Source organism: Mercenaria mercenaria, chromosome 8 (genome assembly GCF_021730395.1).
Source record: "Mercenaria mercenaria strain notata chromosome 8, MADL_Memer_1, whole genome shotgun sequence".
NCBI classification, from domain to species: domain Eukaryota; kingdom Metazoa; phylum Mollusca; class Bivalvia; order Venerida; family Veneridae; genus Mercenaria; species Mercenaria mercenaria.
The window spans coordinates 10,934,862-11,223,219 of NC_069368.1; the positions used below are offsets into that span (position 1 = coordinate 10,934,862).

Here is a 288,358-nt window from a genome sequence, read left to right on the forward strand (position 1 = left end):
GCAATCCTTAAATTATTTTTCAGAACAAAGCGCGCCTCTTCGTTCAGCACACATAGCCGATTAATACTTCTGAAGGAATGCTAATCCTTATCTTTGGGCCATTAAAATAGTTTCTTTATTTACATTTGTATTAATTAACTATATATGTTTTCAAATGTTTGAGTTCAGTTATTATTCATGTCTTTCACTGAGACTGATACACAATGCAAAAATGCAAAAGGTTGTCCATCTGGTTCAAGAAAATAATGCTAGCTTTCTCTACTGTGATTTCAAATTCAGCGAATTGAAACAACAGACCGCAATTATTATAACGGTCAGACGCTGCTATATCTTGTTCTTTTTTCTACCGAGAAAATGGAAATCTCGTAAAGCATATGGTTGGATTAGAGAACATATTAATGGCCTTGTATTTGCAATGATTGAATACTATCAACCTAACTGTTGGTATCATAGTATGTCTTATATTATTTAGTAATTGATATCATAATATCACGTATTTAAAGAATACAATTTATGTAAAATAAAATCAAGAAGATCCGTTGGAAGCATACAACGCAACCAAGCAACAACATAGCAGACTCGGTTTGACTGAGTCTGTAAATTACAGTTAATGAAATATGTAAAACTACCCCTTAATGAAAAATATTTCTTCGATATGCGTTTAAGAAACAAATGATAAGATTTCCTGCAAAATGATGTGGTTAAGTTTTCAATAATTCGTGTAAAACTTGAGTGAATTTCTCATTTGAAACGGTATTTGCATGCTACTTTTAGATTAAAATGTTGTTATAGAAACAACCTTGACAACTTATATAAACCAGTCAGAGCACATAGGGACACACTCTTCGAGTAATTCAGATGTCAATGTACGAATAATTCTCTCCTCCATTATTAACGCTATTCTCAGAGATAATGTATTAATTTAACTTTACATTTATAGAATTGCTTTGTTAAGATGTCATGTGTTCTGTCTAAATAGTCTACTGACACCAAAAATATAAACAAATTTAAGAGTTCTAGAAATTCAAATAGTCCAAATCCCTTTCCATTTCCACGTTAGCAAATTCATCAACTTAAAAGAGGTTATAAAAGATATTGTAAAGGACAGAAAAAAACTACAAACAGACGAATGCATAAGTATATTTGACATCAAATTATTACTGTTTAAAAACGAAACGCACCATCAATAATAAAAAAAAATTGCCTTTTTCATGAAAGCAGCTTCGGGATTTATTTTATTTAACTCCTTTATTATTGAATATAAATTTCAAATAATTTGTTACTACTTTTAATCAAATTCAATTAGTTTTGTTTCACCACTTCTATTACATGGTACTTATGAAACAAAATCTCATAGGAGAGGTTATGTCGATTTCTCACAGTGTTTAGTAATACATCATTTCTTTAAAAAAAATGATGCATTTTCTTTTAGATTTTCGAAACCTACTGTTTATAACAATTTAATGCGCATAAATCTTAATTATAAAACGTTTTGACGAAATGAGCTTTTCTTTCAACTTGACACAAAGTAGGATCATTTGAACATCTCCATAGCAATCAATCGTAGTCTGATTAACTCTGCTTTGTAAAATAGATTGATGAGATATCTCTCAAATGGTTCTGAGTGAATTTAGGTACCACATATTTCCTATGTAGTGTAAGCTTTTCAAGATGTATTTTGTTAAACACCATCTGCAATTAATTTTAATGTGGGTATGAACTAAAACAAATAACATCTTCAATATATTATTACGCATCAACTCGTCTACACATCCAATTATCCGATGTGCTCCACACAGAGTGATGTGTCTACCACAGACTTCTTAAATCAATAATGGGCTAAAGTTTTTATGAAATGGTTATATCTTGTTTACCATCAAAGATAGTTTCTGCAAACTTTGAACACTTGTTTATTATAATAACAGTCTCTAACTGTAGGCAAGAGTACATAACTCTGTCAAGTATTTTGGCTGAGTTATGGCCCTTTTTGGACTTGAAAATTGGTTCAGTTTTCGTACAAGTACATGTTTTGTAATAACTATTTGACATGTGGCTTGGAAAGTTTGAACACTTATCATCATGTTCTCCATCTGTAGGCAATAGTACATAACTCTGTCAACTATTTGGCTAAATTATGGCCCTTTTTGGAATTGGAAATTGGTTCAGTTTTCGTACAAGTCAACGTTTTGTCGAAACTATTTGACATGTGATTTTGAAACCTCGAACACTTGTTTATTGTCATTATTTCCATGTGTAGGCAATAGTAAATAGCTCTGTCAACTATTTTGGCTGAATTATGGCCCTTTTTGGACATGGAAATTGGTTCATTTTTCGTGCAAGTCAACGTTTTGTCGAAACTATTTGACACGTGGCTTTGAAGCTTCGAAATAGAGAAAAGTAGAAACTTCACAGGCCGCCCAACACGACAGAAACGAATATGTTGCAGGTTCGGTTTGACTGAGCCTGTTCATGGACGGTAGTGGAAATGCATGCTACCGTCCACACCCTCTAGCCCCGGGTTGAGCAGAACTCAACATTTACATATGCTAAAAGTACAAAAAGCGATTTAGAGGCATCCGCAGATGTATTCAAACGGCGGTGAACATGGAACCTTCAATGATACACGTGTTGAGGCGTGAAATTCCATGAAGAACGGCGTTTGGTCCCCAGATAAAGTAAAGGGTTTGCCCCAAACGAGAAAACAATGAGCAGAACTAAACAAACTGGAATTTAGGAAGGGGTCTGAGGTTATGGAGCTTGCGTATCACAGGAACTGTCAAACGACAAAATTAAAAAGCAGGCACCATATCCAAGGGGTGATTAAACAATACCCAAGGCTATGAAAGCGGGAGTATTGGAACCACCAAGGCCGAAATGGTCATGTTGAGAAACTAAACAGTACCAATAACACGACATGAAAGTCGTGCTGAACGATCTGAGAAGATCGAAATATAACAGCACTGATTGATGTACGGGGAGACATTTTACGGCCGCCACACGGCACAAACATCGCTGCTGTGATAACAAAATAGAGAAAAGTAGAAACTTCACAGGCCGCCCAACACGACAGAAACGAAAATGTTGCAGGCTCGGTTTGATTGAGCCTGTTCGTGGACGGTAGTGGAAATGCATGCTACCGTCCACACCCTCTAGCCCCGGTTTGAGCAGAACTCAACATTTACACATGCTAAAAGTACAAAAGCGATTTAGAGGCATCCGCAGATGTATTCAAACGGCGGTGAACATGGAACCTTCAATGATACACGTGTTGAGGCGTGTAATTCCATGAAGAACGGCGTTTGGTCCCCAGATAAAGTAAAGGGTTTGCCCCAAACGAGAAAACAATGAGCAGAACTAAACAAACTGGAATTTAGGAAGGGGATCTGAGGTTATGGAGCTTGCGTATCACAGGAACTGTCAAAAGACAAAATTAAAAAGCAGGCACCATATCCAAGGGGTTATTAAACAATACCCAAGGCTATGAAAGCGGGAGTATTGGAACCACCCAGTACACTTGTTTATCGTCATGATCTCCATGATCTCCACCGGCAAGAGTAGGTAATTCTATCAGCTGTTTAGCTGAATTATGATCATATTTTGCCTAACCTCTTTGTCATATGGCTTTGAAACTTGAACACTTATTTACCGTCATAGTCTATATATGGAGGCAAGACTACATAACTAGGACAAAGACTTTGGCTCAGTTATGACCCCTTTTTGCATACCATTCCATATTTTGTCTAAACTGTTTGATATATGTCTTTGAAACTTTGAACACTTGCTTACCATCATTGTCACACACTGCCATATAGTGCAAGACTTATTCAGTTCACATAGTTTGTTTTATTTATTTTTCTTCTTTCCTACGAAGGGGCCTCCGTGGCCGAGTGGTTAGAGTCGTTGACTTCAAACCATTTGCCCCTCATCGATGTGGGTTCGAAACCTCATTTGGGGCGTAGAATTCTTCACGTGAGGAAGCCATCCAGCTGGCTTACGGAAGGTCGGTGGTTCTACCCAGGTGCCCGCTCGTGATGAAATAGTGCACGGAGGGGCATCTGGGGTCTTCCTCCACCATTAAAGCTGGAAAGTCGCCATATGACCTAAAATTGTGTCGGTGCGACGTTAAACCCAACAAAATAAAATAAATAAATCTTTCCTACGAAAATCTCTGATACTATTTTGACCCCATAATTCCATCAATTCTTCGAATAGTCGAGCGCGCTGTCAACAGACAGCGCTTGTTTACCTCACATTTCAAACAGTCAGTCGTCTTTGAATAATCCTGGCAAGTTTCAAGTCTGTCCGTAATTCTACACTGACGTTCTGGCCCTCCAAAGTGACCCGGGTACGAACAAGTAAGATAAACTTTACCGGCAGAGGGTTTTTTAAATGCTGTCCATCACGCTGAGGAATCAAAGTACAGGATGCCGATTACGCCGGATGAAACGTCGAGTCATGGAAGGCCAGGGAACTATTTGCAGAATGCATTGTTTATTTGAATGTTTATTCATACACATACTGATTTTATGAACTAGAACACCGGGAAGACGCTGTCATTCAATTTTTATATGCAATTCTTTGGACGAATGGCTGTTACGTCTTGTTCTATTTGCTAATACATTATTACTGCTACTTTTATTACGGATTTCTGTTCTCTTCGGAGGATTAATTACCAATTACCAATTTCTGGCTAAATTAATGGTAACATTTAATACTTCTGCCAGAATACGACTTCAGATGACATATTCAGTTCAGCTGTTGATATGTAGTGTAAGCTTCAGCAAGAAATAAGTTTTATTTTATTTCCCCCTGGCTCCGAATAGGAGTATTTATGAGTATTTATGATTGAGCCATCAGATAAACATGTGTTACTTTAGAGGCTTGAAATTTACTAATAGAATGTTTACAATATTTATAAAGAAAATTACCATGCAGCCAGGAAGCCAGGCAATGTTCACTTGGTCTGCTAGATATTCTTTTAATCATATAAGACAGTGTAAGATATTTTCAATATCGGCTTTAAATGAGAGAAAATTATAAGCATTTTTTCAATATTTGATTAAAGCAGCAGATATTTTGTTTCCGTGGCAACGTGAAACGAAATGGTAAAGATGATTAATTTTCTAGATATTTATTAGAACCGTATTTCTTTAATTCTGAAAAAAATATTTTCTCTACTTTTTTCCAACTAGAACAAACGAACTGGCTGCCCGCGCGGAAATATTATATCGCTTCTTGTAGATATTCTTTCAGCGTTACGAGTGGCTTAATGATGGCTTTCAAATCAAAAAATAAAATAAGCTTATGGTAAGACAGTCCGTCCAGTGTAATTGTGTGAGCGTTTGTGCGTTCGTCCATGTGTGCGTCCGTATCGGTGTATCAGTGGAAACCCATTTAGAAGTGTAAATCTGTTAACTGTACACACAATAAAGGACAAAATCAAACAAACAAAGATAAAAGGTAAGGGTAGATTTCTCGGAAGCACAGAGTACCACAAACACAGCCACAGAGCCACGTATTTTAAAAGTAGACCCACAACAAAAAGAAGCTGTAATGGAAAAATATTATAGACCGGTTGCTTCAAAAATCCAACAAGTATATTTTAATTTTATGCAAAATATAGAACAAGGGAGAGGAAGGGGTATGGGGGTAGAAGTGGGGGCGGGGTAAAAGGGAAATTGAACATGGATGAATATTAAAAAGGGAATGCTATGTTCCTTAATCACAGTTACCCTACAACGTAAACCACAGCAGACATACAAAAGACAAACACACACACACACACACACACACACACACACACACACACATAACTAACTTACATAGATCAACAATCAGACAAGTAAGATAAATCAACACTGTTGGGCACCGTCCAAGACAAACAGACGCACATGCGCACACACGCACACACATAAGCAGGACAAAGCAACAATCGGGCAGCCAAAATTAAGGTGGGCACGATAACTTACTCATAGTAAAAGGAGAGGGGATGCAAATGCAAGGGGAGAGGATGGGAGGGGCGATAGGGGTATTGAGGAGAAAGATGAAGAAACGCTAACAACAAACAAGACAACATACGCAATACAAAATACAAGACGGACAGAAAACAAGTTACCTAATTCAACTTAATTAATAAAACCTGAGCCGCGTCAAGCATTTTCATGTCTTATGGTAATTTTTTACCTTTTTTAGATTTTTACAGTTTCAAACTGCCCATTTCATTAGCTTTAAGAAAATGTAGACATCACAGGGTACAAAAATGTTAAAAAATAATATAATTTTGGCAGTAAGAATGCCTAGTGACGTTACGTGGAAGTACATGACGTCGTTTAAAACGTTAAACGTCTAGATTACGTTCTTACGACGTTATGTATATCTTTGTTCAATTAAGTCCATTCAACACCATTTTGTCAAACTAAAACTATGTAAACCTTTTGTCTTTATTTAATTTGATGATCTAAATGCATCATTCATAGCGACATAAAATAACATATGTTTACTTAATTGTCATTTATAACTGTCATTTATAAAACTAAACTAAAACAGTCCGAACACTTTACGACTCTTCTGGAGCAGGGCATAAAACATCCTGAAATGGTCGTCTGACTAGAGGACGCACGTGCCGGTACAGGTAACGCACACGTTCAGCAGAAAGACCGGGAGGAACTATCTGAGACGGGACGTCATCTCTGGCCATCTCCAACAGGTGCGTTTTGCAAATAACGAAGCGCACCTCGTTTTCATCAACAGCTGACTGCCTCATGTACACAACCCCTGGCTCCTCAGAACTAAAACGGAAGAAGTGATATTTTGCGACATTGTGCACTTTCTTAAATCTATCACCAATGAAAGTTTTCCATGCCCTCCAAACCCATCCACTTCCTCCGCCATAGGTAACAGGCTGGTTACTATGGGAACTGTTGCTAACGACTTCAGCTATATGTTGTAATGTGTCACAATCCTTCCTACGGTACAGTGTCTTAATGTTCCCAAATCCTGCATCGATCAAACACCTTAAAGAAAAAATAAATAGCATTTTGCAACAACATACAGAAGCAACCAGCTTTGGTGTTCAAGACCGACATTGAAGGTATATGTAACTGAATTTCAGGAATTGATTCGTGACGTTAACGTTAATCGTGTCATTTATTGTTATATTCAAATATGTCTAGTCACGGCTCACTGCTTAGCATCGTTCTGATTATTGAATATATAACCACTGGGCTAACACCCTTACGCATTTGAACTCTTGACCCCGTTATACCCGACTATAAATAACCCGAATGCTTTGATTATTTCACTAATTAATCAAAAATATTTTTAAAAAGGGTCAGCATGCTAATTACTATGATTTAATCAGTTCCACATACAATCACTAAATTCGCCGACATTCGTTTCGATACTGTTACAACTCTGTCTTTAATCTAAAATTAAAGCTTACCGTGTGTGTCCAGGAAGTTGCATCATGTACGTGATTTTCTGGTGACGCTGCGTCATAATTCTCCAAGACAGGTAACCGAGGACGTAACGGTTCTTGTTTTGACCTGTAAAAAGGATAGCCATAAGCGATTAAATGCATGTTTTGAATTAACTATTTAATACATATTTCATTCTCTGTCCGTTACAATTTGAAAGATCGAAACAGAGACACTACGCTAATAACCTATAATTATATCACTACTTTAGAATATAGGTAAAAAGAAGGCTTACAGCAAGCTTTTTCAATAAAATTGTTATTGAATAAAAACAGGACAACAAAGGAACCACATACCAAAGCAGTTGTCTGCATGCAAGCTACACTCATTTTCACCCAGACTATAGTTGGCAAATGCATGGTCTAACATAGATATTACAGCGTCAGGTCCATGTACCAATTGGCCATCACGTCCTGAAATATTATCAAAGCATAAATCAAGTCCACCTTCAAAGACTATTTAAGAATAAGTACACGTAATAGAATCCCACATACTTAAATTGTAACGCCAAGACTCGTTGTAACTAACGTAACTCTCATACACAACTGACATGAAGAATTTTGAAGAACAAGCCTAGTGATACAAATATGTCGAATGTATGCATTCCGTCTCTAATTTTGAGCTAAATGATGTCATGAAGGTAGTATATACTACCTTGATGACGACGCCACTCCTTTTCATATGTAATTTTAGAAGTCTCTGATCAAAACAGGCAACATTTTTAAATAACAAATATTTTGCATGAACATTATATTCAGAATGTTTTACACGTTTTTATGATAATATGTAACTCCGTCGGCAATTTATATTAAGGATAAAATGTTCAATACATTCAACTATTTTCAGCTAATCAGTAGCAAAGCTCATAGAGTAGGCTTGGATGTTTCCCTCTATGTAATATACTTAGACCTATCAGCAAAATATTTCCCTCATTAAGAAGTACCGTTCATTGTCGCCATGAAGCATATATAATTTTCTTTTATTACCGTGTTAAAACGTATTTAAAGCACACTTAATCATTTCTTTGAGCATTGAGAATAACAAAACAATTTATTAATGTAAAGCATTTCGGCTAGACTTTAAATAAACATGTACTGTAAATTGGGAAAATTTCGCGCCGCCAACATTTCGCAAATTTGCTCGAATATAATTGCAGCATTATCGATTTCATTAATTCGCGAGCAGACGTCTTGAAGCAACAATTTGTTTTAAAATATGTCACTTTCTTAAATTCGCAATATATATAAAAAAAAAAAATCTCGCGAATAGTGTCCAATTTTCCGTACACTGAAAATATACTGCTGAGATAAGTAAAAGAAATACCTATTGTCTCATTCTCATCAATAAGGAAGTTGTACTGTTTGTCTCCATCCACTCTGTATCCAAAGATCTGGATTTTTCTGGGTTGAATAAAGTATGTCGGGCCTTTTTCTCTGGTGTGGTGGGGTAATTTGACATATTGTGAGAAATCGAACGTGTAGTGTACGTCGTTGCATGAAAAGTTGTCTCCACTTCTTTCGTCTTGTCGCCTTAATCTCTGAAACATGTTTGTTGATCTTTCAACACACTCCCGGTATATTTCTCTTTCTTTCCTAGCTTGTAATACATGATTATGATATTTCTCTGTGGCAGACAGTTTTTCATCTTCTGTTCTTGCTAGCTGTATATCTTGGCGAAAATCCTCACAAGTTTTGCATACGTCATCTTTTGGAGCAGCTATTTTAATGTGAGGAACACATCTTTTCCATAGATCTTTAAAAGTAGACAGGCCAACATATTGCTTTTCAATTTGACTGCATGCTGTAACATATTCTTGATGAATGGAAAGCTTAGTATTTTTGAAGGAAGGTAGACTGGTGCTTTTTCTCCCCGGCCACGTGGAGCTGCTGGCTGTGGAAGCCCTTCCTCACTAGCATAATTCAGGAGAAACTGCACTGCATCTTTAATGGTTTCATGCGAAAACGCGTTAGGTGCTTTTCTACCAAAATTCCCATGAACTCGAGGTTGAACGCCTTTTTCTTTCATATGTTTCAGGAGAGCTCTAACTGTCCATAAACCTATGTCATAAATTACAAGAAAAGCATCTTGACATATCTTAATACCATTAAAGATGTATTCATAGCGTACACGTTTCCTTTCACCACTTCTGCATCTCTGGTCATTTCCGACTTTTTTTAATGTTCCCATAATTAACAGCTCCTTTTCTGTTTTTGTCAATTCCCTCAAATTATATATGTTTGATCTAATTTCTTCGACAGAAAACTGCAAGAAACAGTTCTTAGAACACCCACAACCCTTGTCATAAACACTGTCCAGTTTATCTAAGTCAAACTGTGGATCATCATTTTCAGGATCTACTTGATAAGTCACAGATTCTTGTGATAAATACCTGCTAACGTGGGTGTCAATGTTATCTGTGGTCTCTATTTCATCTTCACTTTCCTCATGTGTATCATTAGCACGACACAAATGAGACTGTGTACTGTTTGTGGAAGAAGGTTCAGTTAACCCAAACGCACCCAACAATGTATCTAATTCCTGAAAAATAAAAAATAAAAATGTTATTTTATTTAAAACTTAGAGTAAGTTAATACAGTATGTTAATAACGATTTTATCAAGGAATATAGAGAAGGGTATTGTACACATTGTTTTGCATTTATATTCATGCATTGAAACATAGTTTATTTCTTTATTTTTAAACATTTTTAAAAAAGATAAAAAAAATAAAATAAAGAAAGAAACAATTGTCACACAAAAATGCTCTTCAAAAAAAAAAAAAAATATGGCAGCTCGAGAATTCGGTCTTCGTTACCCTTGCTCTCAAGTCAAGAGTGCTAACCTCTCGGCCATTCAGACCTTAGCGTACGTGAACTCACTACTTATATATAAACTAGATGTACAGCTTCCTTCTACTTTGACTGTTATGCCTCTCAAATTTCGATAAAATTGCGATTTAAAGCTTTAATATTCCTTAATAAAATCGAATGGAATTAATGAATAATAAGAATATCACCAAAATACTATATATACTTGGTTCGGTCGAATAACTACATCATTAGTCAAAGCTGGCCCTTTAGCGCAAAATTCTGCGAAACGGTCGTTAATAGCGAGCTCGAGAATCGAGCTTTACGGTAACGCAAGTATACTTTCACACTTGGTGATGGATTTGAAAAGTTTCGTCGGAAGTTTTAAAAAAGCGCACCCTAGCGGATTGGTGCTCACAGGAAGTACTTCTTTCCGGAGTGAATACAGAACTTGATTCAATTGCTAAAAATTATTCATCACTCAACAATAATGAAAGAATGATTTCCAGTTGTTTGAAAAAAATATTATTTGCATTTAAAAGATCAAGCATCGGCCAGAAAATGGAAAAAATGTCATTAATAAGCAGAAAGAAACGGGAACGCGGTAATGACGTCACCGTGACACCGGCTTCCCATAAATTTTGCAACGTATGATATTCACTGTTATAGGCATGGTGACACTAAATGTAGACTTTTTCATTATAGTGAACAGGTTCTCCTGAATTCTTGTGACTAGTGAATAGTTTCTTTGTGACAAATAAATGATGTATAATATTTTTAGATAAATCCGATTTCTTTGAGCTCGCTTTGAGGCTTTGCCTTAGTTCATATTATAGTTATCATATGATGATGATTATTATTATTATACCAGATTTATGATGTTACAGGACCACCAGACAAAGTTAACATTCTATATTCACACAAAAAGTACGTAAAATCCCACGGTGATTTCCATACTGCAAGCAAGCGCAATGTCAAATCAACACAAACTGCCTCGGAAATGTTAACTTATTTCTACAAATTCTAGCAGCCCGGAGAGATTGTGACTTCAGCATCATCTAAAATTAAAATGTGTTCATGATTTATAAAAGAAAATAGAACTCGTACTCACATCAAAAGTGTCCATTTCCTTTGTTTATTTTTCACGTGTAAATTTCAAGGGCGCCGCCATTTTATTTTCATCTCGCTCGACTTTGACGTCACTTTTCTCGCTTACGTCATAAATACCATAAGACATGAAATTGCTTGACGCGGCTCACCTAATTCAAACACACAATGGCCTTGCAGAAGCCAAACTAACTAGGAAAAGGATTAACCTGTAACGCTTGCAATGGTAACATTAGGCATGGAATGTAAACCACGTAAATGCTCTTGTAAATATATTCCTAACGAACCGTATTTAAATTATCATGATGCTATTGCAGAAGGCAGAGCAACAAGAGAAACCCAATTTTAGAGTTTAACGAAGCCTGAGGCTAGACACATGTTAAAACTGCCTGTCAGTAGAATATCTTACACAATCAAATGCCAAACTGTAAAAGATATGTAAACTATCTGCTACAACCGATAAACATTATGAATTTGCCACAGAATATGTAACACGTTTTACATGCTAAACAGTTTGGCTTGTCTTGGCGACTGATGGTGTAAGTTAAGGTAGTTCTGCACGTTTGATAAACCGGAAGTGATGGCGTAACGTCATTTTTACGGAAAACGTAGAATAAAGACTGGATTCGGCGTACGGAATTGAAAATCATTTTATGAATTAATCACAACCTGTGAGTAAACTTATTACAATGGTATTGTTGCTATATTTCTAAAGTCAAAATATGATATTAAAAGATATCACACGTTAAATAATTCAAAATAATGTCTTAAAATTAGCGTGGAATGTCCTATTTACTTTAATCATGGTCAAATATCTCAAAAATAAGCACACGGACCTATACATTTTATTTCATCAAATTATAGTCCATGTCTTCATTTACAACTGTGAGAAGTTTTATCAAAATCTACATTGTAGAAAAATTTCTATTCGCGAAAACGTTATGAAAGTTATGATTTTCCCATAGACTCCCATTATGAAATATTGCGCGAGGTTCATATTTTTCAAATCAGTCTAGCAAAAAATCAAGCACACGACCCTATCTTTATTATTTGCTAAATTTTCTAGGTATATTCTGAAGTTTTAAAAAATCAGAGTTTAATCAAATTCTATATTGTAGAAATAATTTCGATCCGAACGTGCAGAATTACCTTAAAGGTGTTTCATCATTAAAAATTGATGAAGTGCTCTGTGTTAAGTAAATAAGTATTAAAGTGATAATCTGTTTTAACGTGCTTAAAGACAGAATGTGTTTTAAATCTCATACATTAGACAATACTGCTTCCAGAGAGTTTTCCTTTATAAAGCGTGGTACAATTTTGTTAAATCCCGTGAGAACATTTACCGTCAATCTTTCGTAAAAGTACATGTAATACTTTATGTATTACTTGTGCACAGAATTTGTCGTTGTCTTTGCAGATTGTCACATGATTTAAATAAGCTTAGCGTTCTACTCAATCCTTCATGCCTTAATAATGTAGCGTATCATGTTGTAAATATATATATATGAATTTAATATTGTTTAAACCAAGCAAACAAATATATCAAGAAGATATTTTTACAATCAATACACTCTACTGATAAATGATTTCTTTATATTGAAAACTGTTTTAGAAGCAACAGTCTTAGCCGGATAATTGAAAATATCTTTTTATCGTCAGTATTGTAATGAAATGCAGAAAGCTTTGACAGTGCCTGTTTTTTCCTTGTATTTTTTTGAGTTTTGGTTTTTTGTTTCTTTTAACTGTTTCTATTTTACTACTTTGAACATACATACTAACTACGTTCTTGTCGTCGTATGTCGTTCTACTATATTGCAACTCAAACTTTAGTTACTAAAGGCGTAACAGACATGATATTGAAACCTAAAAGACCAAAGAGTCATTTGCATGTATAATATGATCCGTCACTGTCATATATATTATAGTTATAACATAACTCCAGTTATACATCGCTGGTTTACTGTTTGCGGGCGTATTAAGTCAAAGATTTAAAACTAAAACTGTAAACGTTATTTCCTATTGTCATGAAGTAAAACACTTATCGAAGTATTGATATTCGATCCATGAAACATCGGACAACCGTTTTGACATTTGACCGGCAAGCCTTTAATAAATATATAATATATGACTCCTGGAAGTGGACTTCTGTGTGTATATTGATATGTTGTTTGTTTATGGTCACATTTTTAAAGTAACCCTTTAAACGAACAACGTGTTAAAGCAGTTCATTAAAAGTTATTTCAAGGTTTATTTCTACTGTGCCGACCCATTAGAACAAGCTCTGACAAGTAATAGAGCGGATATTTCCGACATGAAATATCATTTCGAAAATATTTGCCTTTTAGTAAACTTCCTTTTAAAGTTAATAACGAACGAACGAAAGAACAAATTTATTTTAACATAAACTATATATACGTATATTACATTTCAGCAGATGTGCTAGAAAAAGGATGTATTTATCTTGGATGGACGTAGTTCGTTTTTCAGTACATATGGTAATTGCTGTCATATATTATTTCGTAAAGTAAAACGAAGAAGAAAGCCGCACTAACTGCGAAATAAAGAAAACGTTTACACTTTTCTGCATCATCGGTGTGAGATAGGTAAGAATGTATTATTTAAGATGGATAATATTACTGGGAAACAATCAAATATAAAAACAAATAAAGTAATCAAATTTATTTAGAGAAAACAACTGAAATCAAATTTTGCGATTCGAGATATCTACAACTTTTCCACACGCTGTTTATCAGAAATAAAGTTTCCAATAAGTTTTGGAGGAAGAATAACAAACAACTGATGTATAATGATAGGGTGAATATACAAGTTTATGGACCTGACTAAGAAAATGTTCACAGAAGCCTCCATTGACCAGTCATCAGATCGCCGAATTTACGAGTAATAAAATAACAATTTTAGCAACACTAGATATTTCTGACAAACTTGTAATCTAGGTTGCATACATGTATGTTTAAATTTCTCCTTTCATTCTTTTAAAATTGTTTAATATTTTATTATTATTGTTGTTGTTGTTGTTGTTGTTGTTGCTTTTGTGGCTTTTTTTTACAATACACGTATATCTCTGTAACATATAGATGACCATTCTGTATACCAAGGTTTCCACCAATGTTCCGGTTTAGCAGGTGACAGTTTTGCTACAGATAAGCTTACATTTGCATCCATCTATAATAGAAGAAAAATATTAATACACCAAAAGACTGCCTGATTAAGAAATATTCTTTGGAGCATTAATCGGTTGTTTTCTTGAGAAACAGCGTGTATAATCTAAATTATTTGCAAAATACTCGTACTGTGGTCCATCATAAAAAGATACAAAATAATAATTTTGTTAGTTAATAAAACTGCCGAAAATGGTACTTGAACTTGTGAAATATCTTAACCCCTGATGTAGAAAAGATCAAAATATGGAATAAACTATTACAGTATGTCTTCGTTTACTATAAAACAATTACATAGTCAGATAGTTGAAAGTAAGTATTGAAATAAACTGGTAATAATTCATTTGTGAATGAAAATTATATCATAATTCCATATTTTTTTCAAATACCTGGTTAATTAAAGTGCGTATGTTTGTTTCACGTAAGGTAGAAAGCTACATGTGGGCCTACACTTTCCTAAAATGGCCGTATTTGATGGCCGTGTGTTTGCCTGAAAAAGAAAACATAAACGAAACGATTTACGGAAACTGGCCGGAAGTATTTCATAGCATTGTATTAGAGTACTTCTTTCTCACGGTTAATGACAGCAACTTCATGAAACGAAATAAATGCAGTTGCAGTATTGGATATCTAAAATATATCATTTCTTTGTTTTTTAAATGCAATATTGTTTCTCTTACCTTAAGCCTCTACTGATAACAGAAAGTCCCAAGGGGAACGCCTTTACATTAATTTCTAATATAAAGAACATAACAACGCATTATTTGTTTCAAGAAACCAATGTATTCCCATAAAGATGTTTTAAAACTGTTCGATTTTAACAATCAATAAATCGTGATTGCTTTTTCCTGGCTGTCATAAATATCACATTTATGGCACCATGGCCTACTTTGATTTAATTTTCAACTTGAAACAAAACTACTGTAATTTGCACTTCTCGAAAGAAATCAGTAGGAATGTTCTTGTAGAAATAACTTAGTAACATGGATTGTTCAATTATTTAAAATCTTGATATTGAGTTAACATGTTTTGCATTGTTTGCATATGTAACTAGAAGTTAAGATTAACAGCGCCTGTTTTTTGTCCGCACATTTTTTCCCACTTAATAGTACGATTTGTCTTGCGAGATCCCTAGATTAAAGGTCACGGTCGTACTTGGAAATAAATGTTGACTGGTCACACATATTCCCCATAATGAGATTGGGTGTCAGGCACAACTCCAAGATCTTACGTATAAGGTCACACTTGGAGGTAGAACGGTAACAGGCTACTGTCTGTTTATGTCATTTTAGTACTACTTGGCAAACTATTCCCCATAACGAGACAATGTTTCACGCCCAAGAAAAAATGGAACGGAACATAACTAAACAGTTAAGTTAAATCTTAAAAGTAAAACGATTTTAAATATTTTTTCGTGATCAATTTTGAAACTTTTAATGCAGATATTGGCAGAAACATTTGACATAAATATATTTCATTATATTTTTTCTCTATTTCATGACCAATTTAACACCACTGATACTAAAACAAAATGTTATATACTATCAATTAACAAGATCTTAGAAATATGTTTGTACAAATTCAAGCATAGCATATTGTACCCTATATATGATATTGTATATACCGTATATGTGATATCGTATGTACATCACTGCCATATATCATTCCATTTTGTGATGCTTTATTTGAACAAATATACTCCCGTCTGGTATGAGACTCTGGTTTGTACGGCAATACTTCAAATCTATCCAAGGACAGCTATAAAGGAAATACATAATGATGTGGACTCTTACGTTCCATATTATGTGTATTATAAATCAAGTAAAAAATACCATCTGTTAGCCCAAAGTCTGACAAATAGAAAGACACCCATGAGGTCTGAAAGTATCCACAACAGGAACAGTTTTATAAGATATTTCGATACTACTGCGAAACGCCTTATTTACTGTAATTATATGTCTGGACATAGCTTAATTTATAGATTTGTTTGTAACTAGATGGTCGGAATTTCTCAAAAAAAGTACTGATCACAGCCTAGTTTATCTCATGATGTTGTTTTCTAAATATCGAGTTATTTGAATGTCTGCACTACAATAATTCACAGCCTAAAACGGAATCGAATTTCATATTTTATGTTATATATTATGCTCGAATACTTTTCAGGAAGCAAAAACCGTATTTGAATGCACCCTCTGGAAGTGGTTCAGAAATCTACAGTTTCCTGGATGAAACCAACTACTTCTCACAATCATATTGCATGGCTTCCTCGCGTGAAATAATTTGAAATTTTTAGTGAAACTCGATCCCAAAACGTTGACGATTAAAGGACTTTGACAACCCTTTGGCTGCTGAAGCTCAAAACACAATAAAAATTAATTGTGTTTATACTTTATAACAGTATTTAGCTGGTTGAATTTGACTGAAGCCGCATTGTCTCTGGAATGCTCATACATATTTTTTTCTGTCAAACGTGAATGAGACATAACATCACACCAAAATACAAGGAAACATGTTACACGGTACGGGCAAAAAGCAAGTGGAAAATAATGGCATCACCTTTGAATGGTCAGTAACAGATATAAATCGGCATTGGGACTAGCAAACTTCACACTAAGCCTAAAGTCAACTTGTTAGTTGTGGCAGTGTAAATAAAAGCTTCCCCCATTTTTATAGACTATAACATGTTTGACAAAATACCAATTGTATAAGATATATAAATAGTCTCTATCCGTAGAGCGCGACTAGGAAAGATGTAAGACGAAAAGCCACTTACTACTTACGTTATGTGTAAGAAGTCTGGAAAACCCATAATTCCATTTAAATATTTTTTTAAAATTGTGACGATTTGCTTGTTTTTAGAAATAATAAGATTCTATTTCAAATATTTCGAGCAACACTCAAGAGACTCACAAAGACTTTGTCTGATAAAATTCATATTCGCATCTCGTTTTAAAAGGTAAGATTTACCTAAAGTAATAACATTAAACTTGCTACAAAGGTATGAGTGTAATATTTTATGCACAAATTGGTTTGACAAATTAGAAAAAAAGATTATCTGTCTCTAAATTCGAAAAAATCAAAAGAGGTGTACTACAACTTGATTACGAGAAAGGAGGATTAAAAATGATAAATATTAAGTGTTTTTAACTCGATAAAAGCCTGTTGGATAAAACGATTTATGTGTAACAGTGAAAATGTGATTTGGGGTACTTTCTATAATACAATTCTCAAAACAGCAGGGGGAAAGTTAGTATTTGAATGTAATTTAAATGATAAAGACATTGAAAACATATGTAAAAACAACAAATTTGATAACAACAATAATAATAAAAAAAGATGTTCTTATTGCATGGCATACCATTAAGAAGGTTGAATTAAATGACATAAGTGGAAAACAAATAATCTGGAACAACTCTGGCATAAGGAATGGGAATAAAATGTTGTATTACAAAGAATGGTATGAAAAAGGAATAAAATATTTAGAACACTTATTTGATTACAGGAAAAAAGATTTTTATTCTTTTGAACAATTCAAGTATTTATACAGTCTAGAAGATAATGAATTCCTAAAATATTATCAAATTATCAACAGCATTAAGCCGGACCTAAAAGAATCACTTAAAAACTACAGACAACCTGCTCAATAAAATTCAGGCAGCAAAAGCACCAAACAAATTACTATACACCAAACAGTTAAATGTAAAACTTAAACCAGAAATAAAATCAGAAAAGAAATGGGGATCTACTGTTGAAAACAATAACATAAAATGGAACAAAATTTATGGACAAATTTTTAAAGCAACGATAGACACAAAAATTAGAAACTTCCAGTATAAATTTTTAATGCGAATAGTTCCAACAAATAAATACTTGTACAAAAATGAAATTGTCTAGAACAAACTTATGTGATTTTTGTAGCATGCAAGTGGAAAGTATAGAACATCTATTTTGGGAATGTAATCATGTTCAAATTTTGTGGAATAGACTAAGTAACTTTCTTGCAGAAAAGGGAATATCGTGCCTGTTCAATCTAGAATGTTTAAGTTTTGTCATTGTGCAAACGGGGTTAAAAAGCAATACCATAAATTTCATGATCTTTTTGATGAAATATTTTATTTTTCAAATGAAAAATAGACAAAAGGTTCCCGTATTCAACCAGTTTTTATCCTATTTACATATCAGAATTTGTCTAGAAAAAGAAATAGCAATCATGCAAAATAAAATTGATTATCATTTAAAGAAATGGTCTTTCTTAAATCTTTAATATGCATCCTTACCACGTACATCACTGAGACACATGAAAAAAATATTTGAAATAGTTTATTTTAAAGGTAATGAAGAGCGCACATGGGTATACTCTATGTTTTTTTTTCTCTACTTTTATCTTATACAGTGTTAACTTTCTTCTCAATTTAAGCGTCTTATCATGCAAAGTGGATACATTTATTTATCTTTTTTGACATACAAAACGATTTTATAAACAAAGCTGAAGAGGAAATAATTGCAATTGTATTATGTATCTCAAAGATATTATTTCTGTTTTATTATTATTTAATAGGTCTGCAGAATTGTATAAAACAAGTGTAACGTGTTTGTATGATGTATGTCAAAAAAGAGAAAAAATAAATTATAAAAATTAAAAAAATTTTTAAAAAATTCATATTCTCATCTCGTTTTACCTAAAGTAATAACATTAAACTTGCTACAAAGGTATGAGTGTAATAGTTTATGCACAAATTGGTTTGACAAATTAGAAAAAAAGTTCGTCACTAAAATCAAATGGTACAAATTTTGCAAAGTAAACATGTCCTGTGTAAATAATGTGACAATAATAACGTTTATATTTGACTAGACTGTAAATATCATGTAGCAGACCAAAGACAATTTCATTGGTCAGTCAATTTTTACATGAAAAAACATTGACAAAATTACCGAAGTTATTAATATTTTCATACTGTTTTGTTTTTTCCTGTCATAACTTTGGGTATTGTATAATCACGCCTTGGATATGGTGCCTGCTTTTTAATTTTGTCTTTTGGCAGTTCCTGTGATATATAGGCTCCATAACATCAGATCCCCTTTCTAAATTCCAGTTTGTTTAGTTCTGTCAGTTCTGCCTCTAAATTGTTGTGATTTTTTGTACTTGTAACACGTGAAAATGTTGAGTTCTGCTCAACCCGGAGCTAGAGGGCGTGGACGGTAGCATGCACTTCCACTACCGTCCATGAACAGGCTCAATCAAACCTAACTTGCAGCATTTTCGTTTTTGTCGTGCTAAGAGTCCTGTGGAGTTTCCACTTTTTTCTGGGGTTTTTTTCGTGTAAACTGATAGCTAGTTACGTCTGATGCAAATGACATGTAACGACTACACGCTTCCTTTGTCATAATAACTGAAGGAAAATGGCCTCTCTAAATTTTGACCACATCATTATTACAGATGTTAATGTCCAGTAGCAATTTAACATATCAGTCTTAAGCCATTCTCATTGACAGACTTACAATTTCTATTGAATAGAGAACTCAGGGGTTCACTAATCGGAGAAAAAATTCTTGTTTTCATACTTTATCTATTAATTTTCTGTCGGCTTTTAAACTATCAAGAGAATTTGCTGTCACGTTTTCTTAGAAAATAGTATTTACTTGTGCCAGAAAGCGTTTCCGAGTCATTTTAGCATTCATTTCCGCAGGAAATAAGCCAAAATTTGTAGCTATGCGTTTGTTTGAAGTAAATTATTTTGGCGACGCTATCACAAAGACTTTAATGCTAAGATAGCTGTTGATAGTTTCCAGCCTCTGGGGCGAAATGACCAAGGTCAAAGTCTTAAAATAACGTGAATACCCTGAGGGCAACTCCCCACCTCTTAATGGTGGAGGAAGATACTAGGTGCCCCTCGGAGCATTCTGTCAGGCACGAACAGGCACATGCGTCGAACAACCGATTTCATCATAACAGGTTGATAGTCTTTTTATATACATGTATATCAGGTATTCTTTAAAAAAAACTGTTCTTTACTTCAAAATTGTGATCAATTGGCTATGTTGCTTTGTCCAAAACGAGCATTTTTAAAATCAAGACAAGCATTCACCTGACATTAACAAAATTTGTGTCTTGACGTCGGTCAAATACGAAACTGCAAGTACTGACTGCTACCTCTACGTTTAAATTTCAAAACAACAGAGCAAAAAGTACTCAAAACGGTAGTCTGTTGTCAGGTAGTTTTATTATAATGATATATTTATAATAAATTATAATGGTTAACGTGCAAGGTGCTTGCACGGTTGGACTCCTACTTTTACCCTTATCTTTTGCCACCAGACCATCGATGGTAGATCCATATTTTCGCGGACCGAGGTTTCTATGCATGGACTACAGAGTCTTATTCATGGCAAATAGTGTTGATGGATTTCTTTCACCTCTCTGTATTTAGTCGATTTCTCTGGTTGGCTTGCCGAAAGTCCAAAACTGTCATCTTCTTCCTTAAGAACCAAACCAAATCCTTTGAACGTGTTTTTCACTTGGTAACTGTTATTTCTAGAGTATGAAGAATTATAGATTGCAGCAAGAGAACCAGGTTTTAGGCAGTAAACACAAGTGGAAATAATTAGTATTTATCAAATAAGACATTTTGAGCTATAAATAAGCAACGATGTCGTGTTGTATAGCCGCGTGTCTTTCTTGGCATTTTCTAGATTTAGATTAGAAAAGGCCAGGGCCAAAATCTTAAAATAAAGGCGAGTCCCGAAACTAAAAGCCCGATTATCTTTAAAATAATATTCAATACAGATTTTGTGATATAGTGCTCTGCAACGTCTGAGAAGCATTTAGCCGCCATTAACAGATTAAAGTGTCCTGAGGTCGGCCAAAATAGGAAGCCGACAATGTCAATTGCTAGCTCTACGTGAAAATGCCAAAACTATCCTAAAAGTTCTAAATTAGCTAAACGTCTTAAAAATAGTAATTGTTTGACAGGTATAGTTCTTATGCTTAATACGTAATTGTTGTACTCCTGTTTTTCAATCAACGTTTTGTCTGGTGTCCAGATTAAAGGAGGAATATAGTTCTTCTAGTAAGTCCTTTTTGTTGTTGTTATTTTTGTTGTTTTGTCTTTCTGGTTTTTTTTTTGTTTGTTTTGTTTTGTTGTTGTTGATTTTTTATATTCATTTATTTTCAGACTTGACTTGTATTGTCCTTTTTAATGTTAAAACGACAGTGTTATAGGTCATAGGGCGGTTATCCACCTCTTAATCGTGGAGGAAGACTCCAATGCCCCTCAGAACATCCTGTCAGGCATGAACTTGAACATGTGTAGAACCGCCGATCTTCGTTGCCTTTTAATATATATATCAGAGATAATCTTAAAATAACATTTTGCTGTCCAGTTACACAGTCTCAACACCATTAGTTTAAACAAAAAGTCGCTGATTTTTTTTTCAATATTATCTGTTCGTTTTGAGTAACACATTCTTAATGAGAATGTTCATTTTGCACATGAAAACCGAACTTATTAGAATCAAATGAATTTAATGTTTCTATATCGGCATTTCGTTTGTTTGCTGAAATGGATAATCTAATATTAATCGTTTGAAAACATGATGTACTAAGTACGGACTAAGAAATTTAAAAGTTCGAGATGTTATAAATGCCTCTCTTTCGAGGTATACACTTTGGTAAATAAAAAAAAAACATATGTGGTAAAGAGCAGTGAAAGTTGCAAACAGACAAGTGCAGATGACACGGATAAGGAACAAACACACCATCAACAAAAATACCTCATCTGTTTAATCACTCTGTGTATCGTCGGAGGTTCAATGTATACCGCCGTATGAGCATATCTGCGGATGTCATATCTCTAAATTGTTTTTAAATTATAAAGTATGCAAATGTTAGATGCTGTTCCATGTGGGGCTAGAGTTTGTGGACGTAACCATGTACAGACTCAGTCAAACCGAGCCTTCAGCATTCTCATTTTTGTCTTGTTGAGCGTTCCTTGCCCTTTCCATTTATTTCTACTTTAAACAACACATCGTCCTATCTAGCTGAACTCCATTTAATGCAATCAATTCAATTATTTCAATGTTTCTCCAACTTCGAGCTCACTTTACTTTTACATGGTACAGATAACTTAACATTTCATAGTATCGTTTTATATCGAGTTCTAATCTAATGAGTGTAGCAATAAGTCATTTATTTCTCAGAAAACAATTTCCATTAATATTTTTAAAAAAAATTCAGTTATTACAATCAAATTCACATAAATCGTGATTAAAAATCAGAATCGTCATTCTTGTGTGGTAATGTATCACTTTCATGACGCCAAAAGCCAATTTTCAACTTGAAATAAAGTAATAGTATTTTCTCTTCCTCTAAGAAATCAGTCTTATGAACTTTACAAGCAGAATCCCGCTGAAACGTCTTTCAAATTATTCATAATTAATACTAATATAAAAAGGATTATGTTGAACTATGTATAGCAGTAATAATCAATTTATCTCTAACATTTCCAGACAAAAATATGCGTCTTATGCCTGTCTGAGTGCATTGCTTACATAAAATAAAGCCGACTCTCTTGGGTTTACTATGAGATCCTTCGGGTGTCTGTCGCTATAATGTGTAAATTCGCGTGACATTGAATATATATATTTAGGAATTCAGATATGTAAGTTTTGGTCTTTCGTGATTAGCATTTCTTTCAAAAAGAAACCCTTTCTCACTACATGATGTCAGTCATTATTGTAATATATAGCGGTATAAAAGCAAGAGTTCTAGTAATAATAATGAGCTGTTACTTCTTATAGCTGCTGGAGGTATAAATTAATCATGTTCTAGGTGACAAAAACGTAAAATAGTTAAAACTAGGTGTTTTCTGAGGGTACCCGTCTTCAGATAAAACTGAATAAGTAATGAGAGATGAATGAATCAATACTACATTTCTCATGTAATTTCCTCCTAAAAGGCAAGTGTGTAGTATAACCGCCAGAGACAACGAAAGCGCCCATGACGACTCTGAACATGTACGATTCCTATAATTTTTTGTATTGTTTTTTGTTTTACGAAACGTAACGCCTACACAATTATAGGTAATATAGCGACTTTCCTGGACGGCTTACTCATATGAAAGAATTCTACACCCCATGCGAATGAAAAATTCTATTAAAACAAACAATTCTTTAAATATTTTACATTGGCAATTTATATTTATTTATATTTTAGACCATGCCAAATTTATCTGTAGTTTTTCGACTTCATAAAAAATTTCATCCTTGAGAGAAAACAAAAATTCATTCGCTCGCTTATATAGAAAAAAAGATGTTTTTGATTGTGCTGTTGATCAATAACAGCAAAATAATCAGAAAACGGAAATTAATCACAATTATACTGTAACATAAAATGAGCCATCCAGTTAAACATATGATCCTTTGCTGTGGTTGGAACTATTTCTATTTTCTCAAAAGTTAGCAGAATTAGATTTGGAAGCAGTTTACTTAGACTTGAAAAATCAGGATAGCATTATCCTAATATATTTTTTCACAGTCTTTCAGAAAAAATTGTTATGCAATCATAATTGTACAAAGATAATCACTTTGTACAGACAAAATTGCCACTTAAGAACTGGAACTCTGTTCAGAGGTTTCTTGAAAAATATGTCCTAAAGTAACAAAATACTTAATGAAAATATTTGAAAGGAAATAATAATATCACCCGTATATACAATAAGTAGGAGCTAAATTATTGGGTCTTGACTTTGGTGAAATGGACAGTTGGAGCTCTGCCTTGTATGTATCCAAGGTAGTATGCATTATATTAAAGATGTGAAGCTTTACAAGATCAAGTTGTGTATGTGCAGATTTGACATTGGATTCAAATAATTTCTATTGGCTATTATTTTACCTATAAATGCAAAACAAAATCAAAGTTGGCAAAAATGACTGGAGAACACAAAAGATCTTTATTTATGCATAAAGAAAGCAAGATTCCATAAAAATATGTAAATCTATAGATTTTTACAGATTGTAAATATACCAATCTGTAGGCTTGTGTATAAAACACAGTGGTATTATTTGGAAACGTACCTCTAAAGTAGTTAAAAAAATGTTGAAAATACATGAAAATGATCCCGCTCGCTCCATGGAAAATATAGCCCCCTCTAAATCAGTGACAACTGAAGAAGAAAAAACGATTAAACATTTCGTTCGCTCGCTCGCTCGCTCGCTCCATCTTTTATGGAAATTTTCTTAAAAACTATTAACTAATTTGAAGTGGCATTAGCAGGTATTCATCTCGTATTCAGATCGGCCAAAGTTGTATTTGAGAAAAAAGTTAGGTCAAGTTCTGTTAACAGTGTGAAGACAAATGCTTATTTAGCAATAAATGCAGTTTCAACAGAAGATTTAAAGTGCCTAGATTATTTTGCTTAAATACGTTTTGGCTGTTGAAAAGAGTAAATTACACACTTACATCTTCACATTGTATTTTGAATTACTTTCTTTTAAAGTCTGCAGATATGTCATATTTTTGCCATCACGACAATGGCCAAATGGTCTAGATTTATTGTTTGTTTGCAAACCGACACAATTCGCTACTTCTATCGATTATATACTTTAACTTGTATGACAAGCAGTGTGTGTATAAATTTTCATGAAAAGCACTGTGAATTCCTTTCGCTTTTGCTATCAACCCTCGTGCTCATTTTTGTTTTTAATTTTTTCTTTCTATAGATTCTTTAGCATTCCAGTAAATATGATGATTTTATAATACAGTTAGTACGTTACTAACCAGTAATTGTAGTTAGCCCTGAGGCATTTTACATTTGAAAATTTGATACAAAACCAAAGTACTGCAAATCCCGAACAGTTGACGCAATAACATTTGAAATTATAGACAACCATAATGACACTATTTGAGTGTTCATTCATACACGTACTAATTGAACAACACAAGGCCGTTATGATTTAATCCTAATGGATTTCTTGTCATTCTTTTGATGGATGGCTGTTTCTTTAGACTACTAGTAATGGCTGTTACATCTTGTTCTATTTGCTAATGCTCGCTTTTTTTGCTGATCTTATTACGGATTTCTGTCCTCTTCAGATGATTAATTACCAATTACCAATTTCTGGCTAAATTAATGGTAACATTTAATGCTTCTTCTGCTAGAATGCGATTTCGAATGACGTGCTTTAACCCTTATCATGCTGGATCCTTCTGTCTTATTTCTCATTATTAACAGTGGAATAAACTACAGCAGGTTCTTCCTTTACTGACATGCTTTATTTCCCCTGGCTCCGAACAGGAGTATTTATTATTGAACCATCAGATAAACATGTGCTATTTTAGAGGCTTAAAATTTGTATGTTTGCATTATTCATTAAGAAATTAACCATGCATCTAGGAAGCCAGGCTATGTTCACTTCGTCTGCTGGGTATTTTTTCAATCATTTAAGACAGCGTAATATGTTTTATAAATCGACTTAAAATGAGCATTTTTTCGGTATTTGATTAAGTGAGAGTTATTTCGTTTCCGTGGCAACGTGAAACTAAATAGTAAATATGATTTATTTTTCTAGATGTTTATTTGAACCGTATTTCTTTAATTCTGAAAAGAAAAATGTTCCCTACTTTTTCCAACTAGAACAAACGAACTGGTTGTCCGCGTGGTAATATTATATCGCTTCTAGTAGAGATTCTTTTAGCGTTATGAATGGTTTGATGATGGCTTTCAAATAAAAAATAAAATTAGCCTAAGGTTAGGCAGTCCATCCCCTGTAAGATTAAATATGTAATTGTTAGTGCGTCCGTGCCGGTGTATCAGTGGAAAACAACCATTTATAAGTTTAAATCGGTTAATTGTACACAAAAACGACAAAGGCAAAGAAATAAAACCAAATTCAAACACACATTTGCTCAATGACCTTGCAGAGGCCAAAAAAAAGACAAGGAAACAGATGAACATCTAACGCTTGCTATGGTAACAATAGGCATGAAATGTAAATCACATAAATGCTCTTGTAAATATATTCCTAACAAACCATATATATCGCAGAAGGCAGAGCAACAAGAGATACATGAGAGCTTGGCGAAGCATGACCGAAGACACATGCTAAAACTGCCTGTCAATAGAATATCTTACACAATCAAACGCCAAACTGTAAAAGACATGTTAACTGTCTGCTACAACCGATAAACATTCTGAATTTGCAGCAGAATATGTAACACGTTTAACACACTTAACAATTTGACTTGACTTGACTTCGCGACTGATGGTGTAAGTTCAAGCTGTTTCATCATTAAAAATTGATGAAGTGCTCTGTGTAAAGTAAATAGGTATTGAATTACCGTGCTTTAACGTGCTAAAAGACAGAATGTGTTTTAAATTTCATACATTAGACAATAGTACTTCCAGAAAGTTTTCCATTATAAAGCGTGAAACTATTTTGTTAAAATCCCGTGAGAAGATTTTACCGTCAATTTTTCGTAAAAGTAAAACTTTATTTAATACTTGTGAACAGAATTTGTCGTTGCTTTAGCGGATTGTCACAGTATGATTCAGCAAGAAAACAAATATATCAAGTAGAAATTATTTTAACAATTCATACACTCTACAGATAAATGAATTCTTTATATAGAAAAAAGACAACTGCTTTAGAAGCAACAGTCTAAGCCGGAAAGTTGAAAAAATGTTTTTATCATGAACATTGTAATGAACAGCAGAAAGCTTTAACAGTGCCTGTTCTGTTTTTTTTGTTGTTTTTTTTTTGTTTGTTTTTTGTTGTTTTTTTTTTTTAGGGATTTTTTGTTACTTTTTACTGTATCTATTTTGCCACTTTGAAGATACATATTAGCTACGTTTTTTGTCGTCGTAGGTCTTTCTACCATATTAAATCTCAAACTTTAGTTGCTAAGGACGTAATCGACATGGCATGTAGACGTAAGAGAACAAACAGTCTTTGGAATGTATAATATGATCAATCACTGTCATATATAGGACATATATTATAGTTATAACATTATATGTATCGCTGGTCCATTGTTTGTGCTTTACTACAGGTCTATTTTCATCATAATTATGTTTACTGGAGTTATAGGTCAATAATTTAAAATAAAACTGTAAAAAAATATTTTCTAATGTCATGACGTAAAACACTTACTGTTTGGCTTACCCGTCAATAGACAAAACTATTGACATTCGATCCATCAAACATCGGACAATCGTTTTAACTTTTGACCGGCAAGCCTTCAGTAAATGTATAAAATATGACTCCTGGAAGTGGACTTTTGTATGTATATTGATATTATGTTTGTTTATGGTCATATTTATAAAGAAACCCTTTAATCGAACAGCATGTTGAAGCAGTTCATTAAAAGTTATTTCAAAGATTTTTTTCTACTGTGTCGGCCCATTAGAACAAGCTCTGACAAGTGATAGAGCGAAAATGTCCGACATGAAATATTATTGAGAAAATATTTGCCGTTTAGTATAAATGGGAAAGTTTCCTATAATTTGTCAAATACAAACATTTTAGATTTTGTGATAGTAATGAAACCTCCCTTTAAAGTTAAGAAAGAACAAATTTATTTTCACATAAACTATATAATTTCTACTGATAAGCATAATATATATATATTTAACAAATAGAGTAAAAGGGTGTAAGTCTCTCGGATGGACATGGATGGACATAATTCATTTTTCAGTACATATGTGGTAATTGTTGTCATAATCATTTCGTATCAGTTTAAACAAAAAAAGAAAGCCACACTAACTGCGAAATAAAGAAAACGGTTATACTTTTCTGCATCATCGGTGTGAGATAGGTAAGAATGTATTCTTTAAGATGGATAATATTAGTGGGAAACAATCAAATATGAAAAGTTTAACGTTTTATACTCATCGGATATCCTATAAATGCTAATTTTGCAGTCATTTCAGTTTAAAATCACCGGGTGATAATGGTGCTATTGAAATAAACTAAATTTTGCAGTCACATTTACTAATATTGGAAACCTCTGCAAAGTTTACGTGGGGGAAAATGTGACGTCATCTTTTAAGAATTAAGGAGTTTCATTATTTCACACTTCGCGATGTCATAGTTTTCTCAAAACGTGTGAAATATGAAGAGTATAAACTGTGAAGTATGAAAAATGGAATTATTGTAGCGTTTTAACGACGTGCTGATGTCATTTGTTAATATGCAAAAAGTATTGTAAGTTGAATGAAGAAGTTTATAAGAGCTAAACATGTTTTGACAAGATTGTATTACGTAATATATAAAATATAGGGCGATTGTGTTCATTGTGTGGCTACTGTGGCAATAAATATGAATTTAAAGACATTTTTGTGTAGTAACATCAAAAACTCTTGGTTCAGTATGAAATCAACTATTTCTAAAGTTTATTACATACATACTATTTCTTAAGTGGGTGTCTCCGTTCTTTGTGTAATTACTCTTGTTTTGAAAAAAAAACAACACTTTTCACTTACCACTGAGGTCGAATTTATTTCTGTCTTTTTAAAAGACAAAGTTATAAGATATCGTGCGGACGTCTGTTAAGAATTAGAGAGGATTTTTAACTTCCTTCCAATGTTGGTGCAAAGTGATGGAAACCGAGGTTCCAAAAAGATGGCAAAGTTACTAACATTAGAATTATGTACTGTGATCTAATACAGTCAAAACGCGATATATCTCAAGAAAACACGATCCTCAATAAAAATAGGGAAGAAAGAAATATTCGCTGCGGTTAGCAACTGGGAATTAAGAATGTTGATGTTAGTTTGGCAGCGAAGGAAATGGAGTTATCAAAACATTTCGAAATGAGGACGAATGTTAGGCTTAATGAAATCTACTTAAAGCGAATATGATACCTTGAAACGGCGGAAAAGTGTTTATACAAACTGTCAGGAGGAAAATGTTAAGGTTCTTCCGTCAACATTAAAAACTCGATTCTATTTAAGTACGCATCCTTATACTGATCTTTGGTGAGAACCCAAACAAGCATATGTCTTTAAATAGCACACTGCATTTGTTTTGATTAATGTTTTGAATATAGCCAATAGTACGATTTCATTGGAAAAACTCAACCTCCTTTATTCCACTTAATTTTTGCAAGTTAGGTTTGGAGTTACACCAACACAAGTTAAGTAATTTAGCACTGTTTTTCGAGCATTTGATGGTGCAAGAGGATCCCAGGTGCCTTTTGGGCATTATTTCAGAAACGTACTTGAACCAGCCTTGGATAAAATCATATGACTGGATGGCTTCAGAAGAATCTCTACACCTAAGAGGAGTTTAGAATACAAATGGACGAGGGGCAAGAAGTTCAAAGTCAGAGACTTTCACCACCAGGCACGGCGGCTCGTGAAATTTTCATATAATTCAGTTCGCTAAGGGAAATTATCAAAACGAAACTGAAGCAATATTTCAGTTTGAATATAGTGGTTTACATAGTAAGGAAGCAACTAGTAAAGTTTTCACTTGTTTGGCATTTCGCAATTTTGGAAAGAAGCAATGACCTCCCGCTTTCGAAGAATGTTTTTGAAAAGAGTGTTGCATATTTTATGCTTTAACTACCCTGCAAGGTATAGTTATATTCACATTGGTTGCAAAGTGTATGGCATGTAAATGTTCCACTTATTTGTTTTGGTCTTATATTTCAGACTGTGGCAATTTTAATTTATAAATGTTTTTTTCCTAACTCTTTCTTATATCAATGTCGGACTCGAAAATCACAACACTTTACTAAATCACTGTACGGTCAAGTTCATTCAAATGAAAATACTCACATCTTGTCTAAACTGTTTATATCATGTCATTTCGAGCCTGGAGATGATATATTTCCGCTTAGGAGATTTCTCAAATTGCTCATAAATCATGATCATATCTGACTTGTGTCATTTACTGGTAAGCAAACTATAATTATGTTTGAAATCATGACAAAATAATCCGTAACTTTTCATTTAGATATACAATTGTATACTATTAATAAACCTTTTAGAGAATATCGCGCGTGTTTAACGTCATTTTATTCAAAGCATGCTCTGATTTATTAGTGTCTTATCTTTTGTTTTAACAAAGCTTTGAAAATGAAACTTCTAGTATGTAAATGCAATATGTTGTACTGTTGTTTTACCCAAAACTGTCCATCTAGAATCATGTTTGATATCAGGTATCGAAGCATTATATTGAATTTGTTTTACAAATGGACCAAGTTTTTGTTAACTTGCAAGCCAAAATCTGCAACAGAGCATAACTATATTGCCATTATTTTTCCTTATTTTTCCCTAATTCAACACAAAGTTCCATAAATACACTATAAGATCGTTATATTAAAACTTGTCATTGTTAACCTCTTTTATACTTTTTAGTACATCATTGAACATGAAACATCCTGCAGTAACGGATGGTACGGATTTTTTCAAATATCCACTTCTTTTTTCAAATGACTGTTCAACAAATACACTCGTTGACCTGAGATGGTTTTACTAAAACTAGCGACAGTTTCTTTTATTTATAAATACATAATATAAAAAGAAATAAAAGAGCATTACTTTTTGTGGCTGTGACATCTGATTACTGCTTTGGGATTGTATTCGTTTCTAAGAAGATCCGCATGCTGGAAACTTTAGAACAAAGAATAATATGAATGTATCTGTTATTGCATTCGAACTTTCTTGTGAAATGTCCTGTAGTATGTATAGGGATTTGTTCTTTAAATAAAATTAATTGTTGTAATGTAGGTTTAAAAAATGTCCGATTACGTAAATTCTTGAATTTCAATTCTAGATTGTAATCACTCCAATAACTGCGATACCTTAAGAATTCGATTAATGAGAACTAGATAAAAAAAGATAATATGTTCTGTTGAAATAATTTTTATTATATCAAGAACGAATTCGGACAATATTTTCCTTTGCTTTTCTTTACTTACAACCCTTACGATGCTAGAGGTGAACCAAAGTTACGAAATTAGTCTGACAGATTAAAACTGTAAGAGTTTGTTTTTCGTTTTGTAGTTTAACAGATACCTAGGAAATACTGTCAACTATTTTTCGCACAAATTCGAAATTATATACTTTGCTAGATATAAAGGATGTCGCATTGAAACATGCCTGTATATGACATTTATCCATTTATTCGTCAGTAAATATAATTATCATATTTTTCATGATCATTCATAAACTCTGTTAAGGTACAATGCAACGTTGAACGTAAATCTTTTTCCATACTGACGTCCGGAAGCGTAGCGTCAATTGTGATATTTAGAAGTTCATAAACGACGGGATTTTCATTTTTTTTTCGAGCTAAAGAACAAATTTATATCATTCATAGAATAACTGTAGATGGATATGTAATCAATTGATTATTAGCTTTGTATAAAGAAATATGCACGAATAAAAGTCGCGAAATATTTCCGCTGCAGAACTCGTACATATTTCTCAACACAATTCTATTAACTTATAAAGCTTGTTTAATGTCTTAGCACCCGACACAAAATATACATGTATGAACATTGTGAGAAGCACTATTATATGAAATTACAATCTAAATATATGAACTGATGCAAACATGAAAATATGTTGAAGGTAACTGCATTAAAACTGAGCCGCACAGTAAGAAAGCATTACTGGTACAGACAAAATTCACATCATCAACAGCCGAGATATCGACAAAATTATCTTGTCATTTTGTGGCAGATAAATATCACGACAATCATAATATAATAGAATCGTTTTCCTTGTGCCCAGATATAATCAAAATTTCAGGCATCATTCAGCAAGACAGGCCTAGCGTCTGTAAACAGGAAGAATGAAAACACATGTTTATTAGCTAAGTTATTTGATTGACAAGACAGTAAAGCCATTTGTGTATTGATCGATTGAATGCAGATGTTTCCAGAAATCTTAAGGCGCGGTTATTGAAACCAGTTAATGTTCGCCGCACTGGTAGGGTAAAGCCTCTATAGAGAGCAGCATTTTCGTGTACCGAGTTTGATTAAGGATAGAAACTATACTATACTGGCTTTTGGCTCGCGACAAAACTTGTACATGAACAATATCTGTGAAATGCTGAAGGATTTCTACTACAATTCGAGGATCCTCTACAGCATAAGTTGTTCTCTTTTTTGGAGAGGTAAAAGCGCGGACATTTATCAGGTGATTATTTTAGGGAAATCTTGCAAAAACGCGTTTGATTAGAAACGTAATGTTATCATTTGTATGTAGCTGAAAACTTTTTAAGGGATGCGTATTTTACAGTTGACTTGTGCATCAAGGTCAAATACATCAATATTTATAGTATACTCTCAAAGCCAATTTCATAAGGTATCTGCAAAACGGTCAGTCAGACTTTCTAACCAAAGTAGGTTATTATACACCGATAATGAGACCTGAGTACAGTAACTCAGGACTATAATGACAGATGTTGCAAACAATGCCTCAATGAGCTGTTAGGTACCTCTAACAAGGGCTGTTGTGGCATGAGAAGCAGTCTACATGTGACGCCATCCCTTTAATGTTCTACAATTCAGTGTTCTTTGTTGAAGATACCACAGCCCGAAGTTGGTAATTGTCTCCATTCATTCTTTCTTCCAAAACGTTTAGAGGCAGTGAAAATTTAGGGACAGAAGGGTAGATTGAGCCCCAACGTAGAAACGACACAAATCCAAAATCACGGTGTATGTTCCAACCGCCATTTCCGCGGATGAAACTCAGGGTTGTTATATTTCGATCTTCTCAGATCGCTCAGCACGACCCTTATGTCGTGTTATTGATACTGTTTAATATTTCCGCCTGGGTGAATCCAATATTCCGGCTTTCATAGCTTTTGGTACTGTATAATCACCCTTTGGATATGCTGTCTGCTTTTTTAATTTTGTCGTTTGGCAGTTCCTGTGATATGCAGGCTCCATGACCTCAGATCCCATTTCTAAATTCCAGTTTGTTTAGTTCTGCCAATTGTTTTTTCGTTTAGGGCAAACCCATTATTTTAACTGGGGACCATACGTCGCTTTACACGGAATTACACGCTAGTGTATCAGTGCAGGTTCCATGTGCACCGCCGTATGAACACATCTGCGGATGTCTCTGAATTGATTTTTGTACTTGTAGCATGTGTAAATGTTGAGTTCTGCTCAAGCGTGGACGGTAGCATCAATTTCCACTACCGTCCATGAAGAGGCTCAATCAAACCGAGCTTGCAACATTTTCGTTTTCGTCATGTGGAGTTTCCACTTTTTCTATTATAGCAGGGACCTCATTTATCATCAATTTCTTAGTATTTTTTTTTTTCTAAATTAAGTTACCTGACAGAACAATTAAAGTTGTTAAAATGTAACACGTACAGTATATTCCTGTCGCATATCTAATTAAGCAAATGAAACGCGAAACTAAATAACATTAACATCATATTTTCTCAGAAGATGGTGACACGTGTGCTTAAATGTGATGTTTATATACGTGATCCCATGTGTTTTTATTTTCTTCTTATTTTAATTACATTATGTTAACTTTTAGCATACATTTTATGTATATTAGAAGGGAAATGCACAATATAGCAGTTTTGATATGACACCCACAGTTCCGGATTAGTAGCACCTATATATTATGTTTGCTTTGATATGTCGCCGAGAACGAATAAATGCCTTTGCTTCTTTTTTAAGGTATTGTTACCTATACATTTGAAATTGAGGTTCTTCCACTTTCAACATACTTATTAATAATAAAGCCATCTTTTTCTGAAACGTAAGGTCAAAACTGTTTAATTGTCAGTTAAAGTAGGTTGTCTTTTTCACTGATATTTTCTGCAACATTTCTTTTAATTAAAGGTTTAATTTTATTAAAGTACTAATCTACGGAAGAGCATTAGTGCCAGGTGTATGATATTTATCTCGAAATTTCGAGTTACGTAAGTCGAAATTTCGAATTAATAAAAAAACACCTGGCACTACTGCTCTTCCATACTAATCTATGTATAGATAATTAGATAAAATTTTACCTACCGTCATTTGCCGTATTATTGGAAATGCGTTCGTTATTTTTTTACATCATATAACTAAGCAACACATGTAGCCAGTCTCTCAGTGAATAGAATTAAACTGGGACTTGACTGTATGTGTAGGGGAAGACCATTCCAGGAACGAATTGTTCTTCGAAAAAAGGAGTTAGAATGGTATCGCGAATGAGATTGTGGGATCAAGTATTTCAGGTTCCTTGTAGGTGTGAGGTGGTTATGGTCAACTGCAATACTAGAAAGACTGTACTTTTTTTTTTAAATATAATACATGTCAGGAAATTTTTGATGCGACGTTGTTCAAGGGATTGCCAGTTGAGATCTTTAAGCATTTTGGTGGCACTGCTTGTTTGACCATAGTTGTTACATACGTATCGGGCTGCAGATCGTTGTACTTGTTCAATTTTGTATGTGATTTTTGCCAAGGGTGCCATATAGAACCGATGTTGGTTAGTACCGCAGCGCATAACGTCTGAATAAATATCATATATATCAGGAGAAAAAAGGATTTTCCACCACTAAGGAGTTAAAAGTATGCGTGTCCACAGCGTTTCATAGAAATGACAAGAATTTGGATTGGTTATCATTCAGCAACATATGATCAAGCAATTTTTCATTGTTTTTTAACGTTCTGTTGAAATACCGTTTGACAGTACTCTGAACATATTTCCTAGCTTTGTCGGATACTTACAGAAATACCAAAAATAAACGTACAGCCAACAATGATACACCGATGATACCGCACATATCGAACAGAAATAATGGGGATTATAAATTCAGTCACACTGTTATTGGATCCATGATTTCAGATTAGAAGACGTCATACTTCCTGTCTCTTTGACAAAATGGGTCGTGTTTAAATGTATGATTATGCGACTGTTATTGCAGCTACAAATATTCAATCTACAATTAAAATTTAATTTTAATGAAATATATCTACGCACTATATTATAACGAATAATAACTGACTTATTAAATATGACATAAATACTTAACAGAGAGGGTTCGTTTTAAGGCAAAATTTGGGGTAGCTAAACGTGCAAAGGCAAAGGACGCATGTGTATTTTCAGACTTAAAACTGACACATCTGATTGTCGTAGCATAATCGCAAATAAAATGAAAAAGCACAGAAGCCTTTGTCTGCAGTAACATTGTTACGGTAGCTTAATGTAATTTGACAGTCTGTGTATAATGGTAGGGCGACAATTAGGCCATTCAAAAAGTTTAACCCGGACCAACTTTTTAACAAGGCAAGTTTTATTCCAAAATGTTCGTAAAGATCTGGAGTTTATCAGGCTGCCGGCATAAATTGGTGGCGTTCTGAGAAATCTAAGATGGCGTCCAAGATGGCCGCCACAAAAGTAATGATGACTACAATGTTTAAACACACAATCATCTCTCATTTTCATATAAATTTTAATTATTTTTCTGTTTAATATTTTACTACGATATGTCAGATTTTATGAGTATTTATTTAACATAAATTGCCTAAAATTATCATGAAGATTAAAGGTCAAACGGTCAAAAAATCATAAAACGCAAATATCGGACATATAAAAGTACATATTTAACATATGATTTCAGGACAATTTTCAGATTTCAAAAGTATTTATGCAAAAACATGTCCTTAAGTTCATTCTCGGTGAACAGTACAGTACTCATAGTACCGTGAATGCTACTCAGTGATCAGTACTCACAGTACCGTGAACACTACTCAGTGAGCAGTACTTACAGTACCGTGAATACTACTCAGTGAACAGTACTCACGGTAATGTGAACACTACTCAGTGAGCAGTACTCACAGTGCCGTGAACACTACTCAGTGAGCAGTACTAACCGTGCCGTGAACACTACACAGTGAGCTTTACTCACGGTAATTTGAACACTATTTAGTGAGCAGTACTCACCGTGCCGTGAACAGTACTCAGTGAGCAGTACTCACAGTACTGTTTACACTACTCAGTGAGCAGTACTCACGGCGCCGTGAACACTACTCAGTGAGCAGTACTCACGGTGCCGTGAACACTACCAAGTGAGCAATACTCACAGTACAGTACCGTGAACACTACCCAGGAGGTAGTTCTCACAGTGCCGTGAACACTAGATGATCAATGTTCTGTGAAAAGTTCTCAGAGCTGTGATCACTCCACACTGATCATTAGCAATGATCACTGAAAAATTGTAACCCCAGCACACTAAGAGTCCTTCCGACTGACCATTTCTCACCACACTAAAAAGGGACACCGTTGTAAAACAAATGTGACCGTGCGACCACACGCATCCCAGGATCGATGCCCCTTTCTCTAACGAAAAAGGGGCGACATTTTTGTCAACCTACCATATCCCCTTTTGGGATTTGTAATCAGTCAACTGTTAAACAAGGGGGTTGAAGAAATAGTTTATATATGGCGTCTTTCTTACGTTTTAGCAGGGTATTAGTGTCAATTTGTTTTCAGATTTGTCATTTAAAACCGAATATGATTATATTCTTTTTCAGCTCCTGTAAAACTGATTTAATAATAGACTTTTAATTATTTCAGTGACATCGTCGAAACGTTTTAAAAACGTTTTATAATGTTCTATCAAGGTGCATATATTTCAAGTTATGCAAAAATATACTCTATTTTTGTATGCAAATCTTTGCTTGAGGCAATATGCGCACAATAATTGAATAGCATTGGAAACCTGTCTATTGATAATACGACATTATCCATGTCCATGATAACAAATATAAATAAATGTACTTATATACAGAAATTAAAACAATTACCGTAAATAAACCAAATATGTAGCTATTCTGATGTTCTGATCTCATAATGGATAAAAAAAGTCCCTATCCTTGGGGGGAATACAAAACAGAAACTAAAACTAGAAACTGACCACAACATTTTTTTTTCATACCTGCATAACGTGAGGAAGAAAATTAGACACATGTATCAATATGTATCAATTTCTTCAAGTACTTTTCTGTTTACCTGCTTGTAATGTGCATATAAGGTAACATTAGTATGATTTCCTTTTACAAGAGTTTTACTGTAAAACATCAATAACTGTCATTCTTTGTATCAGATTATTCTTTTGTGCCATTCTTTGAATTCTTTCAAAAGGATTTATAATTTCTAATTTTCAAAACTACAAATTAGTGATAAGGAATTGGTTAAATTTGAAATTTTAGCAGGAACTTGCACCTTTTTACATATTCTTTTTACTTTAAATATAACAATTTAAATGTTTTACAATTCATGAAAGGTGTCTTGCAATAATTCTACAAAACAATACATGCCAGCAGTTTATTTCATCAAAAGTGAATGAAGAAAACCTTATTTTTTACAAAAAGCACCTTTTTCATTTTATAGCGACCATCTTGGACGTATATAACATGCTTTGTTAAAAATTGGGTCCGAGTTACCCCTAGAAATAGTGGACTTTCTTGGCCGAAGTCACCCTATCATAAACGTATAAAAGAATCCGTACTGGATACTAATTAGTCATATTGATGTAAGTCTTAGAGAAATACTTTCGAATACATTTTTTACAGTTTTATTTGATTACGGATTTGATCATCTGTAGGTACTCTATTTCAATCCAAACGTTCCGTAGGTAATTATTGTGAGTTGAGGTAATTTTGTATGTTTTATTTATCATCATTTATTTCGTTATACATGATAAGATTAAGTTTGTAATCATTACAAGAAGTGTGTTCGAGCCTCGATCGGGGCGTTGAATTTCTCATTTGAGGAAGCCATGCAGCCCGCTCGTAATGAAAAAAAATACACGAAGGGGCACCTGTTGTCTTCCTCCACGAACAAAAGCTGGAAAGTCGCCATATGACCTACGACTGAGTCGGTGTAACAAACAAACATTACAACAAACATTCTTAAAAAGTTGCCTCTGACTGATAGCAGGCAATAATAATGAAATACACTCTATCCTTTAATTATTTACCAGAAACAATCTTGTTTACAGGCATACTCGTACGTCGTTCAAAATGCAGTCAACAGCTATATGGCGATGTTTGCTGTTCAAGTTCATGTTTGTCAGAAAATCTGTCTGTTACATCAATATATTATAACTTTAATGACTTGATGTGAATTTGAGGTGAGATTCGGAGGTACGTATAGACAGTTAGATTAAAAGAACAATATACTTATGAAATAAATGTGTAGTAAATATTATCGTGCACGTTTGTTACGTGTAATAATGTCTATATAAACTTGTCTGAAATTATATTGGTTCACTGCAAGGTAATTAATTTATTTTTGTACGATATACAAGGGTAATAAAATATCCAGACGAAGAAGATAGATTAGTTTTAAATAACTTAACACTGTTAGTGTTTATTAAAAGTCTGCTGACAAACGATTACGTTAACAAAAGTGTCCTTATATACATTTTGTACTATAAGTCTCTTTTTAATCAAATGGCAACATGGACTCATCACCTGAAGGAAACCTATATATTAATCCGGAACGGAGAGTGATTGGTAATTGATGTAACACTTTTGACACACAAACAGTTATTTAGTTGCATAATATAGTCATAATTTCAGTCTCTTTGTCAAATCGGGTCGTGTTGAAATGTATGATGATTATAATGATTATTTCTTGTTTTATTTTTATTGTCTTCTCATAAGGCAGTGGGCTTTCTGATAATTGTGTTTTTTTCAGTTAAGAATGTGTAACCTTCCCTCGTGAAACAGAATGCACCTTGCCTGGCGTACTTGCTGACATATGTTATTGCTATCAATAATAGGATAAATGTCTTGTAGCTTGTCTAGACCGACAAGGAAAGCAAACGCAAATCTTACCTCAGTTCGTTGTCCTGCTTTGACGTCATAAAAAGTTGTTAATTTTAGTTATCATTTTTACCTAATGTTGGAAAGAATTGTGAGCAAGTACTTAAGTTACTCTACGAGATGATATATTTCTTAAGGGATTTCTTAAATTGATCATAAATCACGATCATATCTGACTTGTGTCATTCACTGTTAAGCAAAATATACTATGTTTGAAATCATGACAAAACAATCCGTAACTTTCCATTCATATATACAATTGTATACTGTTAATAAACCCTTTAGAGAATATTAAGCGTGTTTAACGTCCTTTAAATATTTGATACAGAGCATGCTCTGAGGAAACAGTGAAACTTGAGCAGTTGTCTTATCTTTTTTTTTATTTTTTCGTTAAAAATGCTTTGAAAAAGAAACCAAGTAGGTAAATGCACTATTTTGTACTGTAGTTTTCTCCCGAAATGTCCATTTAATGTCATGTTTGGTATCAGGTGTCAAAGCTGTGTATTGACTTTGTTTTGCAAATAGACCAAATTTATGCCATAAGAACACAAGTGTCGAAATGAACATTTGCAAATCAATGGTTAGTTACTCTTAGTCAGTAATTTAGAAGATACAATGAGCTGATTAACAACGGTACAAAATGGTCAAAATGGCAATGCGTCGACATGTACACGTTAGGTTATCTCGTTTACTTACAAGCCAAAGTACTTTCTTTTACAACAGAATGTCGCTATATTTATTTCTTATGAAAGATTGGGGCTATATTCGGCAATAATATCTTTATTTGCTGAATATGAAATGATAAAATATTTAAGTGAAAGTTTGGCATTGGATATCTTTACGTGAAACGTTTTCAAAAAATTTGTATATCACAATAAATGACGTAGCATTTATGGTTTTGCGGGGTGGAGAATATGTTTTATTCTTAGATTTTATATAGAAAAACTCCCATCAACCATATTGACGTAGCCTTAAACTTTTATGTTTACATAATGTTGAATTCCGTACAAGAATTTAAATTATGTTTTCGCAGTCGAGTCAGGTAGGTTAATAATACATCATTCTTGGCATGGATAATCCGTTTTTGCTTCGATATATTTGTAGAACGTCTGTTAAATAATGATAAAAAGTTGGATAGTGCAACATTATATAGAACTTGTTCTCCATATGTGTGTAATTTATTTTAACTGTTATCGATATAACCAGTCATATATAAATAAAATGACTGCACATTGTAAAATTAAAAGTTATTTCATAACCCTAACAAAGCGCAAGTGGTGCAGTCAATGTGTTGACATCTTTAATGTAAAATCGTCAAGGACTGCAGATAGAATTATAAACATTTCTACAATCGAATATAAACTCAATTGCGAATATATTTCAATGAAGTTTAAATGATGTCTCACTAAAATTTAAAGTCGGTCGGTCATATTCGAGTCTAAGATAAATACCATTTTATCTTTTTTATCATGGGTCTGACATATAAATGACATAATAAGAACATCTAGAAATCAGAACATTATAAAATGCATGATCTCAGGAAACCCCTGACGGAAACTTCTGAATGATTGAAGAAGATAAGAGTTTTGAAAAATAGCTCAATCTTCAAGTAGCAATGAATTCAATAACCTGATAAGGCAAACTACACCTTTAAATAGGTTGTTTTATGATTCCATACAAACAAAATGATAAAAAGTCTAATATCTCCACGTTTCAGTCAATGTTTTATTGCGCGCCGAGTGTGATCCGACCTGGCAAAATTCACGAGAGCCGAATACAAAATCCCAGATTATAGTTAGAGCCATAAAGGGAGGTAATAAAAACAATAGATTCAATACAACATTCTAGTAAATTCAGCAATATTCAAACCTTTGACAAATGTTAAAGAAAGTAATTATCAGAAATAGGATTTAACAAGAAATTAATGTATAATATGTTTATAACGGAAAATGCGGCAGCCACATTTTAAACAAAGGCAATATGAGCCTTTAAGTGTTTAGACATCCAAGACAGATTATATATTAGTATTATAGATATGTGAGTATTGTGAAAAGCATTATTGAATATGTAAACTGATGCAAATATGAAAATATGTTGAAGGCAACAGTCTACTAAGAATTGAGCCATTGAAAAGACACTAATGATACAGACAAATTTCACATCATCAACAGCAGAGATATCGACAAAATTATCTTGTCATTTTATGGCAGATAAATGTACTGGTTTGCCTCAAATGAAAAAATATCACGACAATCATAATATAATAGAATCTTTTTACTTGTGCTTTCAGATAATTAATTTGCTTCAGACATCATTAAGCGAGACAGGCCTGGGGTTTGTAACAGGAAAATAATGGAAACACATGCTTTTTAGCTTAGTTAATTGATTGACAAGAAACTGAAGCTATTTGTGTCTTGATCGATTGAATGCACTTGTTTCCTGAAAATTTAAGACTTTTTCAACTTGTTTTTTTTTTTTTTTTTGTCAGTTTTGCATTTCATGTTACGTATATTGTCTTTTTGTTGTTTGTGTTTCTTTCCTCTCCCCCCTGCTGCTGCGGTTTGCGATATAGGATGGCTGCCTTTTTTGAGTTATTATTCATCCTTGCTTTTTTCTAATTTCCCCCAACATCATACTCTTCAATCTACTCCTTAATAATTTTTCCACGGTCAATGTTGGCCGTATTGAAAGGGTAAAGCAGCATATCGCGTACCGAGGTAAAATTAACATTTTGAGTAGACGATAGAAACTATGGAACTATACTTGCTTTTGGCTCAAAACAAAACTTGTACATGAATGATATTTATGAAATGCTGAATGTTATTCTTATCAAAATTCACAGCTTATCCAATGCATAAGTTGTTCCTTTTTTTAGAGGTAAAAGTGCGAGCATTTAAAAAGAGATTATTCAGGAAAATCTTGCAACAACAAATTTAGCAGAGTCGTAACGATATCATATGTATACAGCTGAAATACCCTTTTCCAATAGAGTATTTCACAGTTGATATGCGCGTCAGTCATGGAGATCAAACTTTTATTGATACTGAAAATAATAAATTATTCATTCTTTTCGTTTTTGATACTTCTCTGTTAAACAAACAGTACAGGATAGGGAATTTATTCACCCGGTACTTATTACGATAAAACTACAATGCTTTTGTTTTCAAATACTCTAAACACAGCTATGAAGACATATCACTCGAAATGCTCTTAAACAAGCTATCAAAGCCAAAGGGTAATGGAAATTTACCTGCATGAAAATTTTATAGAGAATAGGCAAAACCGCAAATCAGCTTTTTTTAGCCAAAGTAGGCACTGTAAGTACAGCAGTACCCTAAAGTACGGCAGCCCAAAACTACATTAACATATGTTATAAACTAGCCTGCTTTCGGCTGTTAGGTAACACTAACAAGAGTAGTTATGATACTCTATTCCGTTAGTAATTTTTGTGATTTGAGGTAATTTTGAATGTTTTATCTATTATCATTTATGTATATAAGATTAAGTTTGCAAACATTACTAGAAGTGTGTTCGAGCCTTGATCGGAGCGTTAAATTCCTCATGTGAGGAAGTCATGCAACCCGTTCGTAATGAAAAAAATGCACGGAGGTGCACCTGGAGTCTTCCTTCACGATCAAAAGCTGGAAAGTCGCCATTTGACCTATGACTGTGTCGGTGTGACAAACAACAAACATTCTTTAAAAGTTGTCTCCGACTGAAAGTAAGCAATAGTAATGAAATACGCTATCCCCTTTAATTTTTACCAGAAACACGCAATTTTATTGCGTGATAATTTAATATAAGTATATCTCATTTGCATGCATACGTCGTTCAGAAATGCAGTCGGCAGATATATGGCGATGTTTGCTTTTCAAGTTCCTGTTTGTCAGAAAATCCGTCTGTAACATCAATATATCATAACTTTAATGACTTGAGAGATAAAAATTTGTAGTAAATATTACCGTGAACGTTTGTTACGTGTAATAAAGGCTACAAACATGTCTGAAATTATATTGGCTCATTGCAAGGTAGTAAATGTATTTTATGGTAATATAATATCCAGACGAAGAAGATAGATTAGATATAAATAAACTTAACACTGTTTACTAAAAGTCTATTGACAAACTGTTACGTTAACATATGTGTCCTTATATACTACTAGTCTTTTTTTTAATTAAATGGCAATATCTAGTTTGTATGGACTCATCCAGGAAACCAATAAGAGACCTCTACTTTAAAAGGAAGATACACCAAGTCATTATTTTATATTGTACTAAAGTTATATCAAGAAAGCGAAGATTGCCAAAAAACTTTAAGTATGAAAGGGGCATAATTCTGTCAAAAATATAATTAGAGTTAAAATAATTCCAAGTATAACAACTTGGTGACCTTGACCTTGGGTATAATGGGCCCAGCCCCTGCACATACTTTGTTTGTATGCAGGACAATGTTTATATGAAGTTACAGTAAGATATAAGCAATAGTAACAAAGATATGACAGAAAAACAAAGGTTGCCGAAAAACTTTAACCTTAAAAATAACCTAAGTATAACACCTTGGTGACTTTGACCTTATCTATAATGGACCCAGCCCCAGCACATACTTTGTTTATATGCTGGACAATGTTTATGTGAAGCTGCAGTAAGATATAAGCAATAGTAACAAAGATATGACAGAAAAACAAAGGTTGCCGAAAAACTTTAACCTTAAAGATAACCTAAGTATAACACCTTGATGACCTTGACCTTGGGTATGATGGGACCAGCCCCTGCACATACTTTGTTTGCAGGCTGAACAATGTTAATGTGAAGTACAGTAAGATATAAGCAATAGTTATAAAGAAAAACAAAGGTTGCCGAAAAACTTCAACCAAGAAAGCTCACGCCGAAGCCGACGCCGGGGCGAGTAGAATAGCACCGCTATTCTCCGAAAAGCGGTTTTAATCCGGAACGGAAAGTGATAGGTAACCGATGTAATACGTGTGACGTACAAATGCATAATATAGTCATACTTCAGTCTCTTTGACAAATTGGGTCGTGTTGAAATGCATGATGATTATGATGATTATTTCTTCTATTTTGTTTTTTATTGTTCTTCTCATAAGGCAGTTCTGATACTTGTCATTTTACTGTTAAGAATGTGTAACATTCTTTTCCCTCATGAAACAGAATTTACATTGCCTTGCGTACTTGCTGGCTTATAAGTTATTGCCATCAATAATAGGATAAATGTCTTATAGCGTGTCTAGACTGACAAGGAAAGCAAACGCAAATCTTACCTTAAAGTAATATTTCGACATTTTAGAAAACTTAGAAATACAAATTTTTGACTTAAGGATTATGAACACTAAAACGTCTTTAGGGTAAAATTAAAACATCCTACTTGTGTTTCCCACCAAGACTAGTATTTTGAATCAAAATTTAACAGGCGATTAGTTTAACAGTCTGTTAAAGTTTCGAACAACTGGGCCCTGATCTTGTTCGCTGTTCAGTCAGTAAATTTTCAGTGAACACCCCTTTAAATAATAACTGGTACTGCCCAAGTTGAACGATGGGCCAGTCCATTGCAGACATTTAGCAGGGTAAAGGTTAAGTTACGCTAGGCTCCTGAAAATAATAGTAAAACTTTTTATCAGTATATAAAGGAACTAAGCAATGACTTAACTTTTCATTTAAAATACGGAGTACATATCAAAATTCTGATCAACATCTATAACGCTTTACATGATTCCCCAGCTTATATAACGAGCATGGTAGAACTTGACGTTTACATTCCGGTAACAGCCTAAGTGTGGTATAAACTCGCACCGTGATGTATGGAAACTGGAGCTCCAAAACTATGGAGCTCTCTATCAGTCCAAATTATAGACGCCGATACACTGATTACTTTTAGAAGTCTGTTAGAACCAATTTTGTTTTGGAATAAAATCTGTGAGAAGATACTTTAGAAGCACAACCAAGCAAAATGATAGCAGACTCGGTTTGATGGAGCTTATTAAACGTGCAACATCCCTCAACACCAGAAAACACTGGTCTAACAGAAATTCTATTATTATAATAGAAAAGTTAAATGCTTTCTATAATCCCAAAGGAGCAGAAAATATAATAACACTTGAAACACTTTAATATTTTCAAAGTTCAAGGTAATATATCATCCTCTACGTCTTTACATGATAAATTACTTAGTTTGTTTTATACAGCAGACTTTATTTTTATAGCTTTGCTTATCATTTCCCAAAGCAGTCAATACAACCAAGAGTTTATTAATTTGGTGTATCAGTAGGTTTGATGACTAGGACGTATTGTGTAAAGTTTAAATCCAAAAAAAAGAAATGGTCACTGAAATGTTAACTTGGAAGCAAAACTTTAACCAAAGTGAGATGACGATGCCGACCCTCGAGTGTGCAGAATAGCTTTCATTATTCTTCGATTAGCCCGCCCACTTAGCTCAGTAGGGAGAGGGCCGATCTACACATCGCGGGGTCGCGAGTTCGATCCCCGGGTGGGACATATGTTCTCCGTGACGATTTGTTACTTAAACACATTGTGTCTGAAATCATTCGTCCTCCACCTCTGATTCATGTGGGGAAGTTGGCCGTTACTGCGGAGAACAGGTTTGTACTGGGACAGAATCAAGGAACACTGGTTAGGTTAACTGTTCGCCGTTACATAACTGAAATACTGATGAGAAACGGGGTTAAACCCAAAACAAACAAAAAAGAACAAACAAACAAATCCTTTGATTAGATGAGCTAAATTCAATAATTGTATGATCATAGACAATACAATCAAACACCTTTGCAGTGTCGGCATTATAGAGTACAGTCATATATTACCACGGATATTAAGTCAAATATTTGTTACATTTAGGTAATCAAAACAAATCTACATGTATTTTGGCTGGCCTCAAGGCCTATCATTATTGCAAAAAGATGATAGATACTTGGTATCGATTTTGTTTTTGTACTAAATCCACCAAATTTTTATCCTATCCGCCAGCCGGTCCAAATATGCCTGGGTCAAATATATTACCGTGATGAGAAAAAGTAAATACTAAAAACTGGTTATTAACCTATACAGTATCTGAAACCGGGAGGGAAATAGATATAATATATATTTGTTTGTTTTTAGTGTGATATCGAAATATATCGTTTCTGATTAGGGTGGCAATTAAGTATTTTCAAGAAAGCTGAGTCTGAGTGTAAATATCAGTGACGATATATTTCAATATCTCACTGTAAACAAACAAATATTCTTTATATTTTATGCTTATTTGTGAAGATCAGTAAGTATCAGTGAATACATAAAAGACCATCGTTCATACTACATGATATAGAGAATATCTGATTCGTAGCATAAAGGCCCTTTATATGGCTAAATTCGCGAGAGACGTAAATTTTATCATTCCGTACGGTAAAAAAAAATGTTTTAGATTCACAATTGCAAACCAGCCAGGCAAAATACATTCATCCAGGCGAATCTAACAGATCAAATCAACATAGACTATTTTAAAAACAAAAATCTAGCAGAGAATTTGTGTGCTGTCCTTTGAATGCTTTGTATTGAAACAAAGTGTACCATTAGATGTTCCTCATATACGTGCCATATATTATATATCACATGGGACATGGTGATATGAAAATGTACAGCTGTGTGTGCAAACCTGCCAATCAGTGATAACAGTATTTGTGAACAGACGGCAAGAGCTGTAGAAATGCACATACTTTCTTGTTTTAAAGATTTTTAACGGGTTAGTCAAACATATACGTTCCGTGAAATATGTAATCAAGTACCACATAAAACTAACCTAACTGTAAAGTATATGGGGTGTAATAAGTGTGATGATAAGTCTAATTTCTGAGGTAATGCTTTATAAGAAAATATGCATGCTAAATTAATAGTTACAATGCTGTTAAAATGTAACACGCACATCTAATTAAGCAAATTTAACGTGAAACTAAATAATATAAACATCACATTTTCTCAGAAGATGGTGACACGTGTGGTGTTTATACGTGATCGCATGCGTTTTTATTTTTTCTTATTTTAATTACATTATACATTTTATGTATATTAGAAAGGAAATGCACAATCTAGCAGTTTTTGTAAGACACCCACAGTTCCGGATTAGTAGCACCTATATATCATGTTTGCTTTGGTATATCGTAGAGAATGAGTAAATGTCTTTGCTTCTGTTTTAAGGTCTTGTTACCTATATGTTTGAAATTGGGGTTCTCCCACTTTCAACATGCCTATCGATAATAAAGCAAATTGAATCCTTTTCTGAAACATAAGGTCAAAGCTGTTTAATTGTCAGTTATTGTAGGTTATCTTTTTCACTGATATTTTCTGCAACATTTCTTTTAAAGGTTCAATTAGTACTAATCTGTGTACATGTATATACATATAAAATTTTACTTACCGTCATTTGCCGTATTCTTGGAAATCGAGTTCGTTATTTTTATATCATTTATCTAAGCAACACATGTAGCACAAACACGACTGTCAATTGTCTACATCTACATCTACGGTGTACTGCCCAACTTTCAATTCTGATTATAACTGGGAGGGGCTCGTTTGTTAAAAGATGAGCAAGCTCATTAGGTGCAAAGTTAAAAAGAACTACAATTACTAAGATTAAAAACATAGATATAGATTAGAAGGTTACAGTTGCCAGCCTCTCAATGAATAGAATCAAACTGGGGCTGGACTGTATGTGTAGGGGAAGACCATTCCAGGAACGAATTGTTCTTGGAAAAAAGGAGTTAGAATGGTATTGCATATGAGATTGTGGGATCAAGTAATTCAGGTTCCTTGTAGGTGTGAGGTGGTTATGGTCAACTGCAATAAGACTGTACTTTATTTTTTTTTAAATATATAATAAGGGATTTTTTGATGCGGCGTTGTTCAAGGGATTGCCAGTTTTTTAAGCATTTGCGTGACACTGCTTGATTTACCTTAGTTGTTGCATACGTATCGAGCTGCAGATCGTTGTACTCGTTCAGTTTTGTATGTGATTTTTGCCAAGGGTGCCATATAGAACCGCGATACATCATGATATGTTGGTTAGTACCGCGGTGCATAAAGTCTGAAGAAATATAACATATTTGAACAGGAGGAAAATAGGTTTTTCAGTCTCTATGGTGTTAAAAGTATGCTTGTCGACAGTGTTTCTTAGAAATGACATGAATTTGGATTGGTTATCATTCAGCAACATATGATCAAGCAATGTGCGTTACATTGTTTTTCAACGTTCTGTTGAAATAACCTTTGACACTACACTGAACATATTTCCTAGCTTTGTCGGATACTTACAGAAATTATAATGCTCAAAATATACGTACAGCCAACAAAAGTACACTGATGATACCGCACATATCGAACAGAAATAATGGGAATTATAAATTCAGTCACTCTGTTATTGGATCCATGATTTCAGATTAGAAGACGTGTCAAATATTCCCACAGAGAAAGAAGACATCAGAATTACGGAGGCTACCTATATTCACTCCCTAAATTCGTCACTGGCAATTCAAGGCCAAGAAAAGTGTTTACTAAAGGATCAAACTTAAACACCCGGTCGTCTTGTGCGTTTTACCACGATAGTTTTGGAAACTGCACACACAACAGCACTTTCAGCACGCCGCTTTGACGTTTGACGCTGTATTACGTAATACTTGTGACGTACAAACAATGTTTTAGTTGCATAATATCGTCATACTTTCTGTCTCTTTGACAAAATGGGTCGTGTTTAAATGTATGATGATTATGCGATTGTTATTGCAGCTACAAATATTCAATCTATAATTAGAATTTAATTTCAATGAAATATATCTACGCACTATATTAAAACGAATGAAAACTCCACCTAAATGCTTCAAACCATGTCTTATTTGTAGCAAAGGCTGGCCAATGATATTTAAAGGGAAATTATAGATGGCTTTATGATATAAATATTTAACAGAGGGGGCTCGTTTTAAGGCAAAATTTTGGATGCAAAGGCAAATGACGCATGTGTGTTTTCAGACTTATTTGCAAATAAACGAAAAAAAGCACAGAAGCTTTTGTCTGCAATAACATTGATACGGTAGCTTAATGTAATTTGACAGTCTGTGTATAATGATAAACATAAAAGAATCTGTATTGGATACTTTATAAGTCATATTGATGTATAAGTCTTAGAGAAATACTTTCGAATACATTTTTAGCCCACCTGAGTTATTGTGATCGCTGGATGTCCGGCGTCCGGAGTCTGTCTGTCGTCTGTCGTCTGGCTGTCGTTTGTCGTCCGTCAACATTTGGCTTGTGTATGCGATAGAGGCTGTATTGTTCAACTGATCTTCATGAATTTTGGTCAGAATGATTACCTTGATGAAATCTAGGCCAAGTTTGAAAATGGGTCATCTGGGGTCAAAAACTAGGTCACTAGGTTAAATCAAAGAAAAAACTTGTGTATGCGATAGAGGCTGTTTTGTTTTCACTTGATCTTCATGATATTTTGTCAGAATGATTATCTTGATGAAATCTAAACCAAGTTTGAAACTGGGTCATCTGGGATCAAAAACTAGGTCACTAGGTCAAATAAAAGAAAAACTTTTGTGTATGCAATAGAGGCTGTAATTTTCAATTGATCTTCATGAATTTTGGTCAGAATAATTACCTTGATGAAGTCTAGGTCAAGTTTGAATATGGGTTATCCGGGATCAAAACTAGGTCACTTTGTTTAATCAAAGAAAAACCTTGTGTATGCGATAGGGGCTACATTTTACATTGGATCTTCATAAAATTTAATCAGAATGTTTGTCTACATAAAATATAGGTGGAGTTTGAATATGGGTTGTCTAGGTTCAAAAACTAGATCACCCGATCAAATTAAAGAAAAACTTTGGGTACGCAATAGGGGCTGCACTGTACACTGGGTATTCAAAACATTTGGCCAGAATGATTGCCTTGATGAAATCTAGATTAAGCTAGAATATGAGTTATCTGTGGTCAAAAACTAGGTCACTAGGTAAAATCAAAGAAAAACCTTGTGTATGCAATAAAAACTGTATTTCTCAATTGATCTTCATGAACTTTGGGCAGAATGATAGTCCTGATTAAATTAAGGTCAAGTTTGAATATGGGTTATCCCGGGTCAAAAACAAAGAAAGGACAAATCAAAGAAAAATATTTTGTGTGCGATAGAGGCTGTATTTTTCAGTTGATGTTGATAAAATTTAGTCAGAATGATTGCCTTGATCAAATCTAGGTCAAATTCGAATGTAGGTCATCTTGGCTCAAAAACTAGGTCACTAGGTCAAATTGAAGAAAATGCTTGTTTACACTTAAGAGACCACATTTTGGTCCAAGCTTAATGAAAATTGGTCAGAATATTTGTTTCCATGAAATCACTAGGTCAAACATGTTTACACTGTTATGGTGTGTTTCTCAGGTGACGGACCTAAGGTCATCTTGGCCCTCTTGTTCCAGTTTTATTTGATTACGGATTTGATCAGCTGTAGGTACTCTATTTCAATCCAAACGTGCCATATGTAATTATTGTGATTTGAGGTCATTTTGTATGTTTTATTTATCATCATTTATGTCATTGATTTTTTTTTTCGTTCCATATGATAGATTAATCTTGTAAACATTGCAAGAAGTATGTTCGAGCCTCGATCGGGGCGTTGAATTTCTCATGTGAGGAAGCCATGCAGTCCGCTCGTAATAAATAAAATACACGGAGAGGCACCTGGGGTCTTCCTCCACCATCAAAAGCTGGAAAGTCGCCATTAGACCTATGATTGTATCCGTGTGACAAAAACATTACAACAAACATTCTAAAAAAATTACCTTCGACTGATAGTAAGCAATAGTAATGAAATACATTATCCTTTCCTAAATCTACCCTTTAATAATTTACCAGAAACAATCCTTTAATCATTTACCAGAAACACGCAATTTTATTGCGTGATAATTAAATATAAATATATATATAACTTTATTATGTATTAAGCCAATTCTGGCCCATGTACATGCATCAATATAACATAATCACAGATGAAATAACAGTGCAAATATACAAGATGTGTAAGCAAGATGACAATAAATATATCAATAGATGAACACTTCATACCAAATGCATGTTATATCTTTATATATATATATCTCGTTTGCAGACATACGTCGTTCAGAAATGCAGTCAACAGCTATATGGCGATGTTTGCTGTTCAAGTTCCTGTTTGTCTGAAATCTGTCTGTTACTTAAGACATGAAATGATTTTTTTCGGTGTTCATGCAAAATGAATGACAGAATAGGATCGTCAAATCCATGAATCGCGCTAGCGATTCATGTTTAATTTGCCGATCCTATTCTGTCGTTCATTTCGCATGAACACGGAAAAAAATAGTTTCATTTCTTATAATTACATTATATTTTCTTTCCATTTGTAAACAAGATAATATTATAAATTGCACATATTTTGTGGCATTTAATATTAAAATCAGCTTCCCGGCCATTCTGTTCACCACACGGAACAACTGCGACGTCATCTAAGGAACGTTCTCCCTGACTATACGCGGACGTCGTCAAAACAGCGGTCGGTTATCACTAAGCATATAGACAAGTTAGATAAAAAGAACAATATACTTATGAAATAAATGTGTAGTAAATATTATCATGAACGTTTGTTCCGTGTAATAATGGCTGTAAATGTGTCTGAAATTACATTTGTTTACTGCACGGTAGTTAATGTATTTTTGTACGATATACAATGGTAATAAAATATCCAGACGAAGTAGATAGATTAGATTTAAATAAACTTAACACATTTTACAAAAAGTATATTGCCAAACGTTACGTTAACAAAAGTGTCCTTATATACTACTAGCTTTTTGTTAATCAAATGGCAATATTTACTGTTTGTATGGACTCATCATATGAAGGAAACCTATATATTAAAAGAGCTGTTTTAATCCGGAACGGAAAGTGATGGGTAACTGATGTAATACGTGTGACGTACAAACAGTTATTTAGTTGCATAATATAGTCATACTTTCAGTCTCCGACAAATTGAGTCGTGTTGGGATGTATGATGATTATGATGATTATTTCTTCTGTTTTGTTTTTTATTGTGTTCTCATAAGGCATTGTACTTTCCGATACTTGTGTTCAGAACGTGTAGCATTACCTTCACTCATGAAACAGAATGTACATTGCCTGGCGTACTTGCTGATTTAGAAGTTATTGCCATCAATAGTAGGATAAATGTCTTATAGCTTGTCTACATTGACAAGAAAAGTAAAAGCAAGTCTTACCTTACATAAACACAAACACGTTAATAAATCAAACACCTTTTTGTGAGGTTGTACAGGACAAAAATAATCAGATTGTTTACCTGCTATTCGTTGTCCTGCTTTGACGTCATTAAAAGGTTGTTAATTATATAGTTATCACTTTTTTATCTAAAGTTGAAAAGAGGTGTGAGTCAGTACTTAACCTTTAGCCTGCCGGTGACAAGTGATTCTGCCTTTGCGACCAGTGCAGACCGTGATCAGACTGCACGGATGCAGTCTGATCTTGTTCGCTGTTCAGTCAGTAAATTTTCAGTGAACACCCCTTTAAATAATAATTGGTACTGCCCAAGTTGAATGATGGGCCAGTCCATTTTAGACATTTAGCAGGGTAAAGGTTAAGTTGCGCTAGGCTCCTGAAAATAATAGTAAAACTTTTTATCAGTATATTAAGGAACTAAGCATTGACTTAACTTTTCATAAAATACGGAGTACATATCAAACTTCTGATTAACATCTATAACGCCTTACATGATTCCCCAGCTTATATAACGAGCATGGTAGAACTTGACCGAAATATAAATGTCAAGTTCTACCATGCTTGTTAACTTAACTTTACATGTTAAATTTCTGTTTGTTTTTTACAACAGCCTGTATTTTCATAGTTATGCTAATCATTTCCTAAAACAGTCAATACAACCAAGAGGTTTTTTTGTGTATCAGTAGGTTTAATGACTGGGACGTATTGTGTAAAGTTTTAATCCAATACATGTAATTGTCACTGAAATGTGAACTTGCACCCAATACTTTAGCCAAAGTGTGATGACGACGCCGACCCCCGAGTGTGTAGAACAGGTCTGTACTGGTACAGAATCAAAGAACACTGGTTAGGTTAACTGCCCGCCGTTACATAACTGAAATACTGTTGAAAAACGGCGTTAAACACAAAATAAACAAACAAAAAATCTTTGATTGGTCGAGCTAAAATCAATTATTGTATGATCATAGATACTACAATCAAACACAATTGGAGTTTCAATAGTTCCGACATTATAGAGTGTAGTCATACATCTTTTTGGTTTATCCTACCACAGATATAAAGTCGAATATTTGTTACATTTAGATAATCAAAACCAATCTATTTTGGCTGGCCTCAAGGCCTATATTGTTGCAAAAAGATGATAGATACTTGGTATCGCTTTTGTTTCAATAACCAGGTTTTAGTTAGTTCTTTAATTAATCTCAGATTATCAGATGTTTGGGGTGGCAAAGAGTTCTGCAATATTTGCAAAGAAACACATTTACTGCACCTTTCATAGGCATTAAAAAGGGCTTGTACACGAATAAGCCACAAATATGACAGTTCTAACATGGATGGCATAAGTTTTATATTGTCAGGATAGAAGTACATTGAGGAAAAATACCGTTGTAAGTCAAAACGACATTATTATTTATTTCATTACTTGGCAAGCGCAATTTTAAAACGAATTTAGTTTTTCAGTATAGTTTTGCCAGCGAAATTATAACTTTTTGTTACTTCAAAATAAAAAATGCAGCTTTGTTGTTACTCAAATGGAATTCGTATGTTTTTTCCAATAAAATATCATACAATTCGAGGCAAATTTGAGCGGACGTCTATGCGACAGCATTAGCTCTATCTCTAGCTTAAAACTATTTTATTGTTCATTCAATACACAACAATTATACAGACACAAATAAATAAGCAAATTGCTTGGGTCACAAGTTCTTACAACAACTGATGCTGATCCTCCAAAACATATATGATATGAAACAAATCTCTAATGCCTGAAGCCTTACTGTCTAGTATAATTGATCTGTAATACTGTGTTAAGGGTTAGGGTAGTTTTTAATCATATTTCATGGTTAAATATGCCACTAGTATGAGCAAATAATCCATGATTACGATTTGCTTACATTTAATATACACAAATTCGTCAAAGCAATTTAGATGCGTTAAAACTGAAATAAAAACATTATACTTCGAATTTATTTTCTTGTTATATATCGTCCAGTAACCAAAAGCAGTATTCGTTCACTTCGGCAACGTTTATAGATAAGTATCGTTCAAGTATTTCTTTCCTTCTGAATTCGAAGCAATTGACACAACATGCAACAAAATGACATATCAGAAAGTTGAAGGGTATATATGTGTTAAAATAATTCGCACCGTTTTGGTGACTTGTAAGCATATTGCATTCAACTTTTGTTTTATCCAGTTATCATCTTAGTTAGTTTCTGGAACTAGACCCTCTCACATACGGCAGTCCACTTTCCTCCACACCGTTACTGGCTCTATAAGATCCACATTTTCCATTGAAATTTTCCATTCATAAATTACCCGGGGTCTCCTGAAGAAACCCTGTTTCTTGTAGATACCAACTCCAAGTTCTCTTCGCATCAGATCTGGTGGTGATATGCCGCGGAAATACGCACCAAGTTTATCTAGTGATGTATCTTCGCAGTTACCTACTTTAATCTTCTGCCTTTGTAAGTTCCCTGGATACATACTTACCTTTGCAACGAGAATATCAAATTTCTTTTTCCCATTTTCACTAAGATGATTTCCAAATCCCTTCACATTGATTTTAAGTGAATTGCTTAAAGTCGTGTACTCTATGCCCACACCAAACACTAAACTGAAGTCCTGTTTCTCCCTTTTACTAAAGTTACATTCTGCGTGCAGTTCTCTTGGTGGTAAAGATAAACCCTTTGTAACGATTCCTTGTGTTTTCTCTAACTCATTGTTTCCACTTTGTCCGCTCTGCTGAGGCTCTCCATCTTTATGTGTATCATGTTGATCAGACCATTTTGAATATACGTCCATGTCTTTAAACGGGTCAGTGCAGACTGTTTCCTGCATTCTGTCATTGTAGCTGTCATAATAGGCATTTATATCTTCTATAGAAACCTTCGACGACTTTGAAGACAGAGTTTTCCTTTTTTGATATTTCTCTTTGTCTATCAGCGGAAACAATTTTGCGGCATTTTCTGTTTGCTTTTCTACTCGTTGTAAAAGATCTGAAACAGACAGACGCACCGACTGGAACGCTCTTGTAGTTTTTCGACGTGAAAAATCGCCTTTGTTGAATGAAGCGTAGAGTGCATATCGAGGAATATAACTGTAATTGTCATCTTTATTCCGACTCTGTAAGTCATCTAATCCTATACCTTTCATACCTTTCTCAGAGAAAATATTTGAATAACTCATTTTGCAAACAGGTATGCCTCATCCGTCTGTTTATCTGTATTCTCATGCTATGAATCGTCTTCATCACTTTTTAAGTCATCCTAGAGTAACCACCTGCTAAGTAATATATCGCACCTTGTGAAATGTTTTTGACTTTATGATAAAATAGAAAGACTCTTGAAATATTGTGCAAAAATAATGCGTATTTTAGTCTAATTTATTTCATTTAAAGAGAATTCCTTTAGTTCTTTTCCTTTCATAGATTTCTTTTTTAATTCACATGTATGATAGGAAAATTTGTGCTGAAAACAATGAACAAATAAAAACAAAGGGTCACCAGGCTTGTTTTTGTGAAAAATTGTTTTGCTGAAACTGCCAGCGATTTTTCAACATTTTCATAATTTTCTGCTTTTTTATAAATACCAACCAAAATATACATCAAGTCAGCACAATAAGGTTTTTTTTCTTTTAACAGATTTTATTATATATTTATTTGATATCATAGTCATATTTGTAATACTCTATCCTTACAAAAATGGGTACAAATGAAAAAGAAAATTGTTTCATATTCACTTTGTGAACTTTTTTCAATGAAAAATACCCATAGTGAAGAATATTTTTTTAAATTTTGAAAAAACTCTTTCATAGAATTTTTTCCTGTTTTTCTTGTGTATAGATAATTGTATTGTGAGCATAAAAATGGCTAAAAATGTATGGGTCACCAGGCTAAATTTTATGTTAAGACCGCTAGAATACAACACTGTTCGAACGGAAAATGGCGCGAACCTGGCCAAATTGATTACATGTATGTCTGCTAGAAGTTTAAAAAAAGTTTTAAAAATTCTTAATTCTTTCTATAATTGAATACTTAATAATCTGAAAGGTGATATTGTTTTATCAGTACTAAGTCAATTATCTTACATTATATGAACAACACTGTCTTTGTACTAAATTGCGATGTGAAAACACAACCACTAAAATAGCAAGATACCTGTCAGGCATGATACTGTCAATACAACATAAACCAGTATCAACATTTGATTACTGATAAAACTTATCAAAAATGTTATTTCATTCAAGATTCCTCATATTTAAGATTGTCTGTCACATGTTTCAACAAATGTTGACTTCAGTTCAGTTTTCCATAGAAAGTGTCGGCTGCGCAGAAAGATGCGCATAAAAAAACTATAGGAATTCCCTATAAGTATAAAAGGAAAGTTTTACTGCAGTGCATCATATATGTTCTATATTATACGCTGTTTTTCGAAATTGTATCTTTGGACTGAGACTTCGGTAGCATCAATGGTTTTGAGGAAAGTAAACAAACTATTTCAGGCCAGCTTACAATATTTTCAGGTCAGCTTACAATATTCCGCATGACGCCTAATGTACATTTATACATCGTGTACTCGTATACGAGTTTGAATTTGATATACTGTGTAGCTTCCAAACTAACAGCATTGTTTTTATTGTTCCTTCTCATGAGAAGGAACACTTATGGTGAACATGTCACACTTGACTGAGCAGGTAATGAATACAAGGGTATCATCAAAGGCATCCGAATTCCATTAGGCGCCGCCATTTTGTACTCATGCTTATTCATTAGAAATAGCCTCTTTGCCAATGTGTTTTTACGCATCTTTAAGTCAATCTTTAGTGAAATACAACTACCTAATAAACAGACCTACAAAAAACAATAATTATTTTGACATTTTAAGTATAACCATCAAAACATACTGTACTAATAAAGTTATTCGCGATTTTTTACTTGTCTGTGAAATGCTATTGCACGATACGTACCATCAACGGATAACAACATTTCAATTATTTTCCTTGTTTTTATCTAGAACTGTATACTGCATTTCTTCACTTTACTGAGCTATAAATATTTCGAACTTTGTAATTTCATGCCTTCTGATTAATTGTTTTCTAATTTTTAAGTTGTGAACTTTTTGTACGCACTTTTTTTCAAATCCATCAGTTTGTTGGTGCCGGCTTATATAAAAGCCCTTTTTCTGCTGGTTAGTGGTTCTGGAGCTGTATCCTTCCATGCAATGCAATTACTGGCATATGGCAGATCTTTTCTTCCATTGTATTGTTAATTAAAACAGGGAAACATACGACTAAATTCTGATCTGTGCCACTAGCACAGCTGTCGACATTGATTCCCGAAATTTTGACAGAGATATGGTATTTATTATTGTCCGATAGAATCGCTCATCAAAAGTTGTTTTGTTTTTTTTAAGTTAAATAAATGTTTGTGTGAAATAACTTTAAGTATTCTTATAATGAATAGATAAGAATGCACGTAAACTAGCAAAACACATAGTTCATAATTATTTTATTAAAGATCCCTTAAAAAGAATATTTAATATGCGCTAGAAGGAACCTTTTGGTAAGCTAAATCTTGTACTATACTTATTTTAAGTTGTTGTTTGTGTTTGGTGTTTGTACGCTCGTTCTAGCTAATGTTAATCTGGTTTGAAAAAGGTTTAAGTATGATTATGGCCAGCGGAAACAGGTTTGATAAATATATCTTATTTCAGGATGTCGTATTCAGAATGCTGTAGCGGTTTAAGGAGCTGAGTTTATTTTGTTTTATAAATAATTGTAATTTCTATCGAGTCAACTGAGATGTGGCGAATTTAAGCAGTAAATTACAAAAGAACATATTCATGACATTGTGTACACGGATTTTAATCAGTTAATATCTCGTTTCAGTGCCAAAGGACCACTTGGTGATGCCTAATTCACAATTGCAATGGACCATGAAGACTATTTATCGAACGGATTGGATGAAATTCCTCTGTATAAATACATAAATACGTACTGCCAAATAATAAGTCTTATTCCTATTTTTTGTCTTTTGTCGTTTTTTGTTTTGATATAGCAGATAAGACAATAATTGATTTACTCTCGATAACAGAGAAAGAGAAAAGGTCGTTGATCCGTCGTCCACCGTGAAATTGTCTCTAAGTTACTGCTCAGAAATACATACACCTGTTAAGTCTGTTCAAATGGTTCGATAATTTGCATTGAGGGGCATACAGAATAAGAAATAGAAATGTAACGTCTGAATGGCTTTTTCTCATGAACCAGTCATTTAAGGCTCACCAAACCTGGCCTCGTGCATTTCTCAAGTTTGTGCAAATGGTTCAGCTTAATTCATGAATTAACCAAACTTAGTGTGACGTATCCTGGAAAGGGCTTTTTTTTTCAAGTTTGTTCAAATGTTCACACAAGACGTAACTTCCTTTTAACAACTTCCTCTTATAAACCGCTAGATAAGTGTTGAACACTTGGTTACAATTACTCTTGTATTGACTTCCTTTTCTCAAGTTGATTTGAATGTTTCTGCTTACTTCTTGACTGTGACGTCTTAGATGAGTGTTCAAGCAAAGTTAAATGGATATCGTATTATTACATTTGTTTTATGCTTCATTGTATTTTTCACTTTTTGTAAAGTCTGCGTGTGTCTGTCATTTCTATAACTTGGACATTCACTGTGTAATTGTACCTTCTATTAGGCAGATTACTAGTATTTGACGGAATAATGCGGAATGTCACCCCAAATCCCTATGTACTGCCTTAAATGTTAATTAAGGTCACATTTCTGGTCTTGTCCGGGTGGTTATGTTTTCCTACATGCAACAATCTTTTATTTGTAGAAATTTTCGCAATAATTTGATGAATATTCAAGAGCAATGTATACTTTGGGGTAAATGTCAGGCCTGACCTTGTCTGGAGTGTAATGACATGCATGAAGCAATATGGCAGATATGTTTAAGTGTCAACTTTAAACAGATAGGTGTCTGGACTCTATGCTATTTCACTTTCTGTTTAGTGTCTATGGATAATAGAGTTCCACTGAAACCGGTTCTAAGAGCATGTGGGGGTTGTGCATTCTGTTATATACCTCTCACGAACTGACTCAATAAAACCTGAGTCTGCTTACGTGTTTGCATGGTTGCGTTCTATGCTTCTAGAACAAAATCTATAAAATGATCCTTTGGAAGCATAGAATGCAACCAAGCAAAATAATAGCAGACTCGGTTCGATTGAGTCTGTTCATGAGAGGTAATGAAATATGCGACACCTCTCACTCACGCCCCCTAACACCGGCTTTAGCGGAATTCTGTCACATAGATATTGAATGGACTCCATGCAATGGCCTCTAGATCTTTTTCTAGATTGTGTTACACGCGACACGTTGTCTTGGTATGTTTTTTTCTTTTACCACGTAAAGACAATTTACCGAGACACGACTGCTAGGTTGACAGTCTAGAGGATTCAATGCAAACACCATGAGGCAGCTAATAAATAAGTATCAGCTAACTAGTATCAGACTGTCGGTAATACAATTGACAGCATCTGTTTCATAGCACAATGGCTCTTAATATGTCTGAATTCACAAAAAAAGTAATTATTTTTCATTTGGTAAGGTAGTTATTCGAAATTATTCTGTATACAAGCGGGCCATGATGGTCCTATATCGCTCACCTGTTATCATTGCACTTGAGGACAAGAAGGTCCTCAGAAAAAATATCCAAAAGGACAGGAACAACAAAGAGAAAAAATTTAACTAAAAAGAAAAAAAATTCTTACAAAGTACAGATATGTCAAAATACACCTAAAAATTGGAGGTACCATCCATGTTGTACCATAGAAAAGTGGTCTCGGTTTTTCCCTACGGCCAATAATAAAAAAGTTACTAAAAATAAGCTATTTATAGTAACGTAAAAGGGAAGTAATTAAAAGGAATTATTGTAAGTGAACAAAAGAAGGATCTGCCAAAGAAATCTGTTGACATAAATGAAATTTCAGATCAGTATCTTCATTAGTTATGGAGATATACCCATTTTAATTTGAAATAAAGGGAGGTAATTTGACATAAAATCAGTCCATAGTTATCTACCCTGATTGGCTCAGTCCAACTAATGACAATGATGAAATTTCAAAACAGTCCTATAAGTACTTACTGATATAAATCCATTTTGATTACAATCAGGGGAGGTAATCAGATATAAAATAACTCTGGAACCTACAGTTGGATCTGATTTGTCATGGAATCCAAGATTTATTGTTGTTGAAGATATTTTGGAAGTTTGTATCAAATAAAACCATAAATGAAGTCTTTATATGGCTGCAAAAGCCAAAATAGCCAATTTTGGACCTTTAAGGGGCCATAACTCTGGAACCCATGATGGAATACGGCCAGTTCAAGAAAGGAACCAAGATCTTGTGGTAATACAAGTTGTGTGCAAGTTTGGTTAAAATCAAATCATAAATGAAGCTGCTATTGTGCAGACAAGGTCAAAATAGCTATTTTTGGCCCTTTCAGGGGCCATAACTCTGGAACCCATTAAGGGATCTGGCCTGTTTAAAAAAGGAACCAAGATCTTATGGTGACACAAGTTTTGTGCAAGTTTGATTAAATTCAAATCATAAATGAAGCTGCTATTGTGCAGACAAGGTCAAAATAGCTAATTCTGGCCCTTTCAGGGGCCATAACTCTGGAACCCAAAATGGAATCTCGCCAGTTCAAGAAAGGAACCAAGATCTTATGGTGATACAAGTTGTGTGCAAGTTTGGTTAAAATCAAATCATAAATGAAGCTGCTATTGTGCAGACAAGGTCAAAATAGCTAATTCTGGCCCTTTCAGGGGCCATAACTCTGGAACCCATAATGGAATCTGGCCAGTTCAAGAAAGGAACCAAGATCTTATGGTGATACAAGTTGTATGCCAGTTTGGTAAAAATCTAATTATAAATAAAGCTGCTATTGTACAGACAGTGTCAAAATAGCTAATTTTGGCCCTTTCAGGGGCCATAACTCTGGAATCCATGATGGGATCTGGCCAGTTCAAGAAAGGAACCGAGATCTTATGGTGATACAAGTTGTGTGCAAGTTTGGTTAAAATAAAATCATAAATGAAACCACTATCGTGCAGACAAGTAATTGTTGACACACGGACGGACTGATGACGGACGAAGGGTGATCACAAAAGCTCACCTTGTCACTGTATGACAGGTGAGCTAAAAATGATGATGAAATACAACAGGAATTGCTGTTATGCCATTTAGTGTTCGTGAGCTGTTAACATTATTTCCTCTGCAACTTATAGTACACTTACACAATACTCATTATACCATCCGTCTAGTCTCAAATAATTGTACCATCTTTAGTCTATTGACTGTTCAGATTGAATGTCCAGATATCAGAATGCCAGTGATGCAAACATCATTAACAGTAATATCAGAATTCTTATGTCAATAACCTAAAGAGGGTGTTTTCTAATAATGAATAGCAATTAAAAACAAAAAGCGTGAGCATCAGATAGTGATGTTCAAAAGCAATGTAAAGTTCTTCCTACTCAACTAGCAATATACTTTCATTGACAATGTCGAAATAATTTTGGAGGACCAGTACAAAACTACAAATGCAGTCATCTGGACGTAAGTAACATTGTTTCGTTTTCACAAAACGAATGAACTTGAACAATATTAGTAAAGGATTTCCCAAGAAACATTCATGTGACATTATTTGAAAATTGTGCCATAAATATTTGACAAGATTCTCTCAAAGTTACCAGTATGTACATATTAAGAAAAGTGTCCATGCCACACAGTGGCCACTTTTCATGAATCAAAATCATTGAACATTCTAGGCAGAAAATGATCTAAGAAACTTTCTGTGAAAATACTTTGAAGCTATGGTTTCTGATAAGAAGATTTTGGAAGTGTTTCCTTTCCTCTTCAGCAAAATCCAAGGTTCTGCTTGATACGGATTTCTTTGAACGGTTTTGAAAGAGGACCACTTTTTGAATACCAATGCCAAATTTCATCAAATTTCACTGGAAGGTTTTAGAGATGTTGTTTGTAGAAAAAGTTGATGCTCAAGAATGGAAGGACAATGAAAAGATACACTAGCTCACCTTTAGCATGTAGTGATTTTGGTGAATTAATGGAATAAAAAATTTACTGTTATCTACATTATCCTGCAGATGATCCTCCTTCCAGAACCACAGCAGGGGACAAAAAAGTTATTGTTTCAGTATAATCAGGAATAATGTATACATATGAGCCATGCCATGGGAAAACCAACATAGTGGCTTTGCGACCAGCATGGATCCAGACCAGCCTGCGCATCCGCGCAGTCTGGTCAGGATCCATGCTGTTCGCTAACGGTTTCTCTAATTACAGTAGGCTTTAAAAGCGAACAGCATGGATCCTGACCAGACTGCGCGGATGCGCAGGCTGGTCTGGATCCATGCTGGTCGCAAATCCACTATGTTGGTTTTCTCATGGCACGGCTCATATCTATTTACGTCCTTGGTATAATGAATATAAAAACATGTTTTATTTTCAGCACTATGCTAAATACTGTGACTCATAAGATTCATCTAAGTGATAAAGTTTCTATACGGGATTTAACAAAAAAAGCAACACAATCACTTTATAAATGATTAATATTCAATATTTCTTTCTCATGTGGTACAAGCAGAAATAAATACTCATACTGATGGATGCTAACACACGTAATTACTAACATATCAAACAGCTTTACATAAAAGCCTCTTGCTTCATCAAACTAGTTTACTATAATATACTTGCCAACTCCACGTTTTTTTTTTTGTTGTTGTTATATCTTAAAAATGTTGAGAAACTTCATGTAGTTATATCATTACTTACTTATTTTTCAACTCCATTAAACTGAAATGGAACCCCTATCAATATTTTCAAAATGTAATTTTCATATCAAGCGCAGACGTCCTTAATGACACCACAATAATTGAAAGTTGTGGCATTAAAAGTACAGTTTCATCAATAATTTTTCAACTTCAATCACCAAAACGAAAAAATGTCTATCAATTTTGTTTGTATGGATATGCAAAAAAAAAGTTTATTACTTGCATCTAGAAATTGTGCCATTTTTTTTTTCGCATTGTTTAAGCACCCCGTCAACAACTCCCATCATCAATACTATGAAATTTTTTGGGATAAAAATCGAAAATTCCCATGACACTTACAAATAGAACCCCCCAAATATAAGGGTGTCTTTTAGCTTTGACAGTGAAAGGCTGACTGCAAAATTGGTGATCCGCAGACCCCCTTTTGCCAATTCAAGATAGGTTTCAATCTTTTGTGCTTTTTTATTTTATTTTTTTCAAATGTTGAGCAATAAATTTTTTTAGTTGTAATCACTTTTATGATTTATTTGGCAAAAGTTTTGTGTCTAATTTTTCATTGAAAACTTAAATTCATGGCAAACATTAGCAAAAACCCAAAGTGTGGAATTTAAAATATTTTAAAACCTGCTCGATATACAAAAAAAAAGGGAAAAAAATAATCATCGGGAAATTATTGCTATATTTTTTAAAAATTTCTTTAAAACTAATTTACTGAAAGACTATAGTTAGGGAAACACATGAATTTTTTTTTTTCCTTTTTTTTACAATGAAAATCAAAAAAATGTTATACCACTTTCTCGGGGTAAACCCCTTGATTAAAAATTGTCTATATTTAACCCCTTGTAAACATAATCCTCGGGGCGTTTTTGGTAAAGATTAGAAAGCTTTTATTGCCACCACCCCCCGGGGTTCGATTACTGGCGCCGGCACTTTGCTTTTCTTTGGCATTTTTAAGATAATTTCAAAACTCACTCTTAGTTTATTTTGGTCTTTTTACCAGAGCAAAAAAATAAATTTTTTTTGTTTTACCAAAAAACTGGAATCAGTCCCTTTACTTTTAACATTAAAACAACAACCAAACCCTGCTGAAAACGGGAAACATTGAACTGTAAAAAAAATTTAAAACGATCACAAAAATTTTTTAAGCTTTGTACTATCCCCAAAAATTTTTTTTTGGGGGTTTAATTTTCACAAAAACAATTATATCTAGGGCAATTTCCCGCTTTTGATGATCGAGTAAAGACTCTTTTTTAAAATATTATGACTTTTTTCAACTTTTTTTTTGTTAAAATGAAAAGAGAAAAAAGTTTTAAAGACTAAAAAAATGTTATTTTCCTTTTTTTTTGCTTTTGTTTTAAAAAAATGTTTTTTTTTTTCGGCAAAAAGTTGTCAATTATGTTCCCCAAATTAAAAAAGGGATATTTTTTTTTTTATTATTTTTTTGCAAGCTTTTCGGGGTTCTTTTGCGTTTTGAAATCTTCCTTTACAGTCTCTTGGGCCCTGGAGGATGGATTCAAAAAAATGAAAAGGATGGCTTTTTTTACAGATTTAAAAACATTCTCAAAAAAAATTTTCCCCAATTTCCCAGAGAAGAAAGTTTCTTTTCAAGAATCAAATACATGTATCAATACCCTAATTCCGCTTTATTCAAAGTACAAAACGTAAAGGGAAGCATCTTTGGGTTCTTTTTTAAACCCGGGTGAATGAAAATAAACACTATTAAAACGCTTTGACGTACTTTTCTGATACTTAAAATTCTTTTTTCTCCTTATTCAAGCATTCCAACAGAAAATGTAATTTAAAAACAATGAAAAACATTGTAATATGGTTGTATTATCATATGTACATAATGTTTTAAGTCAATAACACAATATACATAAATTTGACATACATGTTTGAGCTGTGCCATGAGAAAAACCAAAATTGGCTTGCGACCAGCAGGGACCCAAACCCAGCTGCGCATCCCCGTCGGTCAGATCCATGTGTTTTGCTGTAAAAGCCTATTGCGTTGAGAAACTTTTAGAAAACAGCATGGTCCGACCAGACGGGGGGTGCGCGGGGCTGGTCTGGACCATGGGTGCAAACCCTATTTGGTTTTCCCAGGGGCATGGCTCATTTTATATTTACCCCTTGGGCTCTCAACATTTTTGGTTTTTAAATTTTTCCAATTTTTCCAACTTTCAAAATTTTACAGTGCAAAACTTGCATTTTTTTGAATTCATGATTCCTAAGGAATCTTATTTGTAATACTAAAAAGCCCTTAAAAAATATTTCAAAATTAACCCCAATTTCAAAATATTTCGCTAAAAATCCCTTTTTCCAAAGACTTCTCAAAATTAAGTGAGCTACCATTTTACTGCAAAACAATACGCCTTTTTGATATTCAACGAAAAAAAGAAACAAACCCAAAATTAACTTTTGGGATAAGCAAACAAAAATTTTCTCAAAATAGCACAAATGTTAACGAAGAAATACAGTTTTGTCTTCCGGTTTTCTCATTCTAGCTGATATGAAAGATGCCATGTTGCAAGTTTTTGGCAGGGTCCTTCAACATCTTTTCATCCAACCCAAATATAATGACAGAACATCAAATGATCAAAATTTATAAAGTTTTCTGATTGGTGAGGATTTGTCTTTTTCTAAATATATCAAAACTTTTTTCAGAATTTTATTTTTTTAAGAGACATCACCAGAAAAATGTTTTAAATCATTACAGGGTTAAGAAACGGGGTAATTTTTCAAAACTTTTTTCATTTAACTGCATCTATAATTAAAATTTTAAACATGACTCAATAGTCTATCATTAAATAAAGATGGATGTCAAGCTTGTATTTTTTGCAATAAAAAACAGAAAACAGCATTTAAAAACGAGACTTTATGACTCAAATTGTCAAATGACCTGACTCCTCACTACCGAGTAAATGAAGTTCCGCACAAAAATGAAAATAAAACGGATGTAAAGGGAGACAGGTTCTGGACTATTTCGTTTTTGTGGTAAAATAGGGTTACCCAGGAAACTAAGCACACCAGAGTGATTAATACCCAGATGGGATGATTACATGGAACAATATAAAGTTTGGAATCAATCCATTTCATAATAACAATATGACGAAAGTGCATCCAAACAAAAACCAAAAATTTCCCTTTTGTATAAAATGATACAAGGAATTTCTGCCAGGTATGCACCTTGTGTCAAATGTGGAACAACTCTTTCATATGAATCAAATCCATCCGGTCCCCCCCCCCCCCCCCCCCCCCCCCCCCCCCCCGAAAAAAATGAAAATGCAAAAAAAATCCAATTCAAATTTCCCAAAAAGGGGGCAAAATTCATGGTTCTGGGGAACAATTTTTAGTCTAAATCAATTTTTTCGAAAAAAACAAAATGAAATTGCAACCTTTTAACCCGAAATTAAAAATAAAAGGGGGGCATACTTCGGGGAATACGATGACGATGTCCCCGGTTTCCCATTGATTTGGGGTGAGGAGGGCACAACTTTTTTAAATTTTGAACTCTAACAAGAAAATGAATTAAAAAAACTGTGCCCACAGACGGATGCCGACCCCAACACGGGGTTAGTAGGATACCTCCAATGTATTCAATAGTAAAGCTCAGAACGTAAACTAAAATTTGCGTTACACCCAAAAAATAAATTAAAATTGAAATTTAATGTACAATTTTTATAGGGAAAAATTTACTGGCTTCTAGTACATGCAAAATTTATAGGATAAAACTTCAAAAGGTTTCTAAGCAAATACAATTTTTGGGGAAAATTTCATTATTTTAAAACTGATTTTAACCAAAAAAGGGATAACAATTCAATGACAGTTTTTAAATAGGAAAACAGCATTTAAACAAAGTCTTGCAATAATATATTGAAAGTGTTGATTTTCTTAACAAATGTATGTGTAAAATGTGAAAAAGATACATATATCACATAAGTTTGATGCATAAATTTTCTATGGGGGGTAATACATGAACAAAAAGGGCCTGCACAAAATTTATAAAACCCCCTTTAAATATGATAATGTTTTCCTTTTCCCTTTCAGTTTTCCTTAGTAAACTGTTGTGTTCTGAAAAATAGAAAATTTACTGAAAATTTTTTTTGCATAACTCTCAGGTAAAACTTTTTCACTTTCATTATTCCCTTTTATCTAAAATTGCCCCAATTTTTGCTGAAATTGATATTGGCATGAAATAAAATCAATTGAATGTTGTAAAATCAAAAGTTTCTCATTATAAAAAAACTACATTGGTTATTATAAAAATTGTTTTGTATTTAAAAACATTTTTAAAAAAAATATACAGTTCGAAGCACCTTCAACAAGAATGATTTAGTATGAAAAACCAAAAAGGAAACAATAAAAAGCGGGAACAAAAAATGCCTTTCAAAACACAAATCAAAAATAAAAAAAAACTTATACATACATAATAAAACAAGGGGACCGAGGGCCCCTGATCCTCCCCTGTCCCAAAGCCCCATTTTGAATGGGTATGACCATTTTTTTCTATTTTTTTGGACATAGGACCCATTTTTGACCTCATTGCCCCTTTTTTTGAAACCGACCTAGTTCATCAATGAACTTTTGCCCAACTTCATACAACCCCATAAAAAATATGGCTCTGAGGAAAAGGGGCCCAATTTAAAACCAATGACCTTTTTTGATGGCACGTGCCCCATTTAAAATTTTACCTAATTCATCAAGACAACTTTCGCCAATTTTCATAAGATCCATTCAAAGTATAGCCTCCAGAGGTCACAAAGGTTTCTTTTTAGACCTAAGACCTATTTTTTTGACCGGCTCCCAAGTTTCGAACTTGACTAGATTCATCAAAAAATTTTTCAAATAACCTTCATACAGTCCCAAAAATAGGGCCGAAGAGGTCAATTTTTTTTTTTATTATTTGACCTACTGACCTATTTCTGATGGACGTACCCTTTTTCGAACTTACCTAGATACATCAAGATAACATTCAACAAACCTGCATCAATCCCATAAAAATAGGCCTTAAGATCAAAAGTTTTTTCTTTTTTGCCCCTACTGCCTATTTCGATGGTACATGCCCCCGTTTCGAACTTGACCTAGATATCAAAAGGTAAACATTCAGACAAATTTTCATAAAGACCTTCAAAAGTAGGGCCCTTAAAGGGGTAAAAGGGTTTTTTCTATTTTTAACCTAATACTATTTTTAACCGCAGCTGACCCAGTTTCAAACCGACCTAGATACATCAAGATGAACATTAGACCCTTTCTACAAATCCAAGAAAAATAGGGCCCTCTAAGGGGGTCAAAGGGTTTTTTCTATTATTTGACCTACGACCTATTTTTGAAAACGTCCCCAGTTTGAACTTACCAATACATAAAGGTAAACAGACCAATTTCTGAAGATTTTTTAAAAAATATGGCTCTAAGAGGTCAAAAGGTTTTTTCCTATTTTAGCCCTTTACTGCCCTAGTTTTTGCCGCAGTTGACCCATTTCGAACTTGACCTAGATACATCAGATAACTTTCTGCCCAAACTTTCATAAAACCCCAGAAAAATTTCCTAAGGGTCCAAGAAAAAGTTTACGCCGGCGCACGGAGCAGACGACGGACGCTGCCGATCAAAAAAGCTCCCCTGTCATTTTGGGACATGTGAGCAAAAAACTAACCCTAAATAAAAATTTACACAAAAAATCATCATAAGTAAAAATTGTGGAAAAACACTTTCATCAACCAGTTAAATACAATATGATATTTTAGAAAAACATGGTATCCTAAAATTTGGAATTTTCCGTAAAGATTTGAGCATCCCTAACTCTTGGAAGTCAAAATACTTTTAAAATTTCGAAAGTCTCTACAGTTTTTAAGCATCGAAAAAAAAAAGAAATGGGGTTAACTGTAGAAAGGGGACCATTTTTTGGTTGGCTAGATCATTTCTGCCCTCCTGTAAGTTTTTTCATTTTCTAAGATTTTGTTAAATATAGAAATTAACAAAAAAAAACAATTTTCATGTTTTTTTTTATCAGAAAATAAAACACACTTTTATTTCGTTAAAATTTAACATAGAAAAAAAAACAACAAAATTACTTTTCTAAAAAAAAAAATTTATGTGATATAAAAAACTCTGTTAAATCGCATGGGGACAAATGAGAAAACAACATCATTTTTTAAAGTTTGTTCTTTGAAAAAGCCCAAAAACCCCAAAACCCTCTAGACTAAACGAGGCGAAAAATTTTTACTACTTTAATACTATTCAAAAATAAAAAAATTAAGAAATCCCATATAAAGATCTTTCACAGGCTCTTTAAATACTAACTATCCATATTACAATGATTCTTTTATAAACAAATTATGAGGAAAATTGGTTGTATGAAATTTCATTTTTTTAACAATACAAAGTTTTCAGGAATGTACTGAATGTGTGTAAAACCATGCATACTATACAATAAGTAACTAACCATTTTGTCATTTCTAATTTAAGTTTATACACTATTTTGGATATTCATGTTCAAATCATAAATCTTAAGGTTCCATTTTTAAGAATTATTAAAATTTCATTTGGACCGTCCCAGAAAAAACCAACACAGTGGTTTTGCGACCAGCAGGGATCCAGACCACCTCCCTCCACGCTCTGGTCGGGATCCTGCTGTTCGCTGACGTTTCTCCAATCCAATAGTTTAAAAAGCGACGCAGGACCTGACCAACTGTGGGGATGCGCAGGCTGGTCTGGATCCATGCTGGTCGCAAACCCACTATGTTGGTTTTCTCATGGCGCGGCTCATTTCTTTCAAACAAATGAAACTAACAATAAAGAAAGGTACTTTTGTAAAATGACAGCTGCAGTATATCTAAAGTAGACTAAATCTGAAATGGCTGTTACACAGTACACCATCCAGCATGGCTGATATCTGAAATGGCTGTTACACAGTACACCATCCAGCATGACTGATATCTGAAATGGCTGTTACACAGTACACCATCCAGCATGACTGATATCTGAAATGGCTGTTACACAGTACACCATCCAGCATGACTGATATCTAGACACAATACAAATGTTTTAAAGTCACTATCTTCATCCAAAAAAATTTCGGTTCAAAGAAAAAAACATTTTTTAAATGCCCCTGTTGGGTTAAAATTCTAATATTACTAACGCCTGCGAGCAAGCATGTTTCATTAACATGCATGCTATATTTTGTAACTTTAATAAAGTGAAGAAAAAACAAAGATGCGAAAATACTGGCGAATGATAAATTTCCCAAAGGCTATGTTAAAAACCAGCACATAGACAGCTACGAAAGTTTACAAAATATAATCCATATTAATGTTGAGTAATCAGCAGTTATGTAATACATCGACAAGTTCTTTTCAATTGCAAAAACCCAGGAAATATACCCTCACTGAAAGGGAATGTGTCGTTCATAAAGGGAAATGGACCAAAAAACACCTGCATATTTTTTTTTTAGACAATTTTTCCTAAACTATCCACAAAAACTAACTTTAAAAAAAAAAAAATCCCAAACTGAACTTCCAAATTTTTAAAAACGTGTTTTAACTTTAAATTCATACAAGTTTATCTTCAACTTGCCTACCTGGAAAATTTTCACCAGGCCCGAATACCAGGGAATTTTGGGTCCACATGAAAACAAAAAAAAATACTATAATATCAATGGGTATTTTTCATTTGGTTTTGAGGGAACTATCGAGGTAAAGTTTACAAAGCCTTGCCAATAAGAAAAAAAAACCACAATAAAATACAAATAAATTTCTTTTAAAATATATGCAAACTATAAAATAGGAAGACATCCACTTGTCAAATACCCCTTAGAAAAATAAAAATAAAAAAAAAAAAAAAAAGTAAACTAAAATCTGAGGTAAATAACTCATGAAGGACAAAATTCCACAATATGGTGGCAGTATACACGTCAGGCAAAACAAATTACTTCAAATACGTCTAAGGAAGGGAAAACAACAACTTTAACATAGTTAATTGGGAAAAAATCCTACCCCACGTAGCGACCTTCGAACCATTTTCATCTATTTGTTTTAAAATGTGATACACCCCCCCGGGAACCGGGTTCACCTTCATTTTCCGTTCAAAGCATACAATCTTCGCGCATGTTTCCCTTCTTCGCTGGGTCAGAATCTGAAAATAACAACACTTGTCACAGTACATGATGCCGAATTGCAAAAAATTAGAGCTTTAATATTGGTTGTTAATGTTTTTTGCTGTACAAACTATGAATTTTTAAAAAAAAAAGGGAATAGATAAAAAGATGTTTTTTTTAAAAACAATGTGTTTTCTATATTTGACCTCCCTTTTTCATTGCTCGGGCAAAATTTCACATTTATCATTTGAAACTTGCTTTTTAAATATAGTTTATTAAATCAAAAAGATAAAAATACTATTTTGTAGATCTAAATTTCAGGAAAAAAAATAGTCTATAATAATTTATTTAATAAAAAAGTCATCTTTAAAACCCTTTTATGAGATGAAACAATTTTTAAAAAAGGCCATTATTTTAAGGTTGGCCATTCACCCCCATGAACCTTGAAATTGCCATTTTACTTCAGCATATCCCTTTTTAAAGAAATTTCTTAAGTTCTTGCTTTAAATGTAAAATAATTCAATATGACTAAAAAGCTTTAAATCATCACAAAGAAATTTTTTGACGTCGGTCAAAGTGAATTTAAAGGCCCTGTATGCATCAAGAAATACGCTTTCAATTTCCCTGAAAATATTTTACTTTTAACATGTTTTAAACGAAAGTCACAGTACAAATTTTTTGATTAAATTTTCAAAAATACTGAGTTTTATTTGCTTTCTGAAAATTTGCAATAATTTTCGCCCCAAATGAACTCCCGCAGATGTATTTCCATTTCCGCCATGGGGTGTATAAACATGCCTACTATTGGGGCCACTTGCGCAAAAAACAGTTTCCCCAAAATTTGATATAAATTTTTTCAATAAAGAACATATAAAAATCAAAAAAATTCATAGCAAAACATGCTTTTTCACTATTTAACACTGGGCAGTTATAAAAGTCTTCCGAAATAATTTCATAGCTGCGCCCTCGTGAATTTTTACGTGAGTAACCCCCATCTGTATAAATAGTGATAAAGCACTATTTTCTATAAATTATTTTTTGAAAGTTTTTTTTACCCAAATTCTTTACTGCCTCAATAGTTTTTGAAAGGCCCGTCCCCCAATCCCTTAAGCTCACAATATCGCCTTTGTATACTACTTTTTGAAATGTAATATTTTTTAAAAACATTTTCAAAGAAAAAACGTGCACTGTGAAACAAATGTATCTATAACAATTCCTATCCCTTGTTAGAAGACAAAAAAAAAACTCACAGCAGGAGAGCTGATCACTCAGTTGGAGGTATTTTTTTAAGTAATAACAAAATTTTCTACTATACATCAACCTTTCCCTTTAAAAAATTTTTGGGGGAAACAAATCATTCCTTTTAAAAACAAGTGAATAAGTATTGCCATGCAATACAAGTCCCACTGAAGGCCCTAATTTTTTTTTATGATATAAAATAAGAACTGGTATCTGTCAGATGTATAAACAATATTGTACTACAAACAATAGTTATAACATTTAAAAAACACTTTGGGTTAAAATGTATATAAAAAACCCCTTTTTTTCTACTGAAATTTTTTTGGTGATTATAAAAATGTTATCATGTAAGTTTTTTTATAGTAAAAACAAAGGGGAAAATTTAAAAAAAAAAAAAAAAAAAAAAAAAAAAAAAATAATATAATAATTTAAAAAAATGATAATAATAATAATAATATAAATCCACAAGAAAATCTTTACCATAAGAAGGGCAAAAACACCCAAAATTGGGAGTAAAATGCATGTGTACCACTAAAAATGGTCCATTTTTTTCTACCCCCTAATAAAAAAATACAATAAAATCATTTTTAGTAAAAACAAAGGGGCAAATTCAAAAAAAAGGGGGCCTCATGGTGGTGAACATTGGGGCCAATTCCCCTCAAAAACCCTCCAGCATGAAGAAAAATGTTCCGTACAAAGTCACTTTAATTTGACCATTGACCCAAATTACCTTTACCTTAGACCTAGGGACCTGGGTTTTTGCGCTGACAGGCTCATTCAGGGAATTTGTGCCCCGTTCTAAACCGCTTTTTGACAAAGTTTAGACCCGGGCAAAAAAAATCCCCGACCGATTCAAAGTGTGCCTTTAAACCCTTTTAAGCTAGGTACTGGTGTTGCGCATACCTCGTTCATCATGGGGAAAATTTGTGCCCAAATAATATTAAAATCCCTTCTGGGTGCAGGTTAGGAGGACAGGGAAAAAAAATCTGTTACCCTTTTACCCCCAATTTTGACCTTGACCCTTTTTCGGGGTCCAGATTTGCGCATGACACAAAGCCACATGGGGACACTTGTGCTATGATATTAAAATCCCCTTAAAGAAAGCGAGTTTTGGACCGACACGAAACAACCCCGTTACGCTTTTAAAATTTGACGCTAAGGTCCCTTTACTTTGACTAGGGGGCTCAAGTTGTGATGACACTCTCTTTATAGGTACATTTTTTGCCAAGTAATATTAAAAACCCTTTATAGATGGGGGGAGTTTTGGACCGAAGGAAAAACCTTGTTGACCTTTGACCTCCAATTTTGCGACCTTTGCGGGGGGCCGTTTTCGCATGACACGTCTCTCCCCATGGGGAAAAATTTTGCAAGTATATTAAAAACTCTTTATGGAGGGAGAGTTAGGGCCGCACAGAAAAACCCTGTTTTACTTTGACCTCCAATTGTACCCTTTACCTTTGAGCTAGGGTCCCGGGGTTTTCGCTGAACATCATCCATCAGGGAACATTTGTACCCTAATACTAAAATCCTTTCAAGGATGGGAGAGTTGTGACCGGGCAGGAAAAAAGCCCTTTTGACCTTTGACCTCCTATTTTGGCCTTGACCTTTTGGTGGGGGCCCCCTTTGCGCAGACACTCGCCCTCAGGGGGGGGCATTTGTGCCAAAATTATATTAAAAACCCTTCATGGTGACAAGGGAAGGCCGGGCACAAATGTGGGCGAGAAAGCGGAAAAACGGAAAAGACGGAAAAGACTTCTATAGTCCCCAAAAATGGTTTTCAAAGTAGGGGACTAAAAAAACCCTTTAACTGCCGTTTTTGGGATTTTTAAACCAGCACTTCTTAGCCCGTGAGACATGAGAATGTTGCACTTTTAAACCTTTGAAAAGACTCTACTTTTATTTCTTGTTTAATTCTTGCTTACAAAGATCATATAAATTTGATAAATTTTTACTGCTAAAAATACCCGAACCATAGCCAAAAGGAAAATTGCTAAATGATCCTGAAAAAATGAACAAGATTTTCAAAAGAACCAACAAACCTAAGTTTCTGAATAATCATGTAAAATACTGGGTTTCCCCAAAAATTTTGAAAAATATGTAAAAAGCATCACCAAATTTCTTTTTGTCTAAAGGATGCTAAAATGATAAAAATATTTTCGAACCAAGACTTACATGTAAAGAAAAATGTTTATCATGAAAAAGGGCGCTACTGTAAATATTAATATTCGTGGGGGGGAAAATATTTGTGGATTTTGTGGTTTATCAATCCCCAAAATTTAAACCCAAAAAGAATAAAATTCCCCTTTAAATTTTTTTTCAAAAGTTAAAATCCACAATTCATATCCCCCCGAAATTGCCATTTTGACCAAAACAAAGAAATTTCAGCCCTGAAATTAAATGATCTTACAGTATAAAATCGGTTATAAAAATTAAAAAAAAAAATTAATTTTTTTACCCTATTACACTTTAATGAAAATGAAGAGTTTAAATTTTTTTTTAAGTTTTTCAATAACAAAATTGTTCACCCCTTTTTTTTAAAATCGCAGGAAACGTCCAAATATTTATTACTTAAGAATTGAATACCCAATCAGTTTCTACTAATTCGAGTATGAAATTATGGGTGGGCTTTTAGCATACTTTTTACACAACCCCCTTTCACTCGGGAAAAAAATTTACCGCACAAATTTTCTGTAACAAAAACGACAAATCTAAAAAAATATCAAATTTCAGAAAATTTTATAAAATTAAAGTTATAAAAAGTTTTACAATATCTCTAATGCATTTTCATTGCTACATTTAAAAATTAGTAAAAAAAGGCCATATGTCCCTAAATACCACACAAACTTGACCCCTACTTGAATAGACAGCTGAATCACAAATGTAACATTTTATGTTCACAAGAAACATAAAGCAGGTCAAATGCCCCATCGGATAATTTGAGAGGGACTGTACAAGGATGTTAAGACCAAGTTTTATGAAGAACCCCAAGCAGTTACTTGGGGAAAAAGACTGCCTTTAAAACACCAAGCCGAAATTTTAAATATTGTCCCAAAGCAGAAAAAAATTTTCCCAAAAAATTAAATATCAAAAGGTTTTAAATTTAAAAGGGGGAAAAATTGACGAAAAGCATAAACATTATGGCACTTGCTGCTATAACTAGTTTTATAACCCCAAAGGGACATGTAAGTTTTAATTCCATTCTCTTTGTTTTGAGATAGAAACTTGCTTAAAAAAATTTAACCAAATTTCCCAAAAGGGGCCTAATTTGCCCAAAATCATGCCAGAGTTAGGGGCTTGACCAGTGGGGTTAGTAAGATCTAAAAAGAAAAAAAGTTTCAAACCTTATGCCTTTAGAAATATGTTGTACTTTCACACAAAAATTTACCAAATTTTCTAAGTCCAAAAAGGGGGGATAATTTGGGCCAAAAGAAGGGGCCAATTATGGGGCTTTTGCTATCAAAAGTTTTATAACCCAAAGACACATTTAATTTCAAAACAAAATCGCTTATTTTGGAATAATAACTTGCATGTAAAACTTTAACCAAATTTTTTAAGTCTAAAAGGGGGGGTAATTTTCTAAAAAAAAGTTCGAGTTATGGGTCTTGACCCAGGAGGTTGGTATTGATCTAGAAAAAGAAAAATGTTCCAAAAATATATCCTTTTAGAAATAGCTGTATGTATTGCACCCAAAAATTTTAACCGAATTTCAAAATCCCAAAAGGGGGCTAAATTTTTCCCCAAAAAAAAGTCAGATTATGGGACTTTCTGCATCAAATAGTTTTTAACCCGAAACACATTGAAGTTTCAAATCAATACTATTAGTTTTTGGGATAGAACTTGCATGAAAAACTTTACCCCAAAAATTTTCTAAGTCCAAAAGGGGGGAAAAATTTTCTCAAAATCATTCAGATTTTGGGGCTTTACCAAAAGGTTTGGGAAACTAGAAAAAGAAAAAATAAATTTCAAAGCTATATGCCTTTTAAATTTATGGTGTATGTATTGCATGCAAAAACTTAACCAAAGGGGGACGGCGCGTCACGCCGGGGGAGAAATAGAAACTACTTCAAAGCGGGTAAAAACATTAAGTTTTAAATTTTTGTTTTAAGCTTAGCGGCCCCTTGAAGGGACAAATGCCTCCCTAAGAAAATAACCTCTGAAATTTAAAAGAATCTTCAGCCAAACTGAAGAAGATAATACAGCACTTTAAAAGAAAAAGTTATTCAAAGCATTTCAATTTCATTTTTAAAGGGCCCCAAACTAACAAATTCAGAAAGGACCTTATAAGAGCTACAGATCATTTTTACGAAGATCTATATGTTGTTCTAAAAAATCATTTAAAAGTTTTTCATATTAACTGTCGGACATTTGGCCCATTTGAATAAAAGAGAGAAACCTTCAAATTTGGGGGTAATTTTTTGTCCTTTTTCAAAAAGTACATGATGGCGGGGCCCAGATCATCTGCCCTTACTAACAGCTCAACCTTGAACCTTTGGTTCAGGTGAGCTAAAAACATGAGTGACCTGCATGCACTCAGATATATGTCCATACCTCAAACTTAATATACAGAAGCCATGTGCTTTTATGTTCATTATACAAGATCTGAGCATTCAGTGACATGGTTATTTTCAAATCTAAATCAACATAATCATAATACTCTACTGTAATTAGAACCATGCTGTTTTATGAAATACATACTTGTTTCTTCAACTGTTCAGTAAAATAAAAAAAAACATGTTTTTTTTCCGTGAATTCCCCCCCCATTATTCTTACGGGGGAAAAAATTCCCTGGACCCAAAAACCCTCATTTTATTAAAAGTCTTTATCGAAATAACCAAATTTTGTCTTTAACCTTCACCCTGCTAAATTTTTAAAATGGACGGGGCCTCATTCATTTTGGGGAGTACATTTATTATTTGAGGGGTCAATGAAAAATTTTCTGACGAACATGAACAAAGCAGACCAGATCACCCACAGATGTGTGGGGAAGTCGGTTCCTGGCCACAAAGGGGAATCATTTGTGCCAGCAGGCTAAAGGGTTAAAACTTCATCACTGAACAAAATCTGAATTTTTAAAAACAAACACTGCTTATTTTAAAAAAAAAAATTCTAGATAAATTTTCCATAAATTATAAATAACTTTCATTTCAATGGGAAATTTGCATTAGTTTAAGGGAAAACATTTAAGTGGATCTATTTCTAAAAAAACTATTCTAGTTTTTTATAAACAGTGGTTGACTTTTTTAACCTTCTTGTCTAACGGGAAGACTTACAAAACTTCCCGGGAATAATAAATTTTTCAATTAAAAAAATTTTAAAAAAATTTTCAATCTAAAAAGGGGAGACTTTTAAACAAAAAATATAAATGTTACCTACAAACAGCTTGAATTATTGCACATAACTAAACAAATTATCAAAAAATCCAAAAAGGGAATAATTTAAATTTAAAAAAAACCCAAAGGTTTTCTAATTGATTATTTAATCGGTCTGATGAGTGTTATTTTAAATTTCAACCCAAAATACAAAGTTGTTCAGGATACAGCTTAGTAATTTCTGCAAACTTAAACCAAATTTTCTTAAGTTGAAACGGGCCCTAAATTTAATAAAATTCATCCCAAAAATGAATTACTTATTTAAGGACTAGAACCCCTTTTGTAAAGTTTCTCAAAACATTCAACATTACGAGACATGAATTGACACAAAAATTTAACCCCAAGGAACAAAGCGAGCAACACCCCTGTGGTGGAATATTCCACATTCTTTGAAATAGTCAAACTAAAAATAAATAAAACAAAACATTTTTATTCCCCCAGGGCAAGTTACTATATATTTTAATAACTTCCTTTGATTTCATCCAATAATGCTTTTAGTTCATTTCAAATTTTCCCAAAAGTATAAAAGATGTTTTGTCTAAATCTAATTTAATTTCAAAGGGCCTTTTTTAAAAAATATTTTAAAGTCTGTTGTTTTAATTGTTCTTTTTACAAAATTTTTTTCCAGACATTTTACTCATTTTGTTTCAGAAAGAAGCAGATTTTCGACAAAAAGGAACAAAAACCCTGGGTCACTGGTTTTAAAGAGAAAGAAATTGATTTTATTGCTTAGAAGTATACAAACTGAAAAAAAATGCACAAAAAAAGCATTTAGCTTGCTTGAAAAGCCATCATAGGGCTTTGCAACCGCTGGTCCAGCCAGCCTGGCATCTGGCATCTGGCGGATCCATGCTGTTTTTTAACTTTTCTCTAATTGCAATAGGCTTAAAACAAAGCATGGACCCGGACCAACGCGGAAAACGTAGGTGGGTTTTGGGTCCATTTGGGCGAAAAAGCACAAAAGTTGGTTTTTTCTGGCCGGTCATTTTTTTCCCAAAAGTAAACATGACCTTTTAACATTGTGTTTTTTCTATCTATTTATTTTTTTTGGGTTTTTTGGCGCACCAACACATATAGGTTATATGGCCCAAAAAAGGGCACAATTTTTTGGGTTCCCCATCTCTTTCATGAAATAAAAAAACAGGGATGGGAATCAAAATTTGCATACCCGCTGGGAAAACAGAGTTTAAACAAAAACCCAAATGTTAAGACCCTATTATGCCTTTAGATCAGCAATGGTAAGGAGTGGTTCCAATTCTTTTTATACACAATCGTCCCAGACCCCAGGGGGGTTTTCCTATCGACATCCATAACATTAACCCCAGGGGATTGAAATCATGACTGTGAAATGTTTTTACTGCTCTTCTATTTTGCATCCAAACAAAACGCGAAAATGTTACAAAGAAAATGAACACATACTTCATAACAAATCTTCACACAGATTTTTTTTCAAGTAAGTACTCAATCTGAAATTGGGCTTTTTGTTAAAACTCCAAGCAAAACTTTAGAAACTTTTCAAAAATTATTTGGCACTCAGACTCTTGGGAAAAAACAATAAGGGGGATACTTCTAAATTTTTCAAGGAAAAAAAAATTGCTTTAAATGTACTTATTTACAGCAAAGAACAAACAAGAGCTGTATTATGCTGACAATTTGAAAGTCCAGTAAGGACCATGACTCTTATTACAGTTAGTCAGGACTCACATAATTGAGTCATTTTATCACAATTGATACAACAAGAGCTGTCCGTAAGACAGCCAAGCTCGACTATTCGAAATATTGTCACAGAAGCAGGAAATTATTACCCAAAATGTTAAATATCAAAAGAGTTTTAAGTTCGAAAGGGGACATAATTTGACCAAAATACATATCAGAGTTATGGGACTTGATGTTATCAACTAGTTTTATAACCCCGAAGAAACATGTTAAGTTTCAATTCAATATCTGCATTAGTTTTGGGGATAGTAACTTGCATGTTAAACTTTAACCAGAATTTTCTAAGTCCAAAAGGGGGCATAATTTGCTCAAAATACATGTTAAGAGTTATGGAACTTGACCCAGTGAGGTTGGTAATTGACCTTGAAAAAGAATAAATAAGTTTCAAAGCTATATGCCTTTTGGTAATAGCCGTATGTACTTGCACGCAAAACTTTAACCAGGATTTTCTAAGTCCAAAAGGGGGCATAATTTGCCCAAAATACATGTCAGAGTTATGGGACTTGGTGCTATCAACTAGTTTTATAACCCCGAAGACACATGTGAAGTTTCAATTTAAAATCTGTAGTAGTTTTGGAGATAGTTACTTGCATGTAAAACTTTAACCAGAATTTTCTAAGTCCAAAAGGGGGTATAATTTGCCCAAAATACGTGTCAGAGTTATGGAACTTGACCCAGTGAGGTAGGTAATTGACCTAGAAAAAGAAAAAATAAGTTTCAAATCTATATGCCTTTTAGTAATAGCTGTATGTACTTGCACGCAAAACTTTAACCAGGATTTTCTAAGTCCAAAAGGGGGCATAATTTGCCCAAAATACATGTCAGAGTTATGGGACTTGACCCAGTGAGGTAGGTAATTGATCTAGAAAAAGAAAAAATAAGTTTCAAATCTATATGCCTTTTAGTAATAGCTGTATGTACTTGCACGCAAAACTTTAACCAGAATTTCTAAGTCCAAAAGGGGGCATAATTTGGCCAAAATGAAGGTCAGAGTTATGGGACTTGGTGCTATCAACTAGTTTTATAACCCCGAAGACACATGTGAAGTTTCAATTCAATATCTGCATTAGTTTTGGAGATAGTAACTTGCATGTAAAACTTTAACCAGAATTTTCTAAGTCCAAAAGGGGGCATAATTTGCTCAAAATACATGTCAGAGTTAAGGGACTTGACCCAGTGAGGTAGGTAATTGATCTAGAAAAAGAAAAAATAAGTTTCAAATCTATATGCCTTTTAGTAATAGCTGTATGTACTTGCACACAAAACTTTAACCAGAATTTTCTAAGTCCAAAAGGGGGCATAATTTGGCCAAAATACATGTCAGAGTTATGGGGCTTGACCCAGTGAGGTAGGTAATTGATCTAGAAAAAGAAAAAATAAGTTTCAAATCTATATGCCTTTTAGTAATAGCTGTATGTACTTGCACGCAAAACTTTAACCAGAATTTTCTAAGTCCAAAAGGGGGCATAATTTGGCCAAAATGAAGGTCAGAGTTATGGGACTTGGTGCTATCAACTAGTTTTATAACCCCGAAGACACATGTGAAGTTTCAATTCAATATCTGCATTAGTTTTGGAGATAGTAACTTGCATGTAAAACTTTAACCAAAATTTTCTAAGTCCAAAAGGGGGCACAATTTGCTCAAAATACATGTCAGAGTTATGGGACTTGACCCAGAGAGGTTGGTAATTGACCTAGAAAAAGAATAAATAAGTTTCAAAGCTATATGCCTTTAAATGATAGCTGTATGTACTTGCATGCAAAAACTTAACCAAGGTGTGACGCCGACGCCGACGCCGACGCCGACGCCAGGGTGAGTAGAATAGCTAGACTATTCTTCGAATAGTCGAGCTAAAAATCAAAATTCTATTACAGCAATGATAAAAATATTCAGGCTAAAAATCCCTCAAATTTTCTAAGTAAAAACAAGACTACAACCTGTATTAATTTCAACTAAGAGTTAACGAACTTTATTAACCCTTAGCCTGCTGGCGGCAAGGGATTCTGCCTTTGCGACCAGTGCAGACCAAGATCAGCCTGCACATCCGTGCAGTCTGATCATGGTCTGCACTGTTCGCCATTCAGTCAGTATCTTTTTGGTAAGCACCCCTTTTAAAAGTTAATGGTACTGTCCAAATTGAAAGATGGACAAGTTCATTATAGAAATTTAGCAGGATAAGGGTTAAGTAAACACATCTGATGACTAGGAAGCTTTGTGTGCATTTTAACCCTTAGCATGCTGGACATCATTATGCCTTTGTGAACAATGTAGATCTTGATCACGCTGCAACTCCGTGCAGTCTGGTCAAGATCAGCACTGTTCACTATTCAGTCAGTATCTTTTTGGTAAGCACCCCTTTTATTAGTTAATGGTATTGTCCAAATTCAAAGACGGACAAGTTCATTATAGAAATTTAGCATGGTAAGGCTTAAATCAAAATTACAAAGGTGTTACTACGATACAGCTTGACAGTCAGTTGCAAGCAAAGCTTGAACCCAATTTTCTATCTCGAACAAAGGCTGCTGCAATTTAATTTAAATTCAGCCAGGCATTGTTTTACTTTAGTTTGATGATAGGAAAGTCCTATGTTAAGTTTCAGGCTTATACATGCAACAGCAATTTCAAATTTGGCTTTATGCACAAAACTTGAGCCAAAACCTGAAACTGATGCTGACGCCCAGAGGAGCAGAACAGCTCTAAATATTCTTCGAATAGTTGAGCTAAAAATACAAATCAAACTTCAATGAGTATCATTTCTTAAATACTAAAACTTATCGCAATCTGAAACATAGCAAAACATTCAGTACACATAGTTCGGAAAAGCTAATAGTATGCAGAAATATGCATTAAATTATAAGGTACTGGGTTAGACTAAGAACAAAGGGAGATAATTTACTTACTGGTAGCATAAGCTGGTGCACTGTTGAAATTGTAACTTCCACTGTCACTGTCATCAAAGGGTGATGGGCTTCTCTTAAATGACCCCACACGTTTTGGAATATGATCAGATTTTGGTCTAGAAGCAGCCTCATTTCGTCTTTAAAACCAGAAAATATTACGTAATATATGCTGAAGTCAGCTATTTAATTTGTTGAGAATGAAATCTAGGTTTATACAAATTATAAATCAATTTAATTACATATTTTTTTTGATCTTTGAACGTAAGTATTTCTCTTTGTTGTAAATGGCAACTCTGTGGATACTATGGACATCATGGGTCAAATCACAGAATATTCATTAGATACTGTGGACATCATGGGTTAAATCACAGAATATTCATTGGGTACTGTGGACATCATGGGTTAAATCACAGAATATTCATTGCGTACTGTGGACATCATGGGTCAAATCACAAAATATTCATTAGATACTGCGGACATCATGGGTTAAATCACAGAATATTCATTGGGTACTGTGGACATCATGGGTTAAATCACAGAATATTCATTGCGTACTGTGGACATCATGGGTCAAATCACAAAATATTCATAGGATACTGTGGACATCATGGGTTAAATCACAAAATATTCATTGGGTACTGCAGACATCACGGGTTAAATCACAGAATATTCATTGCATACTGTGGACATCATGGGTCAAATCACAGAATATTCACAGGATACTGTGGACATCGTGGGTTTAATCACAGAATATTCATTGGGTACTGCGAGATCATGGGTTAAATCACAGAATATCCATTGGATACTGCGAGATCATGGGTTAAATCACAGAATATCCATTGGATACTGCAAGATCATGGGTTAAATCACAGAAAACCCACTGGATACTGTAGACATCATGGGTTAAATTATAGTTTATTAGATACTGTGGACATTTTGGGTTAAATCAGAATATACATTGGATACTGCGGACATCATGTGTTAAATCACAGAATACCCATTGCATACTGTGGACATCATGGGTTAAATCACAGAATATCCATTGGATACTGCGAACATCATAGGTTAAATCAGAATATTTATTGGATACTGCGGACATCATGGGTTAAATCACAGAATACCCATTGGATACTGTGGACATCATGGGTTAAATCACAGAATACCAATTAGATACTGTGGACATCATGGGTTAAATCACAGAATATTTATTGGATACTGCGGACATCATGGCTTAAATCACAGAATACCTATTGGATACTGCGGACATCATGGGTTAAATCACAGAATACCCATCGGATACTGCAGACATCATAGGTTAAATCAAAATATTTATTGGATACTGCAGACATCATGGGTTAAATCACAGAATACCCATTATATACTGTGGACATCATGGGTAAAGTCAGAATATTCAATGGATACTGCGGACATCATGGGTTACAACACAGAATACCTATTGGGTACATTTATTAGACTATTATACAACAGTTTTACCGAGATTTGACTATTATGTTACGAACAGTTTTATCTAGATTTGACTGTTATTTAACACAGTTTTATCTAGATTTGACTGTTATGTAACACAGTTTTATCTAGATTTGACTGTTATATTACAAATAGTTTTACCTAGATTTGACTGTTAATGTTACAAAAAGTTTTACCTAGATTTGACTGTTATGTAAATTACTATTTACCTTGATTTTACTGTTACTAAAAATACAGACTTACCTTGATTCAATAGTTTCACCGAGGTCCTGCAGGATGTCCAGAGCTTGACGATGGTACTCTGTTTGGGCCTCAATAAATGACTGTAACTGTGCTATTTGCTCAACCTGTAACATAAAATATAACCTCCATGTTGTAAAGATATGAAATAAACTTCGAATTTACTTATTCATACACTGGACAAAAAAGCTGACTAGTAATTTGCTATTTTGCAAATATCTTAAAATATTACTGAAAATATGGTTTTTTTTGAGATTTAGAATAACATAAGAGCAATATTTAATTAATGACATTTTTTAAAAAAAAAAAAAGATCGAACTGTCATAATATAAATTTACTCATCTTATTATTTCAACCAAATAATTATGTACTATAATGTAAAAAATTAACAAACTAGCAAAACTTGTTACTACAGGTTTTTAACATGCCCTTTCAAAAAATAGCATTTAATATATGTGTGCTATGTCACTATTTTGTTAGCAAAAAAAAAATTCACCTCTGTATTCTTATAAAGGTATTCATATTTTTTTTTATAAAAACACACGAGCGGATCCAGCGGGGGGTCAGGGGGTCTAGCAGCCCCCCCCCCCCCCCCCCCCCGCCAAGAATTTTCAAAATTAATGGTGAAAACTTTTAAAGCTGCACAGTTGAACAAACAGTACAAAAATCATATTATAATGTACTGTGGCTGCGGGCACCGTTAATCCAAACAATATTTGCTGTGTATAATACTATTGTAAAATCAATTCAAGAATAAATGAATTCGCTGCACTCTCACAGTTGAGCAAACAGCACAAAATTCATATTATAATGTGCTGCGGCACCAAGAATCCAAACATAACTTGCTGTGTATCGTATTCAAGGATAAATGAACTCATCTAGAATGGTACACCCCTATATCTAATGGTGATTTAAAATGGTATATTCGATACTGGAATGGTATTTACTCCATACTATGTTTAACATGACGTAACAGTCTGAGTATGTGTCTTGCACCGGTTACACTGTGCGAAGATATTATTTCATCCAATAAGTCGCTTTGAATTTCATTTTCTTGCACACTTGTAATTAGTGATGTGCGAGCCGGCACAAATAGGTAAACTGCATAGAGCTGTTCATGAGAAAATTTGCAAAATAATACTGGATTTCTTATTTTCGACGTGATGATTAAATTTTTGATGGGATTCAGATTCTTGTTTTCTTTTTTACTCTAAAACACTCAAAATTTGCTTTCCTTGACCCTAAGAAACAAAAATTTTACGGGGGACACCCCCTCCCGCACCTACCCCCAATTGGAAACCCCTGGCAAAAAAATCCTGGATCTGTCCCTGACACAGCACTTACTTTTTTCTGTATTTCTATGACTTTATAAAAACAGAGTGGTAATAAATGAATAAAATCAAAATATTTCGGGATCTGGTAATTTTGAAATTTTGATATGATCAACATGTTAATCTTCATATAATTTATATCTTAAAAACAAGAGCTGTCATGAATGCCACCCATGATGGCCAGTCCCATTTTCAGTCTCAAGGTGAATTTGACCTTGCCCTTTAACCTTCTAACCCCCAACACAATAAGTTTAAAAGTTCAGGGTCAAATGAATCTTAAGTCAGGGCCTAATGAGAAGAAACCGTTTTCAAATTTCAGCCTTGACCTTTGACCTATTGAACTCAAAAGCAATATATATCTTCCACAAGTGGTGCTTACTCTTTCTTAAGCTGTATACTGCCTTAAGAGTCCATAAATTGAAAATGTTGATGGAAGGACAGACAACACCATTCCAAAATTAGTCCTGTCTTTTTTGTCAAAACAGGCATATAAAAACTCTTACATCATTCTCCAGTAGGTTAAACATTGCAGTTTCCGCAAGTTGCTTCGACTCCTCAAACTTCTCTTCAGCTAAACGCAAATCTTCATCTGTGATTGCCGAACCTGTGATAAAAGACATTTCAAATAAAATGCATGATATATCTTGTGACATAAAATAAAACAACTGGAGAATCATTACAACTAATTCTCAGGTAAGACATGTAAAATTTGTGAGAGATCTGCTTTAATGAAGTTAGATTCATGTCTTGACCTGCATACAATTTCTCCAGAATATGATGTATAAAAAATGATTATGTTTGTGAAAAAAGCACATTTTTCAAGCAACAATATTAGTTAATATTGGAAAAAAACATGTTTTAAATGCAAATGGTTTAATAAACAGTTCACAAAGCATTATATAGTAATGCTTCTTTTACACAGATAGATACATGATGCATTTATTACAATTCACAAATAAGAAAACATGACATACCAATACAGTCAAGCCAACAACTGAGCATCATAATTATCTTTTTAAAGTTAAATATGTGTTTTATTTATCTCTTGTATGAATAAAATTACTTGTAAACATGAAAATGTGTTTAAAACTATTTAAAAATAACTGCATATCATGCATTCATGCAAAATTACTTTAAACTCCTATCTCCCAAGTAACTAACAAAAACATTAATTCCCAATTATGCAAGTCAGAATTCAGAAATAAACTATGATACCTTTTTAAAAGAATTGTCCTGCCAACCGACATTAGCAAAGCATTTTCATATACTAGTAAATCACCAATTGAAGTTGGAGTGGCATTTTCAGGACTATGTAATTCAAGTACTGGAGTACTTTTTTTTGCTTTTTTTTCTGGAGCTCGAACTTGCAAGATTTTGAATCATTTATTGAATGTAATCCTGTGTTAAAATGATAAATTCAGGAATTTTACTCAGTATTATCTTCATCCACATATTCATACCCACTTCAGGGCAGAAATAACTATCCTTTTTACCAGTTCAATAAAAGTTGTTAAGCAATATTTTCAGTTTCTCAGACGAGACAAAAATTAAAAATAGTTAAAATGTGTGCTGTTACAAATAATCATGCTCTCGATTAGCGACAAATTCAAGTTTACAAAATTTGAACAATACAGGGGCCATAACCCAACCCAAGGATAACTTAATTAGCAAACTAAGAAGGTACATCTCTGCTGTTTCTTTGAATTTGTGCCAAAATTTAAATAATAGTAAAGAACTTTTCTATATTATTTTTAACATGCTGCATATAGCAAAACAAAAGTAAGTCCTTACTTTGTTTCGAAGAGCTATATTTCATGCAAAAATGTACCACACATACTGAATATATGTTCTTGATATAATTTAGAGTGCCAAAATGTCACAAACCACACTGGTCATAGCAGTTTACTTAAAACAACTGTAATACATCTCTCCCTTCTCCCATTCCCCCCTCCACAAAGAGGTCAAAGAAAAAATGTGACCCTTTCAAGTCAAAGTTCAAAGCAGCTAGTCCCTGTTATTTCCTTTGAAGCTTAGAAGTCCACACATTGACTAACAATAGTGTGCAACCTACTTTTTTGACCAATCAGAGCTAGTTATTTTTTAAAAAATGTGGCTTCTTATTCCTGAAGACCAATGTGACTGTAGCAATAATTTTCGAACAGCTCTACACGCTGAAGAGCATTGACACTACTGACTCTGTAATTCTGATTGGTCAAATGTAGATTTCACACTATGTCAGATAGAGTCCATGAAGAAAATTCTTCGAGAAAAAGAAACCTCGGCCGGTCACTCCCTATCGGTTTCTTTTTCACGAAGAATTCACTTCATACATGGAAAGCTGTTATATCTCTGTCTTAAGAAAAATTAACTCCACTTCAAGTATTTGTATGTTTTGCAGTAGACAGGAATTTAATTTTACACTAAAATAGGAAATATTATGAATCTAAAAATAAGTTGGTCCATTTTCTGAAAATCTTTCATTAGTTTGAGTCACTATTCCAGGTCACCTGGTATTTTGACATGGATTAATTGTGTGCTATAAGCAACTTGTGCAATGTCACTGCAATCTAATATCAAGCTTCTGCTGTTACAAAAGATTTAAATTAAGACTAATATTTTGTAGAATTATTTCAGATATTATAGGCAACTGACAGATATTACTTTATGATTGACGAAAAGATTGCTGAATTGAAATTGCAGCTTTTTTTCTGGTATTAGTTTGACAAGACCATTATATCAGGAACATGATTATATTTTTCCCTGATTTTTCTCACTTTTTTGCCAGTATAATAATTGCTTTACATATTGGCCTAAACAGTAGGAACAGAAATTAGGGATGAGAAAAATAATTATTTTTACAAATTTTAAGGGTGTCCCAAAACTTAGGGACAAACATAGACAAAATTAATACTGTATTTAATTTAACTAAATCATTTTCCAATATTTTCAATAATACAAATATTTCAACTTCTTGCATAAGAAAGTAGAGTTACAACTTCAAGCTGAAATTAGACATTTACCAATTTCTTGAAGTAAAAAGCTGCGTGAGATTTCTTACAAAACAAATAAGAAACAATTATCCATTCAACTTGTTTATACAGTGCTGTCCCATAACCAAAACGAAACATGTCATTATAAATATAGGCATGCTAAATATTCTCTGTATCTTGTATGGTGTACATACGACAACATTATTGCCTACATCCAATTTTCAAAGGGACAAAACTGCATCAGTTAAATATATCTGTTGCTAACCTTCAGCCTGCTGGCGGCAAGACAGTAGTGCCTTTGCAACCAGCACAAACCAAGATCAGCCTGCACGGATCATGGTCTGCACTGTTCGCTATTCAGTCAGTAAATTTTCAGTGAACACCCCTTCGAATTATAAATGGTACTGCCAAAATTGAATGATAGACCAGTCCATTTTAGAAATTTAGCAGGCTAAAGGCTAAAATGAGATCAGTACCTGAGGCTATCAGCATATTCTGTACCAACAGCCTTGTATTTCTTTCTTTTGGTAACTGTTTTCTTAGAATTATACTACTGATTCAAACATTTCCCAAACTGCTTAAAGAGTTTAATCAAATTGTGTATGTATAACCTCTTGTTTCTGAAAATCATTCACAAATTTCTATAAAAAATTTGAAGAAGACTGCGGAGAGATCTTTGAAACTCAAAATTCTATTCTTCATCTAATCCTTATAGGTCCTCCATCTTAACCCTATCCATTTTTTCATCTTTTTATTTTTCTTTCTTTCCATAAACATAAATACTCTTCAAGCTGTAAGTAAGAAAACAACCATATTTGAAGAAAATAGCACCATCCATTCCCTGCATGCCCTTATATGGAAATATCAGTTAATTATCACATAGATGTAGATGATAATGTTGTTTGACTACTTTACCTCCAGCACGAGTACCCTCTGTGTGCAAAACAATAACAAACAGTGTCTTAGAGTACAAGGTTTATTTACATTTATTGTAGGCTAATTGTAAAACTACTGTATCCATCTATCCACTTATATGAAAATACAATGATTTTACAATCAACCCACAAAACTGCATGCTAAGTTTTAATGTCACTAACTAGGACAAGCCACTAGAGACTGAAAACACTTTAAGTATACTAATGTAATGAACATAATTATTGTTATAAGAAAGATGGAATAAGAGAAATACATATGACTGTCATTTTCAAGACAAAATGAATTTCACAACACACAGAACAGAAGAATGTACACAAATAAAGACAACTGTAGACAAATAAAGGCTTCAACATTTACTCTTAATACTAGGACCACCCATGGCCCACCCAGTATGACCATGGCCTTTGAGTTAGGGAGAGGGGTTTGCACTTGATATTCTGTCTCATTGAGCCAAATATTTCTGCCAGCATGAGGCATGTAGTCTCAGAGAATATGTTTTATGTAAATTCTGTAAATTATGTAAACAAGATTTTATTGATATACACATTCTGTGTCATTATGAATAAGACTGGTGAAGATATTATGAAGTGTAAACATAGTGCATTTATAACTTTTTCCTTCTGAGACCCATTACTCCACCAAACATTAATCAACTAAAAATACCATTAACATACACCCAAATAGACTTGGCAGTAATCAATCCTATAAATTCTAATTCAAATGTAGGCAGTAGAATTGGAGAAGTAGGAGAAGAAGTCCAGACAATCTTTATCAAAAATGACCTTTAAGAGGCTATAACTCCACAATAAATCTATCAAAAAGAAAATGCCAAAGACATGTAAAACTAGCAACGGTACTGAACCATTCCACAAAAGTTGGTTAAAATCTCCAAAGTAGTTTTAGAGAAGTAGTTCAGACAAACATTTGTGACAGACAGACAGACCAACATCACAAAATCAATATATTGGGGAGATATATTAAAACCTAGAGTGCTGATGTCAAAAAGACAACAATGTCAAATCCATTATTTGTTAAAGCAACACCTCAATGTCTGGAACATTTCAACAAATCAAACAAAAAAACCTGCATACAAGTCAATTTTAGTTAGAGCAAAGACATCATATTACTAATGAACCCTTAGTTTGACCTTGACCCTTGATATAGGTGCCTCGGTTGGACAGTCCCACTCACACTGGCAAACATTTCTGCCAAATAAAAAAGACTACTCCATGCATATTAAAGCTATGACCCAAACAGGCTCTAAAATGACCTTTGACCCCTAAGTGTAACCTTCACCATTGACACAGGAGTCTTGGATTTGTGCATGATACTCTGACTCACTGATGCAAACATTGCTGCCAAAGAAAAGAAGATTTTTTCATGCATGTCCAAGTTATGGCCACTTTAAATTGATCTTTGTCTTATGTGACCTTGACCTTTGAGATATGGACCAGGCATTTGCATGCGAGATTCTGTTTCATTCAGATCCCCACCTCTATCTGCAATTCCTAAGTGTGACCTTGATTTTTTAGACTGAGAGCTGGGGTTTGCACATGACATATTCTTTCATTTAGGTAAAATAGTTATTCCAAATAGAGAAAAATGCTCAACATGTCAAAGTCATTGTCCAAACAAAATCTGATGGACACACTTACGCAAATACACAAAACCGTCATTTGGACAACTAAGCCCAGCTCATCGCATGTGGGCGCAACCTTAACCAAGGAAAGACAAATACAAGGTGCTATAAGATTATACTTTTAATACTAAATTTATTTTGCAACTATTTTGTTAGAAAATACTGGACAATACCAGCTCCAAATATGCAAAGTTGTGACCAACGTTTACAATAAAATGTAAAAAGGTAGGCAGCAAAGAAGCTCACAAAAGTATATATATATACACAGCATTGGTTGCTTCTGCGCTCAGTTTTAAAATTGACCAATGAGCTGGCTGCATTTTAAGAGTGGTCTCTAAATTCAATTTTAAAAATCTTGCAGCCTCCTATCTCATTGCATTAAACATTCTCAAAATTCAGAAAAAGTTAAGAGTCCATCATAGGATTAATTTTCCATGTTGTAAGTAAACTTTCTGAGACAACATACACATGCAATAAACGAAAGCCTGTCACTCCAAACGAAATGAAAATATGGTCACAATGGCATTATAGCATTCCAAAAACTTGAAAACAACATACATATATAATACAGAAACTGCAATATTTCACAATAATGGTCCAAAAATTAAGTAAACAAAAAAAAATTAACAAAGAAAAGCATCGATATGACTGTGTCTGTTATGAACATGTACATTTTGTACTATACCTTCTGAAGAAAGCATGAAGAAGAGAAAATATGGAATTTGAACAAGAGACAAAGGATAAAAGGATAAAATGAGCTGCACCATGAGAAAACCAACAAAGTGTGTTTGCGACCAGCATGGATCCAGACCACCCTGAGCATTCGCGCAGTCTGGTCAGGATCCATGCTGTTCACTTTCAAACCCTATTGCAATTAGAGAAATCATTAGCGAACAGCATGGATCCCAACCAGACTGTACGGATGCGCAGGCTGGTCTGGATCCATGCTGGTCGCAAAGCTGCTATGTTGGTTTTCTCATGGTGTGGCTCAAATACTGTTACATTTCATACAAATCAAGAGTCTTTATCTTAAAAAATGTTACAACTAAACATGTAACAATACAACAAGAACAAGAAGTATCTTTAAACAAGAGGACCATGATGGTCCTGAATCGCTCACCTATCCCCACATGACCCAGTGTGCAACTGAGTATGACGTCGTTATTTCTATTATTTGACATAGTGACCTAGTTTTTGAGCACATGTGACCTAGATATCATCAAGATAAAAAATTCTGACCAATTTTCATGAAGATCCATTGAAAAATATGGCCTCTAGAGAGGTCACAAGGTTTTTCTATTATTTGACCTAATGACCTAGTTTTTGAAGGCACGTGACCCACTTTTAAACTTGACCTAGATATCATCAAGGTGAACATTCTCACCAATTTTCATGAAGATCTCGTGAAAAATATGGCCTCTAGAGAGGTCACAAGGTTTTTCTATTTTTCGACCTACTGACCTAGTTTTTGACCGCACATGACCCAGTTATGAACCTGACCTAGATATCATCAAGCTGAACATTCTCACCAATTTTCATGAAGATCCATTGAGAAATATGGCCTCTAGAGAGGTCACAAGGTTTTTTCTATTTTAGACCTACTGACCTAGTTTTTGACCCCACAGGACCCAGTTTCGAATTTGACTTAGATATCATCAAGATGAACATTCTGACCAATATTCATGAAGATCTCATGAAAAATATGGCCTCTAGAGAGGTCACAAGGTTTTTCTATTTTTAGATCTACTGACCTAGTTTTTAACCCCACATGACCCAGTTTCGAACTTGACCTAGATATCTTCAAGGTAAACATTCTGACCAATTTTCATGAAGATCCATTGAAAAATATCGCCTCTAGAGAGGTCACAAGGTTTTCCTATTTTTAGACCTACTGACCTAGTTTTTAACCCCACGTGACCCAGTTTCGAACTTGACCTAGATATCATCAAGCTGAACATTCTGACCAATTTTCATGAAGATCCATTGAGAAATATGGCCTCTAGAGAGGTCACAAGGTTTTTCTATTTTTAGATCTACTGACCTAGATTTTGACCCCACATGACCCAGTTTCAAACTTGACCTAGATATCATCAAGGTGAACATTCTGACCAATATTCATGAAGATGTCATGAAAAATATGGCCTCTAGAGAGGTCACAAGGTTTTTCTATTTTTAGACCTACTGACCTAGTTTTTAACCCCACGTGACCCAGTTTCGAACTTGACCTAGATATCATCAAGATGAACATTCTGACCAATTTTCATGAAGATCCATTGAGAAATATGGCCTCTAGAGAGGTCACAAGGTTTTTCTATTTTTAGACCTAATGACCTACTTTTTGACCCTACGTGACCCAGTTTCGAACTTGACCTAGTTATCATCAAGGTAAACATTCTGACCAATATTCATGAAGATCTCATGAAAAATATGGCCTCTAGAGAGGTCACAAGGTTTTTCTATTTTTAGATCTACTGACCTAGTTTTTAACCCCACGTGACCCAGTTTCGAACTGGACCTAGATATCATCAAGATGAACATTCTGACCTATTTTCATGACGATCCATTGAGAAATATGGCCTCTAGAGAGGTCACAAGGTTTTTCTATTTTTAGACCTACTGACCTAGTTTTTGACCCCACGTGACCCAGTTTCGAACTTGACCTAGATATCATCAAGGTGAACATTCTGACCAATTTTCATGAAGATCTTGTGAAATATATGGCCTCTAGAGAGGTCACAAGGTTTTTCTATTTTTAGACCTACTGACTTAGATTTTGACGGCACGTGACCCAGTTTCGAACTTGACCTAGATATCATCAAGATGAACATTCTGACCAACTTTCATAAAGATCCCATGAAAAATGTGACCTCTAGAGTGGTCACAAGCAAAAGTTTACGGACGCACGGACGCACGGACGGACGACGGACGACGGACACCGCGCGATCACAAAAGCTCACCTTGTCACTTTGTGACAGGTGAGCTAAAAAGATACACGGCAGCATTAGTCAATGCGCACTTTAAGCTATATGAAACGCGCATGCACTCTGTACTTTCACATACGATCAGGTATTTATAAAGCAAATAAAAATGTAGTTTTAAAGTAAAATTTTCTTGTTTTTTATGCAGAACATATTTTACAGAACACATATTTTACATCATAATTATAATAATCATAAATCTAGAAAACTTTGACAAAAAATAAGACTAAAAAAGAGGGGTCGAAAAGTGGGGGCAGGGGGCAAAAATCGTCAAGGGATAAGAAATGACCAAAATGGGGACAAGTTGACTGGGGGACGAGCTGACTAGAGGACATGCTGACTGTAAATCGTTTAAGGGAGATCACTCCGTCTCAGAGTGGCAGAGTCGAACGCTGCTGCAGGGGATTCAGGTTTATGATGTTTTACAAGCTATTTCCATAGAAGCCTTGCAACCGATTATTCTGTCTAACAATACAGCTCAGAGCACCCGCACACCCCTTAAGAAAATATTATCTATTTCATTCAAAAATCTGTGGAACTTTTCATATACCAATCAAAATGTTCAGTTTTAATCAGCTGTTAAATGACCTTCACCCTAGATATAAACAGGATGTAAAGATGAAATCAATACCGGCCTGCGGCCGGAAAAACACAAGATCCTGTAAAGTTTAGCTGAAAATAAGCATTCCAAATCTTTCATATTAACCTATAACTAGCTGCAAGAGAAATTTACAAATTCTCATCATGTCAGGTTTATTTCTTATTTTGTCACACATCCTGCAGAAGAGTATTTAAAGAATATACAATTCAGAAGGATAATAATGATGTCAAAGAACTTAAAAAAGACCCTACCAATATTATTTCCCACTTCCTAGAATTTCAAACTTTCATATATATTAAATAATGGGATACGTAAAGAAACTCCTCAGGCCAACCACTCTACTCCTCCCCCACTTCGTCCCTGCAGAACAATCCCTCACCCTGCTTAATTTAACCATGGCAGACTATATTTCCCCTCTTTAATTTTCTAAATTATATCTTAAAATTTATATTTTTTATGTATAATAATCTTTTTTATTCTAGTTTTCATTCAAGAAAATCAAAAGGGGAGATGTTGTCTACCTTGGTCAAAATTGAGAAGGGGGATTTTTTCAAGAGGGAATTTGTCCTGTATTTTTTTAATTATATAATATTTAATAACTGTATTATATTATTTCTGGAATAATATGAACAATAATATGAATATTAGGCAAAGCCAAAAAGCAGGCTCAAATCTACAAACAATAATATTCTCTTTTCATTGCAAAATAGACACTATTCACTGCTATCAAAAGACAGCAAAACTATTCACTACTGCATGTGTGACGTCATTTGCCTTTGTACTGAAACCAGGGTTGTAGGCTTGTAACGGTGCAACAGGAAAATAACTACACATCTTCAAAATTACACCATGCCATAAACAAACAAAGTTTCTCATAGGATGACTGTCCAATGGCACTTTGATGAATAGTTATGCGATGTTAAAGTTAGGCCTTTGCCTACAGACCTGGGTCTTAGCGGCGACAGCGTCGTCTTAACTGGTACACATTCATCCCATATTTAAATCATGCATGATATGACAAGATAGGACGGACACGCCATCAATGCTTCAGAAATAGACCTTTAACGTCTAAGTGTGACCTTGACCTTTGAGTACCGACTTGGTTCTTGCACACGACACGTCGTTCATTACTGTGGTATACATTCATGCCAAGTTATTTGAAAATCCATCCATGATGACAAGATAGGACCGGACACATGCTATCATGAAATGACCTTTAACGTTCTAAGTGTACTTGACCTTTGACAACGACCTGGGCTGCGCGTAACCGTCGTCTTACTGTACACATTCTGCAAGTTATTGAAATCCATCCATCGAGACAGTTGGACGGACCATGCATATCATGAAATGACCTTTACGTCTAAGGTGACCTGACCTTTGAGCTACGGACCTGTCTTAGACGGACAGGTTCTTACTGTGGTACAAATATATGCCAGTTATTGAATCCATCTGGATGACAAAGATATGGACCGGACGAAAATTGCGGAGACTGACAGACGACAGACTGACAGACGGTTCAAAAACTATATCTCCTTGGGCATAAAAAACAATTCCCCAATAGTTGAAATTTATTAGCTATCTGAAAGCTTGCCTCTCTAGCACGTGTTTTAGAAGAAAGGAAGAAGGATGAGAAACAAATTCTACCTTCATTAAAACTGCATTTCCCTTCTTCATTGACCTAAAACACTGCATTTATAACAAGATGAATGAAAGGATAGATAAAGGAGAACATTAGTTTATGCTAATTTATTTTCGGTTGATAACTCTCGACACCTCATTCCTGATGGAATCCATCGTCATGAGGATATGAGAGAAGAGGCCAGTTTTCCTTTTAATGCTAAGCGCCAAGCAAGGGAGCTACTGGTACCATTTTTAACACAGCCGGGGATTGAACCCACGACCTCCTGCACTCAAAGCAGACGCACTACCACTAGGCTATGAGGTGGTTAAAAAAGAATATTCAATATTTGAGAAACATTTCATCTTCGAAAAAGCTTCACAAAACAATAAACTGGCGGCAAAAATTATGAAAATCGGATAACAAATAAGAAAAATATAGCCACATAATGTAAAGGTAGCCATTTTGGGCATAGTGTTGTCATATTTCTTCTATGGGATAACCTGTATAGTAAATATATGACTAACAATTAAGATTTTAATCAGTTTGTTGGCTACCGTAGATACCCGTGTATAATGCGCACCCGTGTATAATGCGCACCCCCGATCTTAGTCCAAAATCCTGGGAAAAAAAAAAAAAAAAAAAAAAAAAAAAATTTTGGTCAATTTTGAAGTGGATGGAAAACGAAAGTAGGGTTTACATCGACACCGGTAATAAATTTCATCTCCGCGGCGGAGAGCAGCATCGGTCTCACGGTACTATCGATTTTTGTTTTCTCGAAAATAAAACCAGTAAATTATTGTTATATTTGTTGTTTTACCTTTTTTAATTCACTATTTTGAATAAATAAATAGCAGCTGATTCAATATTTCGGAATGGTATCTTTCAAAATGACATGAGCTTCTCAATTCAAACTGATAACAAAAGGTGTGATAGCCTTTTTGTCACGATCATAAAGCCAGTACTTACCGGCAATTAACGTGTCACCTCGTGTCAATTATGTTGTTCACAGTTTGATCTCGGTTAAAGATAATTCTCGATCTTTAATTAGTATTATAATTTTTGTGATTTGTAAACATTTCTTTCGTCAAAATACTTTTAAATTTATATGAAATTAATTTTGTTTGAAAGAAAAATAAACAATTCGATCTTTTACGGAACGTAACGGCAATCTTAGATTTTAGCGGAGACAGTAAGCGCGGGGAGTAGTTTCCCTTTATCAAAATGGCGAACATCGGTAACAAACTTGTTTTGAAGTTGGAATATTGTCTATACCTGTGTATTATGCGCACCCACGATTCGGGGGTGGTCCCGAGGGTCAAAAAACTGCGCATTATACATGGGTATCTACGGTATATGAATATATGTATGACTACATTTTATGATAATGATAATGCTGCCTAAATAACAAAAGAAAGTTGGCATCACTGTACCCAAAATCACCTCCAATTTATTGACATAGCCGCATCATTTCGTTTGCAGTCTATTACCATGATTTTCTTCGAAAGGTCATATTAACAAGCCTGTGACAGTGTGAACAGCAATGGTAATATACCGCTCCTTTTGACAAAACACAGCTTATTGTCAACAACTTCCAAGGACTGGCATGTTTTCAAGGCAATACCTTGTAAACAATCTGCCTCCAAAGTCACATAAAAAATTGCAGTTCACCAACAGACAGTACTCCCATTTATCAGTAATAAAAGAATAATATCAAACTGCTTCAGTGTGCTGCAAATTTTCTGTCTTTACAAAGATTACAAAGATTGGTATGTTTTTCACAGGTGTCATTAACAGGGATTATACTGTTTATGGCATCACAGTAAATGGGAGAGAAAAACTCAATAATCAATGCATTTAAGTTAACCTAAACTCAGCAACATTTTATAACAAACTTGAGTTTTAACAGAGAAAATTCAAGAGAACTGTGTTTTCTCAAAATCACATTTTGAGGGCTTAATGGATAACTGTTCAGGTTCAGTAAAAGAGTGAATATATTACGACAGTCTTCCAATCATTAAAAGCAATGAATTCCAATGGTCTTTCATTCATTAAATTAATGAATAACAACAGTCTTTCATTCACTAAGTCAGTGAATTACAATGGTCTATCATTCATTAAAACAATAAATTACAATGGTCTAGTTTGTTCAATGAATTACAACAGTTTTCCTTTCATTAATGATATGCAACAATCTTCAATTCATTAAGTCAATGAATAACAGCAGCATTCCATTCATTAATAAATTTCAACAGTCTTCTGTTCATTAAAACAATGAATTACAATGGTCTTCCATTTAGCCCTCAATTTGGAAAGCATGCAGAATGGATAAACTATACTTAAAGTGTAGATATGTTGGTTAGATCACACACACACAGAGGTACAGACAGACAGACAGTTGAGTCACCTACCTCCTGAAGAAAAATTTAAAAGTAAGTTAGATTAGAAAACAGAATTACTAACAACAGACACTTCTTATTTGGCTACTTCTACAATTTAAGTAACAGTCAACTTTGCAACATGTGAGCAAAAATGATATCAGAGCTGTTTACTATCAAATACTCACAGGGAAAGTCTGACACTCCAAGGGATCAAAGTTGTGACCTCTACTGGAGGTTTAATGCTCTTCCTACAGAGCTAACCGCCTTGGCAACTTGAGACAGGGGATGTTCATAGGTATAACAGGTGAAAACAAACTCGCACAGATAACAAATCTGCAAGTCTCCAAATGTGCAAAATTAGCATGTAAGTAGCTTATACAATTTTTTTTTTTTTAATTTTCTACCTTATTAAATGTGTCTTTTTCAACTTCAACTGAGTGAAATCATTATGTTTTATACAACAAGGAAATACCCACTTTGCAGACTGCAAATATTTTCTGTGCAATAGTTAGGATATTGTTTCAGGATGGGAACATTTTAGAAGTGCCTTTGAGGATAATTTAAAAGTGCACTACATAAGTGTACTAAAATGTCATATAAATATATATTACAAGATAAGGCTAATATATAATAATTTCAAAGATAACCATTTAAGTTAAGAATTCCATTAAATTCTGGTACTTTCTCAGGGCCCGCCCTGGGCAATAACTGGCTGTAGAAAACAGTTAAAATCATACAAAAATATGTTTAAAATTGCAAAATGGACCATGAAATTTGTAGCCAAATTGAAAAATTTGTAGCCAAAGTGGCATTTTATTATCCATTGGCTACAATGGCTAATGGCAGAGTGGGCCCTGCTTTCTTCTTTATCAAAGAAATGAAAAACTTATGCAGAATAATGAGTCGAAAACATGAGGGCCATGACTGTCTTGTACCACTCACCTGATGTACTGGCAGTTTTTACTCAAGATGCCCAAGTTTTAATTTGACCTAAATTCAAGAAAGGGCAAACTTCCTTACCGAGTTTTATGAAGACCTAAACTTTAATGCCATATGTCCAAGTTTTGATAATGACTTATATATATGAATACAAACATTCTGAGTCTGTTACAAAAATATCAGGTATAAAAAGTGGCTTTTTATGTTTTAACAAAGATTTTGTATTATTTAAACTTGTGTCCTTGTTTTTGACCCTATATGACCATGTTTCAATTCTGACCTAAATTTCATAGGGACAAAAATTCTGACACAGTTTCATAATGATCTGGTAGTAAATTCAGCTTCTGAGAGTGTATATTCAACATACTGAACAAGTTTTGGATCCTGCATTACATAAAGTACATACAGACAAAATTCTGATGATGATTCATAAAGATGAGCATCATAATCTTAACCAGGTTTTTCTACGACTTGACTTAGCGGCCTATTTTTGACCACAAAGAATAAAATATCTAACTAGTCTGTTTCAGTAAGATTGTGCCTAAATTGTGACCTCTAAAGTATTAAACTGCTGACTTGATGATGATGGACACAGGGCAATCACAACTATTCACACTGAGAACTTTGTGCTCAGGTGAGCTAATAAAAAAAGTTTTGAGATATATTTTGTAGTAGGTAATCTTGGAATTATTCTATACCAGCCTTACCCTAAAATCTGACAAATGTACTAAATTATAAGTAGATTTAATTATTTTTCATGACTTTATTATACCTACTCAAATACAAAAAAGATGCCTATGAGGTTAAATAATGGAAATTCACGAACAACCTGTCTGACTTTGACTCTTTTTTCAAAATCTGACTTTGTTCAAGATCGAGCCAGGACAAACAGGTGGCTTCAGACAATAGAAAGAATCTATACACTTTTTATAATGTTTCTAATATTTTGAGAGCTGAAAGGAAAACTGTGCTTACTCTTTTATTATTTAAATATTAGAGCTGCATTTGAGAAAAGCGCATGTCTCCCACAACTGCCTAATCATCTAGTAGATTGGCATTTCTTCTCCATTATGTATCTGAGTCAACCATGCACCAAGATCTGTATCACTGGCATCAACAATTTCCGTAATTCAAGGGCCATAATTCCGAAGTGCCTGGGCCCCTTTGGCTAGGTATCAAACTTGGCCGAGGACTTATTGGCAAACACATTTTGTTCGAGTTTGGTGAAGATCGGATGAGAAATGTTCGAGTGCGGACAAGATCTGTGACAGACAGACACACAAATGGACACACACACAGACGGGAGTAAATCAATATGTCTCCCACCACAGTGGTGTGGGAGATATAATTAGTTACAACCGTTCTCCATTCAACCTTTGATATGAATAATGCAAAAACTTCTATAGATAGGTAAAACCATCACATCAAAATGAAAACACACATTCTATATTTAGACAGATTACCAAGGACCTACCTTTTTCCTTTTTCCTTCGTTTACAGTCAAAGTCTAATCTTCGTCCAGATAACTTTTTTCTATGATGCTGAAAGATTGAGTAATACACCAGCATTTAATATTAATTTTTACTGCAGGAAAAAGAACATATTTCATCAAAGACCAGTCTGAGCACTATGTGAACTAAAAACCCGTAAATACAACCACTAACTGTTAAATATGGCGAACAGTGCAAGTCATGATCAGACTGCATGGATGTGCAGACTGATCATGGTCTGCACTGGTGAAAAAAGGCAGAATCAATCATGTCCAGCATTATATTTTTTCATTAAAGGTTAATGACCTGTCTTTCTATCAATGGTATAGTTCATTATTCCCTATGTATACTCACATTTACTTCTTTTAAATCCTTAGTTGAAAGATGTGACCACGGTTCTAGAAAATTTTGTTTAACATTTTCCTCTAAAGAATATTTTACTTCTGCTAGTCTTTTAAATGATTCTCCTGCATCTACCAAACTCTGACCTGAAAGTATAGGAACAGTGAACTATAAATAAATGAACATCAAACTAAATAGTGGAATATCAACTTGAAAAAGAGAGGCATCGAATACTGAAGATACATCATGCTGAAAATAGAGAAACATTTATCAACTCAGTAAACTAGAGGAGCACCTTGCTGAAAATACAGAAAGATCATACTAAATACCATACTGAATGTAGAACATAGTGCAGAAAATATAGAAACATCATACTGAATATCATACTGAGTGCTGATGAACATTATACTGAAACTAGAGATGCTTTTGAGAAAAGCACATGTCTCCCACAACTGCCCCTATGAAAAATGTCTAGTTTCTCTAAATGGTTTAGATGGGTGGATCCAATTAGATGGTCTGGACGAGTGGATCCAATCAGTAATTCAAGGGCCATAATTCAAAAGTGCCTGGGCAGATTTGGCTAGTTATCGAACTTAGCTGAGGTCTTATGGTCAAACACATTTTGTTCAAGTTTGGTGAAGATCAGATGAGAAATGTTCTACTTAGAGAGCGGACAAGAGTAAAAAGACTGATTTTTCTTTAATTTAAGGGCCATAACTCCAAAATGCCTGGACCGATTTGGCTAGTTATCGAACTTGACCGAGGTCTCATGGTAAAACACATTTTGTTCAAGTCTGGTGAAGATCGAATGAGAAATCTTTGACTTAGAGTGCGGACAAGAGTAAAAAGGCTGATTTTTCTGTAATTCAAGGGCCATAACTCCAAAATGCCTTGACTGATTTGGCTAGTTATTGAACCTGGCCGAGGTCTCATGGTCAAACACATTTTGTTCAAGTTTGGTGAAGATCAGATGAGAAATGTTTGACTTAGAGTGCGGACAAGAGTAAAAAGGCTGATTTTTGGTAATTCAAGGGCCATAACTCCAAAATGCCGTGACCGATTTGGCTAGTTATCAAACTTGGCTGAGGTCTGATTGTCAGACACATTTTGTTCAAGTCTGGTGAAAATCGGATGAGAAATGATCGACTTAGGGTGCGGACAAGCTTTGTGACAGAAATACACACAGACTCAAGCAAATCACTGTGTGGTGGGAGACATAAGTATAGAAACATCATACTGAATGTAGATGAACATCATACTGAAAATATAGAAACATTGTACTGAATATCATACTGAATGTAGATGAACATCATATAGAAAATATAGAAAAATCATACTGAATATCATACTGAGTGTTGATGAACATTATACTGAAAATATAGAAACATCATACTGAATATCACACTGAATGTAGATGAACATCATATAGAAAATATAGAAAAATCATACTGAATATCATACTGAATGTAGAAAGGGCAATAACTCAGTGGAAAATCATCCAACCAAAACATGAAGATAAAATGTGCTTCTCCTTTTGGGAGTGTGAAGTTTGCTGACTTCAAGCCAATGGTGGCTGAGAAATACGGACCTTTATTGCGTATTTTTTGGTTACAAAGTATTTAACAAATGGATGGATGAACGAAGTAGCAGCTATATATTTCCCCCTTTGTAGAACATAACAAAAAAAGAAAACATAAAATATCCTGAATGAAAAGAAAATTTACTAAAGGGTGTTAATTTTTAAAAATATGAAAGACACTTTCTGAAAATAATGAAATTTATTGCTATTGAACCAACATGTTTCATTTAGCTTGTCAATATCACAACACAAAGAGAAACCAACAGGATATGAAGCCTGTTTATTCTGGTCAGTGTAATTACAATAAGCAACTCTTCAAACTTAGTTGTTCATGGTACCTTGTCACTAAACATTTTCTTTAAACTATAAACAGGATTTTGGTTTGTTTAAATTTAATCCCCAGCAAGACCCCCCTAACTTTTACTGAAATTTTTGTTCCTTATATAGAATTAGTTGACACTACGCAACATTCAGATTATTAAGTATCCTATATAATCAGTTTCTAACTGTGTATCTCGTATCATCAGTTTCTAACTCATACCCTGGTAAATTTTTACAATGAACTTGTCGGTCTTTCAATTTAGACAGTACCATTGACTTTAAAAGGGGGTCTTGCCTGAATTGAAAACCCATGCGATAAAGTCAACTCATGGATCAATCTACACTGGCCAAAGGCAGAAAAAAACGTGCCAACTAATAAGGGCAATTGTCCATTTCCAATAATCGTCCCTTTCCCCAAACACGAAAATAACCCGACGATAATGGAGATCACTCATGTAAAAAAAAACCACGTTTTAAATGTTGTTCCCTCTATGGTGTTGCAGCAAATGCAATAAAAAATTACTCATTACGATGTTTAAAAAAATTTTAAAAAAAGGCTAAAATTATATTTTATATATTCAAGAAATGTGGACAAATTAAAAATACAACGTTTAACTTAAGAAGGTCCTAATTCTGATAAAATAAAAGACGGAAAATGGTTTTTGGCCTATAAGTAAACAATAACGATAACCAATCCAGTATACAAATTTTCAAAGCTTTAAAAAATTTTAAAACTTTCAAAAAAAAGGGAATAAACAAAAATTTTAACCAAAACTCAACATTTCCTAAAGTGCGACAATACTAAAAATTTTATTTAACCCTTATCATGCTGGACTTGTTGATTCTGCCTTTTTGCACTAGTGTAGATCATGAACCTGAAAAATCTGTGCAAATGATCAGTTGCACTGTTCACCTTCAATCAGTATTTTTTTTGGTATATTTTCCCTTTTAACCGAAGGGACTGTCCAAATTGAAAGAGGACAAGTTCATTATAGAAATTAGCGGGAAAGGGATAAAACTTTTAAAATTGGAAATTTGGGACTGACATTATATGCAAAATAAAAAACTGACCAAATTTATTTAAATCACCATTCTACCTTTTTTCTGACTAAATGTAGAAAAAATACACCATTACCTCTGGTATTTCTTGTTTGTTGTTGGAAATTCACTTAGTACTGAATAATCCCCCCTGGTTTCATGTGTGAAAATTTATAAAAATTTATGTCTACTAAAAAGATTCACTATTATCCCCCTTCAAAAAGGAAATGAATAAACTAAAAAAACGGGAATATAATTTTATCTTGTTTGGACCGGAGTTTCATTCTAACCGTTTAAATTCAACTTCCGATGTTCATTTTTCAAGTACTTTACATGTACACTGTATACTGTAAATTCATGAATATTTATTGCATGCTAATTTTTATGGATTTCATGGTTGAGTAAATCCACAAAATTTAATCTCAGTGAAATAGTAATATAACTATCTGGCCTAAAAAAAATTCTTTGTTTCCGGTAATATTTTAAAAAAAATTAGAATTTTTTTGCGGATTTTTTTTATTAAGTGAGACTTTTCAGAAATAATTTTTGTGTCAAAAAATGAATACAAATTAGGGGGTTATGCCTTTTAAGGGCATCAACAAGTTTAATTCTAACTCTTTACCTTTTTTAAAGCAAAAAAGTGCATTTTTTTAAAAATTTTGTTAAAAAATTTAAAAAAAAAAATTCTCCAAGGGCCAAAAAAAACATTTGGGGCCCGGGGGCCAAAAAAATTTTGGGCGGGTTGGATACAGGAAAAAAAACAATTTTTTTTTTTACGCCTTTTTTTGAAACCCAAAAGAATTAGCCAATTTCGCTCAATGACATTACAAGAAAAATAATGATTTCACAGTACTTAGCCTATATGATATGTTTGACATGGATTGAACAACATCTTGTCAATGATATTAAAAAGTCAAGTGTTTTTTTCCACAAATGACAACTCCATATGACTCAGGGCTGGTGGACTTGTGATATACTGTCTTCTGCCTAGCCAAACACTCAGTTTGTTTACATATAAATAATCCATTATAATAGTCATAAATGATACTGGCAAAAATTGGAGCACAACAACACATTTGAAAAAAGGAATGAAAACTTAACCTTACTAAAAAACAACTTTTAAAGGAAGAAAAATAAAAAATAGACATTTGAAAGAGATTTTGCATTTAAAATCATGCATCACTGATATGAAATGAACAGATTTAAGACAGGCCGGGGGAAATTTTTTGAACCAAAACGCAACCATGCTAAACCAACAAAATTTGGGCCCCCTTGAATGGCATCATGCTCAGCCAAACTAAAGTTTTCAGTTGTATATTGCAAATATAAGATTTTTTCACAGTTGGGGTACAGATTGGAAAATCTGGCTTGAGGAACGTTAAGGGGGGGTAACGGGCTCCTCGTAAACAGTTTCCCCAAAGGCCAGATATTCCTACTGCATCCTAGCCATGATCAAATCTTTTTCTTGCATATCATATTAAAGAATTTTGTAAAAGTAAAATAAAATCAAAAATAAAACTTTTTTTTTAGAATATTTTTTTATAGTAGCGTTTTTAAAAAAAAGCGCGGGAAAACCCAAAACGGCCATCACGGGAAAAATGTCAAAGACGTTTTCAAAGACAAATGCATCTTAACTTATTTCCTGTTTTTTACATTTGCGAGTAACGTTATGATTTTTGATAAAATAACTTTTTTTTGAATTGAAAATATACATGAGGAACAAAGAGAAATTTAAGGTATTGGATTTTTTTCCCTTTTTTTAAAAAATATAAATTACTACATAATTTTAAACATTATGTACTTCAAAATACTTCATTTACGCATGACAGTAGTCTTACAACCCATTTAAAAAGAATTTTTCCCACACCAGAAAAAATACCAGAATCCCCGCCCGGTTGAAAAAAAGGGTTTTTTGTTGTTCAGGGGGTTAAGGTAGTTATGACATCTTAAACGACAGTTAAGGATAACACTAAAATAAGTCGGGCCTGGCTCGCAAAAAAAATCATTTCATGAATCATCAACCTAGTTACCTGGATATTAAAAAATTAATTAATTTAAATAACAATGTTACTGCCTTTTAAAGATAAAAAATGTTAAAAATTAGAGTTTGACATGCTATATAACCAAAATAATGTCATAAAAATCCTTTAATCTGGGCAAATATCTCCAAAATAAAATCCCAAACCCATAATTACATTTTAAAAAAATTTAATAAAATATAAATTTATTTACAACTGTGAAAGTTTCAGTAAATCTACAATGTAGAAAAAATTTTTTTTTGCAAAAAATTTATAAAGAGTGAATTTTCCCCCCTAAACTTTTTTTAATGAAACAAAAATTTTTATTTTTCAAAATTTTTTGTGTATTTTGAAAATTTGAAAATGGGGTTAATCAAATTTACATTGGCGAAAATCAGAACATGCAATCTACCTTAATCCCCGAGGCCGATATATAAAATACTGCTGCGGCGAATAAGAATTTACCACCCGACTCGAAGTACATCATCTGTCTTATCATAATTTTACATTCCCCCATGCATCAATTTTAAATAAGCATGGAAATATATTAAAATGGGGAAATCAAACTTAATTATCAAAACTTCCAATTTTAACAAATATTTAAATTCCACTTTAAAGGGGCCGTAACTTATACCCAAAAAGAAAAAAATTTGAAATTTCACTTCGAAAAATTCCCCTTTTTACACACCCATTTCGTTAAAAAAAATAAATTTAACATTTCCGATTTTTTTTACTTTTTTCACTGTAAACACATTAAAATTCCACAAATTAAATGCAAATTTTTCAGATATTTACATACATTATTTTAAAAAACACCCTTTTTTTTTGGGGTATCATGGTTTTTTTTGATGTAAATTAATTTCTAAACTTAACAAATGTTGTATGACCCGCCGAGACCGTTAATTGTAATATTTTACACCCACCTTTGAAAATTATTAAAATTTACAAAAGGTTTACTAACAATTTTTATGTAGAAAAAAGTTTTTTTTGTGTTATTTTTAAATATTTCAATTTAATGCGATGTAAGTAGAATATTTCAGCTTTCTAAAACTAACATTTTCCCGGGATTCTTTCTCTGATAATAAAATTCATCGTCAAATTCACATCCCCACGAAACTGATACGTCAAAATTAGCAGATAATAAATATTTTTTTTTCAAAGTAAGAAAATTTTCGGCAAACCGACATTTTAAAACTTTTTAAAACTGTATAACGAAAAACGCGGGTTTGTCTTTTTTTTTTCCCTTTTCTCATATTTTCAAAAAAAAATTATTGTAACAAGGGAAAATAATTATTAGCAAATTGATAATTTTAAAAACTAAGAATAATACCGGGAGCAAAAAAATTTTGCTTTTACCGGGGTTATCAAAAAAATTTAAAAAGTGTGACGCAAACAGCATGACTCTGCCGCGACTTTACTCGAAAAACGCCGCCTGGGGGGTCCGATAACCGCGTATAGTCGGGAAACGGGGCCTACAGGGGGAAAATATACGCCTTTTTGCATTTTTGGCCCGAGGGTTAACAAGAGATTTTAGGTACTCCACAAAATTAAATAAATTATGTAAAAAACTTGTACTGATAAATGAACTTAAAATTTCAAAAAGAGGGATAGCCAGCCCCTTGCCAAACATTCCTCTATGGATGAAACATCAATTTTTAGACAGCGTAATTTTCCTTACTACATGATATATTACTTACGGGCAAAATTGTTTACATTACCAATTTCTTGATATATGATACTAACTTATTTTCGCAAAACACTGAAAGTGACAGATGACAAAGAGCGTAATTATTTGTATTTCATTTTTCACACATATTGCTTTCACATGATTATTTCAGCTTCAATAGCGAGATACTAAAATATTTTAAATAAAAGGAACCTTTAAAAACCTCATCTGATCCAGTAAGTCCACTTTAAATCACCATCATCATCATCATCATCATCACCATGATCATAATCACTAAATCAAAAACCTAATAACAAGAGCTGTCAGAGGACAGCAATTCTCAACTATTCAACAGCCTTGTCAATGAATGAAAATAATTATGGGATTCAGTTCAATTACATTACATTGCTTTTAGTGTACTACTTAGCCCTTAGCCTGCTTAATTTCTAAAATGGACTATCCTCATTCAATCTGGGCATACCTATTATTTTAAGGGGTGTTTTACTTTAAAAAACACTGACGAATACGAACAGTGCGCCAGATAACTGCCGGGTGTGCAGGGTGTCTTGGGCTCACTGGTCGCAAAGGGGAGAAACTTGCCCCACAGGCTAAGGTTAGGGGCAAATTATTTTAAAAAAATCAACTATTTGAAGCCCTTCCAATAATACTACTTACATACAAAAGCTTTAGCAACATTTTTAAGTTTTAAAAAGGGCATAATTTTAAAAAAGAAAAACAAATTATGTAACAGCCCCCTGAGGTCATTCTATGCCCAAAACATGTATGAAGTTTGAAAGCATTTGGCCTAAATTTTTTGAGAAACCGCTCACATGCACAACTTAAAACCCTTTTGTATGGGCACGATGCAGGGCAGCGATAAAAACTCTACTATTTTAAAAAAAGTAGCCGTCAATTTTTTTGCACAAACTTGTAGGAATGAAACAGCATTTTTTCAAAAAAAGCATAAACAAGTCAGTAGCAAAAAACTTTTCACGGGAATCTTGACCTTTAAGTCTTGTACATGGAAGAAAACATGTGTAAGTCCTCAAGGAAATAATATAAAATCTGTGCAAACATATCTGTCAAGTGAATATCATTCATAAAGTACTCAAGCCAGAAAAAGCAAACATTGAATGTTTTCTGTTTTAGTTTTCAAGATCCTAGTCTGTAAGAGTAGTCTTCCCTGACTGTCAGAGTAATCTCCCCTCATACAAATAATCATTTTCATTGTGCTAAGGGACTAGATATACTGTAATGAAAAGAACACAGAAATGAAACAATTATTCTGTACCATCTAGGGACATTATACACCAGTCTGATTGTTGTACGAATTCGTCAATGTCTAGTAAACAAATGCAAACATCAATACCGCAGTAAGTATTTCTTGGCGTCCACTTATAAGTTTCCTATTCTCTTGACAATCATTTATTCAGCTGGTTTGCTTCTGTCTGTTAATGAAGATTTTCATATTTCATCCTCTCAGTGAGGAATCAATTGAATCTGCTAACATATGTAGTTATAGCAGGCTGTCCAGCCCCTTGTAAAAAAAAATTTAAGACAAATTTTAGGACAATTTTAACCCTTACCGCTAAAGGTTAAACAAACTGTAGGGCTAAAATATGGAACCACTGGTCAGTTGTCTACAAACTGGATGAAAGTGCTTGCACTGAATAAGAAGATCTACAAAACTACATTAAAACATATTTAGGTCTAAAAAGAATTCTTTGTTTCCGGTAACATGCTCAAAAAAATTAGGGTAGGCAGGTCGGAAAAAAAATTTTTTTTAAATATTTTTTTATTAATGGAGACTTTTCGGAAATTATTTTTGTGTCAAAAATGAATACAAATAAGGGGGTTATGCCTTTAGAGCATCACGAAGTTGATTTCTAACATCAGCGACCATGTTTAAAGCATAACAAGTGTAGTTTGTTAACTTTTTGTCAAAAAGTTGAAAAAAATATTCTAAAAGGCCATAAAAACATTTAGGGTCAGGCCAAAAATTTAGGGTAGGTCGGGATAGTGGAAACAAACAATTTTGTTTTTTACGCCTTAGCATTAAATACTTCCCAAACTCCAATTTCACATTAAAAACTGGAATTTAGGTGTCTGTGCAGGCTGATCATGGTCTGCACTGTTCGCCATTCAGTCAGTATCATTTTTGGTAAGCACCCTTTTTAACAGTTAGTGGTACTGTCCAAACTGAAAGATGGACAAGTTCATTATAGCAATGCAGCAAACATTTAAACGGCTCCAGAAAATTGGTATAATCAAAGAAAAGCAAGGAGGATCAAGATAAAATTGAATGATCTTATCATACTTGTTCACACTTCCTTAACCTTTCATCCTGCATTTTGAAAATTTATTTCCTGGTGATGCAAAAATCAGATAGCCAATTACAACATTTTTACATTGATGTTCAGCATGAGGTTCTCTGGTTATATCACCTAAAGGACTGTTCTCTCACAGGAAATGTTGCAAAAGTATGATTTCTTCCAATGGTTACAGGTTACAATGTATTAACATTTTATGATTCATTTTCATTTTGTTGTATACTCTAGACTATTAGAGACTTATTTAAACAAGCAAATTCCATGAATTGGTATCCCCTGCCAAAAGGGTTTGTGGTGAGGAACAGCAAAACAGTATATCCAGCAAAAAGTTAAGGATGTTAATAAGAGGGAAATAATTTCATTAGTCAAAATCAGTTTAACAGAAAATGAATGCTATTTTTTGGTGGTGGTGGGGGGGGGGCAGCAAGGGTGACTGGGTGAGGGTACAAAACATCATAATTATGTTGATTATAAATATTGATGGAAAATTTAAAAGAAAAAAAAAAATGGGTGAGGGGGGGGGGGGGGGGGGGGGGGGGGATGCATGCTTGGGGTGGTGGGCATGACTGGGTGGAGGAGTGAGGTGGGGGAATGGTACAACTTTGCATGTTGATAAATATTCATGGAAGGTTTGAAAAAAATAATAAAAAGGAATAAAAAAGAATCTTTTTTTTGGGAGGGGGGGATGGGGAGGGGGTGTGACCAAGGCAAACTTCGCATGTTTATAATAAATGTTCATTGAAAAGAATGAAAGACGTTTAATGAAATTCTACCAATTGGTTGGTTTGTTAAGTACAAATCTGTAGATTTTTAAACAATTAAAGGGCAATAACTCTAAGGAAAATTGACCAATTAAAAAAAAAAGACAGGCATCATTGAAGTATGTTGGTTCATATTTATTTCAAGTTTCATGAAATTCTACCAGCTTGTTACTGAGAAATTGCTGCAGACGTGGATTTTTCATTAAAATCAAGGGCAATAACTCTAAGGGAAATTGACCAATCAAAAAAAAAAACTTGACGGGCATTCTCGCAGTATGTTGGTGCATGTTTATTTCAAGTTTTATGAAATTCTACATGATAGTTACTGAGAAATGGCTGCGGACGGACATTTTTGGGCATTTTTCATTAAATCAAAGGCAATAACTCTAAAGAAAATTGACCAATCAAAAAAAAAAACTTGACGGGCATCATCGCAGTATGTTGGTTCATGTTTATTTCAAGTTTCATGAAATTCTACCAGCTAGTTACTGAGATATGGCTGCGGACGGACCCAGGCACGCACACACGCACGGGCATGACGGACAGACAACGCCATTTCAATACCCCCCTCCTGATTTCATCGGCGGGGGATAACAAAAGGTCATTTACATAGAGTTAGATCCCTATTAGCCTTTAGCCTGCTGGCCGCAAGTGATTTTGCATTTGCGAACAGTGCAGACCAAGATCAACCTGCATGTCCATGCTGGCTGATCATGGTCTGCACTGTTTGCTATTCATTCAATAAACTTTCGCTGAACACCCCATTAAATAATAAATGGTATTGCCCAAACTGAATTATGGGCCAGTCCATTTTAGAAACTGAGCAGGGTAAGGGTTAAAGATTATGTTTCACTGGTTTTCATTTAAGATTCTATACCATAATCTCAAAATACTGGTGTAAAACTGTTTGGTTATCAACTCTGTTTGAAATAGACAATAGGACTATACACACACTATAAACTTGGTTAACCCTTACCCTGCTAAATTTCTATAATGAACTTGTCCATCTTTAAATCTGGACAGTACCATTGACTGTTAAAAGGGGTGCTTACCAAAATGATACTGACTGAATGGCAAACAGTGCAGATCTTGATCAGACTGCATGGATGTGCAGGCTGATCAATATCTACACTGGTGGTAAAGGCAGAATCAATCGTGTCCAGCATGATAAGGTTTAGATACAAGGAGTACTGAGTTAACATAGATCTGCCTGCCTAAATGATGAAAATGATTATCATGCAATAACTAAGAGTTCTTCAATTTCAGTAGAGGAATCACATAAAACTTATTAAAATGAACATAACACACTTCAACCACTTAGCTTTAACTGAAAAACACTTCATTTATAAGAGATATTTAATAGAGGCTTCATTAAAAGGCCAATTAGACTCTCTTCTATCAAAAGTTGTAATGTTTTGTTGGTGTAACAATACTGTGGTTTCACTGAGCTTCAATCACCTTCTGGATAGTAAGCATTTAAATTTATAAAGATTCCATCTATAATTTTATAATCTTGTTTAAGTCTATTAAAAAGAGTATTTGTTCGGACAAAACACTTTTGACTTTCTTGAAAGAAAAAAAAAGAGTTTAGATGCAAGGGTTTTAGAGGTTGGGTTTAATTTTAAAACATGATGTTTCAGGAGTGGTACTTTTAAAAAACATTTTGATGTAAAGCAGTGGAAAAAATACACAACTCTATTACATTTTTCTGGTCCATTTGAAAATAGAAAAATAAAAAGAAACACTTTTCTCTGGCACCATATTTTGTGCATGTGTATGAAGTTTTTCTAAATTTTCTATATTTCTGAACTTAATACATTATAAGTATATATTATGTATATGTGTGTAATAAGATTTTTTTGTGGGTTTAACATAGCACTGACACAATCATAGGTCAAACGGCAACCTTGAAGTGATTAATAATTGATTTATAAAAATCTTCCCAGCAGATAATAAAAGATGAAGCCAACGTAAATGACCGAAGGATGGACAGACCAACGGACATGCATGACGCCAATACAGCCCCCATATACTATGTATCTGGGAGTGTTATAACACTTATAATGAATGTTTCATCAAAATATTCTAAAAATAGTAATATTCTCAATAAGAAATTGGCATTCAAATTAACTTCAACCATTCCCTTTTCTCAAGTTTCTACACTTGTCATTAGCAGTGAACAAAATTATCGTAAATGTTGATATTGTTGTTATTACCTTGAAATCACATATTCCTAATGTGAGCCCTTCCCGTACAGAATGACAATAACAGGCTGATACTATCCCATTTGTCCAGATAAAAACAACTGCTTAATATGTGCAATGTTGATACCTGTCACAGTAACTGGTGTTGTCCACAAATGTACTGTAGTTCTATATTTTAAGTCATATCACATATCTGCATCAATGAAAAGTTATGTTTAAATGAAAATCAGGTCTAGGAGTCAGTCAAGAACTTGAAGCCTGAAAACTTACATTGTAAAAGCCAGAAATCTCTTTTCCGATAGAGCTATATAGGGAAACTCTGGCAATAAAAAGCCTGAAACTGGGACCAGCCCTTAAAAATCTGAGGCCTTGAAAATGTCTTACCAAAAAGTGAATCTTCTCCTAAATCTTGCCCATGTTTTTGCATATGTTCTCCCAGCGTTCCCTCTGGTTGTGGGTACAATGCGCTCTTTGCCTGTCCTCGAATCTTTTGAAATGAACCCATAGCGGACAGTTTTGCTCTGGAAGCTGTAAATGTACCATAAACCTTTATATACTAAGAAATCAATCTAAAAGGATAGATCTGAAGTTTTCAATGACTTCAGGATAAGTTCCACTCCAGAATATTTGTCAGAACTATTTTTATCAAGTAAGCCTTAAACAAGAGCACCGTCTATGGATGCCATCGCTCGTCTGCAAGTGCTGGACAATATGTAAGAAAAGAGTTAAGAGTTCAGATTTTCTAAGTACAAAAAGGGCCATAATTCTGACAAAATGCATATCAGAGTTATGGTTCTTAGCCTACACAGTCATCTAATGATGATAAACAGGTGTGCCAAGTTTTAAACCTGTAGCTCTTACAGTTTTTGAGAAATGGTGGACCTAAACAAAAAATATAACCAAGAAACCTTATAAGTATAAAAATGGCTATAATTTTGACAAAATACATATCAGTGTTATGGTTCTTGGCCTACTAAGTCATCTAATGATGATAAAAATGTGTGCAAAGTTTCAAACTGTAGCTCTTATAGTTTTTGAGAAATGGTGAATCTAAACAAAAAATTTAACCAACGCCAATGCCGACGATCAAGTGACGACAATACTTCATCGATTTTTTCCATAAATCAGACGAACTAAAAATATAGTATTTCATAAGAAACTTGCAATATTTCAAAAATCAATTATAAAGGAAGTTTCCACCATCTAAATGTAATAAATGGGTCAAAAGTCAATTTCAAATTGCAGTATAAGCCTTCCTGCGCTAAAATATCACTGAATAATATATTTGCAAAAAATAAACAATCTAAAATGAAATTACCACAGAAATGAAACTTACCAGGATTAGGCTGAAGAAATTCATGAGTTTTGGAGATCAAGTCATCGACCAGCTTCCCCATTACATCAATTTTCTGAAAAACAGGACTTCATTTATATTTTTGTTTAGTCATCTTTTTTAAAATGCCCGCCCGCTTAGCTCAGTAGGTAGAGCGTCGGTCTACGGATCGCGGGGTCGTGAGTTCGATCCTCGGGCGGGGCATATGTTCTCCGTGACTATTTGATAAAGGACATTGTGTCTGAAATCATTAGTCCTCCACCTCTGATTCATGTGGGGAAGTTGGCAGTTACTTGCGGAGAACAGGTTTGTACTGGTACAGAATCCAGGAACACTGGTTAGGTTAACTGCCCGCCGTTACATGACTGAAATACTGTTGAAAAACGGCGTTAAACCCAAAACAAACAAAATTTTTAAAATACCTTACATAATACAAGCCATATGGATATGAATAATTATTTTTAAAATCAGTGGTATTTAGGGATCATGGATATATGCAAAAAGAATATTTTAGGAAAAGTTTATCAGCTGTCTGTTTGATTGGGTTTAATATATATATTATGTTATACTCTAACACGCCCAGCTAATTATCTACATACTTGTAGAGCAAAATGTATCTCGGGTTATTCTGAATTAACTGACCTTGAACTATGCTGTGCCTGCACCGTGTTTTGGCTAAATGCTGCAGCGTTGTTTGAAGTAAGTCGTGTTAGAATCGAAATAATAAGGATCTAAATAAGGTTTATCATAGAATAACCCTCGTTTGTCGTTCTTATGTGTAGGAATACATCACTCAGGCCTTTGTGATATATTCATACGCATAAGAACGACAAATGAGGGTTATTGAACTTATTCTACGATAAACCTAATTTTGATACTTATTATTTCTTAAGTAACAGACGGTTCATGTTATAAACTGACTTTCCACCTACCCTGGTGGATTTAGACACCCAGACCCCACTCCATCAGGCATACTGCAAGCCAACTTCATCAAACTTGAATCTGACATTTTTTAGGAGAACATTTCTTCAATCTACTGACCTACCACTATTATGAACCAAACATGACAAAGGCTTTGTTTGTTTGTTTGTTTGTCTGTTTTTGGGTTTAGCACAATTTTTCAACCATATTTCAGATGAAAAAGTGTATCTAACTATCTCATCATTTTTTTGGTAAAATTCTGAACATTTACAGTACTCATAACTAATGATCACAAATATTCAGCAAATTGCTGTGTGAAAACTTAGCATATCTACCGTAGACAAAATATGAACTTGCTACATATGCAGAGTATGTGAATAGAAATTGCGAGAATTTCAAAAGATGTTTTGTTGTACATTTCAACACCACTTGAAAACACTGATAATACAATTTTAAAATGACTACATAAGGTTCATGAAAATATTACCAGTCCATTGTGTATTTATCTTAGCTAGTCAATAAACAGCTCTTAATCAGTTTTTAATTATGCAAGCAAACATTTATAGCAAAAATGTCTCTTAAACCATCACGAAGCATTTAAGATAATTTATTACCATAAAGCCACGTGCATTTAAAGTTGTTTTTTTTCTGAAACCTTATAAATTTGGTTGTCAAAATACACGCCACAGATTTCAGGTCTTCTGCTATGCCGAGGGCGCCTACTTAATTTTATTTAGATTTACAAGAACTAATTTTGGAATGATTCTTGGAAATATCTTTATCAAAATACAAATCTCAAGTCTGGCAAGTGATTTCTTACTGGAGAAGATAGGGTATGGGAATTGGGTCTATGCATACAGGGACTTATATTTTGGGGTATATTACAATACAGAAGAAATTTTTAACAATGTAAACAAATTGTATCTTATCACTATTTTTTCAACATACACGCAATGAAAAAGTAATGCTAAAATTAATATAACTTCCTGTTTCACTTTTTACAAATTAGGAATAAAAAACATTCTTTTCACAACTGAAAACAAGAGCTTGTAGAACAAGAAATGCCTCCTTGATGCATTCAGGAACTGCACAAGGAACAGAAGTTATTTGGTCACAGTGCACTGGATGTTTGACATACTGACCTCAAATCAATAATTATGGGTCATTTACCAGTCATAAGTGACCTCCGTATCAAATATGATCTTAGACCAAAGCATTCTCTGGTTATTGGGCAAAAAAGGTTCTACTGTTCTGTGTCACTGTGACCTTTGACCTTCTGACCTCAAAATCAATAGGGGTCATCTGCTGGTCATGATTAACCTCCCTTTTAAGTTTCGTGGTCCTAGGCACAAGTGTTCTCAAGTTATCGTCCAGAAACAGTTTAACTGTTCCGGGTCACTGTGACCTTGATCTTTGATCTACTGATCTCAAAATCAATAGGGGTAAACTGCTGGTCATGACCAACCTCCCTATCAACTTTCATGATCCTAAGCGCAAGGGTTCTTGAGTTATCATCCGAAAACCAACTGGTCTATGGACAAACTGACATACCGACCGACCGACATCTGCAAAACAATATACCCTTCTTTCTTCAAAGGGGTGGCATAATAATTCCATTTACTATTTGTTACTCAGTATAACCAAAACTGCTAAAATATTATATACAGTGTACCACGTGATTTAATAATGAGTTTCTTTTACCATTCTGAACCTAACATTAGCCTGTAGCTGCAATCTTTTAGGTGGATGTAACCAAATGGAAATATTGGTAGCAACTAAATAGGCAATTAGCCTACTGGCAATAAATCAATGTCTGGACTTTATATTCTCTCTAACTCTCCCTACTTTAAAAGACTGCTTGTCAATACATCATGCAAATAAACAATCCTTTTCTCATCAAAGAACAAGCCTATCAAACAATGTAGAATAGATAACATTATATTTGTTTGTAATAAGTGAAGATAAATTTGTAATATATAATATATGACATACTCCTCTTTGCACAACTGGTCAACCTCTCAAGCAAGACTTTCCCGGTCTTTTATATATCAGGGATGTTTTTTCTTACAAATTTAACATCCTTAAAACAGCTGCCTACAAAAAAAGCTTAATTTGAAATCAGCTTGTGAGCGGAAGCAGTGGTCCAGTGGTAACACTGTCTGACTACTAAACCAGGGGTCATGAGTTCGAGCCCCCGCTTCTCCAACTAAAAATTACTAACTTTGGGATAAGAGTCCCATGTATGGGTGCTTTACACCTGGCACGCTAAAGAACCAGGGAAGCTTCTGGAATAGGAGTGTCTTCTGTATCTTGTACTATCCTTCCACTTACATTACTAACAGTCTACTGGAGGAGTCACCCATATGGGTTACCAGTCATAATTAAGGGTGTGATTTTATCATGAAATTACCTCCCCTGATATCTAGTCAATATTAGAAACAAAAGTAGAAAATCATACACATATTTATTTTACAGCATTCTAGTAAGATTCCATGCAGGGGTTAAAAAACATGTACACATTGCTGCTGGTTGAACCTTTTATCTGCTAGTTTGGGACAAAATGGTCCTGAGAGTGAGAGAACAAACCCAAGAGAATGATAACCATGACATTTGTACCATCAATTGACCTTTACCCTGCTAAATTTCTAAAATGGACTGGTCTATCATTCAGTTAGGGCAGTACAACTTATTATCCAAAGGGGTGTTCACTGAAAATTTACTGACTGAATAGCAAACAGTGCAGACCATGATCAGCCTAAACACAGGTAAAATATGGCAAAAGATATCTTTCAAGCCATATATCATATATCAAAAGCTCTTAATATATTTAGTTTAAAATTAAAATTTGAAAAAATAAAACTGAAATCAAAAACTGATATTCTTTGCATATAAAATGACCTATATCATTCATTAAATAACACAATATTACTTTTGAACTAAGGAACATTTGTAAACATTGCAACAAATCTGATTAAAAATATCCCATAATTTTGTACTACTCACATTTTTATATAAATTTGACTGTCTGATGTAGTCAGTCAATAAAAAACAATTATAGTACCAAAACTAAAATTCTCCATTATGATAACCTATTTACAGTAAGGTCTAACAAAAAAAAATGTTTGTTTACGGTAACATGCTAAAAAAAATTAAGGTAGGTACATTGTATGTCAGTACATTTTTTTTTTGTGGGGGGGTGGGGGGGGGGGATTTTTTCTACTAAGTGGGACTTTTCGGAATTATTTTTGTGTCATAAAATGAATACAAATAAGGGGGTTATGCCTTTAGAGTATCAGTAAGTTGATTTCTAACATCACTGACCATGTTTAAAGCATAAAAAGTGCAGGTTAAAAAGTTGAAGAAAAATTTCACCAATGCAATAAAAACATTTTAGGGTTGGGAAATTTTTTTAGGGTAAGTCGGGATACGGCCAAAAATTTAGGGTAGGTCGGGAAACAAACAATTTTTTTTTACACCTAATTATGCAGAAGCATGCATAATGTTTATGACAAATATATTAAAGCATAGATCACTCAAACATTTTTTGTGACAAAACTGTTTACTTATTACATTAAAACTCAAGAAATTGTTCACTCATAACATATGAAAACAAAAACAACATAGCTTAAACACAATTTTGTTTTAAAACATGAAGATTATTTTGGTACATTATTTCAAGTTATAAATTACTAAGTGGAACAGAATGTCAGTTTAAGAAGATACTGTAAAATTGAGAAGCATATCATAAAACTTTAAGTTAACACTAGAACAAAATCTGATCCCAGTGGCCTTGACCTTTGGGGTATCTGACCCTTAAAGCCAAATAAGGTTTGCCCTTTACAAAGGCCAGTCCCTTCCTGAGGTTTGATGATTATGACAAGAAATATAACAATTGAGAAGTTTGACATAAAACTTTAAACAAGAGGGCCAAAATGGCCCTATATTGCTCACCTGTTATCATTGCACTTCAGGACAAGAAGGTCAAAAAATCATAATCAAGATCAATTAAAAGAATTATGAGAAAATACAGTTTTAATTTTCTTAAAGTTACTTCAAATAAAATTATTTCAAATCAGGCCAGCAGTTTCATGCCCGAAGGATTACATTGAGCAAAATTTTAACTGATGAAGCTCAAAGGACAGGAACAACAAAGGGAAGAAATTAAAAATAAATCTATGTCCTCAGAAAAAATATCTATGTCCAAAGGACAGGAACAACAAAGGGCGAAATTTAACCAAAAAGAAACTAGAGCTATCACTAAAGGTGATGAATGTACCCCCCGCATGCACTGACACAGTACATTGCAATTTGACACACACAAGACTGCATAATTATGTGGACTGTATGTATATAGACTGTATGTATACAGTATAGTAACAAAAAACAAAGTCCCATAACTATGCAGAATATTTATCTAAAAGAATGTAACATGCCCCATGCACAACTAGGGTTGGTACTGATCACTTGTGTGAAGTTTCATTAAATTGTGTGCAAGGGTTTGGTAGATTAGGCACGCACAAGATTGCATATGCAGACTGTATGTACATAGTATGTTAACAAGAAACAAAGTCCCATAACTCTGCAATTTTTGTCGCTGAAAGAACCTAACATGCCCCATGCACAACTACTGTTGTTACTGATCAGTTGTGTGAAGTTTCAATAAATTGTGTCAAGGGGATGAGGAGAGATGGTGCCCATAAGATTGTGTCTATGTCTATAGTATAGTAACAAAAAAACAAAGTCCCATAACTCTGGAAAAAAAATTTCTGAAAGAACCTAACATGCCCCATGCACAACTACTGTTGTTACTGATCACTTGTGTGAAGTTTCATTAAATTGTGTCAAGGGGATGAGGAGAGATGGTGCGCACAAGATTGTGTCTATGTATATAGTATAGTAACAAAAAACAAAGTCTCATAACTCTGCAAAAAAATTTCTAAAAGAACCTAACATGCCCCATGCACAACTACTGTTGTTACTGATCACTTGTGTGAAGTTTCATTAAATTGTGTCCAGGGAATGAGGAGAGATGGTGCGCACAAGATTGTGTCTATGTATATAGTATAGTAACAAAAAAACAAAGTCCCATAACTCTGCAAATTTTTTTTCTAAAAGAACCTAACATGCCCCATGCACAACTACTGTTGGTACTGATCACTTGTGTGAAGTTTCATTAAATTCTGTCAAGGGGATAAGGAGAGATGGTGCGCACAAGATTGCGTCTACGGACAGACGGACAGACAACCAGACGGACGGACAGACAGACAGACAACCTGAAACCAGTATACCCCCCCTTACAACTTTGTTGTAGGGGGGTACAATAAAACATTCTTACAAGGTACAGATTATGTCAAAATACACCTAAAAATTGGAGGAACCATCCATGTTGTACCACAGACAAGAGGGCCAAGATGGCCCTAGGTCGCTCACCTAAGAAACACTCCATAACAGTGTAAAACATGTTTGACCTAGTGATTTCATGGAAACAAATATTCTGACCAATTTTCATTAAGATTGGACAAAAAAATTGGTCTCTTGCGATAAAACAAGCATTTTCTTAGATATGACCTAGTTTTTGAGCCAAGATGACCCATGTTCAAACTCGACCTAGATTTTATCAAGGCAATCATTCTGACCAAAATTCATGAAGATCAACTGAAAAATACAGCCTCTATCACATACAGAAGTTTTTTCTTTGATTTGACCAATTGACCTAGTTTTTGACCTCAGATGACCCATATTCAAATTCAACCTAGATTTCATTAAGGCAATCAACCTGACCAAATTTCATAAATATCAACTGAAAAAAACAGTCTCTATCGCATACACAAGATTTTTCTTTAATTTGACCTAGTGACCTAGCTTTTGACCTCAGATAATCCATATTCAAAACCGACCTAGTTTTCATCAAGGCAATCACTCTGACCAAATTTCATGAAGATCAATTGAAAAATACATCCTCTATTGCATACACAATGTTTTTCTTCGATTTGACCTAGTGACCTAGTTTTTGACCCCAGATGACCCATTTTCGAAATCAGCCTAGATTTTATCAAGGTAATCATTCTGGCTAAATTTCATGAAGATCAGTTGAAAAATACAGCCTCTATTGCATACACAAGGTTTTCTTTGATTTGACCTAGTGACCTAGTTTTTGAACCCAGATGACCCATTTTCGAACTTGGTCTAAATTTCATCAAGGCAATCATTCTGACCAAAATTCATGAAGATCAATTGAAAAATACAGCCTCTATCGCATACACAAGGTTTTTTACGTGATACGACCTAGTGACCTAGTTTTTGACCCCAGATGACCCATTTTCAAACTCGGCCTAAATTTCATCAAGGCAATCATTCTGACCAAAATTCATGAAGATCAATTGAAAAATACAGCCTCTATCGCATACACAAGGTTTTTCTTTGATTTGAACTAGTGACCTAGTTTTTGACCCCAGATGACCCATTTTCGAACTCGGCCTAGATTTCATCAAGGCAATCATTCTGACCAAAATTCATGAAGATCAATTGAAAAATACAGCCTCTATCGCATACACAAGGTTTTTCTTTGATTTGACCTAGTGACCTAGTTTTTGACCCGAGATGACCCATTTTCGAACTCGGCCTAGATTACATCAAGGTTATCATTCTGACCAATATTCATGAAGAAGAATTGAAAAATACAGCCTCTATTGCATACACAAGGTTTTTCTTTGATTTGACCTAGTGACCTAGTTTTTGACCCGAGATGACCCATTTTCGAACTCGGCCTAGATTTCATCAAGGTTATCATTCTGACCAATATTCATGAAGAAGAATTGAAAAATACAGCCTCTATTGCATACACAAGGTTTTTCTTTGATTTGACCTAGTGACCTAGTTTTTGACCCGAGATGACCCATTTTCGAACTCGGCCTAGATTTCATCAAGGTTATCATTCTGACCAATATTCATGAAGATTAATTGAAAAATACCACCTCTATCACATACACAAGGTTTTTCTTTGATTTGACCTAGTGACCTAGTTTTTGACCCGAGATGACCCATTTTCGAACTCGGCCTAGATTTCATCAAAGTTATCATTCTGACCAATATTCATGAAGATTAAATGAAAAATACAGCCTCTATCGCATACACAAGGTTTTTCTTTGATTTGACCTAGTGACCTAGTTTTTGACCCGAGATGACCATTTTCGAACTCGGCCTAGATTTCATCAAGGTTATCATTCTGACCAATATTCATGAAGATTAATTGAAAAATACAGCCTCTATCGCATACACAAGCTAAATGTTGACAGACGACGGACGACAGACGACAGACGACAGACGACGGACGACGGACGCCGGACATCGAGCGATCAGAAAAACTCACCTGAGCATTGCTCAGGTGAGCTAAAAAGTGGTCTCGGTTTTTCCCTACGGCCAATAATAATAAAGTTACTTAATAAGCTATTTATAGTAACATAAAAGGGAAGTAACTGAAAAAAATTATTGTAGGTCAACAAAAGAAGGATCTGCCAAATAAAAACAAGAGCACTGCAATCGACGCAAATGCAGAGCAATATACACACAAAACAAAGTCATATGACGTTTGACACCTAAGTGTGACCTTGACCTTGAAGTGAGCCATCCAAATGCGCTCTGCACATTGTTTGGATGAGGGGAACATTTCTGTCAGGTTTCTTTGAAATGTTTCAAGGGGTTCAACAGTTACAGAGCAGAAGGGAAATTGCTAACCAACAGACATACAGACTGACAGACACCGAGGAGATAACATAATATGTCCCTTCGGGCGTATAAAAAGGAATCAAGATCTTATGGTGATACAAGTTGTGTGCAAGTTTGGTTAAAATCAAATATTAAGTGAAGCTGCTATTATGCCAAAAAGGTCAAAATAGCTAATTCTGGCCCTTTCAGGGGCCGTAACTCTGGAACCCATAATGGGATCTGGCCGGTTCAAAAAAGGAACCAAGATCTTATGGTGACACAAGTTTTGTGCAAGTTTGATTAAATTCAAATCATAAATGAAGCTGCTATTGTGCAGACAAGGTCAAAATAGCTAATTCTGTCCCTTTCAGGGGCCATAACTCTGGAACCCATGAAGAAATCTGGCCAGTTCAAGAAAGGAACCATGATCTCATGGTGATACAAGTTGTGTGCAAGTTTGGTAAAAATCAAATCATAAATGAAGCTGCTATTGTGCAGACAAGGTCAAAATAGCTAATTTTGGCCCTTCAGGGGCCATAACTCTGGAACCCATAATTGGATCTGGTCGGTTCAAGAAAGGAACCAAGATCTTATGGTGATACAAGTTGTGTGCAAGTTTGGTTAAAATAAAATCATAAATGAAACCACTATCGTGCAGACAAGAAATTGTTGACACACAAAAATAGCAAATTCTGGCCCTTTAAGGGGCAATAACTCTAAAACTCTGGTCCCATGATGGGATCCGGCCAGTTTTCGAAAGGAACTGAGATATCATGCCAATACAAGTTTTGTACAAGTTTGATCAAAATTGCTTACAAAATGTGGTCTCTATCTTGTTCACAAGAAATTGTGGACGGACGGACGGATGACGGACCAAGGGTGATCACAAAAGCTCACTCTGTCACTACGTGACAGGTGAGCTAAAAAGCTATCACAGTATCTGATCCCAGTGGCCTTGACATTTGGAGTATCTGACCTTTAACTAAACAGGAGCTGTACGAGGGCAACAACCCTCAACTATTCAACAGCCTTGTCAATTGAATGAATATAAAAGTCGAAAAGGGTGGCATAATTTTGTAAAAATGTATAGCAGAGTTATAGAACCTGTGCACTGCAAGTCCCATCATTCCAGAGAACAAGTGTGTGAAGTTTCAATCCATTGATTCCCATTAATGGGTACTGAGATACCAGCTTACATGTAAAAACTAAAACCAAAAATTGCTAAGTCGAAAAGGTGGCATAATTTTTTTAAACAAATTAGAGTTATTGAACCTGTGCGAAGTAAGTCAGTTTATCACAGTGGTGAAAAAGTGTGTGAAGTTCCAATTCATTTCTGCAAGTGGACTGGTAACAGAGATACAAGTTTACATACAAAAACTTAACCAAATCAGGACAACAGCACTGCCACACAGATGAGTCCAATTACTCTAGCTATTTAGCTGAGCTAAAAATGTCTGCCCCTTGCTGAGACCAATCTTTTTTGAAGGTTTGATGATAACAGCTGAAATTAAGATAATATGGTAAAACTGAGAAGTCTGCCATAAATATTTCAGTGATAACATGCCAGGGCCAGTACAATAGCTCTCCTTATTCTAAGCTGAAAACAACAGAGTACTTACCCTTTCCATTTCACAAAATTCATCATCAAGCTCTGTTCCCTTGGCCCCTCCTATCTTCTCACTCATAAACTGAAAATATAAACATCTTAGATGAACAAAGAGGCTGGAACATGGACAGCATAAATAAAATTGCAGGATTTCAGTGCAGACCAAAATAGGTATGTATATATACAGAAGGAATACATTATTTTTTGCAAAGCTAAACAGGTCCACAGAATGTTGGTTTTCTTTGTGGTATGTTAAGTTAACTATTTTTTTATATTTGAATGGTTGAACCAAATTAATCAAAAACATCATTCTCTCCCAATACTGTGTGTAGAACTCTAATAAAAGACTAAAGGAACAACCTGTATGAACCTATGAAATGTCTGCATGGTCTTTGACAACCTAATGAGTTAAACTGTTAAAATAATCTATAAAGGTCTGGTAAAAAAAAATTCTAGGCAGACATGAAATTCTACTTACATGAACTTTTCTTAATTGGCATGCTTGATACATGTACATTTGCTTAACACATAGTTTAAAACATTTGTGTCATGTAATTCAATGACCTAATATCGCTTACCTGACTAAAATGGGTAAATAATTGCAACAAAATTGGTAGAGGACCTCTATGCAATATTACATGCGAAATACAATGTATCTAAGCTTTATAACTTGAGTTTTTCAGATAAGATTTTTAAAATTGTTCTTACATAAGTCTATAATTATGTAAAACAAGTGTCCACAGGGATATTGAATGAACCTCACAGAGGATCACTAGGGGATGTATCATGTTACGTATTAAATATCAAAGCTCAGGGTCTTGCAAAGAAGATTTTTAAAGCTTCTCTTATGAAATTATAAAAAGTGAACACCAGGGTGGGGCCAATTCTGACTACAGGGGCATGACTTGAACAAATTTGTAAGAGGATAAGTACACAATGCTACATGGCAAAGTCAAGGCTGTCTTTATGTAAGGCTATGTAAACACAAGTGAACCCCCGTGGAAGGGCCAATTTTGACCACAAAAGCATGATCTGAACATTTTTGAAAAGGACCAGTACAGAATGTACATCACAGAAATCTGTTTTAGGCCTTGAGATTTTAAACAAGAAGATTTTTTATATAAGTCTATGTAAATCAGGGCTCCAGATAAGATGCGTATTAGCGTAAATTATGCTTTGAAACAATGTATATAGGCATGTATGATAATTTTTAAGCATATAAAAACGTATATGAAATAACAGAAACGCATGCAATGACTTTTTACTAGTGTAAACAAAATCTGAACATTCTGGATGCTTTACGTAACAGAGCATGGTCGGCATTATTTCTCCAAAATTGAACGTACACACGCATTGAATGGAATTCTATAAACCTAGGCTAAACTATATCATACAATATTTACAGTCACCCTATTCTTTTTCATTGAAAATTATGACGTTCATTTCGTATGAACAGCAAAAGGAAACAGGGCGTTCGGTAGGTTCTGAAACTCAAGAGTTATTGACTCTTATTGAGCCTAAATTTTCAATGGTCAAAATCAGATTTTCAAGGGTCAAGATCAGCTTTTCAGCGGTCAAGCTATATTTTTATAAATGCAACTTCCACAGACTTTATCTGAAACAAGTACATTTTAAATTTAGTCATTACAATCCAGCTTGGCAATGAAATGGGCAAAATCTGCAAGGATAGGTAAAAAGAGAGAGATTTCTGGCATGCGTATGTGTTTTCACTGCCATGCCGGGCTAAATCCACTCTCGTTGGTTGGAAAAATGGCATGAGAGCTACCTTCAATGACATTTTTTTCAATATCGACAAACTCTGAATATTTTAAAGAAGCATTTAAATCGAAAGCTGTGGGTTATTTGGTGACTATAAATGTAAAGAATTTCAAATTGGAGAAATAACAGTCAAATCACGGTGGGTAGTCAACACAGCAGCTTTATGTCCAGCCGCAGAGCTTTTCTTTTAGAAGATAAATTTGAAAATATTGTCATAGATAATCTTAAAGCCAGTATGAGAACGCAACATCGCCATGAGTGCATGACACCGGGCTTCCTGGAAGATTTACATTTTTAGTTTAGATAGACAGATAGAAGTATGATATTCACAGTAACATATGTGACGACACCAATATAAATTGCGGTTTTTAAGTGAATAGGTTCTCGCAAATTTTCACTTTCTTTTAAGTAGTGAATAGTTTCTTTGTAATGTATATTAAACCCAAAAAAAAATTATTTTTGAACTCACTTGGAGGCTTTGCCTTATTTCAGGTTTTCTTTATTTCAACTGCCACAGATTTTATAAAACATTATAATATATAGAAAGTATGACACCTTTATTAGAACTTCATGTTATGACAAGTATTTCGAAATAAAAACGTAAATAAACAGTGAAAGAAAAGGATTTTCCTGTACATATTTTTTGTGTTTTTAAACTGGGGTATGAACATGTATTCACGACAGGGAATTTAATCATAATTTCATTTTACCTGGTTTGCCTTATTCAATTGTTTTTTAAACCCGGCAAGCGACATTTTCGCTTATTTTAGTCGGAAATTAGTTATTCAAAATTGTTTTGACGTTTGTGCCGTCTACAGGAAGTACTCCCACTACAAACGGTGTGGGGTCAAATTTTTCCATAAGGAGGTGCTCTCCCTTGATCCGTTAACTAGGGTAATGACCGCTAAATTTCTAAAAAAAAAGGCTGCATCCTTATTGAAATCTTAATACTTACTATCAGTACAAAATACTATATCATTGCATTAATTACGGATATTTTAATCTCAGAAGACAAGAACTGGCTGCTTCGGAATCAAGATTCCTCCGTGTTATTCAAGTACCATTAAATGTGATTTATAGTTTCAATTTGACGGCTCAAACGGTCCTAATAAGAAAACATATATATTTAGAATTCCTTTATAATTTTCTTATAATTTCATTGTTTGTTAAGTATATTTCTCTATATTCTATATAATTATAAGTAGCATGAATCATCCATTTAAAAGATTTCAGGGCCGATTGTTTAAATACTATATATGCAGTCAAAAAAGGTGCGCCCGAAAAGTGACTACCTAAAGAACATATCTTCATTATTAAGTACGACTTTGTGACTGAATTTTTATACTTTTGGTAGAAAAAGAAACATTTTTTCATAAATACAGCAGGGCAAAAGGTATCACCCCAGGTCTTACCTAAATTGCAACTGAACAAAGTTATACCCGTTCTTTATGGCTCTTTTTAAGTGACAGTGTATCAAAAATACTTGGCTTTAAACTGGGTCTTAAGTAAACGGATCTAGTAACAAAACTGAGTTGAAATTCATGTTTATTGACCAAATGTTTTGTAAATAAAAATCGCAAGAGTGGCAACCGTCTGCATAGAGAAAGTTTTACTTATTTTTGTCAGCATTAAAGAAGATCCAGAGTGACAATCTCCAGTCCCTTGAACCAACATGTCCGTAACTACCTGTCACTAACCGTTTTGAACACCATTTCGAAGTTACAGACAAAGCACAGACATATAAAGTAACTTCTACAAAATGATATGCATGGACGCCTGGGCGATACTAGGTCCAAAGAGTTACTTAATATTTACTGCAATATGCAAACGTAATGGATTCCTTAATCACAATTTCTGTGCCTATTATATATAGTATACCTTCATTTAAGACAATAGATCAAATGAGGTATTGTTGCAGGTTGCCCCGCCGATATTATCATGCTGAATCAAACTATAAAAACCGCAGAAGTAATGCCGCTCGCATGAAATTATTACCCAAGACACACATAGATAACGTCTCGGGGATGGTTGGCAACTCCGAGATAAAATCAACTGAGTAAGGAATCTCGGGGGCCAATGGTAGAATCCAGTTTTGATTTAGAACAGCAAAAACTGTGTGCAGATCTGGATATGTACGACTACATCAGACGTAACTTAGCCATTGATGTGACCAAGTTCCCAAAGTGGATTCCCTGGGTACCTCGCAATTAGATTATTGCATTTTTTTCGCAGATGATAACAATTAACTATCACAACAACAGTCTTTAAGTGCTGTGTGGCGGCTGTATAAGGTCTCCCAATACTTGGACTCTGTGTTATTATATTTTCTAGACCTTCTAGATCATGGAGTACATTCGTCATTACTATAATAGAATTCCGCTTGAGCCGGTGCTAGGGAGCGTGAGAGGTGTGATCATTTCATTACCTTTCATGAACAGACTTTAGTTAAACTGAGTCTTCAGTTATGTTGTAGGGTGCGTTCTATGCTTTTAAAGGATATTTTCACACAATTGTTAAGTGGTATCAGCATCATATTGGACAAACTGCAACAAGTTCAGTTGTATTTGTATTACCCCTGTATTGATGGAGACCCACTGACTACCCGTAAGGTAAAGAGTACAATACAGAACTTTGAACTATACCTTCACGGCTTATTCTCCAGTTCATAACTGAGACAAACTAGAACTGTAGAAGCTAGATCGAAACACTTGATTAGTTGTGCACGAGAGAATGGCCGCCACAGAACTCTCTTCCCATCAATGTTAGAGTTGGCAATATACTGTCTAATCAAAAAGAACAACAAACGATTCCTTAATAGCACACTATGCAAACTGATATACGAAGGGGTAAAAAGAGTGCGTGCGTGTTTACTCTAGAAGTCTTTATCCAAAACCCGTTTGTTCTATTCATTTGGCTCTATGTCTGTATCTGTATCTATATATATTAAAGAAGCGTCTATATGTACAACTGTTTTTATCTCTTTTTTTAAAAAAAATCTTTTTCTGTATAACTTTTGACGTGTTTGTATACGTAATAAAAAGCTAAATAAATGTGGTGTGATAATTACATATAATAAATACCGTGGGTTTCAAATAACATTCATTAAATAACTTTTCTTTTCAGTTTCGGATAGGCTGAGTTTGTTTTAATTCTGTCCAAAATTGTTATTTTGCATTGAGTTACGAACTTGTACTCATAATTTGATCATATAATAAGAGAGCATGCACTGTGTAAGAACATTAAATTTGATGAAATACCTTGAAAATAACATTTGCAAATACATGGTAAAACATAGATTTTACAGAAAAAAAAATTGCGAACGGTGCAAAAATGTCACTATTTAACGAAAATCATGGAAAATACCTTAGCTAAAATTTTAACGAACAACAAGGAAATTTGCTAAATTCACATGTGATTCTTTCCACCCTTCTATTTTTGCAGTTATGGCTCGCAGTAAACAACATACTGATAAGCAAAATTTCAGGTCCCGTACAAATATGTAATAAAAAATCTGTGAATTCAAATTTACAAAATGACACTAAAATACTGAAAGCATCCAGTATTACAAGATTTGGTTCATGTAAAGCGTTGAACATTGAGGAAAAAAATCATGTTTTAGGTTCAGCGCTATCAGAACTATATTAGGGTTTTTTGCACTCATTCTGAATACGCAAATTAACGTACACTATTTTAAACGAGAAAAGTTCTTTGTTTCAGTGCATACTTAATTCTTACAACTGCCATTATACTGGAATGCATGTTTACTCTACATGTTTGTTTCATTCTCCATTAAGCTACAGGAGAACCGGAAACGTCAATATTTTTCCATATTCAGACGTCTGAATTTCATACCAGGTGCGTGCCGTATTTTAATGTTTATCGTTCCGTTTTTTTTTTTTTTTATTATTTTACATTGTCAGTATTATTCAGGCCATAGAAAAAATTCAGAATATTTATATAATATTAATATATGTAGAGACGTATGTAATAAAGAGATAATTAGCCTTGCATCGAGAAATATGCACTAGTTGATTTGCGGAATAGTATTGCGCTTTATTTCCGCCGCAGAGCTCATGCATATTTCTCTGCACAAAGCTAATAGCATATAAATATGGAACCATTTTAAGGTAAAAAAGAAAATGGTCGATTATTACAGCAAGACTTTCAAATGCACTGAACGAACCTTAATTCTCCAAAGTCATTCGGTGCATTTAAATTAAAGGTACCTCATTATATGTTTTAGTATAAACAGCTAAAGTATTGACCTATTAACCTCTCGAAAACATTATACCCGCATTGAAGTAAAGTTTACACAGTTTGAAAACATTGTTTAAATACGATTTCTCCTTATTGTACTCTCCGTTTGAAACCGTAATGTCTGTTCCGTGACTGTTCGGTCAGCTGTTACCTACGTAACATTACGTTACCTATTGATATACCGATTACAGCGTCACAAAGATCAAATGGCTCTGTATGAGAAGTCTTAATTTATAACTGAGTGAATTAAAGCTAATGTTCAGAGATGATAATTAAGGCGATTCTTTAAACTACTGGATAAAATTGTATATAATATGTTTTTTACAACATTTTTCGTTGTACTTTTTAAACAAACAAAAAATTGAAACTGTTAATAATTGATTCATAAAAGCGAAAATCAACTTTAGTTTTTATTTAATGTTTTAGTTTAACTTTAAGCGATTTCAGTATCTGTCAAAGTCATTTGAATGGTGTGATTTTATTGTGAAAACTGTTGTTTTAGCTGACATAACTAAAATTATCTCTTCATCGCCTCTTGATAGCTATTGTGATAAAAACTATCTTATTGATAAACGATCAATCATTTCCAATTTAGTGCATTAACATTTTCATTTTAAGATACAAAGAAACAAGAAACAACATTGGGGATATTTAAGTTAATCGTTTCAATTTCAAAATAATAAAGGTAAGTTTTTTTTAAACTTTATTTTGTTGTTTTAATTTTCCTAATTAGTAACGTTGTTTATCATAGTCCGAATCATTCGGACTATTGCAAAGAACAAATTTGTCGGAAGCTTTGTAGAAACCTATTACTAGTAGCCATGTAGCTTGGGAAATCGTTGATAATCGGTGCGGTGTCAGAATAAATCATACTTAATATATATGTATAAGTGATCCGACTAAATTTGCGCTAATTAGTGTTAATTTGCAGCCATTGAGTTTCTTTCATTTGCAGAAAGAAAAAAGTTAGAATTTGTCAGACTGGATTCCGATGCTAGTCGACATGATTATAACGGGGCTATTCTTCTTAAAGTATAAAAGAAGTCTAAAATGTTACTTTCCAAAATCTCTTCTTTTTTTTTGAATTCCAAGTTTTAGAAGTGACTACATGTTTCTTTTCATCATGTATATTATTTTATGGAATACTACAAGTAAAAGTCTGAAGCATGATTCAATGCAATGCATACTTTTAGACAATGATCAACAACATTGTTGTATACATGCTTTTCTTTGACAATAGGCTGTTTTTCATGTGAGCAATTTAATAAACAAAATTTCTTTAATTATGTTAACCGACGGGGGTATTTCAGAAATAAACGTACAAGAACGGCGTCTCGTCACGTCGCACTTTTCCCACCGACAACGTCCGATGAGACAGGCCGATGTTAAAGGATAACTATTTACATTGGATCTGCATGCTAGAATTTAACAAAATTATTTCTGCGGCAATTGTCTTTGCGGCCAGTTTTCTTTATTTTTATTTTTTCCAAAGTCGGCAAAATCAGTGACTATTTATTCTTTTTTTTTTACAATAAAAGTTTAAAATATGTACAAATTCGCAAAGAGAAGAGTCAATTAATTTTTGGCCATTGCGTAATTGACTGTGAAGCAGTCGACCTAAAATTGCTAAAATTGTATCCTAATTGTTTCATTGACATGTGATCATATTTCGATTAGATGGCATTGTCTTACGAAATCGAACAAATTATCATTGCCCCAAGATAGGAACAGTAGACAAGAATAATATATCACCTGAAGTTTCATTTATCAGATAAGGTAGTTTTGTAAACGTTTCTGTTATTGTAAGCTTCTTTGCAGTCAAAACAATGCTGTAATAATATATTACAGTGAAGATAATTATCTAATCACTATTGTTGTTTCTGATCATGCAAATTCATATAGTCGTGATCATTTTGATAGCCCTTTGACATAGTACAAAGGCCTCGTTTACATGTGAGCCGTGCCATGAGAAAACCAACATAGTGGGTATGCGACCAGCATGGATCCAGACCAGCCTGCGCATCCGCGCAGTCTGGTCAGGCTCCATGCTGTTCGCTTTTAAAGCCTATTGGAATTGGAGAAACTGTTAGCGAACAGCATGGATCCTGACCATACTGCGCGGATGCGCAGGCTGGTCTGCACCCATGCTGGTCGCAAACCCACTATGTTGGTTTTCTCATGCCACGGCTCATGTACAGTTGAAACTCTATATCTCAAAGTCGCTTATCTCAAAATTCCAGCTATCTCGAAGTCATTTTCAAGTCCTGTCCCGATAACACGTGCACAAATTATCATTTTCAGTCGAATTTCGATTATCTCGATTTAAAATGTTAGATCCGCTGGAATTCGAGATATATTTCCTAGATATATAGGGCTTCACTGATGCTAAACATATATGAGAGGACCAACTGCCTAGAATAACCATGAGGTGAAAATATGTTTGTTCATAACATTTTAAAATTATTCATAACATCTTAAAATAGAAGACCAACTGCCTAGAATAATAGGTGAAAATATGTTTGTTCATAACATTTTAAAATTATTCATAACATTTTAAAATAGAAGACGACTCCAAAATCATATATTCAAAAGAAGAATGCGTTTATTTATAGAAGGCCCTATTTATTGTTAAATCCTCCAAAATCCATGTTAACTTTTCAGGCAAACTTCTCCATCCATTTTAACCTATACAAAATACATGGCGTTTAACTGAATTCTCGCCTACAAAAATTTCTGCGTTGCATTCTGCCCTGGTAGTACCAAACCGAAGAAACTAATACGAATAAAGATTAAAATTTATTTTCAATTTCGACTGTAATGATAGGTACTACCAGGACACGGGCTTACGGAACATTAATTTTTGCAGACACCAGCGTTGTTTCGTCCCACCCCACAAACAGCTGAAACAGTTTGAACCATCACACTCGACGAACCAAGTACGACTCTTCTCGCGGCACACATCTGACGTATGCTTATGGTGCCAGAAAGCAAAATGTGGTTGGTCCCCTTCGTTTGCTTATCTTCTCTACAGCACGTGCTTGTTGCGGTAAGTTTCAAATGGAAAGTATTAAGAAAAAGAAGTCAACGTAATATTGATTTTCAACAAATGTTGCTACTTGAAGTACCTTCTCCTCTGTTTCAAGTTGTTAGTTTTACATATATTTCTATAAAAAAAATATCAGACATATTATACTGCTCTTCATTCTCGTACCTAAACGTTATTCCATCATTGGTAGTTTGCGGTAGGGAATAATTTAGTCTAAGAAAACATCTTAGAATATACACTGTTATGACGAATACAGAATTTGAAATGAGGATGGTATACCTGAAAGAATATAATGGTAACTTTACCAAAATTTTGGATTTTCCTAATTTATGAGAAGACAATCAAACCTCTGTGTAAAGACCACACTTTAGAAATGAAAAAAAAAACACTGTACTTGTCGGCAGATGCACTATACGATACGGAGGAGAAACAGCAGGTTTTATAGTAACGACCTTTATTCGGACGTGGTCTTTAGTGCATGTCTGACTGAATATGTTTTTTTTAAAGTTTATATAAAGGCGTACGCTAGAGTCTCTATATATGAGATGAGCGGAATTTTCCCCAATAATAGAAAAAGAGTTATCTGCCCTTGAAAACGGCATTTTTGGGGGGAAATGCAGTTTTCAAGGACAGATAACTTTGTTTCAATACTGCTGACCTATGACTTTTGTTGCATATCTTTGTTTCCTACATGATTGTCCTTCAATATCCAAAGTTTGAAGAAATTCTATTATTGGGAAAAATTTCGCCCATCTCATATACAAAGACTCTAGCGTACGCCCTCAAAATGTTGAAATAGTATAACAAATCTGTAAGATGAATTGAATTAAAAGTGAACCGTCGAATTTTTTTCGAAATTCAAGCAGTATTTCGTACAACTAAAGGTGCATTCATAAGATTTTTTGAAAAATAAAGCTTGTCTCCAATCTCACGTTTCTACATGTATTCATTTCTATTTGTGTGTTTGCATGAACTAATGCTTGCTACAAACTCTGTTTTATCGACGCTTGCGAATGTGCAAAATGGTTCATTTTGTATACATTTAAAGAGTGAAGGACCGATACTGGAAGGAAACGGATGGCCAGCAAGAATGTCAATGGTCATGCATAACGGACACATTGATATGAGACGATGGCAAGAAGAAATAGATGAAGTAGATAGACGTGATGAGGCACAGGAATTGGAGCTAGAAACACCACCTGAAGATAATGACGTAAAATTGGTTAGTTAAGTTTAAATAATCAGACAGCTTGAGATTTCGTGCTTTTAAAGACACGTGTACGTGTACATTTCTGTTGCAAGCGGGCGATATATTAGAATTATGAACATTGCGTGCATGTTCATAAAATATATCATAAAAACGTGAAAAACCCAAATATGTATTTCAAACATAGTACGTGCGTTGAGCCACTAGAGTAGTTGGTTGGAATATTTTAGCATATGTTTAGGAATTTACAAGACGTATGCATAAATGCACACACATTGGAATTCCAACCTCTCTATTGATTATATGCAAGTTGTCACTTGAAACCATCCGGGGTTTTCTCCAATTCTGTTTGTTTTTCCCCCGTAGATACTGTTTCCTGTCTATGAAAATGTATACATTGCAGCAGTATTGAACTGAGGTTCTAAACAAACTGCCAAACAATATCACGTGTTTATGCGACACAATGACTTACAACAGGACATTCCATATGTAGTTACCTACAGCTTTAGTCTCAGATGAGACCATTCACATTTTCTATTTACTTCATGGCGATAACATTTACTAACGAGGGTTTAAATTTTACATTTTAATTTATCATTCGCATTTACTACCGAAAACTTCAATCTTTCTTTTAAATGTGATCATTCATATTTACTACAGAAATTTTCACTTTCACTTTTTAATGTACCCTTTCACATTTAGTATTGAAAGCTTCGCACTTTTTTAATTCGACAATTCACATTTGATACCACATATTGCATTTCATTTGACCATTAACATTTGCTACGGTAACCAAAGGTTTCAGTCTTACTTAATAATGTGGCCATTCGCACTACTGAGGACTTCAGTGTCCATTCACACTTACTAACAAGGACTTCAGTGTTATTATTTAATATGACCCATCACATTTACTACCGAAGGCTTCAGTCTTCCTTTTAATGTGATTGGCAACCGTTCATATTTACCATCACTATTCACATAGTATGAAAAAATTGCGCGAGGTCCAAATTTTTCATATCAGTCTAGCAAAAAAAAAAATTCAAGCACACGACCCTATCTTTTTTATTTGCTGAATTTTTTAAGTATATTCTAAAGTTTTGAAAAAATACAGTTTAATCAATTCTACATTGTAGAAAATATTTCGATTCGAACGTGTAGAACTACCTTAAACATATTTTAGTATAGGGTGCTTTCTGAATTGTGACCAAAACAGTTCATGCAGAACGCCGTATTCTGATTCCCTTATGTATTAAGCTGGAACACCTAAAATTACTAATTGTACTATTTAACAAAATATTACCAACCTTTCCTTGTTTGGCATATATACTGCAGCATTTTTTTCTGTACCTAATCCAATCTGTTTTGTCTGTTTTACGTTTTGCAGTCGTTGCTTTTCGTTATAGCGCATCATGTAAACTTTCGCGATAAATTCATTTTGGCGGAATATTCTTGTTATATAAAAATGCACAAAAACACGTACAAAGGAGTGATTATTCATAAACATTTTGTTGCACACGTAGTTGTATCAAATATTTATCATGGTACTTTCACATGACACTGTTTCTTATAACTTCACAACATGTTATATTATAAATATATCAGCTTTAAGAACAATATTAATTTGATAGGACTCATTTTCCAGAAAACTCCAGATCCCGAGGTTGCACGAAGAAAACGATTTGTGATGGACAAGAAGCGGTTACGGTGGTCACAGGCTATAATACCATATGTATTCGATGACTCTGTAGGTAGGTACTTTTTTCTCAAAGACAACAAAGATGATAGCATCACTATCTTTAATATAATGTAATATAATGTAATATAAGATAACATAAATAATATGATATGATATAGATCTATGATATGAAATATGATATATATATATGATATGAAATATGATATATATATGATATGAAATATGATATGATATGATATGATTCATACCTGACCGTTTTCAGGTAAGGCTACACGTGCACACATTGAGGAGGACATTTTTGGTCTATATGAGTACTGGACACACTTCCGGTTTGTTCCTTGGAATGCCAGCGTGCCGGAGTTGTACAAGCTAGGCCACCAGAACTATCTCTTATTTGTGGAGTACAACCGAGCGTAAATATTGTTCCTTTATTATCAATTTAATTCATCTTTTAATAAATAATAAGTGATGCCATGTGAAAATATATTTTTTCAAGGTCATGCTCACCCCTAGGCATCCTTGAATAACACATCAACATCTAAGTCTGAACAAGAAATAAACACTTAATTCATTTAATGTCTAACCATATTTCTATTTCTTAGTCTGGAATAGCACCATTTCTGCCGATTTACATAAGTTTCAACAGGAGAGACACCATGAGACAACAGTCTTGTAATATACGGCACCGTCAGAACCAGTGTCACAAAGATCTAAGATCAAAATATATTGTTATATCTTGAACGGCTCAGGAAAAACTAGAATACTTTATTCAGAAATGTAAAATTTGCCGGTGTAATTGCAAAGACTTTAACCGATATGTATTAGGTTTAAGGCTGAGGTAGGCATTTTACCAATATTATTTTTTTTATTTATCTTTCTTACACTGTCGTTGTTAACCCGTTTGAAATAATTCTAAAAGTATTTTTTACCATTTTAGCTGTTGGTCTTACTCTGGCAATAACGTAGTACTCAAAGGACAGAAGATATCTTGCTGTAAATATGTATGTATTGTTTATGTTTTTGTAGAATGATGAAATACTAGAAAATTACCCGCTAGAAATAAGTCACATAGACTATTGCCCTACTATTTATTTTATAGTGGAAACTCGATATCTAGAGCTCGAACTCACTTATCTCAAAATTCCGCCGATTATCTCGAAGACATTTTCAAGTCAAATCTCGTAGTAATACGCTCGATACCTTGAAAATCGAGCTACCGAGTTTCAACTGTATACACTAGAAACAACGCATTGCCATTCAAACTGACCCCACATTTTTCCGTGGGGCAATAATAAATAATATTGATTGTATTATCGATCATCTTTTTCTATCATATGCACTGATTCACCTCAGAAATATAGGGGGTCACCATGTGACGAAAAATTCTAAAATATCGTGGGAGGTAAAGACAAAACCATTTGGAGAGTTTATGCTTGATATTGGTATAACTATAAACGCCGATGTGCAGATTTTTGTTTATTTTTGAATTACATAATATACTGTATGAATTATGGTTACATAAACAATGACAATCTGCGAAATAAAACACTGCAGTTACCGTTAAAGACCCCTCCATTATTTGTGTTGAAAGCATATGACTACAGCTTTATTGTAGTACTGGAATTGGAAGCACTACGAATCCCTTAAGCCATTACGTTAGGGAATAAAATTTGCAAAAGCCAGCTGGAAGAATCTTACGTGAACAAGATTTACCCATTCCGATATCAAGTGAAGAGCAGCGAAGACTAAGTGGTTCTAAGTAAACGATCATTACCATTCGACAGCGCTGTCAGTCACCGGCAATAAACCTTAAATATGTTATTAAGTACCATATTTTGCAATTGTATTCAAGTTTTTCACATGTATTTTTTTAAAATTTATTTTAGGATCGATGTATACATGAACTTGGACATGCTATAGGATTCTATCATGAAATTTCAAATCCTGTACGTGACGATTACATTCGAATCAACTACCAAAACATCATGGACGGTAACAGTATAATCTGTTCTGTTAATTAATGCAATTAAACTTGTATTTATTTTCAAATTTAATTAAAGAAACTTGTCTCCGAATTTCAGTCGTGGTTCAAAACAGTAATTTTGCATAGCTGACATTTTGTTGAGAAACGAAACACAGGTAAGATTATAATTATTGTAACTTTTCTTGTATTTGGAATATACGCATCATGTGTCAATTTTAGATAGGAGCGAGTAGGGCGTTTGCTTCCCCCAATGAGCAATTCCGAAAACTGAACTTGTAAGGTTTTCTTACCTCGAAATTATGAGTCAGTTCAATAGTCGCGATAAAACCTCTTTTTATGATAACAAATTTTATTATTTTATTGAGTTTATATTGAATGTGAACATTTGATTATATCTGAATTGTCCGACCTAAAATATCATAAATTATTAACCAAAGTTACCCGCCACTCATATAATGACCACATGACTGTACTGTTAGTAGGTTTTGCAACTAGTAGAAAACGATCTTCATGATAAAATTGTGCAATTCTATTATTCATCATTTTCATTTGTATGTATTTAACATTCGTTATTATCGAATTGAACTATCATGATCTAAATTTTCTGAACATAACCGCTATATTGCTATAGGATTAAATGTACTTTATTTTGAAATTTTATTCGTATTCCCTACGATGTTGAAAATTCATAAACCAACACAGTTTTGTCAAAACATGTTTCGCTTTAATAAGCTTCTTTAGTTGACAATAACATACACAATGATACGTATTCCCTACATATTTTGGATGGCCTGGTCCAATCTCAGAACTCGGAGTCGGAGTTATACTGCTGATTAATATAGCCAAAGGCTTTAACCCTGCTCAGGCATTTTAATTTCAAAATATCCATAAGTCTATTGATTTAACACATGCTAAAAATGAAAACCATTTCTGTCTTTATTTTCAGGAATGGCTCCAAATTTTGAGAAAATAACGAAAAAATCTGGTGTCCGACATTTTGGCTATTATGATATGAGTTCAGTTATGGGTTACAGTACATGGGTAGGTAGTCTCCTCCAAAAAGATTTATCACACTGAAGTTACAACTAAATTTTTCAGTTCTTATAAAGGCAAGGAATACTCTTCCTCCACGAATTTAAAGTTGAGTCGCAACATTTATCGACATTTCTCAAGGTGCATGTATTTCATTAATAAATTTATGTATATTAGATTCATTCGGCTTCGGTTAACTCGAACACCAGCCTTTGCTCGAACTCACGGTCAGGTCCCGGCAAAACCTCGAACTTCCGATATGTCGAACAAATTTTGCTGGTCCCGTCGAGATCAAGGGAACAAAGTACAACTGACCTTTAATTAATGCATGTTGGAATTTGTATAGTACCCTATATGAAATACGTTTGACCTTAATCATTCAATCGAAAAGTAATTGATTTTGAAAGTACTTTGTATATAAGTGTAACTGGTAACTCAGACCCTATTCGACATTTTAAAGCATTAGTGGGGGTTTTCTTTAAATTTCGTTTCAGGCGTTCAGCAAAAACACAAAGGACACCATAACAGTTTTAGATCCCGAGACGCAGTATCTGGCAATACAAAAAGACGTTACAGCATATTATATGTTCTATGAGGCGCAACAATTATATGATATGAGAGGTAAGTGTACAGTTGAACTTAAGGTAATGGGCCCGTGTTTTCAGTCGGCAATCTCCGTACGTTTACGCATTCTCCGTACGCGATTCGGCATTCTCCGCTTTATGACCGAAGGTTGTCGAAATCGCACACGGGAGATACGTACTCGCGCGGAAATGGCCGGTTGTGAGTACGTGTCCACTACCTTAATGCAATATGCAGTCGTATATTGAGACGTTTACTGTATTTTTACCCATGTTATTGTTGCAAAAATCGTTGCCAACATTTTCACAGTATCTCATTATGAATGAAAACAATAACCTATCTTATAAGAAATTTTATGAGATATAAAAAAGCCGCCGTAACGTTCTTTTACCCTGAAATTTATGATGTCTGCATGTCTGAATGAAGGAATAAACGTAAGCCAATGCCCAGTTACTGGAACGTGTTCATGTATACCAAGATACTTAATTAGACTACGTAGATGTTGCACATGTCCATTTCTATGAAAATGTTGTATATGAATATGAATACTTTTTGCATTCTTTTCTGTTCTATGAAATGCATCTTTATGTGTAAGAGATTCCGCCAACGGGAATAATTCTGTTAACACCGTCTTGTAATATTGCACCATGCCGACGGTATCTGTCGACAAAGTACCATTTTTCTACTTTTTTGGAAATGTTTAAGAAACGACTAAGTATCGTCTGAAGACACTTGGACATTTGGTTTAACAATAATATCTGAAAAAAAAAGATTCATACTTTTTATATTTGCCCTACATTTTTCTTTTATCAAACCTATATGTCGATATTTCGACATCTTAACGACATAATTCTGTCCGAGATGGGGCATGCAATAATACTGCTTCCTAATTTGTATAACGTAAGATAACTCCTAGTTTCTCGTGTTCGTTTGAAATAATGAAAACTGTAATCCTTTAACTATTTCATTTCAGCGGAAAAGTGCCCGGAATTCCATGGAACCTGCAGGAATAGAGGTTATCTGTCTTATGTCAATGGATCGTGCAGATGTCGCTGCCCTGAGGGACTAGACTACAAGTCAAATTGTGCTGAAATTGGTAATTATATTGTGTATGAAGTATATACCAGTACCAGTCAAAATATGATATCATAACACAGCGATTTTCCCAAACATTTTCTTCACGAGATGGTTCTTGTAAAATTTATTTTCAAACACGAATATTGACTGTGTCCGCGTGCGATTGTCCCACGTCCGGACACTGAGTACTTATAGAAATATGAAGGTTTTTGAATCAATTAAGTGTAAAAATAGGGGGCGAAGGTTGTTCATTCGTAAACATATTTTACCGAGGAATGCTAAATGAAAGAGATTTGCACTTTTTCTTTTCAGAGGAGGGGCTGTCCGGTGGTGTTATATATCTAACAGACTCAAAAGATCGGGCCAATATTACCTCACTTGGGTACCCAGACACTCCAGCTAATGCGTCAACATGTGTGTGGTTTGTGAAGGTGGGCTCACTTTTTTAATATTTTTCAAAATACTTCCAAGCTTACTAACAAGGACCATGCGGTTGCTTTGTCTGAAAATTTCGGTTTTGTGGATTGATTAGCCTTTACCCTCCTAAATTTCAAAAATGGACTGGCCTATCATTCAATTTGGACAGTACTATTTATCATTCGAAGGGGTGTTCACTGAAAATTTACTTAAAACCCAACAACGAACAGTGCAGATCATGGCTGAGCTTGGTCTGCACTGGTCGCAAGGGCAAAAATCACTTGCCGCCAGCAGGCTAACAGGTTAAAATCGTCTAGTCTGCAAGATGGACACATGCATTTACAACAGTAACGTAGACTTTCGTTGGTATGTTGTATTTTTGTTAACTATTCTTTGAAAGATATTTTAGCTAAGATTTTTTCATAATCTGTTGTAGGCGTAGACACTGGTAGTAATGTATTATTTCAGGGTCCGGCTGGAAGCAGGATTGTGCTAGATTTTGACAGTTTTAATATTCCATACAGAAAATCTTGTACAACATATGTTGAAATACGTTTTGTCATGCCAGGACAACCAGGTATAAGGTATGTTGTATTTTCTTTAAAGGCTTTGTCTTCACCACATACCCAAGTTTACTGTAAGATATCTCAGAAAAGGAAAAATAAGACGTTAATTCTAGGCATGCTTTATTCTAGCAGAAAAGGCAGTCAGTACTATCATCCTCATGAGTTCTTATTGTACACCGATTTAATTTGAACATCCGACGATGGTTATGACCCGACTGTCTTGAGACACGCTGTCCCGGCCTTTAACACCCGGACGCTAGAACATTGTGTCTGACTTTATAGGCGGATGTCTTTATGATAGACAGTTCTTCACGCCCAGATACTTAGATACTTGTTTTCCAGCCTGCTTCGTCAGACCTTTAATGATGTCTCCTTTGCTACTTTGTTTTCCGCAAAGGCACTAAGTACATATGTATATGGTGTTTTAGATTTTGCTATATATATATATATATATATATATGTATATTTCATGCGTTTTACATATACTGCATTTCGTTAACGTATGTGTGAGTGATTCACATGGCGGGAATAACTTTTACGGACAAGGTTCTGTAATTTTGAAACATCGAAACATCATTTAGATAAGGTGTGAAGGTTTGTGCGCAAACTTTCTCAACTGACCGTTTCAAGGGGGTATTCATAAAAAATGTGTGATTTTGAGTACTTGTCTATCGTCTACGCACTGCTGTAGGGTTTTTTTTCGGTTATTGCTTTTGCAGATACTGTGGCGATAGTTTCAGCGAGACAGTTGTCAGTTACGGAGAGTACATTGCTATCACGCATGCTGGAAACAGTGATGAAAACCAAGGAAAATTTGCTGCCAGCGTACGTCTCATAAAAGGTACACATTGTCAGTTCATTAGGATACTTAATTCAAGATGCTTAAAACATGAGATAATGGCTTTTGTACGGTGTTCCGTTTGGACAATCGTGACTTTTTATTGAATCCTAAACCGCGATGTACGATGGTACGATGACGAAAACGCGATGGTGCGATGGCACGATGATGAAACAACGATGGTACGAAGGTGAAAACGCGATGGAACGATGATGAAATCGCGATAGTACGATGGTGAAATGTCGATGTAATATCGCGTTTTCATCATCGTACCATCGCGTTTTCACCGTCGTATCATCGTACCATCGCGTTTTCACCATCGAACCCTCGTGTTTTCACCATCGTGCCATCGCGTTTTCATGATCGTACCATCGCATTATCACCATCGTACCGTCGCGTTTTCACCATCGTGCCATCTCGTTATCACCATCGTACCATCGCGTTTTCACCATCTTACCATCGCGTTATCACCATCGTACCATCGCATTTTCACCATCGTACCATCGCCTTTCGGTGGTCATGCGCAGTGGTACAGTACATGTGTCAGTAATACAGGCTTGATACAATCTCATTTTCATATTGCACTATGTACCTTCCACATCCTAACAAGAATAAGCTGAGTTTGAATAATATCATGTGACTATTACACCCAGCTTTTTACTTTCATGCATACATAAAATACAAACGACGTGGCCTTGAAGATTTTACACAGTTTTAATAAGTTGATCACTGAACATTTTGTAAAACATTTTGCAAAACGGCAGAATCTAAATGGTAAATTTTTTCTCACAAAATACATTGAGATACATTCATCTATTGTTGACAAAAATTCAAGTGCACGGAACTACGCATTTCTAACCGGAAGGCGATGGTACGATGGTGAAAACGCGATGGTACGATGGTGAAACCGCGATGATACGATGGTGATAACGCGATGGTACGATGGTACGATGGTGATAACGCGATGGCACGATGGTGAAAACGCGATGTTACGATGGTGATAACGCGATGGCACGATGGTGAAAACGCGATGGTACGATGATGAAAACGCGATGGCATGATGGTACGATGATGAAAACGCGATGGCACGATGGTGCGAAGGTGAAAACGCGATGGTACGATGATGAAAACGCGATATTTCATCGACATTTCACCATCGTACCATCGCACCATCGCGATTTCATCATCGTGCCATCGCGTTTTCACCACCGTACCATCGTTGTTTCATCATCGTGCCATCGCGCCATCGCGTTTTGTCATCGTACCATCGTGCATCGCGGTTTAGTATTAAATAAAAAGTCACGATTGTCCAAACGGAACACCGTACTTTTGCTTATCAGAATTTACTGAATCGTAAAATTTCAGGCTTTCAAGTACTGTTATTATTATTTTATTGTTCGTGTATTTAAGATGAAGATTTGTGTTACACTGACGGTGGTAAGGACGGAAGTTACCAAGGTAAAGTGAATCATGGGCGGCATTTTGAGACGTGTCTTCCGTGGGACAAAGTGACGAACTGCTCCTTTCATACATTCAAGTAGGTTAACCATGGTCTTTCTAGAGATTTTAATGTACAAAGACTTTATCTAAATACATTGTCTACGATTGAACAATACAATTAATAAAAGTTATCATGACATTTCAAGTTTCAACTTATTTTCTTTGATATAATGTTACTTTTAATAAGTAATTCATCATATGTCTGATATTTTATTAAATAAAACCAACAAAATACGTTCTTTACTTGACTTTGACAGCGTAACATGGATGGATTTAAACGAGAATTACTGCAGGAATCCTGGTCACGGCACCCAACCTTGGTGTTATGTTAACGCCGACAACTGTGCGAGATCTTATTGTGACGTCTGCTATTTAAGTAAGATAACGTTTGTGTTTTATTTGTCATTTTCAAATGTACATGTTGTATATAGAGGTGTTGATTTTTCACTGCACTTCCAAAATACGGCACTTACAAAGTACTGGTAACTTTCTTTTTAGCGGTAAACATTTCAGATGGAATTTGAAGAAAAGCTTATATATATATAATACGCCTTTAGAGGGCTAATTGTTGTCCAAAGTAATTAAGAAATAATATGTAGCAGAACCATATTTTAACATATCGGAGAAGTACGAAATGGTTATACACCTGTGGAATAATTTCACGAGGGCGTAGCCTGAGTGAATTATATACGCGGCATATGATAAAATCTTGTTTATATTATTTGGATTCTAAAACGTAAGCAAGTGGATGAAATAGTGAAGCACTATTTCATGACGCATGTATGGCGCCAAATATAGTAGGTCAACAGGTAACCGTGTGAAATAAAGCCATTACTTAAATTTGGTAATATAGTGATTTTTTGGGGGTATTAACTTATTACAGGAAAATGCTACGATATCTTTGATGATTGTGGAAAACAGTTGCAAAAGAACCCACTATACTGTCACAATGACCCGGAGGCCAAGAGAGGTTGCAGATTATCGTGTGACTTTTGCAGTGACGTCACTAAAGTCCCTTCAGGTTTTGTAGAATACAATTTGCATTCTCCGCGATACCCGAAACTGTCCTATATCAAATAAACAGTAGGAATGTTTTTAATAACCAAATAATCAACAGTATGACACTTGCAAAGTATTAAGTTACATTTATTAAAATGATTGGCATTTTTTGGTCGACACAGCATTATCATGAACGTAGATTATTGTTTCTATCATACAATCTGTTTTAGTTGCCCAGCCTAGAAAAAAAATACAAATTTAATTAAATTTACCCGACTGTGAAAATCATGGTAACTGGCTTGGCCAATTCATGTTTCTTCCACGTCTTAAACGGGATAATGGGATCTTAATGTTGCGTAACTGGAACTGCCTGCAATGTTAAGAGTGTTGTCCAAGTACTTTCATAATTCCAAAGAGTTTAACGGCACACTACATGTTGAAAACTTTTTTTTACCATTCCACTTGGATTTCTAATATACATATTTTTTTATACTTTCAACATATTTACAGTGTCCAATGTAACCTGCTCAGCCCCTGCAAAGATGGTACCAGACGGGACATTAATTTCTGATAAACTTACCTACAAGGTTGGGGAGGAAGCGGTATACAGATGCAACTCAAGCAATTCCTCCGGGGAGAGGTCTGTAACTTGCACTTCGAATGGAACATGGACATATATTGGCTTTGTTTGCGATGGTATGTACCTAGACAGAAAAAAAATTCAATTCCACTCAAAGTAAAATATATCGATGTATAATTTTCTTCAGAATCTATAAATGTCCGCTTAGCAACAATAAAGTTGTTTTGCATCGATTAATGGTACTTCAAGACAATGGTTAGATAGGAAAATATTTATATTGTGTGTTCTGTAGTTAGAAATATCTTCCTTCGGGTTGAACTGACACAATCCAAAATGGGATGCAGAAAATGCAAGTTTTTGTATTTTTCGGTTGATTCATTCTGGTAGATCACAAATGGCATCACAAGTATAATATGATGTTTTAACCCTTAGACTGCTAAATTTCTAAAATGGACTGGACCAGCATTCAATTTGGGCAATACCATTTATTATTCGAAGGGGTGTTCACTGAAAATTTACTGACTGAATAGCGAACAGTGCAGACCATGATCAGACTGCACGGATGTGCAGGCTGATCTTGGTCTGCACTGGTCGCAAAGGCAGAATCATCTGCCGCCAGCAGGCTAAGGGTTAAAATTGTGACGTAATTTGCCGTTTACATTTTACTCAACCTTCATAAAGATTGAATTATTTCCCTACGGAAATTAATCCTTTAGTAACATTTTGATTAACTAAAATCTGATTAACTCCATGCATAGCAAATTCACCGAAACATATGTGTTTGTAGATAACCCAGGCTGTGCGGATCAACGGTTAGATTGTGATACCTTGCTCGAGCGGACACCTACAATGTGTACAGAACACAGTTATTTTGCCGGAATAAAATGTGCAAAAACTTGTGGTCTTTGTACTAAACATCAAAAAGGTCAAGTTTTGATCAAGCATGATCTCTGATGTGTATTTTTCGAGTTTGTGTGTCGAGTCTTTTCGAGATGCAGATTTTGTTGTGTTTACGTTACATATGCGGAGAAAGATTTTTCATGATGTCAGCATATTTGTTGAAAGATGAAATTCAGTGTTCTTTCTATCAGAGTTTCTGAAGTGACAATTTTTAGAAAAGCATCCGAGCTTGATACATCAGTCATTAATATGTCTGATCAAGATAAATTAGAACAAATGAAAATATGTTAAAAGGGCAGAAGTCTGTGCTAAAACTTATTTTGTGATTTTAAAAGCCAGAACTAACCTATAGGTAGGTCAAACTGTGTCTGCTATTATTTTGCTTGATTGTGTTCTATGCTTCCAAAGGATTTTTCGATTGCATTATAAACCAGACAGAATGATTTGGTATTTGCAATTGTTGTTACTATGATCTGCTATTTAAGAGAATAAATACTTGTATAATTCTAAGGTAATCCTGACAGAGTAATAGAGTAAGAGTTCAAGCTATAGCTTCTCTGCCTGTTAACATTCCCACGGTTGACAAAACTGCCGCTAACCAGTTCTCAGCGTGCATTTATATTTAGGACAAATGTATAGGATAAAGTTCTGTAGAACCACACACAAAACATGTATGTCATACATAAATTAATTACCCTGCTTCTCAAACTAGCATGAAATAATCATAGTTTTTTGTTTGTTTGTTTTGGGTTTAACGCCATTTTTCAACAGTATTTCAGTCATGTAACGGCGGTAATCATAGTTAGACTCATTTCTTATCATGCATTCAATATTTTTATAAAAGAAGATCTGAAAGGCAGTTAATTCTAGACTATATAGCAAAGTTAGTTTACTTTTATTTGTATAAAAAAGTCATATCATCATAATCATAGTTGCAAGATGAATTTAAAATGAGCCGCGCCATGAGAAAACCAACACAGTGCGTTTGCGACCAACATGGATTCAGACCAGCCTGCGCATCCGCGCAGTCTGGTCAAGATCCATGCTGTTCGCTTTCAAAGCCTATTGCAATTAGAGAAACCGTTAGCGAACAGCATAGATCCTGACTAGACTGCGCTGATGCGCAGGCTGGTCTGGATCCATGCTGGTCGCAAACGCACTATGTTGGTTATCTCATGGTGCGGCTCAAATACTAGTATTCACTGTATTGTACTTGCAATCTTGCAAAGAGTGATAATCTGCTTTTATGAGTTGGGTGATTTTTATCATGTATCCTCAGGATTGGTGAGACCAGTGTTTTTAAAAACATCTATTAGCATACTGAACAAGTGCTAAAACAGCAACCCCCTAGGGCGTTAAATTTCACACGATTTATGATGTTGTTAATAGCTTTAACCTTTGCTTTGTTTAAGACAGTCCTTTTTTCATGCCATTTAGGAACACATTCTTGATACTGAGAAATCGCATAAAATTTCGTGGTTTCAAGGGAAACAGCTAATTTTTAGGACTTCAACTGCAGATATGAAAAGAATTTGAATTTTATTTGTAAATGGATGCAACCACGACAATAATTAACCCTGCTATAAATATTAACGAATTCGCAAGTACATGTACTATTTCACGTAGATTATATTTTATTACGCAGAAAAAAGGTTGTATTTTAAGAGTATATTGCAAACAAATTAGAAAAAAAAAACAACACTAAAACATGCACGCACACACACATAGTCAAACAGATGGTCATGTTTACAACTGATATAAATATAATTTAAAAATAATGCTCGATTTTTGTTTATTTTTTCAGTGGAGTGTGATGTAGCTCTTGTTACTGGTAATGTTACTGAAACAAGTACAGGACCGTACTATGTTGGTAGTGTTGTACGCTACAAATGCATCGAAAATTTCGTGCACAGTGCAGGGCATCTAGACAGGGCGTGTAGGAACAATCAAACATTAACTGGAGAAACGCCAAGCTGTTCTGGTAATGAATAATTCAATTGAATTGGTATTCTTAATTCCAAAAACGGTTTAAACGAGTGTACTAAGAGCTCAAGTTGTAAAACTTATCGATACCCGAGGAGTAACAACTTGCACACCTTCTCCGGCAGATGAAAATTCTGATATAATTTGACTAAAGGCGCTTTGCTGAAATTCATTTGTTCTTAAACCTTCTCCGGCAGACGAAATTTCTCTGTTATAAATTGACTAAAGGCGCTTTGCTAAAATTAACTTGTTCTCAAACCTTCTTCGGCAGATGAAAATTCGGGGCGTTGAATTCTTCATGTGAGGAAGCTATCCAGCTGGCTTACGGAAGGTAGGTGGTTTAACCCTGGTGTCCGCCTGTAATGTAATAATGTACGGAGGGGCACCTGGGGTCTTCCTCCGCCATCAAAGCTGGAAAGTTGCCATATAACCTATAATTGTGTTGCCCCCCCCCCCCCCCACACGCCCCCTCTCTCCCCCCACTCTCGTTTAATAATGATTTGCGGAAGATATCTGTAATCAGGGAAAAGTAAGTTTTTAAATATCAAAGAAAATTATTATATGACCTCTTATATAAATTGCTAGTCCATAATTTGTGCAATTGACTGATCCATAGTTCAACCCTATTTTGCTCTGCTAAAGTCAATACTTGGAAGAAAAAGTATGAAAACTTATTTCTGATGTCATGTAACAAAAAAAAACAGTGAATACTTTGCTAGTCGATAAATGTATGTTATTACATGACTCCTTACGAACGTATATAAATCACCGGTCCATAATTATTGCTGATAACCACTTTATACATAGGTTTCCGGAGCTGAAGTCAAAATCTGAGAATGAAACATTTAAAAAAATTTTTTAAGGTCATGTAACAATAGGCGTTAAGTTGGTCTGCAGTTTGCAGTTTGCAGTTCGCAATTCGAATTGCAAACCGCAAACTGTTTTGCATTTTGCAGTTCGAATTGCAAACAGCAAACTGTTTTGCATTTTGCAGTTCGAATTGCAAACTGTTTAGCAGATTGCGATTCGAATTGAAAACCACAAACTGTTTTGCAGTTTGCGATTCAAATTGCAAAATGCGTTTTTATTTTGCAATTCAAAATTTGTATGAACCGCGTTGCTTTCCGAGAAAGCTGTTATTGTTTTTGACTTTTTATGATTGAAACTTTAACAATTCAATCTAATTTGTACATTGTAATATGAATTGCAAACTGCAAAACATTTTGCATTTTGCAGTTCGAATTGCAAAATGAATTTTTATTTTGCGATTCGCGATACCTATGAAGCGTATTTTTTTAGGCTTTGAAATTTAACATTTTACTCTAATTTGCACTTTGTAATTTGAATTGCAAACAGCAAAACATTTCGCATTTTACAGTTAGAATTGCAAAATGCATTTTTATTTTGTGGTTCAAGTTATATATGGACGGCAATTCTCTTTCTAAGAAATAATCTATCATGTTTTGTCTTTCAGGCCTTATTATTGAAGATTTCAATTTAATTTGCACTTTGTAATTTGAATTGCAAACTGCAAAATATTTTGCATTTTGCACTTTGCAGTTCGAATTGCAAAATGAACTTTTATTTTGCAGTTCGAGAGATATATATAAGCCGCAATTCGCTTTCCATGAAAAATGTTAATATTTTGAGCAACTCGGGCTATAACATTGAATATTTCAGTCACATCGTTTTTCTTTTCTGCGATTTGCGATTCGAATGGCAAAATGAAGTTTTACTTATTATTCATTACATATATATGAATTGTGATGTTTTGAGCTTTTCAGTATTTAAAAATGAATATATTTCAGGCTTTAAAATTGAACTTTTCAGTCACTTTTGCGCTTTGTATTTTTAATTGCAAACTGCAAAATATTTTGCACTTTGCTATTCAAATTGAAAAATGATTTTGTTTTCGCCGTTTAAGATATAATTTAATCGCATTTCGCTTTCCGAGAAAGATGTTAATGTTTTGAACTTTTCAGAATTTTTAATTCAACATTTCATTCTCATTTACGCTTTGCATTATTAGTTTTCAAAATGAACGCATGGATAACGCACGTTTTTTTTCTCTTGACTGTTATAACATCTGCAGAATCCCGAGGGATCGGTTGGTGCCCAAGCTCGGTAGGGCGAGGGCGAGAGTAGCAACGTATACCGAGGGATAGCTGATGATGTTATAACACGAAAATATAATGAACATGCGTTAACACAATTCTAGCATAAAACGCGCATATAAAAAAAAGTTTTTAACAGCACGTGAACACGAGAACACGTTTACTCTACTGTTAAAACATCCTCGAAACGTATCAAGAACAGCAGTTTGATGCTAGATTTTAATTTTTCGGTTCAAGAAATTTATACCGCGATTTGCTTTCCGAGAAAATGATTTTCGGGCTTTAAAATGATTCCTGTACTTGTAATTTCAATTGCAAACCGCGAAAAATTTTCCATTTTGCAGTTCGAATTTCAAATGCGTTTTTTCCAATTCCGGTTAAGATTCAACAAGTTATCTTTCTGGCGATGCTAGGAAAAGAATATGGGCTGAGTACACTGACCGCAGATCACATTCAAGGCCAGTAGGTAAGGCTAGTTTAGTTTACTCGGCAAAGAGAAGTATGAACGGAAAAATTGTGAAAAATGTATTTCCACACTGGGACTATATTATGTGCAGGAACACAAGCATCAAGAGTTTCTAATAATAATGTACCCCAGTATGCTGGAAACCGTATAAATGAATCAGTTGCACAAAGCTATGCCATTTCTGACTCCCCTTAAATACCAAGGCAACAGAAATCAAGATCCCCGCCATCAAACCGTGGTTAGAGCCAATGAGCTCCCACTTGGTACGATCAAAAAAGAATGTCTGTATACGAAATCAAGCGTCCGAGGTCTCAAGAAAAACTATCTTTGTCGACGTAGCAGACTTTAGTAAAACCCCAATAGGACAAAAGGGATGGGGATGTCTAAAGTATTACGAATGACTGTAATTTGACATTTGCCTCACTGAATGCTAGTTACTTGAAACAGAATTTCTTTTTTCTGTATCAAAAACAAATATAAATATGTATGATATTTTAGATATTGAAGGTTATTTGCGATAATTTGCGTATATTTTGAAATATTTTGCAGTATGCAATTCAAATTACGAAGCGAAAATAAGATTGAAAACCTGAAAAGCCCCAAACAATACCATGTTTCTGAGAAATTTCAACGCAGTTCAATACATATATTGAATCTAATTTTGAAAAATCATTTTGCAATTCGAACTGTAAAATGCAAATATTTTGCAGTTTGCAATTCAAATTACAATGCGCAATTGACATTGAAATCTTGAATTCTGAAACGCAAAACAAAAATTCATTTTGCAATTTGAACTGCAAAATGCAAAATATTTTGCAGTTTGCAATTTAAAATTATAAAACGCAAATAAGATTGAAACGTTAAATTTTCAATTTTGAAAACACCAAACAATACCGTCTTTCTGAGCAACTTCATCGCAGTTCAACACATATTGAATCATTTTGCAATTCGAACTGCAAAATGCAAATTGCAAAATATTTTGCAGTTTGCTATTCAAATTACAAAGCTCAACTGATATTGAAATCTTGAACTCTGAAACGCAAAATACAAATTCATTTTGCAATTCCAACTGAAAAATGCAAAATATTTTGAAGTTTGCAGTTCAAATTACGTAACGCAACCTAAATTGAAACTTTAAAATTTCAAGCCAGAAACCCCCCCCCCCCCCCCCCCCCCCCACACCAAAAAAAAAAAATACCATGCTTCTTTCATCGTAGTTCGATCCATAGGCCTATATTGAATCGAAAATAAAATTGCATATTGCAATTCAAAATGCAAAATATTTTGCAGTTTGCAATTCAAATTACAAAGCGCAATTGACATTGAAATCTTTAATTCTGAAACGCAAAATAAAAATTCATTTTGCAATTCGAACAGGAAAATGCAAAATATTTTGCAGTTTGCAATTCAAATTACAAAGCGCAATTGACATTGACATCTTGAATTCTGAAACGCAAAACAAAAATTCATTTTGCAATTCGAACTGCAAAATGCAAAATATTATGCAGCTTGCATTTCAAATTACGAAATATTAAAATTTCAAACAAGATTTAAAAATTAAGTCTTGAAATCCCAAAGCCTAAAAATTATACCATCTTTTGAGAAACCTCACCACGGTTCAGTAAATAAATAAATATAAATGATTTTTGCAGTTCACACTGCACAATGCGATCACTTAGACCAACAATGTCTTTATTTACAGAATGCTATTGAACATATTCTGAGTCACCATCTAGTATTTAAACCTACATAAAAATTGTAACGTGTTATTTTATATAAATACTGATTTCATTTTTATCGTCCGTAAGTATTGACCCGACAGTCAATACTCCGTATGTTTAGCGTAAATTAATTGTCGATGTCCGAACCTAAACAACGATATAACTATTGAAAGTTTATTATCAAAGCTGTTCAGCTACAAATTTCGTGACTGTGTGTTCGACTCTCTGTCCGTCAATATCATTAAACTTAAAAGACGAAAAATTGCCACACTTATCATGATTTTTGTTCATCTATAAAAGAATACTGTACTATTCAACGCAAACGTACATGTCAGTAAACCATTCTTCAATATGTCGACTGAAATCTTTAACAAGTGTGCGGTTCATCTAACTTACAATTCACGAAACTCGCGTCAGTACCCTAGAAAAATGAAAAGTTTAATAAGATATTGTGAAATAAAAAGTAATGTAGTACGGAAACATCATTATATGTTATAGTTCAAAAATCTTTTTTAACCAATGACAAGCGAAGGATTTTCAAAAAGTAACCAACTTATTTTCATATAATTTCACAGCGGAAAAAATTAGTCACTTAACGTCACGACACGTCTGACGTCAAATTCGTAATACGCGCGCCTGTTCCCCGCGCTAAGATTAAAATTTATTGCAAAATGCATATCTCAACATAATTAAGCATAAAAAAAAGAAAATTTGTTTGTTTTTCGTGAATATGGAATATATCTCACCTCAAAGTGAGAAAATGTTCACATTTTCACTGGCGCTACGCGCTTGGGAAAATATTTGAAATTTTCTCACTTCTAAGTGAGATATAGGCCTATTCCATATTCACGAAAAACAAACAAATATATATAACGTGAACCGCAAAATAACAGTTCAGTTTGCTATTCGAACTGCAAATTCGATATGTTTTGCAGTTTGCAATTCAAATTACGAAGTGCAAATTAGATGGAAATGTTAAATAATAAAGCATGAAAGGCAAATAATTATAGAATCTTTATTTATAAAGCGAATCGCCGTCCAAATATATATCTTGAACCGCAAAATAAAATTCATTTTGCAATTCGAACTGCAAAATGCATAATGTTTTGCAGTTTGCAATTCAAATTTAAAAGTGTAAATTGGGTTGAAATGTTTAAGTTAAAAGCCTGAAAGTAAAATACAATAACATCTTTCTCGGAAAGCGAATCGCAGTTCATCTACTTATATATAACTCGAACCACAAAATAATTCATTTTGCAATTCGAACTGCAAAATGCAAAACTGCAAAATGGAAATCAGTTTGGGGTTTCATTTCGAACTGCAAAATGCAAACTGCAAAATACAAATCAGTTTGCGGTTTGCAATTCGAACTGCGAACTGCAAAATGCAAAACAGTTTGCAGTTTGCAATTCGAATTGCGAACTGCAAAATGCAAACTGCAGGCCAACTTAACGCCTATCATGTAACAAAGAATCTATTGAATGGCTTGCCAGTAAATAAGTGTTGAAGGGCGCATATGGAATGTAATATCATGATGCAGTGTTCTTGGTTAAATATGTCGAGAATAGTGAGGCCATCGCAAAGAAAACAAAATCAGAACTGCAAGAGTATTAAATATAACAATTACTAGTTTCATTTTCTGTCTCTTCTGCATTTACACTAAATTAATACACAAATTGTTCAGACGTAATTTTATTCATTTTCAGCACTAGAAGACACGGTATCCAGCACACACCATGTCGATCTAAGACGGCGAAGAAGTACAAGCCCCGCCGATAAAATCTACACATTTAGGTAAATATGTCTGTAACAGTAGTGGTATTGGGGTAAAACAATACTTACGTCTCGGAAAAACAAACTCAGATGCGTACCTGTTTTGTATGAGTGGAATTAATTTCTGTATTTACTACCATAACAAATGCATAAAAGTACAGTGCTTTATGGTATACATAAAAGTACAGTGCTTTATGGTATACATAAAAGTACAGTGCTTTAGGGTATACATAAAAGTACAGTGCTTGTTGGTATACATAAAAGTACAGTGCTTTATGGTATAGCGGATAGGTTGATAAATTTTGTATTTAGACCTGAATTATTGTATAAATTTTAATATCATTCTTTTACTGGCATGCAGACAGACATTCTGACATACATTTTAAATGTTTGCTTGTTGTTATTTTTCAGATGTCATCAAATGAAAAACGAAGCTATCCCTTACTGACTAAATCAGTGTGTACGTAAAAACATCAGTGAATGAAAACTATTTGCTAAATGTTTTTGAAAAGAGAATACATTATTATTCTGATATATAGCAAAAAAATCTTGGGAAGTTTGTTTAGATGTGGATCTTAAACTAATAATGGAAAAAATGACCAAAGCTATCCTGTACACCGTAAATCCGCACATACGTAAACAATGGCATGGAGAGAAAAAACACGTGAATCTCTTTTAAAAGCTGAATGTTTTGAAAAGAATAGCTGTTTTCTGTCTGATATACAGAAAAAAACTACTAAATTTCATTTCTTTAAATTGGAATGCAGGAAAAATTAGTTAGCTATCCGCTATACCCTAAAGCACTGTATTGATCATCAGCACTAATGCTTCAAGCTTACTTTTCTAAACTGATTTTGCTTACTTTTTGACTATATATACTAAAATGTTTGTGAATGAAAGTTGAATAGAATTGATTATGAATTTTGGAAAATCAGATAGGTTACACGTATTTTCTAAGTGTACCTGGACTCAGTGTTTTCATACTTTCTGGGTTTTTTGGGGGGGATCACTGAGTCCATTCAATGTTTATGGATCGAGTTCCACTAAAGCCGGCGCTAGGGGTGCTGCACATTTCATTACCTCTCATGAACAGACTTAATCAAACCAAGACGTGTTATTATTTTTGATTGGTTATGTTTTATGCTTCCAAAGGATCTTCTTAAAGATTTTTTTAATATTTTTTTTTACTTTGAACAGCAATTCATTCTATCGGATCAAACGGAAAGGGGAGATAATTGCTTGGCAGTTCTACAGTTTGTTTTCTGGAAAAGTAACGTTCCAGGTCTGGCGTCAGGCGGGTGATACAGATAGGTATGTGTAATAATCGATCAAGGTCGAGTTTTTTGTTGATATATTATCTAGATTAGATGGATACACAACTAGTGTTTGAACCGCCTTTTCTGTAACAAGACGTTCCATATGTTACCCATTTAGTCGATTTTTATACGCCCGAAGGGACGTATTATGTTATACCCCCGGTGTCCGTCCGTCTGTTCGTTAGTAATTTCGTGTCCGCTCTATAACTCTTGAACCCCTTAAAGGATTTTGAAGAAACTTGACACAAATGTTCACCACATCGAGACGACGTGCAGAGCGCATGTTTTGGATGGCTCACTTCAAGGTCAAGGTCACACTTAGGGGTCAAAGGTCATATCAGTTTGTTTCGTGTCCGCTCTGTAACTTGAACTGCTTGAAGGTTTTTAAACTTGGCACAAATGTTCACCACATTAAGGCAACGTGTAGAGCGGCTCGCTTCAAGGTCAATGTCACACCTAGGGGTCAAAGGTCATATGGCGCTTTCAAGCACTATGTGTATATTGCTCTGCATTTAGGTGCTCATTTTTATTTGGCAGAATCCTTTTTTGTTCACTAACAATACTTTTTTTACTTACTTCCCTTTTATGTTACTATAAATAGCTTATTTTGTAACTTTTTTATTATTGGCCGTAGGGAAAAACTCGAGACCACTTTTTTGTGGTACAGCATGGATGGTACCTCCAATGTTTAGGTGTATTTTGACATATCTGTACCTGGTAAGGATTTTTTGTGGACTTAGAATTTTTTTGTGGACTTAAGATTTCCTTTCGAATTTCTTCCCTGCTGCTGTCCTTTGGGCTTCAACAGTCAAGTTCTTTACATTTTGCTCCCATCCTCTGATATAACCCTTCTGGCGTATATTGCCCCGCTTGGCAGAGCTCTTGTTTAAATTGTCATATCTTTATTCATTTTTCAATTAATTTATCATCGTAACTATTTTGAAGGGTAATTTTCTATTGTAACTTTTCTGCCATATTGGACAGCAAAACGTTTCAAAAGAAAAATTAGAACAATATTCAGTATCAAATTTCAAAAACAAAAATTTCTTGAAATTTTCTATTGGCAAGAATTTCCACATGGAAAAATACATTTTTAGTAATACAAATGACATTTTCCATGATATCTAAAATGTTCCTTACCACACATCTGGAGACCTTAGCCTGTTACAGATTTGGTGGATGTAACAGTTGATTCCAGTACCAGAAAAAGTACTGAATATATTTGAGAAATGTATCACACTCAGCTGGAAATGACTGAATTCTTTGACAAAAGAACAGAAACAAGAGGGCCATGATGGCCCTATATCGCTCACCTGTTATCATTGCACTTGAGGACAAGAAGGTCCTCAGAAAAAATATCTAAGTCCAAAGGACAGGAACAACAAAGGGAAGAAATTTAACCAAAAAGAAAAAAAAATTCTTACAAGGTACAGATATGTCAAAATACACCTAAAAATTGGAGGTACCATCCATGTTGTGCCACAGAAAAGTGGTCTCGGATTTTCCCTACCTGTTATCATTGCACTTGAGGACAAGAAGGTCCTCAGAAAAAATATCTAAGTCCAAAGGACAGGAACAACAAAGGGAAGAAATTTAACCAAAAAGAAAAAAAAATTCTTACAAGGTACAGATATGTCAAAATACACCTAAAAATTGGAGGTACCATCCATGTTGTGCCACAGAAAAGTGGTCTCGGATTTTCCCTACGGCCAATAATAAAAAAGTTACTGAAAATAAGCTATTTATAGTAACGTAAAAGGGAAGTAATTAAAATTTTTTTTATTGTAAGTGAACAAAAGAAGGATCTGCCAAATAAATCTGTTGACATAAATGAAATTTCAGATCAGTATCTTCATTAGTGACGGAGATATAGCCATTTTAATTTGAAATAAAGGGAGGTAATTTGACATAAAATCAGTCCATAGTTATCTACCCTGATTGGCTCAGTCCAACTAATGACAATAATGAAATTTCAAATAAGTCCTATAAGTACTTACTGATATAAATCCATTACAATCAGGGGAGGTAATCAGATATAAAATAACTCTGGAACCTACCATTGGATCTGATTTGGATCTGATTTGTCATGGAATCCAAGATTTATTGTTGCTGAAGATATTTTGGAAGTTTGTATCAAATAAAACCATAAATGAAGTCTCTATATGGCTGCAAAAGCCAAAATAGCCAATTTTGGACCTTTAAGGGGCCATAACTCTGGAACCCATGATGGAATCTGGCCAGTTCAAGAAAGGAACCAAGATCTTGTGGTGATACAAGTTGAGTGCAAGTTTGGTTAAGATCAAATCATAAATGAAGCTGCTATTGTGCAAACAAGGTCAAAATAGCTAATTTTGGCCCTTTCAGGGGCCATAACTCTGAAACCCATTACAGGATCTGGCCAGTTCAAGAAAGGAACCGAGATCTTATGGTGAAGCAAGTTTTGTGCAAGTTTGATTAAATTCAAATCATAAATGAAGCTGCTATTGTGCAGACAAGGTCAAAATAGCTAATTTTGACCCTTTCAGGGGCCATAACTCTGGAACGCATAATGGAATCTGGCCAGTTCAAGAAAGGAACCAAGATCTTATGATGATACAAGTTGTGTGCCAGTTTGGTAAAAATCAAATCATAAATAAAGCTGCTATTGTGCAGACAAGGTCAAAATAGCTAATTTTGGCCCTTTCAGGGGCCATAACTCTGGAACCCATAATGGGATCTGGCCAATTCAAGAAAGGAACCTAGATCTTATGGTGATACAAGTTGTGTGCAAGTTTGGTTAAAATAAAATCATAAATGAAACCACTATCGTGCAGACACGAAATTGTTGACGCACGCACGGACGGACGACGGACGAAGGGTGATCACAAAAGCTCACCTTGTCACTATGTGACAGGTGAGCTAAAAATGAACAAACTTGCACAATGTTACCAATTAAATGTCTTAAACAAATATATAGGTTTACAGAGGTCTGAAGACTGGCTTCTACCAAATTACAAATATTTAATTTCACTATTTTTTTTTTTTTTTGTATTGGTTTGTGGAGAATCATGCTCTTGTGTACAAGGTAGGTCTACTTGAATAGAATAGAAGTTTATTTATTTTTTTACTTTATGCCAAATTAATGTTAAAATTAAGATGTTACATACAACTTTATTTTCATAGTTGTTAAATAACAAATTAAAAATTATTCAATTGTATGGATTATATGTAGATTCCACATTTTAAGTCTTATCATATTAACCTTTAGCTTGCTGGCGGCGAATATTTCTGCCTTTGCGACCAGTGCAGACCAAGATCAGCCTGCACATCTGTACAGGCTGATCATGGTCTGCACTGTTCGCTATTCAGTCAGTAAATTTTCAGTAAACTCCCCTTCGAATAATAAATGGTATTGCCCAGATTGAATGATGGACCAGTCCATTTTAGAAATTTAGCAGGGTAAGGGTTAAGTGAACAATAAAAGTTGAACCAGTTATATCTGTTTGGCAGTTACAAGTTGTTGGGAAGTAACGAGATAGAAGACACACTAGAGGACAGGCTTGTAACAATGAATGTATCTATAGATCAGAGAATTTCTGTTCAACCTGGAGATTTTATTGGTAAGCTACTCAATCTATGTTTAACATGTTTAAAGAACAAGACATTTTCCAATTTATTTTGCTGTATGGTCTAGTATTTTGAAATATCTCCTTACTTACTTTTATTGCTAGCATTTCAAGACACCTCTAATGATCTTACAGTAACTGGGATTATATTTCATGTTTAAATGGGTTGAGCACATAACTGAGATTGTGTCCTGATAATCGATATATTCTAAACTGGTGCAACAAGACCCATTTTTGTATTTTGTCATTTGATTAATTTCCTTCTTACATGAAACTATGTCGTTACTCATTTTTGTTTATAAATCATTTTATTTTTCAGTATTTTTAAATATTTCAGGACTATACCTTTCTGCTACTAATCCTGGTGGGATTGTGTATGATACATGTAAAGTAAAGTATGATCCTGAAGGAGGGAACCAGCTGGTTCCTACAGGCAGTGCCCCATGGCGGGTAGGACAGTATTACAAAATGAAACAAACTTCTTCATGCAAATTATTTTCTATCAGTGCTAAAATCGGACCAAAGAGAACAGCTAATATACAGTCTCTGAAGAGAGCATGGAGCAGGTTTCTTCAATTTCACAGGTGATTGCAATATAGTTAGTACCCGTGTGAAATAAGCTAAATGTCTATCCAAAATATGTAGTTCCTCATTTTATCATAAATAGGTTGTAAATACCGGGTACGGATACTGTAAAATGACAGCTGTAACTGGAGATAAACAGCAGAGTGAAGCAACCATGTCAGTTCTGTTTTAACGACAGGCAGTTAGCTTAGTTTTCCTGGATTCTGTACCAGTACAAACCAGTTCTCTGCAAGTAACTGCCAACTTCTTCACATGAATCTGTGGTGGAGGATTAATGATCTGCGCTCTACCTATTGAGCTATGCAGGAAGGCGCAACCATGTCAGACATCTTCAATGTGTGTGAATGCTTTTATAGTCAAAGGCAATATTTTTACAAGACTGGAGAATTTTCATGAGATAGAATACCCATCATTTACAATTTTGTTTTAGCATTTGCAGTCAGTTCTTACCGAAGTTTATTACAATTTTTAAGGGTAATTGTAGCAAAGACTGTGTGCGCGGTACACTGTCCAGATTTTAAATGTGCTATTTTTTTCATAATGTGTATGTTACGATTGATTGTAATGCTACATGTAAATACATGTAATTTGTTACATTTTGTATCTAAACAGTAATAATTCAACAAGTATTTTATCTAGTATTTAAATTTTACTCTTTTAAAAAAAATTATTTAAAGATTTACTTAATTACTTTACTGTTAACTTTTAAAACGACTAGAAATGAAAGCAAAAAATGTACCTGATCAGAGAACCTGATAGTATTGTGTAAAGTCAGCAGTTTCAACCTATATTTGTAATGTTTCACAAGGAGGCAGTTTATTAATACCTGAATACTGTGTATTTACATCTGATTATTCCAAGATAATGACTTGTTGCATTGTTTTAAAAATATTGACATCTAGAGAATATGCCATCTGCTGAGGTAAATCATAACATCGTCTGTTAGTGAATTACTTGTCTACTGCAGTCTTAAAGAAGTTAGGTTATTAGTATTATGTAACACCTAGCTTCTAACATTTTGTTGAAAGGAACACTTTTTCTCGGTGATATCTTTCTCCTAGTGATATCACTTTGCATAGAGATATTCAAACAGATTTTCCCCATTTCAGCATATTCTCTATGCATTTTCCCCATGTTTTACAAAATAAATACTTATATTTTTGTTTGGAATGCAATCATTGTCACCATCAGTAATTATAAGGTAACAGGGCACAAAATTGTTCACATAATTTATATACAGCACATTCTGTAAGTATTTTCCCCATTTCTGCATATTCTCTATACATTTTCCCCATTTCAGCATATTCTCTATGCATTTTCCCCATTTCAGCATATTCTCTATGCATTTTCCCCATTTCAGTATATTCTCTATGCATTTTCCCCCCATTTCAGCATATTCTCTATGCATTTTCCCCATTTCAGTATATTCTCTATGCATTTCCCCATTTCAGCATATTCTCTATGCATTTTCCCCATTTCAGCATATTCTCTATGCATTTTCCCATTTCAGTATATTCTCTACCATGTAAATATTAGATACAGTTGCTGTTGTTGTAACTGTACCAATTACAAATACAAAATACAAAGTATCCCACAACAGCATGTCTAATAATTATTTTTTTATTATTTATAAAACATATACAACAATATACCAGGACATGTGACATGTTCGTGTAATAAATATTTATAGCACACATTCGTTTGTTTTTTACTTCTGAAGACATAGACATAATGAAGTGTATAAGAAACTAAAGTTTATCAACATCTTGGTATCTTTTAACAAAATCTCACTGAACATTGTTTGCAGTATGTCCTTAATGCATGTAACAAATTCAAAATACAACACCACAAGATCTTTTATTACATGACTATTATATATGTGCCATTCCATGAGAAAACCTGTATTAGTGACATTAGATAATTATTGCATTTAGGAAAGTCCTTGAAAATCTGGTTTTTCATATGTTCATGCAGAAACGAGAAAAAAGTTTATTGTAACAAAATTATCTAAGGGAAATCAAATTCTACCATATTTTAGAAATAAATTTTACATGTGCTGTCACGGCAACGGAAAGTCCAAAGCACCCATGCATCATGAAAATATAGAGGTATGTACATAAAAGGCCTGTGATGAAACCAAAAATATATAATTAATGCCTTTGGTGACTTACTTAAAATCATTGTAACTCTTGAAATAGTGAAGATAAATACTTCAAATTTTCACATTTGAAAGGAAAAAGAATGTTCTTCATGGATATTGTGTTATCTCAAATTTGATTTTTTGTCACTTATACAGATTTTCTCAGACACATGGAACGGCCCATATAAATGTTCAGCTAATAGTACCAACTATTTAACCCTGCAGTAATTCAACAAGGGTTTGCTAAAAACTATTAGCCATCAACCCTTGCGTAATAGTTTTGACTATTGAATGGCAAACTATTCATTAAGTGCAAATCACAACTTAACTCAACAAAACACTAGCAGCATATCATGTATCTATTGGTATGATTAGACAATATTTTAACTCGGATATATACATGCATTTTAATACAACTGAGTATAGTCCTGTGGAAACGAGTGTATATATTATTAGCAGTGATTTTATTTTCATCAGTGTCTGACAAAAATGCATTTAGCAACTTTAAATAAAACCTTCTGGAAAAAAAGTAGTCTAAAAGGCTAATTCCTAACTTTGAACTTCTTATTATCAAACTGAAATGAAGAAAGAGTCTTTTGCCTACATATTGACGAGTTTTGAAAATTGGAACAATTTATGCAGCACCTCAAGTCCTGACCTGAACTGGTATCAGGGTGTTCTCATATTCACTTGATTTGGACTCCACCAGAATTTATTTTGTAGTCTTTCCCAAAAGCCTTTCATTTACTCAGGAACTGTGTAATTCCCGACTATGAAAGAAGCTTGATCCGATTTATTTGGCTCACACAAATTTGGATTTTGTTACAAAAATATCACACATCATCAATAAAACTCTCTTTCAAACTGTCTATACTAATGATATTCTATGCTATTTTATTGATGATGGCTTGATGTAAAGATTGCAGCTGTATTGTCCATTTATCAAGGGCATTGTATCTTGCACAGCCTGCCGATTCACGATCCAACTCTAACACTTGATTTACCTGGTCTATTCTTCCATTTATTGTGCTGAAAAAAAAGGTTAAATTTTGACATTTAATGACTGAACTGATACAACCATTTTAACCTTTTTCATAGAGTTTTATTTACTATGAAATATTTCATAAAGGTAGTTAACTTGATATCCTTGTTTTCACATTCTCTATGAAAGCTCACATAGTTCACCTATAAAACATCAATCTTTTGTACATAGAGGTATATGCCTAAGCTACATTTAGCATTTGCATGGACTAACTCGAAATAATTTAAAATTTAAGTAACAGGTCAAATTACACTCAAACTATTGACAGGAATGGTTTTTTGTACTAACAGTCAGTGTGACCTTAAACTTTGACCCTATGCCCTCGGAATCAATAAAGATCATCCACTGCCCATGAGCAATGTGCCTGCCAAGTTTGAGGATCATAGTTAAAGGGGTTTTCAAAATTGTGGGGGAAAAATTCATGTAAAAACAGTCACTGTGACATTTTACCCACTGACCTTAAAATAAGTAGTGCCATCCACTTACCATGACCATCATGTCTACTAAGTTTTAGGATGGTAGGTAAAAGTATTCCCATAAAGAGTGGAAATTGTCTTTGTATTAGTAGTCACTTAGACCTTGACAAACTTACTTTAAAGTCATCAGAGCTAATGTACTGCCTGATTGACCTATGTGTAGGAATCCAGGTCTTGCATGCAACACATCATACTTTTATGGTGATAATTTATACCAAATTCTTTTGAAATCTGACAAAGCTCTATGCCAATATGCACTAAGAAATGACACCAACAGGGGTATCACTACATGCACCCCACACCCCCCAACTTCCATTATGAATGACAGGGGGTTAAAAATACTGCATAATCTTTGGACAAACTCACCTGTCTAGAATACAAGAAACTAAGAGATTCTCAACTTCTGAAGGGTCTATATTCAACTCCTGTAAAATCAGAAAAGGCATTTATGTTAGCAACAATGCAGAAATCTTGGTTTGTACTATAGGCAATCATTAGGTTTTATGTTTGTCAAACAAAAACTATTTATAAATCCCGCCTGGGATTAAAGAATTGTTCTAAAATCAAATTCTAAAGTATGTGTTAATGGATGACACCAAACATTGTTCCAATCCGGTTCCAAGTCGAAGACTTTACTCTAAATGTTGTTCTGCACATCTGATAAGCCCAGAGTAATGGTGTAACGTCATTTATCTGGGAAATGTAGAATAAAGCCTGGACTTGGTATACGAAAATAAAAATTGTTTTATGAATTAATGGTAACTTGTGAGTAAATATATTTCAACCAAACGTAACTGCCTTTCTAAAGATACAATACGATATAGAAACATTCGACATGTTAAATAATTCCCAATAATGTCTTAAAATCAGTGAATATTGTGCGGATCTCTTTAATCATGGGCAAAGATCTCGAAAACAAGCGCAAGGGTCTATACCTTTTATTTCACCATACCACAGACCATTTTATTTACAACTTTGAGAAGTTGCATTGAAATCTGCATTATAGAAAAAATTGCAGAAATGTTATCAAAATTGCGATTTTCCCATAGATGCCCATTATGAAAACTTGTGCGAGTCCAAATTTTTCAAGTCAAATCTAGCAAAAAAGCATTCAACACTATCTTTTTTTCTGCCAAATTTTCTAAGTACATTCTGAAGTTCTGAAAAATCGTGGTTTAATCAATTTCTACAATGTAGAAAATATTTTAATCTGAATGAGCAGAACTACCTTGAGCAGTCTGTATTCATTAAAAATAGTTCTGAACACTGCTTTACCTTCTGTTCAATTCTTTTTATGTCCAGAGTATTTGGAATGTTAAATGCAATGTAGTAGAAAGACATGTATAATCAGACAGGTTAATGTCAGCAACTGTGTGTGTGTGTTCGGGTTTAACGTCTTTCTCAACTTTTTTTCAGTCATATGAACGACGGTGTCTACTTGTAGCAGTGAGCACAATGCCCAACTTTATAGTGCTGCCTCACTGGAATATCACGCCGTAGACAGGACATGATACCCCACCTAGTCACATTATACTGACACCGGCCTGACCAGTCCTAGTACTATTTTCTAAATGCAGAGCGCCAAGCGAGGAAGCTACTAGTTCTATTTTTCACGTCTTTGGTATGACACGGCCAGGGATTGAACCCATGAACTCCCGCACTCAATGCGGACGTTCTACCACTAGGCTACCGAGGCGGTACAATGTCACCAAAACACCATGTCTAAAATTACTCACCTTTGAGATAAATGGAATATGTATTCTTGTATATGGCTTTATCAGTTTAATGAGCACTTGTGTACGAATGTTACGTAGTAAATCTTCAATATGTTCACGGATAAATGGATCCTCCATAATGTTCCGTCTGTTTGTCCGTAAGATTTTCTCAAATTCATTAATATCGTTATTTTGGTAAGCACTGAAATTGAAGTAAACAGTCATTAAACTTGTACAGTCAAAATCAAAGTAAGTTTTACACAATTTTTATTACAGAACTTTCAATCATTTGATTTAATTTATTAAGATGTATGTTTTTCGTGTTTCAGTGGAGAGTTTCCACAACTCAGTTTTCTTGAAAAAATTTGTAATGGCATCTCATCAGTTTCTGAAAACAATCTTTCAGCACATATGGGCACACTGCATTGCAGACGTACAACATTTTTAACCTGTTGCTTTCGTTTGTTTTGGGTTTAACGCTGTTTTTCAACAGTATTTCAGTTATGTAACAGTGGGCAGTTAACCTAACCAGTGTTCCTGGATTCTGTATCAGTACAAACCTGTTCTCCGCAAGTAACTTCCAACTTCCCCACATGAATTAGAAGTGGAAGATGAAGATTTCAGACACAATGTCTTTTATCAAATCACCATGGAGAACATATGCCTCATCCAAGGATCAAACTCATGACCCTGCGATATTTGTGTCTAAAATCATTTGTCCTCCATCTCTGATTCATGTGGTGAAGTTGGCAGTTACTTGCACAGAACAGGTTTGTACTGGTACAGAATCCAGGAAAACTGGTTAGGTTAAGTGCCCGCCATTACATAACTGAAATACTGTTGAAGAACTGTGTTAAACCCAAAACAAACAAACAAATCTTTATCTTCAAAAGTTGAAATCCATGAATATAAATCCCCACAAAATAGTTTTTGTAGTCCAAACCACGGAATTTTATGCCAACAAAATGAAATAATTTCACAGTATCAAAATGCATTGATTTTCAACTAGTAAAATCTAATTTCTGAGTGAGTAGCCGACAACTGTATAACATATGAAGTGAAATTTGTTAATTCATAATAGTTTTTCTTTGTTTGTTTTTAGGTTAAACGCTCTTTTTCAACAGTATTTGAGTTATGTAACGGCGGCAGTTAACCTAACCAGTGTTCCTGTATTCTGTACCAGTACAAACCTGTTCTACGCAAGTTATTGCCAACTTCCCCACATGAATCAGAGGTGGAGGACGAATGATTTCAGACACAATGTCTTTTATCAAATCATCACGGAGAACATATGACCCACCCAGGGATATAACTCACGACCGCGTGATCCGTAAATCTGCCCTCTCCCTATTGAGCTAAGCGGTTGGATTAAATTCCTTATAGAAACCAAACATAAGATTATGGTTAGACTCCTTTTAGTTATTGTACTAAAGAACAGATACAGCAATAATTCTGTCAAATTAAGAAACAAATGTAAAATACTTAATAATATACCCCAACTGGAACAGGAAAATTGGAATAGCAGACCTTACATGAATTCAGAGAAGATGATGAAAAATACATATCAAGCAGCATTAAATAAACAAACCATTGAAAGTAGTTTACCTAACAAGATTTGTCATTGCCAGGATCTCTGGATCATTTTTGTAAGGCTTTGTCTCCTGGGAATCAAACGGGTTGATACCAGATTTCATCAACATGTTGGCTAATACAAGGTACTTTAAGCATGTAGTTCTCCTGAAAAATATACAGTAACACTACCTTCAGCAATGGGTATATGTATCTTCACTGGTAAAGCACAAGAACATATATGTCTAGAATGTAAACCGCGAAGAAAGTTTGACAATGATTCAGCTTATTTCATTCCTGTGAAATATAGTTATTTTCCTTTTCAGAAATACTGGTGAGTGAAACCCTAATTTGGTATTAAAATTACGAAATGTATCTAATGAATTATATAGAGTATATATAAATAACAAGTCATAATATATGGGAAAACTCACACACAACTTGTATACAATAATTACAACTCTTGACTGCCTGACAGATAAAGTCAATGTGTCATGGACCACTGCTTCCATTTTCCAATTGTTTATGTTACATTATTCTTACAGTTTTCCTGTGGCAAAAGTGTAATCAGAATAGAATTTGCTCTTAAATTATACTTTACCTTGGGCTTCCAGACTCATCATAATTTTTAAATGCTTCAAAGAAGTCTGTATGCGCCCTTTCATACTCTCCCTCACGGAGGTGCATTTTGCCCCCACACTCTCGTATAACACCCATAATCAACGGATGTGGAATGGCTGATTTGATATGCAATGACTGTTCATATAATGCCTGTAATAATAATGCAACAAAACAAAATATACATTAAACATATACCGGTAAGTAACATTTTGAGACAAAATTTCTGGTGACTTTACGGCTGTGCATAATTCATAACATAATTGTATTTTTTAAATTGTCTGACTGAGTCAGCAAGCACCTTAAGACAGTACTGCCCATAAAAAATGCCTTTCTCACATGTAATGAAATTATGGATGATTGCACAGCAGAGATTTGTGCTCATGACCCAAGGTACTTCACACCAACATATAGTTTTTGCTTTGTTGGGTTTAACGTCCCATTGACATAGTTATAGATCATATGGTGACTTTCCAGCTTTTCATGGAGGAAGCCCCCAGAAGCCCCTAAGGGCATTATTTCATCACAAGTGGGCACCTGGGTAGAAACTCTGACTTTCATAAGCCAGCTGGATGGCTTCTTCACAAGGAATTCTATGCCTCAAGTGAGACTCCAGTCCACATCAGTGTAACGCAAGTGATTTGAAGTCAGCCACCTTAACCACTCGGCCACGGAGGCCCCTACACTAACATACAAATTTGGAAATTTTCTCAACTAAACAAACATCTGAAGCAAAAAAATACAGACTTTCTCCCAAAATATAGAACATTTCTAACAAGAGTGTAACTAGAAATTGCTTTTGTAAAAAAGCGCATGTCTCCCCCAATGCAAAGTCCTATAGGCAAGAAGTCAATAGGGGTCAGGAGCGAAAGTCAAAGAGACACTGATGGATGGCTGCAATAGGGATCATCTACTTGGCATGTCCAGTCATCCCGCTAAGTTTCAACACTCTTGGCCTAGTGGTTCTCAAGTCACTGTTCAGGCTCCTGTGACCTTGACCTTTGATCAAGTGACCCCAAAATAAATAGGGGTCATCTACTCTGCATGTCCAATCATCCTATTAAATTTCAACATTCTAGGTCAAGTGGTTCTCAAGTTATTTTCCGGAAATGATTTTACATGACCAGGCCCATGTGACCTTGACCTTTAACAGACTGACCCAAAAATCAATAGGGGTCATCTACTTCGCATGTTCAATCATCCTATGAAGTTTCAACATTCTGGGTCAAGTGGTTCTCAAGTTATTGATTGGAAATTGATTTCCATGTTCAGGCTCCTGTGACCTTGACCTTTAACAGAGTGACCCCAAAATCGATAGGGGTCATCTACTCTGCATGTTCAATCATCCTATGAAGTTTCAACATTCTGGGTCAAGAGGTTCTCAAGTTATTGATCGTAAATGGTTATCAATGTTTAGGCCCCTGTGACCTTGACCTTTCATAGAGTGACCCCAAAATTAAATAGGGGTCATTTACTTTGCAGGAACAATCATCCTATGAAGTTTCAACATTCTGGGTCGAGAGGTTCTCAAGTTATTGATCGAAAACGGTTTTCGATGTTCAGGCTCCTGTGACCTTGACCTTTAACAGAGTGACCCCAAAATCGATAGGGGTCATCTACTCTGCATGACCAATCATCCTATGAAGTTTCAACATTCTGGGTCAAGTCGTTCTCAAGTTACTGATCGGAAATGGTTTTCCATGTTCAGGCCCCTGTGACCTTGACCTTCGGCGGAGTGACCCCCAAAATCAATAGGGGTCATCTTCTTTGCATGACCAATCATCCTATGGAGTTTCAACATTCTGGGTCAAGTCGTTCTTGAGTTATTGATCGGAAATGGTTTTCCATGTTCAGGCCCCTGTGACCTTGACCTTTGACGGAGTGACCCCAAAAACTGTACGGGTCGTCTCCTCCATAAGCCCTACGAACCTATGAAGTTCGAAGGTTCTAGGACAAATGGTTCTCGTTACTGCTCGGAAATGAAGTGTGACGTAGGGACAGACAGACAGGGCAAAAACAATATGTCTCCCCCAAAAGGGGGGGGGGGGGGGGAGACATAATGACTGAACTCACCTTTAACTTTTTGTTATTTTTCTGCTCTGTATACATCTGTATTTCTAATGCATATATTTCTAACAACTGTGTTCCTTTCTTCAAGTCATCTTCACCATCATCAGTCTTATAAAATAAAAATCCTAGTACCGTAACTGTGTAAGAGATACACTCCAAAACATTTTTAATTTAAATTTTATGTATTTCTTCTTCAAACTTAATTTTTTTATTCAAATATATCTGTGCACTAAATCTTCATCATCAAACCGTCTAGAGTTATGTCACCTAGTAAATGAACGTGTCTCCTATCTTTAAAACCTGTTTAAAAGTTTCAAAATAACATTTGTTCTTGTCCAGTGATACTAAACGAAAACAATTTGGGATTAAAGGTATACAGTATTTTTCAAAGTGCTAAAAGGAGAACAATTTTATCAAAATATAGGTAAGTCAGAATTATGGGACTTTGTATGTGAAATTGTCTCCTGATATTAACAGCCTGTTTTAAGTTTCAAAGAAATATCTGGTCCTGTTCCAGAGAAAGCAATTTTTGATGAATGGGCCAAACTGGTTCATACAATGTCCTTGTCAAACCCTGTCTGGTGGGGTATAAATAAGAATGTGCAAACAAGCTGGATGGTTTCTTGATATCAAGGCTGTAGCCCTAGTAGTCTTAAGAGGGAAGTGATAAAAAGCATCGGTCAGAATCTTTCAGAGAAAGCTATCATGTCAGTTACAGAAAATTTGTAGTTTTCATAGAGAAAAACACATGCCTTTAAAATGATGCTTAAAGGGCCATCTGCAGCAAGGTGAACTGCTGCTAACTGACCCTAGTCGTCACTTGCATGAGACTCAACAGAACAGTTACCTGACATGAGATATGCAGCTGTTTCAGGATTCTCTGCAGTTTATTGAAGTCTCCTCTATCAAAGTAAAGCTTGCCTAATTTTGTGTTTGTTTTAAACCACAGTCTTTCATTCTTTGCTTCTTTCAGTGCATCTAAAGTCGTCTCATAGAAATTCTGTAGCAATTCCATCTGCATATCAAATAAACACTTTCATAAAGACTTTGCTAGCTAAACCTTTCACTCTATTGTCTTGCAGTTGTTTCAAGACTATTTAAAAATTGCAAAATGACTTCATAAAACTTCAATATTGACTAAGTTTCCCTTCATATATTAACGAAAAAAGTAAACTATCTATTGTTTCAATTCATGGTGCCCCGCTGTGCATTATTTCATCACTGGCGGGCACCGGGTAGAACCACGGACCTTCCATAAGCCAGATGGATGACTTCCTCAATGCCCCGGGCGAAGCTTGAACCCACTTAGGTAACTGGCAAGTGATTCAAAATCAGCAACCTTAACCACTCGGCTAGGAGGCCCCAACAATATATGTAGACTATACTATAAACTATGAATAAATTACATTTCATATTTTGAAAAAGAGTGAAAATCTGAAAATGACAGACTGTTGACTTTACATGTTCATATGTATGTGATATAGCTGACCTGTTTTGATGTGGAAATGTAATCTAGAATGGAGTTGATAGACTTCTCGGAGTAATTCCTGGTAACTGCCGACTTTATATATGTCAGTAACAACTTGTATCTCTTCATCATCTCATCATAGTTGCCCTGTAATCAATAGCTATTAGTTTAAACATACTTTATTTGTCTATATACAGCTACATGAAAGAAATATTGTACACAACAAAAATGAATAGGATTAAGCTGAAAGCAAACTAATGCTTACTGAAGCTTTTTCCAATGCATACTAAATATCGGTACAAAGTATGGCAGGTTTCAATTTGATAATACTAGTTGACATATAATCTGAGTTTTAATAAGTTATACGTTACTACTTGTCACACAAAGTAATCTTGTACCTCGTAGTATGTCCTTAATCCGATTGATTTCACTATTAATTAGTTTAAACATGATTTTATTTGATCAGCTAAAAACACAAACTGACCGCCATATTGACCAGGAGTAGCCAATAGCTATTGATAAACAATGTCTAATTTCTACCACACAAAATTATGCTTTAACTATTGTTGATATGTTTAATTTTTGCATTCACTAATGCATTGATTTATTTCCTAGATCATGTGCATACTAAACAAGAACTGTCACACTTGACTATTTCTATTCTTGATGTGAAATAGGGTACATTGTATATCTGTGAAGACTAGTTATCACTGGAGAGATTAATAAGATATGTGTAACTTATGGCCCTTGTGTCATATCATGTGGATCAAGTTTTAGAGCTAAAGAAAATCCATCAAGTAATAACAGAGATAATACGGAACTGCATCAAAGGTATAAGAAAGGTGTGGACGCAGCTGCGAGTAGGATACCTCTCCATGCTATGCCTATATTCCATTATTCAAGCTTAAAACAGCTACATAATCAAGTTAATAAGCACATTACAAGTTTAGGATATTTCAGACCAGTACAGTCGAAGGTTTCTTTCTATGAAACATACTGCCATGGTACCAAGGATCAAAGTCATAATCTCATGAATTCTTCAGTTTTCTTTATGAGACTATACATAGTATGACAGACAGATATTGGTAGACATACATGTACATGTAATGCATATAAAACTGTTACCTGTTATTGCATTTACAGAGACAGAGAGAGAGAGAAAGAGACAAAGAGTAGCAGCTGAACATGAACAAAACTCATTTGAAGGAAACTAAAGTACAAACCAGTTTAAAGTTAATTTTGATCATCTGTTTGAGAGCTTTAAATCCCCATTCTCCTTTATCCTTGCCTTCCAGCTCCAGTACCTACAATAAAAATGGAGATAATAAAGTTTTACTTTTTTCTCTTTGTCATTTACATTCCTCTAGCTATTTGGGTAGCTGAATGAAATAGCATAATGGTTGCTTTTCTTGGAATATTTCCTAATTGACTGTGTCATTTCTGGAGGAGAAAAAAGAAAGAAAGTGCAATTGATCATAAATCGGTGAAAACTTTCACATTAGTATCATTAAAAAACATGTATGTAGTCTTGACTATTGACCCACAAGCCATTTAACCAATAAGCGGATTATATAACCCTTACCCTGCTAAATAGTCCGTTTTTCAGTTTGGACAGTACTATTAACTGTTAAAAAGGGGTGCATACTAAAACAAGAGCTGTCAGAGGACAGCAACGCTCGACTATTGAACAGCCTTGTCGACTGAAAGAATACGAAAGTCGAAAAAGGGACATAATTTAGTAAAAAAGCAGAACAGGGTTATGGAACCTGCATAGTGCTTATCAGCTCATGACAGTGAACAAGTGTGTGAAGTTTCAATCCATTCCAATTAGTGAATACTAAGATACCAGTTTACATACAAAACTTTAACCAAAAAATTCTAAGTCGAAAAAGGGGCATAATTTTGTTAAAAAGCATAATAAAGTTATGGAACCTGTGCAATGTAGGTCAGTTTATCACAGTTAATAAGTGTGTGAAGTTTCAATCCATTCCCACAAGTGGTGGCTGAGATACCAGCTTACATACAAAAACTTAACCAAATCGGGATGCGGACGCCGATGCATGGGCGAGTCCAATAGCTCTACTATTCTATGAATAGTCGAGCTAAAAAGATACTGACTGAATGACGAACAGTGCAGACCATGATCAGAATACATGGATGTGCAGGCTGATCATGATCTACACTGGTCGCAAAGGCAGAATCAATTGTGTCCAGCATGATAAGGGTTAAAATTTAAAGAAAAGTTAATAGACAGAAAAAAAATACCAACTTACCAAGTATGAATTTTTGAAAAATCATTATGAATTTTCATCAGAACTTGTACACAGTCAAAACTACATGTACAGTACATAAACTGTGAAACAGTTATTAATCACTTGCAGGGAAAAACAACAGCTGTCCGTAAGACAGCCAATGCTCAACTATTCACATTGTTGTGACTAGGGGCAGGCATATTGCCCTAAAATAATACTACATATCAGAGTTACAATGTTTTAGACTTAATGCTATGACCTAGTTTTATAAACCCAAAGAAACATGACAAGTTTCAATTCAATATTTGCATTAGTTTTGAGATAGAAACTTGCATACAAAAATATAACCAGGATTTTTTTTTAGTCTAAAAGGGGGCATAATTTGCCCAAAATACATCTGAGTAATGGGACTTGATTCTGTGAGGTTGATTATTGACCTAGAAAAAGAAAAAATAAGTTTTAAAACTATATGCCTTTAAATGATAGCTATATGTACATGCATGCAAAACTTTAACCAAGGTGTCACTGTGACGCCGACGCCAGGATGAGTAAAAAATCAGACATAAACAAGTACCTTTTGAAAATTATCAAGAGCTGCCTTTGGATCATCATCTTTCAAAGCCTTTGAGTTATAATACTGGTTCTCTAGGTCAACATCTGGTTCTGAATTACTTTCTTCCGAGTACTCCTACAATGAAAGCAAGAAACTGTTAACGCTTATCCTGCTACATTTATAATCCAGCAAAATATTTCTCTTTCACGGTATTTCGAGTTGTCGAAGCCATCTTGGAGTTGGCAGTACCTGCGTTATAACAAGTGATCTGACTGGACGAGCATTTCAGTTTCAAGATGGCTTCCAACAACTCAAAATACCGTAAAAGAGAAACATTTTGCTAGAATGTAGTCATTTGTGGAATTTGAATTAGGTAAACTGTGGAATTGCAGACCTTTTTATTTAAGTGAATGATAGGTGTAGCGATATGCCATCAGAATGCGTCTTAGTTGCTGAAAACGACGATATCCTATGCTCCACATTGTTTGGCAAATGGACATATAGCAGACTTTATACCTTCTAATGAGTGTCACGGATCGTTATTTTTATAGACTGTTTTATACTTAATTGAAATGTGCGCCGTGCATTCAGTCTTCACGAAAAACTTTTCAAAGTACTAGCCAGCCGGACTACCAACATAGCAGAATTTACTAGCCCGAAAGGAATTTTGGTAGTCTTAACAGTAAATTATTAAAGGTGTATTTTTTATTTGTTTGGTGTCATTTTTAAACTCTGTGTGATATTGTTTGATATTGCTTATTGCATTTTTATCATACATATGCAAATATATGAACATAACTGCAAAACAAGGTTCTTTTCTTTTTATTTTGGTTCATTATACATTTTATTCACAAGAGAACATTTCAAGCATCGAGTTGAGATAATCCTCTCTCATGTCACACTCTGACTCATCTGATGGTAAGATTTTTATTCATGATATGTTATTACTTACCCATGATATTTGATTAAACATACATTAATTTTGTAATTTTTTTTTTTTATCTGACCCCTTTTATATATAGTTAGATAGATGTGTATATTTTAGTTGAAACATTTGTTTACTTTACTTTTCTATTTTCGTAAAGGTCACGCTAGGTTAAACAGACTGGTTTTCCTTTTGCTTTTCGCTATGGATAATTCAGTGCAAGGAACGCTTAACCAGTCTATTTCCGCCGGTGCGCGTAATATCTACACTCGTCAAATACGGTGCGCTAGTAGAAAACTCATGCTACGGATTTTTTTTGGTAATTTTATACGTATTCTCTCGATTTTTTTACTAGCCTCTCGGACTAGTCACCAAGAGACAAATACTAGTCCGATCTAGGTTTTTACTAGCCTCGGGCTTCAGACTAGTGGCCAAATTCGAAGACTGAAGTGCATTAAGTCTTTTCCAGAGCGGGAAACTAATACTTAACCCTCGTGCATGCGCCAAATTTCCGATAGTGTCCGCCAGGTTTTATTTTGCTTGTATTGTCTGCTGTGATATTGAATTGGGAATGTACGTTATATCACAGATATTAACTGAAGTTCTCGAGGCAATTCATCCATGTGTTTGTCTGTGCAGTCTTTGTGAACACTTGTCAAATACCGTATTTTCCCGAATTAAGGCCCCCCCTCTAATTAACGCCCCCCACCCGTTTTGGAGGGAAAAAAGTCAACAAGAACTAAAAAAAAATCACCTACCTCATTTTTATAAGTTCACATAATAAGTAATTTACAGTAAGTATCCAATGTATTAAAAATTAAACACACTTTTAAACAGTTCATGTACCGTAAATCCAAAACGTTTATACTAAGTACGGTACGTATCCAATCATCAAATAGAAAATTAAACCGTAAATCCATTTTTGATTTGTTTTTGCACCACCTGCGTTTTGCACCACCCGCGCACAAGCTTCCTGTCGACTTTAAACAAATTTGTGGCAAAATGTTAACCTTTTCTTCGGCAGTTTTAATAACTTTTAATTTAAAAGCCGACACATAAGCAGCGTGTCAAACCACTGACATTGTGTATTGCCACCCGCATGTACTAAGAAAAATATTATCGGAGTACACAGCTGTTTGGGTATGATGACGTAATGTGTAATGTCATGAGCGTGTCACGGAATAAATGAGGTACCGTATTTAAATGCATAATTTTAAGACACACTGCATTAAATTGGATGCCAAATAATTACGTTTTGGGGGAATTAAACAACACAGAAACACTTTACAGTTGGTTTGAACGATGTTTTTAAGTTTTGTAAAAATTTTCATTTTTTATTTTTTTTTTACCTCAAATTTTTGGAAAATGTAACACCCCCCGGGGGCGTTTATTCGGGAAAATATGGTATGTCCAATCATCTTGTCTGTCTTATGTGTATAAATGAGAGACAGAATGAGAGAAAGGAATATGTTCTTTTTAAACTCTTTGCACTTTTCACCGCCAAATTTCTTCGACCCAGAGAACAGTCTTTCTTAGTTTCTACTCTTAGAAGTAAGATTGAAAATCTTAAGACTACAAATTCAAATCATTTTGAATTAATTAGATTACTTCAGTTAATTCACCAGAGGCTGTGGTAAGAAATATTTAGATATACTGTGTTTTGTATTTCTTTATACAACGTGTGAATTATTTTTTGTGCAATTTTGTATTATTTTATCTTTATTTTATCATGACTACTAATGTTTTAGGCTTTATATATATCAGAATAATAAAGAGAGTTACAAACCAACACCGGGAATTGCTAACATATTTAGCCCTGTGACATAAGTATTGTTTTGATATTTGAGATTTTTTTCAGAGTTGTATCTGGGGTCTTGTAGGGTGGGGACGGGGTGACCAATCAATGATACTGCCACCTGTGGAAAACTGTTAAACTGTTCTAACTACTATACAAGTTTTATGCATGTTTAAGTTACTCTTCAGTGACTAAGTGGGGGCACAGGAATGTGTCTCCCCTTCTCACAACACGAACTGGTGTACAAAAGTCTTTGAAAAGATCAGATGCATTTGTGAGGGATGTGGGTGCATATAGTCTGTTTTTCCTCCTAACAGGCTGAGGGTGTGACTAAAAGATGAAAAATGAAACTAACCTCAATGAAAAAAATATATAAGATGAAGTTCAGGAAACCACTTAATTAAAATATGCTTGGTCTTTATGTTTTAACCTAACTTCCTGTCTGCCATTACTGTCACTGAATGGTAAACATTGCAGAAGAATAGATTCAAATTTTCATTTTGGATATTTGGGAGAAAAGGGGCAATTTTAAGGAGACTATTCAGGGGCGTAGCCAGGATTTTGAAAAATGTACGCAGTACGAGGCACGAAGTGCAGAGGGGGGAGAGTGTGGGAGGGGGTCCCCCCGGTGGGGGTCCGGGGGACCTCCCCCTGGAAAATTAAAAAAAAATAAAGAACATGAAAAGACGCATTCTAGTGCATTTTAAGAAACGCATATCGATGGGTCAGTGCAACACGGTCGTAACTCATTTTTTGAAAACTTTACAGGAGAAGCAAAAAACATTTTTGTATTCAAATGATGTAATGAAAAACAATACAATCTATATTATTTTTATCAAATAACAATAATAACTACAATACTATGGGAAAAAATGTCAAAAAAATGTTCACTGAGGAGTTATTTGAAAGTTTTCCAGTTACGACCATGTTGCGCTGAAATGTGTGGAAATTTTGTCAAAAACTTAGTGCAACAAGGTCGTAACTAAATGATAACAAATAATTTATTGGAGATAATTCATAACAGAGATGTTTATTCAAAAGACTATTAATTCAATATTTTTAAGCATATCCATTTATCTTTTTCTGTACTTTCATTGACTTGTTTTACTCGCAAAAATGTCAAAAAAATATCATATAATATGTAGAAATAAAAATGTACTACTACAAAAACACATTTTAAATTATTAAAAGTATTTTATAGTAAAAAGACAATAAGAGCTTGACTTGGTCCAAGATATTTGCATATTTTACTGAATGTAGGCACTGAGAGTTTTAATATTCAAAGTTATTTCAGTATTTTACTGTAAATGGACATAATATAAGAGCTTGACTGATCAAAGGTACTTGAATATTTTACTGAATATAGGCACTGGGAGCCTTTATGGTCAAACTTATTTCATTTTTTTTGCAGTAAATGGACAACAGAAGCTTGACTGGTCCAAAATATTTACATATTTTACTGAATATAGGCTCTGAGAGCTTTTATGGTCAAAGTTATTTCAGTATTTTACAGTAAATGGACAATAAGTGCTTGACTGGTCCAAGGTACTTGAATATTTTACAGTATGTAGACACTGACTGTCTTTAAAGTACAAGATATTTGCATATTTTATAGAATATAGACATTATGAGCCTTTAAGGTCTAAGGTATTTGAATATGTCTGTGTTTAGTTATTAGATTTTCAACAAGAAATATGCACCAGTTCTGCAGCATGAATAACGCATGCCCCAGGAGCAAAATACTATTCTGCAAAAAAACATGTGCATGCTTCTTGATACAAGTCTAAATGTCTTTTTATTACATAAAAATCTACACTTAAACAATTATCAATGGTATAAATTTGTTCTTTAGCTTGAGTAAAACTGAAAATGTTATAATTAAAGAACATGATAAACACAACAACACAGTCACATGAAACTAACATCAAAAATGATGCCATACACCTGATGTAAAATTTGAAAGTCAGTATGGTCTGTTCCTGGGAAATTTTGTAATATATGTATGAAGTGGCAGCCTCTGATGCATATTTTTTATCTAAAATTTCAGGTATTAAGAGGGTCCCCACTTCCTATTAGGTTGGTCAGCGGGGTCTCCCGCTGGAATATAGGTATAAAATGGAAGCCTCTAGTGCCTTTTTGGGTCACAACTTTGAGGTACATGATGGGATACCTCCCTCCTGTTAAGGGGGTCAGGTGGTTCTCTCCCTGGATTTTCTTTTTTAATATAGGTATGAAATGGTGGCCTCAGGTGCAATTGGGTTTAAATGTAAAGGTGTAGAAGGGGTTCAGAGGGTTTCCCCCCTAGAAATATTTTAAACATAGTTACGAAATACTGGCTTCTTGTGCATTTTTGGGTCTGAATTTTGAGGTACAAGAGGTAAGCCCTCCCTACTGTTAGTAAGACTCAAGTGAGGAGAGAGGGGAAGGGCTCTCCTCTGGTAATTTCTGTAATTTAGGTATGAAATGGTTGCCTCTTGTGCATTTCTGGGCCTAAATTTTGAAATACAGGAGGGGATAACGCCTTCCTGTTTGGTATAATACCTCCTTCCTATTTGGGGAGGGGAAATGTGTCTCTTCTGGAAGTTTTTGAAAATTAGATATGAAACTAGAGCTGCTTTTGAGAAAAGCACATGTCTCCCACAACTGCCAAGTCATCAGAATAGTAGTATGAGATCGGACCAGAAATGTTCAAGCGTAAACCCTTCTCCCTATATATTCTTAATTTCCAATCAGACTTCCAGTTCTTTGATTATCAAAAACAACTCAATCAGACTTTCAGAGCTTTGATACAACCTAATCAGACTTCCAGAACTTTGATTATCAAATACAATCCAATCAGACTTTCAGTGCTTTGTTTATCAAAACCCAATGTTTCAAGGGCCATATTTCCAAAGTGCCTGGGTTGATTTGGCTAGTTATCAAACTTGGATGAGGACTTATTGGCAAACACATTTTTTCAAGTTTGGTGAAAATTGGATGAGGACTGTTCGACTTAAAAGAGTTTGGACAAGATAGACGGATGGATGGACAGACAGGAGTTAATCAATATGTCTCCCACCACACAGTGGTGTGGGAGACATAATAATGGCCTCTAGTGCATTTGCATCGGTCTATATGTTGAGGTATAGAGGGGATACTTCCCTCCTGTTATGGGCTCGGGAGCATCTCCCCTCCTGGAAATTTTGAAATGGTGGCCTCTGGTGCAGTTTTGGGTCTATATATTGAGAAAATATTATTTTGTTTGCATGCAACTTCGATGAGTTTAAGTCACTGTGGGGTGGGGGATATAGGGGGAGCATGGGCTCTCTTGGCCATGGCCCCTGATCAGCCAGGCCTTTATGTTGTTGTTTTGCAACACAAAAATCAAGTAAATCATTCATTAAATTTAAATGTAAAATTATTAATGCTGATCATTTATGTTTTAGTGGTTTAACGACTTATACAAATATTCGATATACCTAACAAAATCTTCTGTATATCCAAATAAAACTTATCGGAATACGAGCTTTACAAGCAGAAGTCATGCTTCACTTATAGCACAGAAAAATTTCCACCTTTACTAATACCATTTTGTATTTTGCACAATTCATGGAAATATGCATACAAAAGGAAAAATGTTCATTGTTATCCTTTCACAGTTTTACATGAAACTTGCATAAAGGAAAGTTTATTTAATAATTACAAGTATAAAAAGCATAGCTGTCAAGGCTCCACAAAGGCCACAAGTGTGATAGGGGTTCAAAGGGAAGGTTTTCCCTCGTGGGGGTCTAGAGGGCGATGATCCCTAAAAGCCGGAAACGCCCTCACACGGAAAATATAGATTTTTAACACAAAATATATCTGGTTTTTGAATAGTCTCCCTCTGTGTTTACTTTTTGTGACGTTTATTCATGCGGTAGAAATAACAGGTTGAATGTAAAAGCTGTATTATACGGTATGGAAACACCGTGTCAATGTCGCCTCGCATGTTTGATTCAGTATAATCTGTATTATTATAAATTTTCTACGAAAAAAAAAACAGTTGATTTCTTTATTTCTTTAAAATGCATGTTACCTTGAATAGAAGGCGTGTGAGCGTGATCTAGGGCCGAAATGCGTGTGTCTTGACAGGTTTGAAAAAGGTGCACTTTTTCCTCTTAAAATTAAGTCAAGACATTATGAATAGGGCTTCTGATGCTAAAAACTACTGAATTTGAAAGAGGTTTTGCTGAGAAATAGTTAACAGAGTATTTTTTTAACAGAGTAAGACTTTTTAATGTTTTGGTAAAATCCTAAACATGTTGGTCAATAAATTCTTAACATCACTTTGCATTGATAAAATATGAAATATGATAATAATATTAATTTAGTAGTATAAATACCATTTCTAAGTTGTTTAAAAACAAAAATCATCCTTATTTATCATTTAACTATTGTAATATGTTATACTTTGTGAGTTACAACCATATTGCACAGAAATTTCAAAGGGAAATAGCATACTAACTCTGTGCAACAAAGACGTATGTTGAGTTACGACCATGTTGCACTGACTGAAAGTGTCTTCCTGAGATACAACCTTTTGACAATTTTACTTTTTTCACTTTAATTTTAAGAATGTGATTTAGATATTTTAACAAGTGATGTATTTCTGTTAAATAAGGCAAATTATGTAAAAAAGTGTGTTTGGTAAAAAAATCAAGTTACGACCATGTTGCACTGACCCATCGATATAGCAGCCCATGAAGAACTTAAGCATGCTGTGCTGCTTTGACCAAGTCACATTGAGGGTCTTGCATTGAATCCGTCAAAGGATTCAATGTATCTAAGGGACCGCTGACGCAACACAAAGCGACAACAAAGTCAAAAGACAGGACAGCCTTTTGAAGGCTTGACGCTGTGGACATAGTTTTGGTGTCCATGCCAACTTGAAGGTCAGTAAGTGTTTCTAGAATTGACTTGAAGTGGGTATAGAAAGCAGTGATGCTTTCCGAGTGCTGAGACCCCCGTGTTGGGCAGAACTTCTTTAAGGCTTCTCCGTCATCGTTATGAGAGCTATAAACTCGAGACGTTTCGGAGAACTTGTGATAAAAAACAATACGTCCCCAACAACGGTTAACATCGACTGCACAAACGCTACCCTGCAAGCATGACATATTGCTAAGTTTAGACGGTGGTTGCGACAGTGAATATACTTTGCTTTTTGGAAATTCTGCAGAAAATCTTGCCTGCACTCAACGGTGACAACCGGACATGTTCCCAGCACCGTCGTAACCTTGTCCAACGATAAAGTTTGGGTTCAGGTTGTGTTTGTGTATTTCATCTAGTAGCAACTGGTGTAGTGTTTCACCTGTTGTTTCTGTTGTCTGAACAAATGAAAGAAAATCCTCGTGGAGCACATGCTTCCCGGAACTCTGACGTTCAATATAACGCAGACAAAAAGCAAACTGTTCTGTATTGCTGACATCAGCAGATTCATCTGCAAGAATAGAAAAGTACCTCGCATCTTGGCAACGGTGCACGATAGAGTCCGAAATCTGATTAGCATATATGTATGAATTCGTTTTGAATAGAGGGGCTTAAATACTGTGCATGTTTGGGAGAATTTGCTAGATGGTCGTGCAAATCACTGTCTACTTCAGCGCGATAATTTATCAAAGCTCTGAAGTTACTTTTTTCTTCTGTTTTGCCACGAAAGGCTATGTTTTGTTTTCCCAGCAAAACTATTGTTTTAACAATAGATGTCAAGGCTTTCTTATTTTTATCGACTTTGTTACTGTAAGCGTTCGAGCCAAACTCAACAACACTTTTTTCTTGATTTTGACATATTTTCATGAATTTGTCAGCTTTAGTCATTGCATTACTGTCACGGATCAGGTGATTTTTTATGCATCCCTATAATCCTAGACACATTGCTCCAGTCTACAAGGGGCTTAGCAATGAGAGTGTTTTCAGATGAATTAAAGACAAAACAAAAAAAACAAAGAAAAATATGTGCACAAAAAACACCATTGACTGAAGGACTATACCTTAAATACGGGTAGTTTTCAGTATCAAACACTAGGTCAGGTACACGCATAGCTGCCCCGCTTTTGCTGTGAGTGCTTTTAGGCTTTACCCAACTCCGCGAAGGCTCAAACCTTGATATTAAAGTCGACATTTTCATGGAATCAGACATCCGGAGTCTTCTTGTGACATCAATGGTTCCAATGTCTAGAAACCGCGCACCCAGGGAGCAAACCGCTGAGTACCCATCATTATGGCAGTGATCTGCCTGAAATTGTTTTGGGGAAGATGTGGACTCTTTGGGAGAAGATTTTGTGTTGTCATCCGAAAATGACTGAGAATTATCAGCAGGAACAGTTGATGAACTTTCACTGTCATCTGGAGTAGAATTTGGGGTTTTTAAAACACTGAAAAATGGACTTTTGTCCAGGAAGAGGTCGAGGAGGTTTTCTGGAGCTCATCTCTATTAAAAATATATGTAGAGAGATCTATATAGAGCTCAAAAATGCCTTTGTAATATATATACATGTATAAAGATATATATTTATCACATATATAATCTGTAATTTTTACAGAAATTACAAAGTATGAAAAAAATTCAGTTAGATATTTGCGTACTCGTACGTGTATTATATTAATATAATGCTGTACTCTAAATAGTGACCAGAACCGAATTGCTACACATACATGTAAACGATAAGTTAGTGCTACGTAGGAGTGACGTCATCGGTATAGACGGAGTTAAATGTGACATTTTGGCAGGTGTCAAAACTGACCCAGATTATTGATTTAGGTTACTTTCGGTACCCAGTACTCTTGCACTAAGTTCAAACCCGTTTACACCATATCATGTTTATAAATTATACGTGTAGTAAATGAAATACATTGGATATGAACTTGATTTTTTAAAAAAAAAAAACATGCTCTTCAATATTTCATATTTCAAAAAGTCAAGTCAGCCAAAAAAGTATTACGCAGTTGCGTAAACTGCGTAATGGGCGCTACGCCCTTGCTATTAGGAAATAGTATTAAAATTATGACACATTTAGGATGTGGTTTACACTGGCAACATTTTATGTTCTTAGAAAACTTTTCAAACTGTCGGATGCATGACGTCATCAAATACTGCGAGACAAGAGATCAAAACAAAATGTCATCAGAATTAGGGCTCTCACGGAATTAGGACCTTGGAACGATACATGTAAAACTATAAATGAAGTATAAATCGCGCAATTTCCACCACAGTTTTGATCCTAATTACTTATTAGACCAGTGTGTGTTTGGGTGGGGGGGGGGGGGCGATGAACATACAGAATATATGTGGAGAGGAAGGCTGAACAAAAGGAGCCAACCGGGAAAGAGTTTACTATATATTGATCAATCGGGGACGAAATTATCAAAAATGGGACTAGCTACATGATGATGATCTAGATTTGCACCATCAACACAACAAACGAGCCAAAAGCCGGTGTCAAAAGCAGTAATATATGGAAAACATAAATGTGACAACTGTATGATTTGACGGAAAGGTATGATACAAGTGAAATGCAATCTTTTGTATGAAATCTGACTCTTAATTATACATCAGATTTACCAAATCGTACTCCTCATCATCATCGCACATAAATTCGTCGTCCGACATTTTTATTTTCTGTGAGCATGCGCAGTGCTTCGGAAAGATATCTGGGCTGTCTGGAAGCTCGCAGCTGCCACTGTTTTCTATGAGCGCCTACTGTGCACAGACTAGATTAGAATTGACAGTTTGCAACATTTTGTTAAGAAAATGGTAATTTGTATTATTTAAGGCATTATTTTCAAATATTTTGACCAAAATTAAGAAAAACAATGATTACATTATCATTAACACCTACTATCTTCATTTACCTATCTGAAAGAGGTTAAATAAAACCTTGTCAATTCCAGCATGCGCAAAATATGGATCGCATCCTTCTGATTCGAGGTGATGTGCTCTAAAAGTGCTCAGCACAGCGATTTTCTGTACCTTTTTTGGATCCAAAACCTGCAACTATATAGAAATCAGCCATATTAACTTCTGTTGATAGTTATCATCGATGGACCAGTTTTAGTGATCAGTTAGAAGGTTTCACCTGGATTAAGAGGTCGTTTCTCACTGTTAAGGCCCTTACCCTGCAAAAGTTCTTTCAGTTTGGACAGAACCAAATAACCAATTACATTGGAGAGATCGCCGTGACGTCACGCGTTAACATCTGTTTATCTGGTGGTTGGCAAAACAAATGATTTTAACACCGTTTGCGTATTGAATCAGAATATTTAATTTTTAATAACTTTTTTGCTCATTTATGGATTTTCAAAATTAAAAAAGATTTGAAATACAAAACAATTTTCATATTTTGTGTCCAAATATCTTTTTTCAATGAATAACCGTTTTAAATGACATATAATTTTAAAAAGCGGCGTAGTGATTTTCACAACCTTTAGAAAAACAGTGTAAGTTAAGCGTTCATAATTAATCCATTTTATTTCGAAATAACAATTAAAAGTAATCAATAAATTGCTTGTTTTATAACCTTTCCATTGATCAAAAAGTTATTTATGTAATTTGTGTTTTAAGAAAGTTTAGACCGTTAGAAAAACATCACTGTTTACAAAAAACATGGACGGTCGGCTTCTGCCCACCCGATCACTGTCTTATCAGTTCTAAAAATAGAATTTGTATACAAACACGATCTCTCCTATACTGACTGAATGGTGAAGAGTGCAGATGTGCAGGCTGATCTTGATCTGCACTGGTTGATCTACACTGGTCGCAAAGGCAGTGACAGTCGTGACCAGCCTGAGAAGTGTTAACATTGCCACTTGGTCAAAAGACAAGATTTATTTCAATGGAAGGACCTGAATAAGCTAAAGTGTTGAAACGCAAAAAAGATTTATTTAGAGACTAAATTAGACAACCATTTTAGTCCGTAATATCTTTAAACAATTTCATTTAAACAAAGAAGTATAAACATACAGATTCGCAACTGGAGATAATCTCGGATAGACAGTCATGTATCACCTCGTTAACCGGCGTTATCTTATTGAAGTGTTTGCTGACTTGATCACTCTTGATCAAATCAACAGACGCTTATTAAAGTATTACACTGGCGATATGGCCGTCACGTAATAATTCGATTCGGGTCCAATTTTCAAACGACCACTGTTGATTTCTCCAACTTCCAATCATAAATTAATTTCTTTCCCGTGTAAAAAACACTAACACCATTAACATTATAAACAAACGATTGGATAGCAAGTTTTTTACAACACAGTTTTTTATCCTTCTGCTTTCTGTTTCATACACAGGTAACAGCAGATGGAATCGGGTTCAATTTTCAAACGGCCACTTTTGATTTCGCAGACTTCCAATCATAAATTCATTCCTTCCCCGTGTAGCAAATACTAACAACATTAAAAAAACCATTATCATTATAAACAAATGATCTGATAGAAAGTTTTTCACGACACAAATTTTTATCCTTCTGCTGTCTGTTTCATACACCGGTAAAACGAGATCTCATTCAGTTCCAACGTGATGTTGGCGAGATTTGCTCTATATGCCTTTCAAGTTGTGAATCTATTTATTGTTATAGCTCTTTAATGTAAACAAAAGTATTTAAACTCCCTGCTCTGTTATTTGTGTAAATTAAGTACTCTTTGAACATGTTGAAGGACAAGCAGTTCTATATTAATCTATATAACATGTATAATGAGCTTCCCGATCAGAAAGGTAAATTCTGGAAACTTTGAAATTAAATTATTTCAATGTTAACAATTAAATAAAATATTTATTAGGCAATTAAAAAAGAACTTTGAATGGTAGAAATTTAGATATAATTCTCAAGTTTACAATGGTACACCATTTCTTTTAATGATACTATAGATCCTCTTACGCACTTGGCCTTTTGAATGAAACAAGTCAAAAAAGGATGATTTTACTTCCCGAAAGGGAAGCAAGTTACCATAATTATTTAGTATCAAATTTTCAATTCAGTAAGTAGGGAAAAACAGAGTGGTTGACTTTCATGGGAAGTTTCCCCTACTGAATCTAGTTGAAGTCTTTTGATTCTCTTTCTATGGAGAGTGTTTAGATATAGATGATGTCTCTCAATTCAGGTGTTGACTGCCCTGTTTCAATTGCTTTCTTTGCATATTCTTTTTTTTAGAGATACTGATCTCACAATGAATTTAGGTATCCAGCCGTGAATAAATAGACATTTATCATCTAAGTCTTCAAAACTATATAATATGCTTGAAAATCTTTGGTATGTAGTATTTTGCTGAAATTTTTTATGTTTTTTTTTTACTCAACCTCTGTTATCTTAGAAATTGTATGCACCAACTGCACTTTATTATTCAGTGATTATGGGTTTTGTCACCTGCTTACCATTATCACAGAAGACCACTATATACAGGTTATGTTAACAATTGCCTGTGATATAATCAAAATACTGCTGAAAACAGCAGTAAAGCTTCATATTAAACAAAGAACCAAATGTTACTTGACTGTATATGATTTTATCTTTTATTTGTTTCCATGACTGTATTATATTGTGTATGTATTGTTTATTATTATTATTGAAATTCATTTCAGGCTGACTTCCTAAAGGAATTGCCATCATACGATGAGAATAACTTCACCAGATTCAACGCAGAATCCGGCTTGAAATCAAATGTAAGTACAAGTTACACATTTTTATGACTGCACTGTTTGATCTTGTTGTGCATATAATCGACATTTTATGGTTCAGTGATTTTCAATGGAGTTATGGCCCTTGATTCATCTGTTTTAAGACTGATTAATGCCAAATGTGCAGTTCAGTTGTTCTTGATTTTAACATTAAACAGACATCAGTAATTTTTAATTAATTTAAGGTAGTGGGCCTTTGAGGATAATTCTCAGTTATAAGGTTACATGTTCTGTGTGTGCAGTTTTTGGTTTTTCAGGCTGGTACTCTCACAGTAATTCCCAGTTGTCATTACAGGTCCACTAACTTATTTAACCCTTACCCTGCTAAATTTCTATTATGAACTTGTCCATCTTTCAATTTGGACAGTACCATTAACTGTTAAAAGGGGTGTTTACCAAAAAGATACTGACTGAGTGATTGCAAAGGCAGAATCACAGGCTAAGTGTTAAAGTGTACATCCACAATCATGCCAGTTATTTTGAGGTTGATTTTTATACAATTTACACGACTATTTGATGTTCATAAACAGCCTTAAAACAGGAGAATAATTTTCAAATTATTTTTTTTTTCTGTAGGTGAAAAAGCCATCAGTTTACATATGTACAAAAGACCACCCCTCAGAACAAGGTAAGAAAAGTCTTAATGATCAAGGTTCTGCTAGTGTTAAATGATCATGATGCTTCTTCAGTTATTGCTGAGTACGCGTCATTCATATGAGAAGCTGTGTGAGGTTATATTTTCTGGTTTAAACCAGTCGTTTCAAGGTTGAGAAATGGACACGTATCTCTTACACTATTGCTTTCTTAAAATTTCCTTGTTTGTTTTTATTTCAAGAGTCTGTTCACACATTGTCTTTGTGACTGTAGTAAAGTTTATTTCAAAAAAAAAAAATAAGGATGAGAAAATTTTGATAACAGTTATAATTGAAAAAAATTTAAAAAGATAAACTTGAATTGCAGTCATTGTAATATAGCTTTAACTGAATCTGTATTTTTACATTCTTTATTGCAGTGATAACAACAGAGAAGACAAATATTTTATTACGATATTTACATCAACAGTGGGATAAAAAAGTAAGTGTATGCAAGTTTCAACTTTACAAAACAATATTTATAAAGGACAAAAAAGTTTTTTTAGAAATAATTCATCATGGCTTAGGGTGTTAGGTTCTACAAAAGTGCCCATCAATGGCTGAAGTAATGTCTGGAGGGCATCTTGGGTCTTCATCCACCATAGCTCGGAAGACATGACCTACATTTTGTAACTTTCAAGTCCACAAAAATGAACTGTTTAAGACAAAGTAGAAGAATCAAAGACACCATTAATTGTCAGAAGTAACAAGTTTACAGTTTCACAAAATATTTAGATTACTGTATTCTAAGTTGACTACACTGATCTTACTTACTGGAGTTGTTACGTGAATAAAAGTTACTTGCCCTACCCCAGTGTTTTATTTAACACTCCCTTAAAGAACAGATTTTATGAAGTCTAGTTTGGCAAGTAAATTTAAAGAAAATGAGAACCTTTTTTAAACCTGTTTATGATCAGTTACTGTAGACCTTTAAATTCTATGCCTACCTGTTTCAGAATGTTACAAAGCGCGACTCAACCAAAGCAAACCTTGAGGGTAGTGAGGGAGCATCTCCGGTGAAAATGGCGAGATTATCCCATGATGACTCTACTTAGCTGCTGTATCATAACTTATAGTCTAATTTTAGAAAATGTGCATGTGTTTCAGTTAAGTCTATAGGGTAGTGATGTAAGGGCGGTACTGTACAACCTCTGAACAACATACGGGAGAAGAAGATACCTTCATACAGATGTGGATGTTTTTCTGTTATACTAAACTAGTTTAGAGTAACTGTCACCTTGGTTCATATTCTTCAATGTTTAAAGTGTGAAACTTCCACTTAAGAATGCCAGATATTGAAGTTGTCATAACTTTGTATATACCATATCTATAGTTAAGAAATTTTACAAAGCTATCCATAGCTTCAGAATGAATATTCATGCAAAGTTGCATCACTCTCTGTGTTTATTTAAGAATGACAGCGCAGAAAGAAAATCTAACATTTTAAAGTCTTAAGTTTTAGCCTTTAATCATTGATAAATTATGGTATAGGTACAGAGGATCAACCTTTGAACAATGACAGAGTTCTGTCTTCCCAGTGGTGCTCGCCCTGTAGAGGTTGTACTGTATATAAAATCTGTGATTAATGTATTGGTGAACAGATGACAGAGCCGCGTCAAGCAAAAACCATCCTTATGGCGATTGCTACCAGTATGGATCCAGATCAGCCTGCTCACCGTGCAGTCTGATCAGGATCCATATTGTTCGCTATTCAGTCAGTATAGGTACCATGAGATGTTCAGCGAACAGTATGTATCCTGATCAGACAGCACGGATGTGCAGGCTGATCTGGATCCATACTGGTGGCAATCGCCATAAGGCTGGTTTTCGCATGACGCGGTTATTGTATTTCTCATTTTGTTTCACTTGTTAATCTGGTAAATTGTACCTTAGTCAGTAAATACCTGTAGCAATTATTATGTTTCATGATTAATCAGCTCACTTATGCCAAAGGTTCACAGGTGAGCAATTGCAGTTGTACTGTGCCTGTCTTCCGAATTGCTAACTTTTAGATTTAAAAAAAAAGTTTAAGGATACCAACTACTTAGGAATATCTGTTACTCCTGTAAAATGATATGTATCCTTTTATGCAGCAGTGCAACAAACAGTGATATAACTTTTAACAGAACTTTATATGCCAATGAAAAGGGAGGTATTATGGGAACACTTGCAGTGGTCGGCTGCATCCTCTAAAGTAGTCTGCTACCTAACTTGAGCCGTTCTTATCCAGTGATCACCAAACTTTGTTACAGTGTTTATGGGCATAATGTCTCGGCCAAGTTAAACAACCAGTTGAATTGTTCTGGTGACTCTGGAATTTCGGCTGTTGAATTACTCAAAATTGTGAAGTAGTTCTTTTCCAATGTTCACTAAAATTGGTCACAATGTTTATGGACACATCTTAGCAAAGTTTGATAACCATATTGGATTGTCTTAAAAGCTTTGGAGTTATGGCCCTTCAATAAATTAAAATTGCACAAATTTACATTGTCTGCTCTTTGAATGTTTGAGCTGGGACCTTTGAGACTGTCATGGAGATCAGTAGTTTACACTGAGTTACCGGCAGGAAACATTTAAAAATCTAGGTTATTTTTCTTCAAAGAGATCTTACATACAGCAATACATAGTGGTTCCCTCTTTGGGTGAGTGACATAGACCAGTTTGGGCCTCTTAATAACCTTGATACTTGGTTGAAAATCAATATATTTGTCCATGTATATACTTTGAAACTGGATTTATTCATGTTACTCAACTTTGCAACAGATTTTTGTATACCTATTAAAGAATTTGTGAAAGGAATGTGTCTTAAGTACAGCATGTTTGCTACATTTTTGATTATCCAGTTTACAGCATTAATTACTTGGATGGAGTGTAAAGTATCAATAATTTATTTTTAAAGCTCTTTAAATATCATTACTTTTGATAAATTCTGATGAATTTAGAGAGCCTCATCTAAGCAATAGAATAACAACTGAAATGTATTGTTTCTCTTTGATTTAATTTTGTTCACATGAAATGTTGTGGTTTCTTGGGCTTATGAATTTATGGATTTCCACTTTTGAAAAAAAAAACTAATGGCAGATTTATCTGTTCTATACGACTTTTTTTTCTGAAGTCCATAAAAATTAGACCGTCATTCACCATACTTGTATTTAGACATGCAATAAAGTTTATTTTAAACATTTATAAATAATTTTTTCAGTGTATAATACAGATATCATCATAATGTTAATATTATAAGAATTTATTTAAAATATGGTCTGAAGTTTATTGTAAATGACTTATAAAAGAAAAGATGCATGCTGATATATTAAAAGCATAAATGAGAAATTGGCTGTAAAATTTTTGAATTTTTCAATTTTCAGTGACTTCTGGAAGTAATATATTACCATGGTTATTACAGGTGTCTAATAAGTATTACTGTAATTAATTACCTCAGTTTCATAATTGAATTCCAGGTTAAATTGTGGTAAGTGAAATCTGATGGAAAGTGTCACTGAGGAACCAGCAGATTTATAAGGAGGGTACTAAGACAGTTCTAGAAGGGAAATAAGAAATAATAGACTATGCAGTAGTCCTTGTACCTTGTACAAAAAGAATTTGTCATTCAATCGTGTTATCTGCTAAGTGCTGTGTATGTTTTTGAGAAGTTCATTGCCAAAATATGTCAGTTTGATTTATATAATTATCGAGGGGTTAATGCAATGGAAGGCTTATAGATAAAGAAGCACTTTGACTTCTTTCGCCTTCAACCCTCGTCATCTTAAATAAGTTATTTGCACCAGTTATAAACAGCTATTACTGCATAGCTTTATTATAGACCGACACATGTAAGGAAGTATCCTGTGACAAGAAAAAAAAGTCAAACTTTTCTCTACTTTGATATTTCACCATTTTGACTATGCTAACATTTCAGTGCTAATATTTTGAAATGTTTGCACTTAAATTAAAATTTGAGCCGTGCCATGGGAAAACCAACATAGTGGGTTTGCGACCAGCAAGGATCCAGACCAGCCTGCGCATCCGCGCAGTCTGGTCAGGATCCATGCTGTTCGCTTTTAAAGCCTACTGCAATTAGAGAAACCATTAGCGAACAGCATGGATCCTGACCAGACTGCGCGGATGCGCAGGCTGGTCTGGATCCATGCTGGTCGCAAACCCACTATGTTGGTTTTCCCATGGCACGGCTCATTTGTACATTAAAGTCTTCTATAGCTGAGTAATTAAGATCATTTGCCCCTGATCGATATGGGTTTGAGCCTCTCGCTTAGGGTGTTGAATTTTTCATGTGAGGAACCCATCCACCTGGCTTACGGAAGGTCAATGGATCTGCCAGGTGCCCACCTGTGAGGAAATAATGCGTGGAGGGGCACAAAAGGTCTTCTTTCACCATCAAAAGCTGGAATGTCACCATATGACCTGTAAAGGGGTTGATGTGACGTTACCCCCCCCCCCCCCCCCCCCCCCCAAAAAAAAACCCAAAAAAATAAAAGGATTGAACATCAGTTTTAAATCAGTTATAAGAGGACTACTTTACTACCTGAAAAATGGTAAAATTATTAAATAAACAGTATTTGAATGTTTAAAATTGTGTGAGGACTACTGCACAGATGTTACTTGTTATATGTAATTTTGAAGTTGAAGATTTTCACAATATTATATAATATATGGTGTTTTTTTTTTTTATTCTATCCTATTTTTCTCTACCGACCAGCAATACTTGCATTTGTACCACTGCATAACTGTCCATTATATTTCTGTATTAGATACATTATATTCTGTATTGAATGATGTATCAATTTTTTTTTCAAATCTCCATATTCACTTGATGTTAAAAGCCAAAATCATCAGAAAACAATTGACAGCAGGTTTCCGTGTATGTTTAAAAGATGGAAGCATGTTTGTAGGATTATCAAATTCTTACTGAGATTGTTTAACATTTTCTGTTCAATATAACTTATATTTGGACTCGTACCCATTCAAAAAACATATTGGATCTGGCTATCACCTCATTCAGTATGTTTCTTGGAAGGGATGCTACTCTTCCATATATATCGCAGTATTATACAGAACATTCTAATATGCGTGTTTCTGTTAAAACACGCTTACGCTAAAATGACGTTACGTTAAGGTGCGATGACGTCAGTGTTCTTGTTGCGACCAAGAAAGAGTGCTACTTTATTTTATCTACTGTTTTAGATTAAGGGCATATTAGAATCGAAATAATATATAGCAAAATAGGTTATTAGATTTGTATCGTGAAATATGCACAAGTTCTGCAGCGGAAATGTTGTGCGACTTTAGAAGCACAATATTATTCTGCGAAAGAACTAGTGCATATTTCCGATGCAAATCTAATAATCTTTTTATTACATACACATATTACACTTAAAGTTATAATATATGTGATATAAATTTGTTATTTGGCCTGAGTAAAACTAAAAATTTTGTCGCTGAAGAACTTCTAAACGCGACGACACGCAGGAAACTGACGTCACAAATGACGTCACACACCCAATATGAAATATGAACATCAGTATGGAAAAATATTGATGTTTCAGGTTCCACTGTAACTTAACGGAGTTTATAATTGGGTATGTAATAATTTTATATATGTACACCTGACTTTGCATTTGTATATAAACCTGTTTTCAGTTGTGTTCAGCATTGGTAAAATGCAGACTGCAGATGATACATTTTCTGTATGATATTAATTCATATATGTTATAATATTATATGTGCTAAAAGTGGAGTAAATTGTGGCAAGGCTATGTGGTAAAAATGAATGAGTACCAGTTATGGTTGCAGAGGGTTTTACTTTGTATTCATACGCCTTCATGAAGTACACTGTTTTATTTTGATATTTGAATCTTTTTTTATCTGAATCTGGTTTTATCTTTTATCATTATTAGTATTTATTCTTTGTTAACTTAGGGAAAAAAAAGAAGAAAAACTTCAATCTGAAAAGTAATTTTTTTTTTTTTTTGAAAAATAAGATTTGCAACTAAAACCGGTGACTCTTTGTAGCACGTAGTGCAGATACTTGTGCTTCTTGGCATTGATTTGATACTTCAGTTGAAGATGTAAATTTCATTTAGAGCAGTTCTTTTGGAAATGAAAAAAGTATCAACAATTTGAATGTGCTATTTTTTATGTGTGTAAATCATAATAAATGTATATACAGGTATCCTTATTTTTAGCTCACCTGTCACAAAGTGACAAGGTGAGCTTTTGTGATCATGCGGCGTCCGTCGTCCGTCCGTCCGTCCGTCCGTCCGTAAACTTTTTGCTTGTGACCACTCTAGAGGTCACATTTTACATGGGATCTTTATGAAAGTTGGTCAGAATGTTCATCTTGATGATATCTAGGTCAAGTTCGAAACTGGGTCACGTGCCATCAAAAACTAGGTCAGTAGGTCTAAAAATAGAAAAACCTTGTGACCTCTCTAGAGGCCATATATTTCACAAGATCTTCATGAAAATTGGTCGGAATGTTCACCTTGATGATATCTAGGTCAAGTTCGAAACTGGGTCACGTGCCATCAAAAACTAGGTCAGTAGGTCTAAAAATAGAAAAACCGTGTGACCTCTCTAGAGGCCATATATTTCATAAGATCTTCATGAAAGTTGGTCAGAACGTTCACCTTGATGATATCTAGTTCAAGTTCAAAACTGGGTCACGTGTCTTCAAAAACTAGGTCAGTAGGTCAAATAATAGAAAAACCTTGTGACCTCTCTAGAGGCCATATTTTCCATGGGATCTGTATGAAAGTTGGTCTGAATGTTCATCTTGATGATATCTAGATAAAGTTCGAAACTGGGTCACGTATGGTCAAAAACTAGGTCAGTAGGTCTAAAAATAGAAAAACCTTGTGACCTCTCTAGAGGCCATATATTTCATGAGATCTTCATGAAAATTGGTCAGAATGTTCACCTTGATGATATCTAGGTCAAGTTCGAAAGTGGATCACGTGCCTTCAAAAACTAGGTCAGTAGGTCAAATAATAGAAAAACCTTGTGACCTCTCTAGAGGCCATATTTTGCATGGGATCTGTATGAAGTTGGTCTGAGTGTTCATCTTGATGATATCTAGGTCAAATTTGAAAGTGGGTCATGTGCCTTCAAAAAGTAGGTCAGTAGGTCAAATAATGAAAAAACGTTGTGACCTCTCTAGAGGCCATATTTTTCATGGGATCTGTATGAAAGTTGGTCTGAATGTTTTTCTTGATGATATATAGGTCAAGTTTGAAACTGGGTCACGTGCCTTAAAAAACTAGGTCAGTAGGTCAAATAATAAAAAAACCTTGTGACCTCTCTAGAGACCATATTTTTCAATGGATCTTCATGAAAATTGGTCAGAATTTTTATCTTGATAATATCTAGGTCAAGTTCAAAACTGGGTCACATGAGCTGAAAAACTAGGTCACTATGTCAAATAATAGAAAAAACGACGTCATACTCAAAACAGGGTCATGTGGGAAGAGGTGAGCGATTCAGGACCATCATGGTCCTCTTGTTAGTATGAAAGTGATTTATTACATGATTTTCAGAGAAATTATTGAGTTTATGTCTGGTATTTTCATAATACCAGATATATTTTTCGCTGGTAAGAAAGTATAAAATGGTTACATAAAATAAAAAGAAAATAAGTTTTTCATATAAGATCAAAATATCTATCCTGTGTGAACAAGATGTATGAAATTTTAACATGCGGTTATATCACTAGAGAAAATATTTTACATCTTGTGCTCACTCAGTGCTGAAAGATATTTTGATTTTACACGGACACAAACAAATATCCTTTGTTTCTTGTCATTAGATCGGATAAGCAGAGCAAGTACTTTGCATCAACATTTCTTTGGAAGGTATTCAAACTTTCTTTGGAAAGTCTATGTAGGCTATATGTTACCTATGTTTTTGAATCAAATTGCATTAATCTGCCACAAATTAAAATTTTAACAGAGTTTTTCACTTTTTGAAGGCAAATGGTTTGTAACAGTTTGGAGATTTAGCTTGTAAAAAGTATTCATTGTTATATCTTAAATTCATTTTCAATGGTGTATTGGAGATTGTTTACTGGTATCTCATATTCTCTGTACTTACTTTTCTTTTGTAAAAATGTACATGATAGCATTATATAAGTGCTTATGATTGTTGACGGGCATTTTCCCATTGTAATCTACTTTTGTTGTGTTAATGGTTATAAAGGTTTTTCATCTATATGCTTAACTGTTTCCATAGACACAAAAATAAATGCATTAGGTTATTCTCTTTGATAAAATCTTGGTCCTTACAGTGAAGGACTCAAGCTATTCTTGTGCAGAAGCCATCAAGCTTTCTTGCAGAAGATGAACGGCACTTTCAGTAATGTATCTTTGATTTTAGCTTGACTATTTGAAGAATAGTCCAAGCTGTTCTACTCACCCTGGTATCGACATCACACCTTGGTGAAAGTTATGCATGCTAGTACATATAGCTATCATTTAAAGGCATATAGCTTAGAAACTTAAGTTTTCTTTATCTAGGTCAATTACCAACCTCACTGGGTCAAGTCCCATAACTGTGACATGTTTTTTGGTCAAATTATGCACCTTTTGGATGTTGAAAATCCTGGTTAAAATTTTGCATGCAAGTTACTATCTCAAAAACTAATGCAGATATTGAATTGAAATGTCACATGTGTCTTTGGAGTTATAAAACTAGATGATAGCATCAAGTCCCGTAATTCTGACATGCATTTTGGCCAAATTATGCCCTCTTTTGGACTTAGAAAATCCTGGTTAAAGTTTTGCATGCAAGTACGTATAGCTATTATTTTGAAGCATATAGCTTTGAAATTTATTTTTTATTTTTCTAGGTCAAGAACGAACCTCACAGGATCAAGTCCCATAACATGACTTGTATTTTGGCCAAATTATGCCCCCTTTTGGACTTGTTATTAAAATGTTGCATACATGTTACAATGTCCAAACCAAATGCAGATACTGGATTGAAACTCTGTAGATATTTTAACATTTAGGGTTATATTCCTGCTTCTGTGACAATGATTGAATAGTCGAGCATTGGCTGTCTTACGGACAGCTCTTGTTAATTGTTGTAATTGAATGACAGAGTTTGTCAGTCAATTTGTTGTTTATATTTCTCCATTCTCTTTGATATCAGTTTGTCTGGTGCTAATCTTGTACAATTTTTAACTTCACAGGCAAGATTTTGAAATATTTAAAACACCATACTAAAGTTTGGTGCTAGGGTTGTAAATTTCATAGAAATTGAAGTGAAAAAAATGTTTAAGGCATTGAGTAGAAAGGGTACCTGATAGATCAGTCTTTTTTCCCTACTCATAATATACCCGGTATAGCTGAAAACGATTTTGTAATGAAAATCAGTTTTGAACAAGCTGACCCATTAAAACTTGGTCTGTATTAATAGAATGTTGTGGGCTGGCTACTTCTATTGTGTATTTAAATTTCTGTAGAGAAATACAGTTAGAATAAACAGAATTTGCCTACAAATATTTGGTGATGTAATTGACCAGTTTCACTGCTTTAATGTAGTTGTACTTCAATAAAGCATTCAACATTTTCCCATATAACTTACCATTTCCCATATTTATAGGTTATTAGCTTTATATCAGGAAATATGCATGAGTTCTTCAGTGGAAATATTGCGCGACTTTAGGAGCGCAATATTCTTCTGCTGAAGAACGAGTACATATTTCCCGATGCAAAGATAATAACCTTTTTATTACATACGCATCTACATGTATAAATATTATGTAAATATCATAAATATGTTCAATAGCCTAATAGGATTGACAATACTGTCAGAACTAAATAGAAAAAAATAGTGCAACAACACACACTGAATTAACGTCACGCACCCGATATGAAATTCAGGCGTCAGTGTATGGAAAAATATTGACAATTCCAGTACCAGTGTAACTTAACGGGGAATAGAAACAGTATGTAATAAAATATGTGATTGGGTTTATTATGTTGAGCATATTAATTAATAAAGGCATACTTGGTTGATATTGCAGCTTTGCAAGTGGCATGGCCTGGCAAACAAACAAAAGGGGAACATTGATCTAGTGATTAAGGTGTCGGCCACACAACACTGGGGCCATGGGTTTGTGCCCCACTTTGGTCCCGACTGCCTTCTCATAGGACACCAGTACTTGTTTTTACCAGAAGTGGATTCGAGAGTGGTTCAAATAAGCTTCAAACTTTCATCACAATCGGGCTAAAATAAATAAGTATAAACTAAGAGAATAAAACTTGACCATATGTAAACTTTTGTATTTTGAAATTATTGTGATTTCCATGTGATGCATTTGTTTTATTTCATTGTTTTAAGAGTAATACTGGTATTAAACTGTAAAAATGAGACATAACAAGTGAACAGACAGTATTTGGGTACACACACTATATATTATTTTCTGAATTGTAGAATATTTTAAGTGTAGAATATTTTACAGAATTTAACTTGATTGGGATTGTAATAAAGGAGACAATTTTTTAGCTCATCTGATTTTTTGAAAAAAAATGATGAGTTATTGTCATCACTTGAGCGGTTGTCGGCGTCGGCGTTGCCTGGTTAAGTTTTATGTTTAGGTCAGCTTTTCTCCTAAACTATCAAAGCTATTGCTTTGAAACTTGGAAGACTTGTTCACCATCATAAGCTGACCCTGTATAGCAAGAAACATAACTCCATCTTGCTTTTTGCAAGATTTATGGCCCCTTTTGTACTTAGAAAATATCAGATTTCCTGGTTAAGTTTTATGTTTAGGTCAACTTTTCTCCTAAACTATCAAAGCTATTGCTTTGAAACTTGGAATACTTGTTCACCATCATAAGCAGACCCTGTACATCAAGAAACATAACTCCATCTTGCTTTTTGCAAGAATTATTGCCCCTTTTGGACTTAGAAAATCAGTTTTCTTGGTTAAGTTTTATGTTTAGGTCAGCTTTTATCCTAAACTATCAAAGCTATTGCTTTGAAACTTGCAACACTTGTTCACCATCATAAGCTGACCCTGTACAGCAAGAAACATAACTCCATCCTGCTTTTTGCAAGATTTATGGCCCCTTTTGGACTTAGAAAATATCAGATTTCTTGGTTAAGTTTTATGTTTAGGTCAACTTTTTCTCTTAAACTATCAAAGCTATTGCTTTGAAACTTGCAACACTTGTTCACCATCATAAGCTGACCCTGTACAGCAAGCAACATAACTCCATCCTGCTTTTTGCAATAATTATTGCCCCTTTTGGACTTAGAAAATCATTTTCTTGGTTGAGTATTATGTTTAAGGCAATTTTTCTCATAAACTATCAAAGCTATTGCTTTAAAACTTGCAACAGTTTTTCACAATCATAAGTGGACACTGTACATCAAGAAACATAACTCTATCCTGCTTTTTGCAAGAATGATGGCCCTTTTTAGACTTAGAAAATCATGGGTAGGACAATATTTCTATTATACAAAAAAAATCAGATGAGCGTCAGCACCCGCAAGGCGGTGCTCTTGTTTTGTCTTAAGAATAACTTGACCAGTAAGGTATAGCACAAGGCTACCAATCTGAAGGATCCACAAGATAATACATTTTAAGTCGTAATCCTTCACTTTTTGTTTGAAGTTATCAGTTACTTTGATGTCAGAGTCCCCTTCTTTTGCATTTACAAAATTAATAGCTAACATGTGAGCAGATGAAGAAGCCGAACATTTGCACTGAAATATAAGTTAGATTGTACCCTTTTACAAGTACTTACTCAGAATTTTTCATAGAGATGATAAATATCTTGGTCTTAGTAATAAATTCCTTTAGACATACTCATTGACAGATATTGTATTTGTCACCACTTTTATTATATCTGAAGAAGTTGTCAAATACATATATTGAAATATTGCTAGTTAAAACTATGTTAAAATATGGAAATTCTTTGACTAGAAACCATATAAAATTCAATTTGCTTATACAATTTTTTTCAGATACATTTTGTTTTTCTTCTTTTTACATTTAAACATTGTAGGAAGTAAGAAATTTAATGTACCTGCCTACAGTAATTAATTTTTTAAAGTTGTATATGACAGTATGTTCTCACATCTGTAATATTAACCCTTACCCTGCTAAATGTCTATAATGAACTTGTCCATCTTTCAGTTTGGACAGTACTATTAACTGTTAAAAGGGGTGCTTACCAAAAAGATACTGACTGAATGGCGAACAGTGCAGATCTTGATCAGACTGCAAGGATGTGCAGGCTGATCATGATCTACACTGTTCGCAAAGGCATAATCAGTTGTGTCCAGCATGATAAGGGTTATGCTCTTTTGCTTTGTGTCTCATTTAATTCAGCCATGAACTTTTATTGTTATGTTAGCTTATTATGTTTTATGTTAGTTGTGGATTAGCAGCTATTGTTATTTTGACAATTAATTAGTGTAAAGCATAAACATGTAAAAATGTAAGTTATGTTTTAAAACATTAAAACTATTAAGAAGTAAAAGATGTTTTTGTGACTGTGTCAGTTGATTCTCAATATAAATCTACTATTTGAGAGTTCAGATCCTCGTCCGAACACTCTCATATTGTTTTGGTTTGGTGTTTTAGCTCACCTGTCACAAACCGACAAGGTGAGCTTTTGTGATCACGCAGCGTCCGTCCGTGCGTCCGTCCGTAAACTTTTGCTTGTGACCACTCTAGAGGTCACATTTTTCATGGGGTCTTCATGAAAATTGGTCAGAATGTTCACCTTGTTGATATCTAGGTCAGGTTTGAAACTGGGTCACATGGGGTCAAAACCTAGGTCAGTAGGTCTAAAAATAAAAAAACCTTGTGACCTCTGAGGCCATATTTTTCACAAGATCTTCATGAAAATTGGTCAGAATGTTCACCTTGATGATATCTAGGTCAAGTTAGAAACTGGGTCACGTGCCGTCGAAAACTAGGTCAGTAGGTCAAATAATAGAAAAACTGTGTGACCTCTTTAGAGGCGATTTTTTTCATGGGATTTGCATGAAAGTTGGCCTGAATGTTCATCTTGATGATATCTAGGTCAAGTTTGAAACTGGGTCACGTTAGATCAAAAACTAGGTCAGTAGGTCTAAAAATAGAAAAACCTTGTGACCTCTTTAGAGGCCATACTTTCGAATGGATCTTCATGAAAATTGGTCAGAATGTTCATCTTGATGATATCTAGGTCAAGTTCAAAACTGGATTACGTGCCGTCAATAACTAGGTCAGTAGATCAAATAATAAAAAACCTTGTGACCTCTCTAGAGGCCATATTTTTCATGGGATCTGTATGAAAGTTGGTCTGAATGTTCATCTTGATGATATCTAGGTCAAGTTTGAAACTGGGTCAACTGCGTGCTAAAACTAGGTCAGTAGGTCTAAAAATAGAAAAACCTTGTGACCTCTCTAGAGGCCATACTTGTGAATGGATCTTCGTGAAAATTGGTCAGAATGTTCAATTTGATGATATCTAGGTCAAATTCGAAACTGGGTCACGTGCCATCAATAACTAGTTCAGTAGGTCAAATAATAAAAAACCTTGTGACCTCTCTAGAGGCCATATTCATGAAAATTGGTCAGAATTTTTATCTTGATGATATCTAGGTCAGGTTCAAAACTGGGTAACATGAGCTCAAAAACTAGGTCACTATTTCAAATAAAAGAAAAAACGACGTCATACTCAGTTTAAAACTGGGACAGGTGAGCGATTCAGGACCATCATGGTCCTCTTGTGTTAGATTTAATGTTGCACTGACAATTATAGTTCATACAGGTACTTTCCAGCTTTGATAAAAGGGGAAGACCCCAGGTGCCCCTCCCTGCATTATTTCATCATGGGCAGGCACCTGGTTAGAACCACAGGTGGCAGTAACGTACCTAGGATACAGTATGGGTCCATGAGCCATATGCCCTTAAATTTACTACAATTATAATGTTTTCTTAGGAAAAAAATGACAAAAAGCCATTTTGAAAAAAAATTTTGCTCCTGTGACAATGAGCCATTAGAAAGGTGATCAAGAACAGTTTGACATGTGCATTGCTTCCAGGTCCGTATTTTTTTTCAAAATAATATGTCCTTGTCAATGGTTGGCCGCCTTTTCGGCAAAAGATTAATCTTTCAGAAAAACCTTACTTCAAAACCCAGTTCCAAACCGTTTACGCAACACGAGTGAGCAACGGCATACGAAACGATAGTGATTTCTCCACCCGAATAAATCCCACACATTTTTCGCAGTGAAGTCTCCCCCGTAAAACAAATCAAGTACACCATGCCAGTAAAAAATAGCACTGCAAGCAGTCAGAATAGGCTAAATGTAAACTAACAAGACTAAAAATAAGGTTCAACTCTCTTTAATTACTTACCAGTTCAGGCAGTTATTTATTTGAATTTGGTAAATAATCCTCGTGAGCCATCGCTGCTTGTTTATATTCGGGTACTCTTTGGATTTTATCGCTACGTTTGAAATACGTAAACTGTCTCCGCCAATGAAAACGTTCTTTGTAACCACCGTCTTGTCAACGGTAATCATGGCAGGCGAAGGTAATTTCCGAAAGCAAATATGTTAAATAGCGAATTTGTAAGTAACAAAGTAGGATTGAACCTAGTTTTCGGTCTTGTTAGTTTGTGTTTAGTCTGTTATGAACGGTTATAACTTTATTTTAAGCTCGCTCTGTGAGTTTAATGTGTTTTAGGGGGGAGACTTCGATGCGAAAAATGTGTGGGATTTATTCGGGTGGAGTATCGCTATCGTTTCATATGCCGTTGCTCGCTCGTGATGCGTAAACGGTTTGGAACTGGGTTTTGAAGTAAGGTTTTTCTGAAAGATTAATCTTTTGCCAAAAAGGCAGCCAACCATTGATAAGGAAATATTGTTTTGAAAAAAAAATACGGGACCTGGAAGCAATGCACATGTCAAACTGTTCTTGACCACCTTTCTCCATACTGTATCCTAGGTACATTACTGCCACTTGTGGTTAGAACCACCAACCTTCTGTAAGCCAGCTGGATGGCTTCCTAACATGGAGAATTCACTGCCAGGAAATATGTTCTAACCCACATAGATGAGCAGCAAGTGATGCGAAGTCATCAACCTTAACCACGCAGCCATAGAGGCTCCCTACATTTGTTTTGGATAATTTTATAAAGATAATGTTTCAATTCATTCACTTCTCTTGTTATTTAACTGTTTAAAATGGGTTAACTTTGGTCCCAGTGCTCAGTCATTACAGCTAATTGCTGCCATAGCTTAGTAGGTAAAGCTCAATGCTACTGTAGCTCAGTGGGTAAAATCACTGCTGTTATAGTTCAGCACTGCCACAGCTCAATAGATAAGGCACAATGCTACCATGGTTCAGCAGGAATAGCTCAGTGCTATCACTTCCCAGTAGGTAAAGCTAATGCTTCCATAGTTTTGCAGGTATAGCTCAATGCTATCACTTCCCAGTAGGTAAAGCTAATGCATCCATAGTTTGCAGGTATAGCTCAATGCTTTCACTTCCCAGTAGGTAAAGTTAATGCTTCCATAGTTCTGCAGGTAAAGCTCAATGCTATCACAGCTCAGTAGGTAAAGCTAAATGCTTCCATTGTTTCATAGGTAAAGCTCAATGCTATCACAGCTCAGTAGGTAAAGCTCAATGCTTTCATTGTTTCATAGGTAAAGCTCAATGCAATCACAACTCAGTAGGCAAAGCTTAATGCTACCATAGTTTAGTAGGTATAGCTCAGCTATCACATCTTAGTAAGTAAAGCTGAACGCTTCCATAGTTTCATAGGTAAAGCTCTCGGTAGGTAAAGCTCATTGCTACCAGTTTAACAGGTGAAGCTAAATGTTACCACAGGTCAGTAGGTAAAGCTCAATGCTAAAATAGTTTAGTAGGTAAAGCTCAAACTATCACAGCTCAGTAGGTACAGCTCAGTAATATCACAGCTCAGTAGGTAAAGCTCAATGCTATCACAGTTCAGTAGGTAAAGCTCAATGCTATCACAGCTCAGTAGGTAAAGCTCAATGCTTCCATAGGTTCGTAGGTAAAGCTCAATACTACAATAGTTTAGTAGGTAAAGCTCAGTGCTATTGCAGCTCAGTAGGTAAAGCTCAGTGCTACCATAGCTCAGCAGGTAAACGTCATGGCTAACAGTGCAGTTGCTAAAAGTTAGTGCATTGATTCTACTTAACAATTTGTCTGAAAACTAAGTCATTAGCAGACTCTGCCACCTTGGATACAAGTTGTTAGATCCGTATTTAGTAAAAGTGTGATGTCAACAAACACTGATTTAGTCTTACCTTTTTAGCTCGACTATTCGAAAAATAGGTGAGCTATCCTACTTGCCCAGGCGTCGGTGTGAGCGTCACACAAATGTTAAAGTTTGCGTACCACCCCAAATATTTTTAAAGTCCATAGAGATATTGCTTTGATATTTTGCATACTTGTTTACCATCATGACCCCAGCCTGTAAAAAGGAGGAGGCAACTCTATCAAGCATTTTGACTGAATTATGGCCCCTTTTCGACTTACAATATAATGTTAAAGTTTGCATACCACTCAAAGTATTTTCAAAGTCCACTGAGATATTGCTTTGATATTTTGCATACTTGTTTACCATCATGACCCCAGTCTGTAAAAAGGAGGAGGCAACTCTATCAAGCATTTTGGCTGAATTATGGCCCCTTTTCGACTTAGAATATGCTTATTGTAATGTTAAAAGTTTTACTCATAGCTTATATCATACTATCAAGCACTGAGAATAGTCAAGCGCGCTGTCCACTGACAGCTCTTCTTTAGTTCTGACAAGCTGTAAAATGATGCTTACAAATAGTTTTATTTATGTTCTAATATAGATTATATGTACTGTTGTCAAAGTAAGATATCATAAAGATCACAGGCATGCCAAAGGAAGATAAGATAAACACCACAGACATTCCAAAGAAAGGTATCGTAAAGGTAGTCATCAACTTCGGTAGATCATGGACTTCTGTGATACTCATTCTCTGATGTATTCCTCTCGAACATGTACACTATTGTCGAAAACTTTAAACATTACAACAAGTTCAACTGGCTTTGAAAATAATAAACAAGAAACACAGTTACCAAGTTAGTTTAGGAAATATAATAATGAAAGACCAGTGGTAAGGTTTTGTTACAAAGCATATAAAATAAATCATTGTTACAGATACGAGTATTATACATAATAATTCAGCTGATAAAAATAATAGCTGTCTAAAGGCGCCACTATGTTTTTTTCTAATACACTGTTACAGTCGAAAAAATGAGAAAAGTGGATTTTTATAAAAATATAGGACACTGAAGATTTTGCCAAAACAGGGCTATGGGTAGAACTGATGAATATTACCCCAACAGGGCTTGGTTAACTAAGTCAAGGACCACAACTCTGGTCTGGCTGATTGAAATCCCAAACAAAACCCAAGATGCACAACTTCATGCGCTGAATAGTATCCCTATTATGTTTCATGACCCTAGGTCAAATACCTTTTAAGATACCTGCCACACAAAGTTTTACACCTTTTTATGCATACTTTTGACTAAGTAAAGATCCATAGCTCTGGTCTGGCTGACTGTAATCTCAAACAAAACCCAAAGTGCACAACATCACATAGTGAATAGCATTCCTATAATGTTCCATAAATCCTAGGTCAAATTCTTTTTGAGACACATGTCACAAAAACTTTTAGGCCTTTTTCATGTATATTTCTGACTAAGTCAAGGGCCAAAACTCTGGTCTGGCTGTTATAAAGCTCAGTTAAAACACCAGGTACACAAATTAACATGCTGAAAGACAATCCTGTAAAATCTGATGACTCTAGATGAAATACTTTTTGAGATATGCACAACATAAATTCGTATGGACAAGAGCAAATCTAAGTGCCCAATTCCCCAAAAAATTTTGGAGGGCACAACAAAAATTATTCAAAATAAAGTAATTTTTCTTGTGCAATGCACTCCCTCATACTGATATCTATCCATAATCTTAAATGAAATCTCTGCAGTATTTTCAATGTTATACCCTGGATAAGAAAAAGAAGTGTAAAAAGGGTGACAATTAAAAAATATTTAAGTTCAAATTTATGCTTGTTACGCTTCGCACTCCCTCTTATTTATCTATATTTCAAGTTTCCTTCAAGTCTAGAGTGATACATTGGACAAGGAACGTAAGACAGTCAGATTACAACTATACAAACAAGGCAGTCTGAAAGACAGCTAAATCCGCCGCCACTGCTATGGATAGTGAAAGGGTAAACCTTTGATTTTAGCTGTGACCTTGACCTTGAACTGACATGGCTGACTCATGAATTCTGCACAACGTCTTGATGAGGTGATCATTTGACCCAAGTTTCATGAAAATCCTTCAAGGGGTTTAGGAGATACAGAGCTGAAGCCTTTGACCTTCAGTTGTGACCTTGACCTTAAGTTGACATGGCTGACTCATGAGTTCTTGATGAGGTGATCAGTTGACCCAAGTTTGATGAAAATCCTTCAAGAGGTTTAGGAGATCTACAGAGTGGACACCAAATGGAAGGCTCAAACCTTCGACCCTTAGTTGTGACCTTGACCTTGAGCTGGCATGGTTGACTCATAATTTCTGCATATGATTCTGATGAGGTAATCATTTGACCCAAGTTTTATAAAATTTCTTCAAGGGGTTTAGGAGATATAGAGCCGACACGAAATGGCAGGCTCAAACCTTTGACCTTCAGTTGTGAGCTTGACCTTGAGCAGACATGGCTGACTCATAAGTTCTGCACATCGCCTTGATGAGGTGATCGTTTGACCCAAGTTAGATGAAAATCCTTCAAGGGGTTTAGGAGACATAGAGCGGACACAAAATGGAAGGCTCAAACCTTTGACCCTTAGTTGTGACCTTGACATTGAGCCAGCATGACTGACTCATGGGTTCTGCACATCGTCTTGATGAGGTGATCATTTGACCCAAGTTTTATAAAATTCCTTCAAGGGGTTTAAGAGATATAGAGCTGACACAAAATGGAAGGCTCAAACTTTTGACCTTGAGTTGTGACCTTGAACTTGAGCCAACATGGCTGACTCATGGGTTCTGCACATCATCTTGATGAGGTGATCATTTGACCCAAGTTTTATAAAATTCCTTCAAGGGGTTTAGGAGATATAGAGCGGACAAAAAATGGCAGGCTCAAACCTTTGACCTTGAGTTGTGACCTTGACCTTGAACCGACAAGGCTGACTCATGGGTTCTACACATCATCTTGATGAGGTGATCATTTGACCCATGTTTCATGAAAATCCTTCAAGGGGTTTAGGAGATATGGAGCGGACACGATTTTGTTACGGACGGAAGGACGGACGCAGACCATTCCTATAATCCCTCCGCCACGGTGGGGGATTAATAAGCTTAACTGAAGCATAAAAATACAGCAACAGTCATAATGCAGAATAAAGCCCTAATACTTACATAAACTCAGATACTTCAACATATTAACATAAAATGAGCCACACCATGAGAGAACCAACATAGTGCATTTGCGACCAGCATGGATCCAGACCAGCCTGCGCATCTGCCCAGTCTGGTCAGGATCCATGCTGTTCGCTAACGGTTTCTCTAATTGCAATAGGCTTTGAAAGCGAACAGCATGGATTCTGACCAAAGTGCACAAATGCACAGGCTGGTCTGGATCCATGCTGGTCGCAAATGCACTATGTTGGTTTTTTCATGGTGCGGCTCAAATATTTTTCTTTGGAAATGAATCAAGAATAAGTATGTGCATAAGCATAAATAGAGTACCCTACATAATTGCATGTGTTTCAATGTAAAAATTTTCAAATTAAAACAGATGTTCCTTGCAAACATATATATTATAAAATTGTACTACAGCCTTCATTATATATCACAGATGTTTGAATCCAGAAAGTTAAATATACATGATTTTTATTTTAACAATGTTTCTAGCAACAGAAGATTTTATTCCTTTGGAAGCTCTAGCTAAAATGACAGAGCAAACGGAACATTTTTGTTATCAAATTGCTAGACTGAAAAAGTTTTGTTTGTAATTTCCTTGTTATTTTATGGATTTTAATAAAATAAGAAGCATCAAAGACAGAAAAATGAGTGCTTTGCTCCACACAAAATGTCTGTCACACTTAATCTGTACTGTTTTCAAACATTTCGCCTAAATTCCAGTGTATACGTTATTTACACATTTGGTCCGTGAAAACACATTTGGGTGAAGTGTTTGAGAAAAGTATCATGAATTCCTGGAGAAGCTTTGTGGCAACGAAAACACCCATTGTCCTGTCTTCAACACTTTTTTTATTTCATTAAAATCTGTCAAGCAGTAAGGAAATTATAAGCAAAAATGTTATCCAAATAGAGCATTTTTCCTCATGTGTACGATACCAAAAAGTCATGTGGTTTGGCCACCTAAATGCATTTTCATAGAACTGTATGCAAAAATGAATGCCAAAAATTTGCTGAAATAAAGACTTAGTCACTATGATCTGATATGATGGATAGGTAAGTAAACATTTATTACTCAAAATGACATTTCATCTGTTCCTAAAAACCTATTTAAAGCTTTTAAGACCAAAATAGCCTATATTCGTACTAAGTCTTGCTAGTTTTAAATTTCTGGTTTTTACCAGTTTGAAAGCTCAAATCATATTTATACAGTCTTGTTAATTTTAACATTCAGGTTTTTACCAATCTGAAAGATCAAATTAAGGCAGTTATATTGAGGTAGTTTTGCAATAATTTTTGTTTTGTGTTAAAACTTAAGAAATTTGCAAATCACTTTTTGAATGTCATACATAGTGTCTACTGGTAATGAGTTGATAAAAATTCACCCCATATGTTCCATGACATGAAATTTGCCTGGACTAAACAAATGATCAAACAGTTTAGGGAAGAGATTTTTATCAATAATGCCATCATTAGTCCCATTACATTCATCACAGATCAGTTAAAAGCATGGATGACTTCAAAAAAGATAAAATAAGCTTTCAAAAATATAAGTTACATGCTAATATTTATTTTATACAGAAAAACCTTAGTATTTCCAATACTTATACCAGTATTTGGCAGACTTGTGTTTTTTTCAGTATATCAAAACATTTTTTAAACTAATTTTTGATATCGAATTTAATTTGTCATGTAGGTCTTACTTCATATTTCTGGTTCTAGTCAATGCTATTAAGACTGGTTTCAACATTTTCATACAGATTTCTTTTTCCTGTTAAGCTATCCAGTCTTATTTACTTTCATATAAGGTGCAGACTGGTTTCACTGATGTATTTATTTTTGTCAATTAGACTGATATCATTTTATCACTGATCTTTGTATCCAGTCAATGTAGTTTTGGCTTAATTTCTTCTGACTGGCATCCTTAGATTTGAGTTCATTTCGCTGTACACAGTCTATTTCTTTTTGCTCCAACAGATGCTGATCATATTCCAGCCGCGTTTTCTTTAAATTACATTCATTGTCAACATCCTCATTTTTACACTCAGAGCAATATAAGTTGTGCAAGGAATGGAAGACATATTTCCTGCAACAATAAAAAGATACAATTTGGATAAAGAAAGTAATGTAAGAATTGCAAGTGTATGTGTGTGGGAGGGTTATATTTGTGGATTTTGTAGTCGTGTAAATCCACAAAATCAAAACCCCATTGAACAAAATAAATTCCCACTTGTTATCTTCAAAACTTGAAAACCACGAATTCATAGAGCAACTCCATCTAATGTCGACCCCCTTCATATATCAACCCCTCTCGAGTGCTCCTTCATATTTCCATATTTTGTCACATGTAGTAAAATAGATTGTGAGGCAGTTTATGACATCATCATACCTCTTCAAGGAATTTGTTTATTGGCCAAGTTTTGCTGCCAAGAGAGATTTGAAAAAATTTGGTCGAAAATTATTGTCGCAAAAAAGGAGGGTGTGAAACTTTTGACAATCTTGTGTATCATTATTTTCTGTTTCTGAAGTTATTTTATGAAAAGTTATTCAAAAAAAAAGAAAATAGATAGATAAAATTGACTGAAATTAACAGTAACAGCAGGGTCAATAATACGTTAAGCTCTTTATACATTGTATCATTTATCGACCCCTGATTGTATTTCAAGTTTCATAACAGGTTTGATTACATTTACATGATGATAACGCCAATAAACTATATGATAATGTACATAAAAAATATGAAGATATACGGTAAATGTCAGTCTGTGAAATCGGTCTGCCTTGCAGTCGAAAAAGTCTGTACAATGACACAAGCCAAGCTGTAGGCCCGAGGGATTCTGCAGATGTTGTTTAACGAACGAAACATGCGATATTCTTGCATGAAATACAACAAGTGCTGTAAATATCGAAGATACAAGACAACTACATCGAAGTCGGCCACAGTAACTTTGTATATTTTAACATGTCGAGCAGACATTTATGAATGTAGATCTAGCATTGTTAAACGTGGTTATTTCTGTTCATATTTATGGAAAAGAAGTGCGAGTCCTGCATTCTTCGATAGGCCTTTATTTGGTATAGATCTATATTGACTATGATGAAAACTCTAGCTTTACTCTGCAAGTACAGCATCCTTACACAACATACAAGTACCGAGAGGTGCTGCATGGTTCATTCGGTCCCTTGCATTTTTTAAATGTTAACATTATTGTATGACAGAAATCGATACACAGAACCTTCATATGTATACCCTTACTGAAATATTTACACCTTTCTTACTTTTTTAAATCATCTTAAATAATTTTGCTTTCCACCCCACCCATCTAGATCAAAGTTTGAAAACACAAGAATTTGAATATACCAACATCAATATTAGCAACTCAGATTTGATTAAACCCAAACATAGTTGATGAGATCTACAAATAAACTGAACAAGAGGACCATGATGGTCCTGAATCACTCACCTGTCCCCACATGAACTGAGTATGACGTCGTTTTTTCTATTATTTGACATAGTGACCTAGTTTTTGAGCTAATGTGACCTAGTTCTGAATTTGACCTAGATATCATCAAGATAAAAATTCTGACCAATTTTTATGAAGATCCATTGAAAAATATGGCCTCTAGAGAGGTCACAAGGTTTTGCTATTATTTAACATAATGACCAAGTTTTTAAAGGCAGTTTTGAACTTGACCTAGATATCATCAAGGTGAACTTTCTCACCAATTTTCATGAAGACCTCATGTAAAATATGGCCTCTAGAGAGGTCACAAGGTTTTTCTATTTTTAGACCTACTGACCTAGTTTTTGACCGCACGTGACCCAGTTTCGAACTTGACCTAGATATCATCAAGGTGAACATTCTCACCAATTTTCATGAAGATCCGTTGAAAAATATGGCCTCTAGAGAGGTCAAATGGTTTTTCAATGTTTAGACCTAGTGACCTAGTTTTTGACCGCAGTTGACCTGGTTTCAAACTTGACCTAGATATCATCAAGATGAACATTCAGACCAACTTTCATACAGATCCCATGAAAAATATAGCCTCTAGAATGGTCACAAGGTTTTTTTATTATTTGACCTACTGACCTAGTTTATGACCGCATGTGACCCAGTTTCAAAACTGACCTAGATATTATCAAGATGAACATTCTGACCAATTTTCATGCAGATCCCATGAAAAATATGACCTCTAGAGAGGTCACAAGGTTTTCTATTATTTGACCTACTGACCTAGTTTTGGATCGGACGTGACCCAGTTTCGAACTTGATCTAGATATCATCAAGATGAACATTCTGACCAATTTTCATGCAGATCCATTGAAAAATATGACCTCTAGAGAGGTCACAAGGATTTTCTATTATTTGACCTACTGACCTAGTTTGTGATCGCAGTTGACCCAGTTTCGAACTTGACCTAGATATCATCAAGATGAACATTCTGATCAATTTTCATGCAGTTCCCATGAAAAATACGGCCTCTACAGAGGTCACAAGGATTTTCTATTATTTGACCTACTGACCTAGTTTTGGACTGGACGTGACCCAGTTTTTAGCCTGACCTAGATATCATCAAGATGAACATTCTGACCATTTTTCATGCAGATCCCATGAAAAATATGCCCTTTAGAGAGGTCACAAGGATTTTCTATTATTTGACCTACTGACCTAGTTTTGACCGCAGTTGACCCAGTTTTGAGCTTGACCTAGCTATTATCAAGTTGAAAATTCTGACCAATTTTCATGCAGATCCCATGAAAAATATGACCTCTAGAGAGGTCACAAGGTTTTTCTATTATTTGACCTACTGATCTAGTTTTGGACCGGACGTGACCCAGTTTCGAACTTGACCTAGATATCATCAAGGTGAACATTCTGACCAATTTTCATGAAGATCCATTGAAAAATATGGCCTCTAGAGAGGTCACAAGTTTTTTCTATTTTTAGACCTACTGACCTAGTTTTTGATGCACGTGACCCAGCTTCGAACTTGACCTAGATATCATCAAGGTGAACATTCTGACCAACTTTCATAAAGATCCCATGAAAAATGTAACCTCTAGAGTGGTCACAAGCAAAAGTTTACGCACGCACGAACGCATGCACGGACGGATGGACGACGGACGCTGCGCGATAACAAAAGCTCACCTTGTCACTATGTGACAGGTGAGCTAAAAATATAATAAGGCGGGTGAAAAGATTTTATAAATCTTGGACCTTTCGACTTCAGCCAAAACTGATTCGAGACCCATAACTTGCTTTCGTTTGACCCACAACAGCATATCCAAACATTAACCAGCAGCGCCTGCTCACAAGAATCACCTTTTTTGTATGTGCATGCCCAAAATTGGTAAAAAAACAAAGGTTTTATGCAAGATTCCAAATGGTATATGACTGAAATATTATCTGTGTGCATTCTGAATTGTATTGGAATGACATGTTATCTGTTTGTTGCAAAATAAATTTCTTTAGCTTGAAATTTTAAAAAAAAAAAAAAACTTAATTGGGGGTCGATAAATGATGCAAGGGTCGATATATGCTACACTTACTGTATAAAATGTAGCAAAGATTTTCATTGGATATATTTTCTTAAACAGTCACTGAAAGTACTGAAGATAACCAACGAAAAACGTTCTTTCAAATGGTACTATTTGGCGGAAAATCGGATGACAACTTTACGAAGCACATAATATTATAGCTAAAAGGGTCGATAACAGATGCTTTGCTCTATGTCCATAAAAAAGCAATTTTGACCAAAATCACAAAATATCATGCCCACAAAATCATATGATTTCACAGAAAGGCCAGAATCTGCAAGCTTTCCACTTTTGCTATGAAGCCTACTAAACAAACACTGCTAAATACTGCTCATGTGATACCAGTATGAACTAAATTGGAATATTTATGAGGGCTGTATGACCAGAAAATTGTTTATTTAGGTGAAGGTCAAATGAGGGTCAAGGTTATTTATATATATATATAGGTCATTTTGAAGGTCTTGTCTCAAGGACTGTTGAGTGTGAATATGAATCAAATTGGGTCATTAGTGTGGGCTGTAGGCAATCTGGTTCATACGGAAGAACAAGCAGACAGTCCAATTGCTACATGCCTGATGGCATAAAAATGAATCATAGGATAGGTTGTAAAATGTAACTGAGATTTGAAACCTGTGATTCCACATTGCCTCATGGCCAGGGTATGTACATATGAGTTCTTGAACAAACTTGTGCTCTTTCTGTAGTAGACTGACATATTGCATAGAGAACTGGTCCCGTAACTGATCCCTTTGAGCATGTAGAGTATTGAGCAGGAACTGTCGGTAGTGGAAGCCGCAAGTGTCAGATATATGCTTCTCCACCCAGGACTCTGTACATTGTAGCTCTGAAAGTATTACCTGCAAGCAAATAATCTTTTGTGAGTTATCATGCTAAAAATGTCCACTTGGTCAATTTTCCCAGTAAATGCAGACATTCAACATGTTTAATTTAAGGATGTGACTGTATACTTGTTTTAAAACAGTTTGCAAATTCGTTTTTATAAAAGAGCTGTCTAATGACAGCATCTGAAGCCTTTTCACCTAATACTAACTTCAAAATGCCAAGCTAACAAGAGCTGTCCGAAATACAGCACGCTTGACTTTTCTCAGTGCTTGACTCTGAATTAGAGCTTTGCCAGTAAAAACTTTAAAAAACTTTAACCAAAAAATTCTAAGTTAAAGGGGGCACAACTCCATAAAATTCAAATCAGAGTTAAGGGAATTGTTTCTCCTGGTGATGACTTTGATAGTAAATAACTATTTTAAGTTTCAAGACAAAAACTTTAAAACGTATTGTCAGGTAAATGGACTTAAAAGGTGGATTTAAAATATGAATGACAGCTTTATCGCATCTTGTCAATACTTATGTCTTGCTAGGGATTTTTGAGACCTCAATGAAAATGCATTTCTCACTAGATTCTAATCTTTAACCAGCAGGCTAGGAATCTAAAGCTCTATCCAGCACCACTGCCTCCCAATTCAGTTTTGCAAAAGATAAAATACCCAACACAAGAGATTTTACATTGAAACATACCCGTGTAGAGCAGTTATAACAGTGTTGTATGAGCCAGATCCTTTGAGACCAGGCATAATAGTTGCATGGGTATTTCTCCGCTGCACACCGACATACGTCTATTTCTATCTTCATCTGACTGTGATAATCAGACCCAGCGGCAACATTCAATGCTACTTCCCCTGAAATATTTTAGTCTCAGTTTTAATTTCCTTAGAACTAAACACAATTCTAAATCATTCTATGGGGCCTCCATGGCAAAGTGGTTAAGACCGCTGACTTACAATCACTGGCACATCCCCAATGTAGGTTCAAGCCTCACATGGGGCATTTGGATTCTTTGTGTGAGGAAGCCATCCAGCCGGCTTACGGAAGGTCGGTGGTTCTACCCAGGTGCCCGCTCGTGATGAAATAATGCATGGAGGGGCACCTGGGGTCTTTTTTTACCATCAAAGCTGGAAAGTCACCATATGACCTATACTTGTGTTGGTGCAATGCTACTTAACCCAACACAAAAAAAAATTCTTACAAAATAATTTTGCTGCTTATACTTTTCAACCTTGATAACATTTTAACCCTTAGCCTGCTGCAGGCGAATTTAACAGCCTTTGCAAACAGCTTGGAACCAGATCAGACGCCGATTAAATCGGCGTCTGATCAGGTTCCAAGCTGTTTGCTACTCTGACAATATTTCTTCCAATTTTGGAGCAAATTGAATGAACTTTACAATTTTAGCAGACGACAGTTCCAGCAGACGACAATTTATCTAGCATGCTAAAGGTTAATCATTACTCTTATGAAGTCGGGTGTTAAAAAAGGAAGGCTGCTCTTTTTATAAACTAAAAATCATAGTGAATTTCTCCATGGACCATCTAACATTTGGAACATGTCAAGTTTTGTTAGTATTAAAGTTATTAAGGTTTAGTTTGGAGTTTAGGGCCATTTTTCAACAGTATTTCAATTACATAACAGTGGACAGTTAGACTAACCAGTGTTCCTGGATTCCGTATCAGTATTAATCTGTTATCCAAAAGTAACTGCAACATGAGTCAGAGTTTGATGACAAATTATTTCAGACACAAGGTCTTCTACCAAACCATCACAGAGAACATATGCTTTGCATGGCGATCACACTCAAGACCCTAATTATCCAATTTTGACTTTGTCCTATATTATATTGAGACAAACATTCTTGACAAATAGTTACGATAATCAAGATAGAAAATGTGGCATCTAGAGTGCTTAGAAGGTTTTTCTATGATTTTGGCATACTGACCTTTTTCAAGACCTCAGGTAATCAACTTTCAAACCTGAACTATATTTCAGAGACCAACACAACAGTTACTGCTCTTGCTAACAGTGCTATTTCTTTCGACAGAGTTATATGAAGATGAAGTAGAACATTTGGCTTCTAGATACTTAACAAGGTTTTCCTTAATTGACCTAGTGGCCTAGTTTTATATCCAAGATGACCCAGTAACAATCTCATCCAAGAGTTTATTGAAGGTAACATTCTGACCAAGTTTCTTAAGACTGGGCAAAATTGTAACCTCTAGAGTTTTAACAGTCAAAATATAGAAGACAAATAACTACGGATAACAGACACTGGGTGATCACAATAGCTTACTGTAAGCACTTGTAAGCTAAAAAAAAAAAAAGCCCATTCATCTTTAAAAGGTGAAGTCTATGAATACATATCCCAATAAAATAGCTGCTTTGGTCAAAACCACAAAATTCAAAAATGTTAACTTTCAACTATTCTGATCTGGCCAATTACAAATTTAATGTTTTGTGTAAATATGAATAGAACAGGTGAAGAAATGGTACTGCTAGAGCAGCTAGTGTGTAGACTGTAAAGTAAAAAATACAGAATTTTTTACTTCAAAAGCCCATAACTCTACCAAAAATCATTCAACAAACAAGAGGGCCATGATGGCCCTATATCGCTCACCTGTTATCATTGCACTTAAGGGCAAGTCTTCAAGGTCAAAAGATCATAATAAAAATCAATCAAAAGAATTATGAGAAAATATAGTTGAAATTTTCTTAAAGTTGAAATTTTCTTAAAGTAACTTTAAAAACAAGATTTGAAAACTTTTTGTAGAGGTCCACTAGGCAATGCTACATGTCAAATATCTAAGCTCTAGGCTTTCTGGTTTATTTTTAGAAAATTTTGAAGATTTTTCTATGTACAATCAAGTAACCCCATGGGACGGGGTCAATTTGACCCCAGGGGTCATGATTTGAAAATTTTTGTAAAAGTCTACTAGGCAATGCTACATGTCAAATATCTAAGATCTAGGCCTTCTGGTTTATTTTTAGAAAAAAATTTAAGATTTTCCTATGTAAAATCAAGTGACCCCTAGGGGGGAGTCAATTTTCACCCGGGGGACATGATTTGAACAAATTTTGTAGAGGTCCACTAGGCAATGCTACAAGTGAAATATCTAGGCTCTAGGCCTTCTGGTTTATTTTTAGAAAAATTTTGAAGATTTTCCTATGTAAAATCAAGTGACCCCTGGGGCGGGGTCACTTTTGACCCCAGGGTCATGATTTGAACAATTTTAGTAGAGGTCCACTAGGCAATGCTACATGTCAAATACCTAAGCTCTAGGGCTTCTGGTTTTTAAGAAGATTTTTAAAGTTTTTCCTTTCAGTTGCCATGGCAACCAGAGTTCTGCATGGAATTCAATTCTTTGAACAATTTTGAAAGGGGGCCACCCAAGGATCATTCCTGTGAAGTTTGGTGTAATTCTGCCCAGTGGTTTTCAAGAAGAAGATTTTTTTACAAATTGTTGACGGACGACGGACATCAAGCAGTCACAATAGCTCACCTTGTCACTTTGTGACAGGTGAGCTAAAAAATGCATACTATATTGTACTAATAAATCCTAAAGTTTCATTCAAATTCCACCAGTAGTATTGGAGAAGTAGTCTGGACAAACTTTATCAGAAATGTAAAACAAACTTTGGTACTAAACCTATCTATAATGGTTGACAGAAATCCCACCAGCTGTTACAGCCAAGTAGTCCAGACAAACTTTTTTGTGACGGACAGACAGACAGACAGAGAGCAAAAATCAATAACACTATTACTGTACATACATCAAACTGTTTACCATCATTTCATAGTATTACCATTTTGCACAGGTTGTTGGTTCTGTGCTGCCCCAAGGTTCAGATCAATAGCCTCCATACTGACAAATCCATCATGGCCACTGCCGGTACTGTGTGTCGATCCTTGGCTTGACTGTAAGTGGTTCTCGATAAAGCGCCCTAAAACCCATCTCCTGAATTCAGCAAATAAACATAAAACACATACAGTGTATATCTTATATTCTTAGTACACAGTACTTTACATACTTGTTTATTCAAAATGAACTTCTTTTAAGAATTAAGATCCCACTAATACTTTGAACTTGCTTTTTCAACAGTTATAATAAAATCTGTAAAATGATCCTTCGGAAGCATAGAACGCAACCAAGCAGAATAATAGCAGGCTCGGTTTGACTGAGTCAGTTCATGAGAGTTAATGAAATGTGCAACACCTCTCACGCCCCATAGCACCAGTTTAAGCGAAACTCTATTATGCAACTATCAAATGGACTCCATGATCTGGAAGGACCAGAAAAAATAACAACACTGATTACAATAATATAAGCCAAAGAATTATAAATAATTAAAGTTTTCAAAACAAAACACTAAGAAATCACACTACTGACACAAAGCATTTTACTGACACAGCTGTTACTTGATTAAAAGATAAATCTGTATATATTTTGCAATCTGAAACTTAACCCTTACCCTGCTAAATTTCTATAATGAACTTGTCCTTCTTTCAATTTGGACAATACCATTAACTGTTAACAGGGGTGCATACGAAAAGGATACTGACTGAATAGCGAACAGTGTAGATCATGATCAGACTGCACGGATGTGCAGGCTGATCATGATCTACACTGGTCGAAAAGGCAGAATTAATCGTATCCAGCATGATAAGGGTTAAGTATTATTGATTTACCTGTGAACAAATGTCTCTGAGCTTTTTGGATGTCTTGTAAGTACAAGTGCACTAAGACGAAGATCTTCCATCTCTGAGACATCTCCCAACTCTATTAACTCTTTCCTGTAACAAAAGTTTAGCTTAATGTTTGGGATAAAAATATAAAAGAATATTATATTGAATAGCTTACTGGTCAAATTGACAATGGTTAAAACTATTGCCCAAGGTCAGTTTATTACATGATATATCTGAAATACATGTTCATAATTTTTTGCTTAAAGTTTTTATTTCAGCCCTGAAAAATATAGTGTTGAATTTGACTGGTCACACAGCACAATGGACCAGCAATTATATAAAGAGTCAAGTAATAATAAAGTATACGCCAATCAATTTGATCAAAACTTAGATTTCACTTACATAAATTGTTAGCCTGTCTAGACAACAGAGAGGTAGCATTTTCATATTTGTATCCGATACAATTCAGTGTATGCATATGTGAACATAAAGTGTTTCCTTCTATATTTCGATTAACACCTGAGGTGTCAACATTCAAATCATTTTAAACAATTCACAAAATACAGCCTCACACATTCAACTGTAAAAACAAACTTGATTTATCTGTACAAAGTGATTGGATTAAAGCCATCAGACAATTTTAGCAGACACTTATTTTTATGTTCAGGGATTTATTACTCAACCATATGCATAACCATTTGAAACCACAACCTCTCTTTTGTAAGTTATGATTTATAACTTCTTAAGAATAACTTGATCAAAGAAAATCCTGCTTTATTTCATATTAAAAGGCACTTTGAACTTGCCAGAGTAACACAAACTGATGTTGGAAACATGACAATACAGAAACACTTCTCCCTCAAGCATTAATGGCCCCAACACTCAGCTCACTCCTGCAATGTTTATTTGTATTGGGTAAAGCGCTTTTACATTTTTTCCTCAACAGTATTTCAGTTACGTAACGGTGTGGCTGTGTTCCTGAATTTTGCACTAGTACTAACCTTTTCTCCACAAGTAACTGCCAATTTCTCTACATGAATCAGAGGTGGAGGATGAATGATTTCAGACACAATGTCTTTTATCGAATCGTCATTGAAAACAAACATGCTGCCGCAGAATTGACCTCATGACCCAAAATCTGTAGATCTGCGCTCTCGCTATTTAGGTAAGGGGGCGGAATTGCAATAGACTGCCACTGTTCACCCCATTTTTTAATGGAACATCTGGATAACTTACCAGACTGTGAAATGCCATGTATTACAGTATCTACATCTGATTTTTGGAAATGAACCTACCTTATATTCCAAGCTGTGTAACACTCAGGGTTGACCAGCACAACTGCTCTTGCTAACACTGCTAGTTCTTGGGGTTCTGCAAAGAAATCAAACAATTTGAGATTAGCCTAGAAAGAAACTGTTCCTGTTCAAGTTTAAGTTAAAACATACTAGTATTACTATAATGACACTATCTTAAATACAAATTTCCATTCAGCAGCATTCTGGGCAGAGTCCATTTATACACTATTTATACAATAATAAATTAAACTGAACAAAATACTTTTAAATTAGGAATACCTTGCAGTTATGTTTTTTAATTTAAGCAGATTTTTTTTTGTTTCATAAATTTGACTTATTTAGCACTACTGATTTCCACAACCAAACCATTCACTGTAATTAAATGTCCACTTTCCAACATTGTGAAGATTTTTAGATAACACCACCAAACATCTTTAGGACATGCTGCTCTCTCACATGAGTCAGCTCACAGCAAGACTTGAACTTGGACATGCAGTGACTGGCTAATATTCCTGAGTTCTTTCCGGCCATCAAAAAAAATCATCTGAACACCAGATTGTATTTTATTCAAAATTCTTGGATAATAATTACTTTTTTCACTGGATCCCGGCATGTACTAACAAGAGAAACGAAAGTGCCAGAATGTCACAATATACGCCCGTCACTGCAAATTTCTTTACACTAGCACCTGTATTTGCAAATGGAATCTTAATTTTGTGGTAGTACTTTTGTTTTTCTTTTGTTTTTCTAAATCCACATAAAAACACCTTACTGGGTAGAGATACCTTAAAATACACCTAAAATTTGAAAGTAACATCTATGTTGTACCACAGAAAAGTGGTCTTGGTTTTTCCCTACGGTCAATTATAAAAAAGTTACAATATCAGTTTTTTTTAGTAACAACTAAGGGAAGTTAATCTTAAAAAAAAAAAAAAAAAAAAATCCCCGCTCCCCCAAAGTTGTAAGTTCACACAAAAATCCTTACCAGGTAGAGATAGGTCAAAATACACCTCAGAATTGGATGTAACATGCATGTTGCACTACAGAAAAGGGGTCTCAATTTTTCCCTACGACTAGTAATGAAAAAGTTACAATACAAGCTATTTATAGTAAAACAAAGGGAAGTAATTCTAAAGAAGGCACCTGCACATGACACTTCGTCTCATGATGGTGTACAATTGTGCCAAGTTACATCAAAATCCCTCCATGCATGAAGAAGAAATGCTTCGGACAAAGTCATTCTTGTATCTGACCTTTGGCCTCTAAGTGTGACCTTCACCTTAGACCTAGGGACCTGATTCTTGCGCAAGACACTCCATCTCGTGGTGGTGAACATTTGTGCCCAGTTATATCAAAATCCCTCCATGCATGAAGAAGAAATGCTCCGGACAAAGTTTTCATTCTTATATCCTTTGACCTCTAAGTGTGACCTTGACCTTAGACCTAGGGACCTGGTTCTTGCGCACAACACTCCGTCTTAAGATGGTGAACAATTGTGCCAAGTTACATTAAAATCCCTCCATGCATGAAGAAGATATGCTCCGGACAGTCATTCTTGAATTTGACCTTTGATCTTAGACCCAGGGACCTGGATCTTGCGCATGACACTCTGTCGCATGATGGTGAACAACTGTGCCAAGTTTCATCAAAATCCCTCCATGCATGAAGAAGACATGCTCCAGACAAAGTCATTCTTGAATTTGACGTCTGACCTCAAAGTGTGACCTTGACCTTATACCTAGGCACCTGGTTCTTGCGCACGACACTCCGTCTCATGATGGTGAACAACTGTGCCAAGTTTCATCAAAATCCCTCCATGCATGAAGAAGATATGCTCCAGACAAAGACTGTGGACGCAGCCCGCCCGCTCATCCGCCTGCCCGCCAGGGGCGTTCCCATAATACGTCCCGTTTTTCAAACCGGCGTATAAAAATCATGTCACCAACAATCCCTCCGGCTTCTGCAGACATTAATACACACATAAAACTGTATTATCCCTGTAACGACAGGAATCAGTTACCCATGAACTTGTAGGATTTTTTACTTCTCCAGCCCATCAAGGTATGGTATGCATACTGGAAGAGAATTTTGACACACCAAAGCTCCAGACCCAGTTTATGGTCAACCAGAACAACTGGACTTCTGTTATTTTTTGGCTCAAGCACAGGAATAAAGTCAAATTCGTCTCTGGATAATAAAACAATATAATTTATAAATGTTAATGCAGTCAGGAACTATCTGGATACACTACTGTTAAAATGCAGACTGGTGTAGCATGTGTCAAAACTATAATAAAAAAACTAACACATGAAATCTATACTTTCAGATAATTAACATTTATGTAGTCAATAAGTTGTAAATAGAATACTTAAGTTACCTATTCAGCAATGTAATTAAAGTGGAAAAATATGGTCTGCAGTGACTGAATTTAAAGTCTGACATGCCTGTATGCATGTCTAGAGGCTGCCCCTACACCAACCCGTAGTTAATATTGGACTTTTGCTGTCCATTAATTGACATAGAGACCTAGTTTTTGACCCCAGATGAGCCAGTAAAAAGGTCATCTAACATTTTATTTCAAGAGGGAAACATTCTGACAAGTTTCATTAGAATTTGGTCAATTTAAGTTGTGATCTCTAGAGTGTAAACTGTCAAATTACTGACAATGGATGACAACAATGGACGATTGACAAAGGTGATCACAATAGCTCAACTTGAGCACATTGTGCTCAGGTGAACTTAAAACTGGCTCAAATTCAAGAGTCAAAATGAGCTCCGCCTAATAGGGCATAATAATTACTGGCAGTTCACAAGCAGACTGGGACAGAGGGCAGTAAACAAGAGCTGTCGGATGACAGCGCACTCGACTATTCGAAGAACTGATTGAAGAATGGGGTCAAAATATTTCTATAGATATTCAGACAAAAGAAAAAAATACAACAGACAAACAATGTTCCTGTATTTGTGGATTTCGATAAGTCTTGCACTAAATGGCAATGTGTGAACCAATTTCAAAGTCCAAAAAGAGCCATTATTCAGCCAAATTAGTTGTCAGAGTTATGTACTCTTGCCTACAGATGGAAATCATGATGATAAACAAGTGTTCAAAGTCTAAAAGCTATATGTCAAATAGTTTTGACAAAACGTGGACTTGTATGAAATCAGAATCAATTTCCAAGTCCAAAAAGGGCAATAATTCAACCAAAAAATATAAGACAGAGTTATGTACTCTTTCCTACAGATAGAGACTATTATACTGAACAAGCGATAAAAGTTTCAAAGCCATATGTCAAACACTTTACACAAAATATGAACTGGTACGAAAAACTTAACCAAGATTTCTAAGTCAAAAGGGGCCATAATTCAGCCAAAATCCTTGATGAAGTTATGTACTCTTGCCTATAACTGGACATGGTGATGGTAAACAGGTGTTGAAAGTTTCAAAGCTTTATCTTCAAAGACTGTCAAAATATGAACTGGTACGAAAAACTTAACCCAGATTTCTAAGTTAAACAAGAGCACCGCCTTGCAGGTGCTGACGCTCATCTGATTTTTTTTGTGTAATAGAAATATTGTCCTACCCATGATTTTCTAAGTCTAAAAAGGGCCATCATTCTTGCAAAAAGCAGGATAGAGTTATGTTTCTTGATGTTCAGTGTCCACTTATGATGGTGAAAAACTGTTGCAAGTTTTAAAGCAATAGCTTTGACAGTTTATGAGAAAAGTTGACTTAAACATAATACTCAACCAAGAAAATGATTTTCTAAGTCCAAAAGGGGCAATAATTATTGCAAAAAGCAGGATGGAGTTATGTTGCTTGCTGTACAGGGTCAGCTTATGATGGTCAACAAGTGTTGCAAGTTTCAAAGCAATAGCTTTGATAGTTTAAGAGAAAAAGTTGACCTAAACATAAAACTTAACCAAGAAATCTGATATTTTCTAAGTCCAAAAAGGGCCATAAATCTTGCAAAAAGCAGGATGGAGTTATGTTTCTTGCTGTACAGGGTCAACTTATGATGGTGAACAAGTGTTGCAAGTTTTAAAGCAATAGCTTTGATAGTTTAGGATAAAAGCTGACCTAAACATAAAACTTAACCAAGAAAACTGATTTTCTAAGTCCAAAAGGGGCAATAAATCTTGCAAAAAGCAAGATGGAGTTATGTTTCTTGATGTACAGGGTCTGCTTATGATGGTGAACAAGTATTCCAAGTTTCAAAGCAATAGCTTTGATAGTTTAGGAGAAAAGTTGACCTAAACATAAAACTTAACCAAGAAATCTGATATTTTCTAAGTCCAAAAGGGGCCATAAATCTTGCAAAAAGCAAGATGGAGTTATGTTTCTTGCTATACAGGGTCAGCTTATGATGGTGAACAAGTATTCCAAGTTTCAAAGCAATAGCTTTGATAGTTTAGGAGAAAAGCTGACCTAAACATAAAACTTAACCAGGCAACACCGACGCCGACGCCGACAACCGCTCAAGTGATGACAATAACTCATCATTTTTTTTCAAAAAATCAGATGAGCTAAAAAGACCATAATTCAGCCAAAATCCTTGATGGAGTTATGTGCTCTTGCCTATAACTGGACATGGTGATGGTAAACAAGTGTTGAAAGTTTCAAAGCTTTATCTCAAAAGACTTTGTCAAAATATGAACTGGTACGAAAAACTTAACCAAGATTTCTAAGTCGAAAGGGGCAATAATTCAGCCAAAATCCTTGATGGAGTTATGTACTCTTGCCTATAACTGGACATGGTGATAGTAAACAAGTGTTGAAAGTTTCAAAGCTTTATCTTCAAAGACTTTGTCAAAATATGAACTGGTACGAAAATCTTAACCCAGATTTCTAAGTCAAAAAAGGCCATAATTCAGCCAAAATCCTTGATGGAGTTATGTGCTCTTGCCTATAACTGGACATGGTGATGGTAAACAAGTGTTGAAAGTTTCAAAGCTTTATCTCAAAAGACTTTGTCAAAATATGAACTGGTACGAAAAACTTAACCCAGATTTCTAAGTCGAAAGGTGCCTATAATTCAGCCAGAATCTTTGATGGAGTTATGTACTCTTGCCTATAACTGGACATGGTGATAGTAAACAAGTGTTGAAAGTTTCAAAGCTTTATCTCAAAAGACTTTGTCAAAATGTGGACTGGTACGAAAAACTTAACCAAGGTGTGACGCCGACGTCAACGCCGTGGTGAGTAGGATAGCTCTACTTACTCTTCGAATAGTCGAGCTAACAAGAGCTGTCTGATGACAGCACGCTCGACTATTAGAAGAATTGATTGAATAACGGGGTCAAAATATTAACATAGATATTCAGACAAAAGAAAACAAGAGGACCATGATGGTCCTGAAATATAGACTATTATACTGAATAAATGATAAAAGTTTCAAAGCCATATGTCAAACACTTTACACAAACTATGAACTGGTACGAAAAACTTAACCAAGATTTCTAAGTAGAAAGGGGCCATAATTCAGCCAAAATCCTTGATGGAGTTATAACTGGTCATGGTGATAATAAACAAGTGTTGAAAGTTTCAAAGCTTTACCTCAAAAGACTTTGTCAAAAGATGAACTGGTACGAAAAACTTAACCCAGATTTCTAAGTCAAAAAGGGCAATAATTCAGCCAAAATTCTTGATGGAGTTATGTGCTCTTGCCTATAACTGGACATGGTGATGGTAAACAAGTGTTGAAAGTTTCAAAGCTTTATCTCAAAAGACTTTGTCAAAATATGAACTGGTACGAAAAACTTAACCAAGATAAATTTTCAAAGTCAAAAGGGGCCATAATTCAGACAAAATCCTTGATAGAGTTATGTGCTCTTGCCTATAACTGGCCATGGTGATGGTAAACAAGTGTTGAAAGTTTCGAAGCTTTATCTCAAAAGACTTTGTCAAAAAGTGGACTGGTACGAAAAACTTAACCAAGGTGTGATGCCGACGCCGTGGTGAGTAGGATAGCTCTACTTATTCTTCGAATAGTCGAGCTAAAAACTAGATGTGTGTCTATAGGACAATGGTGTCCAATCCAGCTAATTCCTGTCACTATACATGGTTTCATGACTCTAGGTGAAATACTTTTTAAGAATATGCAACACAAATTTTTAAACACTTCAAGAGTATTATTCACTAAGTCAGTAACAATAACCCTGGTCTGGCTGAGTGAAATGAAATCCAAAACAGAACACCAGGTGCACAACTTCACATGTATGTATAAACAATCCTTTAATGTTTTATGACTCTAGTCAAGTACATTTCGAGGCACATGGGAAAACTTTAACACCCTTAGTGTATATTTTTGGCAAAGTCAAGGGCCATAACTCCGGTCTTACAGAGGGAAATAAAACAAAAAACACCTCGGGTGCATAAAATCACATGCTGAATAATAATCCTATTAATTGATTTCATGACTCTAGGTGAAATATTTTTGAAAGAACTTTCTCCAAAAAAGTCATACTTCAATGTGAGTTTGTGAGAGCTAATACAAATGATCACAAGTCTCGGTTCAACCAGAAAGCATCTGTTTGTTTCACAGGGTTAGGGTCATCATGTAAAAGCTTGGATTGTTCACTGACAACAACTGTTATATTTTTTTCTTGGGGATTTATTAGTTAAAATATTGAAGCATCAAACTGCAGCAAAAAAAAAATTCTGAAACTCATATCTATTACTGTTAATGAAAGGGCTCAGAATAATGAAAAAAAGGGCATATAGGTTTTCTGAACCTATAGTCCAAATAATTTGATGCAATCCTAGGAAATATTGAGTATGGGCAATATATCCACTCATGTCAAACACTCGAAAGATCAAAATAGTGGAGGAAATTTCCAATGAAATTGTCATCTCCGTCGATTTTGGTTTAAATGCTGATTTTATTGCGAATACGAGCTAAATTCAAATAAAACATAAATGTATCAAAAGAGGATTCAATTCCTCATTGATTTATGTAAAAATTATCATATAATTTCAAAAATTACGAATTTTCTGGTGATTTAAACTTATTTGTATGTACCGTACATGATTAAAGTTTACAGTGTCTACACGGCAATATGCGCAAGCGATAAAACCAATAACTTTACATGATGGTGTATTGTGATTTATCCTCCATTATTTTGGTCCTTAGAAGTTTTGACAGTTAGACTGCCCGTCACAAATATAAAACAATTAATCTCCGTCAAATTATTTTGACTACTTAATCAAACTTTCATTTTCCTCTTTGTTTGCCCAAATGTTTTTTTTATAATTTCTGCTAAAATATTTGTGACTTCACATGTACACAAAAGTGTTTACCTACCTGTGAAAGGAAAACAGATAGGTTAGGTCGAAAATATTTGGAACGAATAAAAAAGTTTTTTTTTTTACACATACAAAAAATGATTAATCATAACTTTTCAAATATCATTCGAATAAAAATGACATAATTTTTATGTCTTACATCTCTGGGTCTCGCCTAAATGCGTTGTTTAAATCTGAAAACAGACGCCATCCTCTTTTGTCAACACTGGCCATCGTACTCAATCGTACTTACTACAAAAATACCGAAAAGGGACTTTTTCGCGGAAAGAATTTAAGCCTAATAAGTAAGATAAATAATATTTTTATAATTTTGCGTTTTTAAAGAAGGACATCTAAGATAAGAAATAATAATATGACATGGCATGGTATGGCATAGTGCCAATATATGCCTCTAGTGTAAACTGTTTTAATAATGTCAAATTTGGAAAGTTTCATGTACAAATTTGATAAGTAAAACATCATAAAATTTATTCACAGCCTACACATATTCTTCAAAGTCATGAAGAAGTGTGGTAACTAGAAGATGAAAAAAGAAGAAGAAGAGCTATCTCCCTTGACGACCTGTCCACAAACTGAAATGAAATGAAAGTGATAATTACGCTACACTTAAGTTGGACTAAAGATTAAACAAATAAAATCAGTATTACTTAACCCGTCATATACAAATAATAATGTTTATGATATAGCATAGCATATGCATTGCATTGCATTGCATAGCATAGCATAGCATACCATAGCATAGCATAGCATTACTGTTGATTACATTACTGTTGATTAGTGGCACATTACATTACATTACAGTTATTACATTACATTACATTACATTACATTACATTACAATTGATTACATTACACTACTGTTGACTACATTACATCGCATCGCATCGCATCACATCGAATTACATCACAAATACATAACATTACATTACATTACATTACATTACAAGGCTAATACATGAGCATGTAGCAAGTTATATGTGTGGTTATATGCATATGTGACATAGCTAATACATGCACATGTAGTACTAAAGTTAAACATGTCCCTGTGTTAGCACAAAAGCATCTATTCATATCCAAATTGTGAACATATGAGTTATTGCATGTGTATACATTAGTTATTACATGTGTACTAATAACACATAATAACTATTACATTCGCACATTCGTGGTAATATCAAAAATACCTGTTCACATGCACTTTCTTACATGGACCCTTGTCATTAACCTGGTTACCTCATGGTTAGACTACTGTAATGCCTTTTTAACTGGTATTCCAAACAGCACACTTGACAAGTTGCAAGATGTCCAGAACATGGCAGCTTGTGTTATCACTAGGACGCCCCATAGCAATTATATAACACCGGTTCTGAAGGATCTCCAGTTGGTTTCCAGTGAAACACTGGGTGCAATACAAGGTTCTGACCCATACCTTTATGGCTCTACACGATCAGTTCCCTGCCTATATAAGGGATATGATCGAATTGTATAAACTAGTCAGAAACCTAAGATCACAAGACACTCTATCACTGGTTATGACAAAGACTAAAACTCTGATGTATGTCAATCGGAGATTTTCGTTCACTGCTCCAAAGCTTTGCAAATCCCGTCCTGTCAGGATTAGTGAAGCTGACATGCTGACTGCTTTCAAAAGTCTGCTATAACCCCACTTCTTTGTACAACATTTCGTAAACTGACCAGTAAATTTTTTCTTTTCATATCACAGCGTAGAACAGTATTTTATCTTAGGGTCACTTAAATATTTTTTAAATATCTATAAATGTTTGTTTTGATTTATATATATGTTTTACATTCATGATTTTTGTTGATATGAAAATGCATTTTTTGCCAATGTGTTAAATGTGTAATTGTTTGTATTCTTTGCAATGTATTCTGTAAAGAACTTTTGAATGTGTACATGTGCATGAAAAGAGTACTGTATAAATGTGGTATAATAATAATTACATTTTCGTATACGATATATGTATATGTATAGCTGGAACCAACTACCTAGCCACTACCATAATAATGATGATGATGATGATGATGGTGATGATGATGATGATATAATAGGTAATTAAAGGTCAGAGACCACCAATTCAAAAAAGTACAGGGAACATACTGGGAATGAGGTAAGTATATTCTGATTGGTCAGTCATGTAAGCAAACCCAGGAAGTGATTATTTTTTTCAAAATTGATATTTTTTCACTGCATTTACAGTATTTTATTATACATTTTGACAAAATTTGCTACATTTTATGTGTATTGAAAAAAAGTTTTATCAAACGAATTTCTCCCACCATGTCAATGATGTAAACAGGGGGTCATCTCATTCACACGAATTTTATTTAAATAAAGTGTCACTATTCATATGTTTTTCGTCCGATATTTTGGTAGAACTAAGATAGTTCTTGGAAAACTTGTAATTAGATATACATGTTTCGATGTATGGAAGGCCATACACGCCATAATGTTACAATGTAAGTCTATGGGAAAACAATTGGTGGTCTCTAACCGAAAAAAATATAACATGACATCAGAAGTTATTTTTCACAGTTTTATTTTTTAAGTTTTTTGACTTATTAGCCAAGTACATAATGTAGAATAGGCAGGTCATATTATAAATATGGCCATGTATAAAAACACTGAAAGTTTTCTTTTTACTTAGCAACACAGAGATTTCCGGGTTTTACGTACATTGCGTCTGTAAATAAATAATTTGTACGATTAGCTATTAAAACGCACCGTTTCGCGTGGGAATTTTTCACTTTCTTTTCAATATTTTTAACAAAATATGGCATCCAGGAGGCGTCGAGCGTCATTTAGTGATGATGAGGATGATGCAGGTAATTGATACCTTATTGGAAGTCAATTCATAGGTCATGTTTCGCTGATTTATTTTTGTTATGAGCACTCATCTCTGTTGCAGAATTTCGGATACTGAATATTTGGTTGGTGGACAACTGACAAAATTCATACAACACGGGCTATCACGACCACGTGATTGGTACTCTGAAATGCATCTTGATGTTTCAGACTTGCTAACTGGGTTATAGGTGAACTTAATAGATGCACGTACAACTAGCCCCGCTGAAATAAGTCCAAATAATTTGATCATTGGAAGATCTGAGCATTTAGTAAAGTGTCCACATAGTAATTCTCCCAAGTAGTATTTTAAGATTTGCCATACATTTCTGTTCATAACACTGGAAAGAGAGATGTGACATCACTAGATTACCACATTTGCATGGTAATATCACTGCATATGTATACAGTGTTTATTCTAGGATGTGCAGTTGTCAGAATTGATCAGGTCGGATATCCGGGCACTTCAGCGTATCGCGTTGCGTAGCAACAAGCGGAGGTGACAGCAAACGCTAAACTGTAATTGAAAAGCGTTTCATGTTTCACTAGTGCTGGTTGTTTTTCTTTGCTTAAAGTAAAATTTTGGGCAATATTAATAAGTCAGTGAATTTATAATGTAGCATGATGTTCCAGAAATCACTCCCGAGAAAGAAACCTTTCTTTTTTAGGTTTCAGACGTGATATTCATCATTGATCCGTGTAAGCTGCAAGGTCTCATATTTGTGACGGACTGGATGAAAATTGTAATTTAAAAAATTAGAGGTCTTTTTAAAGTAAATAAAACAGAAAATCTATTTCATCTAATTAGGTTTCTCCATTCGTTTCACTTTTCTCGTTCTATTTAGTAGCCTGCCATTAAAATAGTTCTGAAAGCCAGATAGCTTATACTGTGGTGTCAAAAGTGATTCAGTCACTCCAAATTTAATCAAATCAACACCTCTTACCTAAATTCTCATTCGTATGAAATTTAATGAGAGGTGTCATAATTTAAAGCTTAATAGCACATTATGTGTAAATACTGGAGAAGGGATTTTTTTCTCCATCGAAGCAGGAAGGTCTAATACGTATCAGTTGTTCCAGCTCGAAGGGTATCAGGATCACAATAGCATTTATAACACAAAGCGGTTTTTTATATGTTACAATTTGTTTTAAATGTAATATGACATCTAGAGCTACTGTGTTAAACGCGGAGATAAAATGATATATATAATAACTGCATGCTAGTTTCTTTTTTACGAAAAGCCAGGACGTATCAATAAATTGATGACTTCCAATTACGAAAATACTAAAGAAAATACTGATCTCTGTTTTGTCAGTTATTTAAAACTGAGAACGATAATTTGCACGCTTTGTCTAGAATAATGTTAGTCATATCTTGTAGTTTTCAATATCCATTTTTTTTTGTTAATTGTTAGACTGTCACAATTGACTGCTTCCACATACCACAAAATTAAAGCATTCATTCCAGTCATAAATCACTATGGAAACCAATCAGTATGTGGTATATTGATGAAAATCAGTTTTGACCAGTTCCTAATGACTATCACTTTTTAATAGATTGATTTCCTGTTTGTTTTATCCCTCTGATGTACCCCTTCGGGGCCTTATGGTAATTTCCTGTCTTATCCGTTTGATGTATGCCTTCAGGGTCTTATGATATTTGGAAGATGCACATTATTGTTATTTGCGTGTCAAATTGACAAAGGGATTAATAGAGCTACTACATAAAAAAACTTTAACCAATACACATGCCCGAACATTTAGTTCATTTGAAACTTTAAAATTAATTCACCAAACTATTTTTTGGCTGGAAGGACATTTCTTCAAAAAAAAAAATTGTCTGCAATAAGATTACATATAGAATAAAGTATAAGTTTTCAACTTTATTTAAATGACTTTCATACTTAATGTACTTCGACATTATAGCATTTTACATTAACTAAATAAAATATATCGCACAAAGTACATTTCAGAAAATGGCAACAATATAATTATTTCAGAGCATTAAAACATTTAGAAAATCAGCTTATTTAAAAAAGACATAAAAATATCAGAAAATTAATTTACTATTTATTTGATCTGTTCTTTCTTAAAAAGAAAAAAAAAAATTTCAAGACACTTGAAAGAGATGAAAGAAACAACTGCTACGATTTCAAGCAAAGAAGTTGAATAAAAAAATGTTTTGTTCTCAGATATTTAGTTTAGATTAATATATATATAGCAAACTGAGAAAATGTTGAATAAGCTTGGGATAAACTTGTTTTAATTACATCTGATCCGTAGCGCCGAAGAGCAGACAATACATAATCTGTCACTTTTTCTAGACCGTTTTAAAATGCCACAAAATCAATTATCACAAAAACCCTACTTTTTTTGAAAAATATGTAGATTGTACCATAGCGTAAGGACTGCAGATGATAAAAAAGATGACTCTTGATTTGTTTCATTTGAGAATTAAAACATCACAACCCACACCGCTAGTTAATTCGCTACGAATTGCGAGGTCCTGCTTTCACCTCCAAGGTAATTTGCATAATCGATTGCTCCGGATGTGACGTCACGCCGACCTGATCAATCGTGCTAGTTTTTTCTAGATCCCTCATCTTTCTGGGTCATATGCGCGACAGGGTGTGCATCCTTGATTGTAGGCTCGCTTTCATAAAACTAAAAGCTACATACATAGCATTAGCAACCCCAGATAAACCAATAATCCCTTTAGAATACACAGTAAATTCATGGGTGATTATCTTTAATAAAATATCAGGGGTTCCACTAGACCAGAAAACCCAAGAGTCCCAGGACCCTTGGGCCCAAATTTTGAAAGGTCCTTTTCCAAAATACAGGAGTCCTGTCCCAACACGTCCATATAATTGACTATATTTTTTTTTATTTAGTAATACGTAGATCTTTACCTAAGAAAACAATAAACCCAAGATCATGTTACAGCATAATAAAAATGTCAGTTTCAGGTCATATAGTCTCATATTGTAAACTAATATTTATCAAAATTCATGTTATTTTGATTAGGTTTTTCTTCTATATTTCATTTAATTTTTAATAACAGAACAGTGCTATAACACTCTATAAACATGTATCCAAAATGTACTATCCGGATACTGGTACACTTTTGGAATGTCATCGGAAAGTAGTTTTTGCTCAGTTTACTTGGCCAACTAAGCTAAATCAGAGATAGTTCCTCAAATAATGATGCTACTTATCATTAAAAACTGCATTGAAAGTCAGTTTTTTAAGGAATTTTGGAAATATGCATCTGACATCGGGTGTAATTAGACTCGAGAACGGACATTCTAAACTTATTTTTGCTTTCAAAATTCATCAAAATTTGTGAAGTTTCTTGTTGAAATTACGATATGATCACTAAACAATGGTCTAATTTAAAGTTGGCATGAAAAAATCTTGCAGGGCACTTTTCACATGCTCGGTAATCAGCTGCTTACGATAATTTAATAATTGGCGCCTTTTTTGACAGTACACAGGATCAATACTCTTTATCAATTAATTTCAACACTTCATTGATTCTTCTTACCTATGTGCACTCACCGTGACGTAGCTTGCTGATAAAAAAATCAGCGAGGCATGTCTACAGGAGAAAGGGCGGGATTTAGCAGAAGATGAAAGGCAGGAGTGCATGACCGCGTTTATTTTGGAATACACGTGTCTATCGTGGAAATAGTTTTACTGAAGGAAATGAATGATAAGAGAAAGGATTATCAAAGGAAAATGCCTCCGGGTCCCGAAGGACGCACAGGCAAGTATCATGCCGGGTCCTTTGAGCGTCTTTTGAAAATCTCCCGGGTCCGGACCCGGGGTCCCGGGTCAAATGGAACCCCTGAAATATATCAGCAAGTATATCTCAATCAATAATTATAAAAATTATATATATTAAAAGCCAAATAAATTATCTTTCCTTTGATATAACTTTTATCAACATTTAAATATACTATTTATGTTTATTTATTGATTAAAAGTGAAAAATGCAAGAAAATTCTGACCGCTGAGATAAGTGGGTTCGCGGACACGGTTATGAAAGGGGTGTTACATTCCTATGCAAATGCGAGATCCTAAATGCTCATGAATATTAATGAGGTGATATTATCCAATCAGAAAAAAGAAAGACCTTTATGCCCGTGGTTTTGATTAGTTCGTAGTTCAAAAAATATTCGAGTTACAATTGCCCAAAGTTCAGCCAATTCTGTAGGAAATCTGTCTGTTCGATTGTATAATCATATACATATTTATTTAATTCAATATTTTAGCTTCAAAATAATACCAAAAACATTAAAATCAATGGTAATTTAGATCGTCGCATCTTTATTTTAAAATCACAGGTCGTCCAATTTACGCAAGAGTCGCGCCACCGCCATTTGGAAAATTTTCAATCGGCATGAAAAAAGTCGATAAACCTCACGAATGTAGACTTAAACCTCCGTCAACATGATCTTAGACATCAATCATATGTTATTTTGTGATTGTATAATAAATTTACTTCGAAATTTAATTCAAATACGCCCGATTTCATTAAATGAATTTCCCGGTCGCTGTGGATGAAAACCGATTCCGCAGACGGTCAGAACTCTAGTACAAAATATTGTAAAAAGACCCCTAATATCTGCAAGGTTGGTACAGTTTTTGAAAAAAAAAAAATAAATAAATCGATTAAATGTATAAATCTAAACAAGTTGATGCAAGAATCGGGCATTATTAAAGCCAGAGAATTGAAACAAGCATGAAAATTTTCACGGCGGTACGATCTCGCACCTGATAAATTTACGAGATTCGGATAGGTAAATTTCGGATAAAAATTTTTAAGTCTACTTTCAATGAGCAATTTGTACTCTATTTACGAATGCATGATAATGATAATGCAGTATTCAATTTCCTTATGTTTATGTCAGATAGTTATAAATATCACTTCTATGAAATGCAACATTTGAAGAAAATAATGACCCTGAACTAATTACTGAATTTAGAAAAAAATGTCACCTCAGCCATTTTTAGCAATTTAAACTTTCAAAATTAATCAGATACTCATATTTTCTGCACATTTTAGAAGTTTTCACTTTCGAACAATGGAGAAATAAATGTTTTTGGCTAGCTCTGTTTGAGAGTGATATTCATAACTTTTTAATTTAAACTTTATAGCAATTAATGTATGCATTCATAAAAAAATAGTGTTTTTTCTTCGCAAAATTTGTGTGAATTTTCATTTTGGTTTTATTTATACCTACTGATGCTGTGGAAATTTACTAAAAAGGATTACATAAATGAAAAGAGCAGGAAAAAATACATTAGATCTCCAAATTTGAAAAGAAAACATTAAAAAATTAAAAAGATACATAAAAAATAGTGAAAAAAATATCAAAATTGGTTCCGTCCTGTCGCGACAGCTTCTATAGGATTTATAGGAGGAAAAATTCTTAAAATTGGCTGAAAATTACGATGCTTAAAATGCTGTAACTTTTGATCTAGAGAAGATATTTTGATATTTAATACTGTTCTGAAAATGTCTCTTCATGCTCTTTAATTTGGTGTAACTTTATTGAAGAAATAACAAGTTTCCAAAAATGGTGTGGGGTTGCTAATAGCATAAACAGGAAAATAAAGTTCTTATGCATATTAAGTAGCAACCACAAAAGTCTAAGTGGCTTATCAGGAAATCGCTAGAAATCCAATAATTACTAATACCACTTGTGTAAAAAATGCCATCCAATCTGAAAACAATAAACACCTTTCAAAAGCTAACAAAATTCTCTTTCATCTCATATAAATTTCTTTTATGTCACATAATATGTGGTGTTAAAACAAGCAGCAGGATATCTGTCAATAAACAGGTTAGCAGCTGATTTTTATGACCATGCGAGTATTGCGTAATATGGACCATCTTTCTTGACACTAATGTGCTTATTTTGCAAATGCGACGGATGTATTTTTTGTGAATATTAATGAGATGGTGATTTTTGATTAGCCAATAAATTGACGTTTCACAAGGTGTAAACAAAATTTGCATACGACCTCACAACGCCTAGTAAATAGTCCATAAAGTTGAGGTCATTCTTCATCTTAGTTCCTCAAATTTTTTAATCATTGCTAGTACCATATAAAAGTGCAAAGTCTAAACTTTATTTTGATACCAAATTTATTACTCGGAATCATTATTTAAGCGGTCGCATTTGTATTTAAATCCACGCCTTCCGCGCGTTTGACCTATGCAAACTAGAGCGAAGGCGCCGCCATTTTTATCTTGTAACATCGATGACAATCACATGTATCTGAAAAGTCCCCGATATGTCGTTTATTTTGACTGCTTTAAGTACAAATCTAAATGAAATCGAAATAAAGATATTGTTTAAGCTATTATTATAATATAAAATAACATTTTCGTACATTCATTATAGTTCACAGGAAGAGAAGAAGGACATCTGAAAATGTTGACATTGAGGACAGGCTTGAATCACTTATATCAAGAGTTGGAGAGAAGGTATTTTAAGCATTCTCTCAGATTTGTTACCATGTGTGATTCCCTGGTTGAATCTCTGGCACATTTAACCAATATCTTAATTTTTTTTTTAATGTTTAAATGTTTCAGCAAATCAACAATGTTTCGTGACAGATTTTTATAAGCCAGTCACAATTGTCCTTGAAAAGCATAACTGCATCCCTTTCAGTGTCAACACTGAATTATTGGAAATATTTCTGAATATTTGATCAGAGAGGGGTAAATCTTATTTTGTATCACTTTTGTTCATTATTAGCAAGTATTTTGCTTAGATGGTTGAATTTTCAATGTGGTTGGCCAAATATAGGAAAACAGTCATTGGCTGAAACAACTCCCGGTACTAACTACTAAGGACTGGTAATTTAAAGTTGCTTACTCAATGATTTTATAAAAGAAAGAAATGAGAGGTTCTATTTGAGATTGTGATGAACATCTGATAGATAAGAACGGTATTAAAGACACAAACATGTCTGTTGTTTTCATTTACAAGGGAAGTCAATATCTTTCTTATATTCATAGTGTCTGCAAGGTCAAATAATTTAATGCAAGGAAAAAAATGATGACCCTTGTTTAAGTACCCTTCAATGATAAAGACAAACATGTTAAATGAGAAAAAAATGAAGCATCTGTGTCCAGTTTTCCAGAGAAATTGATGATATATATATATATATATTTCAGAGTACATCTTCACTGGAGAGTAATTTGGAAGGTTTAGCAAGTGTGTTGGAAGCTGATTTACCCAACTATAAAACAAAAATCATGAGGATTTTATGTGAATGGTAAATAAAATACTAAGTCTGCTAAATTTTGTTGCCTTTTAGTATTTTACATTCAGTTACTATTTAGAATTGCAGTATTGTTTGTATTCTCATTTCTCATGAAAATGTACAAGATGCTGTGCCGACAGAAGTGATAGATATAAGACATGCACTGCAATGAAAAAGAAAAACTCAGTGATTCTGTTGCTAAATTTCTAAAATGGACTGGTCTGTCATTCAATTTGGGCAGTACCATTTATTATTCAAAGAGGTGTTCACTGAAAATTTACTGACTGAATAGTGAACAGTGCCAACTATGATCAGCCTGCATGGACATGCAGGTTGATCTTGGTCTGCACTGCTTGCAAAGGCAGAATCACTTGCCACTGGCAGGCTAAACATTAATATTTGTAAGACCAAAGCCTCTGTTTTACTTACTAGAACAAAGTATAACCTTGTTAATGTTCAAGTTTGCATACAATCTTGAATGTTTAACACTAGCTACAGTCTATACTTATGTCTTAAATGATAGTAATTAAAAGAAAATGTAATTAAGGTAAAAGCACGGCAATCATAATCTTTCAGTACTGGTTACATACCTTCCTTCAGTGTCAACATTCCACATGTAATATACCTTTTACAAATATTGTCTATTTTCTGTAGTGCCGTGAAGTTACCAGAAAAACAGGCTGTCTACACAACATTGGTGGGACTACTGAATGCCAAAAACTACAACTTTGGAGGAGAGGTAGCATTGTCCTCGATTTAATTGTTATATTTGAAAGCATTACAGCTCTGATAAATGCTGCAGATTGTGTTCATCTGTTCTTTGATAATTATTTTAGGGGTTTTATGCCTCAATGTTGATGACATGGGAGGCATATAGTGTTTGAATTGTGAACTGTTTACGTGTCTGTCAGTGCATCACACTTTATTGTGTACTCATATCCTACAGTTTCATACTTTTGTGAAATGCATCTTGGTATACATCATCAACAAGAAGTGGACATGTACATACTGTCAGGACTTATATGCCCGATTATTATGACTTTTAGCTCAAAGAATAGTAGAGCTATTGGACTCACCCATGTGTTGGCATCTGTGTTGGCATCCGCATCTCCGCCAGTGTACAATTTGATTAAATTTTTGTATGTAAGCTGATATCTCAGTAACCACTAGCATTTTCAGGTGGCCATGTATCCATGGCATCTTTCTTATTTTGAAAGTTTTAGTTATCATAAGAATTAACTTAGCATGCAATAAGAAGGGTCAGTATAGTCAGCAATTAGTTGTTTGTTGCTGTTTCTAGTGTACCTGCAGTATTATGTTAGGGAAAGATATTGTAAACATTTTCAGTCTTAGTAAAGACATAACAATTTGGTATAAGAGGTATTATTTTCAATTTTATTCTTAGAACATCTGTACTGGTATTCTGTTTACAGTTTGTGGAGATGTTGGTTAGACATATGAAAGAGGCTCTCAAGACAGAGGAGTTTGAATCAGCAAGATTTATTGTACGGTTCCTGTCAGATCTTGTAAACTGCCGAGTCATTGTAGCTGGTTCCCTTCTTGCCATGTTTGACAATTTTATTGAAGTTACTTTAGAAGATAATATACCACAGGTAAGAATGATGTTCCAGATGTATTGAACAACAAAGTTGTAACGTGGGGGTGGTATACTGGTTTCAAGTTGTCTGTCTGCCTGTCCGTAGACACAATCTTGTGCTCACCAACTCTCCTCATCCCGTTGACACAATTAAATGAAACTTCACACAAGTGATTAGTAACAACAGTAGTTGTGCATGGTGCATGAAAAATAAATTGCAGAGTTAAGGGACTTTGTTTTTTGTTACTATACTTTAAACAGAGTCTGCATATGCGATCTTGTGCGCGCCTAATCTCCTGAACCCATGCACACAATTTAATGAAACTTAACACAAATGATTAGTAGTAGCCCTAGTTGTACGTGGTGCATGTTAGGTTCTGTCAGGAAAAAAATCTGCAGTTATGGGACTTTGTTGTTTGTTAATATACTATATACATACAGTCCACGTATTTATACAATCTTGTGTGTGTCAAATTGCAATGTACTGTGTCAATGCATGCGGGGGAGTGGGTTGGGGGGGGGGGGGGGGGTGCGGTACATTCATCACGTTCTGTGATAGCTTTAGTTCTTCATCTGTTTTTGACAAACTTCTTCCCATTTAGATTAACTTCCATATTTCTGACCTGGTGCTAAATTTGACTAGTTTCAGAATGCATACATGTCATTGGTCTGTTGCAGGATTTTGCTCTTTATTACATGTTTTTCAGTGAATTATCAGAATATTAGTGTGAAATATATCTGGTATTTTCACAGTGAAAAATCTCAAATAAATTTTATTTTCCTAGATAAGAAACTTGAAAATGGGTACACTTAGTCAAAACATGGAGTAAAAAGAAAACTTGTTTGTTTTACATGTAAGATCAAAATATCTTTCACTCATGAACACCATATCTGTTTTCACTCATGGCTATGCCACCCATGAAAATTTTACATCTAGTGTTCATTTTTGTGAAAGATATTTCAATCTTACACTAAAACAAACAAATATCTCTTCTGCATCTTTGAGTCAGACAGATCTCTAAACTCAGTTGATAAACATCACCTAGTAGTTTTGACCTTAGATAACAGTTGTCAAATTATGATCCTAATAAGTAAGGTTGTAAGTTTCTAACTATTTCATTCTACCACAGTGTCTGTTTTCTCATTTATTGTGACTTGTTTATGAATTAACATGAGTTTGTACTGTTTGAAGCATATTGAAATTAAATCTTGTCTCAGCTGGGAGCAGTATTACTAACATTTTGTTACATAACCACTGTTGAGTTTTAAGACTAGTTATTTTTAGCCAAAAATTAAGGAGGTACATTTGAATGTGTGCATGCCCAAACGGAAGCTTAAGTGAGAATTTATGACCTGTCTCCGATCTTATGCTTAATGGTTCAGTTAATTTGAACCAACCCTGGTGACAAGGTATACTACATCCTTAAATGCTTATGATTTTCATGCCCCCAAAGGAAGGCATATTAGTTTTCAACTGTCCGTCCGTTTTTTCGTTCGTCACAACGTTAACTTTTTGCATGAAGGCACTTTACTCGCGAACCACTGCACCCAGGACCTTCAAACTTCACATGCTGATAGTACTTATTAAGTACACAGCCCCTATTGACTTTGGGGTCACCAGGTCAAAAGTCAAGGTCACAGGGGCCAATGTTAACTTTTTGCATAAAGGCACTTTACTCGCGAACCACTGTACCCAGGACCTTCAAACTTCACATGCTGATAGTACTTATTAAGTACACGACCCCTACTGACTTTGGGGTCACCAAGTCAAAGGTCAAGGCGCTGCGGGAGCATTTGTCACCATTAGTGACAGCTCTTGTTAGTTTAAACAGATGATGAAGGTAATAATTATTAAACAGTTATGGTATAAGCTTGGCGATGACTTGCTGTTTATTACTTTAGTAGTCTTAGATATACAGTAATGAATGTATACATTGAATGAAACTAAAAGCAAACTTATAACCAATTGTAGGTGAGATCCGACTGGTATGTGTACGCTGTATTGACGTCATTGCCGTGGGTAAGTACTGGTTAACAGAGTAGTTTGATTTTTAAACCATATACTGTGAAATCATTAATATTTGCAGGGGACTAATTTTCATGGATTTCATGGTTGAGTCAATCCTCGAAATTCAATCCCAACGAACAAGTAAAATTCCTATTTGTTTTATGTTTAAAAGTTGAAATCCACAAATTCATATCCCCACAAAACTGCTGTTTTGGTCAAAACCACGAAATTTCATGCCCACGAAATTAAATGATTTTACAGTATGTGTTAAAAAGGGAATTATTCAGCATTTGTTTAAAAGCAATTATTTTTGTCACACATTATTTTAGCTGTGTCTGAGCAAATGTTTGAGATAATTACCAGTAGCGGTATTTATAGTTTTCATGGAGAATGAAATACAGGGAAAAGTATAATATCACAAGTTTTCTTTGATAATGTTTCATTGATTTTATAAAGCTAAACATGCAGACTTACTGATTATGAAGTTTTAATGTTCAGCAATATCTTATATTTACAGGTTGGACGAGAATTGTATGAAAAGAAAGAGATGGAGTTTCAGAAATTACTAGTTACTATTGACAGTTACATTAGGTAAATTTCTGGTATCAACACTAATGATTATTTTTTCTGGAGATACAGCCCTGTTTTGGGCTTTATTTATTATTCTGTCATGCATTTTCAGGGAGCAAGTGTCATGCAATGTTGAAATCATTCTTATTATACTTAAGATTAATTAAGTTACCAGTACAGTACAGACATTGATTAGGTACTAAACTTGAAAAGCCGAATTATACATTACAGAAGCTAGGTTATGATTCCCGTTACATTTCAAACATCTGTTGAGAAATAAAATGAAAATAGTACATTTTCTTAAAGTGTTACATATGGACAACAGCTTGATTTTTACAGGCTGGGCAGCCTTTACTGATTTGCTATTGACTTTTCTCAAATTTATCCTAAATGACAACTGCATATATTCAGCAACCAAGTTTATACAGTATATGAAAGAGTGATTATAGACTTTTTGTGTAATTTCATTGTATTCTTCCAGTAAAAGACAGAAGATTCATGTGCCAGCCTTGCGGGTGTGGTCCACAGATAATCCCCATCCCCAGGAAGAAGTAAGTTTACTGTTTTCTCAACATTTCCAATTACAGTTATTTAACACATGTTATTTTCAATAAAGATAAGTAGGACTTTATTAAAGTGTCAGAATTAATACAAGTATAAACTTTAGAAATGATGGGAGGCGAGTTATTTTTTATTTACAAAATGTATTGTTATTGCAGTACCTAGACTGTCTTTGGGCACAGATTAAAAATCTACGCAACAATAAATGGATTGAAAAGCAAGTTCCACGACCTTATTTAGCATTTGATAGTGTATTGTGCGAGGCCCTACAACACACGTTACCCCAGATTATACCCCCGTCCCACAACGAGGAGATCATGTATCCCCTTCCTACGGTAGTCTTCAGAATGTTTGATTATACAGATGTTCCTGAGGTGAGTTTGTACAGGAGAATGGCTTATTATATGTAATAGTCTTATTTACTTGCAGATCTTGGGCGGTAAAACTATTCTTGGACCATCCATTTGTGGAATAACTTTTTATCTCTGGATAGTTTGGGCCAGGGACTTGAATCATGAGATTTTTACTAAGTCTTGTCATTATTGTTTTCCTTTTGGAAAAAAGGGATGTAGCTAGGTGTTTACTAAACAGAGTTATTGAGATTTTTTTGTTGAAAAGAAGTGAAAGGTTTTCAGCAGCATAAGAAATTGTAGAAATTTTTACTGTGATAATAATTTCAGATTATTGTTTGGTGTTTAAATATTTTGCAGTATTCTAGTAAGAACATAATATACCTGAAATAAGCTTGATATAACATTTTCACTGAAATAACAATTTAATTCTATTTTATATTAAAGCTTCATAATCCTAATTCCATTTTCAATTTTGATTTTAAACCAAGATGTTACTTCACCAGGATAAGTGATACTGGTAGCTCCATTGCAGAGCAAGGTCAGATAGCTGACTATATTTCTCTGTGTAAAATAGGAACTTTACCAAGATTATTAAGCATGTTATACAGTTGAGTCTTGATATCCTGAATTCCAAAGGATCAAGCATTTTATTTTGGAATAACAGAAATTCAGCTTAAATTGATATTTTGTGCATGTGTTTTCGGGACTAGAATATGTCTTCGAGGTAGCTGGAATTTTGAGATAAGTGAGTTTGAGATATGTAGTCTCAACTACATGTATATGTATCACAACATTATTTTACATCATTTTTAGCTCGACTACTCATAGAATAGTAGAGCTATTGGACTCGCCCATGCGTCGGCGTTGGCGTCCTGATTTGGTTAAGGTTTTGTATGTAAGCTGGTGTCTCAGTAACCACTTGTGGGAATGGATTGAAACTTCACACACTTATTCACTGTGATAAACTGACTTACACTGCACAGGTTCCATAACTCTGTTTTGCTTTTTTACAAAATTATGCCCCATTTTTGACTTAGAAATTTTTGGTTAAGGTTTTGTATGTAAGCTAGTATCTCAGTACTCACTAATGGGAATGGATTGAAACTTCACACACTTATTCACTGTAATAAACTGACTTACATTGCACAGGTTCCATAACTCTATTTTGCTTTTTTACAAAATTATTCCCCTTTTTTGACTTAAAAATTTTTGGTTAAGGTTTTGTATGTAAGCTGGTATTTCAGTACTCACTAATGGGAATGAATTGAAACTTCACACACTTGTTCACTGTCATGATCTGACATGCACAAAGCAGGTCCCATAACTCTGTTTGTTTTTTTTTTTTTCAAAATTATGCCCCTTTTTCGACTAAGCAATTTTTGGTTAAGTTTTTGTAAGCTGGTATCTCGGTATCCACTAATGGGAAAGGATTGAAACTTCACACACTTGTTCACTGTCATGATATGACATGCAGTGCAAAGGGTCAATAACTCTATTTGCATTTTACAAAATTATGCCCCTTTTCAACTAAAGTTTTTAGCTCGACTATTCGAAGAATAGTCTAGCTATTCTACTCACCCTGGCGTCGGCGTCGGCGTCGGCGTCGGCGTCGGCGTCACACCTTGGTTAAGTTTTTGCATGCAAGTACATACAGCCATCAATGAAAGGCATTTAGCTTTGAAACTTATTTCTTCTTTTTCTAGGTCAATTACCAACCTCTCTGGGTCAAGTCCCATAACTCTGACATGTATTTTGAGCAAATTATGCCCCCTTTTGGACTTAGAAAATTTTGGTTAAAGTTTTACATGCAAGTTACTATCTCCAAAACTAATGCAGATATTGATTTGAAACTTCACATGTGTCTTCGGGGTTATAAAACTAGTTGATAGCAGCAAGTGCCATAACTCTGACTTCCATTTTGGCCAAATTATGCCCCCTTTTGGACTTAGAAAATTCTGGTTAAAGTTTTGCGTGCAAGTACATACAACTATTTCTAAAAGGCATATAGATTTAAACTTATTTTTTCTTTTTCTAGATCAATTACCAACCTCACTGGGTCAAGTCCATAACTCTGACATGTTTTTTGAGCAAATTATGCCCCCTTTTAGACTTAGAAAATTTTGGTTAAAGTTTTACATGCAAGTTACTATCTCCAAAACTAATGCAGATATTGATTTGAAACTTCACATGTGTCTTCGGGGTTATAAAACTAGTTGATAGCAGCAAGTGCCATAACTCTGACTTTCATTTTGGCCAAATTATGCCCCCTTTTAGACTTAGAAAATTCTGGTTAAAGTTTTGCGTGCAAGTACATACAACTATTTCTAAAAGGCATATAGATTTAAAACTTATTTTTTCTTTTTCTTGATCAATTACCAACCTCACTGGGTCAAGTCCCATAACTCTGACATGTTTTTTGAGCAAATTATGCCCCTTTTAGACTTAGAAAATTTTGGTTAAAGTTTTACATGCAAGTTATTATCTCCAAAACTAATGCAGATATTGATTTGAAACTTCACATGTGTCTTCGGGGTTATAAAACTAGTTGATAGGATCAAGTCCCATAACTCTGACCTTCATTTTGGCCAAATTATGCCCCCTTTTGGACTTAGCAAATTCTGGTTAAAGTTTTGCGTGCAAGTACATACAGTTATTACTAAAAGGCATATAGATTTGAAACTTATTTTTTCTTTTTCTAGATCAATTACTAACCTCACTGGATCAAGTCCCATAACTCTGGCATGTATTTTGGGCAAATTATGCCCCCTTTTGGACTTTGAAAATTCTGGTTAAAGTTTTACATGCAAGTTTCTATCTCCAAAACTAATGCAGATATTGAATTGAAACTTCTCATGTGCCTTCAGGGTTATAAATCTAGTTGATAGCAGCAAGTCCCATAACTGATATGCATTTTGGTCAAATTATTCCCCCTTTTGAACTTAAAACTCTTTTGATATTTAACTTTTTTGGGTAATATTTTCCTGCTTCTGGGTCAATATTTCGAATAGTCGAGCTTGGCTGTCTTACGGACAGCTCTTGTTTGTTAAATTCTTATATGTAAGCTGGTATCTCGGTACCCACTAATGGGAATGGATTGAAACTTCACACACATGCCCACTGTCATGAGCTGATAAGCACTATGCAGGTTCCATAACCCTGTTTTGCTTTTTTACTAAATTATGCCCCTTTTTCGACTTTTGTATTCATTCAATTGACAAGGCTATTGAATAGTCGAGCGTTGCTGTCCTCTGACAGCTCTTGTTACAATATTTCTAAGCTCTGTATACAAAATATGACAACTGCAATATTGTGACAGGGTCCAGCGATTCCAGGAAGCCATTCTATTGAGCGATTTTTGATTGAAGAAGAGATGAGATATTTTATCAGGACACACAATCTTGACAGAAAAGACTGGTACGAAATTATTTGATGTTAGTACCATTCTTATTCTGTTTCGGAAGGCTTGCTGTAGCATGATATTTTTTTTTATGAAAGCTCTTTGTCCGGTCCCAATTATCTTTGTTCTTTGAAGTATTTACAGCTTCGGCACAAAGTTAGCCATTGATTTCCAAAAGTAGGCAAAAGTGAATCTTTTTTCTACTGAAATATTCTACAGAAATATATAAAAATAGTAATGTGTTAATATGACTGTAGGACTGGTAATGTTTCAATGGTTTTATTTTTGCTGTTACCGATAATCGCAAATAATGGCACTCTTGAATTCAAAATGTGTTTAGATATTAAAGGTGTACTAGACCCGAATTTCATATTTGAAAACATCAACAGTGACTACATAATTTATATAAACATAAAATTAACAAGAATCTGTATTGCAAATACTGCCTTAACTAAAATATCTCCCTGTAGCTTTGAAAATTTGCAGCAAGCCAGATGGTATAGAATAAGAAAGGTATGAACTTGAAGCTAGATGTTGCTGTACTTTACTTATGTGGAGTTGTCTGTGGTGTTTTGCAGGGCCCAGCAATACCAGGAAGTCACGCTATAGAAAGGTTTTTGATAGAAGAAAGCCTAGCAAATGTTATACACACTTTTTACCTGGAGCGGAAAGAGTGGTAACCCTTGTTTCCTGTTTGACATTCAGAGTCCGCAAAATGTTTTTGTGCGGTTTCATTATTATTCTAAAGTAATAGCATTTATTCATCAAAAGTTCTGAGATGATGTTTTAAACCAGGACATAGAAATACCAAATCTTCCATTAGGTGCCACTTTGTTTATAGGTTGTCTACACTGTTGAAATATTGCGGAGCTACTGTAAAAGCACATATTTTTGCTGGGTCAAAATTTCGCGAATTTGAAATTTTGAGTTTGTTCGCATAGTTTAATATTCGCGAAATCGTAAAAATGGTATCCTACATTAATTATGATTATACTAATGGTAAATATTTACGCGAGGGTGAATTTCGTGAGATGTAGGACCTCGCGAATATAGCGAAAATTAAGCCCTCGCGAAAATTTCTGTTTTTACAGTATGTAACAGTAGTACTTCTGTCTTTGATATGAAATTACATGTAGGTGATATCAAAACATAAAAATTTAGTAGTTTAAAGCCAAGTTTATATATTGTCTGTTTAGTCATCTCAGAATAACAGGAGAGTTATTTTGTTGTTTTGAAGAAAAAGGTGCTAAAAATGAAAAGTAAATGTATTTAAGAAATTGTGATTAATGGGAACAGTGTTGTCACAGAAAATTGATGCAGGCCTTCAGAACCACACAATCATTTTGCACTTTTTTTTTTTTTTTGAATATGCAGATAAGTCTGTAACTTGTTTTTATTTCATTCTAGATGGTTATAAGTAATGTGTTTTGAAAAAAGTATTTAAAGTGGATATTTATCTTTCATAAAATCTAATTATATATGATCTATATCCATTTTATCCACTTAGAAAAAAACACAGTTTTTGAATTCTGTAAAATGGTGTTGTAAAAGATACTGTTTCCTGTTTATTACAGTGCCGCTGCATTGTTGAGCTATACGACAAAGAACAAAATCCCTCTGAACTACATGATTGTAGAGGTAAGATCTTCAGGAAATAATTGAATAAGAAAGTATGGAATTTAATATACTCTTTATTTGCTTGGTGTATATTTGTTAATTCCATTTTCAACATTTTTCAGTGTCATATTAATGGGGCAAGACTATTACTATCGTAAAAAAAAATTGTATACTATTAAAGCCTTTTATGCCTGTTTCTCGTCGATTCGAGCTTTCTCATTGATTCGAGCCCTTGTGTTTTAGTAAAATTCATGCTCATGTAGCATGTTCTTCCATCAGAAACTTGTGTCATTTACATTTTAAAATGCCTTGGAAAATATGTCATGAAACCAATGAAAAATTGAGTAAATACCTGTTTTAATATTTTGCATTTCAAAAGGAAATTACACAGTGGGTAATATTGTGAGCCCAAATTTCAAATTAAAAGCATCCTGAGCATAATTCTACTGTTGTAACAAGTGAACAAGAATTCAGTCTTGATAGAAATTTGCTTCATGGAAATAGACTGCGCAAACTTTAACACTTATTGACCTACAAAACAAAGGGCTCGAATCGATGAGAAAGTTTTTAAATGATGTGGAGTTTGACCTCCTTCAGTCTCGTGCAAAAAAGTACATATAAAAGATGATAACTTTGTAATTCTTAGTGTCCATTGTTAAATGCAAATATTTTTGTAACAACAAACAAAAATTATTTAACTGAACAGGTTTACAAAAATATGCACAACCCTAAAAGATTTAAGAGGCTCAAATCAAGGAGAAAGCAGCATATATACAATATTGTAAACAGTCCAAAAAATTTTGAAGCATATTCAGAAGTCTAGATAGTTTACAATCATAAGGAAGCCTCTTATTCTTAACCCAGCTTTGGACCTTTGCCCCATTCCTCCCACCCGGAAGCTGGCTCATTTTTAGGATTTTCAGTTTAGGTCTGTCAACATCCCTGCTTATTCTTTTACCAGTTGATCTAAATGTTTTGGTAAGTTTCACTTTACCAGTAATGTTTTGATCAATTTCAGGTAATTTTTGGACAGTTGTTCAGATTACCGACTCCACCATACCTGGAAATATTCTATGGGTCAACACTGATAGAACTTTGTAAGCTGCAGCCGGGCTCCATGCCTCAAGTTGTATCCTTCCTTTAGATACTTGATAGTCGCAATGTAAATATACTTCAGTGGTGCAGAGACAAGCTCTAAGAAGGACAATATTGATATGATACAACAGTTATATTGTAGATTTTGAGTTCTAATGCTTGTTTTCCTATGAACCATAGTGTTGCTGTCTAAGAAAGGAACATGTTTGTAATATATTTACAGGACAAAATTGTTCTGATGGGGGTGGGTGGGAATATAGTTTGATTTTAAGGCTCTTGATTGTGTTTCAATTATATTCAGAAGCCCACCCACTTAGCTAAATAGGGAGAACGCCAATTTACAGATTGTTGGGTCATAAATTTGATTCTCTGGCGAGGCATATGTTTTCCGTGACAATTTTATAAAAGATGTGTCTCAAATCATTCCTCCTCCATCACTGATTCGTATGGAGAAGTTGGCAGTTACTTGCAGAAGCAAGTTTGGTACTGGTACAGAACCCAGGAAAACTGGTTATGTTAACTTCTTGCTGTTACATATCTGAAATATGGTTGAAAAACGTTGCTAAACCCAAGTTATATTTAGATTTATGGGCTGGAGGCTTGAAGCACAGCATCCAAATGATCAGTAATACTAACATTGATGAGAAATTCTTTGTTGTTGGTGTAACTTGAAAGATGTCACTGAATTTCAATATACTAATGTGTCCTTAGATTTTCCTTAACATTGAACTAGTTGGCACAGGCAACAGAAATGCTGTATGAAAGGCTAGATACAATGAAAACACCATGTATTGAAAGGTATGTACAAAATAAGTATGAAATATTATTTATAAAGTTACCAGACCATTTCTAGGAAGAATTATATGCAGTTTGCAAAAAAGGCAAATAAAAGATGACATCATGTTTCAGTAGAAAAGTTACTTTCAATAATATGCAGAAATATTTCCAGAATGTTAAGAGGAAATAAGTTTGTGTTAGTGTTTAAAATGTCTTATTACCAAAATACAATATGTCAGAATACCCCTCTCAAGTCAAGCAAAAGTTGCAGGATTCAAATATTTCTGAACTGTTACTGAAGTACAGGTAAGCAAAGTAATAACATCCACTTGCAAATACATCTGAAAAATAAAAGAAATACTCAGCACAGAATTGTAAGCTAGAGCTTAGAGCAGCCATATAAAATAAAAAGATAATTAAAATATTTTCATACGTCATTACTGTTATTTCAGATTTTCCAACTGGTTTGCATATCATCTGAGTAACTTCCAGTTCCGATGGAGCTGGGACGACTGGATAGCTTGTACACAGGTCAACCCTCTCCTTCCTAAACCTAAATTTGTCACAGAGGTTCTTCACAAATGCCTTAGGTATAGTTTTAATAAAAAAGTTTTAATTTATTGCACATCTTTAAATTAAATGTTGTAAGTTTTTTTGGAATGGATGGAACATGTTGTTGTTGTTTTTTTTTCATGAGTATGTTATGATTTAAAGCTAATGATTTCATACTTGCATTTAACTAGTATTTCAACATTATATAACTTCGCCAGTGACAACTTTCTCACTTGAAACAGAGGTGGAAGATTGAAGCACTTTAAATGTAATGTTTTCAGTTGAAATGTCATTTGGAACATATTGCTGTGTCAGGGATCAATCTTGGCATATCTTTATAGTTCAAAACCATGTGTACAGAACTGAAGAGGTGAACTATTGTAGACAGAACGATATACTAGTAACTGATGACCAAATACTAAAAACACACAAGATATACAATGTAAACAGTTTGAACAGTCAACAGAAGAAAACTGGATGATGTTTATTCTGTATAATTTGGATTTGATGGATTCTATGCTTGTTAAAGAGTGTATTATAAGTTGGAATAACCTTAGGAACTAAGTTGTCCCATACTTGAACTTATTGTTATTGTTTCTGATCCTTTGGGAACATGTGTCTGTATAATTATACTATGTGAGGTGCTATGTGAGATGACGGTTGGCGTATCCTGTTACCTGTCATGAGCACACTCGACACAACCTAGTCCTGAGTTGCTTGCATTTTTATACGCCCGAAGGGACGTATTATGTTATGACGCCGGTGTCAGTCCGCTCATACGATTGGTACCTTAGGTGGTAGGAGGTGTGGCCTAGGACAATAGAAATCCTTTGTATTCATTCCGTAACCACTTAATTCTTTTGTTCCTTAAGTGGTCATTCTATTGTTTTCAAACAATGGAATGACCACCTAATACATGAATCGTATGGGAGTCCGTCCGTCCGTTAGCAATTTCGTGTCCGCTCTGTAACTCTTGAACCCCTTGAAGGATTTCAAAGAAACTTGACACAAATGTTCACCACATGGAGATGATGTGCAGAGCATTTGTTTCGGATGACTAGCTTCAAGGTCAAGGTCACACTTAGGGGTTAAAGGTCATATGAGTGTGTTTCGTATCCGCTCTGTAACTCTTGAACCCCTTGAAGGATTTCAAAGAAACTTGACACAAATGTTCACCACATGGAGACGACGTGCAGAGCGCTTGTTTCAGATAACTAGCTTCAAAGGTCAAGGTCACACTTAGGGATTAAAGGTCATATGAGTGTGTTTCGTGTCCGCTCTGTAACTCTTGAACCATCCACGTTGTACCATCCATGTTGTAATTTTTAGGTGTATTTTGACATAACTTTACCTGGTAAGAATTTTTTTGTGGACTTTTTTTTTGGAATTTCTTCTTTTTGTTGTTCCTGTCCTTTGGGCTTCAACAGTCAAGTTCTTTAAATTTTGCTCCCATCCTTGGATGTAACCCTTCGGGGGTATATTGCCCCGCTTGGCGGCCCTCTTGTTGTTTATTGCACATAAACAAACTAAGCGAAACCGAGTCTTGACTAGTGTTGTATATTTTGTTACCTGTCATGGACATACTGTACCTGTTAGTTATTTTTCATCCTTAGGATCTCATAGATTTGTTTATTTTATATTTAGAAAAAAAAATGACCAATTTGAATTATGTGTTACAGATTATCGTATCATCAGAGGATAAAGGACACAGTACCAGAGGCTTTCAGTGAACTCGTACCAGCCAAACCTCAGGCTAGGTTCAAATTTGAAGAGGAGGGGGCAGGTATGTCTTGTGATGGTTTTTGATGTTTTCTTGTACCTTTACTTACAAAAATCACAAGTGTTTCAGAGTGTTAACATTTGTTGTAAAAACAATACTGGAAAAGAGACATTATGTTACTTAAAAATCAAGGTAGAAAAGGAAGGTATTTAAAAGAAAGGAAATCCAATTCTGTGAATCTTTCAATTTTGTTGGCATAGAATTTCATGGTTTCAGTGTAAAAATTTAATTTGGACACGAATTTGGATTACATTTTCAGAGATGAAATGTGAAGTGTATTTGTTATTGTGTTTTGGCACTGGTTGACACAATGATGAATAGTCTCCCACTAGTAAGAATGATTTCAAAGTATTTTCACATAAAGCTATTGAATGTTTTGATATGCAATGAGAACAAAAGTTCTGAATATTACAGGAACTTTACCAGGAACTATGGTTGCCCACCAGTTGATAGATGCTATCAAGTCAAAATGTACTCCAGAAGAAACTCTGGTTTTACTCAAAGAATTACCCAATCCACTGGCTGATGACACAGGTACACTAATTACAATTGCTAAAGATTTAATAGCTTATTTTTACAGAGTGAAAACTGACTAAATGTAAGATCCATTTTGAAACCTTGATCTGCTAATAATTTAAGTTGGGCATCTGTCTTGCTGTTTCTTTTATTATTAGCTCGACTTTTCGAAGAAAAAATAGACCTATTGCACTCGCCCCGGCGTCAGCATTGGAGTTGGCGTCGCCGTTGATTAAAGTTTTTGACAGAGTTATGCCCCTTTTTAACTTAGAATTTTTTGGTTAAAGTTTTTTGATAAAGTCAAATATCTCTGTTACTATCAAAGCTTTTGACTTGAAGCTTAAAATAGTTATTACTATCATCATGCCCCTTTTTAACTTAGAATTTTTTGGATAAAAGTTTTATAAAGTTTTTACTGGCAAAGCAATTCAGAGTCGAGCGTGCTGTCTTATAGACAGCTCTTGTTTATGTTTTAAATCCTTGGTTTGCATTTTTTTACGTTGATCAGCATAGAGATTAAGAAGTCTGAATTTTGAAACCAGTTTAAAAATCCATTAACATTTAAAAATATCATTTATAAATTGTATAATTATATTTTCGAAAACTTAGAAAATTTAGATAAAGTTGCTTGATATTGCAAATGATTTCCTACATATCCTTTGCTTTACAGATGAGCCTTCTCACCACCCTGTCAGAATAGATGTGTTTGTTTCTACACTGTTACATCTGGGATCAAAATCATTTTCACATTCATTCGCAGCCATTGCAAAGTAAGTGCAGGGACTACCTTAGCCTGGAAATTTAGGGAGAAGTGACTTCTCCCTCCTTGGGAAACAGGGAGAAGTTTTGAAATTTTGGGAGAAGTTCGCCAAACGTGAGACAGGACATTGCTTATATGCATTAAATAACAATAATAATGTTTATTCAGTTCCATTTGTAGTATTATCTTGCTATGACTTAAATAAAAATGGTGCAATGTTTCAACAATACAGTACATATTTGTACTGTTTTACTGCAAAATATTTAACAACTTGACACAACAAATCTTTCCTCATATAATCAGTACTTAATATTTCTTGGATTAAATTTTTCCCTTCCTAGAGCAGCTTTTTCAGGTATGTGAGCATTCTGAGTTTAAATTTTTTTTATGTTCCTTCAATTTGACAAACTACAGAGTTTAAAATTGTATTGATCAGTAGATAAAATACTTAAAAATCAGGGGCAATATTTTTTAAAACTACATATTTTGACATAAAAAATCTAAAAATTGGTTAAATGTATTACCTCCCTTTAACACATTTCAGAATTAACTAAAAGAGTTGTCTGCTATTTTTATCAAACAACAAATTTAATAGTTTGTCAAGGGCCATATATTTAACTTATATATGTTTTTAATGAAAGAGAAATGCAGATTAAAATGAATAGTAAGCAGATCCCAATTGAAAAATAAACGTCGGGAGTAACGGGTAGTCTACACTGTGATGGCAATAAAAATTTCGAAACGATTTTTATCTGAAAACAAGAATAACTGGATAAGACAAGTACTGAGGGCGTTCGGTTGACCCGAGGTTCCGTGTTTTGACCCGCGAAAATCAAGAAAAACACGTAGTTGACCCGCACAAAAAAAGTGTCCAGTGCATCGGCTCGATCCGCGAAATGCATCTCGAGTTCGAAGTTCTGCATTGTCAAAATCTCGATGAATTTCAATTGTTCACTGCCACAAACTAAGTATGACAGTAGGCGGAGCGTCGTATGTTAATTAGCTACTGACAGATGTCAATCACTCCACGCGGCGACTGACACGTAATAAGGTTTGTAATTCGGAAGTTAATTATCGCCGTTTTACGAAGTTTTGGGGCTCTCTGATCTCCGATGTCGGTCAGCTTTAATTATTACTCTTTCATTCTTTAATTATCGTTTACTGCAATCACATTAAATGCAAACAATTAGCAGCTTATCATGCGGCGTCAATCTGAAATCAAGTGATCATCTTTTGTTGTCATGGACACGTTTCGCCGCGCGTGCCTCCCGGTGACATCCTGTGTATTGCGTATTGTGTTTACAGACTTTACATAACCGAGATGTATAATATCGGCGCACTTTATTGCCGATTATGTTTTCCTTTCATCCAATTTTAGGGCGACTTGAACTTCGCTTTTCTGGGCGGGAAGGGCGAAGTGAAATATTTTAAAGCGAAGTTTTCGCTCAACTTCGCCTAAAACGCAGTCCCTGAAGTGTTTTTACGACTGTTTACAGATTGGTATTGAGATACTGTGCAAGTTAAAAAGTTTGTGACAAGGATATGTTCGCAAATTTCATGAATTTAAGAAATTCCTGAAAATATCAGCCAGCGTAAATTTCCACATTCACCAAGACACATAATTATAGCCAAGAAAAGATAAACAAACCTGACTTTTGCTTTTTAGTTTTCGGTGATACGTGAATATTTCCGTTCGTATAACAACAGGAACCGGAAATTTGCAAACTTTTTGACTTGCGATAATATCCACTTATATTGTAGTGAATGTGGTAGTGTTTTACATGTCTCAAAGCGAATATTCCATAGACAATTTATTTTTTGTACAAATCTCTGATCTTTAAGAATATTTTGCTTGCTAAGTTAGTGACATTAACTCTAATAGTATAGTTTGCTCAAAATTTTGTATTTGTTTCTAAAACCTCGCTTAATTTCTGTTGATTTAAAACGTTCATCAGCAAATCTCCAGCTTTGGGATTCCGAATTTAACACATTTATGGACCATGTATTTTATTGGGAAATTTATTTATTAATAAGTATTCAAATATAATTTTTATGCCTGTGGTGTCGAAGACCTAGAAAGCATGTAGCGAATTATTTTGGAAAACATCCTGATGTCTGGTGCCTGTTCCAAGTAACTTTTAAACAAAAGTAATTTGTGTAATTTTGCTTTAAATTTTATGCAAATTTCAGGATGTAATAATACAAGAAGTTCAAATTTCTACCACAAGGTTGGTTTTATAGCATATTTTAGGTATTAAATCAGTAGAAATCTAGTGAAAAATGAGTTTGTTTGAGATACTGAGCCTATGATGAAACTTACAAGAAAGCAGCCTATGGTTGAAATTTATTGAGTTTTGTTGTTACGGTTTGTTTTCAGGTTTCATTTTGTGTTGAAGATGTTGGCAGAGTCAGAGGAAGGACAGATCTGTCTCTTGAAGACAATGTATGAAGTGTGGAGCACCCACCCACAGGTACATTTTATTTGGTTTTATGCTCTCAATGGAGAGGATGTCCATTATTTCACATGGTGAGAGAACTGATGGTTGTATTGCAAATTAAAAAAATCTTGTAAGTTTTAAATCCAAAAACTATGTGGCCAAAAGTTTCTGTTTTTGTCAGAACCACACAATTTTGTGTGAACAAAAGTTATGAAATGGATGATAAATAGTTTTATCAGGTGTTAATCTATTGTATCATTCTAGTAATTCGCTGAAAATTTGATTTTTTGCATGAAAGTAGTTCTTGGCCAGTCAATCCATAGAATAAACTGTCCAAGTTTTTTGTTGTTAACTGTGGCTTCACTTAAAAATTACTCTGGTATTTTTTTTTTATCAGATGATGGTAGTTCTGACAGACAAGCTTCTGAAGACACAGATTGTCGAATGTTCCTCGGTGGCAAATTGGTTGTTCTCGGCAGATATGGCTCCAGATTTCACAAGGTTTGTTAGTAACATCTATTGTAATAAGATTTTTAAAATTATGTGACATACAGTATTGGCAATTTTCTGAAATTAACTGTCAGATGTAAAGGCATTTATTTTGTAGCTTGCTGCATTTTTAGCTCACCTGAGCAATGCTCAGGTGAGTTTTTGTGATCGCTCAATGTCCGGCGTCTGTCTGTCGTCTGTCAACATTTAGCTTGTGTATGCGATAGAGGCTGTATTTTTCAACTGATCTTCATGAAGTTTGGTCAGAATGATTACCTTGATGAAATCTAGGTCAAATTCGAAAATGGGTCATCTGGGGTCAAAAACTAGGTCACTAGATCAAATCAAAGAAAAACCTTGTGTATGCGATAAAGGCTGTATTTTTCAACTGATCTTCATGAAATTTGGTCAGAATGATTACCTTGATGAAATCTAGGCCAAGTTTGAAAATGGGTCAGCTGGGGTCAAAAACTAGGTCACTAAGTCAAAAACTAAGTCACTATGTCAAATCAAAGAAAAACCTGGTGTATGCGATAGAGGCTGTATTTTTAGCTCACCTGAGCAATGCTCAGGTGAGTTTTTCTGATCGCTCGATGTCCGGCGTCCGTCGTCCGTCGTCTGTCGTCCGTCGTCTGTCAACATTTAGCTTGTGTATGCGATAGAGGCTGTATTTTTCAATTAATCTTCATGAATATTGGTCAGAATGATAACCTTGATGAAATCTAGGCCGAGTTCGAAAATGGGTCATCTCGGGTCAAAAACTAGGTCACTAGGTCAAATCAAAGAAAAACCTTGTGTATGCGATAGAGACTGTATTTTTCATTTAATCTTCATGAATATTGGTCAGAATGATAACTTTGATGAAATCTAGGCCGAGTTCGAAAATGGGTCATCTCAGGTCAAAAACTAGGTCACTAGGTCAAATCAAAGAAAAACCTTGTGTATGCGATAGAGGTGGTATTTTTCAATTAATCTTCATGAATATTGGTCAGAATGATAACCTTGATAAAATCTAAGCCGAGTTCGAAAATGGGTCATCTCGGGTCAAAAACTAGGTCACTAGGTCAAATCAAAGAAAAACCTTGTGTATGCGATAGAGGCTGTATTTTTCAATTCTTCTTCATGAATATTGGTCAGAATGATAACCTTGATGAAATCTAGGCCGAGTTCGAAAATGGGTCATCTCGGGTCAAAAACTAGGTCACTAGGTCAAATCAAAGAAAAACCTTGTGTATGCGATAGAGGCTGTATTTTTCAATTGATCTTCATGAATTTTGGTCAGAATGATTGCCTTGATGAAATCTAGGCCGAGTTCGAAAATGGGTCATCTCGGGTCAAAAACTAGGTCACTAGGTCAAATCAACGAAAAACCTTGTGTATGCGATAGAGGCTGTATTTTTCAATTGATCTTCATGAATTTTGGTCAGAATGATTGCCTTGATGAAATCTAGGCCGAGTTCGAAAATGGGTCATCTCGGGTCAAAAACTAGGTCACTAGGTCAAATCAAAGAAAAACCTTGTGTATGCGATAGAGGCTGTATTTTTCAATTGATCTTTATGAATTTTGGTCAGAATGATTGCCTTGATGAAATCTAGGCCGAGTTCGAAAATGGGTCATCTCGGGTCAAAAACTAGGTCACTAGGTCAAATCAAAGAAAAACCTTGTGTATGCGATAGAGGCTGTATTTTTCAATTGATCTTCATGAATTTTGGTCAGAATGATTGCCTTGATGAAATCTAGGCCGAGTTCGAAAATGGGTCATCTCGGGTCAAAAACTAGGTCACTAGGTCAAATCAAAGAAAAACCTTGTGTATGCGATAGAGGTGGTATTTTTCAATTAATCTTCATGAATATTGGTCAGAATGATAACCTTGATGAAATCTAAGCCGAGTTCGAAAATGGGTCATCTCGGGTCAAAAACTAGGTCACTAGGTCAAATCAAAGAAAAACCTTGTGTATGCGATAGAGGCTGTATTTTTCTATTGATCTTCATGAATTTTGGTCAGAATGATTGCCTTGATGAAATGTAGGCCGAGTTCGAAAATGGGTCATCTCGGGTCAAAAACTAGGTCACTAGGTCAAATCAAAGAAAAACCTTGTGTATGCGATAGAGGCTGTATTTTTCAATTGATCTTCATGAATTTTGGTCAGAATGATTGCCTTGATGAAATCTAGGCCGAGTTCAAAAATGAGTCATCTCGGGTCAAAAACTAGGTCACTAGGTCAAATCAAAGAAAAACCTTGTGTATGCGATAGAGGCTGTATTTTTCAATTGATCTTCATGAATTTTAGTCAGAATGATGACCTTGATGAAATCTAGGCCGAGTTCGAAAATGGGTCATCTGGGGTCAAAAACTAGGTCACTAGGTCATATCACGTAAAAACCTTGTGTATGCGATAGAGGCTGTATTTTTCAATTGATCTTCATGAATTTTGGTCAGAATGATTGCCTTGATGAAATTTAGACCAAGTTCCAAAATGGGTCATCTTGGGTCAAAAACTAGGTCACTAGGTCAAATCAAAGAAAAACCTTGTGTATGCAATAGAGGCTGTATTTTTCAACTGATCTTCATGAAATTTAGCCAGAATGATTACCTTGATAAAATCTAGGCTGATTTCGAAAATGGGTCATCTGGGGTCAAAAACTAGGTCACTAGGTCAAATCGAAGAAAAACATTGTGTATGCAATATAGGATGTATTTTTCAATTGATCTTCATGAAATTTGGTCAGAGTGATTGCCTTGATGAAAACTAGGTCGGTTTTGAATATGGGTTATCTGAGGTCAAAAACTAGGTCACTAGGTCAAATTAAAGAAAAATCTTGTGTATGCGATAGAGACTGTTTTTTGCAGTTGATATTTATGAAATTTGGTCAGGTTGATTGCCTTAATGAAATCTAGGACGAATTTGAATATGGGTCATCTGAGGTCAAAAACTAGGTCACTTGGTCAAATCAAAGAAAAAACTTCTGTATGTGATAGAGGCTGTATTTTTCAGTTGATCTTCATGAATTTTGGTCAGAATGATTGCCTTGATAAAATCTAGGTCGAGTTTGAACATGGGTCATCTAGGGTCAAAAACTAGGTCATATCTAAGAAAATGCTTGTTTTATCGCAAGAGACCAATTTTTTGGTCCAATCTTAATGAAAATTGGTCAGAATATTTGTTCCCATGAAATCACTAGGTCAAACATGTTTTACACTGTTATGGAGTGTTTCTTAGGTGAGCGACCTAGGGCCATCTTGGCCCTCTTGTTCAAATAATCTTTATAAATTTTGGTCAGAATGATTGCCTTGATAAAATCTAGGTCAAGTTCGAATATGGGACATCTGGGGTTAAAAACTAGGTCACTAGGTCAAATCAAAGAAAAACCTTGTGTATGCAGTAGGGGCTGCATTTTATACCGGATCTTCATGAAATTTGATCAGAATGTTTGTCTTGATGAAATCTAGGTTGAATTTGAATATGGGTCATCTAGGGTCAAAAACTAGGCCACCCAGTCAAATTAAAGAACAACCTTGTGTACGCAATAGGGGCTGCATTTTACACTGGATATTCATAAAATTTAGTCAGAATGATTGCCTTGATGAATTCTAGGTCAAGTTAGAATATGGGTCATCTGTGGTCAGAAACTAGGTCACTAGTTCAAATCCAAGAAATACATTGTGTATGCAATAGAGACTGTATTTTTCAATTGGTTTTCATGAAATTTGGTCAGAATGATAGCCTTAATGAAATTAAGGTCAAGTTTCATCTGGGGTCAAAAACTAGGTGGCTAGGACAAATCAAAGAAAAATGTTTTGTATGTGATAGAGGCTGTATTTTTCAATTGATGTTCATGAAATTTGGTCAGAATGATTGCCTTGATTAAATCTAGGTTAAGTTCGAATGTAGGTCATCTTGGCTCAAAAACTAGGTCACTAGGTCAAATGGAAGAAAATACTTGTATACATTTAAGAGACCACATTTTTGGTCCAATCTTAGAGAAAAATTGGTCGAAATATTTGTTTCCATGAAATCACTAGGTCAAACATTTTTACGCTGTTATGGTAAGATGAGCGACCTAGGGCCATCTTGGCCCTCTTCTTTTATGCTAGCTTACGAGTAACATTAAGTAACTGCAGCATATGTCTGTTCTAGATTTTATGTCTGCTCAATAACTCCCATCAGGCATGGCGTTTAGAGTAACATGGCATATTTGTTAACCATAACATGTCAGATGACAAATTGCACAAAAAAAAATAGCTAGATCAACAGTACCAAGGTCAAGGTCAGGGTCACAATCTGGGGTCAAAGGTTAAGGTTTAGTTCTTGTCTGTAACTCTATCCTCCATCAAGGGATTTCGAAATAACCCTACAAATATCTTTAGCGTAGTATTTTTAGCTCACCTGTCACAAAGTGACAAGGTGAGCTTTTGTGATCGCGCGGTGTCCGTCGTCCGTTGTCCGTCCGTGCCTGCGTCCGTCCGTCCGTAAACTTTTGCTTGTGACCACTCTAGAGGTCACATTTTTCATGGGATCTTTATGAAAGTTGGTCAGAATGTTCATCTTGATGATATCTTGGTCAAGTTCGAAACTGGGTCACGTGCCATCAAAAACTAGGTCAGTAGATCTAAAAATAGAAAAACCTTGTGACCTCTCTAGAGGCCATATATTTCACAAGATCTTCATGAAACTTGGTCAGAGTGTTCACCTTGATGATATCTAGGTCAAGTTCGAAACTGGGTTACGTGCCATCAAAAACTAGGTCAGTAGGTCTAAAAATAGAAAAACCTTGTGACCTCTCTAGAGGCCATATATTTCACAAGATCTTCAAGAAAATTGGCCAGAACGTTCACCTTGATAATATCTAGGTCAAGTTCGAAACTGGGTCACGTGCCATCAAAAAGTAGGTCAGTAGGTCAGATAATAGAAAAACCTTGTGACCTCTCTAGAGGCCATATTTTTCATGGGATATGTATGAAAGTTGGTCTGAATGTTCATCTTGATGATATCTAGGTCAAGTTCAAAACTGGGTCATGTGCGGTCAAAAACTAGGTCAGTAGGTCTAAAAATAGAAAAACCTTATGACCTCTCTAGAGGCCATATATTTCATGAGATCTTCATGAAAATTGGTCAGAATGTTTACCTTGATGATATCTAGGTCAAGTTCGAAAGTGGGTCACGTGCCTTCAAAAACAAGGTCAGAAGGTCAAATAATAGAAAAACCTTGTGATCTCTCTAGAGGCCATATTTTTCATGGGATCTGTATGAAAATTAGTCTGAATGTTCATCTTGTTGATATCTAGGTCAACTTCGAAAGTGGGTCACGTGCCATCAAAAACTAGGTCAGTAGGTCAAATAATAGAAAAACCTTGTGACCTCTCTAAAGGCCATATTTTTCATGGGATCTGTATGAAAATTGGTCTGAATGTTCATCTTGATGATATCTAGGTCAAGTTCGAAAGAGGTTCATGTACGGTCAAAAACTAGGTCATTAGGTCTAAAAATAGAAAAACCTTGTGACCTCTCTAGAGACCATACTTGTGAATGGATCTCCATAAAAATTGGTCAGAATGTTCACCTTGATGATATCTAGGTCAAGTTTGAAACTGGGTCACGTGCCTTAAAAAACTAGGTCAGTAGGTCAAATAATAAAAAAACCTTGTGACCTCTCTAGAGGCCATACTTTTCATGGGATCTGTATGAAAGTTGGTCTGAATGTTCATCTTGATGATATCTAGGTCAAGTTTGAAACTGGATCAACTGCGGTCAAAAACTAGGTCAGTAGGTCTAAAATTATTAAAATCTTTTGACCTCTCTGGAGACCATATTTTTCAATGGATCTTCATGAAAATTGTTCAGAATTTTTATCTTGATAATATCTAGGTCAAGTTCGAAAGTGGGTCACATGAGCTCAAAAACTAGGTCACTGTGTCAAATAATAGAAAAAACTACGTCATACTCAAAACTGGGTCATGTGGGAAGAGGTGAGCGATTCAGGACCATCATGGTCCTCTTGTTATAATTGTCTCACATCTGTTATAATTGACCCAGGTAAAACCTAGGTCTTAACTTGTAAGGTCAAGGTCACACTTTGATGAAAGGTTTACAGGTTAATTTTGTGATAAATAAATAACATCATCCAGCAAAGGGATTTTGAAATAACTGCAGGAATTCTTGCACTAGCACGATGTTTAGCACAATACCTGTATCTCTATTATTATTATTTCATAAACCCTATGTAGAATTTGAACAAAACTTAATTTTTAGGTCACTTGAACTTCATTCAGGGTGAGCTTTTAATAAAGGTTGATGGTATAGTAACAGCTGTAGGATGTGCATATGTGTTGAAATGTGAACAGATATGACATTTATTATTTTATGTCAAACTTTCAGATACTTGAAGTTGACTTGTTTGGATATTCTTGACATATGTCCTACTATTTTATCCTGACATACCTCTTTTGCTCATAGACAGTTTCATAAATTGAAGGTTGGGTTAAACTAGTACTATAATGTTACTTACATTTATATATAACTGCCTCGGTAGCCTAGTGTTAGAGCATCCGCTTTGAGTGTGGGAAGTTGTGGGTTCAATCCCTAGCCACGTCATACCAAAGACGTAAAAAATGGAACTAGTAGCTTACTCGCTTGGCACTCAGCATTAAGAGGATAGTGCTAGGACTGGTCAGCCCGGTGTCAGTATAATGTGACTGGGTGGGGTATCATGCCACGTGTCTATGGCGTGATATTCCAGTGAGGCAGCACTATAAAGTTGGGCATTGTGCTCACTGCTACAAGTAGACACCGTTGTTTATATGACTGAACAAGAGTGCCAGAATGTCACAATATACGCCTGTCACAGCAAATTTCTTTACTCTAGCACCTGTATTTGCAGATGTAATTTTAATTTTGTGGTTGTTTAGTAATCATTGTAATTCTTTTGTTTTTCTAAGTCCACAAAAAAACTCCTTACCAGGTAGAGATACCTTAAAATACACCTAAAATTAGAAAGTTACAACTATGTTGTACCACAGAAAAGTGGTCTTGGTTTTTCCCTACGGTCAATTATAAAAAAGTTACAATTTAAGTTATTTATAGTAACAACTAAGGGAAGTCTTTAAAAAAAAAAAAAAAAAAAAAAAAATTCCAAAAAAAAAAATTGTAAGTCCACACAAAAATCCATACCAGGTAGAGATTGGTCAAAATACACCTCAAAATTGGATGTAACATGCATGTTGTACTACAGAAAAGTGGTCTCGATTTTTCCCTATGTCTAGTAATAAAAAAGTTACAATATAAGCTATTTATAGTAACAACAAAGGGAAGTAATTCTAAAGAAGGGAACTGCGCATGACACTTCGTCTCATGATGGTGTATAATTGTGCCAAGTTACATCAAAATCCCTCTATGCATGAAGAAGAAATGCTTCGGACAGTCATTCTTGTATCTGACCTTTGGCCTCTAAGTGTGACCTTAGACCTAGGGACCTGGTTCTTCCGCATGACACTCTGTCTTGTGGTGGTGAACATTTGTGCCAAGTTATATCAAAATCCCTCTATGCATGAAAAAGAAATGCTCCGGACAAAGTTTTCATTCTTGTATCCTTTGACCTCTAAGTGTGACCTTGACCTTAGACCTAGGGACCTGGTTTCTTTTGCAAGACACTCTGTCTCATGATGATGCACAATTGTGCCAACTTTCATCAAAATCCCTCTATGCATGAAGAAGATATGCTCCGGACAAAGTTTTCATTCTTGTATCCTTTGACCTCTAAGTGTGACCTTGACCTTAGACCTAGGGACCTGGTTCTTGCGCATGACACTCCGTCTCATGATGATAAACAATTGTGCCAACTTTCATCAAAATCCCTCTATGCATGAAGAAGATATGCTCCTGACAAAGTCCTACTTGAATTTGACCTTTGACCTCTAAGTGTGACTTTGACCTTAGACCTAGGGACCTGGTTCTTGCGCATGACACTCTGTCTCATGATGGTGAACAACTGTGCCAAGTTTCATCAAAATCCCTTCATGCATGTAGAAGATATGCTCCGGACAAGGTCTGTGGACGCCGCCCGCCCGCCCATCCGCCCGCCAGGGGCGTTCCCATAATACGTCCCGTTTTTCAAACGGGCGTATAAAAATTGTTGAAAAAGACCTTAAACCCGAACACACACACACATACATTTATATAATTTATCAGTCAGTCAGTAACATCAATCTATGTTACAGGAACTATGTGTGGGAGATAATGCATTCAACCATCAACAAGATGAGTAAACACGTTGAGAAGCTTCAAAAAGAGGCTGAAGATGCCAGAGACTTGTTGGATGCAGCAAAGAAAAAGGTGAACTTTTGATTAATTTAAATGAAATTTTCTTATTCGGTAATTCCTGACACATTTTTATCTCAAATCCTTTTGATATAGTGTCTGTGTTTTTGTAGGTGTGAGTAAAAGGATTTGATTATTCATAGCAGATTGTAGGTTTATGACCTTGATTGAATTTTATTGTTTTGTCACCATCATTGCAAACTTCTGATTGAATGTTTCTCCTTTAAGGCAGAGATGATTCAAATCTGTTGTGAAAGAGTATCCAGTATGATTTACCATTGTATTTACAAAAGGAAATCTAAGACAGTTTAGCCAGTATTATCTATGTAATACTAGTTATTTCATGATTTCTAGACAGTTTGGTCAGTATCTTATGTAATACTAGTTATTTCATGATTTCTAGACAGTTTGGTCAGAATCTTATATAATACTAGTTATTTCATGATTTCTAGACAGTTTAGTCAGTATTATGTATGTAATACTAGTTATTTCATGATTTCTATGTTCTGTAGATGGCAGATGGGTTAGACTATGAGGAAGACGATGAGATACCAACAGAGGAGATGGTTGAGAGGATGGAGGAAAGGCTCGAACTTGTACAGAATCAACAAAAACGATTGTTTCTCATCATCTTTCAGGTATGTATTCACTTAGAGTAACAAATTTTTTCCTTGTAGCTTATAATATTGGAGCTGGTTCATTTATCAACCTGTCTAGAGGAAATACTGCTGGGAAACATGTTCTTTTGTTCTGTAGAGATTACTAGGATCTGGAACTGCCGATAACTGAAACATGTTGACCATCCTGTGTAGTTTGAGTAAACAAGTTTGACTATAAATTGTGTCAGTGTGACTTTTACACCAACAAAACAAACAGATAAAAGTCTTACCATGTTTTCAATTTTACTCTTGATTTGCATTGAAAAGTTCTCATAGGTGTGCAACATACACAGGAATTTCATATGCAGTTCGACTTATTTCTTGTTAAACATTACTCTTTGAAAAAAGGAAAAATGAAATAAAACACAGTTTGATTGAATTGTTGTTAAACAGTGATATATTAGGTTGATATTCTTTATGTAAGCATCAACAGAATGTTTATGACTGTTAAAAAGACTAACACATACTTAGGGGGAAAAGTAATATATCTCCCACCACACAGTGGTGTGGGAGATATATTGATTTACTCCAGTCTCTGTGTGTGTTTGTCTGTCTGTCACTCTGTCACAAATCTTGTCTGCACTCTTTAAGTCGAACATTTCTCATCCGATCTTCACCAAACTTGAACAAAAAATTTTTGCCAATAAGTCCTCGGCCAAGTTCGATAACTAGCCAAATCGGCCCAGGCACTTCAGAATTATGGCCCTTGAACATAATTACTGATAGGACGGTTACTCCAACATGTGAATTACCAAAAGGCCGCTTACTCTAACACGTAAACATTATATAAAGACAGATTTACTAATCAGATGATTAGGCAGTTGTGGGAGACATGCGCTTTTCTCAAAAGCACCTCTAGTTTCCCTCAAAAATCCATAAAAAGTGAGTACTCTGAAAGCTACTTATTGCAATGTTCATGAAAGACCCTGAAAATTCACAGGACAGTCGGTCTGGTAAACATGATTTTTTTACTGGACCGGATAATATTTTACCAGACCTAATCCTTTTTAATAAATTAGGGGCCTCCGTGGCCGAGTGGTTAGAGTCGTTGACTTCAAACCATTTGCCCCTCATCGATGTGGGTTCGAAACCTCATTTGGGGTGTAGAATTCTTCACGTGAGGAAGCCATCCAGCTGGCTTACGGAAGGTCGGTGGTTCTACCCAGGTGCCCGCTCCTGATGAAATAGTGCACGGAGGGGCACCTGGGGTCTTCCTCCACCATTAAAGCTGGAAAGTCGCCATATGACCTAAAATTGTGTCGGTGCGACGTTAAACCCAACAAAATAAATAAATAAATAAGATATCTGATCTTTAAAACTGGTATTTATACATAGTCTATATAGACAGCATTACACAAATTACATCCCTTAAGTTTATTTCCACATATTAATTGAAACAGATTTCAGACATTAAGTTTTCAGGCTGTAAAAAGTCTCCCCGTACTTGGATTCAGTGTTGTTATATTTTCTGGTCCTTTGGGATCATGGAGTCCTTTCAACATATGTGTAATAGAGTCCCGCTTAAGCCGGTGCTAGCGGGTGTGAGAGGTGTTGCACATTTCATTACCTGTCATGAACAGACTCAATCAAAACGAGTCTACTGTTATTCTTCTTGGTTGCATTCTTTGCTTCCAAAGAATCTTTTTACAGATTTTATTCATGTTCATTTGCTATATCATTGCTATCTTTTCCCACACAAGTTTATTGTTTGCACAGAGTCCCGTTGATGTTGACATTGAAAGAGAAAGATGACCTTGGAATTTCTTGGAATTCCCGTCTGGTTCCCGTGTACATAAATCGAGAACCATTCACGAATAGTCTGAACAACGCATCCAATGATAACACGCGTTCTTAGAATTGTCGTGAATATCGTGAGGGGTTTCCACTGTTGCTATTTTAAGTACCAATCAAACAAGCGATTACTAAAATATAGTTTGACATCATTTCTCGGGATTCGATGTTACAATAATAATGAAAGTCAAACTTTAGCGAAATCGTGGAGGACTTTCTTCTTATTTTATCATATTGACATGCAATTTTTATCGGACACTCGGTCTTGTGAACGGCGGACTGGCTCAAAATTGACCAGACATGTCCTACGGCTTTCGCGACCTCTGTTTATTGACGTAAGATTTTTGCGTAATATTCCTGAAACAACCAAAAATATTGTGCAGAAGGTAGCAAACCATTGCAGTGCCTTTGAAAAAGGCAGGAAATTTACACTCTTGCTTTTTACCAATATCTAACTTTTATTTTCACCCCTTTTGTCATTTTTCAGTGTCAAATGTACATTACCGGTATAGCCAAACTTTGTGGAACATGCTGAAAAATTTCAACCAAACTGTGGGCGAGTGGCTTTAACCATAAATTACTTATTCATTTCAGAGATTTATCATTATTTTGACAGACCATTTAGCTAGATGTGAAAGTGAGGGAATTGATTATCAAACACCATGGTATAAATGGGTCATTGAAAGACTTCAGGAAGTGTTTCTCCTTGTGAGTATTACATTCCATATGTTAACTGGTACATACTGAAGACTAAATACATCTTTATTCCAAAAATAGTTGTTGTACTGCAGTAACAGATATATGGTTGTAGTTAAAACTTCTCAATATAACATGGTTTTTCAGTGTTGAATAAGAAAACACAGGAGATGGTTCAGTTTTGCCCAAAATCTCTAAGTGCAGTAAATTTCAAGTACTCTAACATTGAAAACTATTGTTTTATCAGACTTCATGCAATAGTTTGCTATTGATTTATTTCTGAAGAACATATTATGTGACATAATACACTTTTAACTCCATGGATGTTGGAAACCATCAATTTTTAACCAACATTTAAAAAAGTATCAAGTTTTCAGTATCAACACAGCTCGTGACCACATCAAAAATGACTATATATCTCTATGTTTTGTATGTGAAAGAAACTGGACCTTTGATCAAAATATTTTTGTGATCCTTGATTTTGCTCACTACTAAAACACTCCCATACATCCTAAATGTGGTAAAAAATACCTATTTCGAGGGTTCATCGCAATAAGGGCGTAACTACATTTTTGAAAACTTCACAAGAGAAGAAAAAAACTATTTTGTTTTCTTCTGTGTTCAGTCACATACAAATTTACCAAAGTTTTTCACTTAATATTAGACATGTTATATGAAACATTAAACAACATGAATGAAATTTGACAAAATAACAGTATATTTTAAAACATGTGACTTAAGCCCTTATTGCATGATTTTTCATGTAAATCTGGAGTAATTTTATATGCAAGATGGGCGTAAGTGGACTTACGCCTTTATTGCATGAAATTTTCTGTTGAAGTTGGTAAAATTGTGTCATGCAACAAGGTAGTATGTACAAAAAAGTAAATACAACTAAAGCATACTAGCACTTTTATACTCATTTTAAATGAAACATTTAAGAACATAATTGAAACTGAAGAATATAACAGCCTATTTTAAAGTATCAGACTTAACAGCAGGATTTTTTCATGTAAATCCGGAGAGACTGTATTTGCAAAATGGGCAAAAGTGTTCTTTTGCAGTAAAATTTCAATTAAAGTTTCTGATGAATTTAATATTTTTTTCACGTAAAATGGTATTACTATACAACAGAATACAATCATAAAAAACTAATTTATGTCTGCATTTTCTTTAATTAAACTGAATATTACACATTTCATTTTTTTTCCTCCAGGCCTGAATGAATATCTTTCTATTTGGCACTATGATAAAGGGAAAACAACAACAACAAGAAAGACTTTAAAATAGCAAAGCAGTATATAGGGAGTCTATCAAATATCAAATAGGACAAATGAAATCTGTCAGTCACTCTATTTCTTAAATTTCAGTCTTGCAAGCTTTATCAAAGACAAATGACATTAATTGTATATCTGACAAAATGAAAACACCACAAAATACAGGACATGACACACAGGAGATGGCCTCAGTTACCACAGCACAGTAACAGCATCTCTGCTGCATGTTATAACATGGCAATTTTCCTTGCCTATTAATTAATAAACTGAAACGGGGAGCGGTAGTCTAGTGGATAAGGTGTCAACCGCTCATTCATGGGGTCGTGGGTTTGAGCCCCACAACCATGACCTCTCATATTTATGACACCAGTATTGGATTTTCCAGAAGCAGACACAAGAGTGGTTTCAAACTGAAAACTAGATGTGTGTATAAAGGACACAGGTGCCCCCGCCTCCTGTCACTGTACATAATTATTATTATTATACCAGATTTATATAGCGCCCTTTTCATGATCAATTTCACGTTCAAAGGCGTTTTACATACTGGTAGTTCAAGTGCAGCCACACAGGGCGCATAATTCATCCTCTACTAGTACAGACACAGAGCGATCTGACCATAGGGACAGAGTGAGACAAAGCCCCCATGATAGAGATTTGAAATCAGATACAAGCTTGTCCGGCTAACTTAGCCTAGCTCGTTGCGAATAGACAGCCTGGTTCTTTAACGTGCCCAGTGTATAGCACTGATACACGCAAGGATTGCCTGGGTTCCTGACCAGTACACCTCTAGTTGGGTGGGAAACACTGAAAAGCGTTTCTGAAAATTTCAGAGTAGCTGTCGGAGATCAAACCCCCGACCTCAGGATTGGAAGGCCAGTGTGCAAACCACTGAGCTATCCATCCACCTATACATCATGGTTTCATGACTCTGGGTAAAATATATTTGATACATGCAACACAATTAAATGTTTCATCACTTTAATGTGTATTTTTCGCAAAGTCAGAGACCATAACTCCTGACTGGCTGAAAGAAATCCCAAACAGAACACCCAAATGTACAAGTTCACATGTTATAACAATCCCCTGATGTTTTCTGACTCTAATTCAAATACTTCTTGAGATACAGGCAACACAAACTTGTTTGCACGTATGCATTTTTTTTTACTTAAGGCCCATAACACTAGTATGACCAAAAGAAATCCTGAATGAAACCTTAGGTGCACAAATTTCCATGCTGAATAATATTTTTCCTCTTTGACCCGTGGTCAAATACGTTTTAAGATAAAGTGTGACATACACTTTTATATTCATTTTATGCATATTTTTTATTAAGTGAAGGGCCATAACTCTGGTCTGGCTGAATAAAATCACAAACAAAACCCAAGGGGGCAGGCACAGAACTGCTGAATAATAATCCTGTAACGTTTCATAATCTCTAATGTCAAATGCTTTCTGAGTTACTGTTATATGACACAGACTTAAAATAAAATGTTGGTCAGCTGTGAGAGATCCAAATTAAAAAACTAGCTAGGTGCACAATTTCACTTAATTGAGCTTGATGACACTTTGTAAAATACCTTTTTTGAGATATGCACAACATAAATTTGGACGAAAATACAAGGGCAACTCAAAGTGCCTCCACTCAACCCTTGCTCACGAAATTCTGGATGGCTCAAAAATCACACAGTGACTGTAACAATGTTAATACCAAAAGAATCTGTATAGTTGCAGATTTAGCATGCCTATCATTTGACATATTCCACCTGAGCACAATGCAAGAACCACAAGTTGGTTTATAAGTAAATATAAGAAGATAAAAATGCCCAGGAAATTTGCTGAAATGGCATAGAAAATATGTGGTAAGTACCGGTATACAAAACAAGAGCACAGCCTTGTGGGTGCAGACACTCGTCTGATTTTATTGTCTCTGTATAATAGAAATATTGTCTACCCATGATTTTCTAAGTTCAAAAGGGGCCATAATTCTTGCAAAAACAATTTAAAATTACGGTACTTGCTTTGCAGAGTCAGCTTTAATAGCGAATACCTTCACCAAGAATTAAAGCAACAGCTTTGACCTTTAAGGAGAAAAGTTGACCTAAATGCAAAATTTAACTAAAAAAACAAAAACACTAAAAAAAACTGATATTTTCCTATTCCAGAAAGGGGCCATGATTCTTGCAAAAAGCAGGATGGAGTTATGTTTCTTGCTGTACGTAGTCAGTTACTGATGTTGAACAAGCGTTGCAAGTTTTAAAGCATGCGAACACTGACGCAGACGTTGACGCCTGATCAATTGATGACAACAACTCGTCAATAAAAAAAAAAAAAAAAAATCAGATAAGCTAAAAAGCTTCGAATATTACCAAACTGGCATCATGTATTATTATGTTACTGAATAATACAGTCACACTTACATTTCAAAGAATGTATGCTGTATGTCTTAGGCTGTGGCTGTTCACTGTAAACTATAGCCTGAAGTACTGGCTTTTGATGTATGACACCTTTTTGATTTTCATTTTATTATTAAAGTAACTAAATTTTTAAAAAAATTGCACATTTCTACCTCATTTTAAATATTTTGTTTCTTTTGGTGCCATACAACTAAAATTTTGGTACAGATTATTGAGTAGTTTTTCCTAGGCCAGACGCCTTTCATGTATTATCACATTTCATTGCTGGACTTCCCCTTTTATATGTATATGGAGTTTCATTTACAGTTTTCGTGGTCTATAATCCTTTTGCAATACTGTACCGAGTAAGCAGGCACAAGTATAAAAATCTTCAAGTAATTGGTACTGCAATTTATTTGTTTTCAAGAAAATCATTTTTTAACTGGACCCATACATTTTTCAAGGGCATAAAATATTTTTAAACCATGATACATCTTAAAAAGCCTGCAAGGATGTAGAACATGTACTTACTTCGACCATGGTACGACTTTACAAAATTCAAGGAAATTGAAATATTTCCTACCACGATACACCTTTAAATATCTTTAAGAACAAGGATACACCTTTAAAAATCTTTAAGAATACAGAATATAGACTTACTTTAATCATGATACACCTTCTGAAGTCTTCAAGAATAGAGTATAGCCTTTTTTTAACCTAGCCCAATTAATATTTTTTAAACTGTTAATTTTGGATAAGATGTTAATATATTCATTTTATTTTACGAGTATAGAAATCTTTCTTTTTGGCAATAACTATTGTGGGGCAAGTATGGCTTTCACTTTGAAAGTATTGGGCTATTAGTGCATTAAGTAGCAGTAAGATGAATGGGGGTCTATCATTTAACTGTAGCTAAATTTGATATTAACATAACCATGCACACAGGATGAATCTACCATTTGTAAGTACTGACTCTTATAAGCATAAAAAAGCTTTTCTTGACTTCAATGTCATAAGATGTGACAATACTACATTTACTTTAAGGGTCATGCATCAGGATAATGCCCTTATGATGTCATCATTACGACATCACCGAAATTATCTGATTACACAAGCCTGTATTGCAGGATAGATATTAAGACTACTGGATACTTTTTTGCATGCAATAAGGCAGTAAGTCAACTTACTTCCATATTGCGCGTAAAAATCAAGGCAATCTGAGATACGCCCTTATTGCAATATCAAAATAATGATATAAATAACTGAAACATATGGTTTAAATTTTCACAGTATATAAATTAGGTCAAAATAAAGTGAAAAATCAAAAAAAGTGATTTTTGGTAAAATATGTAGATACGCCCCTATTGCGTTGAACCCTCGATTTCTAAAGTCTGCAATTTCATCAATATTCAGTAACAATGTTTGGAACAAAATGATAATTCAGTGTCAAAAGAGTATAGAATAAAAACATTCTGGCAAGTTATATTTTTCTCAGTCCTCACAAGTTCGAAAACTTTCTAAATTTTGTACAGCCTTAGGTGAACCTTGTTCTTTGAATGCTTTTAGAACTAGTGCATCTTTCCTGTAAGTAGTTTTGATTCCAGACTCTTATTCTGTCTGCAAACTTATCACTCATTAACCTTTACCTGCTAAACTTCTAAAATGGACTGGTCCCTCTTTCAATTTGGGCAGTACCACTTATTATTCAAAGGGGTGTCAGTGAAAATTTAATGACTAAATAGCGAACAGTGCAGACCATGATGTACAGGCTGATCTTGGTCTGCACTGGTCGCAAAGGCAATATCACATGCCGCCAGCTGGCTAAAGGTAAACAGAATTTAGAAAGTCTTACGGAGTCATAACCTTGGAGCCTTGGTTTACAATCACAAGGAAAGATTAAGAAAGTCCCCTTTTCCTCAAGGTCAGTGTTTGTAACATATATTTTTCTATTTACAGCATCACAGCCTGGTGTTTAAGTACATCAACACGTTGGAGAGTTTGTTATTCACAAGTGACATTGACATTCATATCCTTGAAGTGTTTCAACAGTTCTGTGCCCTTAGATCATGAGGATGATAACAATGAATGAAAAGTGTCTTCATCGGGAAAATAAACTCACAAACTGTTCTGTTTTCCTCCAAATAACAACATGAAAAAATGAAATCTGGAAAAAGTGCTTTTTGTTGTTTTTTTCCATAGAAATATGAGGGATTCAGAATATTGTTCAGTTTTCATTAAAAACACTATGAACAGTTCAGCTAAAAAGTCAAAATATTTGTAACAGGTTTTTTTCCTCAAGATTCAAGATATTTTATTGGCTAAAATCATACAATAAGCTCATTTCCAATTATTGGATAATACATCGTAATATGGCAGTTAAACAGTTTAAAAGGTAATATCAAGAAAAGCATGAAATTCATGACAGTCATCAATAAACATGCTATGACAAAAATTCTAATACGCTTGTCTCTGTTAAAACACTCTTACGTTAGAATGATGTCACATTAACGAGCGGTGACGTCAAAGTTTTTGTTGCGACCAAGAAAGAGCGCTTCTATATTTTATATACTGTTTTAGATAAAGGGCATATTAGAATATAGTCATGTTCTGTATAAAAGTATAATGTAAAATTCATTAAATTCAGTACATTTGAATTCATACATTCACAATTTCTTTGTCACTGGATAAATAATATATTGAAAAACTTTACAAAATCTCATTTCCCTGTGTTAAATAATCACCGGTATCATAATTTATCAATGATTTGCCCTTTTTACATTCTTCAAAAGGCATCATGTTATGTTAATAGCGAAGAGCTTTGAATTGTTTATTTATTTTTAATCCATTTATTATACTTATCAGCTATATTGAGAGCAGTTGTTATTTGATTTACAGGAGAACAGCATGTTTTCTTATCATTAAAATTTTTTTTTTTTCTTGTACTAAATACTTAAGTCCATTTAAGATAAAACAATATACTGTAGCTGTATGTGTCAAAAGAAATTACATGTCTCATTAATAAAATTCCTAGGCGCACACTGGCTTCTTGCTGGTGGAATTGGAAATATTGTTGCATCTTCATCAAATTACGATCTTTTCATTTGCAAGTGTCATATTGTTATTTTGTTTTGTTTTTTTAGAAACTGAATGGTTTTATTTACAGATAATTTGTGTGTTATAATGACCATTGCCTTTATGAGGTGATATCTTTAGAAATCAAATACTAATTTTATATTTAGTTTCATCAATTTGTGTCATGAAATTCACAGTGAATAATCTGCATAAATTACATGAATAATCTGCATAAATTATTCGTTGATGTCAAATATTTAGAGTGACTTTTAAGTTTTATAATACTTCAGAGGTAAAAGGTGCTGAAATGGGCTAAAAGGAATTTTATGTGTTTTTCAAAATCTTTGGATGAAGCATCAACACTTTATGGGAAAAAAGAAAAATATTATAAATAATTGCTTGGATATGTTAAAATTGTATTACTTTAAGAAAATGAGTTCTACATCTTGACAATGTTAAAAACCAGTTATTCAAAACAAAAATCTCTTATGTTGTCAATAAATAGTAAAGAAACAGATGTTTTGGTTGTTTACTTGGATATTTCTCCCTAGATATAGCCACAAAGTACTTGTTATTCCCCTCTCCCCATTTATGATGGGGGCATTTAGTGTTGCTGCTGTCTGTCCGTACCCGCACTATTGGCCTGGTTTGCTTCAAACTGCCACAGCTGAACAAGCTTGATGTGCAGACGACCATAAAGGAAGGAACATTTGCTGTGACTATTTTTAGTGCAGTTGTGGCTCATTGATAGTTTTGCTATATAGAATATATTATAGGGAAAAATCTTGAGTGTCCAACCTCAAGTGGCGGGTAGTTTTGGCCTAGTATACCTAAATATCACATTTGGCAGAAGTGAGCAAGCTTAGGTAAAAAAAAACCCCACTTTTACTTTACATTTTACATTAACTGATGAAATAAACTAAGATGAAAGGAGGAGATCTTGACAAAGGACAGATCTTATAAATTTGCAAATATCTGTTTATAAATACATAATTTTTATAGAAAAGAAAAAATAAGAAAGAAACAACTTTATTAACTACCTGTACTGATACAATTATTTTCCAAGAAACAACAAAACACCTCACACAAGCAACATTTTTTTCAAAAGTTTGTTATATCAAACCAAATTTCCAACACATGGCAAGAACAATTCTTTTAGAAAAGTTTTCTATATCATCAAAAAAGTATTTATTTTTATAGCTCCTTAATATCATTAAACACATATGCAATGAACAAATTTAGCTTGCACAGACATATATACTCACATTTTCCTCAATTAATTAGAGATTATTTATTAAAGTGAGTACTTCTTATTTATCACATATATATTTATAATCGCTCGGCATCTTGAGAAATGTCACATTTTATTCAAATATAAAGGATGACTAGAAATCAGTTACTCGTCCTTTTCTCTCCCAGTCCCCATATCTCGTAGGTTCAGGACCACGAGGTCCACCTATTTCTCCAGTCACTGGATTTTTATCATCTGGAAAACGTTCTAATGGTTCTTGCTCTGAGTATATTTCTACAGATTCATCTGTATCGTGCTCCCATTTATCATCGAATCGACCTGCAGGTGTTTTTCCTTTTTTCCTCTTGGGTTTCTTTTTGTCGTCTGAATCAGAAGAATGGTGTCTACATGTAACTGCTGTCACTGGATGGAGCAGAGACTGGCTAGCAAACGTCTGACGTATCAACCCTACAATAGGAAGTATATTTGGGTCAATTTATCATAAATGGCCAAAAATTTGCACAAAGTGGCCAAATCTGTAATATTGGAAGGTGCAAACAATTGATGCTTATATTTGAATCATTAATGATGTAAGCATTAAGAAACTACACGTCTATAAGAAAGGACCTGAATAATGTTGCAAAGTCCACCATCATTGCCTTATATATATTTCTCCTGGTATATGCGACTCACATTAATTTATGCATCACAGTATCAGCTCTACAGAATAAATGTGTAACTAACATTCATAAGAAGGTCAATTTGTAAAAGTGACAATGTGTTCATGGCCGTGTTCATTCCGTAGGGCTGATCCTCAGCAGTTCAAAAGCAGGAGATTATCAAGTACTGCAACGTTCATGGCATATCCGAATACTCCAACACTTAACATATTTTCTTGTAACATTTGCTTTCATTTCAATACTGGGGATTAAAAACAGATTTGTTGTATAAGAAATGAATAATATTTACCCGAACCGATCCTTTCCAGCTGTCTTATTATTCTGTATGTTGTCATTTTATTTTTCTGTCATTTCATTTCTTTCGTAACCTTGTTTGGGTGTAAAACCACTAAAATTAAAGGAACCGGTAACGGCTCAGGACAGCATAAATCCAAGACGGCCCTAAGGATGTAGGAGCGAATTTTAAAGGTTATAACACACTAAATAGTTGTTGTTCTTTATTCTATATAAAATTGACCTATTTCCAATGACCGCAGCACACATCAGGACCCATTTTAAATTTCTGTAACTTACATTTTCTTGAAGAATATTGTCAGTGCTAACTAAAAATCAAAAGAAAAGTGGGGGTCATGTTTGATGCAAGAAAAATAATTTCAGTCAAACACACAAACTGCAAAATCAGCTAAAAAATGAGACCCCAAATTATACTGGTGGTGTATGATCTAAGTTTCCATGAAAAATTTTGTCATGGTGTTATTTCATGATCAAAATGCTATCTTCATGTCAAGCATAGATCTGTCATGTGATTTTACCAAAAAAATTGCAAAGAAAATAAGGAAAATAGCTCTACACAGCGAAAAAACTGAGGACTATTTGTATCCGCCATTATGCGACTACCATTTTTTTCGCGCCATTTTTCTATTTAGTGTCTGTATGCCTATAAGAAAAACTTTTTTCTCTGACAGTGTGCCAATTTCATTTGAAATGTACAAGAAACCCAAATGCATGAAGAAATCCAAGGTTTTAGCTTGATATCAACAGTTTCCAGGTTTTTATGGCATTTTCAGTACCATAAGACAAAGCGTCAGATTTTGTCAAAAATAGCTGTCGCGACATAATGTTGAAGCAGTTACCCTAAATTCAGCCTTGTTTTGCCCTGTTTTGACATTTTCTACTCTGATCTGCATGCAAATTACACATTTAAACTGTTATATATCTTCACTTTTACCTCTGATGGACAGAAAATAGCAATCAGTAGCCTATAAATATGCAGTTTATGAAAAAAATACACCCAAAACAGTGAAAATGTGATATTTTTGGGTTTTATCCTCATTTTCAACAAAATTGCCATTAATTTGTCATTTTCTACCAAATTCTAATCAAACTAGCCCCTTTCCACCATTATCTGGCCAGATTTCATTTTTTACCAATGTCATCTTATAAGAAAAACTTTTTTCTCTGACAGTGTGCCAATTTCATTTGAAATGTACAAGAAACCCAAATGCATGAAGAAATCCAAGGTTTTAGCTTGATATCAACAGTTTCCAGGTTTTTATGGCATTTTCAGTACCATAAGACAAAGCGTCAGATTTTGTCAAAAATAGCTGTCGCGACATAATGTTGAAGCAGTTACCCTAAATTCAGCCTTGTTTTGCCCTGTTTTGACATTTTCTACTCTGATCTGCATGCAAATTACACATTTAAACTGTTATATATCTTCACTTTTACCTCTGATGGACAGAAAATAGCAATCAGTAGCCTATAAATATGCAGTTTATGAAAAAAATACACCCAAAACAGTGAAAATGTGATATTTTTGAGTTTTATCCTCATTTTCAACAAAATTGCCATTAATTTGTCATTTTCTATCAAATTCTAATCAAACTAGCCCCTTTCCACCATTATCTGGCCAGATTTCATTTTTTACCAATGTCATCTTATAGGTTATAACACACTAAATAGTTGTTGTTCTTTATTCTATATAAAATTGACCTATTTCCAATGACCGCAGCACACATCAGGACCCATTTTAAATTTCTGTAACTTACATTTTCTTGAAGAATATTGTCAGTGCTAACTAAAAATCAAAAGAAAAGTGGGGGTCATGTTTGATGCAAGAAAAATAATTTCAGTCAAACACACAAACTGCAAAATCAGCTAAAAAATGAGACCCCAAATTATACTGGTGGTGTATGATCTAAGTTTCCATGAAAAATTTTGTCATGGTGTTATTTCATGATCAAAATGCTATCTTCATGTCAAGCATAGATCTGTCATGTGATTTTACCAAAGAAATTGCAAAGAAAATAAGGAAAATAGCTCTACACAGCGAAAAAACTGAGGACTATTTGTATCCGCCATTATGCGACTACCATTTTTTTCGCGCCATTTTTCAATTTAGTGTCTGTATGCCTATAAGAAAAACTTTTTTCTCTGACAGTGTGCCAATTTCATTTGAAATGTACAAGAAACCCAAATGCATGAAGAAATCCAAGGTTTTAGCTTGATATCAACAGTTTCCAGGTTTTTATGGCATTTTCAGTACCATAAGACAAAGCGTCAGATTTTGTCAAAAATAGCTGTTGCGACATAATGTTGAAGCAGTTACCCTAAATTCAGCGTTGTTTTGCCCTGTTTTGACATTTTCTACTCTGATCTGCATGCAAATTACACATTTAAACTGTTATATATCTTCACTTTTACCTCTGATGGACAGAAAATAGCAATCAGTAGCCTATAAATATGCAGTTTATGAAAAAAATACACCCAAAACAGTGAAAATGTGATATTTTTGAGTTTTATCCTCATTTTCAACAAAATTGCCATTAATTTGTCATTTTCTATCAAATTCTAATCAAACTAGCCCCTTTCCACCATTATCTGGCCAGATTTCATTTTTTACCAATGTCATCTTATAGGTTATAACACACTAAATAGTTGTTGTTCTTTATTCTATATAAAATTGACCTATTTCCAATGACCGCAGCACACATCAGGACCCATTTTAAATTTCTGTAACTTACATTTTCTTGAAGAATATTGTCAGTGCTAACTAAAAATCAAAAGAAAAGTGGGGTCATGTTTGATGCAAGAAAAATAATTTCAGTCAAACACACAAACTGCAAAATCAGCTAAAAAATGAGACCCCAAATTATACTGGTGGTGTATGATCTAAGTTTCCATGAAAAATTTTGTCATGGTGTTATTTCATGATCAAAATGCTATCTTCATGTCAAGCATAGATCTGTCATGTGATTTTACCAAAAAAATTGCAAAGAAAATAAGGAAAATAGCTCTACACAGCGAAAAAACTGAGGACTATTTGTATCCGCCATTATGCGACTACCATTTTTTTTCGCGCCATTTTTCTATTTAGTGTCTGTATGCCTCTAACGTTAAGAATTTTTTCATACTCTGTGAGCTTGAAGAACATTAGTTTCTAAGACAAACAAGAGAAGAAAAAAAACACAAGTATATTTTTATAGGGCATTTTCTTCACCCACTAAGCATTTCTGAAATTTTGTAAAATTGAAACAATGGTGGTACTTTATAAAATATACAATATCCCATTTAATGTTACAGGGATTTTATGTCTTACAGGTTAATATGAATACAAGGTGATATCAGTATCATATAGTCATAAATGTCACAAACAAATCTCTTTCATTTTTACATGTTGACATAATTACCCCACCCACTTTATTTTCAATGGAAAAAATGTATTTAGATCTACAAAAAAAAATTGACGGTAAGATTTTCAAAATATTTTGCAGTTTTAATGACACACAAAAATGCTTCAAAACGGAAAGAAAAAAGATTGGGGTCACCGTGCAACTAAGAGATTTATTAAGAAAAAAACTGTTAAAATCTGGTGAATTTTGATATTTTTTGTTCTTTTTGTTTTAATCTATATTTTCTAGATAAAATAAAGTACTATCTTGAAAACTTTTATTTCAATTATAGCTTATCGTTATATGTATCAGTCAGGAAAATATCAAAGTCAAAAATGGTCTACTTTCATAGATATTTGAAATTACCTACCCCTACACCATTGTAAATCTTACATCAATTTTAGGCAAATGTCAGCCAAAAATAAGGGTGAAATTTTTTTTTTCGCAAAAATTAGAATCTTATTGGTTAAATGGTACATTATTAGTCATATTTTGATTATTTAGCGTTAATTTTTGGCAAAACTTTTGATAGAAAGCAGTAATAGAAGAAATATTTTTCAAAATGGCAGATATCCAGAAAAAGACGCTCGTACATCCTTAAGGCTGTACTGTAGTAAATAAATTTGTTATATAATATTATATAAAGTTAACAATCTTCGGAGAGCTGTAACACATGGCCAGGCCCGTTTTAAAAAAGAATTATTAGCCTTATGTTTTTAAATGACCTATAAACCACCAAAAAACAACAAGAAAAGTAGTTTAGTACTATTGTTCTTATCAGGAAAAGTGGCTTTCTGTAATAGTGGAAGTTTCATTTATATAGTAACAGTAGCTTATTTGCATGAAAAGTACCAAGTTTCAGTTTGATAAAATCATTTTTCAAGGTTAAATGGCATTTTCAGTAACACCTGTCACTGCTGCAATTTTCTTCAAAAATACTTGTCGCGACACAAGTTTTAACCCTTTCTCCTAGTTGGAGCTTATTTTTCTAGTCAATTCTTCTATTTTGTTCTCAAGTATGCAAGAAAATAACACGTAAATACTGTTAAATATACAAATTCTCTACTCTGATAACTATGAATAGGTTATATTTAGACTCTGAATATGCATTTTTTTTAAAAAAGTGAAAATGTGACTTTTTGGGGATTTTTCACAATTCTTGCAACAAATTCAATGAAATGTTCATTTTCTATCAAATTTAACCAAAACAGCCCATATACACCTATATCTGGACAAATCTCAATTTTTACCTATGTTGATGTTATAGGCTGTACAGAAGTAAATAAATTTGCTATTATGTTCTATATAAAATGAACCATCTTTGGAGAGCTGTAACACATAGCCAAATCCATTTTAATAAACGACTTACTAGCCTCATATACTTAAATGACTTATAAACCACCAAAATTAACAAGAAAAGTAGGGGTCATCTTCTAATAGATATTTCGTGTCTGATAGGTCAATATGGAATATCTTCTGACTGCTAAAATGTTGCTATGAACACAAGAGTAATAAGGTTGTTAACATTTCTATAAATGCTAAGCATCTCCTTGAAAATGCTACAGAAAATGTAAAGTATAGGTCCGCAATGAAATAAAACCAGGAACTGTCTTACATAAAACATGAAAATGCCACTTTAACTGGGAAAACATTGAGGATTTTTCTTTCCATCATTATCTGACTAGCCCGGAAATGCTGCTTGATTAGGCCTAAAAGATTCTTTGTTTCCGGTAACATGCTCGAAAAAAATAGGGTGGGTAGGTCGGAATTCTTTTTTTTTAACTTTTCTTTTTTATTAAGAGACTTTTCGGAAATTATTTTTGTGTCAAATTATTTTTATGCCTTTAGAGCATCAGTAAGTTGATTTCTAACATCACTGACCATGTTTAAAGCATAGAAAGTGCAGAAAAAATATTCTCCACGGCCATAAAAACATTTAGGGTCGGGCCAAAAATTTAGGGTGTGTCGGGATACCGGAAACAAACAATTTTTTACGCCTTACCTATTAAGTACTATTGTTCCTTAAGATCAATTTTATTATTAAAATATGAACCATCTGAAGACTTTTAAGAAATTTCAAGGAACTGGACTCCAGATTTGGCAAAAAAGACCATTCTTTAAAATTGAACCTCGGTCATATCATAAACATTAGAACATGAATTTTTGTATATACACTATTAAAAATGCTAAATCGAGTAAAAGACTGTCTTTAACGAACCCTGATTGCAACGGCAATAAAAACTTAACTACCATGATCTTGACCAATACACCACGGAGGAATTGCGTACTTAACGATTTCCATGATCAAGTGAGGATCTGACAATTGTTATGTAGACGTATGCTTTAACCTCAAGGTAGGTGCAGCTTGAGAGGATTCTCCTTACAAAACACAATGCATGTTTTTCGTTTGGTGGCAGGGTTGTTTTGCGTCTTCCATTGCAAGTACCCACTAACTACCACGCCTAGGTGATTGCTATTATCTGCATACTGGAGGGTTTCATCACGAAGAGTGTTCTGGAAGTCAGCTCTATGCTGACGGTCGTTGCAGATGCGTAGAGAACTAGATGTACACTTGGTAGGGTAAACTGCATTTGCAAGTTTCCCTTCCAACGTCTACATGACTTTTTTTTAAAACGTCAGCGCCATGCTGTCTCCTGATGAAATGGAAGACCTAGTTGTTACCAACAGCTCAATACAATTAATGTTCTGTTTAAACTAAGTTTCTGTAACATATTTTTTTAACTTTTGGGTTCACTTTCCAAGATCCAGATGTAAGTTACACATCATTCCTAAGGTCTCCATAGCTAGAAGTACTTTTGAAATATTAAGATTTTTTTCATAATTTAGACTTTATAACCAAAGATCGTTAATTCTAGCCTATGAACAATGAGATTTTAAAAAATTGATATAAAAAAGTATAGAATTTTCAATGCAGAATAAACATCAATATTTTTTAATATAAATTCAAAATAAAAAAAAAGACGCAGTTGGAATTAAGATGTTATGCGGTGTACATCCCATCTAGACGATGACGATTAACGACACTAAAACTAAAGTCATATCAGTTATTATTAGTTTTAGTTTGTATACTGTTATAATAATAGAGATATGTAATCCAAAAACAGCAATATAGTATCATAATATTAGTTTTATTTAACTTGAGCTTTCGGTGACAAAAACATCAAATCATTTTAACAAAAACTAATTATCCCTATTAAAATCAAAGCCTTGACATGTCTGGTGGTTGCGGGTTTTGCTAGAGTTATTTTCATTTTAAATGCCAATCTATAAATATACATGTATAAGATACAAATACTAATGTGCCTCATATCTAAGATAAACTCTGCTTGACCTTACATGAACAGCTGGAAGTCAGTGATGTAATCATAGGCTGTAATACCTAATCATTGACAGATCTTATATAATCTAAATGGCCAGTGTGAATGGATAGAGGATGAATAAGAACTGCTTGATCATTGATAATTCATCCGCATTGTTCATGAATGGGACTACTTTGTGTAGCACATGAACATGGATGTGATTTGGAATCAAATAAAGATGCTACATGATTGTCAGAAATACACTTAACTTTGGTAGCGGGATAAACCCGCAACCAAAAATCATTCACATAGCGTGACGTATTATTAAATAAAATCTATAAAAAAAAGATCCTTCAAAAGTATAGAATGCAGCTAAACACAATAATGGGAATATGAAAATCAATCTCCTGTCCTAACGATACATCTCAAACAAGACATATATGTTGTTCAATAACAAAGAAATGGCTTTACAAACATTGTCACAAGTGCGCATGGTACTTACGTATGCTAGTAGCAAAAGAAATCTTTATTTAAATATAGCATCCTCCCAAGCTAAGGTCATTTGACTTAAAACAGTTAGTTTGACAAAAGTGGGTAGTACAAAATATAATAGTTTAAATCCGTTCGTTCGAACTCGCCGACTCCGTGGACATATCTTCGAGCCATCGGTTTTTCGGCCCAGTAGCTGGGAGTTGTCATAGAAAGGTATACGAATGCATATCATATCAAGCAATTTATTAAGGAATATAGGAAAATATTATAAAATCTGATTTTATATTGTACAGGTTTATGCATATTAGTTTATACTAATTTATTTTAGCTCGATTGTGTCGAAAGCTTCAAGCTTATTTGAACCACACCCAGAGTCCGCTTCCTTGAAAAACCAGTTCTGGTGTCATATGAGAAGTCATGAACGTGATCCCAGACAATTTAATATTGTTTTGTCATTACTATTCATTAATTGGGAAAACTTTGAAAGCATTTAGATTTTTATAATTGTTCTCCTTTAAATATTTCCTTTTCTTAACTAAAAGTGATTACACTTTAAAGGATGATGTAATTCATCCCCTGAAGTAATTTCGTTGCACAGTTTACAAAATTTATACGATTTTCATTTTTCAATAGGTTACTAGTATTTGTGATTCGTGCATTTGGACTTAAAAAAAAGATCGACCAGATCCAATGATAAAATGTTGAAATACTTTCCAAAAAAACGAAATTTTCTTTATAAACGCGAAAGATAATCATTTTCTTGAGTAACTAGCACTGCTCTCATTTTGAACAAAGAGGTCTTTAAGCATGGAGTTAACAATATTTTAAACAATGTTGTGGTAAATCTTGCTGACCTAACCAAGCAAACAAAGGTTTTCTGTCTAGGTAGTTCTTGTACTCAAAACATACATTTTGTCTAAATTTATGCAAACCTTTCTAAAACATGGTCATGATCATTGAGCAGTTAGTCAGACTCCTCTAATAATGTCTTGCGCAGATTACATGTTACGCTCCTTTACCAGCGTTGAGTATCCACTACCGTTACTTCTCCTTTACCAGCGTTGCGTATCCACTACCGTTACTTCTCAGATATGGAAATGTATTGTAATATTCGACCGATGCGTGGGAGAGTAATTACATGTATTTACCTTGTTTATTATACAACGGTTCATGAATTACAGTAACTCAACTTTTCACGTTTATTCTTGTAAATTAGTTTTAAATAAATTACAGTTGTTTGAACGAGTAACTTGCAGTCCTATTCATCCAACTATTTCACCAGTTTCCGTGTAATATCTGAAATTTAAGAGTAAAAATGTTACAAGAACAATGCTGCTGCAATTTATCTTTTGCAGTAATGTATGTTTATATTTTACGGTAATGAATGGTATATCGTAATGAAGAAAATGCTTAAAAGATAAACTAATTTAGTTTTTCATATCAGCAATAGTAAAAACAGCAATTTTAAGACTGTAAGAGAAACTTTATAATCACTTTTTTATGCCAGAATTGACGTATGTAATAACACTGGCTGTCCGTCCATCTGTCCATCCATTTGTCTGTCCATCTTTTAGCACCTTATTTCAGAAACTTAAGAATGATCTTCATATGTACTAGGCTCATGTGCAGTGGATGACCCTAACTGACTTGGGGCCAGAAGGTCAAAGGTCAAGGTCTCATTGGCAACTAGTACAAATAGAGGATATTACATGAGTGTCTTGTCATACTGAAACGAGTTGAATGAAATGATAAAATAAGAGGCTCTGCCGAGCATTTTATAAATTTTATTCAACTCGTTTAAATGTGGAAAAACACAAATGTAATATTCTTTTTATGAAATGTAAGCTTTTCCTGTTGAAACATGAAAATTTCTTATTTCTTTACCTATTACAGACCAAGTAAATTCGACCAACGTCTCCTATAAGTAAACGGCGCCACGTCAAAGCTTTATTATACTAGTGTATTATCAAATTGATGTAATGGCTTTATTTCACTTCCACGACGTCAAACATGTGATAAAAATTACTTCAGAACACCTTGCCTAGTCTGGCTACCGACAAGATTTTTTTAATATTTACAATTCGCTTTCACTCTCTAAGCCCTAATTATCTTGTATGTATTGAGAAGAAAAGATGCACTGTTATACAAAATTTGAATGTATCAGAACTTAACTCCTTTGAATAAGACATATTATCTGAATACAGACTGTCCTTTGATATACGATGCACAGACTTAGCAGGAACATTGCCATTATGCAGAAAATGACCCATTTTGACTTTGAGGTCAATGGGCCAAAGGTTAAGGTCACAGTTACAGTTAATACGATACAGTTTTTTTTTCAAAAGCACGACACTGTTTGAAGTACGATCTTTAAACTTTGCAGATACATTGCACACGGGCAATAGTTGATCTCTATTAATTTTTAGTTAACTAGATCAAAGGTCAAGGTCATAATGGCCATTGGTATGAAAAACACAAATGTTTGCGGTCAAAGGCAATGTCACTTTAATGTGTGTTTTATGTAATGGTGCTGGTTGTCAGTCCATCTGTTACCAAGTTAGTTTCTGTTCAATGACTTAAGTATGCTCTGCCCTACGAATGTTTAGGGCGTACATTGCTTCGCACATCAGTGCTCTTGCTGAAGGACGTCTTAGATAACTAAATATCTTGATATCATATTAAGTTTAAAGGTGGTCAATCACATTTAAACAACATTTAATGACATTTTTTACTTTTTGTATATTCTGGCAGAGAATTATTTAAGGAACAAAAAGACCGATTACATAGAGTTAGATTCCTATTTGAAATGTATATTTTATTCTTTTTATAAAATTTTGTAATTACTCCCCTTTAATATGAAAGTATATAAAAAGCTGGGTATTTCTTTATATTTCGATACAATGTCTAGTTTTACATCTGCATTTGATAGATATATCAACTATTGAACAATCTGAACCAAAATGCAAGTTTAAAAGCTGTGTGTAGCTTCTGAATTCATTTATTTCCAATCTATCTTGGTTGCGCAACCAAGATAGGCAAAGGGAGGTAATAACAATTTTTCAAACTTGCGTTTCTAATGAATACCATCTAAATACATAATTTTTAATGCAAATATTTTACAAATATATTACAATATGTCTAATATTTATACATTTCCTTAGGCAAAGTATGTTTATCAAATTTATACTTATGATAAAATAACTCTGTCTTGGTTGGGCAACCAGGATAGGAAAATAAAAATTTTAAAAATACATCCTGTGAAAATCTAATTTGTATTCAGTGTTAATTTAACATAAATGAGTGTAAATGATCAGATGCTAAAGTTTCGAACAAATTCGTTACATGGCCAAAATCTGATTATCCACCTTTAATGAAGTAATATATACCATCCTCTGAATTAATAGCCTGCATACTGATTTTGATTTCTTTCAGAACACATTATCCGATTAAGAAAAGTTGAAGAAACAACAAACTTCTAGATTGCTTATAATTAGTAGCATTTTTTTACTGATGAGAGCAAACACTATGTACCTACCTTGTTTCGCATATAAAGCTATGGAGGGCGTTACAAACGTTGTCATTCCAGGATGTACGTCCTTTACGGAAATGAATGACCAAACAGTTCTCGTTACCTCCCAAATTGTCTGGTTTCCCCGTCCCCCAGTGAGTGTAGTTGAACGGAATGCTGGTTCCATCACTTGTCATCC

General features: G+C 34.5%; 9 protein-coding genes across 12 annotated transcripts in view; 3 read left to right on the forward strand and 6 right to left on the reverse strand.

The window, feature by feature from the left end:
* Window positions 1–6,556: 6,556 nt before the first annotated feature.
* On the reverse strand, window positions 6,557–9,022 carry LOC123554142 (uncharacterized). The gene is made up of 4 exons (XM_045344065.2): window positions 8,799–9,022; window positions 7,772–7,888; window positions 7,442–7,544; window positions 6,557–7,013 (listed from the first exon to the last, which is right to left on the reverse strand). The coding sequence occupies exons 1-4, from the start codon at window positions 9,019–9,021 to the stop codon at window positions 6,557–6,559; spliced, it is 900 nt and encodes a 299-aa protein (XP_045200000.2). The 5' UTR covers window position 9,022.
* Window positions 9,023–77,390: 68,368 nt separating this feature from the next.
* Window positions 77,391–127,917, reverse strand: LOC123523061 (endophilin-A2-like). Of its 3 annotated transcripts, none has more exons than XM_053549373.1 (11): window positions 127,549–127,611; window positions 125,314–125,382; window positions 115,073–115,145; window positions 114,121–114,264; window positions 101,832–101,965; window positions 101,461–101,528; window positions 89,811–89,830; window positions 86,409–86,509; window positions 84,578–84,681; window positions 82,850–82,986; window positions 77,391–77,570 (listed from the first exon to the last, which is right to left on the reverse strand). In XM_053549373.1, the coding sequence occupies exons 2-11, from the start codon at window positions 125,377–125,379 to the stop codon at window positions 77,509–77,511; spliced, it is 909 nt and encodes a 302-aa protein (XP_053405348.1). In that variant the 5' UTR covers window positions 125,380–125,382; window positions 127,549–127,611; the 3' UTR covers window positions 77,391–77,508. The 3 variants fall into 3 exon arrangements, with proteins under 3 accessions (XP_053405348.1, XP_053405346.1, XP_053405347.1); XM_053549371.1 differs by lacking the exon at window positions 127,549–127,611 and adding an exon at window positions 127,790–127,917 and having other exon boundaries at window positions 77,395–77,570; window positions 89,811–89,828; window positions 101,462–101,528; XM_053549372.1 differs by lacking the exons at window positions 89,811–89,830; window positions 127,549–127,611 and adding an exon at window positions 127,790–127,917 and having other exon boundaries at window positions 77,395–77,570; window positions 101,462–101,528.
* A 1,238-nt stretch (window positions 127,918–129,155) lies between these two features.
* Window positions 129,156–163,253, forward strand: LOC123523059 (uncharacterized). Its single transcript, XM_053550331.1, has 18 exons — window positions 129,156–129,275; window positions 135,431–135,604; window positions 137,232–137,337; window positions 140,216–140,310; window positions 140,796–140,922; window positions 141,857–141,979; window positions 142,273–142,391; window positions 142,846–142,961; window positions 143,663–143,784; window positions 145,192–145,239; window positions 146,165–146,302; window positions 146,791–146,976; window positions 147,648–147,785; window positions 149,565–149,741; window positions 155,751–155,838; window positions 157,015–157,128; window positions 160,623–160,732; window positions 161,076–163,253. The coding sequence occupies exons 1-18, from the start codon at window positions 129,156–129,158 to the stop codon at window positions 161,324–161,326; spliced, it is 2,352 nt and encodes a 783-aa protein (XP_053406306.1). The 3' UTR covers window positions 161,327–163,253.
* LOC123523058 (COP9 signalosome complex subunit 2) lies at window positions 162,928–185,619 on the reverse strand. The gene is made up of 11 exons (XM_045300659.2): window positions 185,523–185,619; window positions 175,248–175,361; window positions 173,645–173,725; window positions 172,443–172,568; window positions 171,801–171,968; window positions 170,957–171,061; window positions 168,867–169,036; window positions 168,302–168,433; window positions 166,718–166,898; window positions 165,348–165,406; window positions 162,928–164,492 (listed from the first exon to the last, which is right to left on the reverse strand). The coding sequence occupies exons 1-11, from the start codon at window positions 185,568–185,570 to the stop codon at window positions 164,348–164,350; spliced, it is 1,329 nt and encodes a 442-aa protein (XP_045156594.1). The 5' UTR covers window positions 185,571–185,619; the 3' UTR covers window positions 162,928–164,347.
* LOC123523060 (DET1- and DDB1-associated protein 1-like) lies at window positions 185,606–193,723 on the forward strand. The gene is made up of 5 exons (XM_045300661.2): window positions 185,606–185,714; window positions 188,541–188,621; window positions 189,213–189,264; window positions 189,649–189,710; window positions 190,225–193,723. The coding sequence occupies exons 1-5, from the start codon at window positions 185,712–185,714 to the stop codon at window positions 190,321–190,323; spliced, it is 297 nt and encodes a 98-aa protein (XP_045156596.1). The 5' UTR covers window positions 185,606–185,711; the 3' UTR covers window positions 190,324–193,723.
* Window positions 193,724–206,373: 12,650 nt separating this feature from the next.
* LOC123523057 (protein prenyltransferase alpha subunit repeat-containing protein 1-like) lies at window positions 206,374–228,635 on the reverse strand. The gene is made up of 8 exons (XM_045300658.2): window positions 228,535–228,635; window positions 223,113–223,279; window positions 221,093–221,168; window positions 219,801–219,905; window positions 218,918–219,069; window positions 215,801–215,961; window positions 214,898–215,124; window positions 206,374–210,814 (listed from the first exon to the last, which is right to left on the reverse strand). The coding sequence occupies exons 1-8, from the start codon at window positions 228,606–228,608 to the stop codon at window positions 210,586–210,588; spliced, it is 1,191 nt and encodes a 396-aa protein (XP_045156593.2). The 5' UTR covers window positions 228,609–228,635; the 3' UTR covers window positions 206,374–210,585.
* A 2,471-nt stretch (window positions 228,636–231,106) lies between these two features.
* LOC123523055 (nuclear cap-binding protein subunit 1-like) lies at window positions 231,107–275,772 on the forward strand. 2 transcript variants are annotated; one of them, XM_053549376.1, is made up of 23 exons: window positions 231,107–231,239; window positions 237,675–237,757; window positions 238,454–238,554; window positions 239,197–239,281; window positions 239,976–240,155; window positions 242,112–242,159; window positions 242,665–242,738; window positions 243,199–243,268; window positions 243,437–243,652; window positions 246,948–247,045; window positions 248,603–248,666; window positions 249,664–249,774; window positions 250,474–250,538; window positions 250,970–251,107; window positions 252,749–252,852; window positions 253,264–253,383; window positions 254,036–254,135; window positions 256,503–256,596; window positions 256,961–257,064; window positions 265,270–265,384; window positions 265,882–266,007; window positions 268,414–268,527; window positions 274,142–275,772. In XM_053549376.1, exons 1-23 carry the CDS (start codon window positions 231,188–231,190, stop codon window positions 274,253–274,255), a joined length of 2,376 nt encoding a protein of 791 aa, XP_053405351.1. In that variant the 5' UTR covers window positions 231,107–231,187; the 3' UTR covers window positions 274,256–275,772. The 2 variants fall into 2 exon arrangements, with proteins under 2 accessions (XP_053405351.1, XP_053405349.1); XM_053549374.1 differs by lacking the exon at window positions 246,948–247,045 and adding an exon at window positions 247,607–247,704.
* A 498-nt stretch (window positions 275,773–276,270) lies between these two features.
* LOC123523056 (succinate dehydrogenase assembly factor 4, mitochondrial-like) lies at window positions 276,271–277,611 on the reverse strand. Its single transcript, XM_045300657.2, has 2 exons — window positions 277,458–277,611; window positions 276,271–276,956 (listed from the first exon to the last, which is right to left on the reverse strand). Exons 1-2 carry the CDS (start codon window positions 277,501–277,503, stop codon window positions 276,643–276,645), a joined length of 360 nt encoding a protein of 119 aa, XP_045156592.2. The 5' UTR covers window positions 277,504–277,611; the 3' UTR covers window positions 276,271–276,642.
* An 8,225-nt stretch (window positions 277,612–285,836) lies between these two features.
* The window catches only part of LOC123565866 (perlucin-like), a 5,473-nt gene continuing 2,951 nt past the window's right edge, over window positions 285,837–288,358 (reverse strand). The window contains exons 4-5 of the mRNA XM_045359639.2: window positions 288,187–288,358; window positions 285,837–285,947 (exon numbers count right to left, since the gene is read on the reverse strand). The exon at window positions 288,187–288,358 is cut by the window's right edge and continues 66 nt beyond it. Of these exons, the coding sequence (XP_045215574.2) occupies window positions 285,914–285,947; window positions 288,187–288,358 (206 nt within the window). The 3' untranslated portion in view covers window positions 285,837–285,913. The remainder of the gene's footprint in view (window positions 285,948–288,186) is intronic.

Bases quoted from the DNA above. Each gene is read 5' to 3' on its own strand.
- LOC123554142 (XM_045344065.2), bottom strand. From the start codon at position 9,021: ATGTTTCAGAGATTAAGGCGACAAGACGAAAGAAGTGGAGACAACTTT. The intron at 7,889-8,798 runs GTATTTCTTTTA...ATAATATTTCAG, and splicing joins TGATGAGAATGAGACAATAG to GACGTGATGGCCAATTGGTA. The intron at 7,545-7,771 runs GTATGTGGTTCC...TCCTTTTTACAG, and splicing joins GCATGCAGACAACTGCTTTG to GTCAAAACAAGAACCGTTAC.
- LOC123523061 (XM_053549371.1), bottom strand. From the start codon at position 127,834: ATGTCGCTTGCCGGGTTTAAAAAACAATTGAATAAGGCAAACCAG. The intron at 101,966-114,120 runs GTAAGACATTTT...CTATACTTTCAG, and splicing joins AGGAGAAGATTCACTTTTTG to GTCAGAGTTTGGTAGATGCA. The intron at 84,682-86,408 runs GTAAGAGTTTTT...TTTATGTTACAG, and splicing joins TTAACCTACTGGAGAATGAT to GTTGAGCAAATAGCACAGTT.
- LOC123523059 (XM_053550331.1), top strand. From the start codon at position 129,156: ATGGTAGAATCCAGTTTTGATTTAGAACAGCAAAAACTGTGTGCAGAT. The intron at 143,785-145,191 runs GTACACATTGTC...CGTGTATTTAAG, and splicing joins CAGCGTACGTCTCATAAAAG to ATGAAGATTTGTGTTACACT. The intron at 149,742-155,750 runs GTAATGAATAAT...ATTCATTTTCAG, and splicing joins AGAAACGCCAAGCTGTTCTG to CACTAGAAGACACGGTATCC.
- LOC123523058 (XM_045300659.2), bottom strand. From the start codon at position 185,570: ATGTCGGACGACGAATTTATGTGCGATGATGATGAGGAGTACGATTTG. The intron at 171,969-172,442 runs GTCAGCTATATC...TTTGATATGCAG, and splicing joins ACATTTCCACATCAAAACAG to ATGGAATTGCTACAGAATTT. The intron at 165,407-166,717 runs GTGAGTAATTTT...CTGATTTTACAG, and splicing joins ATATTCCATTTATCTCAAAG to GAGTTGAATATAGACCCTTC.
- LOC123523060 (XM_045300661.2), top strand. The intron at 188,622-189,212 runs GTAAGTACAAGT...TTTTTTCTGTAG, and splicing joins AATCCGGCTTGAAATCAAAT to GTGAAAAAGCCATCAGTTTA. The intron at 189,265-189,648 runs GTAAGAAAAGTC...TCTTTATTGCAG, and splicing joins AGACCACCCCTCAGAACAAG to TGATAACAACAGAGAAGACA.
- LOC123523057 (XM_045300658.2), bottom strand. From the start codon at position 228,608: ATGGCCAGTGTTGACAAAAGAGGATGGCGTCTGTTTTCAGATTTAAAC. The intron at 223,280-228,534 runs GTAAGACATAAA...TTTATTATCCAG, and splicing joins TTTAGGCGAGACCCAGAGAT to AGACGAATTTGACTTTATTC. The intron at 221,169-223,112 runs GTAACTGATTCC...ATTTCTTTGCAG, and splicing joins AAAATCCTACAAGTTCATGG to AACCCCAAGAACTAGCAGTG.
- LOC123523055 (XM_053549376.1), top strand. From the start codon at position 231,188: ATGGCATCCAGGAGGCGTCGAGCGTCATTTAGTGATGATGAGGATGAT. The intron at 242,739-243,198 runs GTAAATTTCTGG...GTATTCTTCCAG, and splicing joins ACTATTGACAGTTACATTAG to TAAAAGACAGAAGATTCATG. The intron at 254,136-256,502 runs GTAAGTGCAGGG...GTTTGTTTTCAG, and splicing joins TCATTCGCAGCCATTGCAAA to GTTTCATTTTGTGTTGAAGA.
- LOC123523056 (XM_045300657.2), bottom strand. From the start codon at position 277,503: ATGACAACATACAGAATAATAAGACAGCTGGAAAGGATCGGTTCGG. The intron at 276,957-277,457 runs GTAAATATTATT...TTCCTATTGTAG, and splicing joins GCTGGAAAGGATCGGTTCGG to GGTTGATACGTCAGACGTTT.